This window comes from Mustela erminea, chromosome 4 (assembly GCF_009829155.1).
Source record: "Mustela erminea isolate mMusErm1 chromosome 4, mMusErm1.Pri, whole genome shotgun sequence".
Lineage (NCBI taxonomy): Eukaryota > Metazoa > Chordata > Mammalia > Carnivora > Mustelidae > Mustela > Mustela erminea.
Window position 1 is genome coordinate 149,813,859 of NC_045617.1, and position 238,149 is coordinate 150,052,007.

The 238,149-nt window shown below is 47.0% G+C and overlaps 6 protein-coding genes, 1 long non-coding RNA gene, 13 other non-coding genes and 2 pseudogenes across 28 annotated transcripts; 8 read left to right on the forward strand and 14 right to left on the reverse strand.

Annotated features, from left to right (window-relative positions):
* Positions 1-3,776: 3,776 nt before the first annotated feature.
* Positions 3,777-22,721, reverse strand: ZSCAN12 (zinc finger and SCAN domain containing 12). 6 transcript variants are annotated; one of them, XM_032338166.1, is made up of 4 exons: positions 21,628-22,720; positions 18,357-18,504; positions 15,513-16,638; positions 7,831-9,004 (listed from the first exon to the last, which is right to left on the reverse strand). In XM_032338166.1, the coding sequence occupies exons 1-4, from the start codon at positions 22,033-22,035 to the stop codon at positions 8,875-8,877; spliced, it is 1,812 nt and encodes a 603-aa protein (XP_032194057.1). In that variant the 5' UTR covers positions 22,036-22,720; the 3' UTR covers positions 7,831-8,874. The 6 variants fall into 6 exon arrangements, with proteins under 6 accessions (XP_032194060.1, XP_032194057.1, XP_032194058.1 ...); XM_032338167.1 differs by having other exon boundaries at positions 8,854-9,004; positions 15,460-16,638; positions 21,628-22,721; XM_032338163.1 differs by lacking the exon at positions 7,831-9,004 and adding an exon at positions 13,026-15,226 and having other exon boundaries at positions 15,409-16,638; positions 21,628-22,721.
* A 2,847-nt stretch (positions 22,722-25,568) lies between these two features.
* Positions 25,569-37,338, reverse strand: ZSCAN23 (zinc finger and SCAN domain containing 23). 4 transcript variants are annotated; one of them, XR_004284534.1, is made up of 5 exons: positions 36,833-37,336; positions 36,261-36,405; positions 35,246-35,916; positions 30,216-30,421; positions 25,569-26,540 (listed from the first exon to the last, which is right to left on the reverse strand). XR_004284534.1 is itself a non-coding variant. In XM_032338192.1 (4 exons), exons 1-3 carry the CDS (start codon positions 37,259-37,261, stop codon positions 35,258-35,260), a joined length of 1,233 nt encoding a protein of 410 aa, XP_032194083.1. In that variant the 5' UTR covers positions 37,262-37,336; the 3' UTR covers positions 25,569-26,540; positions 35,246-35,257. The 4 variants fall into 4 exon arrangements, 3 of the variants coding, with proteins under 3 accessions (XP_032194083.1, XP_032194082.1, XP_032194080.1); XM_032338192.1 differs by lacking the exon at positions 30,216-30,421; XM_032338191.1 differs by lacking the exon at positions 25,569-26,540 and having other exon boundaries at positions 28,937-30,421.
* A 19,538-nt stretch (positions 37,339-56,876) lies between these two features.
* TRNAT-UGU lies at positions 56,877-56,950 on the reverse strand. The gene has a single exon. It is a non-coding gene; the product is annotated as a tRNA-Thr (tRNA).
* Positions 56,951-61,322: 4,372 nt separating this feature from the next.
* On the reverse strand, positions 61,323-61,395 carry TRNAM-CAU. Its single transcript has one exon. It is a non-coding gene; the product is annotated as a tRNA-Met (tRNA).
* Positions 61,396-62,633: 1,238 nt separating this feature from the next.
* TRNAL-AAG lies at positions 62,634-62,715 on the forward strand. Its single transcript has one exon. It is a non-coding gene; the product is annotated as a tRNA-Leu (tRNA).
* Positions 62,716-65,345: 2,630 nt separating this feature from the next.
* On the forward strand, positions 65,346-65,418 carry TRNAM-CAU. The gene has a single exon. It is a non-coding gene; the product is annotated as a tRNA-Met (tRNA).
* An 8,096-nt stretch (positions 65,419-73,514) lies between these two features.
* Positions 73,515-73,588, reverse strand: TRNAT-CGU. The gene has a single exon. It is a non-coding gene; the product is annotated as a tRNA-Thr (tRNA).
* A 7,973-nt stretch (positions 73,589-81,561) lies between these two features.
* Positions 81,562-92,307, reverse strand: GPX6 (glutathione peroxidase 6). The gene is made up of 5 exons (XM_032338245.1): positions 92,103-92,307; positions 88,224-88,377; positions 84,312-84,429; positions 83,725-83,824; positions 81,562-82,479 (listed from the first exon to the last, which is right to left on the reverse strand). The coding sequence occupies exons 1-5, from the start codon at positions 92,178-92,180 to the stop codon at positions 82,273-82,275; spliced, it is 657 nt and encodes a 218-aa protein (XP_032194136.1). The 5' UTR covers positions 92,181-92,307; the 3' UTR covers positions 81,562-82,272.
* A 4,029-nt stretch (positions 92,308-96,336) lies between these two features.
* On the reverse strand, positions 96,337-97,891 carry LOC116587607 (voltage-dependent anion-selective channel protein 3-like). Its single transcript, XM_032338231.1, has 2 exons — positions 96,917-97,891; positions 96,337-96,695 (listed from the first exon to the last, which is right to left on the reverse strand). Exon 1 carries the CDS (start codon positions 97,835-97,837, stop codon positions 96,986-96,988), a length of 852 nt encoding a protein of 283 aa, XP_032194122.1. The 5' UTR covers positions 97,838-97,891; the 3' UTR covers positions 96,337-96,695; positions 96,917-96,985.
* A 4,922-nt stretch (positions 97,892-102,813) lies between these two features.
* Positions 102,814-104,209, forward strand: LOC116587581 (annotated as a pseudogene).
* A 10,360-nt stretch (positions 104,210-114,569) lies between these two features.
* Positions 114,570-125,417, forward strand: GPX5 (glutathione peroxidase 5). Its single transcript, XM_032338243.1, has 6 exons — positions 114,570-114,625; positions 116,731-116,945; positions 119,786-119,939; positions 122,574-122,691; positions 123,115-123,214; positions 124,467-125,417. Exons 2-6 carry the CDS (start codon positions 116,859-116,861, stop codon positions 124,671-124,673), a joined length of 666 nt encoding a protein of 221 aa, XP_032194134.1. The 5' UTR covers positions 114,570-114,625; positions 116,731-116,858; the 3' UTR covers positions 124,674-125,417.
* A 2,146-nt stretch (positions 125,418-127,563) lies between these two features.
* LOC116587692 lies at positions 127,564-137,645 on the reverse strand. Its single transcript, XR_004284574.1, has 2 exons — positions 137,589-137,645; positions 127,564-127,799 (listed from the first exon to the last, which is right to left on the reverse strand). It is a non-coding gene; the product is annotated as an uncharacterized LOC116587692 (long non-coding RNA).
* Positions 128,140-128,630, forward strand: LOC116587673 (annotated as a pseudogene).
* TRNAI-UAU lies at positions 130,095-130,187 on the forward strand. Its single transcript is given in 2 exon segments — positions 130,095-130,132; positions 130,152-130,187. It is a non-coding gene; the product is annotated as a tRNA-Ile (tRNA).
* A 2,582-nt stretch (positions 137,646-140,227) lies between the features above and the next one.
* Positions 140,228-140,300, reverse strand: TRNAR-UCG. Its single transcript has one exon. It is a non-coding gene; the product is annotated as a tRNA-Arg (tRNA).
* Positions 140,301-157,278: 16,978 nt separating this feature from the next.
* Positions 157,279-172,103, reverse strand: ZBED9 (zinc finger BED-type containing 9). Its single transcript, XM_032338153.1, has 4 exons — positions 171,144-172,103; positions 162,452-162,602; positions 160,485-161,962; positions 157,279-159,434 (listed from the first exon to the last, which is right to left on the reverse strand). Exons 1-4 carry the CDS (start codon positions 171,561-171,563, stop codon positions 157,518-157,520), a joined length of 3,966 nt encoding a protein of 1,321 aa, XP_032194044.1. The 5' UTR covers positions 171,564-172,103; the 3' UTR covers positions 157,279-157,517.
* Positions 172,104-185,563: 13,460 nt separating this feature from the next.
* On the reverse strand, positions 185,564-185,645 carry TRNAS-GCU. The gene has a single exon. It is a non-coding gene; the product is annotated as a tRNA-Ser (tRNA).
* A 9,766-nt stretch (positions 185,646-195,411) lies between these two features.
* Positions 195,412-195,483, forward strand: TRNAA-AGC. Its single transcript has one exon. It is a non-coding gene; the product is annotated as a tRNA-Ala (tRNA).
* An 8,916-nt stretch (positions 195,484-204,399) lies between these two features.
* TRNAA-UGC lies at positions 204,400-204,471 on the reverse strand. The gene has a single exon. It is a non-coding gene; the product is annotated as a tRNA-Ala (tRNA).
* A 4,081-nt stretch (positions 204,472-208,552) lies between these two features.
* Positions 208,553-208,624, forward strand: TRNAA-CGC. The gene has a single exon. It is a non-coding gene; the product is annotated as a tRNA-Ala (tRNA).
* An 11,694-nt stretch (positions 208,625-220,318) lies between these two features.
* TRNAT-CGU lies at positions 220,319-220,392 on the reverse strand. The gene has a single exon. It is a non-coding gene; the product is annotated as a tRNA-Thr (tRNA).
* An 8,326-nt stretch (positions 220,393-228,718) lies between these two features.
* Positions 228,719-228,790, reverse strand: TRNAA-AGC. The gene has a single exon. It is a non-coding gene; the product is annotated as a tRNA-Ala (tRNA).
* Positions 228,791-238,149: the final 9,359 nt, after the last annotated feature.

A 238,149-nucleotide genomic window follows, 5' to 3' on the forward strand; every position in this document is an offset into this window, starting at 1 on the left:
AAACCTGCGTCATCTGTGTGAAACCTTAAGATGATGAAATAGAACCTTTCCTTGTTCCTATTTCTTTAGTTATCACTGTCTTATCTAACACTTTGAACCAGTTAACTCAGTTGGAGCATGGTGCTAATGTGGCTAAGGATGGGAGTTCAATCGTTTTATAGGTCCCTTGACTTTACACACTTACACAGAACTCTTCATAGCTACAGATTGCCACTTCTTGTAGGTATATATCTCGCAATTCAGCTCTTAGTCACAGGGAAGGTGAGGAGTATAGCTTAGCATAAGCCTTTCATCTCAAATGGAAAGACAGCTTAAATAATTGGTATATGTTATACTATAGACTTTTAATCTAATATTTAAATTAAACATAATAATGTAATATCTAAAATATGTGTCACTATAATTTTCTCTGGGTAAGACCATTTTCTAAATAGTATCTTTTAAAAATTAAATTTCAATAAATTAAGTTTCGGTAAAAATTAGGTACAAATACAAATAAAACATAGTAAGAAAAGGTGAAATCCTGTTAACACTGAGTTCTTGTGCCTAAGTTTGGGTTTATCAAAGGAAAGTATACTTGGTGCTATACAAGGCAGCAGAGTCTTCAGTTCACATATACTATTCAGTATCACACAACTCCTAATTTCTGCTCTTGGCCTTTGCAGTTTATGTTAGTACCAGTTCATGTTAGTACTTTTCTCAGTTATGAGTTATGATTAGTATTATTTTTAGTACAATTTTTTGGTAAAAGATGTTAGATAAGTAAATATTATTAAACATTTCAGTTGCTCTCAAGCTCCTCACATGCTGTTTAATCAGAAGAGTGTTGATTTGATCTCCAGAAAGAACCAAAGAAAGAGTTTACGAAGTATTTTGGCTGTTGTACTGACCTAGATTAGGATAGTTGCTGTCTGTCATTGCTCATTTGATATTGCGCTGCTAAGCAATATCCAGAATTGAGGGACTACCCAACATCTCTATGCCTTTTTACTCTTCTACCGTCTTAGGTATTCTGTACTTGACTTTGCTAACTTTGCAGGTCGAGGGATGAGAAGTTTATGGAGGTAATGGAGGGTCATAATCAAGTAATTTGCTTCTGCTACAGATAATGGATATTACACACATCCCTGAATTCGGCAACTGACAACGATGGACCCCCTATGCCTACTGTGGATACTCATCCTACTCTTCAGTGTTTTGACTCAACCATGGCGGAATAGAGAAGTACAATTATGGGCCATGGTGCAAGCCTGGCCCGCTCCTCTGCCCCTCTCTAATGACTCGACAGGTTTTCCTTTGTTTTTCTCTACCAATGCAAGTACCGGCTTTCCATCTCTACCATACGAGAACACCGAAGCAGCTTACAACATCATTTCCTTACTCCTTCCTGGGAGCCTTTGCTTCTTTGTTCGTTTTAACTATTCTTCTTCCTTTCAACCCCCTTGTATATCACTCGTAATGATCCTCAATCAAAGGGTAGATCTCCTCCAGGAACAAATGACCCTAATGTCGCAAATTCTCTCCACCAGTTGTATCCCGCCCTTATCGGGCATATGCATCACATCAAACTATATTCTAATCTCTCCCGAGCAGTGAACCTCTCCCGAGAATTATCTCAGATGCTCAACGAGAATTATCTCAGATGCTCAACGGCACCTGGTCAGCCAGATTCCACAATCTGACAGCCTCCCTCCGGATGGAGATTCTGCAGATCAATGCCACGAGAGTCAACCCTCTCACAGCCTCCCAATTCCTACAAACTATGCAGGTAGTGGTGGCTTTTGGGAAATCCTGGTTTGGGACTATTGCACTCGGCTGTATTGTGCTCTTCGTCCTCCTCCTGGCGCTGCGTTGGATAAGGGCCCTCCAACGCACATTAGCCAGAGACCGGCAGGCTGTACATCAAGGCTTGGTAGCCATAGAGCATGGTAGCTCACCCCACGTATGGCTTAGCATGCTGGACCGGTAGTCAATGACGGGTAATGAGGACAATAACGGCGTACCAACCTAAGACAGAAGCTGCAGCATGCTCTGCAGTATTTGATGACGGGTAAGGGCGCAAGTTGATTGTCCCAACCTAAGACAGGCACGGTCCCTTATCCATACAAATAAATAAAGAAGGGGGAGCTGTCGGGGTCGCGCCCCTAAGATGGCTCCGGCTACATAGCCCGAGCAGCACGGACAGCCTGAAAAACATCCGCCCTGGCCACACGTGACCTCGTGCTTGTCACATGAACACCACACGCCACCACTGCCTACGAGCCCCAGATACCTCCTGTTTTTGTGAACACCTCTGTGATTGGCTGTATACCTCCTGTTCACGTGAACACCTCTGTGATCGGCTGTTATGCCCTATATAAGGCAAGGGAACTTCCCCGCAGAGGGGGGAGAAAGATCGACCAAGGAATAAACAAGAGCTTGTGCATCGACCTGTGTGTGTGTTGGTGTTGCGTCATCTCTGCAGGCAGGGAGAGCATGACAATACCTAATAAAAGATTTTTTTAGTTAAGCTACAAATTAAGACCTGTTTATATGTGTACCCTATTCACTGAATGCTGCTGAGATACGTTCAAATAAATCTAAATAAATGAGAGAAATATACCACGGTCATGTATTAGAATATTCAGTAATATTAGCATGTCAGTTCTCCCCAAATTGATTTATATATTCAATGGAATCCAAAGTAAAATCCCAGAATTTTTGGGAGAAATTGACAAGCTCTTTCCAAAATTCATATGGAAATGGAAATGACCTACAATAGCCAAAACAACTTTGAAAAGGTTGAAGGGCTGATACACCCTATTTCAAGAATTACTGTAAAGACATTAGTAATCAAAAGAGAAAGATACTTGAGTAAAGGTAGACAAATAGATCATTTGAACAGAACACAAAGTCCAGAAATAGACTCACATGAATATGAATGTTTAAGCAAACACTTGAAGGCAATTCGTGGAGGAAAAAAAAACTAAAAATTACACAGCATCTAAAAGCAATTATAAAACATTTGTGACCTTAGCGTAGGCAAAGATTTCCCAGCCATATCACCAACATGACCATTAAAAAAAAAAAAAAGATAAAATTGTAATTCATGAATATTTAAAATTCTATCTTCAAAGTACACTATTAAGAAAGTGAAGACAGCCCACAGACTGGAAGAAATATTCACACATCATTGCACTGATAAAGGACTGGCATAGAAAACAAACAGCCCAAGGGAAAAAAAGGGCAAAGTCTTGAACAGATAATTCAGCAAAAGGTTTTGTAGGAATGACAATCCCCCCAAAAGATGCTCAATATCATTAGTCATTAGGAAATGCAAATTAAAATTACAGTAAGTTACACACCTATTAGTTTGTCTACAATGAAACACTGACCTTACCAAATGTTGGCAGGAATGCGTAGTGAAGGAAAGCTCATACACTGCTGGTAGGGATGTGAAAGAGAATAAATATTACAGAATAATCTGAGTCTCTTAGAAGTCGAAAATAGTCTTAGCAGGTAGAGCCAACCATCCCACTCTTAGGTATTTACTGAAGAGAAATGAAATCATATGTCTATACGAAGACTTGTACACAAATGTCCTTACCAACTTCATTTTTTAAAAAAGATTTTATTTATTTAATTGACACACACAGACAGAGACACAGTGAGAGAGGAACACAAACAGGGGGAGTGAGAGAGGGAGAAGCTGGCTTCCTGATGAGCAGGGAGCCCAATGCGGGGGCTCGATCCTGGGACCCTGGAATCATGACCTAAGCCAAAGGCAGACGCTTAACAACTGAGCCACCCAGGGGCCCCACCAACTTAATTTTTAAGAGACCCCAAATGAAAAGAACCCAAATGTCTATCATAGGTAAATGTACAAACGTGTATATCCAGTTTCTTGAACACTCAACAAGAATATGAAGGGATTACTGATACCTGCAAAGACATGCATGAATCTCCAAATAACTGTGCGGAATGAAAGAAGCCAGACCAAAAAAGGATGGAACATACTGTATTCCATTCATATCCATTTCTAAAAAATGCAAACTAAGTCTATAGCAACAGGAAGCCCAGCAGAGGTTGCCTGGAGATGAGAGTGGTGTGGAGGGAGGAATTACCGCGGCACACACATCAACATTTTGGGGGGATAGATACGTTCGTTGTATTGATGGTGGTGATTATTTCACAGGTGTGCACATGTTAAAACATGTACAACTGTATCCTTCTGCAGTTTACTGCATATCAATTTCCTTTGGTAAAACTGTTTAAAAATTGTAGCTGATTACATTACAGATTCAAGGCAAATAAATTTAAAAATCTAGATGAAATGGGTAATTTTCTAGGCAAACAATATATTACTAAAAATTGACCCCCATTATAAACAGAAAGCCTAAACAGACTGGTTTTGTAGAAGAAACAGAAAAAGTTACCACGGAACTATCACAGGAAAGCACCCAGCCCAGATTGTTTCACATCAGAATTCAACCTTCAAAGACCAGCTAATTCCAGTGCCCTATAAATTGTTCTAGAATATTAAAAATGAACAAAAATGTAATGGCTTCCATGATGCAATTAAAATGTTGAAACCTAAAACCTGGAAAATATAGTACAAAAAAATAAAAAGAAAGTAAGTTAGTGACCAATTTCATACAAACATTGAAGAAAAATGTATGAAATGAAATATGAGCAGTTAAGCTCATTACCATATTAAGAACAGAACATGCCCTGTCTAGGCAGGACTTGTTGCAGGAATGTAAGGTTGGTTCGATATTTGAAAATCCTTCCACATAGGGCGCCTGGGTGGCTCAGGGGGTTAAACCGCTGCCTTCGGCTCAGGTCATGATCTCAGGGTCCTGGGATCGAGTCCCGCATCGGGCTCTCTGCTCAGCAGGGAGCCTGCTTCCTCCTCTCTCTCTGTCTGCCTCTCTGCCTACTTGTGATCTCTGTCAAATAAATAAATAAATAAATCTTTAAAAAAAAAAAAAAAGAAAATCCTTCCACATAAATACAAGATAGTAATAAAGTTAAGGAAAAAACCCTGGGATTTCTACAGATGCTCTAAAGGCCTTTTACAGAATGCAGTCATTCTTCCTTTTTGTTAAGATTTTGAGAGCGTGAGCGAGAGAGCCCAAGTTGGGGGGTGCAGAGGGGGAGGAAGCAGACTCCCCAATGAGTATGGAGCCTGACATAGGCTCAATCCCAAGACCCCAGGATCATGACCTGAGCAGAAGGCAAATGCTGAACTGACTGAGCCACGCTGGTGCCCTGAATGCAGCCTATCTTCTTCTTTTTTTTAAGAAAGATAATTTTTTTAAAAGATTTTTATTTTTTAGAGAGAGTAAGCAAGAAAGAGTATGAGCAGTGGGGAGAGGCTGAAGGAGAGGGAGAAGCAGACTCCCCGCTGAGCAGGGAGCCCAATGTGGGACTTGATCCCAGGACTCTGGGATCATGACCTGAGCCGAAGGCAGACTGTTAACTGACTGAGCCACCCAGGCACCTCTGCAGTCCATCTTCTAACACCTATTCTTATTTTTTTTTTTTTTTTCCTTTGAGAGAGAAAGAGAGCACACAGGGCAGGGGAGGGGCAGAGAGAAGGAGGGAGAGAATCTTCAGCTGGCTCCACGTCCGCACTGAGCTTGACAGGGGACTCAATCTCATCACCCTGAGATCATGACCTAGGCCGAAATCAAGATGCTTAACTGGCTGAGCCACCCAGGCACCCCAGTAATACTGACTCAGAAAAACTTAGGAAAAAAACTTAGGAATAATCACTGCAAAGTTTTTTAAAATCTGTGTTTCCTAGATTCAGTGACCTACCATAAATTACGAAAGCCTCATTCTCTCTCACAGAGATTGGGCTGTAAGAACAACTTGCTGAAGAGCTTCTCAAGATTCTTTTCACCTGTTTTAGAACTAAAAAGAATAAGCAAGTTACTTAAAGTCTTAGCCTTCACAACATTATATTATGTATTATCTGTAAGGGAAAATATCTCCATCACTATCTATCAATAGGCTGTATGGTAATTATCTTTCACTATCTTAAGGAAAACAATCAAACCAAAGCTGGAAAATCTATTCTCCGAAGGACACTTACATGACCTTATGCTGGAGAACATGGAGGCAGTCTCAAATTTAGGAAAGTGTCCAACACTTTCTTTCATTATATGTACTAAAACTTCATAAATGTGATTTTTGTGTCCTGATACAGACAAGCCTATTTAGCTCATAAAGAAAATAAAATGTAACTGCAGACAATAATCTACTCTTGTTGAATGAATTAAAACTATGAGAGCAGGCCTGGGGGAAACATGTATGCACAGTCATCCAGGGGACAGAATCACAAGCCCTGGGGTGCAGGGAAGCAACTTATTTCAAAAGTCCTGGGTGCTTACATCTATAGACTCCTCTAGAAAGAAGAACTGCTGGCCTTTCCTTTCCTTGACCTGAGGTCTTCATTCAGTGTTTTTACTGGCTAAACTGTGCAATCAAGAATACCCATTCCCCATAAATCCTGCCCATTTACACTATTTAATTTCCCAGCACTGTGGAGATTCTGTTGTGGAGACTTGGGTCTCCATCCACTCAACTTCCCACGATCCTCTCGTTTATAAGAACGTCTGTGATAGCGATGCAAGTACTAAAGTACGTTTACCGAGGTGCAACCATGTCTGTACTCATCGCACTGTCTGGGTTTCCCGAGGTGTGAACTCTCCAACGCTGAATACAGCCGGTGATTCCATGCAAAGCATTTCCACATTCATCACGTTTATACGATTCCTCTCCTGTGCGGATTCTCTGGTGCACAGTCATCCTGACTTGTGGGTAAAGGCGCTCCTCCGTACTCCACGTAAGGTCAGTAAGATGTCAGTGCTGCACGAAGGCTTCGTCGTGGTCAGTACATCTCTGCAGTCTCTCGTTCATGTGATTCTCTGATGTACAATGAGCCCATGGTAACTGAAAGCTTTCCAACATTCCTTACACTGAGCACTCTTCCATGTGGTGGATCTGGTGGGAAAAGAGGAACCCACTCTAAACCAAAGCCTTTCCAAACTTGTTCTCAAAGAGATTCTCTTCGGTCTCTGGACTCCCTAAAGCTGAATAAGGACTCACCAGTGACTAAAACTTTTCCTGCGCTTACTGCATAGGTGCTGCATTTCTACAGAGACCCCACCGCATGATTTAGCATCTTCATAATTTTTTTGTGTTGGAGACAAGTCTTTATTTTCATTCCCAGTAACACCATCTAAAAAAAAACGCAAAAAATTCAGATGTCGGTCATCTCTCTGCTAAGGTGAGACTTAAGATGAAGAATAGTGATAAAAATAAAACCCAGTTTTACCTCAAGTGCATGCCATTACTGTGCATCTGAACTGTCATCTCAATTTGGCCAAGTGCCCCAAAAGGCACGCAAGTTTCCAGTTTGAGGGAAGAAGAGACAGCTAGGGGGAAAGTTTGGAAAAGCATGGAGGATTTTCTCACAAAATGAGACAATGAATCAGGAAGGTATAATCAAAACAGTTAAGAGGAGATAAGTTTGATCCAGAGATGAAAAATGGAGTATCATGAAATCAAGAGAAATTTTAATTTGCCAGTGCAAGTTAAAAGGATCATTTAGGGGCGCCTGGGTGGCTTAGTGGGTTAAGCCTCTGCCTTCGGCTCAGGACCTGATCTCAGGGTCCTGGGATCAAGCCCGGAATCAGGCTCTCTGCTCAGTGGGGAGCCTACTTTACCCCCTCTCTCTGCCTGCTTCTGATCTGTCAAATAAATAAGTAAAATCTATAAAAAGAAAAAAGGATCATTTATACCAACTGAAATGTACCTAGGCCACTACTACAGACAAGCAAATGCTCCACAAGTAAATATTTATTGAGTCAATCAATGAACAGTGGTCTACGATAACAGTTAACTTTAAGCAACAGCTAGAACAGTTTCAAAATACACACCGTTTTGAAATGGAAAAACTAAAGTGGAGAAAATAACTTTTTCAGTAATGTCAGGACTAAAATATAGGAAGAAAGCTGCACTTTGAAGTTAAAGGAGTTGAACAAGTCAAAGTAAACCAAACAAAACTCCTCACAGATATGGCTGAGAGCTTCTACCTCAAGAATCAGGCAAATAATGAGAAGGCGATGGGTAGAGCCAAGTCTTCAAGGGAAAGGACGTTACTGAGAGTTCTAAAGCGCTTCCTTTCAAGGGTCTCGCAGATACCTTTTCTCATCAGCTTTCCATTCCAAAAGGCGGTAATGCTCAACCTATGACAGCGGCTTAACAGGCTGCACTTAAAACCCTGGATTCCATCACACTATCTGTGCTATAAGCACTTCTTGTGCTGTTCTACAGCCTGGGCCCTAAAGGCAACGGGATGAAGCCAGTCTTGGAAAACTGGATTTGAAGTCGCCCAAACAACAACCCAATACAGAACTTCCCAGAGGCGCACACGAACACCAAGGGGAATTAAAGCTCATGAGGGAGGTGCTGGGTTTGGGCTGCAAAGACATGTGGTGGATCCCAAGTTTGGTTTTACTGCTTTCTCTGCTATTCCAGAAGACTTTCACTACTCAACCCGTAATATACGTGATTATGCCAACCCTTCCCACCTGACGGTTTTCCTCCAAGCTGTCTCCAACTTTTCTAGCTTAAGTGATACCTCTTCTCCACATTCTGGGTACGATCCCTGCCTGAATCTGCAGCTTCCCAGCGAGGTGTGAGGACTGGCTTCAGCGCCTGCTCCTTGGTCTACTTGGTGGTCTCAGCAACCGTGGGCGAAGCTCTCTGACAGCCCTGGGAGGCCCAGGTAACTACCTCCTGATAGTAGCAACTTAAAGTCTGAAGGACTATCTGCGACTTCTTTGCCAGAGTGGTCCCAGGCACGGCCCTCTCCCTCTGCCATCAGTCACCATCAGGGACCTTCCCGCAGGAGGACCGCCATTCTGGAATGAGCGCACTCAGGAGAAGATTCACACCAGCCTGAGGTCCACACCGGTTTTTCAGAAGTATTTCCTTGTAGCTAGTCTTCTTCCTGGGGCACAAAATAACACTGTTATCAGAAACTCTAATTTTTGTTTAGCTCCTTGACTCAAGAACTCACTAGCCAGACAAGGCACTGAAAGAAAAAGGAACTTCGTCAGGAAGCTAAATAAAGGAAGTGGGAGGGAATTTGCAAATCCTTAATTAGCACCGTGTGCTAAAATCTTTTACTTCCTAAATGTTTGTTAATAAAACTTGATAGACCGTGACCCTCCTCCCTTGGGTTCTCACCTTCAGAGAATCCCGAACAGACGGTAGAGAAAATAACATCAGAAATGAGAAAACAATAACAGCTCATATTTACTTAAAGTTCTACACCTTTACTCGTTTAAGTGGGTTATAAGCCCATGACAGTTGAAGGATTCCGCGGTACGGAGGTAAGTCACTTGCTACCACCAGTAAGTGGCCTCTGACCCGCACTGCAGCGTCGCCTCCCGGACCGCAGGCAGGGTCAGGACGCAGACCTCTCCCCGACCAGCCCCATCTTCTGTTTACAAAACCGGGACCCCAGACTCGCCTCTTCCCAAGAGCCCAGGTAGCCCAATACAGCCCAACCCTCGGAAGCCGTCCCTGACTCCCGCGGCAACTCTCGGAGGTCGGGTCCCACCCTCCCACACCCGTCCCGCCGAGGCCCGGGGTGCAGGAGGGGAGGCCGAGCCCCGCCCCCGCACAGGTGCGCGCCGTCTCGCGGGCTCGCGCTTCCGGGCCGGCCGCAGCTCCTGCCGCTGCGCCGTTCGGTCTCCTCTAGGAACCTGGAGGCTTTCTCCTCTCGGTGGTTGCCTGGCTGCGTCCCCGCCCCGCACAGCCTCCCGCGGCGCCCGCAGGTGAGCGGGGCCCAGGTTCCTAGGACAAAGAGCGCGAACCTGGGTTGCGCGGAGATAAAGCTGCGGGCGAGGTCTGTCCCCGAGGGAGGGCGAGGTCTGTTCTCGCGGACCCCGGAGGCGCCCCACGCAAAGGTCCTGGGGACACTGCACGCGATCCCAGTGACCTGCGGCTGCGGCGCAAACGGAGCTGCACCCAAGCGCGAAGCTAGGTGTAGACAGCCCAGATATCTACCCCACGGAACGCCCAGTCGGTGGCTGCTACTGTCACCACTTACCCTGTGGGGAAACCGAGACCCCATGGGGTAAATCACTCGTCCTAATTGTTTGATTACAGAAAACTCACGTTTTTTAGAGGGTGTGAAATGATGGAGTAGGCACGAGTGAGGCACTAGACCAAAAAGTCAAGTCCGCGTAAAGAGCCCAAGAGGGATCAGTAAGATCTAACCGCAATACACAGATGACAAATAACGGCCACTTAGAGGTCCTTCTGGGATACCCAGGACCAGTCTATCTGGGCTAAGATGATCCGTGGAAAAAACACGTATCCCCCAAAAGAACATCTTCAGCTGAGCTGGGCGAAGGCTCCGGGAGCCTTGACCGATGGGCTTTCAGACCTGGTAGTGTGAGCGAGGAGTTTCCACAAACTCAAGGGAAAACCGCTGGCTCTCCACGATGGTCTTACAATGTGAGCCAAGGAGCTACTCAACTGAGTTTACTTATCATGAATGGCTTTGTCAAAATCAAATTATATGTATAAAATAAAACCTATGTATAACACATTTTTATAGAATATAGTAATACATATATTCTCTCTCTCTCTCAAATACTATACATATATAAAAATGTGCAAGGACTCCTTACCAATTACACCCAAAAACATTTGGCATGAGAGAAGACCCAAAGAAATTCCAATAAAATGAACTGCTAGGGGTGTCTGGCTGGCTCAGTGGGTTGAACCTCTGCCTTCCGCTCCAGTCATGATCTCAGGGTCCTGGGATCGAGCCCAGCCCTACCTACTTGTGATCTGTCAAATAAATGAATAAAATCTTAAAAAAAAAAAATGAACTGCTAGAGGGATTGTGATATGAGAACTATTGTGATAGGAGAACTTTTAAGTGTGAAAGGATGGAAGTTGAGAATATTTAACTAAAGGTTATCAGATGATTATCCCTAAGCTGAATAGGACAATTTGTTGCCCAAATAAATTCTGGGCTGTGGAGTCAGGACAGGCACCTGAAAGAACTATTTTATATAATTATGTTTCCTTTAATCCTAGCCATGGTATTAGCTACAAATATAAAACCCTCATCAAGAACAGATCCATATCGGTTACTGGACAGATCTATAATGGGACATTATAGATCTATACAGATCTATAGATCTACAATGGGACATTATAATCTACATCTTTATGATCTGTATTACTGAAGACTGCCCAAAATCCCATATTCTGTCAGAATGGAGGGTGATCCTTTCCTATCAAGAGCCCATTTTTAGTGGAATGTCTCCTGTGGACACCCTCCCTGTGTCGGCAACAAGCATTAGGGCTCACGTTCCACTGACCAAACCTCATCCGCAACCTGGCGAGCAGAAAGGGTGGTGATATTATTACCTTGGGTGCTTGGACATAGGATTCTGGGGTTTCTGAAGTATCTTTTAAAAAAGAGTGACAGGAGTAGAAAAGTTACACAGACATCAATTACCACTGCAACACAGGGCTCCTTTAACTGAAACGAAGTGTGGGCTCTAGAATTGGGCTGCTTGGGTTCAAAGCTGGGCCCCACCATATACTAACTTTGTGACCTCAGGCAGCTTCAATGCTAAAAATAAAATAAAGCACCTAGTAAGGCCTAGCCCTTAGTAAACTGTATATGTTACATATTTTTAATAAATTTTATTCTCGACTCCCAAAGATGGCCAATAAGGGCTTTGAGTGTGAGAACTCTGTAATAAATAATCTAGGGGAGATAACAAGAGGCTACTTCTGTTCAGAGCACAGTAGTGTGAACCTGCTCTCCACTGCTGGCCTCACCCCACAACTGACATTTCTCAATTCAGAGCCTGCTCAATCCCATTCTCTTTCCTCAGTAGCTTTACCTCACACTGAAAATTCCAGCAACCTCTTCATACACCTGGGGGGTTCTGGAGGGGGGCTGGCTTTCTTCCCTTTGCAGTCCGTTATACCCCCTGCCACCCGTTTGTCAGGTTACTCTTCATTCAAAGCCCCCTTCACTTTTTATTGCTTTAAGGAATTTGATTCTCCCCCAACCTCTCCAGCTTTTTGTCTTAAACACTCAGTATCTTGTTCACCTTGAATCAATGAGAAAAGCAGCTCGATCTCACTCTCATCCTTAATATTATTTCTAAGTAACTGCTTTGTGATTTGAGTGTTACACCAGTGCCTCAACCTGGTTGTTCCGTCACTACCCTTGACTGACATCCTTTCTTGGACTTGCTTCCATTTCACATTTTTCCTTTCTATCCTACTGCCTGTTACTGCTGATGGTTTCAAAATCCACAAAGGTTAGCTGCTTCAGAGGACCCTGATTTCCTAGATCCTGTCCCTGTTAGACCGTATCTACCTTTTATCCGTAAAGACGCACTCTGGGTTTCATCACTTCGTCATTCTCTGTTCGCCACACTCTCCCATTCTGTGTCTGACCTGTCCTGTCCTCCACTTGCCCCCCGGGGCCTTCTACTTCCATGTTGCCAATTCGGCTGCAGTTACACTGTTTCCCCCTAATCCTGGATAGTTTGACCCCTTTGATGCCTACCTGGAAATGCCACACCACCCCCCCCCCTTCTTGGTACTGCAACGATATTTAAGTACAAGGAACAACCAGAACAAAACCCCCACCTTTATGAGTTATGAACTGCATGCTAGGTAACAGGCATATCCCGATGTTCTGGGTCTCTGTCTATGGCTCCTTTGTATTAGGCAACTAAAGGCGTTAGAGGCAAATGGACGAATGCGTCTGCGCTGAGAACGTGTTAAGCAGAAGATGTAAGTAAGAGCACTGTGAACAGAAAGCCAAGTTAAAATAAGAATCACGGGGTGCCTGGGTGGCTCAGTGGGTTAAGCCTCTGCCTTCGGCTCGGGTCATGATCTCAGGGTCCTGGGATCGAGCCCCACGTCAGGGTCTCTGTTTAGTGGGGAACCTGCTTCCCCCCCACACCGCCTGCCTCTCTGCCTACTTGTGATCTCTGTCAAATAAATAAAATCTTTTAAAAATAAAAAAATAAAAAAGAACCGTGTTCCCATGAGCAGTAGGCTTCGAAATGCTCAAAGGGACTCCTAGGAGTGACGTCAGTTTGGCCACCATGTCTGAAGTCCGATCCGGTGACGAGACATGCCCATACAGGTTCTCGTCACTAAGCACCGAGGAGCGTGCGGGAGTGAGAGATGCAAGGCAGGCCGAGCTGGGAAAGGGAACAGGAACACACACAGCTCGGAGCTCTCAGGCTCACTCGGGGCAACAAACTGTTTCCTGGATGTAAAAAAGCGTTAGTTCCCAACCCCAGCTGCCTCAGTGTCTCATGGGCGCAGCTCCCAGGCTGGTCTTAGGAAAAAACACCTAAATAAGAAGTCCTCAACTTGTGACTGAGTTTTCAAATGTTCACGGGCTTTGCTCTGTTGTGAACTCAGAATGTTCTCCCATGGTCACGTAAATTCCAATCCCAAAGCAAATCTGACACATGTCATAATATGCCCGTTATGGTACTAACACCATTGTTATTTTTATGGGAAAACGTGCTCACACTTACAGCTCAGAAGGGACATCACAAGTATTTCTCCAGGGACTCTTCTGGTTCCAAACCAGTGATAATACTCTTGTGTTCTGGACAGGGCGACAGACAGAGGCCAGAGACGGGGGCCATGGGGAAAGGTGGCAGAGTGCATTACAGGAGCCGGGAGGAGATGGGATGGAGGCTCGGGGCTAGGTACACAGCAGTTAGGAGCTTAAAGGAGGGTCATTATCCGTTTCTCCCCTCCCCCTTTCCTCACCACTTCAGACCACTCAGCGGCTAGAGGTGAGGGGTGAGAGGACCCTGGAGTTGTGTAGGGTGAGGGGTTAATCTCAGAAGCTGCAGAGTCGGCCATGCCAAGGTAGCAAGGGAAGGAAATCAAAGGACAGCTCAGTGAAGGTCAAAAATCCTCTGTAAAGAAGACAGACAGACCAGGAGCCACGTGCGCCTCTCTGTGGCTGCCGGCTACCCCCAGTAATGGCCACAGGCCGTCGTCCGGGATGGAACTGCTCACCCAGTAGAACAGGAGCAGAGCCAACCGTCATCGGCTCATCTGTTCTAACGAGTCCCAAGAGACAGTCACTAACTTTGGCTCTTTGATATGCTCAAGAAGGTATGCAAACCAAGAAATTGTAAACCAGTTCTGCAGAGCAGTTGTTAGGGAATTGAGAACATGAGAACTACGTAACTGGGGGAAAGAGAGGTTAGAGGCAAAGAGAACCCTAGTGCCCTCCCTAACTAACCGCGAAGCCTTGTGCTCAGACGACCCCAGGAGCCTTCGAATGTAGGTCAGTCTCCTATTTTGATGCCCTTAAATTTGAAGAGGTGGAAAGGCCAGCCTGAAGCCCTTACAGCGGGATGGTGGTCAGGTTCCCTGTGCTCTCTATGGTCCTGCTGGCACCTGTCCGCTCTCGGGCTTCCCTTATGCTCTGAACCAGCAGTGGTGCCTGCTTACGGGCAAGTGTTCCCATGTCCACGCTCCACAGGCAACCATGAAGGCCGCTGGGATTCAATGCAGTGAGGCAGAAGGTCTGTGAGTGGGACTCGGGCGTTCTCCTCAGTGAAGTGGAGGGATCCCTAGAGCAACGGACAGGACTTGAGGTCAGAGACCTACACTTCAGTGGCTGGGCTTTCCCTTGTGACACTGTAGCTACATCACCGTCTCTGCACGCAAGAGTGTCCTCACCTTTCCAATGGCCAATAATTTTAGAGACACTTTAGGAATGAAGTCAAAGAGGCATTCTTGCCCTCCCAGTCTGTCCCCAAGTTCCGTTGCCAACGTACCGCCAACAACTGCCCAACTGAACTGACCCCGTACCTCAGGTCGACTCGCGTGCTTCCAAATCACGAGCGCTCTTGCCTCTGCCTATATTTCCTTCACCCTAAATGCTTTCCATTTTGCCCTCCAATTCTGCCCATCCAATCCTTAGTGTCAGTAAGATCTTTCCTGACCCCCCGAGGCACCGGCGGTCCGTCCTCTCAGATGGACAGCACTTACTGTGTGCCACAAGCCACTTCCAAGACACAGGACCTGTGTCATTTCTCCTGTCCTGCTGCGGTCTCACCTAACCTCACATGCAGATCTTAGCTATCTCCAACTAAACCGTCAACTTTGGAGAAGAGGAATGTGGTGTTCTGCTTCTTGATCTCCACAGCACCTGACAGAATGGGCGGCACACAGGGAATCCTTTATCAATATCTGAGGCTTCCTTATAGCAACAGTGACTGGCGTTTTGCCCTAAACGATTTCAAAGCCTGCACTCTGGGACACAGCCGCCCTGCAGTCATCATACAGGAACAGGTTTTTCTCCTGTGTGGGTAGTCTGATGTTGAGTAAGAGCTGAGGTCTGCCTGAACGACTCCCCACACTCTTTACCTGTACAAGGACCACCTCTAGCATGGGTTCTCTGGTGTTTACTAAGATCTGACCTCTGTCTGAAGGCTTTGCCACATTCATCACATTGGTAGGGTTTCTCCCCAGTGTGGATTCTCTGGTGCTGGATGAGGCTGGTGATTCCTCGGAAGGCGTTCCCACACTCGTCGCACTTGTAGGGCCTCTCTCCAGTGTGGATTCTCTGATGTTCCGTGAGGACGGATCTTTGCGTGAAAGCCTTCCCACACTCATCACATTTATAAGGTCTCTCCCCAGTGTGAATTCGCTGATGTTCTACAAGACTCGTCCTCTGAATAAAGGCTTTTCCACATACATCACACTTGTAAGGTTTTTCCCCAGTGTGGATCCTCTGGTGCTGAACAAGGCCACTCTGGCTGAAGGATTTCCCACATTCCTTACACTGATGGCACTTTTCTTTGTGGTGGATCTCCTGGTGGGAAACCAGGGATGAGTTATACACAAAGGCTTTTCCACACTCGCTGCACTCATAGGGCTTCGCCCCAGTGTGAACTCCTTGATGCTGAGTAAGTATCGAACGCCGACTGAAACTCTTATTACACTGAGTACAATGGTACGGTTTGTCTCTCGTGTGGATCTTGAGATGGTGAAAGAGGCCTGCTTTCTGGCTGAAGGCTTTGCCGCACTCATTACAGTGGTAGTGCTTCTCTCCTGTGTGAAGTCTCTGATGCTGGTTAAGAGCTGACCACCGGCCAAAGGCTTTGTCACACTCATTACACTTATACGGTTTCTCTCCAGTGTGGATTATTTTGTGCCGGATAAGCACAGTTCTCCCACGGAATGTTTTTCCACATTCCTCGCACTTGTAAGGCCTGTCTCCAGTATGGACCCTCTGATGTTCTACAAGGCGCGAGTGCTGACTGAAGGCTTTCCCACACTCCTCGCACTCATGAGGTTTTCCTCCCGGACAGAACCTCTGTTGTTCATCCAGAAGGACTCGGTTTTCTTCACCTATAGGTTGTTCATTTTCCCTGGAGTGTCCAGAAGACTCTTCTGGTTTTGCCTCAGGATCATCAGCTTCTCTGCAGTGAGCAGGCCAGAACACTTCACGTTTAAATGCAGACATGTTTTCATGTGGTTCCATTGCTTCAGAAATTTCTTGCTTTAAATTCCCGTACTCGTTCCCAGTCTCAACACCTGAAACTGCAATGGATCACCGAGTCAACGAGTTTCCAACATAAGATTCGTCGGTGAGAAACACTAAGAACCCAGAGTTTCTGCAGGACTATGAAATGGCCTAAGAACACAGGACGGACATAATACGTAAAACTCCAAAAATTGTTATGGAAAAGACCAGTAACCCAATAGAAACTGGGCAAAGGAAAAATTGTCTCCAGAAAAATTAATACAGTAATTCTTTTTTTTTTTTTTTTAAAGATTTTATTTATTTATTTGACAGAGAGATTACAAGTAGGCAGAGAGGCAGGCAGAGAGAGAGAGGAGGAAGCAGGCTCCCTGCTGAGCAGAGAGCCCGATGTGGGACTCGATCCCAGGACCCTGAGATCATGACCTGAGCCAAAGGCAGCGGCTTAACCCACTGAGCCACCCAGGCGCCCTAATACAGTAATTCTTAAATATAAGATGCTCCACCTCAAAATAAGGGAAAAGCAAATTCAAACAATACGGAGACACACTTTTCACCCATCATCCTGCCATGTTCATGAATGTCCCACGTTGCCGGTGGGTGTAAACTGACCCAGGCCTGACAGAGGCAATCTGACAGCATCCATCACAATGACAAATGTACTTAACCTTTGGCTTAGTAATTCCACAAACAGGAATTTATCCTGCAGTTCACCACACAACATCTGTTAGAATAAAACACTGGGGACAACTTAGGGGGGTGGGTAAGTTAACTGTGTGGTTCATCCAAACATTTTATTACTAAGTTGCTGTTAAGAAATAAAAAATGCAAGCTTTTACAATCTTAGTGATAAAGAGAAGAAAAGGTATTTGTTTGAATATGAAAACATATATATCTCTAGGGAAGGACACATAAGAACTTAATACACTGACAACCTAGTTCAGAGCTGGAAGACCAGACGGCCGAGGAAATGAAGTGGAATGAAAACTTTTCACTAAATAATTTAAAAATTTTTGTCTTTGAACTAGATGAACTTTTACCTACTTTAAAAAACTAAATGGAAAAGAACATAGGGGCACCTGGGTGGCTCAGTCATTAAGCATCTGCCTTTGGCTCAAGTCATGATCTCAAGGTCATGGGATGAAGCCCCAAATCGGGCTCTGCTCCATGGGAAGCTGCTTCTCCCTCTCCCACTCCCCCTGCTTGTGTTCTCTCTCTCGCTGTCTCTCTCTGTCAAATAAATAAATAAAACCTTTAAAAAAGAAAAAAAAGGAAAAGAATAAATATAAATGAAGTAGAGATAAGGAAGTTATGGAGTCTTTCATCCATTCACCAACTTTTAATATTCTGCCACGTCTGCTTTATTGTTCCTCTCTTTGTAAGCGTACACAAATATACACTTTTTCCTGAACCATCTGAAAAATGCGGTCAGCATGGGGCAGAGGCTTGTTTATGAAGGAGGAAGGAAACAGCCAAAGTGAAGACAGTAGCACCGTCTGACAGAATAAAGGCTAAAAAGAGCAAGACCAGTACCATGGAAAACAACTACTAGAAAGACTAAATTAAGTGATCTCAAATAAAACAGTGCAAGAATTCGAAAAATATTTAAATATAAAGAGAAGAGAAGACCTGAAGAGCGAGAAACTGAAGTGGCCGAGAGTGTGCACGAGAGACTTCGTGACTCTGACCATCAGGAACAGTGCGGAGTACTAGGGCGGCCTGCTGGCCCGTCCTGGCCTGTCCTCCCCTTCCCCCCAGACGGCTCTGTCTGCCTTACCTGGCTCCTCCAGCGGGGCTTCAGGTTCTGGAGACTCACACTTGGGCTGTGCCATCAGGGGTGGGAGGGACACGCCGGGCTCCTGTTCTGTGCCCAGAGGGGCCGTCTCCTCCAAGGGCTGGCCTTGTTCCTCGGTGTGGACTGAGACCTGCGGCAAGAGAAACAGCTCACACAGTCTGTGAACAGCAAATAAGAGTACACGATCCCCGGCGGTGACGTCCAGCTCTCTGACACCTCAACTTTCTCCCAGACACCAGCCTGCCGTAACCCTCCCCATGGCGCCTCCTCTGGGAAACCTTCCCTGCTCCTGTTCTTCACAGCTAAACGCTGCTGGTTGTGTCACCTTCACTGTTTATGCCTGGAGAAAGGCAGAAGGAAACGAAGGAGTGACAGAGGGTGCAGGACGGAGGAGAAATCTCTTCCCTGGAGGCTCCGGAAGCTGTTCCTTACAGCCAGCCTTCCCCAGGCCCCACTCCACCTCCTTCCAGGACAGGACCTTATTTTCTCCTTGCCCAAGGTCATGGTCACATGAGAGGCCACCCACCATTCATTTCATCACTCCCCGTACCCCCCACTTCAAGGAAGAAGCCTTTTCTCTTCAAGGTGCGCAGGTCTCCACTCTTGCCTTCAATCCCATCCCTTACTGCAGCCGACCCCTGCTCTGGCCACCAACTCATTTATTTAGCAGTTTAAGCCATCCTGTAGTTTCTGTGCCTGCAGGGAATCACTCCCCTTGTATTCGAAAATACCACGTCTCCCCAGCAGGGTGTGAAATGCTGGGATCTGGGACCACTCTTGTTCCTAAGTCTGTGTCTTAGTTCAGGAACTCTGGGAGCGGGGGCTGGTTACCTCGACTACATGGCACCATGTACACAAAGCACACTGCAGGGGGCATTGCCACAGTAGGCCCTCGAACTGCTCCCCAGTCCTCTACAGTGGCTACACTCTGTAAATAAGAAATCACCCCACACTGCCTCTATTCTGACAGTTTCATTGTGCAACCTCTGCCCCCAGAATAAGAGCCAAAATCAGAAGGATGCTGAGACGGCCAGAAAAAGATGTTTCAACTTCAAATGTGGAGGGAGAAAAAAGCCAGTACAGTGGTCTGTGTCTTCCATCTGTGGATCTCTGGCAAGGCTCAGAAATCGAGTTTAAATTCTGTTAGCTGCCCCCAGCATGCTTTGAGGGAAGGGGTTGGCTTGCAAAACAAACTCAACATCTTTCATTTTGTTCTGTTTTTTTAATCAGGGGAAAGCACAAACTCAACACGTTTAAAACCACATTACTTCTGCCTGCACTCGAGAATCCCTTCTTTCTTTCGGTTCTCTTCCTGTCTCCTCAGCCACTCCTCCATTTCCACTGCCCTGATGACCCCCTTTCATCTCAAAGCCTTAAATATCATCCATAACCTGACCAGTTCCAGTTCTGCATCTCTAGCGCGGATCCCTGCATCGAATCCCAGCTTGTTATACTCAGTTGCTTGCTCAACTTTTTCCAGGTGGATTCTACTAGGAATCTCAAAATCGACACACATCCAAAAACCTAGTAACCCTTGATCCCTGTCCTGACACAAAACCTTCCTCTCTCCCAGCCTTTACCATCTTTGTGAATGATGAATCGATGAGTCATAATGTTCAGAACAAAAACGTTAGCTGAACCCTGAACTTTCATATCCCACATCCTACAGAAAAACAAATCATGTCAAGTGCCACCTCCGGAACAGGCAGGATCCAACCGCATCTCACCACTTCCACAGCTACTGCCCTAGTCCAAGCCACCAGCACCTGTTTCCTGGACTGGTGCTGAGCCTGTCTCCCTGCTTCTGCATTTGACCTCTTGGCCTCCCGTACCCCCCCCACCAGGCACCATGTACAACTCTTCCAACAGAGTGGCTACAGTGATTATTTTTACAATTTAGGTCAGGTTAAACCTCTCTTCTGTTCAACTCTCCGGTGACTCAGCACCCCGTTTGTCTGCCTCCTTATTACACTAGACTCCAGCTGGGAAACAACAGCAGCTTCTGTGCTTTGTTCATGGCTATGTTTCCAGTGCCCAGAATGGTGCCTAGTACAAAAACCCACATTAGTAAATGTCTCCTCAACAAATGAGCTTTCCCCAATCCACCTTCCCCTAGCCCCTTGAACTCTGTTAGGAGCACCTGGATCCCGCCAGTCTCTCAAGCCGAAGTCCCCAGTGCTCAGCCTGGAAGAGATCGCTCCCCGCAGAGTTTTCCCTTCATCCTTCCTTTTTCATCCACTCATCTGTCATCATTCCAATGAATACTTACCTAAGACATCTTCATCCTTTGAAGTCTCACAGTCACAACTCTCTTTGAAACTCATGTCTTTCTGCAACAGGTTCCTCCCCTCCAGTGTTTCATGCCCCCAGTGCTGGGCTACCCTTCTTGTTTCTCCACTTTATAGCCTTCCTACCAAGACTTCCCAGCCTTGCCTCTACTGACCAGCTAGGTCAGATCATTCTTTGTTGTATGATGCTGTCCTATACGGGTAATGTCCCTGGCCCATCAGCCACTAGATGTTGGTAGCACCTCGCCCCATCTGACAACCAAAAATGTTCCAAGACATTGCCCGATGCCTCTAGGGCACAAAACTGCCACTGGTTGAGAACCAGTATCAGTACTGAAACAAAACAGAACAGAACAAAATCCTACATACTTTGGTTACATCCTCAGGTTAGAGAAGCTCATTTAGACTCAAAGAGAAAACATTAGAAGCTTGTGTCCTACAGAATAAAATCTAAATTCCAGGGGTGGTATCCAAGGTCCTGGACTCTGTTTTCAATCCCTATTCACAACTCACCTGTCCAACCCACCCCGAGCTTTCTACTACTCCCAGTAACTCCCACCCCTGCCCGGCCCCTCCCTCCTAACCTTCCACTCTGCTCATACCTCCCACTCCTCCAAGGTGGTGACTTTGATTTCTCCTTCGTTTAATCCTTTAATGGAGAAAGGGCAGTGGACACACTGTTGTGCAAGAGAGTGATGTCCCTTTGAAGACACTGCTCCCACTCCCTTACCATGACCTAACATTTGCTCTTAGATGTTTTTGAGCTGCATTTCATCAAACAGAACTCTGTAGGCCCAGTACAGAAGTACATGATCCGTCCCCAAAGAAGCTATAAATAAGTTAGGACTACATTAATCAAGTTTCCATGAGGCTAAGGCCTGATACACCCATGTGTCAAGAACACACGGGCCTAGAAATCCATAATTCATTTTTTCTCAATCACAAAACAGATCTCTTTTTCTTACCTGTTCTCCTGGCTCGTCCAGCTCCCTCTCCAGGTCCTCCAGCGCGGCCACCGCCTGCTCCCCGCTCTCCGGCTGCTGCTCCCGCACCCAGGCCTGCAGCTCCTCGGGCAGGATGGTCAGGAACTGCTCCAGCACCAGCAGCTCCACGATCTGCTCCTTGCTGTGCATCTCCGGCCGCAGCCACTGGCGGCAGAGCTCCCGCAGCCGGCTCAGCGCCTCGCGGGGTCCAGAGGTCTCCTGGTAGCAGAACTGCCGGAAGTACTGTCGGAAGACCTCCCTGCTGTGGGTGTTGTTCTTCTGCAGGATCTGATGCTGTCTAGGGGTGTCCTTCTCCTCCTCCTCAATCTTTACTTCCAAAAGGTCATCCTGGTCCTCGTGGGCCTGGAGAGCCCAAGTAGATGCCATCATAGCTGTGCAAAAGCTTTATCAGTGCTGCAAGCAAGATTCCCCGTTAAGATCTCCCTGGGTGGCCGTGAGGGAGAAGCCGCCCCTTCTAACACAAGCTACACCGCAGGCAAAAACTGCAAATGCTAAGACTTTACTTCCGTGCTTTGCACGCCACCTCCAGGTTACTTCACGCTACTCCGGGAAACGCTCCGATTGCAAGAGTTAAGAACAGACCAATCTACAGAGACTGAGTAAAAGGTACGACGTGGCCTGAGGAGTTTACAAACCAACAGCGCGGCCCGGCAGGAAGCCCCCGCACGGAGTCCTAGAACGAAGGGCGACGGGAGTACACCAACACCTGGAGCAAACGGATCGTCTCAGGGCGTCGGGACACCCTGGCTCGGTCGCCTCTCCTGCAGTGGCCGCACGTCCGGCGGAAACGCTGCCGTCAGCGGCGCGGCCGCCGCAGCACCCCGGCCCTGGGGTCGCGCGCAGTCTCCGCTCCTCCCCCCGCGGCCGACCCGCCGCGTCCCACGGCTCGCCAAGGGCACAGGGCCGCACGCTCGCTCCCCCGCTGCCCGCGGGCACTGCATAAGGGTCCCTCCAGAGGCACGAAAGGCCGCGGCCCGCAGACCGCCCACAGCCCGAGCCGCCGACAGCGCCCCACAAAGGCCGGAAGCGAGCGGGCTGGGCGCGCGCGCACTTCCGCCGCCGCTGCAGGGAAGGGCGAGCGCGGGCCGGGCAGTTCCCGCGCGGCTCCGCTAGCTCGCGAGAGTTAGGCGGGTACGCGGGCGCGCACTTCCGCCGCCGCCGCCGCCGCCGCCGGGAGGGGGCGGGCACTGCGGCGGAAGTTAGACGGCGAGCCGGCGGGTGCGGTAGGTCTCATCCCCAGCTCCTGCCTGCCCCCCCGCTGTGGGCGAGGCCTGGCAACACCTGCAGTAGGTGCCACTTTGTCCTGTACGTCTCTTTACAAGTCATTAGCGTCAACTTGCCGGTGTTTTGTTGGGGGTTTTGCATCTCTGCTCGGGGACACACTGGCCGGTACGTCTTCGGGTAATGTTGGCCCTACGACGCGCGGCTTCCTGCGGAAGGCTGACGTTGAAGGAGTCAGCCAGCACCAGAAAAACGGGCCAAGGGGAAGCAGTCCGCCTCGGTCACGGGTGCAAGGCAGCCACAGAAAAGAGCATCCAAGCACAGAGCACGCAAGACACAGGGGAGGCCCAGGAACGGCATTCCCCGTCTGCACGGGGGCAACTCGGGGATGTAGGGATACGGAACAGACGGCAAAGGTAAACATGGATCTCGGAAAGCTCCTTTCTCATACTTTTTGTCCAAGCGCATTGATAACACTTGGCCATTTTATACGCCAGGTAACTCCAACATTTTAAAAAAAGATTGTTTCTCGTGATATTTTTTTTTCCTTGTGATATTTTGATAAACCTTCTAAGTACTTCTAAAATCAAGAGAAAAAAAAAGACTTTGAGTTCCAGGACTCAAGAAAGACTTGGTGAAACTGTAATGTCAGATCACTGTTACTTTGTGTATAAAAAATAAACCTATATATACACTTCATTAGCTTATAATAATGTTGGGTGTATTTAGGGAGGTTGAAAAGGAAGCAAGAAAGGAGAAAAAAAAAATTGAACGATTATTTAGGAAAAGAAAATCCAAAAAGAACTTTATGTATACCCCAAGCTTTAAATCTGGGTGGACAAGGGTGTTTTGGAAAATTAAAGACGACTACAAATTCTTTAGCACTTTTCCCATTACGAGGTGCAGGTCTATGTCATTACCCCTTGAGTCTGAGTGGATTTGATGACTCCTCTGATAAAATATAGCAAAAGTGATGCTGTTTGAGTTTTCCAGCCTGAGCCTTTAAAGCAGCAGCTTTCACTTTTTGTTTTTTGGAACAATTGCTCTTGGAGCCCTGAGCCATCACAGAGACAGGCTGACTGCCCTGCTGGGAAGATCACATAAGGAGGCCCTGAGCCCACCCCTCTAGCCAAGGCACTGGGCATGGCAGGGCAGCTGTCTTGGGATTTTCTAGGCAAATCCAGAAGATGCCATATGAAATGGAAGAACCTTTTAGCTGGGTCCTCCCGATTCCTGGCAGAAAACATAATGGGATGGTTATTCTAAGCCTTCATTTTGGGGTAACTTTTTATGCATCAATATATGTTACTATAACAATTTGGTTACGCTAGTCCCTGAAGATACTAAATTTCCTTAGATTAAATGGTATAGTCGACAAGGAATTTTAAATTTGTAATTGATTTCTTGACTTCTAACCAGAAAATGGTGTTGAGGACACACTACATTTTTTTAAAAAGTTGAGTTTATAAGGGAACTATGAGAGGCAGAGATACCCCAGTGACAGAAGAAAATTCTGAAAATGTCTCTTCAAGCCAAGTGGGGGTCGACTTTGACCTCCCCAAAACGACAAGAAACTGGTGGGTTAGCAGTGAAATTCTGCAGTGGCCACCTTGCCAGGGCATGAGTGTCTCAGCCAGGACTGCCTCTCAGCCCCCCACCAAAGGTGGAGAGGAGACAAAGGTGTTTATAGACCCAATGCAGAGGCAGTGAGAGGTGTAAGGAAAGTCGGGATGGGGGGGGGGGTTGGCTCTGGGCAACTCAAATACTTTGACAAATAGTTCTACAAAATGTTACTTAAAAAAGATAAAATGCCTAATGCTCCTGAGTTCTGCAGGTTCACAACCAGGTGTTTGGTTTTGTTTTTATTTATTTATTTTTTTTAAACAAACCAATTTGTATCTGACTAACTTCTGAATACATTGGATCCTTGAACAACAAAGGGCTTGAATTTTGCAAGTCACTTATACATGGACATCTTCCCATACACTACAGTACCATAAATGTATTTTCTCTTCTAAGATTTTATTTACCTGAGAGACAAGAGATGGAGCGAGCAAGTGGCAGGGAGCAGAGAGGGACAAGCCGACTCCACACTGAGCACGGCTCTTCCCAGGGCTGGATCCTAGGACCCTGAGATCATGACCTGGGCTGAAATCAGGAGTTGGACATTTAACTGACTGACCCACAGGGGCCCTCTGTAAATGTATTTTCTTATGATTTTCTTTACATTTTCTTGGGGCCCCTTGCTGGCTCATTGAGTATGTGACTCTTGATCTCAGGGTAGTTGAGTTTGAGCCCAACATTGGGGGAAGAGATTACTTTTTAAAATATCCTAAAAATATATTTTCTTTGTATACAGTATATGATGCATGGAATATGTGTTAATCAACTGTTATCAGTAAGTCTCTGGTCAACAGTAGGCTGTCAGTGGTTAAGTCAAGTTATACTCGGATTTTTGACTGTGAAGGGGGTCAGTGCCCCAACACCCATGTTGTTAAAGGGTCAATGGTATGATACTCAAAAGTATGAAAAGATCATTGTGTTTACAGTGGTTGCAATGTCTGGGGCACCTGGGTGGCTCAGTTAGGTTAAAAGGTAGAACAAAAGATCAAGGGAAAGGTAGACAAAAATTTTAGTGATGAGGTTCATTTGGACAAACAGAAGACATTTCCTGTCTTTTCCCCCGGTGGAATCTCCTCACCTTTCTCCTGAACAGAGGGCAGCTCCCAAGGTTCAGAACTGAACTGACCCATTCTGGCTGGAGCTGGACCCCTGTGAGTCCTGGGCCCCTGGAGCAGCAGAGGTGCTGCTGCCAGATAAGTTATCTGCTCCTGGGGCCTTTCCTGTCCCTATAGCAAGACTAGGACCCACGGACAATGAAATAAATTTGACCAGCGTGATATATGCTGAAAGGTCTAGAACTTCGATCCCAGTATTAATGGGGAACATAGAACAGTTGGGCAGAAAGCAGAGTTTCCCTTGACCTGCAAGGGCAGGAAATAAAAAAGGACAGGGAAGGGGATACAACTCTGGCCAGTACATCTTGGCCATTTTCCTCACTACACTTGAGAGGAGATCTCAACTCTCTTATCTCTCTCTAGAGAGAACACCTGCCTTCTGAGGATAGATCATTTCTTCCTCATCTCACCTTTCCTCAGGAATATTCAGCTTCCTGGACAAGCCCTCCAAGTCCAGAAACAGCTTCCTCCCTGTACTCTAGGCTGCTGCCCCATCCGGGCCTAGAGCTCCTCGGGCAGGATGGTCAGGAACTGCTCGGGCACCAGCAGCTCCACGATCTGCTCCTTGCTGTGGGTCTCGGGCTGCAGCCACTGACTGGACAGAGAGCCTACAGTTGGACTTCTGAGGCCCAGGGGAATCCTCCCAGCAGAACTGCCTTAAGTTTTTTCTGAAGAACTCCTGTCAGAAGCACCATTTTTGTGCAGGCTAGATTCTGTAACTAGTTGACATTCCTTCTGTTCTGCAGCCCAAAAGGGCTGGACTGAATCCATTCCTGGGCACAATGGCAGGGAGAGCTTAAGGCTCATGATAACACGTAACACATCACTATTAACAGAGATCAATTCCAAACTAAGAACATATTTAGTCAGAGTGAATCGCTGTGGTCAGGTCAATGATTTGAAGGTAAAGATGCTCTGTAAAAGATAAAACAAACACAAAATGTCATTAGGATAATATAAAATTAAGGAAAAGACAATTCAGTTACTTTAGGATTAAAAACAATACTAGTAGCTTTTAGATCTAGAAACTTCAGTGACATATTCAGATAATGTGAAATATTCAGATAATGAAGAAAAACAATGCAAACAGCTTTGCCTGCTTAAATTGCATGTCACAGATCAAGTCAGTTATATTTACAAATCAACTTCTCCGTGCCAAGAATTGTGCTAGATACTTTCAAAGGTGTTTTTAATTTCAGAAAAGAACAGTCTGTGGGTCAGTGTGCCCCACGTTTGAGTCAGGGAGCCCAAGTCATTAACCAAGGTCCGCTTTGTATGCAAATCCAGTGAGTACTTTTCAGTCCTTTGCTTACCAGATGCCCCTGCAGCATCTAACACTGCTAGCCACTCCCAGCTACAATCTTCTGGCTCTTTCCCATGAGTTGGTTTTTGTAAAGTGCTTAGACCAATGCCTGATGCTCAGGTAGTATTATATGAGGCCTTGTTAAATAGCTCATTCTTAAGTCTACTTTATGGCTCTTCTTCAGTTTGCCAAGAAATGTCTAGATACTCTAAGCTGAGACCCAGCCTTCTCATTCCACATTCATTCTGTGCAACCTTGTCCACTCGGTAGCATCTGAGAACTGAGATGTTGTCACCCAAGAACTCCTAAATCTGATTCTCTTATCCAAATTTTAGCTTGGAACTGCAGACCATTACATAGTCCAATGGTATACTGGATCCTTCCACTTGTATGTCTTAAAAGCATCTCAACACTACTAAAAATTAACTCATTTCCCCCTCACAATCAATGCCTCCTCCAAATTTTCCTGGTTTTTCTTTTGTTTTTTGATTTTTTTTTTTAAACCCATTTCTTTTTAAAATGGCACATTTATGGGGCACCTGGCTCAGTCAGTTAAGCATCCAAATTCTGATCTCAGCTCAGGTATTGATTTCAGGGTTGTTGAGTTCAAGCCCTGCACTGGGCCCATGGAGGCTACTTAAAAACAAAAAACAAAAACCGCACATTCATTTATTTAATCATCTAATCCAAAAACCTATTCCTGACTATATTTTATTTTTTGAAAAGATTTTTTAAAAAATATTTATTTGACAGAGAGATCACAAGTAGGCAGAGAGGCAGGCAGAGAGAGAGGAAGGTAAGCAGGCTCCCTGTTGAGCAGAGAGCCCAATTCGGGGCTTGATCCCAGAACCCCGAGATCATGACCTGAGCCGAAGGCAGAGGCTTAAACCACTGAGCAACCCAGGTGCCCCTGGAAAAATTTTCTTTATTTGAGAGAGAGCAGGGGAGGAGCAGAGGGAGAGTGACAAGCGGACTGCACACTGAGCGCAGAGCTCTTCTCGAGGCTGGACCCCACAACCCCGAGATCATGACTTCAGCGGAAATCAAGCATCAGATGCTCCAAGGCTCAATCCACTGAGCCAACCAGGGGACTTGCCTTGACTATGTATTTTTTTCAAAGTTTGTAGTACTTACTACATGTCATGCCCTGTACTCAGCACTTTTTAATCTTTAGTCTTCAAGCCTAGTTCAATCTACCTTTCCCACAAAATTCCATCACACCTCCTCACTTCCACAGCCACCACGTTCCTTTCACCAACTCCTAATACTGGTTCTTTCTGTGACCACTGCGGCTCTCCTCTGTCTTGCATCCACTCTTGCCCCCTCCCATGCATTCACCATTTTTTCAGACGTCTAGGCGGATTACATTACCTCCCTCTTAATGACGGATACCGTCGCTCTGTGGAGTAGCCCTTCCCGTGTCCTGCGCGATGCCGCAGCTCACGGTGCCAGCCTGTCCAACTCAGCGACGGACGCGGGCAAGCAGAGCTGGAGAGCCGAAGCCCGCGCCGGCGTCTTCTGCGAGGCCGTGTGCACAATCGTTTTCTGTACGAGCTGTTACGTTAAAAACGGAGACGCACCGCCTTTAATGTCCCAGTTCCTTGGAACATCCCCGCAATGACGGACTTGCCCACGTCCCCTCCGTCGCGGTGTTCTGCGGTCCCAGGGTCCCTGCCCTCCTCGCTCAGCCCCCACCGCCAAAGGCCCGCAGCCGACTTCCCGGGGCGCTCACGCGGCGCAGCAGGGGCGCGCACGGCGAAGAGCGCCCCTTCCGGCCGGCTTCCTCCCACGCTAAGCCCGAGGCCCCGGCGCACACGGGCCCCAGTGTGTGCTTGACGGAGGCGCTGACTTGTTTTCCTCGCCACGGAAACGCACCCGGCGCGTGTGCGGACCACGTTACCGCACTTCAGAGGGAAACACCCCAAGGCCGCGGCCGCAACCCTGGGGGCCCGCGCGGGGAACAGACCACCTGCCGGCCTCAAGGCCGCGTCCATGCGGCGGGCCTCCCCGCGGCTACACCGCACCCGCTGACCCCCGCTCGGCGCTTGTGCCCGCGAGCGCCGACACAGGGGGGCCCGGATTCCGGGGACCCACGCGAGGAAGCGGCACCGAGCGCGGCGGGGAAACCTCGCTTCGGAGCAAGCACGAGGCACCCGCCAACGCCCGCGCCCGCGGCTCAAAAGTGCGTCACGACGTCCGGGCGCGCCTCCACAGGCGGCCCGCCGCCTCTCTAGGAAGCCTGGAAGACCCATCATCTCGGTGGTGGGTCGGCTCCCACCTCCCGCAGGCGGCCGCGAGCGCCGCAGCCTGTGAGCGGCTTAGGCAGGCGGGTCCTCCCGGTGCCCCCGGCCACTCTGTCTGGGCCCCTAGCTCTCTATCCCACCGAGGACACCTGTCCGCTGTCAGAGAATGCCGCGCAGCCCTCCGCTTCCTAGGACCCTGGTCGTCCCGGGTCCCAGCCCATAGGGTCCCTGCGGATCCCCCTCGCGCAGATCCTGCTGTGCGCGGGGCCCCCGGGTCAGAGGCAATAACCGGCACCACCCTGAGCAAAGCGGCCCGTGGGCTTGCTCTCCACCGTTTCAAGTCCCGTCCTTCTGTGGAAGGTAACCCCTCGCACTCCTGCGCGGGACCAGCAGAAAGCTCCGGGAATGCGGCGACATGGCCCCGGTTCCACAGCCAGTGAAGTAGCTCGATCAGTAAGAGCTCCCGGGCACGGGATCTGGTCCTCATCCATCCTACTTGCTTAAGATGGCTCACACTTATTCCCCCAAGTTTCTCCTCTAGTGCCCTATACTCCCACTTTTCCTCCAGTTTTCCAAGTGAGCATCCCACACTAGTCCATCAGTCCGATACACCGAGCCGCTCCTTAAGCTTCTGATAGGTCATTCATTTTGTCTGGTAAACCACGATCTCAACAGGTTCACATTCGATAACTATCTTAACTGTTTCGTGGTTTTGGGGGATCCTTTTAGGAGGAGTGTGGTTTTTGTGGACAACCCACCCTTGCTGAGCTAATCCAATAGACAGGTTAACAGGAATTATTTCAAACCAGGCAGGTGGCGGCTACACTAAATCTCCCACAGCCTCCTTCATAGATGTCCTCCCTTAGTTTTCATGAGAACATTGTGTTCTTTCTTATTCTATCTGGTCTTCTCTCTCCTCGGCTGTAATAGTCCTAAGTGGAAGACCACCCATCCTGCAATGCCTCTAGTCTGGGTGTAATTATTAACGCCAGTCTCTTTTATTCTCAAGTGTCCCAGATTGGGCAATAAATTATATATAGTTACCTTTTATCTGAGAACCAGGGACAAGCTGGCTAAAATGCAGATTCCCAGGTTCTGCCCTCAGAAACATTCAGCCAGTCTGGGTAGTGCCCAGGAAGCTGTGGAGTTCAAACAGCACAGGTGATTCTGACAAGGTATATATTCAGAAACAGTGGCTTCATCATAGAGCGGAGACGTTCGTATGGAAAACTGGGTACGGGTCCAGAGACCTAAAAACAAAAATCAGTAATGTATACACTGTGCTCTTCTCCTTCTTTTGATGTAAAGCACTGAAATGGGTTTGGAATGAAGAGCAGTGGGTCTGTTTCCACTGCTAGGACACATGGACCAAATGAGAGACAGAGGGATCTCTAGTAATAGCTATTATAAAGATAAAGCACATTTCTTGGTAACTGTCTCTGCATCTTTTTATTTTTCCTTCTCTTTGGTCACCATTTCTTGGTCTAACCCAGTCTTAACATGTAATTTTGCCCGCGTGCTTTTTATTTTCTCACACTTTGTTCGTCCCTTTTCTCTTTCCCTCTCATTTTGTTGCTGCTCTGTTTACAGATGCCTAAAATGTGTCCCAGCCCCCAAGTCTAAGTGTCTATGAAACTACATATAATTCACAATGATCTTTGTTCATTGTTTTTTAAAATTTTAATACAATTGAAAAATAGATCACTACAAGTGTTTAACCACTTTGGGCTTTGCTTTTCTCATGTACATATGAAATGGGTAAACTCAAAATTTCTTCCTAAAGCTAACACTCTTACTCTGTGTTAAAAAGCCCCTATAGCACAACAAAATACTTTCAATGATCCCTTACCAAACAAAGACCAAATCCAAAGGAAAATTGTCCAAGGACCTCTCAATCTGGCCCCCACTCCTGCACTTCCTTGTAGGAGTTCCACGACCTGTCAAGCTGGAAAACTCATGGCTCTTGAGCATATCTTAGTTGGGACTTCCTCATCCTGTTCCCTCTGCTAAAACACTTTCCTCTATTCTCCAACTCCTTCTACAAGTAATCTACTTTTCTCTCAACTTCTAACCCAACATTTAACCAATGACACACATGTATACTGGTATAGATTTTATATTGTAAAATTGCTCCTGAGAAAGTACTTAATATTTTATATTTTGACTTCAGAATCACTTTTGTAAAAGATCTTATTTATCTGAGAAAATGAGCAAGCATGAGTAGGGGTAGGGGTAGTTGGAGAGGGAGAGCAGGAAGCTGAGCAGGAAGCCCAACACGGGGCTCTCCATAGGATCCTAGGATCATGGCCTGAGCTGAAGGCAGATGTTTAACTGACTGAGCCACCCAGGCACCCGGACTTTAGATATACCTTTATTTTAAAATATCCCCAGAGAGTGTTTCCCCTCTCTGACTCTCCCGACTGTCATGCTCTCTCTCTCTCTCAAATAAATAAATATTTTTAAAAATGTTTTAAATAAATAAATAAAATATCCTCAGAGAGAATTTTTATCTTATAGGAAAAATATAAAACAATCTTCCACTATATTTTTATGAATCATATTTCAATTATAATTATTGATATATTATCAATTATATTTATTATATTATTTTTATATATTAAGTTAATTTATTATACTTATTATAATAAAATTATATTTTTTAAAGAAAAAGTATTGTCAGATATAGAAAATAGGAGTCATTTCCAAATACAAAATGTGGACAGAGACTTGGTTCTCCTTGAGTCCTGACCTTCAAATAAAAATCACAGTGAAAGACAGTCTTCAGGGCTCTTACATACAGATCTAGACAGGTTTTGGTTCCAAAATTCTCAGCCATTTCTTGACAGGTAGCGTCCAATCTCCTAACTGTGCTCAGGGGGTGTTGGACTATCCCTCAAGAACCAATAAGGCCTTTTAATTAGATTTGAATCAGTATTTCTTACACCTTGCCCGGCCATAAATGGACTACTCTTTCAGACCAGACTTTCAAAGGCACAGGGAGGGATGGTTACTGGTTTCCAGAGCACCTGAAAGGAGCTCAATGCCAGAGACTTTATGGGTTGGTTAAGAGGAGGCAGGGTAGAAACAGCAAAGAGAGAAGTGAGCGTAATGTAGGAATGTGAAAGAGAAACAACTGAGGAAGAAACAGCCCACAGGCCACAGGCCAGTGCAACAGCACTGCTCAACCCAAGAGAGCTGCTCATCCCACATGAGAGAATTAGCTGAAGCGAAGCAGAAGCGTTAGTATCACAGAACAAGTAGTCAGTCTGGTGAACTGGAGGTCGTTTAATCACGTGAACCATCACTGCACTCTAAGTGGCATATGTCTCTACAGCATATATAACATCTTCTGTTCCTTGGCATTTCATCAGTTGCTGAGAAAATTTAGAATTTCTGAGAAGCTGTGAACAAAACAAAACAAAAAAAGACAAGCACAAAACAAACATCCTATCTTCAGTTGCAGGTGTGAAACCAGTCCATTAGAAATACATCCTTTAAAATCCTGATCTGTTTGTATTTTAAATCTTCCAAGCACCAACATAACAGAATTATCCAAGCAGGCTGCTTCGGCACATGCAGAGGCGTCTGAGACACTTATGGGCTCAGGTTATAACAGCATATGTATTATATTACTATGTGGAATACATATTTACTGGAGAAGTTGATTTTATTTCAAACTCAAGTCTACTATATTTTCCTTAACTTCACTTGAAAATCCGTATGTATTTCTTTTGGAAATAATCTAACCTCAAGACAATACACTCTTGAGAAAATTTAAGAGTTTTGATAAGACCTACAATTAGCCACAAATGGTAATGGAAACGGTTTGAAATGTTATGACTAAGGATGTATAATAGAGCCAAATACACAAGACTGAAAACCACCCCCAGCACTTCTGCATTTCTCTGGGAAAGAATGAGGCGCAAGTCTAGTTGCCCAAATCCTGTTTCCTAGCTCATGCGGAAGTTATTATTTTAAACAGAATTTGGCTTGAACCACGCTTGGAAGAAGAATGAAACAATTTCTGACCTTTTCAGGTACTGACTGTGCACCTACAGGAGAGGGTTAAAGACTGTGGAGCACCACCAAATTAAATACCGTCCACCCGTAAACAGAACGAGGAAGCTCTGTTACTCTAAAGACCCCACTGTTTCAGGAGCATAGCCAAGTGCAGAAGACTGTAAGCACTATGCCATCTTTCTGTGTAACACAGGAAATGAGGCGACATGTATTCACGTTTTCTTGTATTTACATAAAGAAACACTGAAGATACATGAAATAGAAAAATGGCTATCTCTAAGGGAAAAGATAGACTCCCTTTTTAATGTTGTTCTGATACTTGAATCAGATGAAGAGTGAGTTCTTTTTCTTGAGAAGTCTCTCTAAGTAAATTAAAATTTAAAGGTTAAAAATAACCAGGTTGCCTGGCTGGCTCTGTTGGTGGAACATGCAACTCTTGATCTTGGGGTTGTGAGTTCGAGTCCCATGTTGGGTGGAGAGACTGCTTAAAAATAAAATGAGATGCCCCAAATGAGGGATAAGTGGTGAGTCTTTCCTGCAACTCCACTGTAAATTGAACAGAGGAGCTATGCATTTATTTATTTTTATTTTTTTACATATATTCTTTTTTTTTTTTTTTAAGATTTTATTTATTTATTTGACAGAGATCACAAGTAGGCAGAGCAGCAGGCAGATAAGGAAGGGGAAGCAGGCTCCCTGCTAAGCAGAGAGCCTGATATGGGGCTTGATCCCAGAACCCTGGGATCATGACCTGAGCCGAAGGCAGAGGCTTTAACCCACTAAGCCACCCAGGTGCTCAGAGCTGCACATAGACGGGAGGCCCTGTTGAGCTAAAAAGCAAAACCTCAGGGCCTTCTAAATCTTCTAAGTTCCATATGCTAATAATTTCTATTTGGAGATAAACTGCTTGCAGTGGCTTAGCAGAAAGAGAACTTAGAAGACAGGGTTCTAGCTCCAGCTCCATTAACTAGCTGTCTGTGGGATCTTACAGCTACTTCCCAAAGCCTCCGTTTCTGCATCAATTACAGAAGGAGACGGAGAAGTGATCCTTAACGTCCCTTACAGGATTTCTACTATTGTGTACTCTGATCCAGATTGTCAACACCAGACCTTTTCCATTTCTGTGTGTGCTGGGCTTAGTATAAAGCAAATACTCAATTACTGTTAAGGGAAAGAAACTTTTTTTATGCATGACCTTGGCGGTAATCAACAGGTAATGCCGAGAAGCAAGGCACTTACAAAAGCAACATGAAGACTGTTCATACTTTTCTACTTTTGTGCTTGAAAATTTCCATAATGAAGGGTTAAAGAAAGAAAGCAAAAACTGAAAATGCTTTTAAGTCACAGGAGAAGTGCAGAGAGGCCCATATTTTCATAACAAAGATTGGAAGTGAGATATCCGATTTTTAGCTATGTTTCTTGGCCTGGACAAATTTAAAATCTTGAGCAGTATCTACCGCATCTAGCCACTGAGCTACAGTAGCTTGCTTCAATTCCTCAGATCCAAACTGGAGGCTGAGTTACTGGAACCCTGCGGAGTTCTCCGGTAGGGAAAAGCCTTTGTGTATTTATGGGAGAATTCATCTGCCCCCTGTTGTAGGTCAAAAAGCAAATTATCATATCTTATGAAAACAGAAAAGGGTCAAATTGTTTACATTACAGGTTTTACTGCAATTATTTTTAAATTAATTTTTAAATACTCAGTGAGCTCAGCTTTAACATAATTTTGTGTTTAGGCAGTATATGATTTTTAAAAACTTTTTTAAAAGTTTCTTAAAACTGGGGTGAAGAAGTTTCCCTGAAAGACATGTAGAAAACTTTTTGCACAGGTGTGTGTGAGGCTGGAGACCATGCGGATAAAGTCAACACAAGATTCAGTATCGCACAGAGGGGATGCCGAACCCCCAGAGAACTTGACAGATGAACTTAAGATATTATGCTTCTCTCAGCATAAAAGCATGGACAATTTCACTGGCTCTCCTTGGAGCTTCCTCCTCAAGAGGATTAGACTAGTTTTTCCCATTACCTTGCTCGGGGACAAAGTAAGAACCTACCCTGCGACCGTGCTAGTGGTCCGACGGCAGGACGTGCGGCGCCACCTGCTCCAAGGGGCCGGCCAGCCCGAGCGCGGGGTGGACCTTGCGATGCTGAACGAGGTTGCAGTGGTAAATGAAATTCTTGCCGCACTCCTCACACTCGTAAGGCCTCTCCCCGGTGTGAATTCTCTGATGCTTAATGAGGACAGAGCGTCGGCTAAAGCTCTTGCTGCACTGGCCGCACTGGAAGGGCTTCTCCCCCGTGTGGATCCGGAGGTGATGGAAGAGCCCGGCGTTCTGGCTGAAGGCCTTCCCGCAGATGCCGCACTGGTAGCGCTTCTCCCCGGTGTGGAGCCTCTGGTGCTGAAACAGGCCCGAGCGCTGGCCGAAGGCGCGCCCACACTCCTCGCACTCGTACGGCTTCTCCCCCGTGTGTGTCCTCTGATGCTCGATAAGGATGGAATTCTGGGTGAAGCTCTTCCCACATTCACCACAGACATAGGGTCTCTCCACGGAAGAGCTTGGCCGCTGCCTCTCCAGCCTGCCGTCCCGCTCACAGGGGTCTCTGCACTCAGGCATCTCAACAGCATCACTGTTCCGTTTCTCTGCGGCTTCCACAAGAGGCCTCGTCTCTGTAGAAAGCTCCCTCGCTGGGCCTAACTCCACATTCCAAGTCCCGGCCTCACCACCTGAAACAGCAAGGGGAGCATGAGGGTGTCAGATGTCCAAAGGGGGAGGGGGAAACCAGCCGGGAGAGGGGGTGGGAGGGGACGAACAGGCCCGGCTTCTCTTTACTTCTCCTTTGCCCTTGGGGAGAAGACAGGCTGAACTGTAACTGCGCGGTCAGCTGTCCGCCTGTCCCAGGGGGCCATAGTCTTCCTGAGGGCGGGGGCGCGTCTACCTTGCTTGGCACGGTCTCCCCAGGAACAACCGCAGCACCTTGTGCCCAGCAGACGCGGAACAGATGTGCTGAACGTGGAGGGGGGCACTCAGGGAGTGAAGGAGGCCTCCTGAGAAAAATCCCGATCCTCACCGATCTGAACCGGGCGCAGCTCGCGTGCACGGCACTGATGCAGCTCTTCCGAGGGCTGGAGCCGGCCACCTGGCAACTCCTGGGCTGCTCCCCGAGCTGCTTTCTCCTTTGCAAACTCTCCCTGTTCACAAACATAGCTTGGGACCTGGTGGAAATTAAGGATGGTTAGGAACCAAATGTGAGAGGCACCTTGTAAGGGGGCCTCCCCAGGACCGCCGTATAGGAAAAGGCGGCCCAAGAAACTGGCAACGAGAAAGAGGCAGAGAGATGGAGAGCCCACAACGGACCACATCAGGCACAAAAAGTCCTCCTCCCGGGTGCCTGGGTGGCTCAGTGGGTTAAGCCGCTGCTTTCGGCTCAGGTCATGATCTCAGGGTCCTGGGATCGAGTCCCACATCGGGCTCTCTGCTCAGCAGGGAGCCTGCTTCCTCCTCTCTCTCTCTGCCTACTTGTGATCTCTCTCTCTGTCGAATAAATAAATAAAATCTTTAAAAAAAAAAAAAAAAAAAAAAAGTCCTCCTCCCCACCTCTTGCTGCACGAAAACCCCATGCTTGCTCCTGCAGGTACAAACCTCTGTGCTCCCATCTTCCACCAGCTCTCCTGGCTCGTCCAGCTCCCTCTCCAGGTCCTCCAGCGCAGTCACTGCCTGCTCCCCGCTCTCGGGTCGGTGCTCCCGCACCCAGGCCTGCAGCTCCTCGGGCAGGATGGTCAGGAACTGCTCCAGCACCAGCAACTCCACGATCTGCTCCTTGCTGTGCGTCTCGGGCCGCAGCCACTGATGGCAGAGCTCCCGGAGTCTTCGAAGAGCCTCGCGGGGCCCAGGGGTCTCCTGGTAGCAGAACTGCCGGAAGCGTCTCCGAAAGATCTCTCTGGTGTGAGGGTTCTCTCTCGGCAGGCTAGATTCCTGCCCACAGCCACAATCCCCCCCTTTCTCTTCTACCTTCACTGCCTGAAGTCCTTCCTGCATCTCTGAAGTCTGAAGGACCAAGGCTGTGGCCATCTTAGGCTTAACTCTTTAGAAAGAGTCTATTCTCGATGATTCCTCTTTGATCTTTTCTTCTGGAAATCCCAAAATCTAAAAAATAATTGCAGAGAAAAAAATACTAAAACGTTAAAAATCTTCTCTGCTGGCAGATACAGAAGTATCTGCGACAAAAGCAGTCACTGTCACATTTATATTGAGACTCAGAACACGCATATTCATGTACATATGAATGTATGTTTGTGCATGAGATACACATCTATGCAAGTAACTGAAATAATAATTTCACAAAACACTATGTATCCTGAATTATGTGACACACATTATTATTTTTAAAATCTTGCCTTTTTTTTAAACCCCAAAACAAAAAACCCTGGTCATAGCCTACCATAAGGACTTCATGATTCACATAAGAATCATGACCTATAGCTTTAAGACGTTTCTAAATTTAAGTAAAAGAATTATAATTCACTGTAAATGTAACCCAACACTATTCTTGGGTATTGGCATGCACTGCAAAATAAAAACAAGGAACAGTGTATTTAAGTTCTGAACACAGCTGACACTACAACTACGAGAAAAGTTAAATCCATATTGCCACTATTAGTTCTGCTTCTCAAGGAGGGAAGAACCACTGGGGTGGGGAAGCATCCTTGTGGATGCAAACATAACCCCCTCCACAAATCTCTACCACTTCTGGCTTCACTGACCTCTCTAGTCACCACTCCAGGAAGAGTCGAGAGGGTTCCCCCCTCCAAAGATAAGGATCCCTGAGCTCTTATTCCCCCCTCCCCCACTTTTCTTGCTGCTGACTCGCTGTCACTTTGAGATCCACATTATCTTCTTTCAAAACTTCTCACAGGCCACTCATTCATCTGGCAGTATTCATTCCGATACTGCTCTCGGCACTAGACAAGGGGCCCCAACAGAACAAAGTCCCCACCTTGATGGAACGCACATTCTAAGCACAGTACTGATAGCAGCTGACACTTCTCTTGCTTTCAAGGTACCAGGTTTTGTACTAGATATTTCACATGCGTCAACTCACGGACTCCTCGAAACAACCGTTAAGGGTTTGTTACTACCCACATATGGACAGATGAGAAAACAGAGGCCCAAAGAGCTGAAGTCACTTGCCCAAGGTCTCACACACAGGAAACAGTGAAGCTGCCCTTCCAAAAATCTACTTCAGAATTCACAGGCTCAACCACCACCCCACTGTCTCTCCTGTACGTGGACAGGAAGAAGGGAAAAGGATGAAGGAAGGAGCCGGCAGGCACAGACAATAATGAAATAGATGTTAAACAGCGTAACAGAGTGTATATTATAGTGTGTGTGTGTATTTAGTATAATTATTATACCATAATTAATTATGGTATAATTATAGTATAATTGTATATTATATATAATTTTGTATAATTATACTATTAGTATATTATATATTTATATTAAATATTATAAATATACATACATATTATAGTATGTCATAATTGTATATTATACTCATATGATTATATTATATATTATATAACAATAACATAATATTATATATTATAATATATAATATATTATCATGTAAGTATATCATATAATTATATGACATTATACTATAATATATAATATATACAAATATATTAATAATATTATTTATATATTATATAACACTATACTCTAATATATAATATATATTAATTATAATATATTAAAAATATATATTTTAAAGATTTTATTTATTTATTTGAGGGAGAGTAAGAGAGAGTATGAGAGAGGAGAAGCAAACTTCCCAGAGCTGGGAGCCCAATGTGGGACTCGATACCGGGAATCCAGGAACATGACCTGAGCCGAAGGCAGTGGCTTAACCAACTGAGCCACCCAGGCGCCCTTCCACTCTGGTTTTAAGTCAAAGATTTTCTATTCACAGAAAATTAATCTGAAGCTTTGTGCTCTGCTCATAGAAAATCATTCTGCTATACGGTGTTTCAAATCCTTACTCAGTTTCACTACAATCAATCCCCTCTATTCTCTGTATGGCCTAGGCTCCCTTTTGCTTTCCTCTCCTGCTCTTGCTTCTGTCTGGTGGCCTAAAATCCCATGGCCTCACACCAGCACATTGCAGCTCCTCTTTGAACCCAGTGCCTCTAAAATGCTTCCCAAGTGTTTTACAACTCTGCCCTCCCGGTCACAAACAGTTCTTAAGCTCTTTTAGGTTCACCACCCCACTGTAAGGTCTTCCTCGACTTACACTGGGTTATGGCCTCATGAACCCATCACAAGTTGAAAACAACACACACTGAAAGTGCACTGAATGTACCTCACCCTCCAAACATCACAGATTAGCCTCACCTACCTTAAATATGCTCAGAGCACTTACGCTATGCTCCAGTAGGGCAAACGTGTCTTTATCATAATGTATCCCCACATTCTCCTCTGGTGTCACCATCTAAGGCCCCCCACAACTTACCGGACACATCCCCACATTCCCAAGCCTGGCTCAAGGCTAGTCACATCTCCAGCTTCTAGACACATCCCCACTCTATTTTTTCTGTTTTCCTCTATTTCACATGCAAAAACTGCCAGTTCCACTTGGGCTTTTCTTCTCACTATTCTTTCATCAGGCTCTCCTCATCCATGCTCCACGCCCGTGGTCTTGCCTTCGGCACTTACGCAAACCCCAACCAGTCTCTGCACCTTGATTCGACTCTCACGTCCTCTAAGGCCTTCCTCATCCATTCCATCACCCTCTTCCTCCTTCCAGCTCTTAGGTCACGAGCCCCACCTTTTACCTCAGTCACAATCTATCCTGTGGTTACTTCTCATATTAAAAAAAAAAAATCCAAAACGTACAGGATAAAGAATTCCTTCATCAGAAGTAGACATTGTTCAAGATTGGAATGGACCCTTTCAGACTTTCTCTGTCCATCTTTAATCTCAGGCACAGGAGTGTGTGCGCATCACACACGTGCGCAAAACACAGCTCCTACCCTCCCTATTCGTCTGCAGTACGTAGAAGGTAGCATGAGGCCGCAGATCTAGTTGTGTGTGAATGCTGACTGACTAGCAGTGTGATCTTGGGCGAGTTACCTGATTTTTCTGACCCTCAATCTCGTTAACAAAACGAGGACAGCTACTTTGCAAAGTTGTCAAGGGCAGTAAATGAGACAACGTATATAAACTGGTTTTGCATGACGCCTGGCACTTAGTAAGCTTGCAAGTTAACCACCTTCTCAAGAGAGGATGTGCAATTTTTGGTTTAAGGTGGCTAAATGAACGCTGCTGCCTCCCCTCGGCGCCAGGAGGGTCGTGTTTTCTGCCGCCCAAAGCACAGGGTGGGTAAGTGGGCGGGGAAACGCGCACCGCACGGGTGAACGCACAACTAAAACAGCGGACATACACCCGCTCAGGTCTGTTCTCCCATGTTAGATCCTAACTAGAAGCCCAGGACGACTGAGGTCCGAAAGGTGGAGGATGAGGCTCCAGCGCGAGAACCCTCCTGGGTGTGGCTGTGGCTGACGCGGAGTCCGCGCCGCACCCGGACCCCGGAGCCCGGCAGCCCGGAGGCGCGTCCTACGGCGGCAGCTACCCTGCGACGGAGCTGACCTCCTCCTCTCTCGCCGTTAGACAAGGGCGAAGGAGGCGAGCTCCCGGGACAGCAGCGCCTGCCTCCCAGTCCTGACAGGGGCTAAGCCGGTACTTGGAAGGCCTTCCACGATGCCTGCCCGAACCCAACGGCTATTTAAGCATTTGCTAAAGAGGGAAAATCGAGACAAGGCCAGAGCCCCCGCCGTCGGCGGAGCGGACCACGAGAGGCCGCGGCGCTCCGTGACGCGACTCCCGCTCTCGCTCAGTCGGCCCCCAGCAGCGGCCGCAAGACGTCCGCGGAGGCCGGCGGGGCGACGGGGCGGGTCCGGGCCGCCTCCCCCACCCAGGCCGGGCGCCGCGCACACACCGGCCCCTTGGACGGCCCCCGGCGGAGCCGGACTCCGTAGCTCACCCGGCATCCGCGGGAGCAGGAGGCCACCGGGCCAGACCGCACCCCCTCCGAGTCCTTGACAACCGCCGCTGAGGACAGCCGGGCTACAAAGGCCGGAAGTGCGTCACGCGGACCGCCTCCCGGAAACAGCGCTTCCGGCAGCATTCCTTCTAGCACGCCCGGAGGTCTCACGCCTCTGTGATCGCCTCGCGAATCTCCTCCCCAGTGGAGTGAGGCGCGGCGAGGCGTGGTGTCTCCCAGGCGGGCAAGTGCAGTAACGGCCAGCTTAGAGTTTTGCACGTATTAACTCATTCATTCTAAATAGCAACGCTGTAAGTTCGGCGCAATTATCCCCATGGAACAAATGAGGAAACTGACGTGCATTCCCTCCGCCTTTCTTAGTGTCATTCCTGCAAAGAAACAGTTTTTGTGCATTTATTCAAGATATTTCAGGCTCCTTTTACGCTTTTCCTGCTCTAGACCTAGAACCCACCATTGTTCCATGAAGCTCGGGTTCCTTTCAGCGGAGACGGTGTACAGAAACCAACGGATCCTCTCACTGGCACCAGGATACAGCTTTGTTCTAGGCCCTATCCACAATTTTATTTTCTTCGGAATTGTATAGATTGTCTCCAATTCAAATACAATTTCAGTTTGTTTTTCCTTTTCCTTTCTGTTTTTCCCGAAAACCTGGTTCCTAACAGGTCCATATATATTCACCCAATTTGCTCTGTCTTGCAATGTAAACAAAATAGTTTCAAATTCACAGTGCCCGTGTCACTAGCAACAGTATACCTGCTGTGTGGAGTTCAGAATTTCTTTGTTTGCTTTGCTTGTTTATTGGTTCTTGAAATATATCCCATTGGGGGAGTTCAGTCAGAGTACTGTATACATGCATTAATTTGAATTCTTTTCTCTTTATACTTATGTTATAAGCTTGATACACAGTTAGGATCATTTGTTTCTGTTTGTTTTTCTATTTCAGGGTTTGTTTACCTTTCATCCCTTTTCATTTCCTTTATGAACATGCAAAACACTTAGTTCAAAATCTAAGTGATATAAAAGGATATATCCAGAGTTCTGTTTCCATCCCTAACTCCTTTACTCTATATACAGTTGACCCTGGAACACCATGGGTTTGAACTGTGCAGGTTCACTTACACACAGATTTTTTCATTAACTATAGTACAGTTCTATAAATGTATTTTCCTTATGACATCCTTTTTTTTAAAGATTTTGTTTAATTGATTAATTTATTTATTTCTTAAAAATATTTTATTTATTTATTTGACAGACAGAGATCACAACTAGGCAGAGAGACAGAACGGGGAGGGGAAGTAGACTCCCCATTGAGCAGAGAACCTGATGTGGGGTTCAATCCCAGGACCCTGGGATCATGACCTGAGCAGAAGGCAGAAGCTTAACCCACTGAGCCACCCAGGCCCCCTTCTTATAATTTCCTTAACATTTATTTTCTCTAGCTTACTGTACTATAAGAATATAGTATATACATGTAACATACAAAGTGTCTATAAATCTACTAATTATGTTATTGGTAAGACTTCCAGTTAAGAGTAACCTGTTAGGGGTGCCTGGGTGGCTCAGTGGGTTAAAGCCTCTGCCTTCGGCTCAGGTCATGATCCCAGGGTTCTGGGGTCAAGCCCTGCATCGGGCTCTCTGCTCAGTGGGGAGCCTGCTTCCCCCCCCCCCCGCCCCGCCCCATCTCTCTCTGCCTGCCTCTCTGCCTACTTGTGATCTCTGCCTGTCAAATAAATAAATAAAATCTTTAAAAAAAAAGAAATATCATGTTTAAAGAGTAACCTGTTAGTAGTTCAGTTTGGAGGCGTCAATAGTTATACACGGATTTTTGACTGCATGGGGGTCAGTACTCCAACCCCTGCATTGTTCAAAGGTCAACTGTATATCCACGCCCCATTTTCATTAGTTTTAATTTATCCTGTCTTTCCTTCCTCTTTTCTGTCTTTCCTTTCTTCTCTACTCTCTTTTCTCACAAATTTAAGCATTTGCCTTCTTTATTGCTATGAATTATCATATTATATACATTCTTTGGCACCTTGCTTTATCACTTACTAAAATAACCTGGAAATTATCTGCTCATTGAAATATCCTTCTATCTATCTATCTATCTATCTATCTATCTACTTATTGCTTGCTTGCTTGCTTGCTTGCTTGCAGTGGCATAGTACTCCATCATGTGGCCATACCAGAATTTTCCCAACCAGTCTGTAAGGGATGGGTATTTGGATTGTTTCCAGTATTTTGTTTTAACAAATAATGCTACATTGAATAATGAAGAAAGAGGAGGGAAGAGAGAAAGGAAAGTACCTTTGCAAGCATTGTATTATTTTACACTCTTGACAGCAAAGTGTGAGAATGCCTATTTTCACACAGCCTCCCCAACTCTATGTTTTCGGGCTTTTGAATATTGTCGATAGGACAGGCCATTAGGTATTTCTTAAGCAACCACAACCCCAATGCTGAAATCCCTGTTAAAAATAGATTCATGTATATTTCAAAAACTGTAAACTACTGGTGGAAGAAATTGAAGATGGCACAAACAGATGCAAAGATATTCCATGCTTGTGAATTGGAAGAACCGATGTGGTTAAAATGTCCATACTACCCAGTGCAATCTACTGATTCAATACAATCTCTATCGAAATACCAACAACATTTTTCAGAAAATTAGAATAAATAGTACTAAAATTTGTATGGAACCACAACAGACCTTGAATAGCCAAAGCAATCTTGAAAAAGAACAAAGCTGGAGGTATCTGACAGATCTCAAGGTATCCTACAAACATCTAGTAATCAAAATGGTATGGTCCTGGCACAAAGATGGACACACAGATCAATGGAACAGAATACACAACCCAGAAATAAACCCACACATATGTGGTCAACTAATCTTTGAGGAAGGAGGCAAGAATATCCAATGGGGGAAAGAGTCTCTTCAATGAATGGTGCTGGGAAAACTGAGCAGCTACATGCATGAAACTGGACCGCATTCTCACACCACACACAAAAATGAACTAATGGGTTAAAGACCTAAATTTGAGACTCAATACCACAAAACTCCTAGGAGAAAACATAGGCAATAATTTCTTGACATTGGACCAAGCAACATTTTTCTAGATATACCTCCTCAGGCAAGGGAAACAAAAGCAAAATTAAACTACCAAGACTACACCAAAATAAACAGCTTTTGCACAGCAAAGGAAAACATCAACATAAAGCAAGACAAAATACTAAATGGGAGAAGATATTTGCAAGTGACATATTCAATAAGGGGTTAATATCCAAAATATATAAAGAATTTATACAGCTCAGCACCAAAGAGCCCCCAAATAATACAATTGCAAAAAGGGCAGAAGACAGGAATAGACATTTTTCGACAGAAGACATACCCATGGCCAACAACACATGAAAAGATGCTCAACATCACTGATCATCAGGAAAATGCATATCAAAACCACAATATCATGTCACACCTGTCAGAATGGCCAAGCCCAAAAAGAAAGAAGTAAGAAGTGTTGGTGAGGATGCAGGGAAGAGGAACTCTCTGTGCATTGTCAGTAGGAATGTAAATTGGTGCCACCACTGTGGGAAACAGCATGGAGTTCCTCAAAAAATTAATAGAAGTACCTTAGGACCCAGTTTTCCACACTTGGATATCTTCCCAAAGAAAACAAAAACATTAATTCAAAAAGATACATGCACTGTTATGTTTATTGTAGCATTATTTACAACAGCCAAGATACGGAAGCAGCCTGTGTTCACTCATAGATATTTAAAAAATGGATCCACAGTGCCACATGTTAGCAAGGATTATGGAACAATGAGAACTTCCATACATTCTTGATGAGAGTGTACATTGGTAATATTATTTTGGGGAAACTCTCTGGCATATCCCCAAAGCTAAACACATGCGTATTCTACGACTGGGAGTTCTACTTTCAGAGATAGCCACCAGAAATGAATATATATTTGCATCTAAAGACATGTGCATACAGCATTTTCATAGCTCTAAAGTGGAAACAACCCAAATGACCATTAACAGTAGGATGGATTCAAAAACTTAAGTTTAGGGACAACTGGTTGGCTCAGTCGGTTAAGCATCTGCCTTTAGCTTAGGTCATGATCCCTGGGTCCTCAGATCATTGGGCTCTTTGCTCAGTGGGGAGTCTGCTTCTCCCTCTGCCTGCCATTCCCCCTGTTGTGTGCACGCTCTCTCTCCCAAATAAATAAATAAAATCTTTTTTAAAAGATTAGGAAAATCTTTTAAGATTTAAAAAATCTTTAGGGGTGCCTGGGTGGCTCAGTGGGTTAAGCCTCTGCCTTCGGCTCAGGTCATGATCTCAGGGTCTTGGATCGAGCCCCACACTGGGCTCCTTGCTCAGTAGGGAGCTTGCTTCCCCTTCTCTCTCTGCCTGCCTCTCTGCCTACTTGTGATATCTCTCTGTCAAATAAATAAATAAAATATTTTTTAAAAAGGATTTAAAGAATCTTTAAACATCTTTAAATCTTTTTAAAAAATCACAAATAAATAAAATCTTTTTAAAAAGATTTTTCAAAAAACTGAAAATAATTAAGTTTATTCATACAATGGAATACTATGCAACAATCAAAATGGACTACAGCTATAAGCCACAGTGATAAACTTCACAAACATAATAGCGAAAGAAGGCAGACACAAAAAGACACATGCTGCGTGACTTGATTTACATAAAGTTCAAACTGGGAAAACTAATATCTGGTGTTGGAAGTCACAACAGGAAGGAGGAATGGAGCACAAGTGGGTCTTCCAGAAACGGGTAGTGTTCTACTTCCTGACTTTGGTGGTAGTTACATGGGTGGTTTCATTTTATGAATTTCATTTACTTGTGTACCTATAACTTGTGTATTTTCAAATATAAATATATTTCAATAAAAAGTTTTTTGCATATGTTTTTTAAATTCAAACCATTTTACAGTTGAAGAAACCAAGGTTCAGGGAAATGAAGTATGTTATTGAGGTCAGCGGAGCCAGGACCTAAATCCAAGTTTCCTGATCAGGTAGCTTCCTTAGCCCTGAAGGATCATTAAGCCAGGAATCCTTGCATGTGGGTCTTTCAGGGGCCATTTCTTTTGTTGTAAGTTTAACACAGTGCTCATTAGACAAAAATATAGTTATTAGTAATACTTAGATACATATGTATAATAGTCTTCTTACTCACCTATCCCACAAATGCTTCTCAAGAAATAGAGGTGGAGGGACACCTGGGTGGCTCAGTTGGTTGGCCGACTGCCCTCGTCTCAGGTCATGATCCCGGAGTCCCAGAATCGAGTCCCGCATCAGGCTCCCAGCTCCACGGGGAGTCTGCTTCTCTCTCTGACCTTCTCCTCGCTCATGTTCTCTCTCACTGTCTCTCTCTCAAATAAATAAATAAAATCTTAAAAAAAAAAGAAATAGAGGTGGAGATAGATGTAGATATATATATTTATATATTTACATATCTATTATATATAATATTTATATATATCATATATATATAATATATAATCGGGCTCCTTGCTCAGTGGGAAGCCTGCTTCTCTCTCTCTCTCACTCCCCTGCTTGTGTTCCCTCTCTCACTGTCTCACTCTCTGCCAAATAAATAAATAAAATCTTTAAAATATATCTAATATATATAATATATAATTATATTATATATTATTATATTATATATTATATATAAATAAATTTATATAATACATAAGTAAAATATTTAATACATACATTATTATATTATATATTGTTATATTATATTATACATTCATTATATATTATATTATATTATAATACACACCTTAAATATTTTATTTATATATTTATATAATATTTATTTATATATATTTTAAAGATTTTAATTAATTAATTAAAGATTTAATTTAATTTGATAATTTAGATATATATTTTAAAGATTTTATTTATTTATTTGGCAGAGAGTGAGACAGTGAGAGAGGGAACACAAGCAGGGGAGTGAGAGAGAGAGAGAGAGAAGCAGGCTGCCCACTAAGGAAGGAGCCCAATGCAGGACTCCATCCCAGGACCCCGTGATCATGACCTGAGCCAAAGGCAGATGCTTAACTGACTAAGCCACCCAGGCATCCGAGAGGATAATATATTTCAAAGTCAAAAGAGACCTAAAATTATTATGCAAGCCCTCAGGTCATTATATAGAAATATGATGGAGTGTTTTATTTAAATACAGGTGATTGATAAAATAGATCAGAAAAATTTGAAATACATTATCTAAAATTTTGTTCTCTCTTTCCCTCTCTATATAAGTATATATGTGTGTGTGTTTATGTGTATATATATTTTTTAATCTTTTCAAATACACAATGTAAATAAGTAAAAATAATTCTCAAATTAGAGAGTTAGGAATCTAGAGGAACTTTTTTCTTTAAAAAATATCCTCTTGGGGCACCTGGGTGGCTCAGTGGGTTGGGCCTCTGCCTTCAGCTCAGGTCATGATCTCAGGGTCCTGGGATCGAGCCCCGCATTGGGCTTTCTGCTCAGCAGGGATCCTGCTTCCCCCTCTCTCTGCCTGCCTCTCTACCTACTTGTGATCTCTGTCTGTCAAATAAATATTCTTTTAAAAAATAAAATTAAAAATTAAGAAATAAATTAAAAATATCCTCTAAGGGCACTTGATTGGCTCAGTTGGTAAAGCATCTGCCTTTGGCTCAGGTCATGATCTTGGAGTCCTGGAATCAAGCCTCGCATTGGGCTCCTGGCTCAGTGGGGAGTCTGCTTCTCCCTTTCCCTCTGCCTCTCCCCATGCTTCTGCTCTCTCTTTATGCCAAATAAATAAAACAATTTTTTCAACAAATGAAGAAAAGAAAAGTCCTTTCAGCAGACAAGTTTCAAATATATTTTTTTCCTAAACCAAAGCACTGTGTGATCGGTTAGTGGACATTATTGTTTATGCTGTTTGCCGCAGGGCAGTGAACAGTGTATTCTCTGAGCAGCTATGCAGCTAAGGTGCATCTGATCTCAACTGGGTCAATCAGATGCTTCCATAGAGGGTTTGAATCTTGGAAAAATGAGGTAAAAATATGAGGTTGGGGGAGGGACTGTTAGAGCAGATGCCTTCCGGATTAGCATCCCAGGTGACAGCACTAAAAGATATGTCCTACATGGTCTCTTTCCAGAGTGGGATCTTGGCTATAGCTTGTTTCCCTTCACGTCTGCTTGTTTGTGAAATCTGGTTCTTCACCTCTCACATCGATTCTGTGAACTACCGTTCTTCCAATATCTGTTTAAATTCTCAGTGTTATATTTTTTTTGAAGATTTTATTTGAGAGACAGAGTGCGAGGGAGAGAGCACATGAGTGGGGCGAGGGGCAGAGAGAGCAGCAGACTCCCCGCTGAGCAGGGAGCCCGATGCGGGACTCGATTCCAGACCCTGGGATCATGACCTGAACCGAAGCAGACACTTAACTGACTGAGCCACTCAGGCTCCCCCAGAATTGTTTTCTTTGTTTACAACAAAAGACCTTGACTAATACAGAAAATGGTACCAGAAAGTGGGTTGAAATTTTCTGAAGATCTCTTATTAGTCAGGGCACTGATGAGGAAAGAGTGGGACTCTGAGAATTGGAATGAGGAGAAATGTGGCATCCAGGGTGTTCATGGTTCCCCACAGCACAGCCTCCCATTCTAGCCAAGGAGCATTTCTTTTGTCTAATAAAGCTGCCTTGCTTGACAATGCTGCACCTATCAAGAAGATGAAAATATCAGCTACAGACTGGGAGCAAATATTTGTAAAAGATATATCCGATTAAGGATCATTATTCAAAATACATAAAGAACTCTTAAAATTCAACAATAAACAACCTGATTTTAAAACAGGCCATAAACAATGAATCTTGGAACACTGCACCAAAAACAAACGATGTATTTTATGATGAACAACATAACACAATAAAAATAAATAAGTAAAACAGGCCAAAGACGTTAGCTCACTAAAGAATAAATACGGGAGTCAAATAAGCACATGTAAAGACAGTCCACATAATATGTTGCTATAGACTAAATGTTTTATCTCTCTCCCCTTCACCAAATTCATACATTAAAACCTAATTCCCAGTGAGATGGTGTTAGGAGGCAGGGGCCTTTGGGAGGCCTTACATCATGAAGGTGGGCCTTTTCATATGGGATTGGTGCTCTTAACAATAAAAGAGAACACCCAGACCCTACAGACCTCCCTTTTACCTTGGGTGGTTACAGCTAGAAGGTGCTACCTGTTAACCACAAAGTGGTTCCTTACCAGACCCCACATCTGCCAGTGCCATGATCTTGGACTTCCCAGTCTTGGGCATTTTGTTTTAGCAGCCCAAGTGGGCTAAGACATACATCATCACGAAAATGCAAATTAGAACAACGATGAGATTCCACTTCCTGACCATTAGAATGGCCAAAATTCAGAACAAGGACACCAAATGCTGGCAAGGATGTGCTGCGGTAGGACCTCTCATTCATTGCTGATGGGAACACAAAATTGTTCAGCCACCTTGGAAGGCAGTCTGGAAGTTTCTTACGAAACTAAACATACTCCTACCATAAGATCCAACAATTACCCTTCTTCCTTTAAAGACCGTATAAACTATTCATGGAAGCAAGATATTTCATAAGAGGGAATTATATTAAAGAAAATTAACATACCCACAATTCTCAAGACATAGCATATGTCCTTAATATTTAAAATCAGCATATTTTGGTTGATTCACTTACAGTCATTTATGCATTCGCTCAATAAATTAACGTAACTTTTATGCCTACTAAGCACAAGGCACAATATTAGGCACTGCAGAGCAGGAAAACTAACCAGATCCTTCATTCCAAGAAGATGATACACCGGTATCTCTCTACATGCACACAAATAACTAAGAATCACTAAAAATGTGCTAAGTGCTATCCTAGATGTACAGGTAAAGGGTGAAGAGAATTTGGAGGTGGAAGAGATCATCTGTAGGCAGGAAGCAAGAAGGTGGTGGTATCATGAAGGTGAGTGTTACTGAACTACGTCTCAAACATCAGATACGGATTTCAGGTTAAACATGACACATAAAACAAAGGCATTTGTCTACCACAATGGCAGTAAAAGAATTTTTCAAAGGTATAATCTCACAAAGGAAAAGAGGTTGGGAAGGAAAAATGACAACAGAAAAGCAGTGTCAAGTATTTTGGAAGCTGGAAAGGAAACTGGAATTCAGAGGGAAATCACCCATCAGCAAGCTCCTCGTGTCCACAAAACCACCAACCAGCACTGCGGTATCTCACTGTGAAATGAGTGGACCAGAACAACCAAGCACGTGAGGAAAGCTTTTAACTCTAAGAGACAGACAAAAGCAAATATGAATAACTCAAATATAAGAGACAATGGAAAAAGGAGAACACCTCAGGTAACATTAAAGAGATATTGTAACCTTGAAACACAAACGATTACTAGAAAATTGGGGGTATATTTAGAGAACATAAAATAGTAGTTGAAAATTATATGATATAAAGGAAAGATTAAATAAAAGTTTTGAAAGGTTGTGGGAAATTCTTAGAAAGTAGAACAAAAATATAGATATGGGAAAGGAATAAAATAGATTAAAAAAATTAACATATCAGATCAGGAGACCTGTCAGGTTTTAGAGGACTTGACTAATAACACTAGTGTTCTCTTCATGAATTCAAAACAAAATGAAAAATGGACATAGATGCCAAAGAGATGATCAAAATGTGTTTGCATTATTGTTGTTAGAGCTGCTTGAAGATCACCGTCTATGTCATGCAATCGAATCATCTTGCTTTTTCTTCACCCCTGACAGCACTTACCCCATCAGTTACTGGCACAAATGGATGACCCACCCACCCCCATCCCCGACACACACACACACACACACACACACACACACACACACACAGAACCACATGATGAGGGGCACCTGGGTGGCTCAGTGGGTTAAGCCGCTGCCTTCGGCTCAGGTCGTGATCTCGGGGTCCTGGGATCGGGTCCCGCATCGGGCTCTCTGCTCAGCAGGGAGCCTGCTTCCCTCTCTCTCTCTCTCTGCCTGCCTCTCCATCTGCTTGTGATTTCTCTCTGTCAATAAATAAATAAAATCTTTAAAAAAAAAGAACCACATGATGACTCTGTGCCCACAGGTCAAGCATCTGGCGAGGCGGAGCAGGATGAATCCTGAAGACAGGTCACATTCAACCAGAGACAAAGTGGCTGAGTCAAGCATGCTCAGCTCCGTTTGCAGCTAACCAATCTTAATTTAACACTGTATGTGTTTTTAAAAGACTTTTTTATTTTTTGGAGATAAAGACACCCTAATGCCATATATTAATTATACTTCAATTAAAAAAATATAAAATAGGAGTGCCTGGGTGGCTCAGTCAGTAAAGCGGCTGATTTCAGCCCGGTCATGATCTCAGGGTCCTGGGTCGTGGGGCTCCCACTCAACAGGAGGCCTCCCTCTCAGTAGGAAGTCTACTTGTCTCCCTCTCCCTCTACCCCTCCCCCTGCTCCTTCTCTTAAATAAATAAATAAATCTTCTAAAAAATAAATTTAAAAAATTTAAAAAACAATATTATAGGTTATACTTCAATTTTTAAAAAAAGATTTTATTTATTTATTTCACAGACAGAGATCACAAGTAGGAGAGAGGCCAACAGAGAGAGGGGGAAGCAGGCTCCCTGCTGAGCAGAGAGCCCGATTCGGGGCTCAATCCCAGGACCCTGAGATCATGACTCGAGCTGAAGGCAGAGGCTTAACCCACTGAGCCACCCAGGTGCCCGTACTTCAATTTTTTTAATTAAAAATTTCAAGTCTACCAATCTGATAAATTCCTTTTTCTTTCTCAAAACTATGAAGGAGAGAGTTGAGATAAACTGGAAACATTCCCACATACATTTCCTGCCTGGTGAATGCACTGGAACTTCTTCCACTGTATTAAAAGCAGAGCTTAGAAAATAAGTGTTCTTCCTCCCTCATCAACATTCAGATCTGAATGGTAGAGTTCTACCTAGAAGGAATGTGAAAATACAGAGGAAGAGATCAGCCAATGAATTTATCTTTAAAAATTCCCAAACTAAAAGCTGTGAGTGTCTAGCTACCCAAGAATAGCGAAAGAAAAAAGACCCACATGTGGGTCTTGTTCATGAAATTCAGATAAATCAGGACAAGATGATCCCAAAGACTTCCAGAGGGGGAAATGTGTACATGAAGTACAATAAGGAAGAAATGGTCCTGAACTTATTCACAGCAGCTGCGGAGGTAAGAAGGTGAGGAGGAATGGAAGGTGATCTTAGTGTCCCTAAGTGATGGCAAAGGGCATCCGAGAGGTACGTGCGTATTCTTTGACGGACGGATGCACGCAGTATCATCACTGCAGCAGAGGGTACATGCAGGGGGGTAGTAGAAATCCAGGATGTAAAGATAACCTGAGTAACATGGACGGTCTCAAATACAAGGTTAAGAAGTCTGAGCAAATGAAGATGCTTTCAGAAGGGCTGTGGGGTTATGGGGGCAGGACCCAGAGCATTTACTGCAGCCACGGGATGAGGGATCAAAGAGCAGGAGACTGGAAGCTGGGGGTTGGCTGGAAATTTGCAGGAGTCCAGGGAGAGAGGCTGAGAACGTCAGCTGGGAAATCAGGAGACAGGTGTGCGTGAGGTGCCGAGAGAATGGAAATTCAGTGAACCGAAGGGGCATGTATGTGCACATTGATAGGAATATGTGACTCAACCAAAAAAGGTCTCCTGAGAAAGGTAAATGTGAAGCTTGGCTTGTGGGTCCCTCCTCACCAGAGGATGGATTCCTGCTTCCCCAAGACACCTCTAGGTCTACTTGACCAACTTCCCCGTCACAAAATGTCACGTAACTACCTGAATTCATTGTTAGGATGGTATGTTGTTGCTGTTTAAGCACCAAGGACAGGGACGGAGACAGATACTGAGGCCGAGGCAGTGGCAAAGGAACACTTCTCCAAAAAGAGAGAACATAATAAGCTACATTTGCCAGAAAGCTCATGTATCTGAGCTGAGATGGAGAAGAGTAAAACGAGACCCCACAGCACCTCCCCCCAGTCCTCAGTGCTTCAGCTTCTTGGTCATTGTTCATAACGTTTGATCTTCCCATTTGTCTTCAGAGTATCGCCCTTTAGAGAACCGGTCTTTAATGACTTGACCTGTTCTCCTTCCTCTGTCTCCGAGGTAGCAGGAACTTTCGGACATAATTCTAAAATTAAAGTCAACAAATTACAGCTCTTGGTCTGGCACAATGAGAAGTCACTTAGCTCATGGAGTCATCTCACCCTGCCTGATCTTGTTCGGAATCCGGAAACTTCATTTTCTGTCTCGGAACCAAATAAAACTGAACCACCCCAGTGCCATCTAGGCTGGGGTGCATAGAAAGAGGTACCAGCAGAACACACCTCTTCTCGTCTGAACTCGTATCAAGCAGGTGTCATTAGCTATAGACGTTTAGTTGGGAGAAAGTTTGCAAAAGGGTTGGATTCCAAAAGTCTGAGAGGGGGAAGCAGGTACAATTTGGCTGGGGGTCCAGTAAGAGCCACTAAGGGTCTTGAGACGGCAGGTGGGATGAATGTACTTCTGTAGAAATAGGTTCCAAGTCTGAGTCAAAGGCAGACAAAACCAGTTCTCACCCACTATGCCAGTGGTCCCGGAGGGGCTGTCATTGGCAAATGAACCTCCCTGGAGAAACAGTGTCCATCTCTCACTTGAAGTTCCAGTTATGATGATAGATTACATCAGTCTTTCCACCCATTAATCCCATCTTTTTTTTTTTAACATTTTATTTATTTATTTGACAGAGAGAGATCGCAAGAAGGCAGAGAGGCAGGCAGAGAGAGGAGGAAGCAGGCTCCCCAGTGAGCAGAGAACCCGATGTGGGGCTCGATCCCAGGACCCTGAGATCATGACCTGAGCTGAAGGCAGAGGCTTAACCCACTGAGCCACCCAGGCGCCCTTCATTAATCCCATCTTAACAGCAAGGGAGAGTAGGATTTACACCAAGAGTTTTCAGAAACCAAACAAATACTCCATTGGTGATGATGATAGGTTAATACATGTAGATTTAAAATAATTTAAAAAGTGCTTTGAAAGTAGGATGCCTGTGTGGCTCAGTCAGTTGGGTGTCTCCCAGGCTTCTGGAATCAAGTCCCGCATCGGGTTCCTGGCTAGGCAGAAGCCTGTCTCTCCCTCTGCCCGCCGCTCCCCCAGCTTGTGCTGTCTCTGACAAATACATAAAATCTTAAAAAAAAAAAAAAGCGCTTTAAAGTCCAAAGCCTTACTAACTCTGTGACAATGCCTTTATCTCAACACTTTCTGCACATCCACAAAGCTGCCGCTTCAGGTGGCATTTAGCTAATTAGATGCTGTCCTGATGAGTGACTCAGCTCACTCGGAGCTGAGTCGTGCAATTCTCCCTCTCCCTGCCTGTTATGGACTGAATTGTGTTCCCCCTTTCAACCCCTATGTTTTTTTTTTTTAAGATTTTATTTATTTATTTGACAGAGAGAGATGACAAGCAGGCAGAGAGGCAGGCAGAGAGAGAGGAGGAAGCAGGCTCCCTGCTTAGCAGAGAGCCCGATGCGGGACTCGATCCCAGGACCCCGAGACCATGACCCGAGCAGAGGGCAGAGGCCTCAACCCACTGAGCCACCCAGGAATCCCTCAACCCCTATGTTGAAGCCCTTTACCCTTAACGTGACTATATTTTGTGATAGGACTTTTAAGGAATTAAGGTTAAATGAGGTCCTAAGGTCAGTGCCCTTACTTAGTAAGACTGGTGAGCTTATAGGAAGAGAAAGAGATACCAGAGCTGTCTCACGGTCTCTCTCTCCTTGAAAGGCCACGTGTAGACACAGCAGGAAGGTGGAGGCCTGCAAGGCAGAGGAAAGGCCTCACCAGGAAACCAGCTCTGAACGCACCTTTGTCTTAGACCTCTGGCCTCCAGAACTGTAAGAAGATGATCTTGTTGTGTAAGCCACCTGGTTTGTGATATTCTGTTACAGCAGCCCTGGCTGACTGATACACTGTGTTTCTATCAAAAGTATCAGGGAACGAGGAGAGGATGTCCCAGGCAAAAGCAGAGAGAGCCCAGGAGATAGAGAAGAACAATTCAGTTTGTTCACTTAGCCTGTTCATTCTTCATGGAGAACTTTTTCCATAGATTTCCAAAGATTTGGGCGCCTGGGTGGCTCAGTGGGTTAAGCCGCTGCCTTCGGCTCAGGTCGTGATCTCAGGGTCCTGGGATCGAGTCCCGCATCGGGCTCTCTGCTCAGCGGGGAGCCTGCTTCCTCCTCTCTCTCTCTCTGCCTACTTGTGATCTCTCTCTGTCAAATAAATAAATAAAATTTAAAAAAAAAAAGATTTCCAAAGATTCATTTTACATTTTCCTCTTCCTGGATTCAAACACGAGTCAGGTGTTCTCTGGGCAAGTACTTTCTCACAGAAAACAAAGGCATCTCAGGCCCCCAAACCCATAAGAATAAGGTTTGAGATCAGTCTAAGTTGCTTAATTTTGTTTGACTCTGTGGCCAAAGCCTTCATTCTTGACCCTAGTAAAAACAGAAGACAGGTATCATAAGAAAGGCATGGTTCTACAATCAGACAGACAGGCTTGGGTTTGACATTGAGCTCTGACCTTACTCTCTGTCTGATTACATTACTGAGCCTGTTTCCTCATCTTCAAAGAGCTGATTATTAGGCATATTTGACAGGGTTGATTAAGTGAGAGTGTATCTGCAAACACCTGGGATATCGTAGACTTCCAATAATTCTAAATTGATGATAGGAGGGTACGCAGATGTTTCTGAATCAGTACAAAAGTGCAAAGGGCATTTGTTGACCTCAATTTTCGTTCAGCTATGTCTGTAATGGGGAGTTCTGCAAAGGTAATTCACTTGCTTCAAAATCACTTAGACTACTTGCTAAAAGTATGCATTTCTGGGTCCTTCAGCAAACCAGAATTAAAACTTCTGGGGATGAGTCCCAAGACACTGTATTTTAACAAGCTCCCTAGGTGATTTAAATGCACACCCAGCTTAGGAATCACTGCATTATAGGATCATTCTATGCTTTTAACTGCAGAATTAAAATTCAGTTTCCAGTGGGGCTAACTTATTTAGTTCCTTGGGGACTAAAACCCTTCCTTGAAGACTGAAGACCTATAAGAAACTATACACTACTATTTCATAATTTAGTAGTATTTGGAAAACCATATATAAATCATAACATGCTGGATTCTCTCAAATCACTAATTAATTATATGGGAATTCAGAAAAAGGCTTTCAGCGTTGGGAACATTTTTCTCGGTCTTCCTCCATCCCTCCCCCAAAAAGTGAGGACAGGGAGGAGCTTCAGCAAACTTATCACAAAGGAAGTTACTGACTTCTGGATTTCTCAGCTCTCGATGCACAGGAAGTCTCTTTCCTTTCTGTTTCCCCCTCTGTCAGTTCTCATAAAGAAACACACCCCTTTCCTTCAAAGTGAGAGTTTTGCAGTCACGACTGCTTCGGAGTGAGTGGATCAGAATTTATATAAGGAGCAGAAGGGGTTAGTGGGGGGAAGCAGCTTTCGGAGAAGAGGAAAAGCCTAGGCCCCACTGGGAGTCGAACCCAGGATCTCCTGTTTACAAGACAGGCGCTTTAACCAGCTAAGCCATGGAGCCCACACACGCGCCTGCGGTAGTGCCAGGTCTGTCCTTGCTGTTCGATGAAGTACTGTCGCCGGAGCGCGCACAGAGCCGGTTCCCGCGAGAAAGCGCACGAACCCCCAAACGTCGTTTCGTTCCTTGAGCAGGAGCCCCATTGGCGCCACTTGCGTGTTGGGGCTCCCGGCACTTGACTCAGCCAAGAATAACCCTCAGGGACAGTCAAGGCCACGCACTTTCCGTCCCCGGCTGGGATGAAGTCCTCCCGGTGCTCGCCGCGCTGGGGTTGCGCCCGTCCCTCGGAACGCGGACGCGGTTCTCCCACGTCCGAAGCTACGGGTTCTCAAAAGGGGGCTTCGTGCAAGACTCTGGGGCGGCGGGATTGGGGCGCACTTCCGCCCCGCAAGCAGTGACTCGGCCGGGGGTCGGGGGCCGAGAAGAGGGTGCGGGGTGCGGACCTCCGCGGAGTCAGTCACGCCGCAGTGTCACACCCGCAGTGCAGGGCTGGGGGCGGGGGGGGGGCGGATGAGGGGGAGGGGGCCCTGCATGCCCACCAGGGGGGTTCTTGGGTCCAGATACGACCCTCTTAGGGAGGGGAGCTATATCGTCCCTGCGGACCACTGCCCTGCCCACTCGGGCACCACCAAGGCTTCACATCGAGGGCAACGCGCCATCAGCTCCCGGAGGTGACGCCTCCTCCCCTCTAACACCGTCCTCTGAGGTCGCTGCCCTCCTGGGTGGCCCGCACCCCTTCCCCGAGGCCGCACCCCACGCCGTGACCCGAATTACCTCCACCAGGTCGTACCCAAGGCGCAAAGAGCGGGGCTTGCGGGGGACACCTGATCGCGCCGTTCGCCGGCCGGAGGGGCCTGGGACTCGGGGGTCTGAGGGGCCACAGGTGGCCCCTTAATCCCAGCCACAGGTGGCGCGCGGAGGGGCCGGGGCCGCCGGGCGGGACTGGCCGTGGGAGGAGACCCCCGGGACCCGCCCAGACCGCGCTGTGGGCTTGGGGCTGCCGGGACCTGTCCTCTCCTCCCGGGAGGACGCGAAGACCCTCGCCAAACTCAAACGGATCCCCGCCCTAAGCTGTGGGACCGTGTCCCTCCGTCTCTCTCACACAGACGTCCGCACGCACAGCGGGGACTCCAGCCGCGCTCCAGCTCGGGTGCGGAGGACGCGGGGATGGGTGGGGGGGATGGGTGGGGTCCCCTCTGACTTGCTCCTGCGGAGCCGGACACAGCTCCCGGCCCTCCACCAGCCCGCAGCCAACCGCACACCGGAGACTCGACTGAGTGCGACCTAACCGGAACGCAGCCATTCCGCGGACACCCACAGGCGGTTCCGTGCAGACACAGTGACTCTGAACGAACCGCACGAAACTGAGAAACAAAGTTGGAGGACGTCCCTACTCGACCGCAGATTTACCATAAAGCGCAGTAATAAAGGCAGTGAGGTGGTGGTTTAAAACAAACAAACAAACAAACAAACAAACAAACACCGCTCCGTGGAGCAGAATAGAGCGCCCAGAGAGAGACCAGCACAGTGAACTGGCCGCTGAGCAAAGGCGGGGCACCGAGCCGACTCTCGGACGCCCCGCGCCCAACCACTGGGTGTGCGCACGCGGAAACCAAAGCGCAAAGAACCTAGACACAGACCTGATACCGCTGCCTTAAAAAAAAAAAAAAAAAAAAGATTTTATTTCTCTGACAAAAAGAGAGAGAGAGAAAGCACAAGCACACCGAGTGGGAGAGAGAGAAGCAGACTCCCAGATGAGCAGGAAGCCTGCGGGGCTCGATCCGGCGACCCCAGGTTCATGACCTGAGTGAAGGAAGACACTTAACAACTGAGCCACCCACGCGCGCCTACTCCTGCCTATTTAAAAAAAGATTTTGCTTTATTTGACCGAGAGAGAGCGCGTTCCATTGCCAAGAATGCACAGCAGGGGGAGTAGCAGAGGCAGAAGCAGACTCCAGGCTGAGCTGAGAGCCCCAGGTGGGACTGAATCCCAGGGCCCTGGGATCATGACCTGAGCTGAAGGAAGATGCTTAACTGGCTGAACCACTCCGGCACCCTAGATCATACATACACCCTGTACAAAATTACACTCAAAATGGATCCTAGATCTATATTAAAATGTAAAACCATAAAATCCCAGAAAGTAACGCAGAGGAAAACATAGGTGACTTTGGGTTTAGTGGTAACTTCTTAAACACAACACCAAAAACACGATTCAAGGCAGGAAAACCTGATAAGCTAGAGTTCAGGAGAATTTAGAATTTCTGTTCTGCAAGACACGTCTAAGAAAATGAGAAGACACACCACAGACTGGGAGAACATATTTGCAAAAGACATATCTGAGAAAGGACTGCTACCAAACATATGCAAAGAACTCTTAAAACTCAACAATGAGAAAGGAAACAGCTCAATTTATGTGGATTTTTTCCCATCATGAGAACTGTACTCTTTAATCCCTACCACCGCTTTACCCCACCCTCCTACCGCCCCTCTGGTAACCATCAGTTTGTTCCCTAAAGTTAATAGTTTCTGGGTTTCTCTGTCTCTCCGTTTTCTCTGTTTCCCCCCGCTCTACTCATTTGTTTTGTTTCCTAAATTCCACATATGAGGAATGTCTTACGGTACTCGCCGGTCTGTGGCAGGCTGACTGCTGTCGCTTGGCCTGGTGCCCTCTAGCTGCACCCCTGCTGCAGGCGGCAGTTCCTCCTCCTCACCACTGGCTCACAGCCCCACTGTAGGCAGAGACCACACCTTCCTGCTCGCCTCATGGGTCAGTGCACACTGGGCTGCTCCCATGATTTGGCTCTGGTTGGTAATGCTGCAAGTGTTTTTGTATTTCTTAGGTAAATACCCAGTAGTGTGATTCCTGGATCATAGGATAGTTTTATTTTTAGATTTCTGAGGACCCTCCGCAGTGTTCCACAATGACCGCACCAATCTGCGTCCCCACCAGCAGTGCACGAGGGGTCCCCTTTCTGCACATCCTCGCCAGCACTTGTTCTTTCTCGAGCTGTTGACGTTATCCGTACTGATGGGGCTCGGTGACCTCTCATGGTAGTTTTGACTTACATTTCCCCGATGACAAGTGATGTTGCGCATCTTGTCATGTGTCTGTTGGCCACGTGTCTGTCACCTTCGGAGCAATGTCTGTTCGTGTCTTCTGCCCGTTTTTGACCTGGGTTGTCTGTCTCTGGAGTTCTGTTGTATCTTGGACACTAACCCTTTATCAGATGTGTCATTTACAAATATCTTCTCCCATTCAGTTGGTTGACTCTAGCCTGAGGGGACGATTCCCAGGCCTTGAAATTCGGCTAAAATGTTGCTGGCCTGCCTGAACTGTGAACATCCAAAGGGGATTCGGAAAGTCCATTCTGCAATGACTTAGGACGGTGACTCCTTCTCCCCCTTCAAGTGCATCCCTCTGAAGGGGGAAAGTCTACAATGGTTATCCTGGACCTGCCCCGCCTTGCGACTTTCACAGATCTCTAAGTGGACAGGAATTGTGCCCAGAATAGCTTCTACACAGAGCCTAACTCATGCCTGCTTGAGGGATGTAGAAGCAGAGTTGGGGCTGAACAGAGCTGAGATGTGGGGGGATTGGGGTGGCGTGAGCCTTGTTTCAGGTGGGGGAGGCGTAGGTCTTTGGGAAGCAGGGGCAGATGACCTTGGCGGTGATAGAGTCTCCCACCCTTTCACCCCTCCCTGAGAGCTCCATTTCCGAGTCACCACAGCCTGGGAGTAGCTGTCTGGCACGGCAAAGGGGAGCTTGAGGATGTGGCTGAGGCAAGGCCCTGGAGACGGGAAGAGTGTCCCGGCTTCCCCAGGTGGGCTCAGAGTAATCACAGGGTCCCTGGAAGAAGGTGGGAGGAGGGTCCCAGTCAGAGAAGATGTGACTACAGGAGCAGAGGTGAGAGCGGCAGGGTCCTGTCAGGAGCCAAGGACCATGGGCAGCCTCTAGAAGGCCCTGGAAAAGGCAAGAAGGAAGCCTCCCCGGGGGCCTTTGGAAGGCAAGCAGCTCTGTCACCTCTCGGTTTGAGTCCCAGAGGGCCCATGCCCGCCTTCTGACCTCCGGGTCTGTAAGGTCATACACTGATGCTCTTTTAAGGGAGGAAGGCTCTGGTGGGTTTGTAGGGCAGCGGAGAGGCAGTCAGTCCAGACTTCGATGCCAGTGTGCACGGAGACCTCAGCACTGAAAACTCCTGTGGCTCGCTGCTCCCCCAGGAAACCCTTGAACGCTCGGGGAGGACCCTGGGAGCTGGCCCTGGGGCTGCGCAGCTGTCCCTTTGGGGAACTAGATCCGCGCGGGCCATCGTCCCCTCGGACCCACCGACACATTCTGCCCCAGACCAGGTGTGCCTCCGCGACAAAAGTCTCGTGCCTTCTCTGAGGCTCGAACTCAGGACCTTCAGATTATGAGACTGACGCGCTGCCTACTGCGCTAAGAAGGCACTGGCTCCCGCGGCCCCCAGCAGAACCCTTCCCGCCAGCCCGCTCCCGCTGACGCGCCACCTCTGCAAGGTCCCGCTTTTGTCCCAAGCCGCGCCCCCGAAGGAAGCGTGGGTGCCGGGACCCCTGGGTGTCTGCTACCCGAGCCCCGACCCCTGATGGGATCCGGAGCTCATCCTCCATGACACCAGCAGGGGAGGGGGCCGTCCCACGTCGCCGGCCACCCCGCTCGCCGCCGGCAGACCCCGCGCTCGGCTCGGGCGCCTTGCGCACCGCTCAGCGTCACACGCGCGCGGGGTCCCGGGCCTGAGCCGCCTGCGCGCCGACCTCCAGGCCGCGACGAGGACCGGCGCCGCCCGCACTGCCCCCGACCAGCCGCGTCCCCGGCCGCAGCACCCCGACTCCCGCAGCGCGCGCCACGGCGGGAACAGGGGGCCGGGGACCGTGCGACCCCCGAGGAGCGGGAAGAACACACCCAGGCCGAGGGCACGCCGCCCGGTAAGGCGGACGACGTCGTCACCTCCAGGATCGCAGTGCGAATCTCCCACGGGCCGTTCATTACTCCGGGGAGGACGGCGGCTCCGGGCTCTCGCCAAGAGACCGTGCGTCCTTTGACGAGCTCCGTCCTCTGTAAAATGGGTTAGCAGCTCGGCCCGGCACTTCAGAGCCTGAGCACTTGACACGAACGGATCCACGAATTCTCCCATACGAACATTGATAAAAAGCTTTACTGGGAAATGCTCTAAACCCCTTACAGGAACGGACGAAATCAATCTGCCACTTTTCTTCAGGGAAGTTTTTTTCACATGTCACTTTGTAGATGGGGAAAGCGAGAGCCAGCCAGTCTCAGTGACTGGCCTAGGTCCGAACGGTCGGGGGGACGGCTGGGACGCGATGGGTGGGGCTGGGGACACTCCCCGGGGGCCTGTCCTGCGTCCGGCGGCACCGCACGGCCCACCCGGAAAGTACACGTCTGCAGGTTGCTTCCCCCGCGACTTCGCCGGGTGCGAGCGCAGGGACGCCCTCCAGGGCTGGACACGCCCTCGGTTTTGTACCCGCGGGCCTGGAGCCCCGATTCGGGGCTTTGCGGGCCCCCCGGGGCGAAAGCCCCACCCGTGCCGTTTGCGGGGGTCTCACCGCAGTGAATCCAGAGAAACCCTGGAGAGAAAGAACTGGGGAGTCAGGGTAGCTCTCCTGTAGACTTAAAGTATCCAGAAGAACGCTTCAAGGGCAAGTGTGTGGTAGCGTGGCCGAGCGGTCTAAGGCGCTGGATTAAGGCTCCAGTCTCTTCGGGGGCGTGGGTTCGAATCCCACCGCTGCCAACCTTTATGTTGCGAGTTAGACCTAAAGTCAAAAGGTTCTACAGAAATGAGTAAAGCCTTCATAAAGTTCGCAATTAACCAAAACGTGACAGCACATACACCTATAAATGTAACTAATTCCACTTTGTTCCACACCAACACCCCATTTTGGCTTCACCAGCCACATTTAACTATATAAATGGTGTTGCAATAAGTTATATCAGCATTTTAGGAAGGCGCAATATTAGAGAACTTTCTAAAAGCACAGTTGCTCAGTCAAATCATATTTGTGATGGTAATTTTGGTGAGTCTTGGCTTAGTCTTCCCTAAATATTACTAATTTATCTTCCTGCAGCTCCTGGGAAGCAACTGTTTCCTTGACACCCTGACCAACATTGTACTAATGACAATTAATTGCCATTTATCTCCAACTAAGCTCCAGATAGTGCCATAAGTTCCTTACATGTATTAAGTCATAGAATATTCTCAATATTACATAAGGAAGTTTATATTATTATTCCTGTTTCACAGAGAAGGAAACTAAGGTTAGGACCAAGTAATCCATTGCCTGTAGGTGTAGGAATCAGGTTGTTGATACCTGCCATAGACTGAAAAAAGCTCCCCCCCACCCCATACTCTGTTCTAATTCCGGAAATCTGTAACTATTACCTTATATGGCCAAATACTGGAGGAGTCTTGGCAGAAGAGATTCAGTTAAGGATCTTGAGATGGGGAATTTATCCTGTATGATTCAGGCGGACCTGAAATGTCATCACAAGTGTCCTTGTGCCCTTTGTCCAAGAGAGAAGGGGAAAGGTATGTTGATACAGATGCAGAGACAAGCCAGGGACACTGGCAGCCACTAGAATCTGGAAAAAGCAAGGATACATTCTCCCCCACAGGCTCAATAGCCAATATGACCTTGTCATCACCTTGATTTCTCCCCAGTAATACTGACTTTTGGACTTCTGGCCTCTCAAACTATGAGGGAGGAAATACGGATTCTGCCACTTTGAGCCACAGGGCTTGTGGTAATTTGCTACAGGAGCCATAGGAAAGAACTCAACCTTGTTTGCTAATATGAAACATTCCTGCAAACAGTGGTTTTTGTTTGTTTTTTGGCCAGTCTGATAGAAAAAAGGCAGGATCCTACTGTAATTGCACTTCTGAATTTTTCTTGAGAGTAAAGTTAATGATCTTTTCACACTTTATAGTACTCTCATAAATATTCCTCTTTCTTCTTTACAACACGGGGCTTGAACTCAGAGCGCTGAGATCAATACCTGGGCTAAGGCCAAGAGCTAAGAACTTAACCAACTGAGTCAGGCAGAAGCCCCTGGTTCTCCCTCCTCATGAACTCCGTATTTATATCTTTAAGTTTTTCCCGCAAGTTGGAATTTTTCTTGCTGAGGTTTCTTTACTTATACTAAGAAAATTAACTCTTCATAACACAACTTACACATTTCCCCCATTTTTTCATTTGACTTTTTCACCTTGCTTATGTATTTTTCTAGAGGATGAGGGTATATTTAAGCAGAATATTGTCTAAATATAATGGGTTATGTCACTTTAATTGTCTCTGAATTTTTTCAAAAATTAGTTTTATACACCAAAGTTATAAAAATATCTGTCTCAGGAATGTTAGTAATTTGTGGTTTTATCCCTTCTTTTAAAATTTGTATCTATTTCAGTATATGTGCTGCCGAAGCGTGCACAAATTTGTATCTATTTCAAATGTATTTTATTGTTGCAGGTGATACGCAGGGCGTGGTTTTCCTAGACAGCTACTCAGCACCATATTCTGAACACCCCATCTACATTTGTCTACTTCAGAGACGGCCTTTCTCTTGGATATATTTATCATATCATATTCTCATGGATATATTTATCCCCCCCACAGACTTGGACTTGCTTTTCTCTATCTGTTACTATTATTGTTCCATCAATCCGGAGAATTCGAGGAACCGTTCGTGTCAAGTGCTCAGGCTCTGAAGTGCCGGGCCGAGCTGCTAACCCATTTTACAGAGGACGGAGCTCGTCAAAGGACGCACGGTCTCTTGGCGAGAGCCCGGAGCCGCCGTCCTCCCCGGAGTAATGAACGGCCCGTGGGAGATTCGCACTGCGATCCTGGAGGTGACGACGTCGTCCGCCTTACCGGGCGGCGTGCCCTCGGCCTGGGTGTGTTCTTCCCGCTCCTCGGGGGTCGCACGGTCCCCGGCCCCCTGTTCCCGCCGTGGCGCGCGCTGCGGGAGTCGGGGTGCTGCGGCCGGGGACGCGGCTGGTCGGGGGCAGTGCGGGCGGCGCCGGTCCTTGTCGCGGCCTGGAGGTCGGCGCGCAGGCGGCTCAGGCCCGGGACCCCGCGCGCGTGTGACGCTGAGCGGTGCGCAAGGCGCCCGAGCCGAGCGCGGGGTCTGCCGGCGGCGAGCGGGGTGGCCGGCGACGTGGGACGGCCCCCTCCCCTGCTGGTGTCATGGAGGATGAGCTCCGGATCCCATCAGGGGTCGGGGCTCGGGTAGCAGACACCCAGGGGTCCCGGCACCCACGCTTCCTTCGGGGGCGCGGCTTGGGACAAAAGCGGGACCTTGCAGAGGTGGCGCGTCAGCGGGAGCGGGCTGGCGGGAAGGGTTCTGCTGGGGGCCGCGGGAGCCAGTGCCTTCTTAGCGCAGTAGGCAGCGCGTCAGTCTCATAATCTGAAGGTCCTGAGTTCGAGCCTCAGAGAAGGCACGAGACTTTTGTCGCGGAGGCACACCTGGTCTGGGGCAGAATGTGTCGGTGGGTCCGAGGGGACGATGGCCCGCGCGGATCTAGTTCCCCAAAGGGACAGCTGCGCAGCCCCAGGGCCAGCTCCCAGGGTCCTCCCCGAGCGTTCAAGGGTTTCCTGGGGGAGCAGCGAGCCACAGGAGTTTTCAGTGCTGAGGTCTCCGTGCACACTGGCATCGAAGTCTGGACTGACTGCCTCTCCGCTGCCCTACAAACCCACCAGAGCCTTCCTCCCTTAAAAGAGCATCAGTGTATGACCTTACAGACCCGGAGGTCAGAAGGCGGGCATGGGCCCTCTGGGACTCAAACCGAGAGGTGACAGAGCTGCTTGCCTTCCAAAGGCCCCCGGGGAGGCTTCCTTCTTGCCTTTTCCAGGGCCTTCTAGAGGCTGCCCATGGTCCTTGGCTCCTGACAGGACCCTGCCGCTCTCACCTCTGCTCCTGTAGTCACATCTTCTCTGACTGGGACCCTCCTCCCACCTTCTTCCAGGGACCCTGTGATTACTCTGAGCCCACCTGGGGAAGCCGGGACACTCTTCCTGTCTCCGGGGCCTTGCCTCAGCCACATCCTCAAGCTCCCCTTTGCCGTGCCAGACAGCTACTCCCAGGCTGTGGTGACTCGGAAATGGAGCTCTCAGGGAGGGGTGAAAGGGTGGGAGACTCTATCACCGCCAAGGTCATCTGCCCCTGCTTCCCAAAGACCTACGCCTCCCCCACCTGAAACAAGGCTCACGCCACCCCAATCCCCCCACATCTCAGCTCTGTTCAGCCCCAACTCTGCTTCTACATCCCTCAAGCAGGCATGAGTTAGGCTCTGTGTAGAAGCTATTCTGGGCACAATTCCTGTCCACTTAGAGATCTGTGAAAGTCGCAAGGTCTCTGCTCCCCAGAATGCGACGGGGGGCCAGGTCCAGGATAACCACTGTAGACTTTCCCCCTTCAGAGGGATGCACTTGAAGGGGGAGAAGGAGTCACCTTCATTGTCATTGCAGAATGAACTTTCCGAATCCCCTTTGGATGTTCACAGTTCAGGCAGGCCAGCAACATTTTAGCCGAATTTCAAGGCCTGGGAATCGTCCCCTCAGGCTAGAGTCAACCAACTGAATGGGAGAAGATATTTGCAAATGACACATCTGATAAAGGGTTAGTGTCCAAGATACAACAGAACTCCAGAGACAGACAACCCAGGTCAAAAACGGGCAGAAGACACGAACAGACATTGCTCCGAAGGTGACAGACACGTGGCCAACAGACACATGACAAGATGCGCAACATCACTCGTCATCGGGGAAATGTAAGTCAAAACTACCATGAGAGGTCACCGAGCCCCATCAGTACGGATAACGTCAACAGCTCGAGAAAGAACAAGTGCTGGCGAGGATGTGCAGAAAGGGGACCCCTCGTGCACTGCTGGTGGGGACGCAGATTGGTGCGGTCATTGTGGAACACTGCGGAGGGTCCTCAGAAATCTAAAAATAAAACTATCCTATGATCCAGGAATCACACTACTGGGTATTTACCTAAGAAATACAAAAACACTTGCAGCATTACCAACCAGAGCCAAATCATGGGAGCAGCCCAGTGTGCACTGACCCATGAGGCGAGCAGGAAGGTGTGGTCTCTGCCTACAGTGGGGCTGTGAGCCAGTGGTGAGGAGGAGGAACTGCCGCCTGCAGCAGGGGTGCAGCTAGAGGGCACCAGGCCAAGCGACAGCAGTCAGCCTGCCACAGACCGGCGAGTACCGTAAGACATTCCTCATATGTGGAATTTAGGAAACAAAACAAATGAGTAGAGCGGGGGGAAACAGAGAAAACGGAGAGACAGAGAAACCCAGAAACTATTAACTTTAGGGAACAAACTGATGGTTACCAGAGGGGCGGTAGGAGGGTGGGGTAAAGCGGTGGTAGGGATTAAAGAGTACAGTTCTCATGATGGGAAAAAATCCACATAAATTGAGCTGTTTCCTTTCTCATTGTTGAGTTTTAAGAGTTCTTTGCATATGTTTGGTATCAGTCCTTTCACAGATATGTCTTTTGCAAATATGTTCTCCCAGTCTGTGGCGTGTCTTCTCATTTTCTTAGTCGTGTCTTGCAGGACAGAAATTCTAAATTCTCCTGAACTCTAGCTTATCAGATTTTCCTGCCATGAATCGTGTTTTTGGTGTTGTGTTTAAGAAGTTACCACTAAACCCAGAGTCACCTATGTTTTCCTCTGTGTTACTTTCCGGAATGTCATGGTTTTATATTTTAATATAGGTCTAGGATCCATTTTGAGTGTAGTTTTATACAGGGCTAAGATCTGTGTCTAGATTCTTTGCCTGTCTGTTTTTTCTTTTGCACGTGGACATCCATTGATTCCAGGAACACTTGTTGAAGGACTGTGCCTGCTTCATGACCTGCCTTTGCTCAACAATCTGTTGAATGTGTGGGTCTCTCTCTGGGCTTTCTTCTGCTCCATTGATCTGTTTATGTATCTTTCTTTTTTTTAAACCAACACCACACTGTCTTTATTATTGTCACTTTACGGTAAATCTGTGCTCAGATAGTGACAGTCCTCTGACTTTGTTCTTCAGTTTTGTGCTATTTATTCTGAGTCTTTTGTGTCTACATATAAGCTTTAGAATCATTTTGTGAATATTTGTGAAACAACTTTCTGTAATTCTGATTGGGTTGCACTGAATCTATAGATCAAGCTGGGAGGAACTAACATCTTGATAATATTGAGGCATTTTATCCATTTATATGAAATATCTATTTATTTAGATCTTTTTTCTTACATCAGAGTTTCATAATTTACCTCATCTATCCCGTACATATTTTGTTGGGTTTATACATAATATTTCTCTCTTTTTTTCACTGGTGATATAAATGATATTGTGTTTTTAACTTCAAATTCCACTTGTTCATTGCTATTTATTTAGATCTTTTTTCTTACATCAGAGTTTCATAATTTACCTCATCTATCCCGTACATATTTTGTTGGGTTTATACATAATATTTCTCTCTTTTTTTCACTGGTGATATAAATGATATTGTGGTTTTAACTTCAAATTCCACTTGTTCATTGCTGGTATATAAGACACAATTGACTTTTGTATATTAACTTTGTATCCTTTATCCTTTCCATAGTTTGATTATTAGTTTCATGAGTTTTTCTTTTTGGCACTTTGGGATTTCTATGTAGATAATCATATCAGGTATGAACAAAGACAATTTTATTTCTTTGTATACCTTTTATTTCCTTTACTATCTTACGGCAGTAGCTAGGATTTCCAGGATGATGTTGAATAAGAGCAGTGAGAGTTGGCATCCTTGCCTTGTTCCTGATATGAGCAGGAAAGCATCTTAGATCTTAGTTCCTCGTCAATAATGTTAGTAGTAGGTTTCTTGTAGATGCTCTTTATTAAGTTGAGGAATTCCCCTCTATTCCTAGTTTGCTAAGAACTTTTTTTTTTATGCTAAGAACTTTTTATTATGAATGGGTATTGGGTTTTGTCAAACGCTTTCTCTGCATCTATTAAGATGATCATGTGATTCTTGTCTTTAACCTGTTGGTCTGATGGATTGCCTTAATTGATTTTTCAAAATTGAACCAGCCTTGCACACCAGGAATAAATCCCAATTGGTTAGGTGTATAATTCTTTTTACACATTGCTAGATTCAATTGGCTAATATCTTGTTGAGGATTTTTACATACATATTCATGAAAGATATTGTGTTTTTAAATTTTTTACTGGCTACAAATGACCTCAAAAGAAATTTTTTTTTTGAGGAAGACCTTATTGCACCTTAACTTTTGAAGGATAACTTCACTGGGCACATAATTAGGGTAGTTCTTTTTTTTTTTTTTTTTAGGGTAGTTCTTTTCTATTAACACTTTAAATATTTCGCTCCACTCATGCTGGGTGTTCTCTGAGCTTCCTGAAAATGTGCTTTGCTTCTATCATTAGTTTGGGAAATTCTCAATAACTATTGCTTCAAATAGTTCCTCAGTTCCCTTTTCTCTTTCATCTCCTTATTTCCCATTAAGCATATGTTATACCCTTTGTGATTTCCCCATATTTCTTGGGTATTCTGTTCTTTTTCATTCTTTTTTTTTCCTCTTTGAATTTCAGTTTTGGAAGCTTCTATTAATATTTTCTCAAGATTGTTGATTCCTTTCTCATTTGTAAACAGAATTATAATGATGCAACAATAAAGGTAAGTCAGCCACCAATTTTCTTAATACTCTTCCTGTTCTATGCCAAAACCTTGGCTTTTCAAAAGGTCTCATTATCAGGATCTGGTACACAATGTGAATGCCCTCCTCAGATCTAAAGCTTTGGGGTTGAATTTTTCCATAGGACAACTTTGTTCAGTTGATCAAATATGAAGGATTAGTAAAAAAAAAAAAAAAAAAGTTCCAGAGCAAGTTTCTTAGGTCCTTATATCATACTCTCAGACAGAGCTACAGGAGTATGTAACTTATGGGGGGAGTGATCCTCAGAAGGCGGGACAGGAAACAGCAAAACAAAGATGTAGCCTTGGATAAAGTCTGCCTTAGCCTGACCCTTGGAAAAGGGGGGTCTTGAGTATACATAACAAGCAGAGTGGTCACTGAGTTAAGGGGTTTGGAGTTTTCTGCCTGTCCCTCCCATTCCTTAGCTATTGGTGTAGCTGATAATGGAGTGCTCATCTATTCTATGAGATGTCTCTAAATAGTCAAGATCAAGTCAATGGAAAAGGTCACATGGATAAACCATTGGGAGGATGAGTGTGGAGTCCTGAAAAAAAACAAAACCCAGAAAGAGGGAAGAAACTGTATTACTGTAAAACAACTAGGTAAGTGGAAGATACTCTGAAAATTTAAAGTGAAGTGTGAATGTCCCATGGATTATCTATTAATTTAGGAGACATTATAGATTTTATTTCTTTGCTAGTATAAACCATTCATTTTGTTTCAATGCTTTGTATCAGTTTCCTAGAGCTGTCATAACAAATTAGTACAAACTGGGTGACGTAAAATAACAGAAAATTATTCTCTCATCGTTCTGGAGGTCAGAGTTTAAAATCACGCTGTGGGCAGGGCCATGCTTGCTCTTAAGGTTCTAGGGAAAAACACTTCTGTGCCTCTTCCAGCCGCTGAGGGTTCTGACAATCCTTGGTGCTCCTTTGTGGTCAAATAACAGACAACTCTGCCTCTGTCTTCACACGGCCTTCTTCCCGGTGTGTCTGAGTCACTGAGTCCAAAACTCCTTTTCTGTCCTCTTCCAAAGACACCAGTCCCTGGATTATGGCCCACCCTAATCTGTTGTGACCTCATCATGACTTGATTACATCTGCAAAAGCCTTATCTCCAAATAAGGTCACATTCACAGGTACTAGGGGTTAGGACTTCAACCTATATTTTGGGGAACACAATTCAACCCACAACGTGCTTGGAACCTTGGTCTATAAATTTAGGACAATACCTCAGAGGGCTATGGCAGTGGTTGAACACCTGACACCCAGCCAATTAACAACAACAACAGCAGTAATAATAATAGGCAGCATGAGAGTAGACCTTACTGATTGCTCATTTATGTGCCAGACACCCTTGTAAAATATGTTGTGCGCCCCTGTAAACTATCAGGCACACCTGTTGCAATTTCTGTCTCTCGTTTGACGACAGTGATGCCCATTGAGCTGAAGCAATTTGCCAGAAGTCCCCTGGCTGTCCGGTGGAGCTGCTGAGATTGAACACAGACCGTGTGACCCAGGTCAATGACGTCCTAATCAAAACGAACAGAGGTGAGGTCCGGGCATAGCTGGGGAACACTTTGCTGATTGTTTAGTCCTGCTGTGTATGGTCCTTAGAGTAATACAGTAGCCACTTCATGACTATGTCTTATTAAAATATTAAAAAAACAATTTTGAAACGTTTGCCCATGATATTCTCCAAGAGACAGGATAACGTTCTCTGATGACCCTGCCCCATCCTACATACTCCCTTTATTATCTTCTTGCTTAACTTTCTCCATAGACTTCATCAGTATCTCATATACTTATGATTTTGCATATTCATGTCTTTATTTTCTGTATCACGCTAGGGGAATGTACGATCCAGGACGGCAATGATTTCTGTTAGCTGGGTTCACTGCTGTATTTCCTGCTCTTGGAAATATGCCTGGGTATTTACCAGAGCTGCAGATAGGGGATGGGGCGAAGTGCGTAAAGGTGGACAAAAGGTATAAACTTCCAGTTATGAGATAAATATGTCCTGGGGATGTCACATACACCATGGTGACCACACTTAACAGTACTGTTTTATATATTTGAGAGTAGCTAAGAGGGTAAATCTTAAAAGTTCTCATCACAAGCGGAAAAAACCTTGCAACTAAACAGAAAGGAGGGGAGGGGAGAAAAAGGAAAAAAGAAAGCAAGCCTACCATATAAAAAGATCAGCGGTGAGTGTTGCTGGATTAATGGATGGAAGGATGGGAGACAAGAAGGCACCGAGGTTCTATAAATCCCCAGGGCTGAAACTAAGCCACCCTGGTAACTGGCAGAATTCTCCAACCTAAAACAGTGTGGAGGTTCCTCAAGACATTGAAAATAGAGCTACCCTATGACCCACCAATTGCACTACTGGGTATTTACCCCAAAGATACAAATATACTGGGCGCCTGGGTGGCTCAGTGGGTTAAGCCACTGCCTTCGGCTCAGGTCATGATCTCAGGGTCCTGGGATCTAGTCCTGCATCGAGTCCCGCATCGGGTCCTGGGATTGAGTCCCTCATTGGGCTCTCTGCTCAGCGGGGAGCCTGCTTCCCTCTCTCTCTCTCTCTGCCTGCCTCTCTGTCTACTTGTTATCTCTCTCTGTCAAATAAATAAATAAAATAATTTTTTTAAAAAAAGATACAAATATACTGATCAGAAGGGGCTCCTGTACTCTAATATTCACAGCAGCAATGTCCACAAGAGCCAAACTATGGAAGGAGACCAGATGTCCTTCAACAGACGAATGGATAAAGAAGGTGTGGGTCATACAATGGAACATTCCTCAGCCATCAGAGAGGACGAATCCCCACCCTTTGCATTGACAAGGATGGAACTGGGGGGGGATTATGCCGAGTGAAATAAGTCAAGCAGAAAAAGACAATCATCATATGGTTTCACTCATACGTGGAACAGAAGGAATAGCGCAGAGGATCACAGGGGAAGGGAGGGAAAACTGAGTGGGAAGAAATCAGAGAGAGAGAGAGAGAGAAACCATAAGACTCTGGATTGCAGGGACCAAACTGCGGGTTACAGAGGGGAGTGGGTTGGGGTAGGGGGTAGCCAGGTGATGGGTATTCAGGAGGGCACGTGTGATGAACACCAGGTGCTATACGCAAATGGTGACTCGTTGAACACTACATCAAAAACTAAAGATGTACTATATGTTGGCTAACCCAACATAATGAAAAAAAATTAAGTTAAAAAAAAAAAAAAGAATTCTCCGACCTGCTCTTTTCCCACAGCAACTTTGTCATCTCACTGGGACTGTGTCCAGGACATACTACTTCCAGCTGATCATTATTCCTAAAGTTTCCTTTGGAGGACTAACAAGGGATCATAATTACTTTTCCTTTTCCTCAAAATGGGAAGCATGCCCCGGCAAATATCTTTCCTTTTTGTGGGGAATCGTGGCTTCAGCATTCATTAATTTCTCCTACTGTGTGAAATCATTTCAGAGCTGGAGACTGCTGGAACCTAGAGAGGTTACACATGCCCACACGCCGCGTGCTTTACTCTGTAGCAGGCTGTGGGCGCTCGAAACCCGGTAACGCAGAACGTTTGCGAGAGGGGACGGCGGCTCAGGTCACAGGCCCGGTTCTTGGGCCGCGGTTTGCATCTGAATTGTTGAATTGTTGGCGCGTTAGAATCGACTTCTTTTCAGGAGGAAGGAACTGGAGAAGCGGCAGCCCAATGGCTCCTAAGACATGCGCCTGGGCGGCGCGGCGGTGCGTTTGGAGAGAATCGTTGGGGATCAGGGGGTCTGAGGCAAGGGATCACGCCCACGTAAAATGGTTTCCGGGGCGTGAGCTCCCCGAGAAAACGCCAGGCCCTACTGGGAGTCGAACCCAGGATCTCCTGTTTACGAGACAGGCGCTTTAACCAGCTAAGCCATAGAGCCACCTGCGAGGCGCGCGCGGCTGGAGCGGCCTCACTGCGCTTGGACTCGGTGGAAAAAGGAACCTACGCTCCGGAAGCTCCGGCGGTTCCCGAAAACTTGCCGCCTGCCGGGAGCCGCTTCCTTTCCGAGGGGCGCGCCGGGCGCAGGACGGGCGGGAGGCGACGTCTGAGGCGCCGTCCGCGGCGGACAGCGTTTTGCTCTCATCCGAGGAAAAGCGCAACGGGAAGTCGAGGCTGTGCCGCCGGAGGAAAAGGCCTAGAAGGAAAACCTGTGATTTAAAGAGCACGTCCGGGCTCGGCGTGAAGGGCCGGTCCCGCGCAGCCCCGTGAGGGGAAGAGGCGCCGAAAGCTCCAGGTCTGCGCGGCCCGAGGGCGCCGTCCGGGCGCGGAGCCCCCAGCGGGTGTCCGCCCGGCCCTCGCGGGAGCAGCTGTCCCGGGGGAGCCTCTCCGGACGAGCGCGGGGGTGGGCTGCGCGGCGGGGCACGCGGGAACCTTGGGAAACATCCAGCGACGCCAAAGAGCCATTTGCGGCTGGTTTCCCGCCTCTCGTCCACGTCTGCTCCCCTCGGGCTCGGTTTTCAGACCCGGACGGTTCCGCACCCGAGCTCGCGAAGGATGGAAGGTCTCTCGCTCCCCCGCCGGCCGCACACCCCCGGGGACCCGGCGCGCCCAGGAGGTCGCCCCCCTCCCGCGATGACCGGCAAACCCTCCCCGAGGTCGCCTCCCCCGCGGTGACCCACACCCCCCCGAGGTCGTACCCCCTCCCGTGACCCGCACCCCCTCCCCGAGGTCTCACCCCCGCGGTGACTCGCATACCCTCCCCGAGGTCGCCTCCCCCGCGGTGACCCACACGCCCCCGAGGTCGTACCCCCTCCCGTGACCCGCACCCCCTCCCCGAGGTCTCACCCCCGTGGTGACTGCAGCCCCTCCCCGAGGTCGCATCCCCAGCAATGACCCTCACCCGGTCCCCGAGGCCGCAGACCCACACCCCCTTCCCGAGGTCGCACCGCGGGCGCTGCGTGCGTGGCGCAGGGAAGCCGGTCGCGCGGCGCGCCGGCGGGAGGGGCGGTGTCTGGCCGGGGGTGGGAGGGGCCTGGACTCCGGGGTCTGCGGGCTGGACGCCTGGAGGCGCAGGGCGGCGGGGTGCGGGGCGTGAGCGGGCGACGGGGCGAGGCGGGTTGAGGCGGGGCGCCCGGAGCCCGGAGCTGGGATGGAGCCGGGGACTCACCCAGCCCGCGCTGCAGCGCGCGGCCGACCGTACTCGCGGGCTCCCCCGCGCTGCCCACCTGTGTGCTCCGCGGCGCGGCCGGCAGGGGACCATCGGGCTGCAGGACAGAGCTGTGGTCTCCGTCCGTGCGGGTCACTCCGCTCCGGGCGGGCGTCGGCTGGGACCGGCACGTGGTGTCCACTCGGTGGGGTCAAGCGCAGGTCCAAGCACACGAGTCTGACTCTCACGGCTGCCGCTGGGAGGCCGCGGAGTCTCCGGCGGCGTCCGGGGGAAAGGCGGTCTGGACGCGCGCAAACTCCTTCCGCGTTTGGCCTTTGTGACTCCGCAACACCTCAAGAGCTCTGGAGGAATTTGCGGGTTCTTTCTTTCTTTCTTTCTTTCTTTCTTTCTTTCTTTCTCTCTCTCTCTCTCTCTCTCTCTCTTTCTTTCTTTCTTTCTTTCTTTCTTTCTTCTTCCTCCTCTTCCTTCTTCTTTCCCTTCTTCTCCTTCTTCTTCTTTTTTCCCCCCTTTTTGAGCTCATGGGCGTAAGCGGCCCAGAGCGCTGGGTGAGGGCTCCAGTCTCCAGTCTCAGGCAGATTCGAATCCCACCCAACGCCGGTCACTTCGTGCAAAAGCCACAGAGCGGTCTAGGGACAGCCCTTCCGGTCTCCCGCCGCGGTCCTTTGCCTCCTGGGGAGCTGATGGCTTAGCGGAGGCCAAGATGTCTCTGTCACAATAAATTAGGGATAATGGAGACCTGGTTAAGAAAACAAACTCGAACCCAAGCTCTTCCCCTATATCCCCTTTGTGGTCCTATCTTTGGTCACAATTTGGAGTCCCAAAGGTTAGGATTTTACTTTTGTAGAGCGATTCTATTTATTTAGTTAGTTTTTAGAAAGAGAGAGACAATGCCTGTGGTAAGCAGGCGGGGAGCGGAGAGAGAAGGAATGTCAAGCAGGCTGCGCACTGAGTGGGGCGCCCCATGAGGGGCACGGAAGCATGACCTGAACCCAGACCCAGAGTTCCGTGCTTAACCAATGGAGTCACCCAGGCGCCCCCACTCTTTTTTTTTTTTTTTTTAAGATTTTATTTAAGTATTCTCTACACCCAAGGTAAGGCTGGAACTCCCAACCCCTAGACCAAGAGTAACGCTCCACTGACTGAGCCAGGCAGGCACCTAGAGAATCACCCTTTTACTTGATATTTTCTGGTTCCATCTTTCATTGTCCTACCTTTGTCTGAGAGAATATTCCTGTGATTCCATAACCCACATCTGTTCAGACTATCCACCATAGGCTGATAACTAAGTATCCTTCTCACACAGACCTCTTTAGCACTGCACAGGATTATACACAGCTGCTGATAAGACATTTCCACCTTGAACTCACCCAGTCCTTCCTATTGTGGCTTTTCTCCTTGTTAGCACCACAGTCCGGAGCCTGGGGACTCACTCTAGATGACTTTCCATCATTCGTTCCCTCCTCACACACGTATCCATCAAGTGTCTGCTGTTTAAGCTCAAGCAGGAACCCTTTCCTATCTAATGGTGGCAGTCTCGGCATTCTAAGTGGAAGGTACTACTGAAAATCATAATTTGATGTGATTAAGAGTTAAATTCCTTTAACCTATGGATAAGCTAGCTAGTCCAAAGATAAAACTCTAGTTGTAATCTGATATTTGTTTCTAGAGAAGCTTATAGTCTAAATAGATAGCAATCTGAGTTTTTGACTGGACAGAAAATTCTGGATCAAGCTTACTGTATAGGATAGTTGAATTTGACCAAAAAATTGAGAAAGACAATCTTAATTGGTGGCATATAGTGTTCCAAGTTTGTTCCTTTTTTGCATAGAGGGAGTTGTAGATATTGGGTGGCCTGATTGGTGGATCTGTAAAGGGCAGAGTGAGCCACAGCCCCATGGGACCCAAAACTCCATGGTAAGACTTTCACCCTCACATTTGTGCTATTTCTGTCCCCGCCCTGAGGGTACCTCTTAAAACACAGGATGGGGGCGCCTGGGTGGCTCAGTGGTTAAAGCCTCTGCCTTTGGCTCAGGTCGTGATCCCCCTGGGATCAAGGCTCACATCGGGCTCTCTGCTCAGCAGGGAGCCTGCCTCCTCCTCCTCTCTCTCTCTGCCTGCCTCTCTGCCTACTTGTGATCTGTCAAATAAATTTAAAAAATATCTTAAAAAAAAATCCCATTAGGGAGCACCTGACACAGGCTTTTTTCCCTGGGCCATCTGCTCTGGGTAGCTAATGTCAGGTGCACATCAACTACCCATTCTCTCTTCCACTGAGAGAGGACAAGTAGAAATAGAGAGTTTAAAGTTAGTTCACATTTTGCCTAGGGTTTGGAGATATGGTTTGCCAAACTGTACTGGCATAAAGCAGCGAAGGTCAGGAGGACGTGGTGGCAGACAGAGGGCATGGATTCTCCCGAACTGCAAATTAGGACTCGATGTTGAAGGCCAGAGACCCTTGGAACTCTTAGAACATAGTGACTGGTTAAAATGTATTTTATTTAATTTTATATTAGAATTTTAAGTAGACTATTAAAGTCATAAGTGATTTTCCCCTCTTTGGTGGGAAGTCACAGTTTGAAATTCAGTTTTCCCTAATAAGGGAACAGAAAAATTGCCCTGCTGAATGTCACTGAGTTTGGATTACCACGCACCTTTCTAAGTAACACTCACCCGCTTGCTCGAGCATATAATGCTTGATTCCATCTGTCTTTAATGTATTTTCCAAGGTACTAATGTCCTTAGTATCTCTATTTAACACAATTTGTGTACTTTGCCCATCTCACCATCAATTTGCTCATTAATCATCTGTACTTTGCACGTCTTATGAATTCTTCCCTTTGACTCATAAAGCTTACTATCCACCAGCTTACTATCTACTGGCTTACTATCTAAGGGGGGCAGAATCTCTATCAGGAAAAGTCCCAGATCCAAAGAAAATAACGTTTCTGACCTGACACTTGAAAGGGCGAGAGAAAGCTCTGTAGTCAGATGGATGAGTGGACGGGAGGGGTGGTGAACGGAGAAGAGAAAGTCAGACTTCCCTTTGCCTCCAAATCACATTGTACGCCGGAGTCTTTGGGAAGACATGCTAAAGGGAAATTGTTTTGACTTGTTAAAACAGTAAAGAAGACTTCATTTAAGGTTATTGCAACAGAGACCAGGAATGGCAGCGGGGGAACCAGACTGATCTCATCTCTGAATACAGCAGGGACACGTGGGGACTTACAGCCACAGGCAGAGAGAGGGGAGTGGACAGAACACCATGAAGGTGACATACCAAGGGCAGAAGGGTGCACTGGCTCAGGAGGAGTCTTGGTAAAGGCTGGCCGAGGTCCAGGCCTGGTTGAGAAGGGGGATCAGAGGAGCCTGACCAAATTCTGGTTGAGGAGAAAGTCTGCCAAATAAAACACCTTGAATTTGGACCCAGGTGGAAAACACAAAGGTCAAAGACTGAGGCCACTGAAAGCCAAGTGGATGGCCAAATTGTCCGTGCCAACCCTGGGTCCTAGGAACACCTGCTGGCTGAGAGTGGGGCGGAGTGAGGCCGAGGCTGGGCGGAGAAGCCAGTAACCGCAGAGAGCACAGGGAAATCTGCCCTCATTCACCCAGTGACAATGGCAATGACAATATTTTCTGCATACCTCCATTCCCCAGGGCACTGGTCTTCAGACGTTAGCATGTCCTAGGACCTCCTGGAAGGCTTTTTATTTTATTTTATTTTTTTAAAGATTTTATTTATTTATTTGACAGACAGAGATCACAAGTAGGCAGAGAGGCAGGCAGAGAGAGAGGGAAGCAGGCTCCCTGCCGAGCAGAGAGCCCGATGCGGGATTCAATCCCAGGACCCTGAGATCATGACCTGAGCCGACGGCAGCGGCTTAATCCACTGAGCCACCCAGGCGCCCCTGGAAGGCTTTTTAGAACTGTGATTGCTGTTCTTGCCCCCAGCATTGCTAGTTCAGTGGGTCTGGGAGGGACCTAAAACCTGTGCTTCTCATGTGTTCTTGGGTGACTCTTGCTGGTGGTCAGGGGTCATCACCTTGAGAATTAATTCCCTATCGATAAAGGATGAGAAAGGGGGAACGTGAGCGAACGAGGGGACTTGCCTGAGTACTAAACTGTTTGTGGAGGGTAACAGGAGGGTTCCAGGTACCGTCCAGGGCCTCAGGCGGGTTTGGGAGGGCAAGATGGTGCGTCCCCACCCCACACCTGTGCTGCTAGTGACTCACAGCTGCCCCTTCTCCGGAGATTTTCGTTCAGCCCACGGAGCCACCTCCTCGGGTACATTGTGTCCCTGGGGCCTGCAGGTGATCTCATAGCCAATAGGTGACTGACCTGAGTTACAAAAGGCCATCCCTCTTCCTTCAAGATGGAATGCGGTTAGTGGGATTTATTCCGAAGCTAATCTCTAGCAGAAATCTCTCATTGTCTACTTTCTTCTGCCCTATCCTGCCGCACTGATTCCCTCTTCGGAAACCACCCAGGAAACTGTGGGTGCCTGGATCCTAGTCCCTGCTTCTGTCTTCTGGGAACAGAAGCCAAGTCGAGGAGGATTTCTGAGACCACAAGATAACATGGGCCGTTCTCTGAGATGGACTCGGGCTCCCTTTTTCAGATCTGGGGACTCCAGCTTTCAGAACGAGCACGGACTCTCCTGAAGCCCAGAAACGTCCAGTATTCACGCGGTCCTCAGGGCAGCCATGGCGTCTATGCACTAACAGCCACGAGGGAGACTGCGGGCTGTTTCACAGCTCTGGGAACAGGTTGTTGGCCAGGGGCTGAGTCCTGTTCTCTGGACTTTCGGAACCCTGTCCCACCCAGGGACTCTCCTTGAAGGCTTTGTGATCAGCGGAACATTTGTCATTGTAGACACCTGTTCAGTGGTTTATGGGGTCGATTTATGTGAAAACACTGGTTTTGGGAATCCGCTAGCTCAGGTCTATCTAATTGGCATGATAGTTTGTGGGAACCTCTGGTCTGAAGAAACAATGTGGCAGCAGTAACAGTGCCGGTGAGGTAATGGTGATCACGGTGACAGTAACGGGAAGGTTCTAACTACTGTAACAGACCGGAGCTCCCAAGACAGCCCAGGCAGTCTGCCTGCTTCCAGAAGGTTCTGTGTGTGGCTCTCCCTGGGACCAAGATCTGTTGTAGGGGTTGGTGTGGAGGGCAGAAGTGGGCATCTTTACCTCCAGATGCTCCCTTTGTGGAGACTTCAACATTCTCCTTGTCATTGTCATCATCACGGGCAACGTTCTGATCAGGTCTGCAGCCCCCACACCTGTCCCCAGCTGCACTCACCTCCCTGTGCAAGGAAATTTGTTTCTCACTCCTCTGGCCCTTAGGCGGTCCCAGGAGTGACCTCGGTTTTCTGTTCAGGGTCAGGCCCTGCTGGGCATCAGGAGGAGGGAACCTGGATCTCTCAGAGCAGATATGGGATGGAGCCTCCCCAGATGCTGGGCAGAGCGCCCTCCAGAGGAAGCCGAGCCCCCCTCCTTCACTGCTTCAGGACTTCTCCATGGGGCAGGGGACGCGCCTTCGGGAGGATTCGTTTCCAAACGGCAAGTGCAGGCCTGCGGGGAGGCGGAGTCTGCACACTGTGCGGCCCTATCCTTCTTGACAGCCTATCTGGACCCTGGCACTTCCGATCTGAAAACAGCAACGGATTTGACCCTACTGAGGACAGCTACGGGCCCCAGGGTGGCTCAAGAACGTGAGACACCCAGAAGAGAGTCAACGACAAGACACACTTCTCACACCACGGCGAGCTGGTGCCCGCTGAGTCCCACGGAAGCCCACATCCTGTGGGTATGGCCACAGATTGCCAGACTTTTTGTCCCTTGCTAGACTCTGCTTGCAAGAAAACATCCAGTGTTTGGAAAATGTTTTCCGTGTGTGTCTAACTCCTCTGAATTTTGGAAGCAGCCCACTCCTGGAGGGGAGGCCCCAGGTCTCCGCAGATGCCAGGTCTTCCCCGAGGCCCGCATCGACACAGGTGGTCCCAGGTTTCGGCAGTGCCCGTGTCTTTCTGGAAGCTGGAGTCGCTTTCCTTGTCAGCCCCAGCTTTGCTAGCTTTCCCGTTGCCGTAGGAAGGTTAGGTCAGGGATCATTTTTGTTTGGGAACAGGACAGCGTCTCCCATTGATGCTGATAATTAAAATCCCTCTACTTTCCAAGTGCCAAATAAGATTTTAAAGGACAAAGAATTTAAACTGCAAAAGATGTTTGAAATATGTTCAAAGCAACTTTTGAAAGGGAAGAAACCAGCTCGTTCACCTCACTTCCTAGTACCAGTTTCTCTCCTGTCCTCTGTCCCCACAGGAAAGACCGAACTGTGACGATGGCACGGCCTTTGCACAGGGCTTCCCGGCACCTTCTCTACTCCTCGGACTGGGAGGGAGCTTTGGTCTATTTTCTCCTGTTTTTACGTGTTTTTAGATTCTTAACAGTGAGCAGGAATTTTATAGGCAGAACTTCCGTGTCTTTGTTGTTTTGAGAAAGCAAGGCTACCTCCCACTTGGGTCCCCCAGAGACCGGCATGGGGGGGTGGCGGACTCTCAGAGGTCTGTGTCCACCCCTCACAGCAGCCCACAGCGGCCAGCCCCACGTGGTGTCCGGATGGGCCAAGGAAAGTCCCAGAGTGTGTTTGAGGAGCTGGGTGAGCTATCCAAGGAAGCTGGGAGCGCGTGAGAGAGGTGGACGTCCCAGACGTAATACGGGGGTGGGAAAACACGGCGGGAAGCCCACTGCTGCAGAATCCACTTTATTTGAGACAGTGACGGGAAGGAGTTTGAAGGTGGGGCAGCTCGGGTGAGGGGAAAGCGCATCCTTCAGAACGAAGGGACATCCCTGCCCAGGTGCCATGCCTGAATGCACTAAGGGACAGGCACCAAGGAAGGCTCTGGTCGGGTCCGACCCAGGCGGCTTCAGGACCCGCCGTCATGGAGATGCCCCTCCTTTCATGTGAGGCCTGCAGAGATCGGTGAGAAAGAGAACTCCAGGGCGTCAGGGCAGCGCAGGTCGCATGCGGGAGAGGAAGAGCCTTACACCCTGCTTTATCTGGGAAGAGAGAAAAGCTACAAAGGGGATCTTGAGAACCTTCGAGCTTCTGCTTCTTTAACCCTTCAGGCTGGAGAAAGGACAGAGGCCAGAACTTCCGGGCATCGCCGCTTTAGCGACACTGGGTAGTCTGGACCATCTACCTGGCATATGCCTTTCCTTTGGGGCGGAGCGGTGAGAACTTGGTATTTCCGGAGCAGAGATTTGGGGACAAAGGTATTCTTTCCCTTGTTTTCGGACACACTCGTGAGCGCACGAGCGCCGGCGAACTCCTGCTTTGGGGAGAGTCTGGTCATAGGGCGCTGGGCGGGAAGGGACGCAGAGCAAACATGGACCCAGTGTGGAGCACATCCTTCCGGTGGGAGGCAGGCGGCCGCTTCGGACGGTCTCCGGCCCTTTCTACGCGCTTCCGAACTGTTTCAGGTACTCCAGGATGTCTGCCTTGACCGCGCTGACGGGAGCCTTGTGGAACCAGCGCATGACCGGGACTCCGTCAGGCCCCACCAGGAACTTCTCGAAGTTCCAGCGGATGTCGTGGACCTTCATGGGCTCCCAGAAGAGCTGGTTTGATGAACCCAGAAGATCAGAGGTTGGAGGGCAGGAGTTCTGGAGCAGAGATAGGAAAAACAGAAGGTTTTCCCCCTGCTTCTGCGTGGCCCAGGTTTATCCCCAACCCTGGAGAGTCTCCTCACCATCCTGCATCTCCATATATTAACTACCTGACGTGCTCCCAGGAAGCACAGACATTTAGTGCAACATCGCCCCCACCCCCTGCAACCGGCAATCGTCCGCGCGCGGGCTAGAGAGTGCGGCAGTAAACAGAAAATACTCCTCCTTCCTGTCCACCCCTCCGAGGACTACATCATGGTGCTGCAGAAAAATACTATTTTCTGTCTTCTTGGATAAGTCATATCATTTCTAGAGCTTCAGTTTTCTTAGCTGGAAAAAAATGCTTTGGTTTAGAGTCGTGGTTTCCAGAGCTGGGGCTTCACAGTCTGGTAAAAGTTCAATAACTATTTCTTGGAGATTAGTATAGAATAACTAACATTTTATTAACATGTAGTTATATAGAATAACTAAATAGAATAGAACAGAATAACTATATAGAATAACTAAAAATCACAAGTCAACTATAACTAAATTTAAAAATTAACAGATTTTTAAGTATTAGGTTGAAGGAAATAAAATTGGTCATATCACCATTTTGGGGCAACACAAATGGTAATCTGTATGATTTAACTCAACATTAATTTAGTATCAGAATAAATGATGGTCTTTTATATTCAATAAATTAGGCTTTGTGGAAAACTCCCCACACTGTGTTTTTTTTTTTTCAGGTTGCCATGAATGGGTTAGAGTTTCAACAAGGACCAGACCTATCTGGCAGGCCAGCAGAGGGAACCGGTGGCCTAAAAGAACATCAGATGGTTCTGTGGTCTTTGTGGTTCTAACACTCAGTAGCTCCCTGGTCAGTTAGTACATGGGACCCTCCATTCTGTGCTCCATGTCTGTCTCCCCGACCGCACAGGGGTCCGCCAGGGAGGGGCTGGGCCCTGTTAATAGGTTCAGGCTCCCTGTGTGGCACAGCTGCTCACACCTGGGACGGATGCCATGACTGTCAGTCACATGAGCAAATCATTGCCATTTGGGAGGGGGCGTTGGCCACGTCAGAGCTGCCTTGTTCCGTTTCCTGTACTTGAGCTCAGGGCTCACAACGGATCTGGTCATGACTCCTGAACTTAGCTGAGCATTTCTTTCCAAGGAGTCCAACCTCAATCCTAGAAACGAGCCCCATGCTTTCGGGGTATCTCTGCCTACCTGACCAGTTCACGCAGGTGGGTGGTCACTCACCTTCAGGAAGGTAAAGACCTTCTGTTCTTTTTCTCCATTCACATCCCCTTTCTCAAAGAGCTGAAAATTGGGAACAAAACCACCACCGGGACGCACATACCTGCAATGAAGCAGAGTTTTCCCAAGAGGGTCCAAGTTAGAATAAGGAGGGGCCGTAACGGCCACAAGTCCACGAAAGGAAGTCAGAGACAAAGAGGAAGAGACGGTGGACAAGGAAGGTGAGGAAAGAGAGATGTCTGGGGGTCAGGACCTCGTGCTTTCTGGAGCCAGTAGACAATTCTAAGGAAACTGGAAGGGCGTGTTTGAAGGTCAGGATTCCCGACTCATTTCTATTTCCCACATTCCCTCCTCTGCCCTGCACTGCTTTTCCCATAGATATTCCCCTAGTGTCCACGTCAAGAGCCCGAGGCGAGTGAAAGGTTGGGCGTTGCCAGCCACGCCAGCTTGCGCGTGAAGCTTCACAATGATGTTCCTGAACCCTGTGATCCACCACCCGCCCCGGAAGCTTCCAGAGGACGAGGCCTCCAGGCAGCAGGAGGAAGGGAAAGGCTGACAGGGCCCAGGCAGGGACCCAAGCCGGCACTCACTTGAGCCCAGAAAGGATCTCTGAGTTCTTCCCTGGTTCTTGTTTTCCAAACTGGTTGCAGGGAAAGCCCAGCACGACGACACCAAAAGGCTTCAGCTCCTCCTGTAGTGCATTCAGTTCTGTGGGGAGACAACGAGCAGCATGGGCAGCCCGGCAGGGAGCCCCGGAGGACGCTGGGATCTGTCCAAGTACAGTGACAAGTGCAGGGAGAGGGTTCGAGATTACAGAGACCGGGGAGGCAGGGCACAAAGCTAGCACACAGGTTGACAGAAACACACCCAAACAGCTGCCATCTTTCTTGTGTTGGTTCCCTACACGGATGCACAGCACCCTCCAGTGGGGGGGACCCCAGAGAGCACAGATGGGTTAGCCCGTGGGGTGGGCGGGGGCACCCGCTGCATGCTGAAGGGAATTAAAATTTAAATGCCACGGCCAGGTTCCATAGTGGCGGATTGACTGACTGACCAAACATCTTGAAGGAGAAGGCAAACAAAATGGACCTGCTCCCTCTGCCCCCATCATGCCCCACAGGGACACACCTGACACCCCAGTCCGTGCTCCCAAGAGCCCCCCCTTCGGCACTCTCACCTGGGAGCTGTGGAGGGAACCCAGATCTGAGCCCAGCTCCAGAACATGCTCTACCCTCTTGTCAACTCTGACCTAATGGGTGTCACTGCCCGGGGACAGTCACTGGGATTCCAGGCTATGAACTCCAAACCGCTCTTCAAGACTGCTGGGAGGGCTTCCAATGTGTCTGTGTGACCCGCACCAGTCTTTCTGCCGTCAGCCACTCTCGTCCCCACTGAGTCAGTCCCGGTGCCCCCTGACCCAGGCTCAGCTCCATGTGCTGCTGTCTCCCCGAAAACCCTCGGCTTCAATGGCAGTGCCTTCCTGTCCCTGTAGGTTTCTTCATGACGATCTCTACTCGCCGCCTCCTTTCGCCATCAAGAATACATCCTTCCTATGGCAGAAACCGCAGCAGACCCTGCTGCTGGGCCTCCGGCAAAGGCCTTCAGCTCTCGCCGTTTCCCCGTCTGGAGTAAAATCTGAATGAGACACTTTTTAAAAATCTCGGGTATTTAGTAAAATTCTCATGGTTAGTAAGTCATGGCATGGCAACAGAGTGGAAAACTGTGGCTTCAAAAATACACGAGGAAGCTCATTGCGTGTTGATACCGAAGAACAACTGAGACATTGTATCATGTGAAAAAACAAGGTGTGGAACCAGTTGTGTGTGTCTGTGTACAGGTGGATATTCTCACTCCCCGCCCCCCATGGAGCCGGACACAGGGCTTGAACTCACAATCCTGAGATCGAGACTTCAGCTGAAAGGAAGAATCAGACACTCAGCCAACCGAGCCACCCACCCAGGGGTCCCCTGGAAGCTTTCTCTCCTAAACCCTTTTGCATCTTTTAAATTTCCAGTGTGAATATATTCCCTATTCAACACAAATTTAAATTAAAACTAAATTGAAACAGATTTAAAAGCAGATTCACATTCCATGGAACTGCTGTTTATATATCATGACTTTTTAAACTTACTATATTTTTTCTCAAATTTAACTTTTTGAAGGGAGGAAAACCCCTACTTGCTAAATGACACTAAACTGTTGCTAAATGATACTAGCCTTAGATTCTGAGATTTTACACAAATTAAATAAAGATTTAGTCTGTAGCTTTACAATTTCTCCCTAGGGTTGATTATACATAAAGATAACTATAAAGTGAGCCCCAAATTCTTTGAAATGTCAGATCTTCCTGTAATCTGCACTTTTGAAAGTATCTTTTTATGCACAATTTCATCATTAAAAAGTCTTTAGGATCTCTTGGTGAATGTGAACCATTTAGTTTTTGTTGTTCTTTGAAGGAGGGGCTATTTCAATACAATTTTTGCCTAAGTCAAGAAGCTCCTTCTGTTTTGGTCCTTTTAGGATGCTTTAACAAATACCATAGACCAGGGGGTTTGTGAACAATAAGAACTTATTTTTCAGAGTTCTGGAAGTCCAAAGTCATGGTGCTAATGTGGTGGGGTTCTAGCAAAGGCCCTCTACCAGGTTGCAGACTGCAGGCTTCTCACCGTGTCCTCCCATGGTGCAAAGGCTGGGGGGGGGGGCTCTATGCTGCCCTTCTTATAAAAGCACTAATCCCTTTCATGAAGGTTTACAGTCATGACCTCAACATCTCCTGAAGTCCCTGTTGCCATCGTATTGGGCACTGGGATTTCAATATATGAATTTCAGGGGGACATATTCAGGCCATAGCACCTGCTGACTGTTCTTCTTTTTCTTTTTCTTCCTTTTAGAGAAAACAGTGTGAGCAGGATGGGGAAGGGCAGAGGGAGGGAGAGAGAGAATCTTAAGCAGGCTCCGTGCTGGCTTAGTCTCACGACTCTGAGATCACACAGCCCGAGACAAAATCAGGAGTCAGACGCTTAACCAACCGAGTCAGCCAAGTGCCCCTGAATGTTAATTTTAAAATATCAAAATTTAGTGAGCTGTGTATCTTAGAGGTGAAATTACAATACACTTAAATTTAAGTGGTGTGAAAAAAGAGAAAATTCTTCAATATCTTGTTATTGAAGTCCCATTAAGACAAATTGATGGGGGAAAAAAAGGAGAGAAAGAAGAGACAAATTGATGGGACCAGTGTCAACATGTGGGAAATTTTTCTTAGAAACTGTTCACATATTATTTTGCATATATGCATATGTTCACATATTAATTATTGCAATTAATCTTAAAAAATTTTTTTTGAAAAGCAGAAAAACCAAGTTATGGCATGTCAGAAACTGCTTTTATCTCTATTACAATCCATCTGAAACTTCAAATAACCTTTTCTGAATCAACAGGGAAACCAAACTCTTCCCCATGAGCACAAAGAAAATCTACCTCAGTCACTGTGGAAGGTCGGGCCAGATTTGGAGAGATGAAGAGACTTTCCAAAGAGCTGTCCCACCAAAGATTACTGGTGAGAAAGCTACATTTCCCTCTGGGAGCTGCTGAAGAACCCAAGAGCACTTTCCAGAAGATCCTCTCTGCTGTTGTTCTCAGAAGTCACCAATGAGAAGGATAACGGTGGCCCCTTGAAAGCTAGACTCCGGCCTGGGGTCGTAGCTAGGGTTTCCTATTCTCCTGTTAAACAATTTCACAGGGGTGCCCGGGTGGTTCAGAGTTAAGCCTCTGCCTTCAGCTCAGGTCATGACCCCAGGGTCCTGGATGGAGCCTCTGCTCAGCAGGAAGCCTGCTTCCGCCTCCCCCTCTGCCAGCCTCTCTGCCCATCTGTGATCTCTCTCTCTCTCTCTCTGTCAAATAAATAAAGTCTTTAAAACGACAACAATTTCACAGAACATCAGTATCACACAACATCACGGTCACAGTGGTCATGATAAATCAAGACCTTGGCCTTGCTTTAGTCCCCTGACCTCGTAGATAAGAGTTATTAAGACATCTCTGAGTCACCCTCACAGAATTCTCCCCACACCCTCATTTCCTGACAGCATCCAATTCAGAGCAAAACTTCAAGTCCTTGAATCTTCCCCCAAACCACCGAACACAAGCCTAGATTCTCAGATAAGTTCTTTCCAGCACTTTCTTATCGAGAAGCCCCATGATTCCCTACAATATATGTTCTCCCTCACGGCATTGAGCAGCAAACCCCACTTGTTTAGTGATAGGTACATTCCTGGTGGTTTTTTATTAAATCCTCGGGAGAATCTCAGTCCTCCAATCTTGAGATAATTCTCCTGGCCTCCTAAGGAGTAGAGCAGTGGCAGGATTTAGAGGGACGGACTCCCCTGATGACCTATTTCCCCCTCACCCCCCTCCTCCCAACAACAAATTAGGAAAACCTCTGGAATTAGAATATGGGCATCTGACCAAGCTTATTCCGGAGGAATCGAAACCGGAGCTCTTACCAGGATACTGAGCTGTCAGGCCTCAGTACGTGGCCACGTTGACAAAGAGCACATGCTTGCCCGCATAGCGCTGGAACTGCACGTACTCCTCTTCATTGAGGGTGAGGGCTCCGTACTCGTAGATGGTGCCCGTCACCCCCTTGTAGCAATCCAGCTGGAATGGAACAAAAACCGCCATGCTGTGACAATAAGGCAGACAATAACCCCTAACAGCCACGGACTTCTGCAGAGCGCTCAGAGCTCTTTCGTGGAACACCTCGAGATTCTAAGAACCGAAGAGACCTCTGTCTGGTAGTATTCTTAGTTATGGCAAGACCACCACCAGAATGTGTGTCTTGTAAGTTAAATTCCTTTCTGTGTGGGGGTCACCTGGCTGGCTCAGTCAGTGGAGCGTGTCACTCTTGATCTTGGGGTTCGAGGCCTAGGTTGGGTATAGAGATTACTCAAAAAATAATATCTTAAAAAAAAAAAATCCTGTGTGTGTGTGTGTGTGTGTGTGTGTGTGTGTGTGTGTGTGTGTATGCGCGCACGTGTGCGGACAAGCACTTTGTGATGCTCCTAGGTTCTGTCTTTCACATAGGTATCGTCCTGTGAGCTGGGATGTAGAATCCCAAGAAAACCGTGGACTGGAAGGGCTGAAACTTTCCAACTCTGATGTTAGTTCTGCTCCAGTCTGAAGGGACCTGATACCCAAAAATGCAGCCTTTTATTCACAAGAGGGCTTTCTACAGCTGGAATTGTGCCCCAAGCAGGCAGTAGTGGCTGACATGAACCCAGACGCCCCCTCATAGGTTGCCTTTTTTAAATTTCAGAGAGGGGAGAGGGTCTTACGAATGCTGGTCTTTGAGCATCTTATGTACATCATCTTACACGTCACAGGGACCTGGTAACAGAGCACTCAGAGTGGTTTGAGGACCTGAACAAGACCGAGGCATATTAGAAATGCAAGTACTTGAGACGCCTCTCCAAAGAAGACATCCAGATGGCCAACAGACCCATGAAAAGATGCACCACATCATTTGGCACCATGGAAATACAAATCAAACCCACAATGAGATACCACCTCACACCAGTCAGAATGACTAAAATTAACAAGTCAGGAAATGACAAATGCTGGTGAGGATGTGGAGAAAGGGGAACCCTCCTACACTGTTGGTGGGAACGCAAGCTGGTGCATCCGCTCTGGAAAACAGTGTGGTTCCTCAAGATGTTAAAAATAGAGCTACCCTATGACCCAGCAATTGTATTACTGGGTATTTACCCCAAATATACAGATTCAGAGGGGTACATCCCAATGTTTATAGCAGCATTATCAACAATAGTTCCTCTAGATGAGGGGATAATGAAGATGTGGTATAGGGGCGCCTGGGTGGCTCAGTCATTAAGCATTTGCCTTTGGCTCAAGTCTTGAACCCAGGGTGCTGGGATTGAGCCCCACATTGCGCTCCCTGCTAGGCAGGAAGCTTGCTTCTCCCTCTCCCACTCTCCCTGCTTGTGTCCCTGCTCTTACTGTGTCTCTGTGTCAAATAAATAAATAAAATCTTTAAAAAAAAAAAGAAGAAAACGTGGTATGTATATATATACACAATGGAATATCACTCAGCTGTCAGAAAGAATGAAGTCTTTCCATTTGCAACAATGTGGATAGAACTAGAGATTACACTAAGCAAAATAAGTCAGTCAAAGAAAGATAAAAATGTGATTTCACTCATATGTGGAATTTAAGAAACAAAACAGATGAACATAGAGGAAGGGAAGGAAAAGATAAGATAAAAACAGAGAGGAGGGCAAACCGGAAGACTCTATAGTTAAGAGAACAAATTGTGGATTGCTGGAGGGGCAGGGGTGGGGCATGGGCTAGATCGGGGACGGGCACTAGGGAGGGCACCTGCTGTGATGAGCACTGGGTGTTCTGTGCAGGTGATGAATCACCAAAGTTCACTCCTGAAACCAATACTTCACAATATATTAACAAACTTGAGTTTAAAAAAAAAAAAAGAAAAGAAAAGAAATGCAAGTTCCTGGTTCTCCCGAGACCTGCTGAATCAGAAACTTCGGGGTGGCAGTTGGAGAAAAGGAGCGAAGGCCGGACTTTGCTTCATATCAGCTGGCTGTCTCCGGGCAGGGTTCCTGAGGCACACACCATAACACCTGTACAGCTCCCTCAAGGATTTCCTTAACATTTTACCCCTATAGCTTTGCTCTGGTTAATGTCACTTCACTTTGGTAACCATAAAACCAGCCATCCTCCAAGCACATGGCCCACCGATAGCCATCTTAAGGGTCTCATGACTAATGTTTCATTAGGCAGTAGTCAATAACTTTATCCTAACAGCAGCTAGCCCCTCAAGGCCCTGGAAGTCTTGCTTCCAAATTCCTTAGACATTTACGCTATCCCTAACCCCTACTAACTAGAAAGCTTAAAATCAGTCTCCTCACAACCTCCGTGCAGCTCTTTCTGCCCATGGGTCCTGTTCCTGTGCTATAATAAAGCATTTTCCTGCACTGAAAATGTCTCAAGAACGCTTTCTTGACTCTTCGCTCAGCTGCCCACGTCAGGTGGGTCCCAGCACCTTGTGCTTTGACAAGTCCCCCCATGAATCTTGTCTGGGGATCACTGCCCTCAATCATGGGTATTCTCTTTCTTCTGGGGGTAGGGGAGCCAGTAAGAGAAATGTAATTGGTTTTGGGGTGCCTGGGTGGCTCAGTGGGTTAAAGCCTCTGCCTTCGGCTCAGGTCATGATCCCAGGGTCCTGGGGATCGGGCTTTCTGCTCAGAGGGGAGCCTGCTTCCCCCACTCTGCCTGCCTCTCTGCCTCCTTGTGATTTCTGTCTGTTGAGTAAATGAATAGAATCTTAAAAAAAAAAAAAAAAAAAGACAGAGAGAGAGAGAGAAATGTAATTGGTTTAAATCCACAAGTGAGACTGAGTTTTTGAATTAATTCATCTGGTTTTAAAGTTAAAACCTGGGCACCTGTGTGGCTCAATGTGGCTCTGCCTTTGGCTCGGGTCATGGTCTGGGGTCCTGGGACTGTGGTCCTGGGATAGAGCTTCACATTGGGATCTCTGCTCAGCAGGGCGGCCGTTTCCCTCTCTCTCTCTCTCTGCCTGCTGTTCTGCCTACTTGTGATCTCTCTCTCTCTCTCTGTCAAATAAATAAAATCTTAAAAACAAAACAAAACAAAACCTGCTGGTACCACATCACCCACTTGAAGCCCGACCCTGTGTCCTGAGGCATATCCGCACACCTCTGATGGGGCAGCTACTGACCTCCAGTGCAGAGATTTTTTTCCCAAGGGCATCAGGAGATCAGGGCTCCACCAAGACCCAAGATCAAGTCCTCTTACTCTGGTCCACACTTTGTCCTCCCCCACTAGCTGCCGCTCACCACCCCACCTCCTCTAACATTAAAACTGGCCAACAGCTACCCTGGCCTTCTGTGTTTTATTGTCGGGGGGGGGGGGCGGGGAGCTACTCTTCGCTGACCCCTGGCATCAGCCAGCGGCTCTTCCCCTGCCGCGTCTCAGCTGCTCCGAACGCGGGCAGCCACCCTCCCTCCCACCTCGTGCTCCTACGTGTCCCGTTTCCCGGACCCACAAGACTGCCCAGAGGTCAGAGCAGGGGCGGCGGCGGAGGGGCAGGCAGGACAGCAGCCTTGGCCCTCCGTCCACCTGCTCCACGAGCGCCCGGTGACGGACATGGTCCGCGGAGGGGAGTCGGCTTCGTGGAGCCCCAGCCTCAGAGAGCGGCTGCCGGGGTCGGCCGAGCTCGGGAGGCGGGTCCCAGCCTCGGAGAGGACGAGGGAGGACTCCTTGCATCCCTGGACACCAGGCCAGTCGACGGGGGCTGCAGTCCGCTGGGTCCCCCACGGGACACTCACCTTCATCTTCTGGGTCGGCTGGGCGAGGCCCACCAGGAACAGCGGGAAAAGCCCCGCAGCCCAGAGGTGAGGCATCATGGCTCTGGCGTGCAGGGCCAGGCGGTCTGCGGTCCCCGGGGCACCTCGGTCCCTTTTGAGCCCCGGTGGGGATCGGAGCCAAGCGCTCCCTCCAATCGCAGAGCAGAGCGCGCGCGGGCACGCGCACACACACACACACACACACACACACACACACACGCCCGCCCCTGACCTGCCCCGCACTGTCCCTCCCCTCGCTTCCGTCCTGCCCACCTCCCCCGCCCCCGAGGCACCTCGGCCTCCCCTGCGCTTGTTGTGGCGGCGCACGTGTCCGGCCGGGCCGAGGAGGCCTGTCTCCTTGGAACCGGGAGTGCTGTGTCCGCCCTCCCCGAGGGCCGAGGGCCTCCTGGGGCCGCTGTCCGCGGAATCAGAATCTGCTTTTTAAAAACGAGACCGTCAGGTGATGCACATGCACAGTAAAGTTTGAGGCTCGTGGTCGCGGGTGACAGTCCTCCTCCGGCCTGTCGCAGCACAGTGTCCTGGCGATGAAGCCGGGCCGCGGGGCCGCACCGTGTCAGACGCCCGCCCGGCCGCCCGGCCCCTGGCCAGCGGCTTGTGGACGCAGGCGACCCCGCCGCGGGCACCGGCGCCCTGGGCAGCGGCGGGGCCAGAGCCCTGACCTGCGAGTCTGGAGGGCCCCGGGCTGCAGCTGCCTCCGCGCCATCGTCTCCGCCCCCCACCGCCTCCCCGCAGTGGTGAGGCCCTCGTGGGAGCGCGCGGAAAGCGGTCGCAGAGGGAATCGGCCAAGACACACAGAGCTGCTTCTCCCGCCCCCTCTGCCCGCAGCTCCCACGGTTCTCACGGCCGCTCCGCTTTGCCAAAGTCTCCTGTGACCCGGGGGGACAAGCCTTTCCTTCCTCCTCAGCGCTAAGCCCTTCCCAGCCCGGCCGGGCCCGGGTCACACCCACCGCCCGCTCCGCTCCCGGAACTGCGGGCGCCTCGGGCTGAACTCCTGGGAGGCCTGGGAAGACGAGCTTCGCGCGGGCTCAGATTTCCGAGCGCTTCTCAAAGGCCTGGGAACCGGCCTGGTCGCTGGCGGCGATCCAGCCTCGCGGGTCCCCAGGGCGCCCTCCTCGGCACGACCTGGGCGCGCTGCGGGGCTCTTCAGCTTCTCCCCGGTGTCCGTTCACAGAAAGGGCTGAAGCTCACACTGTGAGGCGACAGAGACCGGGTGCGCCCGGACGGCTCCTGGTCTCAGCACGACTTCCCTCCCGGCTCTGGGCCCGACTGTTCCCATCTGCAGGGTCAGGGTGAGTCCTACAGTCGGCCTGCTGGGGCTGCTCCCAGCTGCGACCCTGACTCTGAAGGACTCAGCCCAGCACAGAGCACAGGTCGGCAACCGCTCCCACCGCCCAGTTCGAGCCCGGACAAATGAAAGCCAGCCCCGGATTCCCGCCGTCCACCCTCGCTCTTCTCCGGCTGGGTCAAGTCTGCACAGAGACCCGCACGTTGGCTCCTCCTGCAGTCTCCGGACGCGCCTCAGGACGAGCTCATCACTAGGTCCGATGGCTGAAACTCCAACTCTCCAGTCCTGCTCCAACATTCCTGACAAACTTCTGGGCACCGTGGGTGCTGGCCTCCAGCGGCGAGAAGGGAAGGTGTGGAGCCCGCCGGGCAGGAGGAACGTGTCTCTGGTCCACCGTCCCCTTTGTCCTCCAGAGCCCACTTCCCTGACCTGCTCCCAGGAATCTTGCTTTTGCCCCTTCGCTTGTCTCCTTCCTTCCCCACAGTCGGCCTCTGTTGCATGACTTGTTTTAAAGATTTCATTTATTTATTAGGGAGAGAGAGAGAGCATGAGGGAAGCACAGACGAAGAGAGAGAAGCAGACTCCCCGCTGAGCAGGGAGCCACAGGCCTGGGGCTCGGTCCCATGACCTGAGCAGGAGGCAGCCGCTTTCCTGACTGAGCCCCTCTGTTGTATGGTCTTCTAAAGATCAACTTCGTTGACGGCCCTCATGTTAAAAATGCTTTGGTTCCTCCCTAATTCTTACACCATTCATTTGAAATCCTCCCAGGGAGCACTCTGGATGTGACACCGTGTCCCCTCCCTCCATGAAAATGCCATGTTTCTGGTGGACTGAACTGGCCCCATCACCCCACCTCCACCCACTGAACTGTCAATTCTAGACATTTTAGGAAAAATCTGAGCCAATACTTTGGGAGCCTTCCTGAAAGATTCTTGACGTATTAATGACCTATTATTCAAAATTCAAAATGATGGAACACAGTTTTATCCAACGAGACTTCAGAGGTGACTGCTGAGGCCTGAGTCACAGATCAGATCCTAAACAGCCTGACCAGGACTTGAATCGGACCCAAGCTCAGGCCTGCTGCCTTTCTTGAGGCGCCTAGGGCAGAAGAGGGTGAGACTCAGATCAGTTTGTCTCCGTCACCGTTTCTGTGGCCCAGTCAGGATGAAACAGTTTTTAAAGGGCGTGGGCAGGAGTCCAAAGGGAAGCAATGATCCGCACCAGGCTGTAGGATGGTACGGGCTGAATTATGTTCCCTCCACGAGGTGTACTGAAGTCCCCCTGAAGACGGGGACAGAGACTGAAGTTACGCTGCCACGAGCTAAAGATGGTCTGGGGCCACCAGACATGGGGAGAGGCAAGGAAGTGTCCTTCCGTCCAGGTTGCAGAGGGAGCAGGGCCAAGGTGACAGCTTGGTCTCAGACTTCTAGCTGCCAGGACTGTGAGACAATACACTGCCCTGTTCTCAGCCACTCAGTTGGTGGCCCTCTGCAGGGCCACTCTCGGGAACACACAGTAAGCTTCCATTCAGAGACAGAGTTCTCTCCGACTGCTTTCCGGTTTCTTCCGATCCCTTCTGTCTGTGCCCATGCTTGACAAAACGTTCCTTCATTCTCAATTTCCTTGATCAAAAAGGAAATAAATCTGCCTATGGCTTCCATACATGCTTTCATCCTGGTTCCAGAGCAAAACTACTTCCCTGTTTACCTGAACGCCGACTTAGAGATTCGGGCCCCTGCTTAATGCTACCTGGAAGATTGTTCGGGTTCAGTCCATCTACCCAGGTACACAGGGGCCGCCCTCGCAGGACGCAGGGATCTCCTTCTCCGCCCCGCCAGGCAGAGGCGCAGACGGCTGCTGTGGACCTGCGTGTCCGGAGCGCCGTCCTGCTGTATTGCAAACCGCACCTTCTTATTCACTGTCTCGTGTCGTCCTTCCCTCCGGAGGACAGATGCAGCGGGAGAAGCAGCTCTCCGTCAACGTACATGCGTGAGAGTACAATGTACCAATATGACGTTACTCGACTTCAAATCCAATTTTTTTTCTCTTTTTTAGTCTCCTTTGACTTCTTTAAATCCATTAACCACATGGACTAGGAATTTGAGGAGAGTGATGATTTTGCTGTATTTTGTTGTTGTTGCTGTTACATTTTTCAGAAAAAAGCTTAATTTACTTTAGAGAGAAAGAGTGCACGGGTGGGAGGAGGGGCAGAGGGAGGGACTGAGGCAGACTTTCTGCAGAGCACGGAGCACGGAGCACAGGGCCTGCCGCGGGGCTCGATCTCACGAGAGATCATGACCTGAGCCAAGATCGAGTCAAACGCTCAACCCACTGAGCGCCCAGGCCCTCCTGCTGTTACATTTCTGTCCACGTCTCTGTGTACTATTGCCTTATCCTTGAAGACCCCTCAGACCCAGGCTGGCTGTGGCCCTAATCCAGAGCCTTCGCGAAGGCAGCGGGTCCTGAAAGGACATCCCCCTGGAGGCCTTGCCCCCGCTGCCCATGTTCCCACCTCGTCTGCTGCACCGGGTAGCTCTAGTGTTTGGTGAGGCAAAGGGGACAGCGTGTGCAGAATGTGCTCTCCCCAGGGGGCGCCGGTGCCTGTCACCCCCACCTTTGCGCTCCAGAGAGGAGTCCTGAGTCCACACACAGCCGTGGGTGTCTGGGATGCCATCGGCACCCACAGGAGCTGAGCAACTTCTCTGCCATGGGACCAGCTGTCCCAGAGCTTCTGTGACCTGGGCCTTTCTCCTCCCGGGAGGAAGGAATCTGTCAGCTCATCAACACTGCAAGCCAAAAATCCATCTACTACCTGCGGTGGGCTGGACTACAAGTGACCGCCTACACTTCACAGCTTTTCCTACTTCTGTTTCTTTCTTTCTTTTTTTTTTTTCACATGAGCGATTATGTTCCAAATGTGATAGGTTTATTTTATTTTATTCTGATGCAAAACCAAAGATTCCACTACAGCACAGAGACCAATATATTAAAAGGTCATGAAAAAGTGGCGTGGGACATGCAGGACGTGATGTACTGGAGGACCGGGTCATTTCCTTTGTAACATGACGCTACACTATCGCTGAGGAACACATTAAAAATAACACTGCGGAACTCAGCTGAAATGTGGCACAAACATGACAACTTCCAGGCATGCCTTCAAGTACCTCCCTTTGGATGGACTTGCGATCTCTAGACTTCAGTGTGGGGAGGATTACAATTCTTTGGAAGAATAAAAAGTTCACACTTTTGAAATTTCACAGAAGAATTTTTTTTTTTAAAGATTTTATTTTATTTATTTGTCATAGAGAGAGAAGCGAGAGCAAGCACAGGCAGACAGAGTGGCAGGCAGAGGCAGAGGGAGAAGCAGGCTCCCTGCCAAGCAAGGAGCCCGATGTGGGACTCGATCCCAGGACGCCGGGATCATGACCTGAGCCGAAGGCAGCCGCTTAACCAACTGAGCCACCCAGGTGTCCCATCACAGAAGAATTTTAAGGCCAAAACATAGTGGGTTCTCTTCACCTCCAGGGACAAATCGGATGCTTTACTCAAAACCACGTTAAGTTTCTAGTTCAAATCCCAACCCAACCTTGTGGCCTCCTGCATTGAAGTTCTTTCCATCGATTAAAGCTGACAGGGTCAGTTTGACGCCCGGTCGAAGGGTCTGAGTATAACCCAGTCCGGTCAGGCTGGCATTATTTACTTTAGCAGACAGAGAAGTTCTATAGTCCAGCTTGTATTTAGCAGCGATACCAAAACAGGTGTTGTTACTGCTGGCCGTCCAAGCAAGGTTTATTGACGTTTCTATCTTCTCGTTAACCTTCTGGTAGATAGACCCTCCAAATTCAGTGCCATCATTCACATGAGTGTGCAGCTGGAAGTCTGCAGCCTTGTAACCCAGGGCGAAATTATTCTGTGACAGTTTGGATTTGGCTGTGTCAAAACTCATCTGATAGCCAGCAAGCCAACCTTCAAAAGCTAACACAGCCCAGCCATAGATGGTTGGTCCAGAAAAATCAATATCAACGTTACTGCCAAGACTGAAACAATCCCGTTTATACGAGGCCTTCAATTTTCCACTCTTCTTTCCTGTGTTCGGTACAAATATGGTATCAAGAGTCAGTTTCAACCCTTCAGCCAACTTATTCTCCAAAGAGATTTCTGTTCCAAGAGTATTGTCTGTATTCCATTTCTGAGTGAAGGTAAGTCCATAGTTACAGATCTTATATTTGGTCTCTAGATTGCCTGACGCTTTCCCTGTATCAGTGTAGGCATGACCAGAAGTAGAAAATTCCACTCCACTACAGGACTTGGTTTTCAGATCTATTTTGACCATGCCAAATCCATATCCTTTATTGAAGACATCCTTCGCGGCCTTTCCTAGGTCACAGTAAGTCGGCGTGTTACACATATCTCCAACTAGAGGGCCTGGCTCTGCTCTGCCAGGGCAATGCTGAAGGTCTTCCCCTACTTCTGTTTCTTTTAAGAGGTGCTGATCTCCTGGTGATTTAATCTGACCAACTTCCACCCTGAGAAGATTGGGAAGAGCGAGTGTTGACTGCGGCAAACTCCACAGTTTTAATGCCCGAATGTTTTCGTTTCTTCAGTTCACATGCGGCCTTTCAGAGGCCCAGAAAGGGCAGTGAGGGACCCGTCTGACCTCATGTGGCCTTACCTAAAACACACGCGCTGCCCTCTGTCCTGCAGCCATCCAGTCACGCCGGGGGCAACGGCGTGCAGCCGGGAAGCGTCCCTTCCTCGCGTGGATTCTCACCCAGTGGCTCACACCGAGCGCGCCGGCCCGGAGGTCCCTGCCGCTCTCAGCCCGTCTTGGGGCAACTCTGCCTCTCCCTGGAACAGACCCGCAGGAGCAGAGTCCGGAGGAACAAGGGATCCTGGAGGGACTGGGCGCCGGGCCGAGATGCGGGGAGTTAGAGGAGAAACGGGAGTGATGAAGGGAGGGGGGTGAGGGAAGAAGCGGGGGAGGAAGGAACAAAGTACGAAGGACAGAAACGGAGGAGAGTCGGTCTGTGTCAACTCCAGTCTAGTAATTCCTAAATTTAGGAATATGTAGGTAGATTTTCTGAGTCCAGCATCACCAAAATAAGCATTAGGTTAATATTTTTCTCCATTTTATAAGTAGGGATGTAAAGACAGAGTAAAAATAAATAGCTTCTCAGGTTATAGAGCCATAATATGTCAGGCCGGGGCTCACCCGCAAGTGTGTTCTGATCCCAAATCCAGACCCCCTGGTAGCCTGAATGCCAGCCCCGGAAGGTATCAGGCGTTAATCCCTGGAACCCAGAGGTTAGCATGTGTATGGCGAAGATTTTGCAGATGTGATTAAGTTGTGGATCTTCGGATAAAGGGATTATCTCGGATTATCTAGGTGGGCACTAAACACAATCACACGTATTCTTCAGAGACGGAGCCGGGGGAGATTTTACTAAGAAGACGGGAGAGACGTGAGGGGGCAGCGGAAGCCAGCAGCTGGAGCGGTGCCAGAAAGGGTCACGGGTCCTTCTTTCAGTTCCCACAACGTGTTCCTCCTTTCCTTCCCAGCCCTTCCCAGAAGGGTCCTTTAACACCCGTATTTCTGCAACAGTTAGCTCAAGGCATTCTAGGCTTTTTCTATCATGCACCTCAAGATTCTTCAAGTCTCTACACATTACCCATTTTCAAAGGCACTTTGAGATATATATTAAACAGATTGACATATAGTTATCTGTATCTATTTATTTATATCTGTATTTATTTCCTGTTAAGGATACAGATAACTCTATCAATATATCTGTATTTATGTGAATAGAGAGAGAGAGACAGAAACAGACACAGACACAGAGAAGTGTATTATAAGGAATTGGCTCACCAGATTATGGAGGCTGAGAAGTTCCAAGATCTGCTACCAGCAAGCTGGGAACGCAGGAGAGCTGAGGTACTTCCTGTCTGAGTCCGAAGGCTTGAGAACCTGGGGAGCTGATGCTGTAAGTTCCACTCTGAGTCTGAAGGCAAAGGACTAATATTCCAGCTCAAAGACACAATTCTTTCTCTTTATGTATTTAGGTAGGTAATATGCATTACGCACCAGTAATACACCATATAATTATACAATTCAAGAGCATGGTTTTCGTGTCATAAAATTCTAAGTTCTTCACATCACCTAGAAAGAGGGGAAAAAGAGGCAAAATAGCTATTTATGACTAGAATCTGATATAACCCTTGTGCATTTTGTAATCTCAAAGAATGATCAAAGTGTATATAACCACCAACTTTATGGGGGTGGGGGAGGGGGAGTAAACATATACCAAACCGTTCAAGAGAAAACAAGAAAGAAGGATATAGAATAGAAGGGACAAAATACACACCTAACACAGAGACATATATAATGCTTGAAAGTAAAAAGATGGGAGTTACCAAGCATAAATAAACCAAAATAAAATTAGCCATATTGTTTTGAGACAAGGTAGATTTTAAGACAAAATGGATAACCAAGGATTTACAGAAAGTTTTTGTAATGAGTAAGCATACAATTCACCAGGAAGATAATAGGTACTCTAAATTTGTAAGCACCTAATAACATAACTGATAATATATAAGTTAAAAATTGGCAGAAATCTACAGAGAAATATGTTAAATTTGCAGACTTTGACATACGTCTTTTAGTAATCGATAGAAAAAGCAGGAGTGAGTAGTGATGGCTGAGATTTAATCAGCATGTCTATCAAATTAGACCTGGCAGACAGTTATAGAACATCCAACAACTGCAGGATACAGAATATTTTACGGCAAACACGGAATGTTTATAAAAACCCACCATGTGCTGGGCTATCAGCCAACTACCCGCACATTTCAAGGTCTGAAATGATACAGACCATATTCTCTGACCACATGTAATTAAGCCATTATTCACCTAACAAATGACTAGGCTATTCCTACATACTTGGAAACTGAAGACTATTACACCATAAAATAATGTATGTTTATAAGATGATACCAGAATGGAAATTACAAAATAATTTTTCCTGGGGAAAAAAGTTTTATGCTTTGAAAATACATTTCACATTGATTGGGTCATTCACTCTCTGCTTCAGAGTAGAGGCCTCCAATGCTAATAGCTTTCCAATGTATCCTTGATTTCCTTCAAATAATGTGTTTTTCTTCTTCTCCCACGTTTTTATGTCCTCCATGGCCTGCTTCTGGACTCTAAGAAGTATTCTGAGCTGAATAAAATTATGACGGCAGACACTCTGGGCTGCACGCATGGGACGCACGGAGGAAATTAAAGAAAAGGGAAGGAAGGAACGGTAAGGGTAGAAGCGAGAACTAATGAGACAGAAATCCGAGATGAAAAGAGGCTGACTTAACCAAAAACTTTAAAAAGATTACTGTTACTGATAACTCCGTGGCAAAAGTGATCAAGAAAAATGGAGAGAAAGCACAAATAGCTCATATTAGAAGTAGAAAAGGAAAGGGCTTGGCTGGCTCAGTTGGTAGAACATGCAACTCTTGATCTTGAAGTTGTAAGTTCCAGCCGCACGTTGGGAGTGAAGTTTCCTTAATAATGATAAAAAAGAAATGGACAAGGAGACATCACTTCATATCACTTGATATCCTGCAGGGGTTAAGAACACATATATCACAAACAACTTAATGCTGATGAATATACGAGCCTAAGGATATAACTATATCTTTTCTATATTTATTTCTGTAATAAGTACAACATATGAAAAATAATTCAGTGCTTAAAGATATTTGATCTATTTTTAAAAATCTTTCACAAATAATTTTCCAAGTATAGATGACTCTACTAGTAAATTCTACCAAACATTTAAAGAACTGATCATGAGCTCACAGAAAATCTTCTGGAGGATAGCAAAAGAAGAATCCTGAATCATGTTATGAGGATAGTGCAGCCATACTTCCAAAATGTGACAAGGACAAAAAATATATATATATGACAAGGAACACCTCGGTGGTCTGCCTTTGGCTCAGCTCATAATCCCAGAGTCCTGGGATCAAGTCCCACATCAAGCTCCCTGCTCAGTTGGGAGCCTGCTTCTCCCTCTGCCTGCTCTGCCTGCTGCTCCCCCTGCTTGTGCTCTCTCTCTCTGAGAAATAAATAAATAAAGTATTTTAAAAAATATATGACAAGGACATTATGAGAAAGAAAAGCCATAGGCACAATCTTTTTCATGAACATAGTTGCAAAAATCCTATACAAAATCTTAGTAAACCAAATTAAGCAATCTAAAGTTGGATTTCCACCCCCAGGAAAGCAAAAATGGTTTAACATTCAAAGTCAAGCAACGAATACACCAATTTAACAAAATAATGTCACAGGGTCATCTCAATATGTGCTTCAAAAAGCATGTGATAAAATTCGGCATTGATTCATATTTTAAACTTACAGCAAGCTGAGGAAAGAAGAGACCTTTCCTACCGGATAGAGTATCTAACACATGTCTGCCACAAGTCTCACACTTCTTGCTGAAATTTCATCATTACCCTCTGAAAAAATAATCAAGGAAAAGAGTTCTCTGTTACTACCTCAATTCAGTATTGTGTTGGCAGAAATAGACTGTGAATTTAAGGCAAAAGGGAAATTTAATGTACAAAGATTAGAAAGAAATGAAACTGTCATTAGTATATCCTGTAAACCTATAATTTAAAAAGAAACTAGCAACAAATTATTATAATTTTGTGACCTTAGCAAAGTCGTTAGATAAAAATTAACACAAAATTCACTATATTTTTGTATAGTTTTCATAAACCACAAATTTAAGCTTAATTTTAAAAAATAACATAACCAAATACTCAGCAGTGAAGTTAGCAAAAGATGTCCTACATTGCACCTGGGTGGCTCAGTGGGTTGAGCCGCTGCCTTCGGCTCGGGTCATGATCTCAGGGTCCTGGGATCGAGTCCCGCATCGGGCTCCCTGCTCATCAGGGAGCCTGCTTCCCTCTCTCTCTCTGCCTGCCTCTCTGTCTACTGTGATCTCTCTCTGTCAAATAAATAAATAAAATCTTTAAAAAAAAAAAAAAAAGGATGTCCTACATTGCTTTGATGAGAAATGTTAGTCTCAACTGGTACGTGCTTGAAGAGTCCTAAATTAATCTTTAGTATACAGGTTAATGAGTTAGAAGAGTCAATGATGTTAGAATGTTATTTATTTTTCTTAATAATTAAAATAAGAATTATTTTAATACAATAGCTTCTCAAAGTCAAAATTAATGCAAAAAAATCCATGATGAACATTATTAAATTTTTAAATAAGTACCAGTGTTCAGCTGAGCCATACTGGAGCCTAAGGTAAAAAGAAAAATGTGGAGCGGTTCGGAAGGGGCTTCCGGGAACGGACAGAGCTGTGTGGCGGAGAGGTGTTTGCAATGGCTGCTACTGTGAGCTTGGAACTTGACCCCATTTTTTTTTTTTTTAAAGCACTAGGCTTCTTACATTCAAAGAGTAAGGATTCTGCAGAAAAGCTAAAGGCACTACTTGATGAATCTTTGGCTCGGGGCATTGATGCAAGTTACCGTCCATCTCAGAAGGAAGTAGAGCCACCCAAAATTTCAAGCGCAAAACCTGTTTCTGTTAAACAAGAGCCCCAAACATCATGCAGTCTTCTTTCTGGCAATAGCAATGGCGAGGCCCTCACAACTGAAAAAGTACAGACGGAAGCGGAAAAGAGACCAGCGGATAAAATGGAACCAGACGTCACAGAAGGAGGTGATGCTCCAAAGAAACCTAGATTGGAGAAACCTGAGACACGGTCCTCTCCCGTTACCGTCCAAACTAGCAAGGATTTAGCCATGACTGACCTTTCCAGTTTTGAGGAGACTAGTGCCGACGGTTATACCATGGAGATGGGATTGGCCTGTGTTGTTTGTAGGCAAATGACACTGGCGTCCTGTGATCAGTTAGAAGAACATCAGGAGTGCCCTGATCTCTAGTACCAAGATGGCCGCGAGCCCCAGGCGACAGACAAGGAAGTGAATGACCCTCGTCCTGTGTGGAACTGTGCTCCATGAACCAGACAGATGAAAAGAACGGATCAAAAAACTCAGAAACCACCACAGAAACCAGCCCCCACAGTGGCTCCTGTCGCTCCGGCTGTCAAAGAGCCATTAGTTAAGAAACCAGAAACTAAACTCAAACAGAGACAACTTTTCTAGCATTTAAGAGAACAGAGGTCAAGACATCCACGGCTATGTCAGGAAATTCTTCTAGTCCCAGTGTTTCCTCTTCAGGACCTACTGGCCTAACTGGATGGGCAGCTTTTGCAGCTAAAACTTCCTTCTCTGGTCCATCAACAGCAAAACTGAATTCAACAACCCAAAATAATAGTGGGAAGCCTGCGACCTCATCAGCTAACCAGAAGCCTGTGGGTTTAACTGGTCTGGCGACATCATCTAAATGTGGAATAGGTTCCAAAACAGGTTCCACCTTCCGTTCCACTGCACCTTCCATTCCACTGAAACCACCTCCACCTCTAACTTTGGGCAAAACTGCCCTTAGCCGCTCCATTAGCTGTGACAATGTTAGCAAAGTGGGTCTTCTAGTCCAAGTAGTTTAGTTCCAGGAAGCACCAGCCAGCTCAGTGGGAACGGAAATAGTGGGACATCAGGGCCCAGGGGAAGTACCACTAGCAAAACCACTTCAGAATCAAGCAGCTCTCCCTCAGCATCCCTTAACGGTCTGACTTCACAAGAACAACAGCTCAATGCCATGAAGCGATTACAGATGGTCAAGAAGAAAGCTGCGCAGAAGAAACTCAAGAAGTAATGTGACAAAGTAGGTTTTTATGTCTCATTACCCTAAAATCTTATTATTCGAACATAAACTGTAATATACTATAATTTAATAAAAATCTTCAGAATGAAAGAAAAATGTGTATCACTAAAGATATGTTCTTGTGGATTTTGAATAGTTAATTTTTTTCCAGAACATTTAAACGTTGAAAAAATATTGACAAATCAAAATCTCAATATCGACCAATCAAAAAGTATTAAAACTCACCATGAGCTTGAATATTTTGTTGATAACACAGAACGCATTATAATTTTACTTCCCTGGCTGTAATGGAACAAACCCAACAACATTTTCGAAATCTCCTTTGCTTATCTCATTTTCAACTGTGAGAACTGCAACTGTGAGGAACTTGACGATTTCTCTTGACAAAGTAACAATCTTTTAGATATCTTTTCAAGGCCACTAGTTCACAAAGATCGTTCCAATCTAACCTTAACATTATAAAATGGATTCTACCCTGGTTTTAATTTTTAAAAATCTCTCTCTGGGGGCGCCTGGGTGGCTCAGTGGATTGAGCCGCTGCCTTCGGCTCAGGTCATGATCTCAGTGTCCTGGGATCGAGCCCCGCATCGGGAGCCTGCTTCTCTCTCTCTCCGCCTGACTCTCCGCCGACTTGTGATCTCTCTGTCAAATAAATAAATAAAATCTTTAAAAAAAAAAAAAGCTCTCTCTGTGTCATGCTTCAAAGCAACTAATAGGCAAAGGCAGGACACCACACCAGGAAAGGGACAAGAACACAGAGAAACAGTCTTTGGGGTGCTCTGGCGTGCAAGGTGTGCTGAAAGCTGCCAGACAAGCAGGACACAGAGTTTTCTGGCACTACGGTATCTACAGTAGACACTCAGGAACGGCAGCCCAATAGGAGAATCTGAAATTAACCTCAAAATGAAGCAAGGACCCAAATGGGAACTTTTAGCTACAGAACTTCCAGAAGAAAACCTAGAAGATTTTTGTGATCTTGGGCGAGGCAGAGAGTTCTTAGACAGGACACCAAAAGCACAATGTATAGTAGAAAAACTTATAAACTGAGCTCTATAAAAATTAAGAACTGTTACTCTTTTACTCTTTGAAGGTCACAATTAAGGGGCTGAAAAGACAGGACAGAGACATGGAGAAAATATTTCCAAGTCACATACCTGATAAAGCACTTAAATCTGGACTATATAAAGAACTTCCAAAATTCAATATTAAGAAAACAAGTCAATTAAAAAAATGGCCAACCGATTCAAACATACAGACTGCCGAAGACACACAGAACACAAATAGCACATGAAAGATGTTCGGGATCGTTACTCATGAGAAACACAAACTAAACCCACAGTAAGATACCACTACTCCTGAAATGCAAAGACTGATCACAGCAAGTGTCAGTGAGCACGTACAGTACCTACAACTCTCACACTGCCGGCGACAATGTCGACCGTCACGGGAAGCACCCTGGCCAGTAAACACGGAACTTGACGTGATTCAGCCATTCCATTCTCAAGAGACAGGAAAGCACCTGCGTGCGTGAAGACTTGGACACAAGTGCTTACAGTAGCTTTGCTTACACCCCGATACAAGGAGCAACCCAGATGCCCACCAACAACTGACAGGATAGACAGACTATGGTGCAGCTACACAGTGCAGTGCTGTGCTACTCAGAAGGGAACTGTGAATATAGGCCCCAACACAGAATCTCAGAATAATTATATTGAGTAAAAGAAGCCAAACAAAGAAGAGTATACACTACATGATTCTATTTCTGTAACACTCTAGAAAATCAAACTAATCTAAATGACAAAAAGCAGATGTCATTTCTACCCAAATCATTCTATAAATTCAATGCAAATCCTAAGCAAAGTCCCAGATTTCCCAAATTCCTAAATTTCCGTGGACTGAAAAAATGATTAAGAAATTTAAATGTGGCTAAAATAAAAAACACAGTAAACAACAAGTGTTGGAGAGGATGTGGAGAAAGCAGAGCCCTCTTACACTGTTGGTGGGAATTCAAGCTGGTGCACCCATTTTGGAAAACAGTGTGGAGATTCCTCAAAAGGTTAAAAATGGTGGGGCGTCTGGGTGGCTTAGTTGTTAGATATCTGCCTTCAGCTCAGGTTATGATCCCGGGGTCCTAGGATCGAGTCCCACGTGGGGCTCCCTGCTCAGTGGGGAGCCTGCTTCTCCCTCTCCCACTCCCCCTGCTTGTGTTCCCTCTCTCACTGTCTCTCTCTCTCTGTCAAATAAATAAATACAATCTTAAAGAAAAAAAAGTTCAAAATGAGATTACCTTATGATCCAGTAATCACACTACTGGGTATCTGCCCCCCAAATACAAAAACACTAAATCAGAGGGATACGTACATGTCGATGTTTGCAGAAGCTTTATTTATAGTTGACAGACTATGGAGATAGCCCAAGCGTCCATGAAGAGATGAATGGATATAGAAGATGCGGTGCTGGGGCGCCTGGGTGGCTCAGTGGGTTAAGCCTCTGCCTTCAGCTCAGGTCATGATCTCAGGGTCCTGTGACTGAGTCCCACATCAGGCTCTCTGCTCAGCGGGGAGCCTGCTTCCCCCCCCCACCCCGCCTGCTTGTGATCTGTGATCTCTCTGTGTCAAATAAATAGATAAAATCTTAAAAAAAAAAAAGAAGATGTGGTGTCTCTCACTCTCTCTACACACACACACACACACACACACACACAGAGGAATATTACTCAGCCATTAAAAAGAACACAGTCTTGCCATTTGGAACACCATGGATGGAGCTAGAGAGTATTATGCTAAGTGAAAACGTCAGTCAGAGAAAGGTAAATACCATATGATCGCATTCATATGTGGAATTCAAGAAACAAAACAAATAAAGGAGAAAAAAAGAGACACACCAAGAAACAGACCCTTAACTCTAAGGAACAAACCGATGGTCACCAGAGGGGAGGTTGGTGGGGGTTGGGGGAAATAGGTCATGGGGATTAAAGGACACTTACCACAACGAACACGGAGTAAGGTAAAGAATTGCTGATTCACTATATTGTTCTCCTGAGATTAATATAACACTGTGTTCACAATACTGGAATTAAAACTTAAAAACTTAAATATAAAAAAACCTGGAAAAAAATTTAAATATAAGTGCAAATGGTCAAAATCGTCAAGACTTTTGAGGGGTATAGGAGAACTTGCTTATAAAATATAATTGCTCATTAAAAGCTACATTAAACATTGCTATCTTAAGGATGAACAGAGCAATGGAAAGAAATAGAAACAGACATGTGCATATCACAACACTTGATTTACGACGAAGAACACTGCAAATAGAAAAAGAAAGGATTTTTAAAAAAATAAATAGTGACGATTCAATTGGATATCCATCAGGAAAAAAATTAAAATGTTACCTCCACCTTCTGTCATATACAAAATCTCTGTCCATTCAAGTCTTTGACCTCACTTCCACCAAAACAAGAAATACAGAGGGAGAGAACCAGAGGAATATCACTGACTGAGGAACCAATGAGGCAAACAGGACAACTGGACTTGTGTCTTCAAAGATGCCCTTAAAAAGCACTTTAGTGGGATTGTTCCAGATTTAAAGTAAAAGATGTGAAAAACACATTAGCAATCAATAACAAAACGTGAACCTTGGGAGGCGCCTGGGTGGCTCAGTCAGTTGTACCTGCCTTCAGCTCAGGTCACCATCTCAGGGTCTTGGGATCGAGTCCCGCATCGGGCTCTCTGCTCAGCGGCGAGCCTGCTGCACTTGTGCACGCTCTCTCTCCCCTACCTGCCCCTCTACCCCACTCATGCTCTCTCTTATTCTCTCTCAAATTAATAAATAAAATACTAAAAAAAGAACCTTGAATGAATCCCAGTTTGAACAAAAATTATAGTCAGTTTAGGAACTGTTGGATGATTTTGATTATGGAATGAATGTTAGAATTTTGAGGGTTTTTAATTGGCATCCGAGGAAGAATCAAATATCTTTAGGTAGAATATATTGTTCTTAGGATCTAAGTTACTGATGTATCATCAACATATCTGTATCTGTATGTCTGCAACATACTTTCAAATGATCCAACAAAACAAACAAGCAAAGGCACGTAAGTGCATATAAGTGAACAACATCAATACTGCTGAAAGCACGAGGTGGCTAAACCAGGGATCACATTTCTTTTTTTAAAGCAGGCTCCGTGCCCAGCAGCGGGGCTTGAACTCATGACCTGAGGTTGAGAGTCGCATGCTCCCACGACTCAGCCAGCCAGGCGCCCCCCCACACTTGTATTTTTCCAGTGATCATGTTTCCGTTTTATAAGTGTATATTTTTTCATTTCCAGAATAAAAGCTTGTGAATAAATGAAATCTAGGAGTATTATAGATATAAATGTGAAAGCCTAAACAATGCAGTTTGTAGATGACAAGTATCTCTGTGACCTGGGGATTAAGAAAAATGTCTTGAATAACACACAAGAAACACTGGTTATGAAGGGAAAATTTTTTTAAATGACTGAAGAAACGTGTGAAATTCTGCTTGCCCGGTACATCAGAGCGCAGGTGCCTTCAGTACGCTCACAGTATTTTGTTCGACTATCTAGCTACCGGGCAGAGAGGTTTTTCAAGATCATGAGTACGTAGATGTGTCAAAGGAGGAGGTAACACACTTAAAATGTGTGTATACTCTTCATGTAGTGGGAGAAAAAAATTCAGCTGATTTTTTTTTCCTTTCCTTTTTTTCAGGGAAGAGTGAGCATTGCCATGCAGCTGGAGCACAATTTAGCCAAGACAAGAGGAACAGGATCAGCGGAGAAGCCGCCTGTGCTTTCCACTGACCGACCCCGCAGTTGCTCGAGTTTGCTGGGAAGGTGACTGTGCTCCCGGGATCTGGGGCAAGGACGCGCCGGGCACTCCGGCAGTGCCGTCTGCTTGTTTCAGCCCGCCGCCTTGTTCGGCTAGGTCAAGGAAGCCGGAGCGCGCGCCGAGATGAGCTTATGTGTTCTACTCGTGTTGCGTGTACAAGGTCGTCGATCACAGAACCTTTCCACCCGCCACGCTTCAGTGCACAGACGCAGAGTAGCACGGAGTGTTATTTAAGTGCTCTGATCCCGAGTTCAGGGGACAGATGGGGGTGCTGTCCCTTCAGTGGTACGCACAGGGCCTGGACCCGCACAGCAGCGGCCCTACTCAAGGGCTGGGGTTTCTCAGAGCCCAAACCAGGAAAACCAATGGCCGGTGATGAGAGAGAAGCTCGGAGCTCCCAGGATATCTGTCTTTGTTTCAAAGGCTCTGAATACCGGCCAAGGCTCCGGGGAAAGAAGCAAAGTCAATGTGAAGTAACATTGCTTCCTTGTCATGAATGATTAACCTAGCATTTTCTTCAAGTTCTGCATTAATCTATTCCTTGTTTCCTTTCTGCTATAATTTAGCGTGCAAACACACACCCACACACACTCATAAGAAGTTAGTGGCCGGGCCAGTCACGAATGTCCGGCAGGTCCTGGGTGCAGGTAGCAGGGGACAGGGACTGCAGAATTTGTGTTCCCTCCACAGCAAGGTCCATACATGGCACACCAGGTTTAAATCATTCCTCACAAGAGTCAAGGCTGAGCAGGGCCACCCCTTACCGCCTCGGATCTGGGAGTGGCTCTGGAAGGCCGCCTTATCAACCCAGTCCCTGATGCTGAATGCACTGATCCTCATTCTTTCTCCTATTTTTCCCCCCATTTCTACACTTTATACACTTCAGCAATTGTGTCTACAGTTGCTCTCTCTTTTCCTCCCTCTCTGTTGTGCACAGGGTAAAAAGTTTGGATTTAGGATTTAAACAGACCTGGCTTTGAGTTCTTTCTAGCTATGCAATTTTGAGCAAGTTATGTAATTTTTTAAAAAAGATTTTATTTATTTATTTGACAGAGAGGGAGAGAGAGATCACAAGTCGGCAGAGAGGCAGGCAGAGGGGGAGGGGGAAGCAGGCTCCCTGTTGAGCAGAGAGCCCAATGCGGGGCTCGATCCCAGAACCCTGAGATCACAACCTGAGCTGAAGGCTGAGGCTTAACCCACTGAGCTACCCAGGTGCCCCAAGTTATGTAATTTTTACGTATTAGCTTTTTCTTTGTAAAAGAACACAAGGATACTGACTTTTAAAATAAAGTTTAATAAATTATACCTGAACATGTCTGGCATGGAGTAAGGACTTAGTGAATGCTCGCGTAAGTCCTGTTGTTTCTTTGTTTTCTTCCTTCTGATGAGGGAGCAGAAGGCAGGCTGAGGGCAAAGCAGAAGCTGACACTCCACACCCCATGGATGTGTGTCAGGGACAGTCCTTGGGCACTCGGGCTGCCCTCAAGGAAGAACCAATAGTTAACTTGTAGAGATCACCATCCTGCAAGACCGGAGTCTCCCTCCGCTTACAAAAGTCCTAGTGGTTTACAGGGAAGGGGCTTTCTTACCAACAGCCTACCTTCCAGAGACCCAGAACTCCGTTCCTGAAGCCCTAACATCACTCTCCCCTCCATACAACGGAGGGAGGCTGAGACAGAGGGAAATGTAAATAAAACTGAAATTCTTTTAAACCTGCAGCCCATTGACAAGGACGTGGGGTGGGAGGAATGTAACGTTCCAGGAAGCTCCCAACTGTCTTCTTCTTCTTCTTCTTCTTCTTCTTTTTTTCCCAACTGTTTTCCTGTTAGTGCCTCATTAGAGGGAAAAGGGCCTGGGCGTGTGGAGCCCGGCCTCCCGTTTCCTGAGCATCCTCATCAGCATATGAAGGTGCTCTCGGAACCTCCCTTTCCTCACCTCCCCAAGCCCCTAGTATATAACCAGCACTCACAACCCTGGGGCAGCAGCTCTTCCTGGCCACAGGTCCTGTCTCCGCACTTTAGTAAAATCACAGTTTTGCACCAAAGAGGTCTTCAGACTCCTCCTGGCTGTGGCTCTGAACCTCACTCACATTCTAAACCTTCATCACCTGCCTCCTTCCCCCTCTCTCCCGCTTATCTCCTTCACCCTCTGACCTGCTCTATCCCTTCTCTACCCATGACTTTTACGAATTCCCCCACCCCGGGTGTCTTCATCGAGTTCCTTTTAGTTAAAAGTTTATTACGGAACATCTCAACCATCACGAGGGGTAGAGAGGAGGGCACGGCTCCCCTCACGTAGCTATGACGTAGCTATGACGTCAGCGGCGACCAGCTCAGCCTCTGTCTAGATGCACCTGCGCTCTCCCCACAGCCCCGGCCCTGCCCCAGACGCGTTCTCACAGAATCATTGTGAGACAAATCCCGACCATCATACCACTTCCTCTGTGAGCATTTCCTGCCCCTGGTGATCTTAGCCGCAAAGAGCGCCCGTCTCGTCTCTGGGCTTCCCTGGGACACTGCACGGAGGTTCGAGGTCAACTCCTGCCCTTTCGCTGCCCCGACGCCCTTCCTCCGGTGCCACAGGCCGGCGGGCTGCAGGATGGGCGAGGAGAAGCCAAGTGGCCTTGGTCTCGACTTTGTTGTTCCAAATCTCAACTGACGGCCACGGAGAGGGTGCGTAGAGGGTCTGGGTCTGTCTGGCCCTGGCACTGAACCTAGACAGGGCAAACTTTCCACCTTCCTGAGCATCCGGTTCTCACGTATACAGTTGTGGCCTGGAAACCCAGATGACCGTATGACACAGCAGAGCTCAAAATTCCTAAGATTTCTTAATTCTTACTCTTGTTTCTCCATCACCTACAGGTAAAAAAAACTGATCAAATCAGGTTCAGAGGTGATCAGAATCTCTCAAAACCTGGGAAAATGAACTGAGGATGTCAGCCTTAGAAGGGACTTTGGTGATTCTGATTTATAGGTGGGTAAACTGAGGCCTAGGGAGGTGTTTTCCCGATGCCCCATGGTGCTGCTCCAGTGCAGTCGCTGGTGATGGCTGCAGGGTGTGCTTGTAGATGTGGGCATGTTTATTCCTGCGGGAGCAGCGAGGGCCGAAGGCACAGCCTGGAGACTTTGCCGTTGGGGGCGGGTAGGGGGGCGGAGGCCGGGGGTGGGGGGGAGGGTGAGGGGGTGCTCAGGTTTTGAACAACATGGGCTCCTCAGCTTCCAGTGGTTGTGCATGGACAGGGAGCTCTCTCCCACGCCCTCCCCCAGCGCATTCGGACAGGAGTAACAGACGAGGACACTGCTAGGGGAGCACACAGCCTTCCTCTCACTGCCTCCTAGCCTAACCCCCAGGAAGCAGAGCTCTTCCAGCCTTCCTGCTCCCTGGAGGCCCAGGAGGAAGGCGGGCATCAGGGACACACCCTTCGGAAAGTCTGAGTGAATCCTCAGGGCCACGGCCAGCCTTGCCCAGAGGAGAGCCCCGGACATCAGCATGTTCAGGGGAGGAAGTCATAAGGTTAAGGAAACATGTGGATGAAAATGAAATGGGAAAGGACAGTGGTCTCTCCAGGACTTTCCTTCATTTCCAAACATATTTTATGGGGAAAGGAGCCAAGAGTGGAGAGACAGATTGATCTGAACTAAAAACCAAGTTTACGATCTAGGTCTACACTATCCTGAGACTTTGCCCAAGTCATGTCCCCTTTCTGAATGTCACTTTCCATTGCAAATTCGAACAAGGAATGCGTGTCCTCCCTACCCAGGGGCTCAGTGGGAGGGCTAAGTGGGGTCACTGATGTGAAGGCCACTTGTGAGCTACATAAGGTGGTTTTTTTTTTTTTTAAAGATTTTATTTATTTATTTGACAGACAGAGATCACAAGTAGGCAGAGAGGCAGGCAGAGAGAGAGGGAGGAGGAAGCAGGCTCCCTGCCGAGCAGAGAACCCGATGCGGGACTCGATCCCAGGACCCTGAGATCATGACCTGAGCTGCAGGCAGCGACTTAACCCACTGAGCCACCCAGGCGCCCTGTGAGCTACAAATCTTATAGAAACGTACACACTATTATTTCACAGTTGGGGATTTAGGAATAGGTCTCGTGCCGCACACTTGCTCCTGGAGTAAGGAAAATCCTGGAAGTCTGTGTGGGGGTCCCAGGTGCCCACAGAGATGGTCAATTCAGGGAAAACATTTAAGGAAAACTGTCCCCAAGGAAATGGGGAGACAAACATCTCTAGGTCAGGTTTGGGTTGGGAGGCTGGGTTTGAATCTGGGCGGAAGAGGAAAGCAACATCTCAGCAGAAGTTGAACCTGCTTCCTTTATGATCAGAGGAACCAAACTTCTGTTGCTTTTAGTAAAACCCAAGAAACTTGTTATGGATTTTCAGGTAGGAGGAAGTCGTTTTTAGGCTAGGAGGGAGTGTGAGGGCTTTATTTGAGTCTAAGCTGCCACTCACTAGCTGCGTGACCTCGGGTGAGAAAGTTCTCCTTATCAACGTCCTAGCGCAAGGAGTCTGAGTGGGAAAAAGCAGGCCGTGGTTAAGATGTAGGGATGTTTGCCCCCCCCCCCCCCCCCCCCCCGCCTAGCAAAGATTATGGACTACTTACTTGCAACCGTAGGAATTTTACAGTCAGAAAGGGACAAGTGCAGCAGTTTAGATCCGGACAGGCTTCCCGCCTTAAAACTGTGGCTCAGGTCATGAACACTTCCACTTGGGAATCTTGTTTGATAAAACTGTATTCCGGGGGCGCCTGGGTGGCTCAGTGGGTTAAAGCCTCTGCCTTCAGCTGAGGTCATGATCCCAGGGTCCTGGGATGGAGCCCTGCATCCGGCTCTCTGCTCAGCAGGCGGCCCTGCTTTCCCCCCTCCCTCTCTGCCTGCCTCTCTGCCTCCTCCCGAGAGCCCCAGGACCTGCGTGTCCAGCTCCGATGCCCTCTCACTGGTCAGCCTGACCTTGCCAGTGGTGCAGGGTCAGCAGTCAGGTGTCCAGAGGCTCCAGCGGCTGCAGGAAGGGAAGAGCCTGGAAGAGAGAACACGAGCCGGAGATGGTTTCCACTCTCCAGGAAGGAAACGGTGGGGTTTGATCGCAGCGGCCCCTGCTAGGGGCAGGTGGACCCAGACAGGAAGTGACCCTTGGGCCTCCTGGGGAGATTTCCGGAGACTTCTCCCGGACAGGGTTCTTGTCTCCGGGAGGCTACGGCAGTGGGACACAGGGACTGGGGGAGATTTTAGCCGCTCGATCTGACCCATGATGCAGAGTTTATGATGCAAGTTTCTCTTCCCCTCTGGGAGTTCCTGTGCACTGAGTAGAGATAAAATGGCAAAAAGGGAAGGAATTTAAAACAGTGTGCGGGAGCAGGGTGTGCGCTCACAGGACTTTGGGGAAACGGGTGTTTCTGTTTGCGCGCTGGTTTCTTCACCTGTTGAGTACATGCGGCGTGCTTACCTTGGGCCACGTCCAGGGCTTGGCGCTGAAATGAATTATCTTCATTTTCTTCTACTTACCCCTGTTGAGTTCATGTTATTCTCCCAAGTTTACAAGTAGAAGCCAGAGATGCAGAGGGTAAGTTGCCCCAAGTCCTGCAGCTTGGGCAGGAACAATTAAAACCGTGATTAGGGAAGCTGCAGCTTCCAACTAACTCCAGCATTCGTGCATGCTTTGAGCAGAGAGAGGGGACCGGTGGGGGAGACAGCAGGGGTGGCAGACACACCCCGCGGAAGCCGGCTCAGCTGCCTGGGCTCAGGGAGCTTTGGGGCCGGGTCAGAGGTCATTGTTTTGGGCTCCTTTTCTCCCCTTCCTACCACTAGACTGGAGGCCTCTGAGAAGAGATGAGGAATCTGGGAGAACAAAAAGCTTCTGTTTTCCAAGAGAGCTCAGGAATGTGCAACTCACAGGACGGAGCCGGAGCCGATGGGACATGAGTTTTTGGGAGGAGGAGGAGGCAGCGGTGGGTGGCAGCTCTGTGTGTGGCCCTGAGGCCACTGAGGGGAGACGAATTTACAGCAGGGCAGGGGGAGTGACCTGAGCACCCTGGCTTGAAGACCCTCTGCGGGGGAGGCTGTGGGAAGGCGGGGGACAAGATGGGAGGCTGTGAGACAACCTCCTCAAGGAGCCCAGAGTTCCCAGCATCTCCTTGTCACTCACCTTGGCCTGAGGAGCCCCGGGTGGGATTCCAGACTCTGGGGACAGCCAGCCCACGAACTTTCCCCCTTGTTTTACTCATTCGCCTCTTGTCATCAGGGCCCTCAGCCTTCCAGGATGCAGAGCTCTTTCCTCACCAAGTCCCCCAACAGCTGGGAAAGTGGGAGTGGACTGGGGACAAAAAACAATTTTTAAAAAATTAATATAATAAGGGATGCCTGAGTGGTTCAGTGGGTTAAATGTCCGAGTCTTGATCTCAGCTCAGGTCTTGATGTCACAGTCATGAGTTCGAGCTTGGTGTGGCGACTACTTAAGAGATATATGTATATAATAAGACACTCACTGCACAGCCTAATGATGATAAAGTGCCACCAATTTAAGAGTTTGGTTAGCTCAACCCTTTGAATCTGACGTCCAAATGGGGGCGAACCTAAATGATGTTTTAAGCATCAAGGGACTAATAACCTGATGAGGGACGCCCGCGTTTCTCAAGAACACAAACAATAGGAGAACGAGACATACTTTACCCGTGGGGAGGGGGAGGGAGGGAGTGGGCGCTGAAGTCTGGGAACAATACACGAAACTAGAGAGGGGCCTTGCAAGGACAAGTGGTCCCGAATTCAGGAGTGCGATGAACTCTGACCCCACACGTGGGGACCAAAAGTAGACTCCCTGGGAGGCGGGGGTTCAATACATCAGGTAAGCGGGAAATCCCCCAATTCCTAGGCTCCAGTCTGTGTCCCCCATCCAGTCCCCGCGTGAGCAGAACTGCAGCCGAACACGGCAGCATTTTTCTTCTGGAGGCATTTGTGTCTCCTGTCCTTGTCCTTTTCTGGCCCTGGGGCTTCCCCAGATGAAGAGCACTTTCAAAAGAACCGCCTACGCACTCCGAATGGTGGGCTATCCCCCAGAAGATTGGCGGCGGCCGGTCCCCCTCCCCAGTCTGGTACCCAAGGGCCGCCTAGGCTGGACCCACGCCCCCCATGCCGGGTGCCTCCAAGCCTTTCAACGCTGGCCAATCTGATAAACGCGGAATGCATCTTTGATCATGGGTGAGGAGAACACCGTCTCCCAGCTCAGACCCCGAGGGGTCCAGTGCCTGCTGCCGTGTCTGCAGGGCTGGCTGCTCTCCTGATGACTTGTCAGCCCTAAGGCAGTTGGTCATGAACGTAGAAAGGGGCTTCCTTCGCCCAGGTTGAGAGTATCTCTCCCTCCTCGGGCCAAGTTTCCTTCCAGCTCCCTTGGAGAGGTCCTACGTGGTCCACCCATCGAGCAATTAGGAACGGAATCTGGGCTGTCTCTGTCAGCTGTCTGCAGGGACCCCACTGCAAAGCTGGGGATGCCTTGTCTGCATCCACCCTACTCCCCATGAAGGTAAAACACACAGTAATCTGCAAGGACCGTGGGTGCATGCCCTCACCTTTTCATGATTCTGCCAGAATTTATATGTCCCAGGTCCGTGCCGCACCGGTGAGCACCAAGTGCCCATGGGGAGTGTGTGGGTGAGGGTGTGGTTTAAATTCTAGGTCCCCACTCACGGCCCAGAAGTCCTTACGCATTGCGATTGGCCTACGCGGTCTTGGCTGGTGTATCCGAAGGCCACTGGGGCGAGCTAGATCTTGGCCTGGAAGACAAGAGCCACAGACACGCAGCCATGACCGCGCAGCTGAGAGCCTCCCTCCTCACACTGGTTCTGCTGGTCGGCTTTCTGCAGACCCGTGCCAGGCCTGATAGGACGAGGGTGAGTGACCTCCAGACAGGCCGAGCAACTGCTCTGTCCTGCTCCAGTCCTTCTTGTAAGACTCTGACTTCTGCTTTCTTTCTTCTTGTGGTTTTCCATTAGGCTTTATTCTCTTCTGACCTCTTCTTGGACCCTAGAGACGGGTGCTCCTTGAGCTGCACACCGGGAGGGAAGTCTCCTTACTGTGGTCCTTGCTCTCCTGCATCTCTAGTCAGGGTGGCCACACCGGCACCTGCGTCAGCGCTGGGCCCAAGGTGCAGAAAGGCAGCGGGCGTCACGGTGGGGGCAGGGTTTGGAGGAGAGGGTGGGCTATGTCATCTGGGCTGCAGCTCAGCGGGACAGCTAGGACGAGGAGGAAGAAAACCAGTGTGGATGTTTTACGGGTGGATAAAGTCAGAGAGTTAATCAGAGAAACATAAAATGCAGGCAAAATAACTGGAGGTCTGGGGCACATGGGTGGCTCAGTTGGTCAAACATCTGCCTCCTGATCAGGTCATGGTCTCAGGGTCCTGGGACTGAGCCCGGCGGGGAGTCTGCATCTCTCTGCCCCTCCCCCCTCCCACGCGCATGTTCTCTCTCTCTCTCTCTCTCTCGCTCTCGCTCTCCCTCTCAAACACATAAATTAATCAATCATTGGAGGCCCTCAAGCAACTGGATTTAGAATCGGGAGTCTTGGATTCTGGCCCCAGTCTAGTCCCAGTTCATGGCTCAGTCGCCTTACTGGTGAACCGCGGGTGCAACTGCGGGGGGGGGGGCAGCCATCGCGTGTGTAGCTGCGGGGTGGGGTGGGGGGTGCAGCCGTGGGAAGGGACGCAATGATATGGGTGACCTGGAGGCAAAATGGAACCATAAAGGGAGAGGCCGGCAACCTTTCATCTGGGTAGTGCAGCCGTCAATTCTGGTCTTGGACAAGTCCCTTTGCCTTGGTAGCCTCTGCTTGCTTTCTCATCTGAAATCTGTGGGCAACAGTATGTCCCTCGTGGGCGGGTGAGCAGTCATCCTGACACGTAGAATGTGTCCGTAAAGGGCAGCGCCGGTAAGACCTTCCTACCTCTCTGAAATTGATGGGAGGACCTCCTGGCTGATGCTCCACTTTTGAGAATTTTTGTGGCTTTTCTGTTTCTCAGGGCTGCCTAACTGGGTATTAGACCCTGGGCCCTGGGCTGTAACATTTGCTTCATAAAAAGCTGAGTCTGGAGGCATTGGAGATGTATCAGACAGACTTAAATAGGCTTGAAGCAGCGATGAGTGTAGGAGCCAGCTGGCCTGAGAAGGGCTCCCCAGGTCCCGAGTCTCTCTGAATCGCCACACCCTAGTTACCCAACGTGATTTTCAGTAAATGCCACTGCAGCAGCAAAGGAAAAAAATAAGAGAAAAATTCTTAAAAATATTTAGGTTAGAACCAGCACCATGGAACGGATGGATGCTTTGACACAGTGTTCTCTCTGTGCCTGTCTCAGTTCTGCTCCGGGGAACATGCAAAAGAATGCGTGGAGAAGGCACCTTTCTGCCCAGGAGCAGGGAGCAAGTTCGAGAGCCTGGTGAGCTAGTAAAGAAGCAGTTGGCTTAGAAGGCTGGAGGAAGTCTGGTTTTACTTGTGTTGCATCTGGACAGGTGGTGGTTGGCTAAAATCCTTTCCAGTCCATTGGATTTCCAGGGAGCCTGGCTTCCTCCTAGTTTAAGCCTGGACCTACCTTAACAGATTATGACCTTCTTCCCTTTCTCAGATCAGTTCCTCGGCCTTTTTCTCACCATGTAGATTGGTGGTTTCCGTCTCACACTTTCTGTTTCATACTCCCTGTACTCCATGAGCAACTGGCAGCAGCTTTCCCAATGTTGGAAAAGGGGTCCTTCTTGGACCCTATGTGGCTAGCGTGGAGGAAGAATCGGGTGGGATCTGCCTTGGAGAGAGATTTAACCAAAGAACAGGCAGCGAGGACGTCCTGGACAATTCATTTCTGTATTACGGGATTTATTCGTGTTGGTGGAATTCTGCCCAGATGAGTTGAGGACACTTGGGGAGGAACAGGTCAGGTGGAGCCGTGCTGAAGGCGAGCTAGGACGGGCGGGCTGAGGGGCTCACACTGCGGCAGCTGGGTGCAGCCGGACAGGTTTCAGTGGCTTTCACAGGTGGGCCTGTGCCCTCCATGTCCGCCGGGGGGAGCTACAGTCAGTTTCAGAGCAGTGTCTTGGAAGACCATCACACCAGCAAGATAGGGACAGGATGGAGAACACTATTCAAGGCACAGCTAAGATCAGGTTCTAGAACGTTCAATGGGGAAGGCGCCCTGAGGACCTGATTGGAATCTAGATAATGTCTTCATTTTACCAGCGGGGAAACTGAGGGCCGAGCATGACTGCCCAGGTTCACAAGAGACCTCGACAGCAGAGCTGGCTTCTGACTCGCAGCCCAGAGTTCTCTCCACCACATACACAATCCTTCACTGGGGGATCCAGGCAGGACACCTTCCACCCAGAGTCAACGAGCCGCCTCATTTGCACAGAGGCATGGAAGGCAGCGCGCCTTCCTCTCCGGCCTCACGTCCTTCTAGGGCTCCCATCTCAGCTCACGGGTCTCTGCTCCGTTCCGCTCACTCAGCGCATCCCCTGCTCTCCTGCCTCTCCCAGGGTAACAGGACAGGGAGATGGACTGTTGCTCAAAAACCAGTGGCTTCCAAGTCACAACACTAAGCCTCAATCCTGTCATACACCCGCAGACAACTCCTGTTTGTTTCCTGGTTCGTTTTCAGGTAACACAGGCACCAGTCTGAGCGCTTTGACAGCACACACAGATGTTAGAAACTGTTGTTATTAATATCATCCTTTTTTTAACCCTTCAGATGAATTGCTACAAAGACGTGAAAGGCACCATCTACGACTATGAAGCCCTCACTCTGAACGGAAACGAGCTCATCCAGTTCAAGCAGTACGCGGGCAAGCTCATTCTTCTTGTCAATGTGGCCACCTATTGCGGCCTGACGGCTCAGTATCCAGGTAAGACTTCAGAGCCACATCTCCTTGGGACTGAATTTTCTAGCTCATTATATTCTAAATCATAATTAGAATGACAGACTCATTACACATCAAAATCAATCCTCGTGATCAAGTGACTTCCTTCCCTGATGTCAGGAGTCCGCCGGCAAAGTCCCGTAGGCCTGGTCTGGCAGGCCTGCCTTTGGAAACATAGTTTTATGGGAACACAGCCCTGCCCCTGCACTTACACACACATTTCACGTCTCCGGGCAAGGGGAGCAGTTGAGGTAGTGATGATGGAGGCCGCCTGCCCGGCCACGTCTAAGGTGCTCACTCTCTGGACCTTTACAGAAAGTTTGCTGACTTCTTCCCTATGTCCTGCCTCTGCTTTGCTCCTGAGCGTTCCAGGAGAATCGACAAATCTCGGAGGGCTAGGAGCCCTTCCACAGATTCCAGAAGCCTTCTTGGTAAATATCAGAGGCAGGATCCATGTTGGTGAGACTCTCCCAGGGTTTTACAGGTCACCTACAAAGCAGGGGTGGCGCTGGGGTTTCATACATGCTGCCGCGTTTGCTGAGAGCGGCTAGAGCAGGTGGGGAAGGAGGCGGGTCTCCCTGCCCCAGCTCAGTGTCTCCTGGACGGAGACGCCCCCTGTCTGCCTTACCCAGGGAGGGACGTTATCCTTCTCATACCTCAGACCACGTCGTTTGACAGCAACAAGCAGGATGAAGGGTGCCCGAGTGGCTCAGTTGGTTAAATGTTCAACTGTTGATTTCAGTGCAGGTCTTGATCTTGGGGTTGTGAGTTCAAGCCCTGCTACAGGCTTGGTGCTGGATGTGGAACCTACTTTAAAAAAAATTAGTGAGGGTGCCTGGGTGGCTCAGTGGGTTAAGCCACTGCCTTCAGCTCTGGCCCTGATCTCAGGGTCCTGGGATCGAGTCCCGCATTGGGCTCTCTGCTAGGCAGGGAGCCTGCTTCCTCCTCTCTCTCTGCCTGCCTCTCTGCCTACTTGTGATCTCTCTCTGTCAAATAAATAAATAAATATCTTTAAAAAAAAATAATGAATAGGATGAATTTTACCAGAAATAGAGGGACTTATATTTAAACTAACAAGAACTTCATTTTTTGTTGTTTTTTATTATGTTTTTAATAGGTAATATATTCACAAGTCTCACAAGTTATAGGAATCAAAAATCTAGAGTGAGAAGTCTTTCTGCCTCCTTCTTCCTCCCTTTAGAGGACTGGTATTATCATGTGTACAAAATACACAGATAGAGGGTTTTTTCCTGCACCCCCCAGCGGCAGAATAATATAAATACTACTTGCACTTCGCTTTTGGTTTTAATAAAAGTATTTTAGAGTGAAGACCATCTCCTCATTCTTTTTTAAGATTGAATAACATTGTGTTGGACCATAACGCATTTCACCAGTTTATAGTGACTTCAAAAGTCAGTGTACTCAGTTCCCACTCTGTACATAACAGACCAGGACACCAAAGAGTGGTTGCTTAAGGACCGGAAGACAGGATCCCCAATTTATTGTCTTTCGCCCGGAAGGAAGTGATCATGTGCAGTGACTAAAGACGGGCAAGGACGCAGGGAGGTACTGAGGAACCATATGGAATCAGGACGGCGATCTCTAGCTTGTGCAAAAGCAGGAAAGAAAGCCAGGGAAGGGAGAGGAGGAAGAGAAGGAGCAGAACAGGACCCAGGAAGTACCAGTTGACCAGGTGGCCGCGCAGAACCTGAGGGGCACTGGCTGGTGTTTGCCAGGGGACTGAAGTCATCCAGCCCAGAAAGTGCTGGCGATAAAAATCTGAGCAATCAAACTGGAAAACAGTGAGAGAAGGCGGGCGCAATCTTGAGTTTTGCCATGTCGGTGAGGACCGTTAGGCAGAACGTATCTTTCACATCCTGTGGGTGGTTGAAGACCACCAGGAAGCTGGGCCTGGGATTTCTCTGGTTCTCTTTGCACCTGTCAGGTTTCTCTGTTCCACCCAGGACACCCAGTCTGTACGGAGGAAAGCAGCCCATTCTCATCGGTGTCTTTTCCTTTAAAAAGGAAATCTTCAGTCCAGCAATTAACTCACTACGGAAGGCAAGACCTTGTGTGTGTGTGTGTGGTTAACAAAAGATACGACACAAAATTGACAATTTTAGCCATTCCTGTTACTGGTCAGTAGTGTTAAGTGTTTTCACATTCTTAAGAAACGGATCTGCAGAACACTTCCGTCTTGTCGAGCTGAAACTACCTGTTAACGACACCTCCGTTCACTTTCCACGAGCACTTGCACCTCTTACGTCAACAGGAACCTGGGGAGGTTCCGAATAGTAACGATGACTGGGGGTGCCGCCTCAGAAGGGACTCACAGAATTCTCTGGGACAGCACCTGGTCATCCCTAGTTTTCAGGAAGGGCCCTCAGCCGGTTCTGATGTGCCAGACACTTGGGAAATATAATAGGGCCCTTACGATAAAGGGCTTTTGAAGGCGTGTCAGGAGCTCTAGCATCTAACTCGCGCCCGGCCACTAGGAGTCTTTCCGATCAGACTTTCCCTTCCTGAGCCCTCTCTTTCCTTGAAAATGGACCAGATCATTCTCTCCGCAAGGCAGAGTCTCCAGCCCGGCCTCCTTACTGCCCCTTCTCTACCCCACAGAACTGAATGCACTTCAGGAGGAGCTGATGCCCGTGGGCCTGGTTGTGCTGGGCTTTCCCTGCAACCAGTTCGGAAAGCAGGAACCGGGAGACAACTCGGAGATCCTTCCGGGGCTGAAGTGAGTGCCTGCTTGCAATCCGGCGAGCTTTCTCCTGTCTCCAGCCTCCAGCGCCTCTCTTAGTGGGGATTCCCGGGAGGGTGGGGATTAGGTGTACCTGCAAACGGACATCAGCTTTGTCCAAACCTGATGTGAGTCTCGCGGCATCCAGAGACCTCCTTCTCCCTGGGACCGAGATCTGGGGGACCAGAGAGGTGCAGGAACACGGACACAGCGGAACAGAAGCAGCGCGGGGGGCCCAGCGGAACAGAGAAAAATTATGGGAACCGGGGGGCCCGAAGTCCAAAATGGCCTTATTTTCCCTTCCCAGCCCTGTTTTCCACATCCGTCCTTCTCCCTGTCCCTCCCGTGGCCCCACGGTGCCCGCCTTAGCTTGCTCGCAAATGTGCTGGAGCTTCCTGGGAATGTTGTACCTCGTTGCAGGCACGTCCGTCCAGGGAGAGGTTACGTACCTAATTTCCAGCTCTTTGAGAAGGGGGATGTGAATGGCGAGAAAGAACAGAAGGTCTTCACCTTCTTGAAGGTGAGCGAATTACCGACCCAAACCTCTTCTTCCCTAGCATTCCTAGCACAGAGCTGGTGCGGTGGGAATGGACCCAAGGCTCATGCCTGGAAGTGGCCTTGGGTTCTTGGCAAGAGGGCTCCACGTTCGCATAGAGATTGCGGTTTAATCTGTCAGTATGTCTGGGGTTCCGGCTTTCATGATGGAGGGGGCTGCGGAGAGTGGTCGTGTTTCCGAGGACCACCCTTGTTTGCTTACTGACATTCCTTCATTCAAGGTACATTTGCTGAGTATGAGGCAGTTTGCTAAGGATATAAAGAAGGGGGTGTGCCTGGGTGGCCCAGTCATTGAGTGCCTGCCCTCGGCTCGGGTCATGATCCCAGGGTTCTGGGATTGAGCCCCCGCATTGGGCTCCCCGCTCAGTGGGAAGCCTGCTTCTCCCTCTCCCCCTGCATGAGTGAGTTTCCTCTCTCACTCTCTCTCTGTCAAATAAATTAATTCTAAAAAAGAAGAAGAAGGATAAGACATAGTCTCTGGTCCTTGATGGGTTCCTGCTGGAGAGGGGGAAGTAGAAACCAACAGGCTAACACCATGTCATAAGCGCCTTTTATGAATCACTGACTTTTAGATCCGGAGAGCGGAGGGCTGAGAGGGTCCCTAACCACCAGCTGTTAATTGTTCCTAAATGCTGGATGGCGAGCCAGCGCTGGCCCAGATAGAGATGTTTATACACCCTCAGCAAACTGAAGAAAACAGCACTGTGTAAGGAGGTTTCATAAACTCCACTGACTCATCGGGCTTCCCGTTACTCTAAGATTCGGACCTATATGCAATTTATTCTTACAATGTTCTTTTTAAAAAATTAAATGATGAAGTGATGCTGTTTCTCTAAAGTTTTGTTATTTGACAAAACAAAATGCTGGAACTCCATGTCGGTCCCAGAGATATTTTTCGAATGCTACTGGCCCAGGAGCCCTAAGAGCTGGGAAACTGCATTCTAACCTAAACCATTGGCTTCACAGAAAAGGAAACGGACAGTCACAGAGGTGACGTGTTTTACAGTGGTGTGGCTTTGTGATCACAGGGGTCACAGGGGCCCAGAGGAGGAAACAAACAGACTTTTGCTGTTACATCTACAACCATCTGGATAGCTGGCACGGTGGCAATCGGAGGATTTGTGAAGCATCGCGGGAAATCAGAATGTCTAGGCATGGGAGGGAGCGGATTCCCTCTGGGTGAAAATACCAGAAATGATGCTGTTTGTCTGTTGCAGCTCTCCTGCCCTCACCCCTCGGAGGTTCTGGGATCTTCGAGACACATATCCTGGGATCCCGTAAAGGTCCACGACATCCGCTGGAACTTTGAGAAGTTCCTGGTGGGGCCTGACGGAGTCCCGGTCATGCGCTGGTCCCACCGGACTCCCGTCGGCGCGGTCAGGGCAGACATCCTGGAGTACCTGAAACAGCCCAACAGTAAATAGGGCGGCCGACGGGGGAGCAGCCGCCCTGCTTCTTCCCGGGAGACCTTCTAAAAAAGGCCGCGTCTCTCTACCCTCTTCCTACACGGCCTCCCCTTGCCCAGATCACTCCATCCCAGCGACCCCACTCTCCACCGAGCAGAGTCATGCGGGAGGCGACCGCTATTCCTCCCTGGGAGAGTACCATGTGGGAGAAGAAGGAAACCCCAGATCCTCAGAGCTCTGTTACACATTCAGTCACTCCTCCCCATCCAAGGAAAACCAGTCTTCCGGAGGATGGCTCAGCCTGCCGGCACGGCCTGAAGAAGAACATTCCTAGACGGAATGTTCCCCCTGCTCTGTCCACTCTGAAGGTGCAGAAGCGACAGAGGGCAGGCGGCTAGGCAGCCTCAGCCCCACCTCGCAGCACTTGCCCTCCCCGAGACCAGACACGTACTGTCAGTTTCCAAGTCCCTTCAGATCAGTGCGCGACACACCCCCTCGCACACGCATGCACGCTGACTGGTCATTCTGGTGGAGGAGTGGGAGCAGGAGACAGCCTTGCATGGAGAGAAGGGCATCTCCATGGCAGAGGGACCCAGAGCCTCTCTCTACTTTAGATCCTACAGAAACTTCCCTGTTGTCTGACCATCCAGCGCACTCAGGTTAAGACACCTGGGCAAGGCATCCTTTGAAGGATGGGCTCCCCCCGCCCCCCCGCGGATTCCTCAGCCCTGCACTGTCCCTAATAAAATGTCTTCGGCAGCACCGGGCATGACTGTGGTGGTTTTTGTACCCTAGCCTGTGCTCAAACTTGTCTCATGTCTCTCTCCTCCTCGCTGTGACCATGACAGACGGCGTGTTTCCCAGACTACCTGAAGCCCTCGGACAGAAGGAATTACCCGCCCAGATCTGTGCAAGGTTGTCACCTGGGGGCTCTCGACTGTTCGCCCTTGTCAGGAATGACAGGTTGGGTCGAGGTCACGTCCCCTCAAGATGACTGAAGGCCGAGGGCGCTCTCTGACCAGTTAAAGGCTACCTGTGGAAGCCAGAGTGCCCCGGAGGGAGACGGTAAAGACCCTTTCATCTCCTGCAACCCAAGGGCATAAGAGGCTATGGTTGAGGTCCAAGACTTAATCATAGGAAGAGCAGATCTCTAAAGAAGGTTAAATTCACCAACTAAATTGTGCCTAGGCCATGGCCTTGATTGGAAAAGAAGAGAACTTGAGACACTGGGTGGAGACATCTGGTTGGTTGCATTAGAACACCCAAACCCCAGACTTTCCAAGACCCCCAGTTCTCCTTATGAAGGGTAAGCCTGTCCTTCTTGCTTGACGACAACACAGATGCTTCTGTTCTGCTAAATGTTACGGGCTCTGCCCCCAACCCAATTAGAACTAGATTCGAAGAGTTCTGGATCAAGGGGCATGAGGCAGAAGGTCAGCCACAGGAGGGTTCACTGGTATTAGAGGATTTTCCCAAAGCACAGAAATTTCACACATTGGCAAGAAACCAACACACTGTTTGGATTCTCCAGACTGGAAAAAGAAACAGCTCTCACTAAATGCAGCAGAAACGCCAGGACTGTCGTGGCTGATGGCGGAAAGGAGGGGTCAAGAGCTGAGAGGCGCGTCTGCGCTAGAGCGGGTTTACAGCGTGATGCTGGAAACCCACTGATGACGATGTTGCAGGAGTTTGAGAAAATAAAAAGAGAAGTGTAGGATCATGGAGAAGATATGTGGCAAGTGTCCTTGAAAGACCTGCGCTTAAAGGAGATTCTGCTGAAGTAATCTCGCTGTTAGCAACGTGGATTATCCCAAAACGATCCGGGCCAGAGACGGCAGCACTCATGCATCAGAGTGTGACAGTTGTGTGTGTGTGTGTGGGGGGGGGTCACTCTAGAGTGCTGGAGATGACGCATAGAACACAGCTTCCCTAGAGCAAGGTAGGTAACAGCCAGCACAGGTTACCATTGTCCATGCAGCAGACACCAAGAATGGATCACCGGAGGCTGAGGGCAGCAGCCCCAGCCACACATAAAATCACAAAACCTTGTTCAGCTTCCGATCCCGGACCGGTTTTCAGACCCAGCATCGCTGAGTAAAGGAGAGGTTCAGGTCCTGAGAAGGTACGACCTGCACCACCACCACAAACACGTAGAAAGTAACTTCCCCATTCCTTTTCTAAAGGGACTTCTGACCATTCATTCTGCAACCCTAAAACCGAGAAGGGGAAATACCGTTATAGCTCAAGAACTGCTGGACATAATAAGATCCAGGCGGCCGTTGATACCGGAGGGTCTGACGTGTCGCCACAGCCCCTGTGAGAACGGAGGCTGTGGGGACCAAGCAGCCGGAGTCCAGGCCCAGGTCCAGTTCACGGTGCATCCACTGAGGCCAAGGATGCATCTGGTAGAAATCTCTCCTGTCCCGCAGTGGGCAAACCTGCTGCACCAGCCTCTTCGCATGTGGCGTACAAGCTGTCGCAGCAGAGAAGGCCAAGTGGAAGGCCTGACGCTGATGCCCAGACCCGCCGCCGAGGCAGCAGATGCAGCCGTCCTCCTAGGCAGAGTGACAGAAGGGCCAACAGGACACACAAACGTCTCTCCGTGTAACACACCAGTTTGTTCCTACAAAGAGGAAAGGGAAGGTCCTGGGAAATGACGGCAACCACCTGCCTCAGACTAAACCAGGGAACAGCCCGGATTGACACTGCTACCCCTGCTGTGGGATCTTTGTCAGAAAAGATGAACTTACATCCTTGGAGTCTTTAAAGAAATATGTGGAAAATAAGGTTACGTTTAACACTTTTGGGGCCTTTAGTTAAAAAAAACATCACCTGAACACCATCATAAAGTCTTCCCCTGACTCATCATACTCTCTAGACACCCGGACATTGCCACCTCAGACCCTTACCTCCGGCTCACAGAGCACCTGCGTCTGCTCAGAAAGTGTGGAGGACACTGACCCTCTGGGAATGTCGTCCTGTCACAGACTGACTTCTCAGCTAGGAAGGCCACATTCCTACTCAGAAGACAATATTAGTGGCTTTGGGGTCAGAGATGAGAGAGGACCGATGGGCTGGTCAGACCTCTGGCTCTTCCCCGGGACCAAGAACTGAGCTCACTCATTAGCTTGGGCTGGGAAATTCCTGGGAAGAGAAGAGACAGGATCAGAAAGACAGCCCTGCTCTGGGGCACGGGTCCTCAACCTCAACCTCCATACCGAATGTCTTCTCTATCAGAAGACAGGTCAAAGGCATCCAGTTAAATTGGGACAGATCAGTGGGTGGCTTGAACACAGTCTCTTGCGAATAATGTAAGGATGTAGAATAATGAGTCGTTACGTGTTCAGTCCTCAGAACAGGTGCAACCCGACAGCAAGGGCTATCTACGTGTTTCCTCTAGCTTGACCGTCATGGGACATAGTTTAGGTTACAGGGTTCAATAAAAATAAAAGAATACAGGGGGTCAAGAGCTGCCCCTGCAGCCACCAACATGGAGACACTGAACTGAGTCCTGTTCTCAGCGCTCGAGTGTCCCAACCTGAAGCTAAAGGACCCATCCTGGGTGTACCTGTGGCAGTGACTGTGTCTGCGCTGCTGGTGTCATTCTCTCCTCCTCATCACCAGAAGAGTCACTGACGATGTTACTGTTGGCACCTCCAAGTGCAGGCTCTATGGCCGAAGAACATGGGCATCAGAGACAGCAGCTCGCTTGGACACTATCTTATGGAAGGACTCGCACCCAGCGTCCTGTTTACAGCTTAGGGCTCACAATCCCTAGTGGGTTGAATGCACCAAACATTCCAAAACTCAGTAGATTTCTTCTTCTGTTTGTTGGATTTGCCTGTGTCCTATTGAGTTTTGTCATGGCTAGAGTATTCAGGAGAGTGGAACAGCCAGGCTATCTGAGGAGTTAAAATGCTTTTTGAGAAGAAATCAGTGGATATTGAATTTGCTCCTCTTAATGAAGTTTTAAAGGCTGTACCAATCCTCTGATGTAAAATATGGAAAAGAATGAAAAGCAGCAGAAGATGAGTACTTCATCTAGTGAAAACACAGGAAGGCATTAAAGTTTGAACAAGAATGTCTTCTGGGTATCAGAGAGGCAGGTCATCACAGTATTTTCCCTGCCGGCCTATACTGATGTGCCAACAACGGTAAGTGGGATTTACCACTAACTTCCTGGTTTTTCATTTCTCAAAGAAACTACACTCCAGGAACACCTGGGTGGCGCAGGTGGTTAAGCCACGACTCTGCGTGGCTCCGGTCTATAATCTGGGGGAACTGGGATCAAGTCCCGTGTGGGGACTCAGTAGTGAGTCTGCTTCTCTGCCTCTGCCCATGACTCTGCCACCTCCTCTCTCTCTCTAAAATAAATACGTATTTTCTTTTTTAAAAGGAAAGACATGAAGAAAGACTGGGGCACACCAATAAAAATTAAAACCTTAAAAAAATATATACTCCATTTCTACAACTATAATATTTAATAAAGTGATCATTTTCTACAGCCCCTTTAACAATTCTTGCACATGACATTTCTAACTTTCAAGTATTAATGTAGAAGTCAGGAAGGGAGACCCCATAAGCTGCGGACTCTGGACAGATGGGCCGCTGCGCCTGCGGTGACTGGCCCTTACACACAGTATGTGACCACACGTTATCTCAGATATGTGTGCAAGACTGTCTTCTGCACAATAAGATATAGTAAAGGAGTAGAAATTAAAATTTTTTCTAATTAAAAATAATACATAAACGCACACGTGTTACATAGAGCGTGTGTGAATGTGCAGTTAGACATGCACGCTCCAAAATTACTCCAGCGAAAACCTTCATCCAACGGTGTGAAATGACCCACAGCACAAGTAAAGAGAAGATCTGAGCCTGAGACCTTAGAAAATGTTCAAGTAATTTTCATGTCGTTTCCTGCATTTCCTTGGCCCGTTTTGCAGCTCTGTATTTGCAAAACAGTGCTGCTTCCTTAGGCAATACCCGCCCTCAAAAGGCTTCAGGGCAGTACCGTATTTTGCCATTCTGAGGCTAGAAGCCAGCTGCAAAGGGTGGGGTGGGGGGGCAGGTGGCCTGCGCGGGAGCAAGGCCCGCGGGGACCACGGCTGGGAACGCACTGCGCCCGGCAGGTGGCATCTGTCCCCGGGGTGGGACCCTCCCCTGCCCTCCCCTGCCCTCCCCTCCCGTCCCCTCCCCTCCCGCCAGGGCACCCACAGGCCCATGTGACCTTCCTTCCTCCCAATTCCAGTGTGAGGGAGGAGAGGCGCGGGGGTCGGAGCGCACCTGCGACCCTGCGCCTCCAGCGGCCCGGAGGCAGGGGAGAGCGCGCGGGAGCCACGGACGCAGGGGCTCGTGGAAGGCTGCGTCCGCTGCACCGACCGCCCCGCGCGGTGTCCGCCCGGGATCACGCACGCCTCCGCGGCCCACACTCGCGCGGCTCCAGTGGCGCAATCGGTTAGCGCGCGGTACTTATAAGACAGTAGCTGCTGGGCGATGCCGAGGTTGTGAGTTCGAGCCTCACCTGGAGCAGCTTTTACCCGCCCCCGCCCCCGCCCCCGCCGGCCGAGTCGGCACCGCTGCCTCGACGACTGCTCACCGCAGCGAGCTCGGCGATGACGGGACAGTCAGACAAAGACTCGGGCCCAGAGTCACTAAAAATCATAAAAATGGCCGAAAAATACTCCTCCGCTTGATTTGTTCACTCCACGAAATCTGGGCAGTCTTGGTTTTTGCTAAGTCTTTCCGTGGACGGTCTCCTGTCCGCACCTGCCTTCCCTGCCTCGGGTTCTCGGCGCCTCCGGGCCACACCGGCACCGGCACCGGCACCCGCACCGCCCGGCTCCGCGAGGCCTGCAGTGACGGCGGAGACGCGGGTGTCAGACGCACAAAACCTGCTGACCCTTACCACCTCCGACTGCAGCGGGGAGACTTGCGTCTGGACGGCCGGTTGCGGGAGGCCTCCCGCAGACCCCGACGGGGGCGGGAATTCGTCCGCAGGCTCCGCGCCCTCAGGCCTGCTCCAGATGCGGCTCCCCGCCCCGAGCCGCCCACCAGGCCCTGCAGGCTCCAAACAGGGCGCAGGGACCGGCCAGGGGAACGCTTGGTAAAAGAAGGGACAGGGAACACTTGACTCACCCAGATGTACAGCGGACGTATGCGCAGAGGTTATTCACGGAGTGAATTACCTCACTTACAAAGGAGATAATACATGATCAGTTAATTAACAGCCACAAATTCCTCCCATCTCTCCACGCGTCCCCTTGCAAGGGAATTTTGCAGGATCTTCCATCAAGAGCTGGGGTCTACTTCTCCGCCTCTTGGATGTGACCTGATCTTGTGATTGACGCAGTACAATGCGGTGGGGGTGATTTTGCAGGAGATCCAAGATGAGGCCTGGAGAGCCCTTCCAACAACACAGAGAAAACAGAAAGTAAAACAGCAGATATAAATACCACTATATCAAAAATAACCTAAGTTGTGAATGAATCAAACCAGCAATCAAATAGCAGAGACTGTCATTCTGGATTCAAACAAAAAGATACAACTGTATGTGGTCTACAGGAGATACACTTTAGATTCAAAGATAGGATAGTTGAAAATAAAAGAATCGTAAAAAGATACATCATATGCACAGCAACCACGACAATGCCGAAATGTCTATGTCCAACATTACACAAAATAGACTAAAACAAACAAAAAGGTTCTAGAGATAAAGAACAACATTTCCCAATGATGAAAGGATCAATCCATCAGAAATATATAACAATTGTCAATACATATGCACCCAATGAAAGAGCACCAAAATTCACGAAACAAAAACTTTAAGAAATAAAGACTATTCAACAATAATGGTTGGAGATTTCAGAATCTTAATTTTTTTTTTTTAAAGATTTTGTTTACTTATTTGACAGAGAAAGACACAGCGAGAGAGGAAACACGAGCATGAGCAGGAGGAGTGGGAGAGGGAGCAACAGACTCCGCACTGAGCAGGGAGCCGGACACTGGTCTCAATGCCACGAACCCAGGACCCCAGGATAACCTAAGCTGAAGGCAGACACTTAACTGAACCACCCAGGCACCCCAGAATCTTACTTTCAATAATAGATGGAACTAGACAAAAGATCAACAACAACAACAAAAAAATATTTGAATCCTATTATAAACCAGACCTAACAGACATCTATAGAACATTCCACCAACAACAAATAAACATTCATCTCAAGTGCACATGGTACATTCTCAAGGATAAACCATATACTCAGCCACAAAACAAACCTTGATACATCTAAAAGGATCAAAATAATACAAAATATATTCACCAATCACAATGTATGAAATTAGAAATTAATAACCAAAAAACTTGATAGAACTTACAATTATGTGAAAATCAAGCAATATACTCTTAAATAACAAATGGGTTAATGAAAAAAACCAAAAGAACAGGAAATACTTTAAGATAAATTAAAAGAAAAGCTTAACATATGAAATCTTATATGATGCAGCTAACACTGGGCTTAGAAAAACACACACAGCTATAAATTCTTATGTTAAAAAGGAAAACAAATCTCCAATTAATAATGTAACCTTAAGGCACCAGAAAAAAACAGCAAACTAAATCTAAGCAAGCAGAAGTAAGGAAATAAATATTAGAGTGGAAATTAGTGAAACAGAGAACAGAAAACCATAGAGAAAATCATTGAAACTGAAAGCTGGCCTTTTGAAAAGATCAACAAGACTGACAAACCTTCAGCTGATTGACTAAGGATAAAAGAGGGTGGACTGAAACTCCTAGAACTAGAAGTGAAGGAAGGGAGCATCACTACTGACCTTACAGATATAAAAAGGCTTATCAAGGGATACTGTGAATAACGGTACACCAACACATTAGATTACTCAGATGAAGTGGACACAGTTTCGGAAAAGTACAAACTACTGAAACAACTCAAGAAGATTAGACAATACAAACAGATCTATAATATACAAAGAGATTGAATTAGTAACCAAAAGACTACCCACAGAGAAAAGACCATCCCCAGGCATCTTGACTGCTGAATTCTACCGAACGTTCAAAGAAGAATCAATATCAATTCTTTACAAACTCTTTTATTTTTTTGAAAGATTTTATTTATTTTTTACAAGATTTTATTTATTTGCTAGAGAGAGAGCATAAGGAGGGGGAATGACGGGCAGAGGGAGCCCAACATGGGGCTCAATCCCAGGACCCTGGGATCATGACATGAGCCAAAGGCTGATGCTTAACTGACTGAGCCACCCAGGTGCTCCCACAAATTCTTTTATCAGCACCACACTCTAACCAGCTGAGCTAATTGGCCCATACAAATTCTTTTAAAAAATAGAAGAGAACGAAAGACTTCCTAACTGATTTTATGAGGCCATTACTACCCTGATGCCAAAACCAGACAAAAATATCACAAGAGAACTACAGACCAATGTTTCTTATGAACATGGACACAAATCCTCAGCAAAATACTAACAAACTCCAGTAACACGTAAAAGGAATTATATACCATGACCAAGTGGGATTTATCCCAGGAAAGCAAAGTGAGTTTAACATGTAAAAATCAGCTATTATAGTATACCACATCAATAGAATAAAAAACAAAAACCACGTGATCACTTCAATAGATGCAGAAAAACACTTGACAAAATCCAATACCCTTTCCTGATGAAAAGTCTCAACAAACCAAGAACAGAAAGACACCTCTCCAGCCTGACAAAGGACATCAGTGGAAAAAACCCCACAAACTATAAATGCCATTTTTCTTTCATTATGGTGTCGGTGGGTGAACTAACTTAAAAAGTTTTAATGCTGTCAAATTGGTCAATCTTTTTCCTTACTGCTGTCATGTTGTTCATGTTTATGAAATTCTTCCTTGTCCCAAGCTTACAAATACACTCTTCTTTATACTTTTCTAAAATTTGTATACATTTGTCTTTTACATGTAAGTCTTTAACTCAAGCAGATTTTTTTTCTCTATGATGAAGTGCTGGTCAATACACTTATGCTCATTTTTTTCTAGAACTGTTTACCTAAAAATTCGCTCCCACCCCCACCTGTAGTACATCCTCTCTTCTGTCAGGTGTCCACACTAGCATAAACTCTCTGTTATGTTTGATGTCTCTGTTTACCTATCCTGGCCAATGCCATGCTTATTTTAATTACTTTGAGACTTTGAGTCTCTTTTTAAAATTTTTTTCAAAGATTTTTATTTATTTATTTGACAGAGATCACAAGTAGGCAGAGAGGCAGGCAGAGAGAAAGGGGGAAACAGACTCCCTGCTGAGCAGACAGCCTGGGACCCCGGGATCATGACCCAAGCTGAAGCAGAGGCTTTAATCCACTGAGCTACCCAGGTACCCTGAGTCTTTTTTTTTTTTTTTTTAAAGATTTGTTTAAGAGAGAGAGTAAGCACATGAGTGAGTGTGGGATGAGGGGCCGAGGGACAGGGAGAGAGAGAATCTTAAGCAGACTCCATACTGGGCTCAGAGCCCAAGGCTGCGTTTGTTTGACCTCTCAACCCTGAGATCATGACCAGAACCAAAATCAAGAGTCAGATGCTTAATGGCTGAGCCACCCAGGCACCCCTCTTTTTCCACTTTAAATACTATTTTTCGGAGGTGTGTGGCTGTCTCAGTTGGTAGAACATGTGACACTTGACCTTGGGGTTGTCAGTTTGAACCCCACTGTTGGGCATAAAGATTATTTTTTTGTTTTTTGGTTTTTTTAAAGATTTTATTTATTTATTTGACAGAGAGAGATCACAAGTAGGCATAGAGGCAGGCAGAGAGGAGTAAGCAGGCTCCCTGCTGAGCAGAGAGCCTGATGCGGGGCGTGATCTCAGGACCCTGAGATCATGACCTGAGCCAAAGGCAGTGGCTTAACCCACTGAGCCACCCAGGTGCCCGGGCATAAAGATTATTTTAAATTTTTAAAAATTGTGTGATGATGAAATGAGTTAATGTTTTTAAGGGATAAATATTATTTTTCCTTGTTGGAAAAGACAGAAGCAAATGGGTGTTAAATGGCATCGCTTTCTTCTGCCAAAGGTAATACTGCACCAGTTTCCTGCTGTGGTGGCTTTATCTCTTCCTCATCCCTTTCTGCTATAAGCTTTTTAAAAGCATGTGGGGCACCTGGGTGGCTCAGACAGTTAAGTGGCTGCCTTTGGCTCTGGTTGTGATCTCGGTGTCCTGGGATCAGGCCCTTTCTCAGCTTCCCTACCCCCTCCTCATGCTCATGCTCTCTCACTCTCAAATAGATAAGTAAACCCTTAAAAGAAAAACGCATCTGCACACCAAATAGCATGGAGAGTGTGGGGGACAGTCAGGGGAATCGTAGATGCACAGACAGGAGTTCTGTTTATTGACATGATTGAAATTAAGCCTCTCAAGGCAGAGGCCGAAGTTGTTCATTTTTGTCCCAAGTAACAGGAGGTGTGTATGGACTTCAAAATACATCAATATTTGTTTAATTAATAAGTGATTTATTCCTAGAAGAGGCTGAGGTCTACATGAGATTAGCCTTCACTCAGCAGCCGTTTCATCATGAATTCATGTCGTGATGGCTTCTAAACAGCTCATGACTTCCCGGCGCTTTGCTCCTGAATTCCCTGAATTGCCTTTCTCCTGAACATCGCCGGTAGGTTCTTCTCTCCCTCATTACTCTCTTCCTGTCTTCCGTGAGTTTTTATCATTGAATAGTGAAAATAAATTGTGTTTTGGAGCTCTTGGGATTATTAGGAAAACAAAGAGCGTGTTGTTTATTTTCTCTCTGTGTTGACTTCCGTATTGACATCACGGGCGCACTAACAGCCACCTGCTCGTTCGTGAGAACCGGATGTGATGGGTTCGAAGATGGCTGTCCGCGGTAGGCAGCTTGTGAGCGTCAGTATTCTCTTCTCTTCCTGCTTGCTTCTTTCTTACCTTCTTCCCCCTCCCCACCACCTTCCTTTTCCTCTTATTCCCCGGCTTCTTTGCCTTTTCCGCTTCTCATCATCCAGCCCTAGACTCCCAAAACACCTTTGGTCCTCATTGGCTCTGTCTTGACCAGGATGTGAGCCAGAGAACTATGCGATCTCACATGTCACTATCAGTCTTGACGTCTTCCAGTGGTAGCTTTCCAGTGGTAGCCCAGGGAAGGTAAGGACCCCAGGGGTAGCAAAGCTCTTCTGGCCTCTAGTTTTCACTTTTACCCTGGTTGCAGGATGGATGTGTCAGGCTTTCAGGAGGGAGTTCTGAAATAAGCCTGCCATGTTTTCTTTTGGGTCTAGATCGTTTGTTCTTCTCATGCTGGAGGGGTGTTCCAAAGCCACTCCAGAGTTTATCAGAACCTCCTGAAGCTCAGACATCTGGGAAAACAGAGTCTTAGTCTAAGGCTACTTGGATCTGATCTGTGAGATGGGACCATAAAGAAAAAGTTTCCTTACCACACAAGAGCCCGTTACTGCAGGTGAGCAAAGGTTAACAGTCACAGATGGTTAGGAATTAGTAACACCATGTGAGGGGTGGAATGATGTAACAGACTGAGCCCTAACTAGGTAGGAATATCAGAATCGGATTCCTTCCGTCTCTATTAACCACATGATATGGTATATCACTCCCCCTCCAGGAGCTACAAATATGTAATGTAAATGACAAATACAATTTATTATGTGCAGGCCAAATGTCATGCCTCGTACGCAGTGCTTTTTGAGTGTATTTTAATCACATTTTTTATTTTCTGTATTTCCTGATGCTTTGACATCTTGGGGCCTTGTCAACCCTAGAGAAAGACTGTCCCTGTCTCCGAGGGCTAATCAGTTCCCAGAGGCAGTAAACAACCCCTGTGACTGTGCCTTTTCCATGCAAACCAGCCAGTCCAGAGTTCCTGCTCCAGAGGGTTTCCTCATCAAGTTCCTGTGCTCTAGGCCACTATTCTCCTGCCCTAGTCATCCCAGGGCCAGGTACCAGATCACTGCGGACAGCCGTGAACCCTTTAAACCTCCCAGTCCTAAGCCTGTTTGCCCTGCCTCACTCATTCCTCCCACAAAAACCACACCGAAGGCTCTTGCCCAGCCCCTCCCCCCACCCCCTGCCTGACCCTGGTACTTCCTCATATGCCAGGGCTTTTGTTTCTGGGGATCTGTGAGTACAAAAACTTCTTTCATGACAGTCAAATCCTGTGTGTTTTACCACATCCGATTAAAACAAACCAAGGGCATATTCCAAAACAATATGTTAACCTTTAATCTCATGAGGCGGGTACCAAGTAGTGTGGGACTGAATGCTGTAATGTCTGCAGTGACGGCAGCAGAAGAGTTGTGCATGACTGCCCTAAAGGGCTTTGGGGTTTTGAGGCAAAATTCAGTGTCCTTGTGCTACTGTTCTCATTTAGAAGCCCCAAGAAGTACTTAGAGGTCTAGAGAAAGAAATGATTTCTATCTTCAAAAAAAGCTTTCAAAGTCTCATAATCCACCAGCCCTGGCTCAGGCCAGAAACCAACTCTACCTGGAGTTCAGTTCCAGAAAGGACCTGGAGGAGGCAGGGGGATGGAGGGGGCAGGGTCAGACAGGCAGGCAGAGCAGGAGAATTTTAGCCAAGTAGAGCCCCTTTTGGTTTGGACTGTATGACATGCTCTCAGAGCTCCTCAGTGAAGACCATTGATGGCCGATTAAAATAAGAAATGAAAACTGTGTAGTAAATAAAGTTTTTCTATCAGATTCTTGGGCTTCTGTGGAGTAAAAAAGAAAGGGGCTCCTTGGATGGAAGCTTAGCAGAGGTGCACCCCCCAGGCCTCTCATTTTCCCACTGCGGGTAACACATCCTCCACAGCTCGTATTTTCATTCTCCCAGGCCGTTATTATATGTTACCATCTATTAGCTCTTACAAGCTATTACATTGTAATACATCCATATAATCTAATAACTTACCTTTGTAGGTAATATCCTCTGAGAATAAGGACAGGCTTCTTTCTTCCTCTCTAGTCATGGGGCCTTGTGCTCCCTTTTTTGCTCATGACTGAGAAAGGCAAGGAATGCCGCACACAGAAGTCCATAATCGTGAATAGAAGTGGTAAGAGTGGGTGCCTGGGTGGCTTAGTGGGTTGAGCTGCTGCCTTCAGGTCAGGTCACAATCTCAGGGTCCTGGGATCGAGCCCCGCATCGGGCTCTCTGCTCAGCGGGGAGCCTGCTTCCTCCTCCCTCTCTGCCTGCCTCTCTCTCCATCTACTTGTGATCTCTCTCTGTCAAGTAAATAAATAAAATCTTAAAAAAAAAAAAAAGTGGTAAGAGTTAGTGTCCCTGATTTGTCACCAATCTCAAACAGAATGTTTTCATTATTCTGCATACATTCAATATTTCACATTAAAGATTGATGCTGGTGACAATTTTTCAAAGATGCCAGGTTAAAGAAATTACCTTCTACTGTTAGGTTGCTTGGAGTTTTGATGGTGATGGAATGCTGAGTTTTAGCAAAACCTTTTTCTGTCTCTACTGAGGTGATCATGTGGTTTATTTCCTTCTTAATGTGCAAAGTGGAATGATTTATTTTCTAATGGTAAACCAGCCTTGCAATCCTGCTATAAACTCAAGACCCAAATGACTTACAATTCATTTTACATGTGACTGCGTTCATTTTCTTAACTTTCAAGATAATTCATGTCCATGTTCCAGAGTGAGACTGACCTGTGATCTTCCTCTCTCATAATGTCCCTATACTGTTAGGTATGCAGGTAATACTAGCCTCAGTTTGGTAGTTTCTTCTTAAAAAGTTGAATATAAACCCACCATATGGCCCAGCCATTCCACTGGTACATATTTACCCAAGAGAAATGAAAGAATATATCCCCACAGGACTATACACAAACGTTCACCGCAACTTTATTTATAACTGGAGGTAAAACAAATATTCATGGATGGGCAAATGGGTAAACAAACTGTGGTATATCCATACAACAGAATACTATCTAGCAATAAAAATAAACGAATTGCTGATTCAAGCATCATAGGTGAATCTCAAAATAATAATGTGGGTGAACGTATAAAGAGAGCCTGTATTGTAGGATTTCATAAAAGGACAAACATAATGACAAGAGGCAGTGGTTGCCGGAGTGGGGTGGTCTGCGTTCATTATTCCTATTGTAGTGACGGCCTGATGAGTTTATACCTGTGTCAAACTCACACATATGTTTAGATATATGTAATTTATTCTAAGAAAACTGCCTCAACAAATTCATTTAAAAGGTACATTAACTGGTTAAAAAAAAAAAAATCTCACGATGGCACTCTGCAAAACCTGACTGGGTGTCTTGTCTTTCTCCCTCTTACTTTCCTACGCTGTGGAAGTGTGACCTCCCTGGGCCCGGGCTGGCCGCCCTGGAAACGCGCGCGAGGCCTGCGGGGCGATTCAGAAAAGCCTCCCCCGGGGCTCCTGCCCCCGCACAACCCCGGGGGCTCCCCGGGGCAGGTCAGGGGGCGCCTTCTCCAGAGCTTAGGTGGGACGGGGCTCGGGTGGCAGCAGGGGCGGCGCGGCGACAGCACCCGCGCAGCGCAGGGTCGTGCTGCTTCCGGGGCCGCAGGTCCCCCACCGCGCTCCACCCCCGCCCGGGGCCACCGTCCCTGCAAGCGGAGCGGGAGCCCGTGGGAGTTCAGGCCGGTCCGCCCGGTGCAGACTGGTTCGGTCCGGCGCGTGCCAGACGGGGCTCCCGCCCTCCACCCCTCCCCACCCCCCTTCACCCCCGCATCCCTGCGCCGCGCGGCTCCAGGGGCGCAGCCTTCTGCTTGGTTCCGGCGGGGACAGCCGCCGAGCGCGGGGTTCCGTGGCCGGGGTGGGGGCCCCGAGGCGGTCCCCGCTCTGAGTTACATCCGATCAGATCGATTGCTTTGAAAGTTTTAGAGAAGCCTCCGGTAAGCAACGGATTTTCGCCGCGGAAGACCTTGAGAACGAACTGAAAATATGTCACAGTTTAAGACCGTGAATCCCACTTGCCGCGCCGTCTTGCTCTGTGGTTTCGTCCACTCCGTCTCCATCTCCGCGTGCTTGGCCGTGGGCTCTTCTCTCGCCTCCCCTGGGGGCTGCAGGCTCGGGGCGGGGTCTCAGGCCCGCGGGCAGGGGCGGCCGGTGGTCCCGCGGCCTTGGGGAAGGGGTCGTGAGCCCGAGTCAGCGGGGGTCACGCCTCTGCTCTGGCTGCGCGCGTGCGGGAGCGGACTCCCCTCGGGAGCGGCGGCGTCCACACCGGCTCAAAACAGCAGGTTTTCCGTGTGGCGGCTGTGAAGTCCTCGCGCGCGACCGCGGGGCGCCGGGAGCGGGAGGAGGTCATCGCTGGCCCAAGTGACCGAGAGGGACCCGCGCTGCAGGGGCCGAGAGGGCAGAGCCTTCCCGCTGCCGGCGGCTGTGCGTGCACCTGCCCCGCCGCGCGTTTCCTGCAAAGGGCGGGTGCGAGCGCCGCCGCCTGCTGCACGGGTCCCCGCTCCCGGGCCGCAGCGCCCCATTTCCTTCGGGAGACGAGGATCGGGGTCCTGAGGGTCGAGGCACACAGGCCTGGGGGAGAGCAGCGTGAAAAAGGGAGCTACAACCACGAAGGGATTCGAACCCTCAATCTTCTGATCCGAAGTCAGACGCCTTATCCATTAGGCCACGTGGTCCCACGGCTCTTTCGTTGCAAAAAATACGTCAAGTGTTCAGCATCCGGGCTCTCTGGATTGTTAGCGGATTGCCCTTTGCAGCCCAACAAAGTCACGTTACTTCTCCGTAAATCCCACTTCAGAGAACGTGGCTGCCCCTCGCCAAAGCCAAATCACTTCACGCGGTGACAGGCGGAAGCACAGCGGGACTCTGGCCTCCTCCACCCGCCCCCCTTTAACCGACTGCACGTGTCCTTTGTGAACGGAAGTGCGGCGCCGGCTCTGCCCGCCTCGTCCACGTGCAAAGACAGGAGGAAAGGGCCAGCCATCCTGGGCCAGACTCCCAGGTCACCTTTAGGAGGACAAAGTCAGAACAGAACCCTAGGAGTAAAGGAAAATCACCACGAGGCGTACAGTAAGTTTGGCACAATGCTGCTGGGACAGTGTCAGGTTGGGCGGGATCCAGGGCCCCTCCGAGGCCTTGGCCCTCCTGCACAGAATGGAGCCTCCAGTGCCTTCCAGGGACCTTTGTAAGAAGGCGCAGAAGGTCCAGAAAGGGCCATCCTCTTGGGCAGCCACACATACCAATAGCCCCAAATCATTCAATAAATTGAATAAATAGTCAAATTTTTTCCCACAGAGAGAATGCCAAGCCCCGATATTGTAATCTGGAAGATCTGCAAAATATTCCAAGGAGAAAAATTTCAAGTGGACAAAAACGCCTCCAAATATAGTGATAGAGGGAAGTCTTACCATCTCGTTTTATAAGCCTGACTTTGTCCTAAGGTCAAAGCCAGACAAAGACAAGGTGAGAAAGGAAGATCACAGACAAGGAAATTTCTTTAACCGGATCTTTAAAATACAAAAACAATATGCAGAAAACAGCACTTAAAGGTAAAAAATTCAACACATTCTGTTTGAGACGGGGGACACCTGGAGTAGACCAGGAATGCCATTTCTATTCCCTACCAGACAAAAGGAAAAATTAAAAAAAAAAAAAAGGTATAATGACTAGAAAGGAAGAAACAGAGCTGTCTTTAAAAAACAAACAAACAAGTAAAAAATCAGACTTCTGCTTGTGTACAAAGATCAACTAAATAAACAAAAATAAACTATTATGATTCGTAGAAGAGTTTTAACACATTTTCCTGACAGCTGTAACAATTTACAAAAGCAATTACAGGCAATAAAGAAAAATCTAGAAACCACACAAAATAAGATAGTAACACGCTATGTCAATAACAAGAAAATCTCTCAAAACAAAGATAGCATGGTTTCATTTATAGAAACTACAAATTAAGTATACTAAGTAATCTATTTTTTTATGGATACAGCATAATATTTAAAAGAAAGAGAATGATCACCATAAGTATTGTTATACTGGTTATCTCAGAGTGAGAGAGACATGTAACAGGGAAATGTTCTCTTTCTTAACCGGTGGCTTTTTCTTTTTTATAGTTGAAATGTAACAAACATCCAGGAAAGTACCGAAACATACATATATACACATGACTATTTGCAAAGAGAACGTATCTGTGAACATTCACCCATACCTTTTGTTCCACTTTATTGCCGCTGTTTCCATCAAATGAGACCCAGAACTAAGTTTATCACTTGAGCTATGTCAGGAAATAGAATATCACTGGCTAGTCTCACAGCAGGTGTCCTCACGCACCCTGCAATCACTTTCTTCATAAGGTAACCACTCTCTTGATTTCTGACAGCACTTACTGATTTTGTCTTACTGAGTTAGACAAAATGTACTTCTATGCCCAGCTTCTCTCGAGTAGCACCAGGTGGGAGTCACCCATGCTGCATTTAACAATGCTCTTTTTTGTTGAATTGTATGAATATGTCTCAATGTACCTATCCATTCTGCTCATGATGGACATTTGGGCTGTTTCCAGTTTGGGGAAATCAAGAATTCGGCTATTAAGAATGCCTGTGCAGGGTGACTGGGTAGCTAAGTCAGTTAAGCATGTGATTCTTGATTTTGGCTCAGGTCATGATTCAGGGTTGTGAGATCAAACCCTGTGTCACCTGCTCAAGATTCTCTCTCCCCCTCTCCTCCTGCCCCTCCCCTGCGCGCGCTCTCTCCCTCTCTAAAAACAAACAAACATACAAAACCCACCACTCTTGTAAATATCTTTTGTGTGTGTGGACTTGCGCACAAATTTTTTGGGTATAGTGATTAAGAGGTCGACTACTACTGATGTTTGCTGATAGCTTTCAAGACTCAACCCTCTTCACACGGCTCAGCCAGCTCCTGAGAAAGAGCACAAGCTCCCTCTCTTGGCACCAGTGGGAAGGTCAAACTGCACAATCCTGGTTCAGACTCTGGTACCTTCACCCAGCCCCACCCTCCAGCCACAGTAATAGCCAAAGCTACTCACCCATCCTTGCTCTCTCGAACCATTTTTGGACCTCTTTGGGAGCCTTGTCTGCTCTCCCCAAAAAGCCTCATTATGTAAGAAATGTTTTCATATCCTCCTGGTGCGCATGTAGCATTATCAGTCCTGTGATTTAAACCAAATGGGGGTGGGGCACGCACTTTCAGCCAAATGATTACAGGACAGATGTGTACTTAGGACTGGAATTGCTGAGTCATGGCAAGAATGTTTAACTCTCCACAAACACAGTTGCAAGCGGCAACTGTGATTTCCATACATCTGTAATTACATAGAAAGAAAATGGACAAGCTGAAAACACCCAAGGATGAAATATAACAAACTTAGAGGGGCATCTTGGTAGCTCGGTCGTTAAGCATCTGCCTTTAGCTCAGGTCATGATCCTCTGGAGGTGGGATGGAGCCCCACATCTGGCTCCCTGCTGTTCGGGAAGCCTGCTTCTCCCTCTCCCAGTTCCCCCTTTGTGTTCCCTTTCCCGCTGTCTCTCTCTCTCTCTCTGTCAAATAAATAAATAAAATCTCTTTCTTTTTAAATACGACAAACTAGATAAAAGGTAGATGAGAAACAACTTCCCAACAAACTCTGCTGTTAAACACAAGACCTTATTTCAATGCCAGTGCCACAGAAGCCAGTGGATTCCTACTCACTTGCTCAAGGACTGATTTTCTTGTAATAGGATAATTGCTCCTTTGTAAGTCCAGTTCTTTCCACTGTGGTGTCTGAACATAGGCAACATGGGTAACAAAGCTCACAGCAACAATCTGAAGCAGAAGCCAGGCCCATAATCAGCTGAGAGATCTCTTTCTGTGGTAGCTGATTTAGAAGGATGGGAAAGTGATCTTTCATAGGTAGGAATTGTGTAGACAGTCCAAATGCATATTCCAATTAATTGTCCCAGTTTGGAAGAACTGAAGCCTCTGGCCAGTGTCTATCTTAGAGAAGGGGGGAAAAAAGTATGGGCTGTCAACTCTGCATTCATACAAAACACATCTTTGCATCTTTTAAAAGGTAAAACTACTTGCATACATTTCTCCAACGTGGTAGAAAGCCAAAAGATCCACATCTCTGAATTACACTCCAGTCTCTCTAAGGACATCAGTTTCCATCCTACTGCTGCCAAGACTCTTGGGCATTTTGTGCAATTAAAGCAATTACTTTCTCAGATAAAAATCGATCTTTCAGGGCACCTGGGTGGCTCAGCGGGTTAAGCTGCTGCCTTCGGCTCAGGTCATGATCTCAGGGTCCTGGGATCAAGCCCCGCATCTGTCTCTCTGTTCAATATAGAGCCTGCTTCCTCCTCTCTCTGCCTGCCTCTCTGCCTACTTGTGATCTCTCTCTGTCAAATAAATAAATAAAAAATCTTAAAAAAAACCCTGATCTTTCAAAAAGACAGAAGGGAATTCAATTTGAAGTAATTGGCTTGGTGGTAGAGTGTTCTTAAGTAATGTAGTTAAGTAGATGAGCATTTAAAAAATGATTTTACTTATTTATTTGTCAGAGGGAGGAAGAGAAAGCAAGCACACGAACAAGGGCAGACAGCCACTGAGGGAGAGAGAGAAGCAGGTTTCCTGCTTAGCAAGAGCCCAGTGGGGGACTCGATCCCGGGACACTGAGATCATGACCTGAGCTGAAGTCAGATGTTTAACCAACTGAGCTACCCAGGTGCCCCTCAAAATATGTATCTGATAAAGAATCAATATCCAAAATATACAAAGAACTCTTAAAATTGAAAAACCAAAAAAACCCCAAGCCCTCAATTTAAAATCTGTTAAAGATCTTAAAAGACATGTCACTAAAGAGATATACAGATGGCAAACAAGCATATGAAAAGATGCTTCACATCATATGTCACCGGGTAAATGCAGATGAAAGCAACAATGAGATACTACTGCATACCAATTAGCATGGCCGAAATCCAGAACACTGACAACACCAAATACTGGCAAGGGTGTGGAGCAACAGGAACTCTCCTCCATTCTCGGTGGGAGTGCAAAATGGTGCAGCCACTTTCGAAGACAAAACTAAACATACTCTTACCATGTGATCTAGCAATCACATTCATTGTTATTTACCCAAAGGAGTTGAAAACTTATGTCCACCCAAAAGGTACACACGGGTATTGATGGCAGCTTTACTCACCAAACTTGGAAGCAATCAAGATGTCCTTCAGTAGGTGACGGGGTAAAAAATCTGTGCTACATCCAGACAATGTTATCCAGAGATAAAAGGAAATGAGCTATCAAGCCAGGAAAAGATATTGAGGAACCTTAAATGCATATTAGCAAGCAAAAGAAGCCTGTCTTAAAGTCTGCACACTCTACAGTTTCAACTATATGTCAGTCTGGAAAAGGCGAAACTATGGGGACAGTAAAGAGTTCAACGGCTGCCAGGCTTTCTCGGTAGAGTGGCGGGTGAACAGGTGGGTCAGTGCCCCAGAGCGCGCTTGTCCGGAGATGAAATGATTACGCGGAACCCAGTAACCTGGAGCAAAGACAGGCGGGAGCGCCGCGCCCAGGCCCAGCAAGAGGAGCAGGCGGGACCTGGAGCCCCCAGTCTGGGTGGATTCTCAGTTTTGTTATTGTGGGAGGTAACGTATGTGGACATAAGGAGCGACAAGGAACTCAAGAAAGCCAAAGCGTGAGGGGCAGCCGGGACCCATGTGACTGTTAGCAAGATCCCAGTGAGGTGTTAACCAGGGGGCTGCAGGGTGGGAGGACTGACCTCAGCAGGCCTCGCTCTCTTACCCACCATCATCACGGTTTTCCGCACCGAATGACAGGGAGTAACAGGCTTTCCCACAGGCGTAGAGCTGTTGCCCTTTGTGTGGGTTCCTGAGGTCCTGTTCTCCCACAGAGCACCAGGAATTTTTAGGGCAGTGAAAGTACTCTGTATGATACCGTAATGATGAGTACTTGTTACAGTTGTCCAAACCCATAGAATGGACAGAAAGAGTGAATTGCAGTGTAAACTATGAACTTTGGGTAATAACGTGTGGAGGCAGGTTAATTCAAACAAATGTCTCACCCAGGTTCAGGATGTTCACCGCTGGGGAGCCTCTGCATGGCTGGGGGCAGGAACTTCATGGGAAATCTCTGTATCTTCCCCCTCCATTTCCTGCGAACCTAAAACTCTTCCCCCACCAAAAAACTCTTAATCGTAGAAAGAGTACTTTTTCACTTTTTTTTTCTGATGCATTTTTGTCTATATGCAAGTCATTTGTTCTTCATGAAGTGTTTTCAGAGTGCTCTGACAACAAACCGCCCAGGAATCACAGTGACTTAAAAAAGCCAAGATGCATTTCCAGCTCAAGCTATTTGTCCACCGTGATCCGGCCCAGGGCGGTGGGGCCCTCGCCACCCGGAACACGGATGGTCCCTTGACAGAGGACAGAAAAAGAGTCGGGGGACGCCTGGGTGGCTCAGTGGGTTAAAGCCTCTGCCTTCGGCTCGGGTCATGATCCCAGGGTCCTGGGATGGAGCCCCGCATCAGGCTCCCTGAGAGCCTGCTTCCTCCTCTCGTCTGCCTGCCTCTCTGCCTCCTTGTGATTTCTGTCTGTCAAATAAATAAGTAAAATCTTGAAGAAAAAAAAAAAAGGAAAAAAAAAGAGACGGCAAATCAAGGACTGCAACATGTCAATTCTGCTTACATTTCACTATCCAGGGTGAAGTGAACAAGGCAAATCTGACCCCAGGAAATAAAAATCTTATCCCTGGGAGTAATAATCTGGCACCAGGAAGTGGCAGCAAATACTTGTGAATAATAATCATCTACCATGGGCACCTGGGTGGCTCAGTGGGTTAAAGCCTCTACCTTCGGCTCAGGTCATGGTCTCAGGGTCCTGGGATGGCGCATCGGGCTCTCTGCTCAGCGGGGAGCCTGCTTCCTCCTCTCTCTCTGCCTGCCTCTCTGCCTGCTTGTGATCTCTGTCAAATAAATAAATAAATAAAATCTTTAAAAAAAATGTTTAAAAAAATAATAATCATCTACCACAACCACCACACAGTATTGTCTCTCATTTGCAAAACCCTGGGTTTTTGTTTTTGTTTTAATTTTCTTTATTTGCTCATCTCCTCCATATCTGTATTGGAAATGTTCTGTTTTGAGGCTTTTAAGCTTTATTCTCTTTTACTGAATAATAGTTATCTTTATATAAAAGAGAAACTCTGGAGTTTTTTTGGGGGGGGCGCTTAAACCAACAGCCAGGATGTGTTCTACTCCCCTTCAGTGAAGATCTGTGTAGGGTAATTATGTGACAAGTTGTGGCTTTTTAGCTGAAGGGGAGATCACTGGAGGCTTTTGGCAAAGACTTTTCCTTACTGATGAAAGAGAGTTTTGAGAAAAGTTTCTTTCCTACTTAGCTGCTATTCTGTGAATGACACTGGAAAAGCCAGCTGAGACCTCTGATGTCATACCTCAGAACAAAGACCAACAGAGCAACGGTTAGAACACGAAAAACCTGGGTCCCTAACAACGTTTCTGGATTACTGTTTAAAAAAAGATTCATTTATTTTAGAGAGAGAAAGACAATGGCAGGGAAGGGGCAGAGAGGGAATCTCAAGCAGACTCCCCAAGGATCAGAGCCCAATGTGGGGCTTGATCATGACCTCAAGATCACCACCTGAGCTGAAACCAAGAGTCAGTTGCATAACTGACTGGCACTCAGGCAGCCATCTGGGCTGTTGAAATAATCTTGAGACCACTTTATCTTGCATTGTAAAAAAAAAAAAAAAAAAAAAAAAAAAAGCGTTTATGATTTTAAAGACTTTTAGTTGAATATTCTGGGCTTTTTATTTATGTTTTTTGCCTTTGCTGTCTTCCCTAAAGCTGAGATAGACTTTCCTAATCCACTGACACTGGGTTTAGCAACAGGGCTTGATCGGACCAGCAGTATGTGGACGGGTGGGCGAGCGTGGGGCTGTGAGCTGAGCTGAAGTTCTCCAGCCCCCCTGCACCCGCCCCCTGCACGGGCCACCCGCCCACCTGCACGGGCCAAAAGAGGAGCATGCCAGGTGGCTGCTGGTCAGGAATGAGAAGACATGTGGAGACACATAGAGAATATAACAAAAGCCAGGCCAGTCCCCGCTGAGCCCAGCAGAAGCTAGCTAGACAAGAGACCTGTGAGAAGTAAATGTCACCTGAGGCCCTAGAATCCTGGACCCATCTCTTTCCTTTTATGCCATTCATTGCTTTTATTTATTGGAAAGATCAGCATCAAACATACAAATATAACAGACCAAGGGTATTCTAAACGCTTTCCCAGTTACCAATTTTATTTTTATATATACTAATAGCTTGTTTCAATATAGAATTGTAAATTTTCCACGGGGTTAAATCCAATTCTTGCTTCTTTATGGTAGCTTTCCTGGGAATAATTCTTTGATGACTTTCCCTCCCACTATTTATATAATTATCATCTAAATTTACCCTAAGAGTTGAAAAATACATTTAAACAATAATATATCCAGGATTTATTTTGGTGAAAGTAGTGAAATAAAGACCTTAATTTGTACCAAAGAGTTAGCTTCCTGTCCCAGAGGAAATTTCTACTCCCTCTTTTGAAATATCATTTTATGATACAATCTTCCCTTGACTTATGAAGGCAATTTGTGCATGAAAAATATACAGCAAATTATAAGTGGAATTAATATCACCATTTGTTACAATGGAAAATATTAATATAATCCTGAGTCTCCAGATTGACATGTTTGTCCATTTATTCTCCAAATATATATTGAACATTACCATATGCTAGGTGTTCTTCTAAAAGGTTATAGGGATACAGCAATAATAAACAAAACAGATTAAAAACCCATCCTCTTGTAAGAAGCCCCAGAAGGCCTTCCATATTCTAGGGGCGAAACAAAAATTTGTAAGGTAGGTCGATGGGGAAAATAAAATAAAATAGGGAAGAGGAATAAGAAGCCAGGGCAGGGAGGGATGGATAGGATAAGGCATTCTGAGCTACTCTAAGGTTTTGGGATTTACTTGGAAAGAGAGAGGAAGCTGCTGGAGGCTTTTGAGCAGTATCATAGTTTATTCTGCATTTTAAGAGCACCCTCCTGGCTTTTGAGAACAGACTGAAGGGGAGCGAGTACACAGTCAGGGAGGTCGGTAGGAGTTTTTATAATGACACAGAAATCGTAAGAAGAAAAGATGAGGGGTATTTGGGGTCTTCTCCAGGACCATACACATTTTAGGATTATTTGTTCTAGCTCTGTGAAAAATGTCAATGGTATTTTGATAGGGATTGCACTGAAAGTGTAGATTGCTCTGGGTAGCATAGACATTTTAATAATATCTGTTCTTCCAATCCATGAGTATGGAATGTTTTTCCATTTCTTTTGTGTCTGCCTCAGTTTCTTTCATAAATGTTCTATAGTTTTCTGAGTACAGACCCTTTGCCTCTTTGGTTAGCTTTATTCCTAGGTATCTTGTGGTTTTGGCTGAATAGCCAAAGGAATGTTGAAAAAGAAAACCCAAACTGATAGCATCACAATTCCAGACATCAAGCTGTATTACAAAGCTGTCGTCATCAAGACAGCATGGTACTGGCACAAAAACAGACACATCGATCAATGGAACAGAATAGAGAGCCCAGAAATAGACCCTTAGCTCTATGGTCAACTCATCTTCGATAAAGCAGGAAAGAATGTCCAATGGAAAAGGGACAGGCTCTTCAACAAATGGTGTGGGGAAAATTGGATAGCCACATACAGAAGAATGAAACTGGACCATTTCCTTATACCACACACACAAAAAGACTCAAAATGGATGAAAGATCTCAATGTGAGACTAGAATCCATCAAACTCCTAGAGAAGAATATAGGCAGCAACCTCTTCAACCTCAGCCACAGCAACTTCTTGCTAGACACATCTCCAAAGACAAGGGAAGCAAAGACAAAATGAACTACTGGGACTTCATCAAGGTAAGCAGCTTTTGCACAGTGAAGGAGCAGTTGACAAAAGCGAAAGACAACTGACAGAATGGGGGGAGATATTTGCAAATGACATGTCAGATAAAGGGCTAGTATACAAAATCTATAAAGAACTTCTCAAACTCAACACCCAAAGAATAAATAATCCAATCAAGAAATGGGCAGAAGACATGAACAGACACTTCTCCAAAGAAGACAACCAAATGGCCAGCAGACAACATGAAAAAATGCTCAACATCACTCGGCATCAGGGAAATACAAATCAAAACCGCAATGAGATCCCACCTCACACCAGTAAGAATGGCTCAAATTAACAAATTGCCACAGGCATTGGTGAGGATGCAGAGAAAGGGAAACCCCCGTACACTGTTGGTGGGAATGCAAGCTAGTGCAGCCACTCTGGAAAACAGTATGTAGGTTTCTGAAGACATTAAAAAATAGAGCTACCCTGCAACCCAGCAATTGCACTACTATGGATTTACCCCAAAGATACAAATGTAGTGATCTGAAGGGACACACGCACCCAAATGTTTAGAGCAGCAATGTCCACAATAGCCAAACTATGGAAAGAACCTAGATATCCATCAACAGATGAACGGATAAAGCAGATGTGGTATATATATATATATATATATATATATATATATATATATACATACACACACACACATACATACACACAATGGAACACTATGCAGCCATCAAAAAATGCAATGACGTGGATGGAACTAGAGGGTATTATGCTAAGTGAAATAAGTCAATCAGAGAAAGACAATTACCATATGATCTCACTCATACGTGGAATTTAAGAAACAAAACAGAGGATCATAGGGGAAGGGAGGAAAAAATAAAACAAGATAAAACCAGAGAGGGAGATAAACCGTACGAGACTCTGAATCATAGGAAACAAACTGAGGGTTGCTGGCAGGGCGGGGGTGGGGGGAGTACAGGGATGGAGTCCCTGGGTGATGGACAGAGGGAGAGCATGTGATGTAATGAGCACTGGGTATTGTATAAGATGGATGAATCAGGGGCGCCTGGGCGGCTCAGTGGGTTAAGCTGCTGCCTTCGGCTCAGGTCATGATCTCAGGGTCCTGGGATCGAGTCCTGCATTGGGCGCTCTGCTCAGCAGGGAGCCTGCTTCCTCCTCTCCCTCTCTCTGCCTGCCTGTCTGCCTGCTTGTGATCTCTGTCTGTCAAATAAATAAATAAAATCTTAAAAAAAAAAAGATTGATGAATCATAGACCTGTACCTCTGAAACCAATAATAAGTTATATGTTAATTAACTGAATTTAAATAAAAATGTTTAAACAAAAGATGAGGGTTGATTCAGTGCTTTTGATCATAAAAAGTCACTCTTCTTTATTGTGAAGAAAGATCGGGATATATAATGCGCCAATTACTACATAGGTATCAAAAACACTTACCAGATAGGTTAAAGTCGGATTAGGTTAGGTTAGATATATGCCTACTCTGCATCTTGTCATCATGAATTTGAATTTCTGTCTAGTTCCTTTGCTCAGATGAGCAAGAAGCTCTCCTATCAAATTCAAAGACATTCATAGTAATTGCCATTAGGACTTTCAATGAAATATCTTGTCACTAAAAAATCGCATTTGTTGGATATAAGTTAAAGAAAATTGGGTTTGTTCTTTATAGTTTAAATTATCTTTTTAAAAAGTACTTTTTACCCTGCTCTGCCCAACTTACTTGTTGTTCAGTGTTTTAAGTTCCCTCCTGGTGTTTTAACCCCAATAATCTCACAGTATTAGTAATATTATTTCACCATAAATGTTTATCTAGATTTCCCAGGTGTTTATTGTTTTCTTTGCTTATCATTCCTGTTGAACTTAGTTTTTCCTTCATACTTTCATTTTTTCTTAATTATGTCCTTAGTAGTTTTAGTGAAAGTCTGTTGGTATCTGTCTCTTGTAAGATTTGTGAAGTATTTCTATTCCTCTGTCATTCTTGAACACCACAGTGAGCAATAGGTTTCATCTATATTCGGTTGAAAGTTATTTTTTCTCAGCTCTTTAAAAATGTTTTTCAACTTTTTCTGGTTGTTGTTATAGCTTTTGAAAAACCTACCACGAGTCACTTCTATTTGTTATTTTTAAATGTCTTTTAATCTATTTTCCCACTATGATGGGTCTGTGTATAAACCTAGTTTTATTTATCTTGCTTTCGGCTCATTGTGTAGCTTGATTTGGGGGGCGTGGTCCTTTCTCAATTCCAGAATATTCTTATGCTTCATCTCTTCAAAGACTGACCATTCTCTCTATTATCTTCTCATAAACAGATGTTGAAACTTCCTGGTCTTTCCTTCATAACATCAGTTCTTTCACAATTTTTCATTTTTAAAATCTTTTCATCCTGTCTTCAGCATCACTTTAAAAAATTTTTTTTATTAACATATAATGTATTATTAGCCCCAAGGGTACAGGTCTGTGAATTGCCAGGTTTACACACTTCACAGCACTCACCATAGCACAGACCTTCCCCAGTGTCCACAATCCAATCACCCTCTCCCTACCTCCCTACCCCCAGCAACCCTCAGTTTGTTTTGTGAGATTAAGAGTCTCTTATGGTTTGTCTTCCTCCTGATCCCATCTTATTTCATTTATTCTTTTCCTACCTCCCAAGCCCCCCATGTTTCCTCTCAACTTCCTCATATCAGGGAGATCATATGATAATTGTCTTTCTCTGATTAACTTATTTCGCTAAGCATAATACCTCTAGTTCCATCCATGATGTCACAAATGGCAAAATTTCATTTCTTTTGATGGCTGCATAGTATTCCATTGTGTATATATACCTCATCTTCTTTATCCATTCATCTATTGATGGACATCTAGGTTCTTTCCATAGTTTGGCTATTGTGGACATTGCTGCTATAAACATTCGGGTGCATGTGCCCCTTTGGATCACTAAGTTTGTATCTTTAGGGTAAATACCCAGTAGTGAGATTGCTGGGTCATAGGGTAGCTCTATTTTCAACTTTTTGAGGAACCTCCATGCTGTTTTCCAGAGTGGCTGCACCAGCTTGCATTCCCACCAACAGGGTAGGAGGGTTCCCCTTTCTCCGCATCCTCGCTGGCATCTGTCGTTTCCTGACTTTTTTTTTTTTTAAGATTTTATTTATTTGTCAGAGAGAGTGCGAGCGAGCGAGCGAGAGCGGGCACAGGCAGACAAGAGTGGCAGGCAGAGGCAGAGGGAGAAGCAGGCTCCCTGCCGAGCAAGGAGCCCAATGTGGGACTCGACCCGATGTGGGATCATGACCCGAGCCGAAGGCAGCCGCCCAACCAACTGAGCCACCCAGGTGTCCCCATGTTTCCTGACTTGTTAATTTTAGCCATTCTGACTGGTGTCAGGTAGTATCTCATCGTGCTTTTGATTTGTATTTCCCTGATGCCAAGTGATGTGCAGCACTTTTTCATGTGTCTGTTGGCCATCTGGATGTCTCCTTTGGGGAAATGTCTGTTCATGTCCTCTGCCCATTTCTTGATTGGATTATTTGTTCTTTGGGTGTTGAGTTTGCTAAGCTCTTTACAGATTTTGGATACTAGCCCTTTATCTGATATGTCGTTTGCAAATATCTTCTCCCATTCTGTCAGTTGTCTTTTGGTTTTGTTAACTGTTTCCTTTGCTGTGCAGAAGCTTTTGATCTTGATGAAGTCCTAATAGTTCACTTTTGCCCTTGCTTCCCTTGCCTTCGGCAATGTTTTTAGGAAGGAATTGCTGTGGCTGAGGTCGAAGAGGTTGCTGCCTGTGTTCAGCATCACTTTTGTCAGATTTATATTCTATTAACTAATTGTTTTGTACCTTGACCTTTGAAAAGTTATCAAAGAATATTTATAACGTGCATACAAGGCATTAAAACAAAAATCCCCCGTAAGTTGAACAGTAGTGTCCTCACCATGTGTGTTCAGAACCAACTCTGACCAGAGTGCCCTCCCACAGTCATGCCCTCCGTCCTTCCCTGACCCGATGCAGGGACCTCTATCTGGAGTTCTGTTTCCACATCCTGTGGTGTTCTCCTTCTTCATATTGGTACCACATCGTATCTCTCACTTGTGCTGTTTAGGTTTTCAGACTTTCAAAATTCTTCCTGAAGCTTCTTCTGATATGGACTGAGCAAGACTTCAGTACTGCCGGGCAACATTGCTTTCTCCTTCGATACTGTACCCTGGAATTAAGCCCATGTTGACGTAACTACAGGTCACCTGTGTTTAAAGCAAACTTTATTGAGGTGCAGTGTACATACAACGAAATGCACTCATCTTAATCACATAATTTGATGAGCTTTGACAAATACATATATATTCCATCAACCCCCCAATTCTCAGCAGTGACTCAACGTTGCCACTGTATCTCGTTGTTGAGTAGGTACACTTTACTCTGTGGATGGCCATCTGGGCTCTTATTAGCGCTGCTGTCATGAGTGCTGGAGGCCCGGCTCCTGCAGCTGCCGGACACGTAGCCAACAGTGGGCCATCTTCAACTTCACTGGGTCATAGCTTACAAAAAAGTTCTATAGCTTTGCATTATACATTCACATCTTTAATATATTTAGAATTGAGGGATCCAACTTCATTTTCTCCCAAATGGATAATCTATTTTTTATTTTCTCTGTTGAGCAGGAATAGCCTGGTCATATCACACTTCCACAGATCAGTGGGACTGCTTCTGGGATCCCTCTTCTCCCCGGTGGTTTATTTGTCTCTCTGTTCTCACACCACCCTGTCCTACACATTATGGCTTCAAGATAAGTTTCAGTGTTTGAGGTGAGAATAAGCAAGTTTTCTTATCTTTTTTTTTTAATGTTCCTGGCAAGTCTGGCCCTCTGCATATATACGTGTATATATGGGTGTATGTATATGTATAAGTGAGTATATATATGCATAGATCATTGTTCTTAGGCATGAAACCTCTATCGGGAAATTCAGTAGGATTGGAAACCGGCACCCTTACAATACTGAGCCTCTCAAATATGTCCCTTTTCTTTCATCCTGACAGCGTGCCCCAACCACACCACGACCACCAATCTAGCCCGTGACAGGACATGGCTTTCTTGCCTCTAGCATACCGGGTCCCCGGCCAGGCTGCGGGCAGAGAAATCCTGCTAACACGTAACTCCAGTCACCTTCTATCATCCATTTAGCGCTTCCCCGGGTCTTCAGGATGAAGGCTCCACTCCTTACCTGGGTCTGTCCTCGTGAGCCATCTCCGGCCATGTTTCCCACCTCCAGCGCCCTGCGTTCCTTCATACTCCAGTCACTCAGAGTTCACTTTTGGTTCCTTACATTAACTATGAGAGAAGATTTTTCAGACTGGAAAATGGCAATTTGGAAAATTTGCCCTCCTAGAGATGCAAAAGAGATTTCAGTCAAAAATAGTGTTTACTAAGGTAAAGCACATTGTAATTATAATCACACTCTTAAAAGTCATGCAGTCCGGGGTGCTGGGTGGCTCATAGGGTTGAGCCTCTGCCTTCGGCTTGGGTCGTGATCTCGGGGTCCTGGGATTGAGCCCCGCATTGGGCTTTCTGCTCTCTGCCCACTGGGGAGCCTGCTTCCCTGTCACTCTGCTTACTTGTGATCTCTCTGTGTGTCAAATAAATAAAATCTTAGAAAAAAAAAATACAGTCCATAATGGCCTGAGGCTCTTTCCCTTTTATATTTTTTAATGAACCCAAGGCTTAATTAACTAAAATCATAATTGTATCAATAATAACCAACAATAATATAAACTGATAGTAAATTCAACTTAAGTATATGAGAATACAAAGCACATAGTATGTTCTTTGAACCAGCAAATAGGTTTTTATTTCATCGTCATAATTTCTAATGCAGGGGCGTCTGGGTGGCTCAGTCGGTTGAGCTGACTCTTGGTTCTGGCTCAGGTCATGACCTCGGGGTCGTGAGGTTGAGCCCTGCATCAGGCTCTGCGCTTGGCTGACTCTGCTTAGGACTCTCCCTCCCCACCCTGCCCAGCCCCGCTGCTGATCTCTCTCAAGCAAATAAACAAAAAACAAAGCTCTTATTTGTAGTAAGGCCTATAATTAAAAATATGTATTACCGAACTCCATAGTTTCTGAGCATTCAGAATACTCTATCTTGGTAAACACCAGGAAGACCTCCTGCAAGCTATCACTCAGGAGAGCCCTGTGGGCATGACGCTGAGCTGTCACTGCACATCCCTCTTGTAACCTGCTTTCCCCAAACTCAGCCCTGCTCATGACAAAGCCGGCGACGAAGCCGGGGTTCGGCTGAAGGTGTCAGTGTGAACACACGCGCGCGCGCACGAGGTGTAAATTCCTAACATGATCAAACCCTGGAATTCTAGCTTTCTTATGGGGAACGTGAGAGACTTTCTCAGGCGTCTGTGGGGGCTTTGCCCACAAGTGTGTGTCTAGAGGATCATTTACCTTCAGCTTCCCCTCCTTCATGTCCCGGCAGCTATAAACGTCAGCAGCCTTTGCTGGCGAGCTCTCCTGGCCGGAGGACCGTCTTCCCAGCTGGAACACTAGCAGAGGACTCAGACCTACCTCCCTTGATGTCACCTGACCCATCTTTGTGCCAAACTGGGGGACCATGGGCCAATCTCCTCCAGGTCGAAACACCTCTCTCCAGTTTCTTCCTCCTGCTCGCGTGGTCACAGAGCCGGTGAGCACATCCCCTGGCTAGACTAGCACCCAGTCTGGAAGTGGAATGCAAGTGCCCTCTTCCTGAAGGCGTCACTTACAAGTGGCTTCTGACACTGGGAGGTGTGTCTGTGCGCTCTGCTTGCGAGAGAGGCAGGAGGCTTCTGGGTCGAAGCGTGCCAACCATTCTTTGGAATAGGGGGTACTCGACACGACATCCTGCTACACATCAATGACTATAAATACAATTTTAGAGCAACGCGCCCATCCTGATAAATGGGACAAACACCGAAGTCACACATGCGCATGGGAATACGCACACACGTGTCCATGGACACGGGAACTCACTGCCGAACTAGCAGACACGGGGCAGAAAAACGTCTTACCTCTGACTTACGGCATCACCAGTCATCAAGTTCATGTCTTCATGTAAACTATAGCTCAGAAGACGTTGAAGAAAAAAATGTACAGTAAGACAATTAGACGCGTGGAGGAAGAAATGGAGGAAAGACAAATATTCCTAAAAAAGAAACGTAGAGGAAAAGCAATTCTGCTTTCCCAGTGAGTGCAGGTGTGTGGCATATCCAGGACTGTCTCCGCGCGGCGGAGGTCATTACAGCAGAGCCAGTACCTGGCTTTGTCCCATAAAACCTCACAGCGATTGGCTCAAGCCAAGTCTAGAGATCCGTACCCGACCTCAGCTCCTTACTGTGGCCCGTTCCCCGACTGTGACGAAATCAGAACGAACCAACGCTGAGTCCAAAGCCATGACACTGTGATGAGCAAGTGCTTCCCCGCCTCAGCTACACTGAGCGCACACCTACGGAGGAACCTTCACGTCAGCTTCCCCCAGGACCAGCTGCACAAACCTGCCCCCACTCCCGCCCCGACCGTGGCATTCCGAGTCTGATTCCAGCCCCGAGTTCCCTTCCCGTCAGTAGGCTGAGACACCATCTCCAAGAAATCACTGCCAGCCTGAAGCTGTCCTACAATCTGAATACCCTGAGGAAACACAACAGAGACAAAGACGTACGAAAGACAGGACCAAATTTTTTAATAGGAGAAGCAAGAGATTTAAAGTTACATTTTAATAAATATAACAAATATAAGAAAGAATAAAAAATTATAAAAACTATACATTTAACTGAAAGTGTACATATAGACAATTTATACAGAGAACTGTTATTTTAATCGTAGCTTTTCCTGTTCTGTGATGTGTAGGTGCGTGATCTTCCTGGACACCTTCAAGTTCTTAATGGGATAAGTGAGCTTGCTTCTTGCTTGTCAATTTGTCTAACCTCGGCTGGATTGATGACAATGCTACTCTCAGGGGATAATGGATATTTAAACTGTTCCTGTGTTTTGTTTTAATAACGCTTAGAGTAGAGAACCCAGTCTCGCAGAGGGATGTTGAGGGGAACAGAAGGAGGGATTTTAAAGCAACCTCAGCAAGTTCAGGATACTCATTTTTAACTTTTATCCAAAATGAAGCAAGCGACGCCGTATTTTCAAAATTCGTTTTCAATCCTTCATCAGTAGCCAGCTTCAACAAGTTATCCTGGAGGGTTACAGTTAAATTTAAATTATCTTTTGGTGGAAGAAATGGATTTTGGATCCACGAGTTTCCCACACGCGGATCTTCTTTTGAAGGAAAATACAATTCCAAACAATCCAACAGATTCGTAAGATGTTCACTGATAACTTTCCGCAGATGGACAACATCAAGGTCATTGCCTACTTCCTGGATTACTGTTGTTAAATTATGGAACATGTCGTAACAATCTGCAGAAACTCTGTTTTTCCAGGCTTCTAACTTCTGTTTTTGCCCTTCAATCTTGTCAGCCATTGAAAAACAGGTTGCATTCTTCCCTTGCATGGAAACATTAAGATCATTAAAAATACTGAATATATCAGATAAATAAGCAAGTCTGGCTGTCCAATTCACATCTCTAAAAAGCTGGGACCAAACTGGCTTCTTGCTTTGCAGAAACACTAAGAGTTCATTTCGTATTTCAAACATTCTCGACAGAACCTTTCCCCGAGACAACCACCGCATCTCGGCGTGCAGCAACAGCTGCTTGTGGTCAGCTTCCATGTTGTCGCACAACAGAGAGAACAGTCTGGAACTGAACGCGTTAGACTTGACGTAATTCACGATTTTTACCGTGTCAGTGAGCACACTGTTTAGCTCCGCTGACACCTTTCTCATGGCCAGACTTTCTCGATGAATGAAGCAATGTGTTATTTTGCACTCTGGGGCCAGCTCCTTGATCTGGGTCACCACCTCGGAGCACGGCCCTGTCATGGAGGCTGCGCCATCAGAACACACCCCCACACAAAACCTGAACTCCAGACCACACTTGTTGACAACGTAATTCTTCACAGCTTCATACAGCTCCGTGCTAGTCGTGTTTGTCGGTAAAGAGGCTGAAAAGAAGAATTCTTCCTTTATATCATCATCATGTTCAAACCGCACATACACCAGAAGAATGACCATGTTAGCAACGTCTCTGCATTCATCAAGCTGCAACGAAAAGTACTTTGCTTCTTTTATTTGCTCTACAAGTTGGTCCTCCATGTCGCTCGCCAGCTCCTGAATGCGCCGGGCTATGGTGTCGTTGGAAAGCGGCACCTGGGCCACCTTCTGGGCTGCGGACTCACCCAGCATCTCCAGGCAGACCTCTCTGATGCAGTCTTTCACCAGCGTCTCTGCGATCGTGTACGGCGTCTTAGACTTGGCCACTGGGAGCGCCACCTTGTAGGACGCCCGCAGAGCACTGATGTTTATGTGAGAAACATTCAGCACCGGCTTCGGCTGGCTCTTTAATTCACTACTCTTTCTCTCAAAGAATTCTTTCGGTTGTGAACTTATCTCTTTATGTTTTGAATACAAGTGCCGCTTCAGCTTTGATGGTTTCATGGCTTCATTGGCAAGGATATCTCCACAAATAATACACTGCGGCTTCAGCACTGCACCATCAATTACAGCTACAAACCCGAACTCAATATATGAGGGGTCATACTTCCGAGTGAAACTTGTGTGAACTCTTCTGGTTTTCCCTTGCTCTGGGCGACTTCCATTGTTACCATTTCTCTTACTATGGCTGCTATATTCAGAAAAGGTGTGTTTTTTCTTGACAAAAAAGTCCAGTGAGGCTTGTTTCGCCATCTGGAAATTAGGATTAAAAATAAATAATACAAATTTTACTTTCCTCCTTTTTCTGGTAACAAACTACAGATTAAAAACTAGGCTCGATTAAAAACTTAAAAATGGTTTTAAAATTAAGTTACGAAGGTAAATAAAGGTTTACATGATTCCAAGTTATGGCCATCAGACATCACATGCTGTCACGGTGCCTGACCTTGTGCATCTCCCAGCATGAGGACTGGCCCCAAGAGGTCAGTGAACCCCAAACCCACCCGTGTTCTATTCAAAATCACGAGTTCAGGAATCACATGCCTCGGTGCTACAGCAACGTCGAATTGTTCTAACTCCTCCTTAATGTACTTACCACTCTGAACTAGGAGAAACCATCTGCAGACCAGAGCTGGTCTGAAGATCACACTCCAGGCACCACGGGCCCAAATCATGGCTAGCCTCCATATTTGGAAACTCTAAACTCCACACACAGTAACTCTACTTTATAAAACCTGCTGATTTCACACACATCTCTTTGGCCTTATCTCACGCTCTCCATTTAAATCTGTAAACAGCTTTTCTCAACACAAACATCTCACAATCTCCTGTCTCACATGATTCCTCACTATCAAACTGATCACCCCTCCCCCTAAATACTTCTTCACTTGCCCTGAGAAGCCCTTTCCTAGCTTCCCTCCCCACCCAAACTCACATACAATTACAACAAAGTCAAGTCAAGTCCCGCTTTTCCCACATTCATCCTCCTGGAGAAACGCACCCTTAGCTTTCCTACCCCACCCCCCAGGAAATGCCTGATACCAGAAAGAGTAGAGAGATACTATTATAACCCCAGACAACATACCACGCAGGATTCAAGGTCATAACTTCCAACCTGCAAAAAGGCATTGAGGGGCTGGCGCACTAACAGTAATGGGGTTTCTCTCTCTGTAGAAAACAAAATCAAGTCGGCCACGTGTGCTTCAGCGTCTCCAGCGTGCCCAAACACCCTCCCCTGTGAGCACAGGGGCGGTAACAAAGCTCTTCCCTGCTCTGATCTGCTGCAGATGCTCGGACTCTTACCCAATCTCCGACGTCGTCTGAGGGAAATGGTGTCTCTGATGGCTTCCGCATCTTGAAAGGCTGACCGGTCAAACTTCTCTGGGTCTTGTCATGCTTCCTTTTCATTGTCGTGGTCTCGCAGCAGAGGCTGCACATCATTCTGTGATGACAGCCCTCGGGGTCCTGCTGGCGGGGCGCTCCGCAGACCGCATGGATGCTTTCATCACACGATACGCAACGATGAGCCCCCGAGCACTCCTTCTCACACACCACACAGGGTACGAATCTTAGTCTGTTTTCAGGAGGCTTCCTCATGGCCCCGGTGGGAGGAGCAGAAAGATGTTCTTCAAGGTCACTGCTGTCCGTGCCAGTCTCCATGTTCTCTTCACGCTGTGCTCCTGCCGCACTTTGTTCGGATCCGTTTTCTGGACTCGGGCTAGCAGGAAGTTCTTCGGGTAACTGGGAATGACACAGGCCTAGTTTAGCTTCAGAGCTCCAGGTGCCTTCACGTAGAGTCTGCTGCATGCCTCCGTGATAGGGCTGATTCTGGGTCATCTGAATGAACCACAAAAATTCAGCCCAGTGTGATGACTGGTGAGTTTGCATCCGGGAGAGAATCCTAGTTTGGATATCCTCGTTAGTTTGATTCACAGAACTTTGGCTTTGACAGGGCAGAGGCTTCCCATGGACAATTTTTAATTCCGGCCAAATATTACTGAGTTCACTGACAACGTGGCTTGAAAATTCCCTCCCATTGTCAGACTGTAGGACACTGGGTGCTCCAATAATCGTAAAAATATCTAAAAGAGCATGTGCAACTTCCTTAGGCTTTTTAGATTTTAGTGGCCGCAAGAAACTCAACTTTGTACGAAGGTCTTGATAATGCATAATAAATTTATACTCCCCATCGGGATTCAACTGCATGTCTATAAGATCCACTTGGCATCTCGAATTCACTTCCTTCATTGGCTTAGATGTGAGAACTTTCTTCAGTTTCGCGTTTTTCTGCCGGCATGCTCCGCAGAGTGTCAGGTATAGCATTATGACTTCCTTTGTGACGTTCCCGTATTTCGCTTGTAACTCTTTCTCCATGCGGGTGCGCCCGCCGTGTCCAGTGCGGAGATGGGTATCGTGCAGAACGTCAAATAACTCCTCGCTAGGTAAGTAATACCGCACCTTGTCTGTTTCCCCATTTGCAGCCTCAATCAGCTTCTCATTTCCTTGTACGAGGATCACATCAAATCTAGCTAAGCGACGGTAGTCTACAGATTCCTTTCTGGACTTCGCTTTTGCCTCTTTCACTTCCCTTATTAACTGACAGTACTTTGCTTTAGAAAATATCTTGGTATTATTACTTTTGTTTTCCAGTAACACTGCTAAGCTTCTGAAGAACTTCTCTCTCATATTTTCTGGTTCGGTTTCTGGTTCATTAGTGCCTAAACGACTGGGGTTATCATCACCCATGCTTTGAGACATCATGGAAAGCCACAAGAATGACCCTACAATATAAAGAAAAAACCTGTTAGAATATTTGGGAATATAATTTGAAATATATATACTGCCCAAGTAGCCACTAGAGTCTGGGGTAGAGAGAGAGGCTACGAGCACAAAAGTTGGGGGAATGCGGTTTTGGTTAGAGTCCAGCCTTGGAGGGACAGAAGGTAAACGAGGAACCCCTGGCAGGAACAGACAGTGGTGACAGAGTCAAGAGCAGAAAGCCACAATGTGATTTTCCAGAGCAGTACCTGGGATTAGCCTGAAGTAAAGCACTGTTTTATGTAAAATAAGAAGTAAATTGATGTTATTTATTTACTAACAAAAAAAGACTTTTTTTTTTTTGCTAGAAAAGCCTCAGCAATACAGCAATGGATTTTTAAAAGATTTATTTATTTGAGTGGGACAAAAAGAGAGAGAGAGAGAGCGCGCGCACGAGCCGGGGGAGGGGCAGAGAGAGAAGCAGACTCCCCGCTGAGTAGGGAGCTCCTCACCACTGTCCTGCGGTGACTGGTGTGGCTCTGGAGAGTCACATTCCATTCCGTCTTCCACACGCTGGAGCTGGGCACCAAAGGACTCCTTCGCAGTCTCCATAGGAGTCATTTCCTCCACAGGAATTTCTGGCCCATCTGTGCTCTGTGGGGCCTGAGGACAAACAGGTACATCTGGAAATTAATATATGTGATCACTGCACAAACCTCGGAACATTCTTCTACTGAAATAGAACGTAAGAAGAAAAAAGTCTTCACTGGATTCTTAAGAGGAATCAAAGAGGGAACAAGAAGCGAGAAAAATTCTGGGACTGACAAAGCCAGAGCTATACAACAGCAGCCGTCCCCACTGGACAGAAGTTGCTACTCATTCCTGTGCTTTCTGTTGGGGGATAACAACAGAAACTCATGAAAGGAATCCTCCCCAAATCGCGATCATTAAAAGCAAGCTGTAGATGGATTTCAGTGTGTGCAATTAAAAATAAATATTTGGGGTGAGGCTATGCAAGTTACCTAAGAGTTACTGATGAGCTATTCAACCCAAAAAGGAATCTGCCAGTTGTTTTAGAATAAATGTGGAAAACACTACCCCAGCGTATGGATGGGGAAAGAAGCCAATCATTTTGGATCACTGGGTTGGGTGAAAAAGAAAACATTATCTTCTCCTTACACTAATCATCTCATATATGGTTTGTAAATAAATTTCCCTAGCTGTCCCCAAAATACATTTTATGGTTTTTTTAACTCTGTGAAACAATATTTATATATTGTTTTTGGTTATTGTATCTTTTGGTTCTTTTAATCTAAAATAGTTTCCTGCCTTTTTATGACATTCAATTTTTGAAAAGTCGGAGCCAGTTATGTCACAGAATCTCCACATTAGGGATCTGTCTTACTCTTCCTTCGCACGTGGACTCTGGTGGGCGATTTCCGGAAGAATACTAGGTAAGTGCTGTGTGCTGCTGCGGCGTGCCATGGGTGCACACCGTCGAGTTACTGCATTGTGGATAATGGGGACCTTGGTCACTTAGCTCAGGTAGTGGCCTCCAGCTCTATCCATTCACGTCTCCCACGGTAATCAGTAAGTCAGCTGCGGGGTCATAGTGCAGAACTATGTAAATAGCTATTCCCCAACGGTTTTAGCATTCTCTGGTAATTCTGGTCCATTTTTATATTGGGGGTTGCAAAATGGTGACTGCTGCCTTTACAATTCCTTCTACGTTTACTAGCTAGCAAACTTCTATAAAGAGGTTTCTGTCTGTCTGTCTGTCTCTGTCAGGGAGAGAGAGCAGGCGTGCGCACTGCATGGGGCAGGGGAGAGGGAGGGAGAACCTTCGGCAGGCTCCATGCTCAGAGCAGAGCCTGTGGGGGGCGGGGGGGGGGGGCTTCGTCTCATGACCCTAAGGTCAGTCATGACCTGAGCCAAAAGCACGAGTGGGACGCTTACCCAACGGAGCCGCCCAGGTGCCCCGCCTCTCATCTTAAACATCCGTGCAGACTTACTTTGTGGCCCACTGCATCCTCACTCGCGTCAACCTTAAACTGTCTCCCACTCAGCTCCCCATGTCCCGCTCATCAGGGTCCTGCATCCTTGGCACATGACCCCACTCCTGTTTCCAGCACATCTGTGCTTTCCAGAACAACACACATACGGGCCACACGGCATTTCCCCGGTCCTGGATCTAGTTTCAACTGTCTCCCCAAGGAGGCTCGATTCATTTCTGAGCAACAGTGCTGGTAACAGGCTGAGCAGCAGCAGGGCTCACTGTTCCGGTGCACCACCCCCTCCCGGCCCTGCCGCGGACAGAGCTGGTAAGGGCATATGTAGGTTATCATGAATTCAATTCCATTTCAACACCACACGTCAGCTTTCCATACTCCATTTTAACATATTCTTCTCCCACAGTGAAACAAACACCACCCAGTTCAATCCACTGCTTGCATCTACTCATTTACTGTGACCTACAATAAGCACAGAAGTTTCAGAATTACAGTGCTTTGTGTTGTAGAAGACTCCCAATGACACCCCTACAAAATCACTCTGGGGCTTTCTGTGCCCACACACAGTACTGCACTAAGAGCACATAGAACACGGTGCTCAAGTCCCCTGAGTTACTGTTTTGCTGTTAGTTATTAATTTGATACACAGTTGAGTGTATCTGTTTCTGTGTTTGTTTAATCATTTTGAATGTAACATTGCTTATTAAATATTTAAAACATTTACATGCTCTGGGAAAAATCAAAATATATATTCAGAGAAGTCTTGCTCCTATTCTATTCCACCCCCACTCCCATAAGAAGCCATTTTTGGGGACACCTTGCGGGCTCAGTCAGTTAAGCATCTGCCTTCAGGTCAGGTCATGATCCCAGGGGCCTGGGATCGAGTCCCACATAGGCTCCCTGCTCGACATGCAGCCTGCTTCTCCCTCTGCCGGCTGTTCCCCTGCTTGTGCATGTGTGTGCTCATTCGCTCACTCTCTCTCTCTCACAAATAAATAAAGGTCTTTAAAAAAAAATAAAACAGAGCAAGAATGAAAGTTATTTTAAAAAAATTTAAAAAAAGGCAAGCTGTCATCTCCCTAAGCAGAGAAACTCTCGTCTGTATTTACCTAATAGACCTCACAATGACAAGAACACAAAACACGCCGCTCGGCCTCTCGGGGTGGGCTCCTTTCAGCGGGGGCAGCCTGAATGTCCACCGCATGTTCCTGCCAAGTCTGCTTTCTCGCACAACAGCCTTGCGGAAGCCCCAGTGCGATTGACGCAAGCATCCACAGGCTGCCTCGCCAAATGTTCTTGAGGCCAAAACAAAGACAACATCCGCTCTATCGGAACGGAGCCCTGTGTGGGGACCTCACCAATCCGCGCTCTGCCGTACACCGGTGTGTTACCCACGCTCTGCATCTCACTTGCAAAACCAAAGGAAAAGCCAGCTCCTCCTTTGGGGGGGCATCTGCAAACTCGGTTAATTCTGAACATTTCCCTCCCCAGGTCTTCCCTTTACAAAAAGAATTCCTCAGTCACATGACCCATGAAACTAAAAGTGTGCATTTAGTCAAATACCCTAGACCATCATACAGGAGACATCATGATGGGATAAAAATCTTTAAATTAATACAATTTTTAAAGATTTATTTCAGAGAAAGAGCGCACGCATGTGATGGGGGAGGGGCAGAGGGAGAGAGACTCTCCAGCAGCCTGCACGCTCCGCGCGGGCCCACATGGGGCTTGACCTCAGCACCCGGAGGTCAAGGGTCGGCTGCTCAGCCACCTCGTAATTAATACAGTTTTTAGTTGGAGTATTACATGCTTAGGAAAACAGAGAGCTCGTAAGCGTAGAGCTGGATGATCTACCACAAAGTAAACCACCTAGAACACAATCAGCCTCTCAGAAGGCTACCTGTGCCACACCCTCTCCCCCCAAAGTAAGTCCTACTCTGACACGGATCCCCACAGACGCATTTTGCTTTCTGCACTTTATATCAACAAAATCATACAACGTGCATTTATTTTTGTTGGCTTCTTTGTTCAACATCATGTTTGTGAACTGTATCCATACTGTCGAACGTAGTCGTCCATTTATTTTCACTGTTGTATAGTATCCGACGGTACAAACACACTGTAACTACGTTCCCCCGTCCCATTTCTAGTAATCATTTCAGTTGTTCAGAGTCTCTGGCAATTATAATGATGCTGCTACGACCATTATTTTACATGTCTTCGAAAGCGTCTCTTGTAGACACATACCTGGGACTAGGTTTGTTAGGTCAGAGCATGGTTAGACGCGGTAGGTATTTCCAAAGTGATCAAAACAACTTATCCTACCAGGACATAAGCATTCAGAAAGTGGCTCAACGTCCTTACCAAAATTTGGTCACGTCAGCACTTTTAATCCAAGCTGGTTGGAATAAAGTGGTACCACACGTTGTTTCAATTTGCATTTTTCTGATTAGTAAGATTGAATCATTGCTTTGCACTTTTACTGGCTAGTTATCCTTTTTTTGTGCAATGCATGTTCGAGTCTTTTGTTGATTTTTTAATTGGGGCATGTGTCCTTTTGCTTACTGATTTGCAGTACATTATACACTCAGATACGAGGTTTCTACATGCAGTCCGTCTGGATCTGGCAGAGGGAAAACGTAAGGCTGGGGGATCTTACTGTTTGGAATTGATGTTTTCAGGGACGTCTGACCTTGTGCTGAGATTTTCAATGCTACAGTGTAAAGATACATATAACATTTTTATATAACATTACATTCACTTTACTAGGTATTAGTGGTATCTTATCATTTCCTATGCTAACATAGGAACAACGTTAGGAACTATGCTAACATAGTCCATACCAACATTCAGACATCAGCTAGTGAGATGTTATGCTTTAAAATGTACAGATTACAACTTTATATTCATCAGCAATCACCATGAATAGAAACACTTTTGTTTCTAATATTGTCATCCTAGTCTCTCAAAATTCATCAACTGAAGAAAGGAGTTTCTGAGATGGCTCCAGATGCCCCATTTATGTTTAAAACAGAAGTGGGAAAATACAGAACTGAACACATCTGCCACGTTTTATAAGAAAAGTAAAAGACTTCCCAGAAACTCCCAGAATACATGCTTATTCCCCGCCGCCCCCCCCTCACCCCTGGCCAGAGCTAAGCAGCACAGCCAACTCAAGTACAAGGAAATCCAGAAAAGCATTTAGGAAGGGACACTGCTGCCATGGGCAGAATCAGTGTGTCTTAAGGAGGGCAGAGGGGAGGACAGACACAGGGGCCTCGGTCCGAGAGCAGAGCGCTCCTATGGGAAGTACCGTAAGCAAAATGGCACACAACAGTCCCTCCGCTTTGTCAGCTCGCCCAGGGCCGCTTCGCCTCTGCAAGGACTGCATTCGCTCCTGTTTTCTCACCAGAAGAAATCCAAAGAGGGTTTTCATTTTTGTGAAAAGGAGCCATTCCTGTACTAATGCAAGTTTTGTAAAATCAAGTGGCGTCAAGGGGGCAGAGAGAAACCTTCTGAAGCAGGGACACCTGTGTCCAGCGGGTAGCCAAACATGCCTGCAACGGTGACGTTTCCCCTTCCTCCAGAAATCACACAGGAACAAGAAAAATGAGAAACATGTATGCAAATGCAATATTCTGTAAGAGTAGGGAGATACCTATAATCCTGAATCGTATGAAAAACTACCAAATGTGAACATTACCCAGAACTGACCGAGCACCAAGGCCTACCACGGCTACATTTTTCAACAAAGCGAAAAGAAGAAAATTCTACAGTAACAGGCCATCTTACAGGAAAAACCAATATGGCTTATTTGAAACAAAGGGAGAAGATATGCAGGCTACAGGTAAGAGACTTAGACAGGCATCTACCGCAGAATATGTGAACGCACGAGAAAACGTGCATTCTGCAAAGCTGCACAAAAAATAACAAGGTTTATGGAGAAAATAAAGTTGCCGGACAGACCACTAAACATCTAGACAACTTTGTCACTAGAGCACCTGTAAAACAATAGCAATCCTAGTAAAAATAAAAGCATTAAAAACATAGTCGAAAAGACATTGTAAAGAATGGCTACATTTCCTGCAGGACTTTGCCTGACGAAGGGGAAGCTACCGTGTCGGAAAGAGGTGTGGGAACAGCGTGCAGCGGGGGCAGAGACACGGCTTTCGGAAGTCCAACCGGGGAAGCCTTTGCTCGCTTGCCAAATGTGCTGATTTCAGAAGATACACAGAAACAGTCCTGGCTCGTTGCCTTGTTTTCATGTCTCGGGCACTGACTGACAAGCAGATACCCAGTCTGTGCTGCTTAAACATTTTCCGTCGTTCATAAAGCACAGATCCTATGGCTCCAAATCGGAGCTTGCACAGAAGTGCGAAGCCCGTGTGATCCGCATTGTTCTTGGCCAGCTGCCACGCCCGCTCCATCGCCGGAAGCAGAAAGTGACGGAGCCACGAACGACTTCTTCCACACCTCCCTTTTGTGGCCCGTGACCAAGCGCGGCAGCCCCCACAGAAGAAGGGCTTCCGCATGGGACTGCTGCAGCACCCCATACCTTCACCGCCCACTCATCAGATGAGCAGCCTCCGCCAGAGCGACACAGCTGTGCTTTGCTTTGGGAAAGCTCTTGGGAAGCTCACAGCTCTTGAGAAGGCTCACGGCCTCTGGAATCACGAACTGAATCAAGAAGAACTTCATGCTACCCTGCAAGCAAGCAGGCTTTTGTGATGTCATTCCAAACCTCTCCAATAATCTCAAGGGCAAGTTTAATGTTGAACTGATTCCAGAATGCAAAAACTGTGTATGCATTTCATCCCCTTGTAGGTGCAAGAAACATCTTGAATATTCTCTTTTTTTTTTTTTTTAAAGATTTTATTTATTTATTTGAGAGAGAAACAGTGAGAGAGAGCATGAGCGAGGAGAAGGTCAGAGAGCGAAGCAGACTCCCCATGGAGCTGGGAGCCTGATGTGGGACTCGATCCCGGGACTCCGGGATCATGACCTGAGCCGAAGGCAGTCGTCCAACCAACTGAGCCACCCAGGCGTCCCTTGAATATTCTCTTTAAGCAATAAGCCTTAAAGGCTGAGCTCACACCCTGATCAAGGGGCTAGAGTACCAAAGTTGTATTAAGAAGGGAAAAGAGAATTTTAATATTTGAAGAAAGCTCAGGATTTGTTGGAGGATGGCTTGGATGGCTTATAATTTCCTGAATCAAAAGTATTTTGAAACATAATTTTTTTTTTCTTTTTGTAGTGACTTTTTTAAACCATCTACAAAAACATCACCTGGAAGACCATAAGTATCTACACTGTCAGGCAGCCTCTCTTGCTATGGCTACAGGAGGCTCGTCTTCGCGACTCCTTTCAAAGCTCGTGCGCGGGCAGTGTGCTCACGGCAAGCTTCAGCTTTACAACCCCACCAGCATTTGAACCCAACATCACACCAGCTGATCTCTGTGGCCTTCAGCCCTCAACAGTGCATTTCTTCCTTCGGGACACAGGCTCTCAAGGGAATCGACTTCCAATAGAGACTGGTTTCATTAAAGTTAAAAATCTCATCTTGGGTACAGCCTTCTTCATCAGTCAACTTTCTTAATACCGGGGAACCGTCTACACTTCTCCCACGTGCACTCACAGCCACACCGAGAGCTTAACGTGGTGGAAGGCATGGCGGTTCCTGAAGTCACGGAACAGACACTGCTTCTTCCAGATGAAGGCACTTCTGCAGGAGTTCCAGCTTTTTTTAAGGTCTTTTCTTAAGGTCTTCATCAACTGCTAAGGCCTTCTTTGTACTGAGAAAGGCTGCCTCTGACTGCTGCTGTGTCTGGTACTCAATCCACACACCTGACAGGGCTCCTGTCTTCCATTTCCTCACGCTCATTCTAGCAAACTCTGTAGCACTGGCCGGTTCCAGCGAGGTGACTGCCCTTATCTTCCCAGCACTGCCTCTGACTCCTTTATGCCACCTGCATGCACGGTCAATGTCACAGGTTTTTCCCTTTTCTTTTCAAAGCACTTTGTAATTTTGAGCTTTCCTGCAGTTAAGCTTTTCTTCCGTTACGCTCACTAGCAGAAATTTTATCATCAACACACTCCTGAGGCACCTGTAAACCCCCACGCCTGCTCATTTTCTGGAACACAAAAAAGTTTAACAAAAAATGCAGGAAGATGGGAGGGAACCATGCAAATAAGCATTTCCCAAACCGAGAGTACAGCTGTGAGAGCCCAGAGGAAGGGTGTGGAGGACAGTGGGCCCTTGGCATGGTGCTTTTGGCCTTCACAATGGGCTGCATTCCACTATCTTCAAGTGCTCTTACCCAGCGGCCCAAAACATGCACTTGCTGGTAAAATTCGTGTACTAGTCAGCACGACGTCTTCATCACATGGACTCATGTTCCCATGTGTCGGTCTCATATGAAAGCTTTGCATTTCCGAGAAGCGAACTGTAGCGCTTCCGACTGTGCACATGAAATGTTCACCTTCCAAGGGCTCAGATCAGTGCATGGACAGTATCACTAGAGACACGTCCGAGGGTCTGGCAATACTCATAATGGTCTACGATTACGGTCCCAAAAGGAAGGCATACTCTTAGAAATAACCTCTAGTGTGATGGGGAAAGACCAAACGCTGAGTTCAACACACTTCGCATGCCAACTACTCCACGTACTGGGAAGTATCTAGAAAATGATGCCATGAGTCTCTCTGTTGTACTGATGAACACACTGAAGCCCAGAGAAGGTGTGACAGGTCCAAGGTGACACGGCTCGTTACTATGGAACCTATTATGGAACCCAAATCTCCTCATTCACCGTTTCTGGACAATTCTATTACATTTGGCTGCTTGTCTACTTATCTCTCCTAGAGGGTATTCCTCACATTCTTTTACTGCTTCATTTTCATATACAGCTAGGGTGTGGGCACCATAAGAGCTCACCATAAGAGATTAAAGCTCACAGTCACTAAAAATACACTGCCTACTGGTAAGCAGTAGATCAGGGTTCGCTTGTGGTTACATCACCTGCTTATCTGGATCAGCTATCACTTACATCGACACTGTTACCCACGAGGGCCAATGTATTCCTCAGCACCAGTGACCAGGATAATGCACCCATCTGAGTGAAGCTGACCACGCGACTCCCCCTTGGACCCGCACACTCCAACTCTCCGGGGAAGCTGGGGCCCGGCCATCTCTCACCTGCTGTCGAGGCTCGTCCAGCTCCCTCTCCAGGTCCTCCAGCGCGGCCACCGCCTGCTCCCCGCTCTCCGGCTGCTGCTCCCGCACCCAGGCCTGCAGCTCCTCGGGCAGGATGGTCAGGAACTGCTCCAGCACCAGCAGCTCCACGATCTGCTCCTTGCTGTGTGTCTCGGGCCGCAGCCAGCGTCGGCAGAGCTCCCGCAGCCGGCTCAGCGCCTCGCGGGGCCCCGGGGTCTCCTGGTAGCAGAACTGCCGGAAGCGCAGGCGGCAGAGCTCCCGGGTGAGAGTCACATTCTCGTGCAGGCAGGACTCCTGATCCCACACGTGGTCCTCCTCTTTAACCTTCACTCTGATAATCTCCCCACGCTCCGCCGCAGCCCGGCCAGCCAGGCCCGGGAGAACCCCGGAGGCCGTGGCCATCCCGAGACCTCGCAGCACAGCGCGCAGCTCACCGCCCGGGGGTCTCACCGCCCCGGGGTCTCACCGCACACGGGGTCTCACCGCCCCGGGGTCCCACGGGTGCGCACCCGGGTCTCACCGCACCGGGTCCCACCGCACGCGGGGTCCCGGCAGGCGCGCGCCGCCCCCGCGCCCGTCCGGCACGTTTCCGTGAGCACAGGCCGACGGCGGCCGCGGAGCGCGAGGACTCGAGTCCGTGACAGCGCTGGGCAGTCACCGGAGCGAGTCCCTGCGGCGGGAATTCCAGCCCCGCGCGGACCGGAAGCGGCGAGCACCCGACGGCGAGCTGCGGGCCCCGGGGCCGGCCACGCCGCAACCCGACGGGCCCGCGGCCGCCGCGGGCCTCATGACGCCTGCGCCCCGGAGCCGGGCGGCCACCGCGCGGACAAGGCGCTCCGGAGCCGACCCCGGCGGCCGCTCGCACAGCCGCGCTCTCCCCGCAGCCGCGGCTCCCGCCTCGGAGGAGCGCGGGCCCAGGGCCAGCCTCCCCGCCCGCGGGCTCCCGGACGCGCCCGCCGCCGCCCGCACGACCCCGCCGGCCGGCGCGCACTTCCGGTCCGCTCTAGGACTCCGGGCGGTGCGAGCTCTCGGTGGTCGTCGCCGCGGGCCGCCGCGCCCCGGAGCGAGCGCTGGGGCGAGCCGGCGCCCCCGCCCTCCGCCGCGCCACCCGCGCGCCCCAGGCCGCTCTGGGCTTCCCGGGCAGCGCTGCGGCGGCGAGGGCAGCGCTACGGCGCGGCCGCGAGTTGCGGGCTGCGCCCCGCCGCCCTCCGCAGGCGCCGCCAGCGGGGCTGGAGAAGGAGCTGAGACGTGGGCGGTCGTCGCTCCGCCTCCTCGCAGGGCGGCGGCCGACCCGCAGCGGGGCGCTTCCCCCGGAGACGGCGAGTCCCCGCCCGGGAGCGCGGAGACCTCCCGCCCGCCGCGTGCTCCCTGGGCCCGCGCGCTCCGCAGCCACGGCAGGTGCGCGCCACGGCGCGGCTGGAGAAGGGCTGGGCGGGCGCCCGGCGCGGGAGGCCTGGGAGCCCCCGCAGCTCCGCGGTGCCCGTCCTGGTTCCTCTCCCCGCTCCCCACCCAGCCGGCCCCCGGCCTGGTTATCAGCCTCAGTGAACCACACAGCCCCAGGAGGCTTTGCTGAATGGCTGGATGGCCCCCCCCCTCTCCATTCTTTCCTTCTGCTTGGTCCCCTCCGATGACACATGTTGGCATTTCTGATTCAAGAGGCTTTGAAGAATCAGGACATTTCTTTTGGAAATCTCTAAATTAAAAATTCTTGCCCTTGGATTCTGTAAATGGTCTTGAGTGAGTCCCTAAACCCAGTGAAACTGTATAAAGATTTTTGCTTCTGTGCCCTAGAAGCATCATCGGACTTCAAAGGAGCCTCCCCAGTTTCCTAGCCACTGTTAACGTGTTGCATTTGTCTTTCGTGGTTTCCCCCTAGCCAACTGCTCATCTTTGCAGTAATGGGTTCCATCTTCTATCCCTTTCATTTTCTGTATCCTTATGATCACACCCGCGCTGAGCGCAGTAGGCGGTCAACACGGGGTTAACAAGACTTCTAAACCCTCTACCGAAGGGTGTTAATTTTTTGGTAGTTTTTTCACTTTTAATATCTACAGTGATATACCCCTGTAAACAAACAAAAAAAATTACATCGAAAAGGTGAACATGGCAAAAAATCAAAAGCTCCCTTATCCCCCAGTTCTGTTTCTGGGCTCCTGGGCGGCTCAGTCGTTAAGCGGCTGCCTTTGGCTCAGATCATGATCCCAGGGTCGTGTGGGATCGAGGCCTATGCCCGGCTCCCTGCTCGGTGGAAAGCCTGCTTCTCCCTCTCCTGCTCCTCCTGCTTGTGTTCCCTCTCTGTGTGTCTCTCTCTGTCAAATAAATAAATAAAATCTTTTTTTAAAAAAATCTAAGGTGATACACACCTGTAAACAACAACAAAAAATATATTGCAAAGGTGAATACGGCAAAAAATGAAAAGCTCCTCTATCCTCCAATTCCATTTCTCAGAAAAATTCATACTGAGTTTGGTATACATTCCTCAGATCTATTTAAAAATGAATACACAAACTCACAAATTAAAACTTATAAAAATTACCTCATGCTATATATTACAATTGAGAAATTGCTGGGTTTTGATTTAAAGCAAATCCTCTCCCCAAACGGCCAAGCCCAACATGTGGGTACCCACCTCTAGTCCAGGCTTTTTAGTATCTGGCTATTATTTCCATTAAGTGGATGGGCACATTTTCAGATTTCTGATATTGCCAAATACTACAATGAACATTCTTAAATATTTTTAATTTTTTTGTACTTAAAAACTGTTGAGGGAGATCACTCTGAAAGATATTGCCAAACAGCCCCTTAGAGAAGTATTTATCATGGCCCCTCACTTGCACAGGCCCTTTGCAAGACCCAGGAAGGGGTAGCCCTGGATGAAATGCGTTTTATAGAAGGGCCAAGGTATATTATAATGGAAATTAGTTAAGACTGCCCCCTCTTTCTTCTGCAGCCTATCCTCAGATACATTGTATAAGCCTTAGAGTGGCTGTATCTAATTGTGTTGGTAACTGTATTCTTTTTCTTAAACAAGGGCCCTCTAAGGTGCCCGGGCTGCAGACCTCACAAAGTCAGGATAGCAGCGGAAGCCCACCGGAGAGTGCCCCAAATGCCTTGAGTTCTGTTTCGCTCATTGCCTCTTCAGCGACAACACAGCATCAGATTTCATTACCAGCTTGGTCCCAGGACAGACTGACTCACCTCTGGGTTGGAGTTACTGCATTTATTCCGAGGAGATATTTAACCACGACTGTGGATAGGTGTATTCACCTTTCCTGTCAGTCCATGGAGTAGCGGTCAGCACCCTGGACTTGGAACCCTCAAGCTGGGTTGAGTCTGGCTTGATGCCACCTCTCAGGAAGCACATCTTACGCTTTATAGTACATGGGACATCTGAACGTGCAGCAACATTCAACTTCCCAATGAGAATCAACAAAACAACCCGGGAATTCCATTTTCAAAAGTTCACCCTCTTGGGGCAAGCAGCATCTTCAACATCTCCAGTTTCGAAGGTGTCCTGGAGCTCTCAGTCTGTGCCCCGCACAGAGGCAGAGGCGCCAAGCCCCACGCCCAGGGCATTTCTCTTGCAACAAGGACCACTCATCTGTCCTCTCCCCTTCCTCCTCATTCCCACCACCCACCCCAAATTGCTGGAGGGCAGCCTGGAGGTGGCAGGGTGCTCCCTGACCGGTGCCCCTGTCCAACACAGGCAGCCCACGGTGGGGTGTCCTCACACCAACAACTGAACCACCCAAGCTGAGACTCGGGGACAAAAATGTGCTCGAGGGACATTATTCTCACTGTGTAGACAGGATAGAGTTGGATGTAAAGATCAAACCTAGGAAGTCCGTACACTCATTTACCTTTAGAATGATGAGACACAGGCCACAGGAAGGAAAGATTTCCTTCTAACGGGACAGGAGCTAAATTAGGAAGAGATAGGTATTTAAAAAAAAAAGAAAAGGAAAGACAGGTATCTGTGTTTTGTACAGATGAATCTCTTCTATATCGTAAGAGGCAGCCTTTAAATCCAGTGATCTTTTCCAATTCCTTTTACTTCAACATTTTAATGTTCTCATAACAGTCAAGTCCCACTCTCCCCAATTCCAGCCATTCATTAGACTATCAATATTTATTAGTTCCTATTATTAATTACCACTGATTAGACAGAAATTATGTAACAAACTAAGGCTTCTCAGTGTATGAAAACAGATTCTTCAGGTTCCCACTGGGGGAGCTTGAAGGTACCTCCACTCACATGGCCTGTGGTGATGGCCGTTGCAAAGGGAAGTAAACTCTTCTGCTCGGGCTATTGCCACAGCAGGTGCAGTCCTGCCTTCTTTCCACCTCCTTGATGCTAGTATGATGAGGCCTCCCCCAAAGCGTCTGCTCTCTTCTGAAATGGCCTGAGGTCTCCCCCGTCTGGAAAGCCTGCACCTGCAGCCCTTCCTCCAACCAGCACGACCTCTGGCCCGTGGTTCTCTCAGCCACGCAGCACTGACGTCCGCACCAAACCCAACTCAGTACCACAAGCAGACTTCCAGCTGCCCTCCTGGAACTTTAGGAAGTGACAGTAGCAGAAGGAAGAAATACGGCTTAAATACTGAAAGAGAATCTAATGATATAATCATTATGATCATATTCGACATCAAGGACCCACTTGTCTTCACTCAAATCCATGAATTCAGACTTTATTCCAATCCTCTAAATTAAATTAAGGCAATGGAAAAGGCCTTGGTGGAGGAATGTCTGCACTCGAGGGACCCAAGCCTGGGGAGGCGGCCACGGACCAGGTGCCATAGGGAGGCAGAACCAGCCCGACACGAACGGGGCTGGGAGGGCACACACATACTTCTGCTGGTTCCCCACATGCTCCGTGGCTCTCCTGTGCCTTTATGAAGCTGGGGGACTCTCTGAGAGTGTTGACAAGGACTCCCTCCTCCACCAAACAAGTGAGGCTCTTCTGAGCCTTCTTCTGAGCAAGGCTCTGTCCTTGGCCTGTCAAGCCCAGTGTAATAAGGAACCCCATTGGGTCCAGTTTGGGCGAGAGTCTGCTAAGCCAGTTTAGGTGGGAAACCCCTACCCTTGATATCAAATCAAGTCCCTTCTATTCCACTAAATATTTAATTGAGGGGTTTTTTGTGTGTTTCTGGTTTTGCTTTTTAGCAATTTTCCATCCAGTGGCTCTCTTTCCCTGCCCATTGGCTGTACATTCCCTGCCCCAGTTGTATTCCAAGTTGAGTTCAGGCTCTGTCTTGTATTGCAATAGTCTTAATGTAAGCCTCTTTAACTCTGTGTGCTACAATTTTTCTTTGATGGTTCCTTCAAAGAACTTACAGACACATCCTGGGAAAATGTCTTTTCCAGAGAAGAGACCTAACTCAGAATTTGAGGAGGCAATCAGCTAGGTACAGAAGGTGTACCCAGAGTAGAGTGAAGGAATTAATGGTAGCCTATTATCTGAGGATATGAAAACAGCTTTTACAATCTGTACAAAATAGGAGAGATGTGGCTGGGAAGACTAAAGACAGGAGCAGCTTTCCTGGGCTGACCATTTACAGAAATAGAATTCTGGGTGGTTAGATGTAACATGTGGATACCTAAGCCAGGTACAAGGCTTTAAGGTCAACAGAAGAAACACCTGAATGCTTATTAAATCACAGATTTGAAAGCAGAGTCCCTGAGGTCATAATTTAATAGCTCAAGAGTGAGGCCCAGAATTCTTCATTCACAACAAGCACTTGAAGCTGCCCAGAGATCATACTTCCAATCTTCAAATATTGCTCTCAGCTCAAAAGCAAAACAAAACAAAAAACAAACAAGAAAACAAAGTTCAGATAAATTAAAAACAATTCTATATATATATTTTTATAAATGTAAGAGGTATTCTGTTGTAATAAGGGAAATGGAAGTTATATTGTACTGTAATATCACTTCACCCACTAAATGAACAGAGAACTGAGCCAACATCAGAATTTCCGGGAAAAGCCTCTGGAGGTAAGATCCTGTCTGTCTGTCTGTCTGGTTGTGGAGCTCCAGAGAGATGGCCCACTGGGGAGAAACTGGACACAGTATTGCTCCCCAGGGCTGTAGTGGATGCGGGGACGCCCCATCCCTCCACTAGTGGATCAAAAGGGGGTTAGAGTCCCCCTAGGCAGTCACCAGGGGTTAGAGTCCCCCGCCGTTTCAGGGGTTCGAGTCCCCTGCCATTCCAGGGGGTTAGAGTCCCCCTAAGCGGTCACAGGGCATTCATGGACCCCCAAGGCAGCCAGGGGGTTCGAGTCCCCCTAGGCGGTCAGGTGCCTTGTTTTTGTTGTCAGTTGTGCCGTTTGTTAAATGTATGGGAATTTTGTCTGTTGTGCTGGTTGTTAAGTTTATAGGGATTTTTGTTAGAGGCAGCCCTTACCCCCGCCTGGAGGACAGGGTCCTCACCTGTGAGGAGAGCCCGCTGCCGTTGCAATCGATTCTCCCTTAACTTCCTTTCAGTTCTGTCTTCGCAGTGCTTCCTGCACCACGGCTCCTTCTCTGTCAAGGAGCAAGAAGAGCAGCCCCTGGACCCAACACCCCCCCCCCCCACTCCAGAACTTCCCACCCGTGTCTCAGGTAAACATTCAAAGTGAAGTGGGCCCAGGTGGAATGTAAATCAGTATTTAAACTAAGTTAAGTTTGTTGGTTTAATTAAGATAGACATGTCTTTAAAGTTACAGTAGTAAATGTGAAGCTTTTATTCTGTCAAGGTTTATTGAAGGTCAGATAATCTCATGTTATTTGTTAAAATCTGTTAGCAAAAGATGACTGACCTAATGGTTAATTATTTGTCTCAAAGTTTTAATGGGTAATTGTTAAAGTACCTTTCAAAGTCTTTAGTAACCTGAAAGTTTAAAGTTTTGGATGACAAATGGAATTAAATTATGAACACCTAGGTCTTAACCAAATGGGATAAAATGCTAAAGCATTGAGTACTTGATATAGGTTTGTGCCTTTGACTTCTTACTGCAAAGAAACTAAGAATAAACATGTTTTATGCTTACCTGTTTCATAATTTGCCTTCTAAAGAATTCTGTTGTAACAGTTCACAATTGGTTTATATTTAGTCTTCACTGGAGATTAAGATGTTTCTAAGAGTACAAAATTCTGCTAACTGTAAGGCTGATGGAAGTGAGAAAAGCAACCCTGGATGCAGGAAAATAGGAGATATGTAAGAAAGATTTAGGGAATGAGAACACATTTTGTTGAAGGTAAGAGAAGGTAATTTTGTCCTAAATGAGATGGTTGTTTGGAAGGAAATGACTTGGGACAAAATCTGAACACAAAAGCAAGTTGTGGAAGGTTCGTGAGGGGAATCTTCAGAAAGGAATTTTAGGTATGGTCAGGACGGACTAAGATTAACTGTACACACAAAAAAAGAGGGCCTAAAAGAATGAGTAGTTTTGTCTTAAAATGAAAATATCTGGTTGCACCAGAACATAAAAGGAGATAAACTTGAGGGTATGAAGTAAGTCATAGAAGGCTTGGGGAAAGTGACTTATATTTGCCTTGGTTTATAAGTTTGAAAGGATACAATGAAATGTGTTGAAAATTTGACCATATTAGATCAGTTTTGGTGAATTTATTCACAAGAGGAGAAAAAAGACTAATGAATCTTTTCCTGTAAAATGTTTCTGTTCAAATGAGGCATAGTATTTAAGAAAGAAAGACTAAAGTCCTGTGTCACGGCAAACCTATATTGATGATCCACTCGAGTACAAAGTTTTCCTGGATTAATTAATCTGCTGTTAAAAAGAAAATGTAAATAGTTTTCTTTTTGCCTACCCAGTTTCTATGTTTTGTTTTATTCTCTTATAAAATAAGTTTTGTCTTAAAGGAGATTCATATAAAGAACTTTCAGGACAAATACAGGTATTTAATAAGTTAAAAATCCTGGGACTGAAATGGGTAAAAATTTCCAGGAGTAAAAGCTGCATTCAAACTAAACCAGAATTAGTAACATGGAACTAAATGAACTAAAAGATGATAATGTTGTGTCTCTTGATGTTTTGTCTCATTTTAAACAATTACTGGTTCTCTAATGTTTGTTCTTCCAGACTAGGAAAACTTTTTCTTAAGTTATCTGTAACTTAGAGGAATGGAAAAATATTTATTTGTAAACAAATCAAAACATTCAACTTTTCTCTCTATCTGAACCCTCTAAAACTCAAAAGGTCTCAGTAAGTATTCTTTCCTCCGTGGCAATCAGTCATTTGCATAAGTTCTATAAGAATCTGTTCTCCTTGTAACAGGACACTATTGAAACACGGGTTATTTTACCAAGGCTTTGACTGGGATGTCATATTTTAAAAAGACTCAGATATGACCAGACAGTTTAAAGGAACTAAGGTTGACTTTATAAAAGCTGGAGTCGTAAAGCCCTTTGGAACTGTTGGCCTGACACCTTGCTTACAGAGTTCCCAGCAGCCTGACCAGGTGAGTAAAGAATGTCACTTCCTGGCACGTACTTTGGGGACCCCAGGAAGAGGAATTCACCCACATCGACAGATATTGCAGGCATGTCTGATGGCAAGTACTTGGCTTGGCTTCTGGCCTGGAGAGGCTACTAAAAAGTTCAACCTAGAGATTACTTATGAAAATTCCAGCAAAACAGAGTCTCAAAAACCTATATGATCACTCATTGTTCTTGCTGAGCTTATATAAATAATTAGGCCAAGTTTATTAAAACTGGAACTTTTTTCAAATAAATTCGTCCTGATTTGGCTATCTCTGAAAATGAGGGTTATTTTAGAGAAAAATTATGTTCAGTAACACACCTTTATGGATGTTAAATTCTAAATTTTATTGTCTCTAAATGTTTACCTAAGCTAGACAACTTGAGATAAACTTCAGAGAAGTTGCACCACAGCTTGTTTAGACGATCTTACTTTTGCCAGTCAGTCAGCCCCAGATATAAGGAGGAAACTTCAAAAAAACTGAAGGATTTAAAAGGAAGACTCTAACTGAGTTAGTGGGAATAATGGAAATAGCCGCTGAGGACTATGGGTCATGCTTGCGGGGAACAAGAGCTCTTACAGACTCTGCAGGGAAAGGGGTGTCGGGTGTTGGCAAAGAAAGCACAGCTTTGTCAGAGCCACGCCACTTATTTTGGCTTTGATCTCCATGTGGAAATTTCTTGGGACGGTGGACTACTGCAGGCTGTGGATACCACGGTTCGCAGAGATTACCTGACCTCTCTACGAACTGACTAAGGGAGGACTCGCTATGGTAGAATGGACAGCTGAGGCAGAAGGAGCATTTCGGGAATTACAAACAGACTTACTGTGTGCCCCAGCATTGGCCATCCCAGATGTTACCAAACCCTTCCACTTCTGTGTGGACAAAAAGACAAAGGTGACTGAAGGAGTTTTGACTCAGACTCTGGGGCCTTGGCAAAGGCCCGTAACCTATCTTAGCAAGAAACTAGATCCAGTAGCGGCTGGGTTCCCCCTTGCCTCTGCATAATTGCTGCCACGGCCCTCCTGGTCAAGGATGCAAGTATATTTACAGAAATGGACTAAATTAGATTATAAAGGGGATTGGGCTAAGACTAAAACAGGGAAGTTAATTCTTCCTCGAAGACTAGAAGAAATTAATAAGCCAAATAGATCAGGGCACTCATTTGGGGACACGCAAACTTGAAGAGCTTATGGGCAAACAGTTCCAGGTTTCTAAATTAGAGCATATGGCTCAGGATGTGGTTGATAAATGTGCTCAATGTCAGGTGGTAAATGCGGGAGGAACTAAAATGGAAAGAGGGAAAAGAAAAAGAGGTAAGGAACCAGGAATTTTTGGGGGGAAATGGATTTTACAGAGATGAAACCGGGAAAATATGGACACAAGTATATGTTAGTTTTTGTGGATTCCTTTTCAGGCTGGGTAGAGGCTTTTTCCACCAAACATAAAAAGACAGAAGTGGTAGCCAAAAGCTATCGCCGTCCAGCAGCGATAATAAGACTCTCCGTCCGGCTGGGTTTCAAAAAAGCGGGCTTCTTTTATTTCATATCGCCATCACTTATATAGGGGAGCTAAGCCAATCAGCATAGACAGCGATATGCATCCACCAATCTTAAGCTTGTTACCAAGTACCCACAGCATAGCAATAGTTCAACAGCCAATAGGTAGTACTTCCTGTTTACGATCAGTCACTCTAGACACACCTTCTGGCAAATCGCCAGGCGCCATTTTGCAAAGCTCTGCGGTTGACGGATCTCCGGGCCCCTGGAGCATCCACCCTCGACAGTTCCCCCTTTTTGTTTTATGGTAGAAGGAAAGACTCAGCAGGGGTCGTGCCTGTCTTAGGTTGTCGCAAGGCCAAGAATATCCTTACCCGTCATTGGATCATGATGCTTATAGGATCATGTCCTGTCTTAGGTTGGTATATTCCGCCTACGATCTTACCCGTCTTTGACTACCGATCCAGCATACTGAGCCATACCTGGGGCGACTGTCCGGACTCGATGGATAACAGAGCTTGTTTGATGACAATGGTGTCTCTTTTACGAATGCACCATAAGCAACACACCACAGCGAATATCAGCAATCCACCCATGGATATGAACCCAAACCACTGCTTCCCCCATCCTACAACATTTTTCATAAAGGCAACAAATTGAGATACTGAAGCTACTTCTGCCTTACTGGCATTAACGTTAACAATATTCGCACGAAGCTGTATTGTCCGATTCTCGAATCTGGCACTCCAGTAGCCTGTAAGCATCTTGGATAGTTCCCTGGAATAATTAGCTGCTCGAGTGAGGTTATCATATGCAACTGGAGTAATGCAGAGTCCAGTATCTGAGCGAAGGCATCCTATAGTCAGTAGTTGTATTACTATGTCCATTTGTTCTTGTAGCAAGTCAATCCGCTGATTAGCAAAAAGAATACCCGCAGCGAGATGACCATTAATTTCACTCTGGGTTTGTAGAGCTCCTGCGGTATTCGTAGACAGTTGATTAATCTCCTTGGCTGTAGGAATAGCAACGGCAAGTGCAGTAGCAGCAGCAGCGGCAGCAGCAGCGGAGGCAGCAACAGCTGTCACCACGGCAGTGGTGATACCAAAGTCTCTTCTATGTCTCAGCAAAACTGGAAGGTCTCCCTCTGGGACAGAGACGGGCATAGGCAAAAACACTGGAATACGCATTATCATAGCAAATGAAAAGCCTGTAGCATTCCAACATTGTGTAAGGAAGCAAGTGTTCAACGTACAGTTCAACTTATTAGAAATGGTTGTACTGTTACTGACAAGAAACATAAAAGGGGGGCAAATACAAACAGGAGTAGAACAAGTTTGCACTTCAACACTCGTTTCAAACGTTTGGGAAAGGTTGTGCTTTTAAGAGGAGTTACATAATAAATTAGTAGTTAAGAGTGCGGGGTAAGTAGCAGCTGGATAACTTTTGACAATTGACCCTGTAAATCACCTGTGCCTTGTATGGTTTTCCACGCCCTAGCGGCAGCAGTAGCAATTTGCAAATACACTGCAGGTGGAAAATTGATCTGATTTTGATTTCCCGAAAACTGTCCTGTACCAGTCAGCATTTCTAAATTCCAAGCTCCATTCCCAGCTCCCGCACCACGGCGAGCAGCCTCCGCGTAGCCATCCTGATCTGCTATCCTCCACAGAAGATATTGCCCTCCAGACAAGGAAGCTCGCGCCAGACCACTCCAGGCCAAAGGCGCCAGGCCTTGCCCCGCGACCCCACAGCGCGCAAGAACGCCTGAGCAGCCCCCATTCCCAAAGGAGCTCCACCCGCCTCCAGCAACTCCCGCAGAGGCCCCTCCACACGCACTCCCGAGACCTCCGAACCCACAGTATATCAGAAATAAATAGTCAAGAAGCAAAGAAAAGACTAGTCTGCTATCGTCACTGAAACAGTGAGCTTTCTCAAGACTGTCACTAACACCAGTGAGCTTACGTTGCAATCGTCATTATAATCAGTGAACTTTCACGTTGCAATCGTCACTATAATCAGCGAACTTTCCTAAACTTCTCTGGCCAGAATTTTCTTCTAAACAAATTCGTCACTAACCTCAGTGCACTGTTAGAAACGGAGAAAGGGGCGTTCCCCGTACGGGCCACCATTTATCGCCGTCCAGCAGCGATAATAACAACCCTCAGTCCGGTTGGGTTTCAAAAAAGCGGGCTTCTTTTATTTCATATGGCCATCGCTTATATAGGGGAGCTAAGCCAATCAGCATAGACAGCGATATGCATCCACCAATCTTAAGCTTGTTACCAAGTACCCACAGCATAGCAATAGTTCAACAGCCAATAGGTGGTACTTCCTGTTTACGATCAGTCACTCTAGACACACCTTCTGGCAAATCGCCAGGCGCTGTTTTGCAAAGCTCTGCGGTTGACGGATCTCCGGGCCCCTGGAGCATCCACCCTCGACAAAAAGCTACTAAACAATAATTCCTAGGTTTGGATTACCTCTCATGATCAGGTCAGACAACGGCCCTGCATTTGTGAGTTCAGTCTCACAAACACTGGCCAAGGCCATGGGCACTAACTGAAAACTACACTGTGCCTACTGGTCTCAAAACTCCAGATAAGTAAAAAAAATAAAATAAATAAACCAGACTCTTAAAGAGACCTTGTCCAATGGATGGATAAATCTCCTTTTCAGGCTTCTCATTCTTACAGCCTTATTAATTTTAATATGTTGTTTTGTTCAATGTTTCTCTACTTGGTGCTAAGACTTCGCTACTGCAATGACTTCATGACGACAGATGATCCTTACCACGCACAGAGACACTTCTTCACTGTAGCGTTGGATTCAGCTGCCTCCATCTTTTGTAACTCCCCTACAAACTCCTCAACTGATCAATGTTGACCCAAATAGGTAGGGAAAACTCTATGCCCCTACTCAGCAGGAAGAAGTTACAGAAGATGAGACCTTCCAACTTCAACTACCTTAAAGATTTAAGGGTCAAAATCGTTCAGGGGAAAATAATAAGGGAACAAAAGACTGGCTGAAAAGTCAAAGATTTGACTAATCTCCAAAGAAAAGGGGGGAATGTAAGGACCTATTTAGCCAGAGCGACTCCATCTTGGTTAAAAGCCATTTTTTTGTTTGTGCAGTAAAACTTAAACTGACCCTTCCCCCCTCCCTGCAGAGGAACTTACTTAGAAGCAAGTCTGGGAAACCAGTAAAATATGGTCATCCAGTTCCTAATAACAGAGCCCAGAATACAAGGCCAGGTCGGCCAGTTCCTGATACCAGAGCCCAGAATACAAGGACAAGTCGGGCCAGGTGGAGACATCCAATCAGTAAGAAACACACATACTTTTTTCCTAACCACCAAAGACTATAAAATTGAGCACCATTCTTCTTCTTTTTTTTTTAAGCACCAATTCTGACCAGAGTAATAAGTTTCAAACAACTACTATAGGGTAAATTGTAATTCAATTGGCCACCTAGTGTGACCTAACATGACTACAATCTCATTGGCCACCCATGTGTGGCCAGGCTTTTGCTCTATAAAAGGTAGTCTGTAAGATGGGGAGGGGTTGCCCTCTTTGGAGGCGGCCCTGACTGGGCAGTCAATTCTTGAGCCTGTAAGCTGCAGGTGGTCGCTCTCCTCAGAGAAGGCCCCGGCGGGTCAGTCTGACTTCTAATGCTTAGCACAGAATCGCTTTGCATAACTTTCACCTTGTCTCAGTCTTGGTCCCCTGGCCAATCAGTCTGATTTCTAATACTTATCATAAAATAAAGCTTTAAATAACTTTCACTTTGTCTCAGTCTCCTTGCGTTTGAATAACGGACCTAACAAGAACCGAAAGTTGGCAACATACCATATTGGGGAGTAAGGGGAGGAGGACTTCAGTCACTTTGGGTTGGGAGTGTAGACGAATAAAATTCCCCTGGTGGGAAATTTGGCACTATGTCTAAATATTTCAAACGCATATATCCTGGGACGCAGCAAACTCATTTCTAAAAACATATATTACAGTTTTACAGATGAACACTTTGAAAATTACATGCCGAGAGGAAGGGAACACTTTAAATTAGCAAACATGAGGAAAATCGCAGTACAGTTAAAATCCGGGTGAAAATATTGTGCAAACTACAATCTAAACAATTTACCACCATCTGTAGATGATTTTATCATTTATGTTAGGCAATGTTTTTCTATATCCCTCAATTAACTATTCAACTGCTTCTTCAAAAGACCTGAAGACTCCCAGGGGTGAGTATAAACAGGTTTCCTGCCCTTAAGAAGGTTCTCCTCTCAGAGGAGGAGAAAGACGGGCAAAGGACCAGGGACGGGCACCTCTGCTGCTGGACTCCTGCTGCCAACAGTTGAGGATGGGGAGCGGGGAGCCGGATACCAAGGCAGGGGGTTCACCACAGAGTCCGAGGAAAACCTCACGACGAGGGTGGGATTCGAACCCACGCGTGCAGAGCACAATGGATTAGCAGTCCATCGCCTTCACCACTCGGCCACCTCGTCGGGTGTGGTGCTCGCGCGGTCAGACTCTTCACCCCGCAGTCGGAGCAGCGATGATCCGCGTCTCCTCGGACCTCCCGCTGACTCGACCCTCACGCCCGCCCCCCAGGCAGGCGTTTTCAGGTCCCTGCAGGACGACGCATCCTGGATGGGCGAGTACACCCAGCAGGCTCGGGGGGAGGGGGGGTCCTGCGCGCGCACCTGCTGGCCGCCCCTGCGCCCCGAGCGCCCGGGACCCCCATGCGCCCGCCGCTCCCGGGAAAGGCAGGGACCCCCTGGATTGGCCCCTGGAACGCGTCCGACTGCTGGGCCGCGCCCCCCGTCCCTCCTGTTCGCTGCGGCGTGGCGCTTCCCGCGACACCGGAGCGCGTGGCCGGAACCAGAGCTGATCGCAAGCGCCCGGACGAGACGGCGTAGGCGCCGGAGGAACCTGGGATCTCAGCCGGGCCGCCTCCACCCTGGGGACTGCCGCGTGCGGAGCCCCGGGGCGCGGGGTCCGGTGGGGTCCGGCGGGTCGGGGGTCCATCCCGCTCACCGGAGCGCTTGGGACCGGCCACCTCGCCAGCTCCGCCTCCGGCCCTCTCCGCCGGCGGGATGTTGACTCCCCGGAGGAAGCCGAACTTAACAACTTCGGTAAACCCAGGATCAAGGGCCCTTCACTGACAGGCTTCTGTGCTTTTCTACAGTTAGTGCAGGATTCTGGAGACAAACGGAAAGACAAGAGATTCTTACCTGCCAAGATGCTTTTTCCTTCCTAGGAAACCTCTGCCCCTATTCCTAGCTTTGGCACGGCACACTCTCTTCCGTCCCTGTCATGTTCCTTTACTGAATTTTCAAAAACTCACCTCCAGCACAAACTACCCATCATGGGAAACTCCCCTCAATCCATGGGCTAGAGGACGAAAGATTTATCCATTTAGTGAAAATTTAGTCATTTAGTCAAAAATCCATATTACCAGCTATGGTTTTCCTTAAGCCTTGAGTTGGGACGCCCGTTTTGTTCAAATCACTTACATTCACTTATGTGTCCCTCTCCACAGGTCCAAGGTAACCTCATTTCTACCGGTGACTTCAGAACTACTTCTCAATACAAATTCGGAGTCGGAAATTTCCCTGTTGGATTAACAGGATTTTTTTTTTTTTAACTGTTTTCCCTGCAGTGCTCCCCGGAGAGCAGGGATATTTCATTATTCATCACATGACAGGCAACAGGGAGTCAGTAATAGGCGCACAAGTTACTCCTGAGTTAATGAATGCAACAATTCTGTATTTTAATAGAACTACTAAACACCGAAAAGCAAGGTACACAGAGAGACTGCTTTTAATTATTTCAGTTTGTTGGGCTCATAAGCAACACTGCAGGGCTGTTGTGAGGACTGAATGAAAATGCAAAGTGCTTTAAAATACCTGGCGCTTGGAATCACCATTGACTGACAAAGCTTTGCATTATCATTATTATCCCTAAGAAAAGAGAACCAGCAGAGGGAAAAAATGAACCAGTAATATGTGCAGGCAACCCACAGAAGTAGGAAAAAAATCAGACAATAAACGTCTTAAAAGAAGCTTCACTTCATGTATATTTAAACATATGCTAATTAAAATAGTAATAAATTTTCCCTTCCATCAGATTGACAAATATTTCTAAAATTAATAATAACAAATCTGGGCCAGATGTTGGAAAGCCTGATTTGAAACACTGTGGTGGTGATGTAAATGGGCAGAAACACATTAAAAGATAATTAATTAAGTCCTCTTAAAATTTAAAGACTTACATCCTTATTCCCTTCCTAAAACCCAACTATCCAGCGGGGGTGGGAGGGATGCAAGTTCAAGTGTAGTACGTACAGTCTTGTTATTATTATCATTTTAAACACCTATGAAGGGAGGTCCATAAAGAGTTTTAGGTAATATCAGTGAGGACCCTTCAGCCTCAGTTTCATGAAGGCTCAAATTCAGACTTTTCTTGATCCCTCCAAAGTACATTATACATACAATTATCGTATATTTATTTGGTGTTAACAGAGTTCATCTTTCAGTATAATTATTTCAAATATATCCCAATGTTTAGAATCTTCATATTGTGTTTATTTTGTACTTATTTCAATGTGTTGTAAGACTAAAAAAAGTGGAAATTGCCCTGGGCCTTTTACAACCTTTGAAAAACCATGATAGGCACTGACATCAAAAATATCTGCAAGAAATGACATATCAGATAAAGGGCTAGCATCCAAGATCTATAAAGAACTTAATCAAACTCAACATCCAAAGAACAAATGATCCAGCCAAGACATGGGTGGAAGACATGAACAGACATTTCCGCAAAGAAGACATCTAAATGGCCAACAGACACATGAAAAAATGTTCAACATCACTCAGCATCAGGGAAATACAAATCAAAACCAAAGTGAGATCCCACCTCACACCAGTCAGAATGGCTAAAATGAACAAGTCAAGAAATCACAGATGTGAGCAAAGATGCAGAGAAAGGGGAACCCCCTACACTGTTGGTGGGAATGCAAGTTGGTGCAGCCACTCTGGAAAAGAGCATGGAAAAAGTTGAAAATAGAGCTACCCTACGAACCAGCAATCACACTGCTGGGTATTTACCCTAAAGATACAAACGTAGGGATCCGAAGGGGCACGTGAACCCCAATGTTCATAGCAGCAATGTCCACAACAGAGGAACTGTGGAAACTTAAACTTGGCTTGATGTCTACTGACAGATGAACAGATAAAGATGTGGTATATAAAATGGAATATTACTCGGCCATCAGAAAAGATGAATACTTACCATTACAGCCATGTGGATGGAACTGGAGGGGATTATGCTAAGCAAAATAAGTCAATCAGAGAAAGACAATTATCATATGATCTCACTCATATGTGGAATTTAAGAAACAATATGAGGATCAAAGGGGAAGGGAAGGAAAAATAAAATAAGATGAAAACAGAGGGAGGCAAACCATAAGAGACTCTTATTCTCAGGAAACAAACTGAAGGTTGCGGGGATGGGGGGTAACCAGGTGACAGGCATTAAGGAGGGCACGTGATGCAATGATACTGAGCACTGGGTCTTATATATAACTGATGAATCACTGAACTCTATTTCTGAAACTAATACACTATAATTAATAGAATTTAAACAAAAAAACAAAAATCTGCAAGAAGTACATCATTTAGAAGTCATTTTATTTTTTTTAACTGAATTTCTTTTTTTTTTTTGTAAGATTTTATTTATTTATTTGACAGACAGAGATCACAAGTGGGCAGAGAAAGAGAGGAGGAAGCAGGCTCCCTGCTGAGCAGAGAGCCCAATGCGGGGCTCAATCCCAGGACCCTGAGATCATGACCTGAGCCGAAGGCATAGGCTTTAACCCACTGAGCCACCCAGGTGCCCCTAGAAGTCATTTTAGTAATTAACCTATCATTTACCTTACCTTTGTAAAGATATCCAATAAAAGATTAAGAAAAGTTACCATTTGTAGACTATTTACAGATAAAAATGCAAAAGAAGTGTTTGAAAAATCATCATTTTACAACTGTTAAGGCACAGTGAATGCAGGCAGTAGTAATCAGGGGTTGAGAAACTGCTAGACAGAAGGCAAAGGGGCAGAGTAGCTGATACTATCTGAACCCAGGGAACAATCTTAGCATAATTAGAAGTGGAAAAACCCAAGTTATATGCCACCTGCTCTGATGCTACAGGAAATACATAGTGAAACTTTTTTTTTTAATATTTTGTTTATTTATTTGAGAGAGAGAGAGCGTGGGAGGGCGGCGGGGGCGGGGGGGGGGGGAGAAGTAGACCCCGCGCTGAGCAGGGAGCAGGACACTGAGATCATGACCTGAGCCCAGGACTCCTGATCACGACTCAAGCCAAGTTTGGCTGACTAGGCCACCCAGGTGCCCCTTACACAGTGAAACTTATAATACATTGTAGCCTGGAACAACTGAATGTGAATCCAACAAAATTTCCATGCCTAATGACCAGTTTACAAGAGATACAGAGAATAAGAAAACACATTAAGTGATACCACAAGGAAAACATCAACCAAACTTAGAACATAAGAAATTCTACAGGACAGATCACTGAGTTACATAAACAAGCAAATGGTATTTAAAAAAAAAAAAAAAGGTACTGTTACACGGTGAGAATTTTAAGAGATTTTATCAAACAAAAGCAATGTGTGGATCTTGTTTCGGTTATGAATCAAACAAATCAACTATAAAAAGGCATTTTTACAAAACTGAGAAAACTAAACTGGGACTGGATATTAGTATTAAGAATTTTAGTTAAGGGCACCTGCTGGCTCAGTTGGTCAAGTGTCGGACTCTTAATTTTGGCTCAGGTCATGAGCTCAGGGTTGTGAGACCGAGCTCCACATTGGGCTCTGAGCTGGGTGTGGTGTCTGCCTGACATTCTCTCTCCCTCTGCCTCTCCCCGCACCTCTGTAAAAGAAACATTAGGGGATAAATTTAGTTAATTAGAATTAGAATTGTGGTTAAATTTTTTAGATGTGATAAAGTTATTGAAATTATTTTTTTTAAGATTTTATTTATTTATTTGACAGAGAGAGATCACAAGTAGGCAGAGAGGCAGACAGAGAGAGAGAGGAGGAAGCAGGCTCCCCGCTGAGCAGAGAGCTTGATGCGGGACTCGATCCCAGGATTCTGAGATCATGACCTGAGCTGAAGGCAGCGGCTTAACCCACTGAGCTACCCAGGCGCCCATGTCTTTATCTATTAGAGGTATATACTGAGATAGTTAAAGATCAAACTGCATGATGCTTGAAAATCGCTTGAAATACCTCAGAAAATAAGGAGGGGAATGAATGAAATAAGAGAAGCCTGTGTTAATCATTGCTGAACCAGGCTGAGGCGGACGTGGACACTCATTATACTATTCTAACTTTATGCAAGTTTGAATGTTTTAATAACCCAAGTTAAAAGATTTTGTTTGATGCAGGTCTCTTAGTTGTAAACTCCTAGTTTTTTTAAAAAAAGATTTTATTTCTTTACTTGACAGACCGAGATCCTAAATAGGCAGAGAAGCAGGCAAAGAGAGAGGAGGGAGCAGGCTCCCTGCTGAGCAGAAAACCCGATGTGGGGCTCGATCCCAGGACCCCAAGATCATGACCTGAGTGGAAGGCAGAGGCTTTAACCCACTGAGCCACCCAGGCACCTCTCTAATTCTTATTTGTAAACAGTGATCAGGGCACCTGGTAGCTCCGTTGCTTTAGCATAAACTCTTGATTTCAGCTCAGGTTGTGATCTCAGGATTGTGAGGTCGAGCCCTGCCCTGGCTCTGTCTGCTCGGAGTCCTCTCCCTTTCCCTGCTCCCTCTCTTAAATAAATCAATCTTTATATGCAAACGGTGGTAAAAAGCTCCCATTCTTAAAAGCTTAGTTTGATGAGTACACAACTCTAGATTGACAATGACTTTATTTCAATACTTCTAACATAGATTTCCCTTTCCTAGATTGTATCATGGAATTAAGGTTGTTAACATTCTAACTGTTCCTCCTTTGCAGGAGACCTGTCGGTGTTCTCTGATTTCAGACCTCCTCTTTCAGTAGGTGTGAAGTTACAGTTGTTCACTTGACCGTCCTTGTGATGCACTGTGCTTTCTGAATCTTTTATGCATGAAAATTCCTCTCCAGTTCTGGGAAATTCTCAGCTATTATGTTTTCAAATATTACCTCACCTACATTTTTCTTTTATTCCTGGTTGTAACTATTATATACTTCAGAATTTATTACCTGAGCCTATATCTCTACTGTGTTCTTTTATCTACCTTCTGTGGCTCTGTTATTAACTACCCCGAAACTCAGGCGTTTAAAACAACACCCACTTATTATTTTCTCACAGTTCTATGAGGTGGCAAAGTAGGGAGAGCTCAAGTGGGCTGTATCATCCCTTCTCTTTGTGGGGTCAGCTGGACTAATTTCTATGTGGCCAACGGGCAGGTCAGCCAGAGACTGTTCTTGGATGGCCTCAATAACATATCTGACAGGGACAGTTTCTGGGAGTTGATAGATTTCCTTCATGTGATCTTTCTAGCAGGATAGTCCAGCCTTTTTTTTTTTTTTTTACAATGATAGCTGTCTTCCAGGAAAGTGAGGGTTGGTATGACAAGGTTTCTCTAGATCAGGCCTGGAAGTGGCACAACATCACAACTCCACTGGTCAGAGCAGCTCAGAGTCAAGGTTTAGAGGAATAAGTTAGACTCCACCCCCTGATGGGAGGAGGTGCAAATGACCTGTGGTCAGGTTCATCTGTCACAGCTTGCTTCGCATGTTCCACGTTAACTACTTTTGTTGTATTCTGGATCAGCATTTTGGCTTTATCACTCAGTGTAGTAATTCTTTGGTTGCAGCTAATATGATGTTTAATCTTACCTATTAGAAATTTTTCATTTCAATTACTATTATCTTTATTTCTAAGTTCTAAATTTTATATCATTCTATTCATTCTTCTTGCATACTCTGTATCCTTAATTTATTGATACATATCCCACATAGCTATTCTTTGTCTTGTATCTTAAAATTTCAACATCTGCAGTTGTTTAGGTCTATATATGTCACGTTTTTTATCTTCTAAACTATAGGCATAATGGTTTATCTTTCTGTGTGTGTAGTCATCCTTATTGTTGAGCTGGTTATATGATCTTAATACGAATGAATCTTGCAGGCGCAACCTGGGGAAGTCTTCTGTCAAAGGGGATATGTTTCTACTTCTTCCTGAACTGGAGACAAAGCTGACTCTGAGCCGCCTGTGTCCCACTACAGTGGGACAGAATGGGACTGTAACAAGGGTCAGGCTCTGCTCTTCCACGTCCCCACTCTTATGATATGAAAACATTCATCCCTACAGTGGTGTCGGCACCTGGCTTCAGGATTCCCTGCTCCTGGACTGACCTAGGTGAGTTTCCTGTACTGCTTGCTCCCAGCCTCTCTGACTCCCAGGCCCTCTGGGCAGGGCTCCCACATCTCACGCTTGCATCACTAATTGTCCTGACCTGGCTCCAGGTGCCCCTGAATTACTGTAGAGCCAGGTAATATTTACTGGTTTTGAGTGACCCCCTAGAGAATTCCCCAACTCTTTGTGAGACTAGAAAAGTCACAAAGGGGGTATATTCAAGGACTAATGGTTGGGAAGTAGGACCTTCTACTAAGTCGTAACTGGTGAAGATTTAAAAAAAAAAAAAAAAAAAGAACCAAAAGGCACAAATCACTGAAAATGGACAGTCCTGTCACAAAAAGTGATGGTTTTCAATCCATAAAGAATGCCACGGATGAAATTCATGGCCATGTAACAGACTGGAAGGAGATTTTCGCAACAACTAAGACTGACCAGAAATCAATATATACTAAATAAAAAGACCCCTTGCAAAAGAGGAATTAAAAACCAAAAATTTAAAAATTACCAACAGAGGGGCATCTGGCTGGCTCAGTTGGTAGAGCACCTGACTCTTGATCTCAGGGTTGTTAAGTTCGAGGCCCACGTTGGCTGCAGAGATTGCTTAAAAAAAAAAAAATCTTATGAAAAAAATGAAATACCATCAGAAAAAGAGGCAACACAAAAGAAAAAGAGAACAAGGAAATAAATAATTCTGAAAAGTAATGCCTAAATGACTTCCAATATTAAGAGATGTTGAACCTCCCTAGAAATCAGAGGAAGGCAAATCACGAAGAATCCCGCCTACGGAGGAATGGCGCCGATCATGAAGGTTATGGCAGGTGTTGTTAAATATGCTGGGGATGGAAACTTCTGTGTGCTTCTGGCAGGAGAGAAGTCAGCACAGCTGTCCTCCAACGCCACCTTGCACAACGCACTGCGATCAAGCACCCCATGTCTGCTGTAACAGACCCAAGGGCCCCAAACTCTGGGTGGCTGACAGCAACACACATTCTCTTCCACTGTCAGAGGTGTTTGCGGGGCCGCACTCCTCGCAGAGGCTGCAGGGGAGACTCTGTTTCCTTCAATTTTCCGGCTGTTAGAGCTGCACTGTCTTCATTTCTCCTTTGCCTTCCCCTCATGGAAGGACAGGGGTGACTACCTTCAGGGCCCATCCAGACGGCCCAGGATGACTTTCCCCGTGCAGAGCCCTACCACCATCACATCCGCCCTCTCTCCGCCTGCAGTAACAGTCCCAGCTGAGACCTGAAGGCCTTCAAGGGCCATGTGGTCAAGTTTACCACCGGCACGTGTATTTTTGGACCCTGTGTGTATCTCCCAGCGAAATTCTCCGGCAAATCTTCAGGGGAAGCTTAAAGATGCTTTCGGCAAACAGGCACAACATCTAATTTTAAGCCTTAACTGTGCTCTTTACCCCTCTTATTTCTTCCTCTCTGCTCTTTTCATTGTAAAGACGATGAACAAGAGAGTTCTCCAGCTAAACACCAGAGTATTTGGGCGTGGTGCCGTCACCCATCCGCGGGAGGCCGTCTCCAGATGGAGCTTTACAACACCAGCTGCCTTGTACTGCCGTGGGAAAGGCATGGCCTGAAACTACCACTCAAAACTACAGGCAGACCCAAAGTGGAAAACGTTCTACTGGGGGGGGGGGGCGCTGTGGGAATGTTCCAGATTAAAGAAAACTAAAAAGACAGGCCAACTAAATGCAATGCCTGACCCCAGACTAGACGCTGTACCAGAGGGGAAATCGGGTCAGATGGTCAAACGGGCGGGCGGACTGTAGTGGAAACAGGGCTACTGCGTCAGGGTCAAACTAGCCAAGTGTGTGAGCAACGGGGGGGGGGGGGGGGGGAGGCTGCAACTTAATCTCAAAGGAGAGATAGAGGAAGCAAACGTTGAAGAAAGGGAATACTATTAACAATAGCTAAAACTGGGTAAAAGGCAGACAGGTATTTTTATGCTATTTTTATTTTTTTCAGCTTTCTAGTAAGTTTGAAGGTGTTTCAGAGGCAGAGAGGGAATGCACGGGAGGCTCCAGAGAAATCAAGGGCTGGGAATTTGGGCTGGACCGCGCCAACTCTCTAAAATAGAAGCTTTACCCCCAAACCATCCAAGGAACCAAAGATTCTTCGTGGCTCCGGGGGTCCCCGCGGGCTGGTCGTGAGCAACCGGAGCCAGGGCACCCCGGCCCGCTCACCTGACACCGAAGCAACATTGCCACGCACCCCCCACGAGCCTCGCAGAGCGGGGACCGCCAGGGCTTTGCGGACGGGGACACCTGTCGCCCCGGCTCGGGTTCCCAGCTTGTCCTTGCGATCGGTGCAGGACATCGCGAGCCTGCGGGACGCCCCCTGCCACCAGCATCGCGTGTTCAGGGGCTGTTTCCGGCTGCCGGAAACCGAGATGGTGGGTGGGTCCGGGGGAGGGGCGCGGAGGGCCCGGAGCCAACACCCCCCACCCCCGGCCGCCGCCGCGCCGCCCCCTGCTGCGCGCCCCGCCTCGCCTCCGCCGCGCCGCGCCGCCCCCTGCTGCGCGCCCCGCCTCGCCTCCGCCGCTCCGCACCGCCCCCTGCTGCGCGCCCCGCCTCGCCTCCGCCGCGCCGCGCCGCCCCCTGCTGCGGCCTCCCCCGGCTCCTCCGCCGCAGGCGCGACACGTGGCTGCAGAGCGCGAGACCGCGCGGGCTCCGCCGCCTCCTCCCGCGGAACCCCGCCGGGGCGTTTCGGACGCCGCACGCGGCCGGCCCGCACGTGAGAAGTCTGCGCCCCCGTTTTCTCCGCGTCTTCCTAAGACTTTCGGAGGCGAAAAGTGATAATAAATCACGAAAGGAATCCGCAGCACCGCGCCCACAGTCGGGGGTGTAGCTCAGTGGTAGAGCGCGTGCTTAGCATGTACGAGGTCCCGGGTTCAATCCCCGGCACCTCCACCAGTTTTGGGGGAAAGCGCCTGGGATCGGGGCGCGTCTGCCCCGCTAACCCGCCGCCTGCTCTCCTTCCGTTTTCTACCCGCCCGGGGTGCGGCAGTGACACCGACTTCCTACTGAGAACAAAGGTCCTGGGCCCTGCGCACCAGGAACGCGCAGAGCCTCGGTCTCATCCGCTTTCTTTGGAATTCTGCAAAGTTCTTGGGACAAAGAACACACTGGAGGTGGAACAGCATAAAAAGATGGTATTTTTTTTTTTCCCTTCTGAACTTGCAAACTACTTTACCCTTTTTTGTGTCACCAGACACGGACCCAGGGGGCCCCAGTTCCAGCTGCGGGCTTTCCAAGGCACGTGAGGGGCCATGAAGAGCTGTCGGTCCGAGCCTAGACGGGGTGACGCAGACCGAATGAAGGCTGGTTGGTGGCAGGGGCCCAGGACGCCTGCCTCTCTGCGGACACGGTGTGGGACCAAGCAGCTAAATATTTCTTAAGTCAAAATAAATGACACGTCAGGCTCATTTTAGAAATGACTAGAGAGGAACCTTCCCACTGCCCCCAAACCAAGGAGCATCCCACAAGTAACACCTGCGTATCCTAGCCGATGCATAATCAAAGCCGATGTGCTAGTCTGAAGTGTGAGTTGAATACACACCTTGGGAGAGAGAGCCCTCAGTTTTAAATTTGTTAACTTCTAGGGATTATTTGGTATTCTGGAAGATAATTCTATGTAATATATATTATTAGGAGACTCTTATATTCTGTACTACCTATTTAAGTTTCTTTAAAGTATTTTTGTGTCAAACATTAAAAATTTTTTATGACAAGACAAGGATGTCTATTATCTTCACTACTATTTAATGCTGTGATGGAGGTATTTCTTTTTCTCCTTCCTTCCTTTTTTTTTTTTTTAAGAGAGAGAGAGGTGAGGAGAAGAGCCAAGGGACAAGGAGAGAGAGACTCTTAAGCACGCTCCACACCCAGTGCTGAGCCAAATGTGGGGTCCATGCCTGTCTCAATCTCATGACCCCAAGATCATGATCTGAACTGAAAACAAGAGTCCGGCCCTTAACCGAATGAGCCCCCCAGGTAGGTGCCGCTCTGATGGAGGTATTAACCAAGGCATTCAGATATGAAGAAACAGAGGGTTAAGTATTGGATAGTAAGTGATAAAGCTATCTCTATATAGCTTGGTAGGATTATATGTCTGGAAATTGCCCTTCAAAGTGGAAAAGCTACTAGAGCACCTACTTGTAAAACCAACACAGACTCACACGTAATAGTCTATATCTAACCTTTGGAGGCTTTTGGATAGCATCTCATTATTTTGAAAGTTGACCAATGAAGGAAACGAATCAAGTATTTACCCTATATGAATAATATGGAATTTTTAAAAAAGATTTTATTGATTTATTTGACAGGGAGAGATAGTGGGGTGGGGGAGGGACAGGGGAGAAGGAGAAGCAGATCCCTTCTGAGCAGGAAGCTGGACGGGGTGCTTGATCCCAGAACCCTGGGACCACAACCCAAGCTGAAGGCTGACGCCTAACTGACTGGGCCACCCAGGCACCCCTGGGATGTTTTTTTAAGATAAACATGCTGTTGATAAGGGAAAGATTTTCTCCATAGAAGAATCACAGCTGATAAATGCAGGAGGAATGATTAAAATTAGAATCAACATTTTACAACAGATCTAATGCATCCAGGTCATAATCATCAATGGCTGCTACAGCCCTGAGGAGAAATCAGACAGAACCCTAGAATGGACAGAACCGCTGACATTCCCTAAAAGCAACAACTGATTCCATGGCACTAAAACTGAGAGGACTACACATCCTGTGTGTCTGGGTGCAGTGAAACAGAACATTCCCAACCCCACCAACAAAATACTTGAGTTAAGAAATTAATGGTTTAGGGGTGCCTGGGTGGCTCAGTGAGTTAAGACACTGCCTTTGGCTCAGGTTATGATCTCAGGGTCCTGGGATTGAGCCCTGCATCGGGCTCTCTGCTCAGCGGGGAGCCTGCTTCCTCCTCTTTCTGCCTGCCTCTCTGCCTGCTTGTGATCTCTCTCTGTCAAATAAATAAATAAAATCTTAAAAAAAAAAAAAAAAGAATCTGTTTAATAACACAGGCAATCGGCCAGATCCAGAATGTGAAAAAATTCTCCTGGGCCAACTGACCCTCAGAAGGTAAGTGACATGGCAGGGGTAGGGGTGGGGAGAAGGAGGCAGATATGATACAGATGAAATGACATACAAGGAGATTAAATGCAACACATTTGGATCTGGACTCAAACAAAATAATTGGAAAATGAAACAACTGAACATGGACTGAGCATTAGACTACATTAAGAAGTTTCTTTAATTTTGCTGGTTGTGATATTATTATGGTAATGTTTTAAAAAGTTTATAACTATTAGTTATACATGTGAAAATATTTATGGTTGAAGTTAATACAATATTTGAAATTTTATTTGTTTTCCAGGGGGCACCAAAAATAAAACCTGAAAGTTGGTAAAAATAGAACAAGAACAACAAAGTGATCATTAAATGCTCAGTGTGTGACTGAAGGAAGCTATATTCATTAGAGTATAAGCTCTATTTTAAAATGTCTGAATCTGGGTGGCTCAGTGGGTTAAGCCTCTGCCTTCGGCTCAGGTCATGATCCCAGGGTCCTAGGATCATGACTAGGATGGAGCCCCACATTGTGCTCTCTGCTCAGCAGGGAGTCTGCTTCCTCCCCGCACCCCCGCCATGATCTCTGTCTGTCAAATAAATAAATTTTTTTTTTAAATGTCTGAAACAGAGTAGCCTGACTGGCTCAGTTGGTGGAGAATGGGACTGTGGTCTTGGGATTGTGAGTTCAAGCCCTCACACTGGGCATAGAGATTATTTAAAAAAAAAAAATTGTAAAAATAAAATAAAACATCCAAAACAGAAGGTTAAAAATGTTTACATTCAATATTTATCTTACTGACTTTATATTACATATTTAAATATATTTTTTAATTAAATTTTCATTTTTCTCCAAGAAATGGGCAGAGGACATGAACAGACATTTCTGCAAAGAAGACATCCAAATGGCCAACAGACACATGAAAAAGTGCTCCACATCACTCGGCATCGGGGAAATACAAAACAAAACCACAATGAGACACCAACTTACACCAATGAGAATGGCTAAAATTAATCAGTCAGGAAACGAGAGGTGTTGGCCAGAATATGAAGAAAGGGGAACCCTCCTACACTACAGGTGGGAATGCAAGCTGGTGCAGCCACTCTGGAAACAGTACAAAGTTTCCTTAAGAAGTTGAAAATAGAGCTACCCTACAAGCCAGTAATTGCACTACTGGGTATTTACCCCAAAGATACAAACGTAGTGAAAAGAAGTGGCACATGCACCCCAATGGTCATAGCAGCAACGTCCACAATAGCCAAATGCCGAAGGAGCAAAGATGTCCCTTGACAGAGGAATAGATAAAGAAGATGTGGACCATATATACAATGCAATATTCCTCAACCATCAGAAAGGGTGAATACCTACCGTCTGTATTGATATGGATGGAACTAGATGATACTATGCTGAGTGAACTAAGTCAATCAGAGAAGGACAATTATCATACAGTTTCACTCATTTGTGGAATATAAGAAATATCCTAGAGGACCATAAGGGAAAAGAGGGAAAAATGAAACAAGGTGAAACAAGAGAGGGGGAAAAACTATACGACTCTTAATCATAGGAAAGAAACTGAGGGTTGCTAGAGGGGACAGTGTAGGGGATGGGGCAACAGGGTGACGGGCATTAAGGAGGGCACATGATGGGTGAGCGCTGGCTGTTGTGTAAGACTGATGAGCCACAGACCTGTAACAAATAATACATTGTATATTAATTAAAATTTTTTTTAAAAAGTAAAAAAAGGAAATGTCCAAAACAGGAAGTTTAAAATGTTTACATTTAATATTTGTTATTTATATTATATATTGAAATGTATTTTAAATTTAACTTTCATTTTTCTCAAAGAATGGCTTCTGTTTCCTGAAAATCATTTCAGTGGATAGTTTTTTAATTAGGCATAATGGACAAATAAAATTTTAATGTATTTAAAATGGGGGCACCTGGGTGGCTCGGTCAGTTGAGGAGCCCACTCTTGATTTTGACTCAGCTCATGACCTCAGGGTCCTGAGTTCAGCTTCCAGGCTCTGTAGGGAATCTGCTTGAGAGTCTGTCCTTCTCCTTCTGCCCTTACCCCACTCTCTCTCAAATAAGTAAATCATAAAAAAAAAAAAACGTACAATGTAGTGATACATGTATAATGTAAATCGAAAAGTACAATGAGCTATCACGTCACACCTGTTAGGATGGCTATTATTTAAAAAAAAAAAAGATAACAAGTGTTGGTGAGGGTGTAGAGAGATTAGAACCCTCGCGTACTGTTTGCGAGAATGTAAAATGGTGCAGCAGCTACACAAAACAGTATGGATGCTTCTCAGAAAAAGTAAAAATAAAACTCCAAAATGATCCAGCAATCCCACTTCTGGCCGTATATATATCCAAAAGAACTGAAAACAGGATTTTGAAAAGACATCTGATGGTCAAGATACGGAAACAACCGAAGCATCCATTGACAGATGAACAGATAAAGAAACTCTGGCATATACACAAAAATATTATCCAGCCTTTAAAAATGTTGCCAGTTGTGACAACAGGGATGGACCCGGAAGACGCTGTGCGAAATGAAATAAGCCAGCCAGAAGGACGATTACTGCATAATCCCACTCTGGCCAACGGTCAGACTCGTGGAAGCAGAGGATGTGATGGGGATCGCCAGCAACCGCGGCGGGGAGGAAACAGAGAGCCGGGCTGGCTGAGGATAAAGTTTCAGTTACGCGAGACAAACATGACAGAAATCTGCCTCCAGTTAGCAAGAAGGTATTGCACACTTCCCAGTTTAAGTGGGTAGGTCTCTCTCTGTCACACACACACAGACATACACTCAAAAAGCAAAAGGACACAAGGAAACTTCGGGAGGTAGTGCATATGTTGTAACCTTGTTTGTGGTGACGGTATAATGAGTATTTGCTTATGTCCAAACTCATCAAACCATACCCACTGGGTATGTGTAGTTCTTTGTATATCAAGTATACCTCAGTACAGATGTCCAATCTGAGTAATGCCAAGCGTTCACAGGCTTATTATTGTTTGCAGCTGTTCTCTGAATATTCTAGAAATTATCTCATTTTTAATGAAATCTTAATTATCGAAGTAACTTCTCCTCATCTGTGTGGTGTAGTTTGATGGTCAGAGGGATGAAAGACAGAGATTCCAGTTCCAGATTGAACACCTAAGACCCGGAGCCCTGAAGGCAGGACATCAATGTCCCAGCTCGGACATTCAATGTTGAAGGCAGAAGAACAGTGTCCCAGCTCCCACAGACAGGCAGAGAGGAGGTAAACCCAACCTTCTGCCTTTTTGTTCTATTCTGGCCTTCAACAGATTGGATGATACCCACGCCTATCAGGGAGGGCTCTCTGCGTTACTCAGTCTACCAATTCAAACAGTAGTCTCCTCTGGAAACAGCCACAGACATACCCAAAGATAATGTTTAATCAGACACGTGGACACTGATGGCCAGTGAAGCTGTCAAAAAGGTTAATCATCACATCACAGTCATTGATGTGTTAATTTTCCTAAGATATCCTTTTGTTTCTAAGGTATCGTAAATCTTCAACAATCCTTAGTTTCCTTATAACTAAAGAATGCAATTACAATAAATATTCCATTCTGATGCATTATAATTTATCTATCACTTCTTTTAACCTCCTGAACTGTGCTCGTTGAGTCTCGTGTGCGGACACGATCTGATCATGAAATAAGGTGGTGGCGCACGTGATGACGGCGGCAGCGAATTTACTGTGTACTGAGCAGGGAAGAAAGAGGTTTGGGATTGCTGTTATTAAAACTGGGTCATGTTCACAATTATTCTGAAAAACAAACAAACACACAAATAAATAAATAAATACCAGCCATTAAAACATACAGTGACTCCTGTGCCTACTGGAAGGGCGACCAGAGGGGAGCTAACATAATACAACTAACTGTACTTTTTTTTTTAAGATTTTAATTATTTATTTGACAGGGAGAGACAGTAAGAGAGGGAACACAAGTAGGGGGAGTGGGAGTGGGAGAGGGAGAAGCAGGCTTCTCGCTGAGCAGAGAGCCCTATGCGGGGCTCCATCCCAGGCCCCTGGGATCATGACCTGAGCCTAAGGCAGATGCTTAACCCACTGAGCCACCCAGATGCCCCACTATCGGTACTTCTACTTCAGAGTTGCCAAGAGCACAAAGCCAAAACCCTTGTTTTGTTTACAGAATTCAGGTCAGGGGGTGCCTGGGTGACTCATTGGGTTAAAGCCTCTGCCTTCGGCTTGGGTCATGATCCTGGGGTCCTGGGATCGAGCCCCCCATCGGGCTCTCTGCTCGGCGGGGAGCCTGCTTCCTCCTCTCTCTCTGCCTGCCTCTCTGCCTATTATTAAAAGAAGATGATCTGTCTGTCAAATGAATAAATAAAATCTTAAAAAAAAAAGAATTCAGGTCATGCCTTGACCTTTGAAGGTACCAATGGAAAAAGGAACACTGGGGTTCCTGTCCAATTTGGGTCCTCCAAGATGATGCCTTCACTCCAAGACCAACCACATCCCCTCGATAGGTATTACTGAATCTTCTGATGTTGAACAAAAATGCCACCAAAATGGCATCTTTCTATAGCTTCTTAGAGATAAACTCTGCCAGGAAGTGGGAAGGAAGGCTGAAAGTGAAAACTAGCAGGGGCATGACAAGGAGAAGGAAAACACACAGAGGAGCACCTAGACATTTTGCTGGGCCTTGTCCCTTGGTGCGGGAGACAGAAAGAAGAGACAACAAGGATAGAACCAGGAACCCATCCATGCACATTTTAAACTCTCCAACCTATTATATCCTCTCAACTATGCCTGTTCTCTCTCCAATCTTTGGTCAAAGAGAAAAAAGGTTTAACCTGATTTGCATAGCTCCTTGTTCAAGGCTGTGTCTTATTCAGTAAGCGGTTGAAAATTTGGCTTACAACAGGTTGTATGCATGACGACCAAAAAATGTAGCATATTGGTAAAAGACCAGCATAAAAAGAAAACAGTTTTTGTAAAGATTTTATTTGTTTGACCAAATGAGAGAGAGAGAGACAGACAGACAGTGAGGTCGCACAAGCAGGGGGAGTGGGGAGGGGAAGCAAGCTCCTCACTGCACAAGGAACCCTGGGACCATGACCCAAGCTTATTAAGGCAGATGCTCAACTGCCTGAGCCACCCAGGGGCCTGCCTCAAAATGAAAACATATGTTAAAGTAAGTTGCTCAGACAATTCCTGATATAAAGTTCAAAGTCTAACTATTAAAAGAGGATGATCCAAATAGGCAAGAAAAGGGGGTAGGCTCGTCTTCACTGGTATGGCAGATAATTTTTTTTTTAAAGATTTTATTTATTTGAGAGAGAGTGAGCATGAGTGGGGGAAGTAGGGTTGGGGAGAGGGAGAGGGAAAAGGGCCTTGATCCCACAACACTGAGGTCATGACCTGAGCTGAAGGCGAATGCCTAACCAGCGGAGCCACCCTGGTGCCTAGCACTGCAGAGAATTCTCTTTCGGGTCAGGAGTCATCACCTTCGGTCACCTGATGTCTGTCTCTATGTAAACTCCATTCAGGGACTTATTTTAGAGGAAGGTTTTATAAACATTTTGCTCATCTGTGATGAGACTTAAAGATGTTGTAAACTATCTTTCTATGATTCTATTTTTTAATTTTTAATTTAAATTTAGTTTATTAACAGGATGTATTATCGGATTCAGAGCTAGCGGTCAATGATTCATCAGTCCCATATAACATGCCTGCTCACCACATCACGTGCCCTCCTTAACGCACAGCACCCAATTACCCCCGCCCGCCGGCAGCCCTCAGTTTGTTTCCTATGATTAAGAGTCTCTTGCAGTTTGTGTCTCTCTCTGGTTTCATTTTGTTTTATTTTTTCCTCTCTTCTCCATGATCCTGTTTTGTTTCTTAAATTCCATATGCGTGAGATCATATGATAATTGTCTTTCTCTGATTGACTGATTTCACCCAGCATAATCGCCTGGAGTTTCATCCATGTGGCTGCAAATGGCCAGAGTTCATTTGGACAGTTGAGTAGTACTCCATGCTCTAAAGTATTTACATGATTGTGATATATTAGCTTTATAATCTCAATTAAGTGGAGGAATTTGGCAATATTTAAACTTCCCAGTAATGTACTACACCTAACTTTGTATGTCCCCAGTGGCTTATTTCTTTAAGTACTGTAGGGACCCAGGGCAGTCTGTTCCACATGGCATAGTAATTATTTTGAATGGAAGCTACTCCGGAAACAGCAGGTGCAAGGACATGACACCCTCCTCTGCCCCCCTGAAAGCAGGAAACGAATCTCCCCTATTCAAGGGACCCTCCTTGTGGTAAGAAGGAAAAGACATCCTTATTACCAGAGATAGGAAATTTAAAATTGAGACAGCTGTAGAAATAAACCTTGTTACTTTATTACTAGATCTACCTCAGCCCAAATTCCACTTAAAATCTCTTATTAATTAAAGTTCCCAAGCCTCTGTCTTCTTCATCCTGTCAAGTCCTCACAAATCTATTTTCTTTGTTCAAAATAGGTCTCAGCTTCATTATTAGTCCCCTGTGCACAGGTAATAAAACTCCCTTAGTTAGCCCTGTTAATCTGTCTCAAGTCAATATAATTCTGAGCCCAGTAAGAACTTTGGCTGGAGGAAAATTCTTCTTTGTCAGTAACTTTAATAATTGAAGAAGGGCCTGCTAAGGGTTAAATAAGAGACAAACCAGGACTCCTATTCCGGGTTTAGGAAAGTGGAGACGCCGGGGATCGAACCCGGGACCTCATACATGCAAAGCATGCGCTCTACCACTGAGCTACATCCCCACGAGGAAGTTGTTCCTTTTCCCCCTCAATTGCCGACCAGGGCTTCTGCCTTACTGGTGAGGCCTGCGCCTGGGCTTCGGCGGGTTTCTTCAATCCGCACGCACAGGAAGACCGTCGGTCAGCCGACTGAACAAATGCATACGAATTACACCTACCCCTTCAACGTCGTTTAGCGCAGTTTGTATTTGCAGATTTATGCTACTAGATCGCATTTGCTTCATTCTCGACTGGGCCGATTTTAGAGCGCGGAGGCAGCGCCTGCGTCCCGCCTCGCCCCAGCCCGCGCCGGCAGCCCAGAGCCGGCCGCAGCAGCCGCTCAGGAGAGAGCCGGGAGGGTCCGCTGGCTCCGCTAAGACCGCGCGGGGAATCTTGCAACGAGGGCTGTGGGGGCGGCCGGGCTGAGAAACACATTAACAGCTTCAACGCGTGCCTCGCTCTGCCTCAGTTTCTCGCCTTCCCTCCGGCTGGAGTCCGTGGCCTCGCCGGCTTTCCCTCCCCGCGGAGGCCGCTCCTCCGGCTGGGACGAGCCAGGCTCTGCTGCCCGGCCGGCGGCGCCCCGCGCCCCGGAAGCCCCGCAGAAATGCCCGGCGCAGCGACAGCACCCTGCGCGTCCCGAAGACTCCCCGGGCCCTGCCGTGTCGGGAGAGGGTCCGGACCGCAGACTCCCAACAGGACAACAAAAGGCCAACGCTAAGGGGAGACACTTGGGACCGAGTCCGGGAGACACGAAACTAAACATAATGCCTACAAATAGGCAACAAAGCCACTGGTTTCATCCTCCCGGCGACTGGCGAAGGTGGACGTCTCACCGAAAGCCCCCCTGTGAGCGGGGGCGAGCACACCCGGATCAAGGGGCGCAAACCTCCCATCACCCTACTCGCTGCCCCGTGAGGTCGGTGCAAGCGCACAGCGGCCCCGCGCTCTCGCGACAGCAGTCCCCGCGAGGCTCCAGGTCCCTGCCGAGGGTACGGGCCCACTCACCTCCTGCCGCCTGCCCCGCCGCGCGAAACCGTCCCGACGGAGGGGAGCCCCGCGGGCCTGACCCGGCGCGCCAGCCCCAGGCGATGGCCGAAGGACGCGCTGGTCACCTAGTGGTCCCGGTGACCCCGAGGACATCGGTCCCCGTCTACCGCGAAGGCCTGTGTGTTGCGGAGTGAACGTGCCGGGTCCCACGGTGGCCCAGTGGGCAGTCGCCGCAGGGCAGCAAGCTAGCAGGCAGACTCGCGTGGGGTGTGCGCTCCTGAGCCGGCGGGGTGCGCTCCGCGGGGAGGGTGGGCCCCGGCCAGGCCACCGCTGCCACTTCGCCCTCGCCCCAGTTCCCTCCTCTCTCTCCGGTCGGGGCAGAGCACACATTACAGACACCTAGGAGTGAAGGAGACTCCGGTCCCGGTGTAGTCGCTTTTCTCCGGCGATGCGAAGGGCACCTGCGGACACGGGGTGTGCCTTGGGAGTGCACTCTTTCGTCTGTGGAGCCACCGCCTCCCTCCCTGGTTCTCCTCCTCCTCAGTCCCCGTCCCCGCCTGGTCCCTGCACCAAGTCGCCGGCCAGTCTGCACGGAGGTGTCCAGGGGTCGCGGGCTCGAAGTCTCTGGGCTCAGGTGTGGGGCAGCGGCTGGGCTTGGGAAGTGTTGAGAGCACTCGCCCAGCCAGCGAGGTTTGGGCTGGCGTTTGAGCGCGGGACTCCTCGCCGCCACCCGGCCGGGAGGATCCCTCTGCAGCCCCAGGGCTGAGGCCGCCTCTTGGGGCCGTGCGTCTGCGGAGGTGCCAAACGTTCTCCCCGCGCCTTCGTCCGTGGGGTCCCTCTGATCCCGAGCCAACTGCCGCGCGTGGCCCCTCCCCTTGCACCTGCCAGTGGGAGTCCTCACCTGGTTCGTTCTGGGGGCACAGGCTTGTCTCTGAGACGCCGCCTGCACAGCTAGGGATGCCTCGTGGGGACGCTGCATTCGTTCCCAAACTAAAATCTCTTGACGGTGGTGCGAGCGGCCGAGGCGGCGAGCGTCGCCGCCGCTGTCTGGGGTCCCTGTCTGTGTCTGCAGAGGAAACCCGCTTGCCGGGGAGCCCGGAGCTGAGGAGCGGTTCGCGCGTACCTGCGGCTCCCGAGACCCCGGGACGCCCCCGACACCGCTCCCCTTACGCAGTTGCGTCGGTGACATTTTAGGCGTCGCGAAGGCCGGATGCTGGAGCAGAAGCCGGGGACACCGGCCGCCGCCTGTAGGCGGGCGGCGGGCGCGCGTAAGGCCCGCAACGACCCGCGCAGGGCTGCGGCGCAGGGAGCCAGCGGGGCTGCACGCGCTCGGAAGCTCTCCCGGGCAAAACGAGCGCCGCGGGGGCAGTTCTCAGGGGTGGGGCGGGCGCTTCGGCGGCCCGGGGTGAGGAACGAGCCTCTGCCGCGATCCCCCAACCGGCCAAATCACCAAATTCTTTTTTTGTTTTTCTATTATTTTTTAATGATTTTACTTATTTATTTGAGAGAGAGAGAGAGAGAATGAGAGTAGAGAGGTCAGTGGGAGAAGAGACTGCTCTGCAGGAAGTCTGATGTGGGACTCGATCCAAGGACTCCAGGATCATGACTTGAGCCGAAGGCAGTCGCTCAACCCACTGAGCCACCCAGGCGCCCCAAATTCTTAACAAGAGAATCCACCCGCGGGGTCTAGGAGCCGCTGGACGCTCGGCCCACGGACACACCGTCCGACTAGTCTTTGCTGCCCTGAATGCCGTTCGTGACGGGGCTCGGGGTTGCAACTGTTGCCCACGAACGACGAATTTTTGTGATTTTGTTTCCAGACCTCCATAGACCTGGGCCCCTGTGCGAGCTGCCGCTAGGGCCGGATGGTTGCGGAGTGAAGTCCTAGCCCGGCGGCCCCTCCTCCCTCCCCACCTCGCGCCCCCAGCGCGCGGGGTCCTCGACGCGTCCAGCTGTGTCCAGCGGCAGGATCCGAAGCTACAGATGTGCTTTATTTCGGGGATTTGTTCTTCTTAATCTGTTTTTACTCATCTTTATCTTCCTCTTCGAATGGCTCGTGGATAGAACATCTAATGTTCAAGGGCGTTTGGATATCGAGAGCTGTATCTGCTGCTGTTCCCGCGTTCGTGTACGATTAAGTTTTTAAAACTAACATTCTAAATATCCATATCCTATTCTCACAGTATACTAATAAATTAAACTCAAAAATTAGATTTCCCTCACGCACTTAAATATCTAGAAAAATTCAGACGTAATCTGTTAAATGATTTTATCTTTAATCACTGGAAACACCTTAGTCTCCTACTATCGTTAGAAAATGATGTAGTCATGTGCTGGCCTACACCAGCCATTCCTGCACGGCTGGTCCTATGGGAACACAGATGGCTGGACCCCACGTCCCAGTTCCCGACTCACCACCACGGTGGGGCCTGAGAATCTGTATTTTTAGCAGGCTCCCAGGTAATGCTGATGCTGGGGTGGACCAAAGACCACACTTGGAGAACCAATGCCTGAGGCTAAAACCTGTTTCTAAACTGTAAAAAACCTGGATTTATATCTGAACCTTCAGCATTTTTCTTACACTTTTTATTCCACAGGATACAGGTTTACTACCCAGTCTAGGGAGTGGGCTCTTCTTCTGCCAGGCTGAGACTGTGGACAAGGCCATGCCTGGAACCCGAGTCAGAATGCATCTTGCAAGGCGAGTCTAGCCCGTCCTCTACCCGGCTGGAGTGACTCCTGCTTACTGCTGGATTTTGTGCTACACACGGTTCCTTTTTTCCAGGGCTTCGCTGTGGCCACCCACGGGTCTATTTTTTCTGATGCCGGCCTGTCGGAGAGGCTGCTGATCTGAATGCCTTATATGCACGGTGGTCGCTAGGATAAAGTCCAGTTTTCCCCCCTCCCTGCTTGTTCTGAGATGGGCCTGGGCTTATTTCAAATGACTCAAACGACTCTAAAGCCTTTAGTGATACTGGTTTGCAAACACCTTCTTTCTGACATTCAAGACCTATAAAATCCACATTATTCTTGCACATCAAAGTATAACAAAATATATTTTAGGGAAAAGTTGATGTGTATTCCTAAAATTTTTTTACCACATAATCCCTGTAGCTCTGGGGATGTAGCTCAGCAGCAGAGCACATGCTTCGCATGTATGAGGCCCCAGGTTCAATCCCTGGCATCTCCAGGCTGTTGCTGTCTACCATGTGCCTTTTTGAAATGCTGCATCTTGAACCAGATGTACTTGGTTTTTAGCACTTTTGTTATTTCTAAGCAATTTAAACTTTAAACAAGTAAATGAGATCTCATTCCAGTTATAAAGTCAAATATGCTGCTGAAAAAAAACAATACACTGTGCTTCCCCTGCCAGGGGTACTCAGACTGGTGCTCTACCCCTCTCTTGGAGGAGAGTTAAGAGAGATTAGGCAGAGACCCTGGACTGGTTTGTTTCTACTCCTGTAACTTCGCTTTTTCAACCATTCTGTGACCATGGTCACAAGTGCTTCTACATTATTTTTTAAATATTTTAAAATACTTTTTCTCATTCCTTCTATTTTAGAAGATCTCATATTTGGAGTCAATGGCTGAACAGAAAGTGCCCTGCTGGCATAAATGGTAAGAGCGTGACTAATCCCTAATTAGTTGGCTGCTGGAAGCTAGAGTGAGGCTAGGAGAACTTGTCTTCAGGTATGAGAGGGAAGAGGGTGCTGGCTAGACATCTAGGCAGAGAGGGAGGGGGTTACTAGCTTCTCCTTGGTTCTTTTTGTGAACTATACAAAACTGCTCTTATCAGTTGTCCCTAGGGACATAAGCTAAGCAAGTGTTCTCTAAAAACAAAGGCTGAGAAAGTTTGTTCTTGGAAATCATATCGTAGGAACAGAGTACCAGTTACCTGAGTGATGTGGCTCAAGTGACCGAGGCTTTGAAAAACTTGGCTATGATCTGACACAGAATCTCAGACTCGACTTCCAGCCACTTTCCAGAGTTACAGTAAGGATTCAGGAACATCTTTTAAAATTGCTCATAACTCTGTAGTTTTAAGAAAACGGGATGCCACCAATTTACTCACAGTCTGCTTTGCGTTGATTCTACAAAACGCTGCTTCAATTAAACTGAATCAAATTATATTAAATCAAAACTCTTCATGCTCCCCCCACCCCCAAATTCTGGAACAACTCTGCCCCTTACTTTGTTTGGTCAAAGTCTATACTTCTACTTGCATTTCCCCCCTTGCCTGAGCAAAGATGAAATTCATCTTTTATGTGTTAAGATTGAGCAACGTTAATTTTTTAATACAGAAGCTAAAAATAGGTACTTTGAGGTTAAGTAACAGAAATTGGTCTCTCATTAAAATTGAAAGGAAAGTTCTGGAACGCTAGGGATTATGCTAGGTGAAATAAGCCAAAGAGAAAGACAATTATCATGTGGCTTCACTCATCTGTTAAACACAGAAGACCACAGGGGAAGAGAAGGGAAAATGAAGGGGGAGAAATCAGAGGGCAGACAACCTTTAGAGCCTATGCACTGGGGGAAACAAACAGGGTTTCAGAGGGGAGGTGGGTGAGGGATGGGGTAGCTGGGTGATGGGTATTCAGGAGGGCATGTGTGAAGAGCACTGGGTGTTATATACAACTAATGAATCACTGAACACTACATCAAAAATTAACGATGTACTGTATGATGACTAGCATAATAAACTAAATAATAAGGTTCCTGAACTTTCCATAGAGAAATCCTACTAAACACACACACACACACACACACACACACACCCCAAAAAACCCTACATAAACAAAAAAATGATTCACTTGCCTGGATCAAGTTTAAGTGAACCTTGTGAGAAACTGATAAGCCAGGGATAAACTCAAATTTTAAGTATATTTACATACGCTAAGTATGATGAAAATTGTTGTTAAACCTAAGTAAGAAAATTGTATAAATCAATTTCTAAAGGAAACCAATTCGAAAACAAGCAAATTTATTCCTTATATACCCAACAGCTGGGACAAAGGTAGAACTTGTATAAGGCAGCCTTGACTGATGACTACACGAACCCACGAGGACATCCATAATGGGGTGTGTGTGCCAGACAGTGCTTCCATCTAAAATGAACTGCAAGTGCCATTTCTTTTAACAATATTTTGAAGAGATGTTAATATCTTGTCTGAAACCCTCATTAACCAATGAGCACTTGTTTTGAATTCAGACAAATTAAATTAATAAGTTTGTATCTCTAGTTAAAGACAGATGGAAGGAAGGAAGAAGTCTCAAAACTCAGGTGCACAGAGGTTCTTTCTCTGAGTCTGCCAGGCTCCCTGCTCTGCAACAGGAGTTCTTTTTTTTTTTTTAAGATTTTATTTATTTATCAGAGAGAGAGAGGGAGAGAGCTAGCACAGGCAGACAGAATGGCGGGCAGAGACAGAGGGAGGAGCAGGCTCCCTGCCGAGCAAGGAGCCCGATGTGGGACTTGATCCCAGGACGCTGGGATCATGACCTGAGCCGAAGGCAGCTGCTTAACCAACTGAGCCACCCAGGCGCCCCACAACAGGAGTTCTATAGCCAGTGTTTGACTCTATCTTGCCCACCACGAACTACAAGGAACACATTAGTCCCCCTCTTGGGTTTCTCCTCTGCTCTTACAGAACAATCACACTCAACACTTCTGACACCAGGTGTGGGTGGGGGTTTCCCCGTATGAAGTAATTCTGTGACACCAGTGGATGTCCTACAATTTAGCTCAATTCTGACACTACCTGGAGGTCACAAGGGCTCAGTCCCATGAGGCTGTCTCCTATGCAGAAGCCAGGTGCAAAAAATATGGGTCCCCAGGCTATAACCACAGCTTGTCTGATCTGGCTACAAAAGCACAGGTTTCCATGCCGTCCTGATTATTAGCTCACAGAACTCAGGGAAACACACTGACCAGTTTAAGGTATGATAAAGGACAAAGACGAACAGCCACATGAGACACACAGGGAGAACCCTGAGCACGGGAGCTTCTGTCCCCGTGGAGTTTGAGTGTCGCCCTCCAAGTGGATGTGTTCATCAGCCTAGAAATGCCCAAACCCCATATTTTGAGGATTTTATGGAGGCCTCCTCATGTAGGTATGATTATTAACTCAACTTCCAGCCCCTCTGTCCTGTCTGGAGAATGGGAGGTGGGAGGCAGGGCTGCAGAAAATCCCAAGCTTCTAATCTAAGCTTAGTCTTTCTGGTGACAAGGTCCCATCCACGAGCCATCCAGAGCCCCCTCATTAGACCAAAAGATGCTCCTAGTGCTCTTATTACTTAAAAATTTATAAGGGGGTAGTGTCTGGGTGGGTCAGTCAGTTAAGCATCCAACTCGTTTTCAGCTCAAGTCATCATGATTTTAGGGTCATGGAATCAAGCCCTGCGTTGGGCTCTGCATTCACACTAACTTTCTAAAACAAACAAATCTTTAGGGGAGAAAAAGGATAAATGAAACAAAATACTTTTAAAGGGTTTTAGGAACTCCGTGCCAGGAATAGGGATGAGGATCAAATATATACTTCTTCTGATTCACAATATCACAGAAACTCCAAGTGATGTTCCACTCCGTCACTGACGCTTTCTTAAGCTGTGCACTGAAACATAACTCTACCTTTCTGGTTTGCTAATATTTTACTGGAATTATTGGACATTTTAGCTCAAATCCCTATTGGAAGGGTAAATAAGACAGCAAATGAACAAATGAAAAAAACTTGAAGAAAATTCCACATGTGCTTAATCCTTGTTATGGGCTAAATTGTGTCCCTCCAAAATGCAAATGTTGAAGTCCTAACCTCCAGTACTTCAGAGTGTGACTGTCCTTAGAAATAGGCTCGTTAAAGTTGTAATTAGGTTAAAGTTAGCTCATGAGGGTGGGCCTTAATCCAATGTAACTGGTGTCCCTATAAGAGATGACCACACAGACACCCTAAGGAAAGATCATACGCAGACCGCGGAAGAGGCTGGCCATCCACGAGCCAAGGAGGCAAACCGTAGCAATGACCCAGCCCAGACCCAACTGCAGAGCTCAAGAGTTGTGGTGAGAAAACACATTTCTGTTGTTTCAGCCATCCCTTCTGGGGGACTTTGTTATGGCAGCCCAAGAAAGCTGATGCAATTTTAGACGCTATCCAGGAGGCAATTTTCTCTTGATTTGACAGACGGACACGGAGCAAGAGAGGAAACACAAGCAGAGGGAGAGGGAGAAGCGGGCTCCCTGCTCAGCAAGCATGTGGGGCTCGAGCCCCCAGGAAGCAATTTCTAAAAAATAACCCATGTTATTGTTACCTCTCTCTTCACATGCCAGGGTAAGAGTTTACATTTCTTGGACACCTATGGGAGTCGGCACCAGTTCCCACTTTCTTCTGGCCGACATTCTGCACTGAGGGCTTGGAAAGCTGCAAGCGTGTTTCCCAGAACCCCTTTTACCTAAGGCTCTTGATACAAAGGGTATTCAAACATTTACTAGGCACACTGCTGATAGATTTACAAAACAGGGTATTATCCTGCGGATGCTGGCAATTCCCTGTTGGACAAGCAAGACTGTGGCCATGAACTTTCTGCAGCAGCTCCGGGAAGGGTCAGCACTCCCCGGCCCAGACAGCCGGATGCAAGAGGACTCCCGGCTGCTGGGAAAGAGACGAGAAGGCAGGGGGGTCCACGCTCAGAGACCTACACCCGCAGCTCTTCTTTGCTCCTGCTTTTACTGGTCCTTCCGGAGAGTCACAGATCCTCATCACTTTCTCAAGCCAGGATGTGGGATAAGGGGTCTTATTGGACTAGGAGGATCTGCTTACAGAAAACACCATAAGCTGATCAGCCAGTTCTAAGAGTTCTGCTGAGCACAGCCTAGGGGAAATGCCGGGGCAGCTGTTTCGGCTAAGAAGGCTCCTGAGGGCAACTCCCCGCAGCATTCCAAAGCCCCCCCTCCTCGGAAACCTTCCCCCACCCCCAGCGGCCTCCCTCATTACATTTTAGCGAGCCAGGTATTGTGGCGGAGCTTAACGCTCTGCATTAACCCCAGCATGCCCGTGTGGCCGGCTCCCTCTGTAAATAGGAGGGAGTTGGAGAAAGCAGTCTGCCAAGCTCACCTTCGCGTCCCAGAGACCACAGGGACCGGGCGCGCCGGGCACCCCGCAGCGGCACTGCCAAACCCCCTTGCAGATCACTTGTCCGCACCGTATGTTTTAGATCCGGGACAGCAAGAACAGGGGCCGACAGACACTGTCTGGAGTTGGAGTTACACTTGAAGGTCTGGGTTAAAGTCTGTTTCTCAATCACTTCTGACTTCCTACTAACCCATTGACTGTTTTTATATCCTTCCCGCTTAAATATTCCAAGCGCTTCCTGTTTCCTACACGGAACTCAGAATTGTGCTTCAGATTAAGAAACATCAAAATAAATGCTGACAGTAATGAGTTTAACCTACTGAATACAAAAACAACCAATGCATGAGTCCATACAAAGAAACCAGTCATGGGGCGCCTGGGTGGCTCAGTGGGTTAAGCGTCTGCGTCTGCCTTCCAGTCACTTCGTGGTGTCCAGCCCTGCATCAGTCTCCCTGTTCAGCAGAGAACCTACTTCCCCCTCTCCCTCTGCCTGCTGCTCTGCCTACTTGTGCTCTATCTCTGAGATAAATAAAATCTTTAAAACAAACAAACAAAAAAGAAACAAGTGAACGAAGAAGAAAGATACTCTTCTTATAATAAAAAGTCAAGTGATAAATGTAGAAAGAATGATATTTAGAAAATCACCACTTGGAAATCACTAAATTAATAATTGATTTAGGCAAGGATCATCAATGAATGGTAAATATGTAAATGTTGAATGAGAAGAGGATATTTACATAGTCTCAAAGTATCTCCTCACAAGATACTTATTAACTACAATAATAATAAAGGAATTATGAAGAAACCTGGCAGACATCATCATAAGCAAATGATCAAAATTAACACCACTAGTGGGGCGCCTGGGTGGCTCAGTAGGTTAAAGCCTCTGCCTTCGGCTCAGGTCATGATCTCAGAGTCCTGGGATCGAGCCCCGCATCGGGCTCTCTGCTCAGCAGGGAGCCTGCTTCCTCCTCTCTCTCTCTCTGCCTGCCTCTCTGCCTACTTGTGATCTCTGTCTGTCAAATAAATAAACAGAATCTTTAAAAAAAAAAATTAACACCACTAGTAATGGGACAACTGACATTGTATGTCTGCTGAGATGATGCACTGACAAAGCACACTGACAGTTGTTTTGAATTCCCATCCAAAACACATCGCCTGAATTAACTGTGAGTAGATAGCAGACTAAGCCAAATTATGGAATATTTTACAAAATAACTGGCCTGTACTCTTCAAAAATGCCAATGTCATAAAAAGAAAGCCCATAGATGCAAGGAGATGAGAGAACATGACAGCTGAATTCAGCACACAATCAAAGATTTTCTTTTGCTAAAAAGGCACTGTAGGCAGAAGAGAGAACTCTGACATAGACCCTCACCTCTATGGTTAACTAATTTTCAACAAAGCAGAAAAGAATGTCCAATGGAAAAAAGAGTCTCTTCAACAAATGGTGTTGGGAAAATTGGACAGCCACATGCAGGAAAGAGAAACTGGACCATTTCCTTATACCACACACGAAAAGAGACTCAAAATGGATAAAGGACCTCAATGCAAGAAAGGAATCCATCAAAATCCTTGAGGAGAACACAGGCAGCAACCTCTTCTACCTCAGCCGCAGCAGCTTTTTCCTGGAAACATCGCCAAAGGCAAGGGAAGCAAAGGCAAAAATGAACTACTGGGACTTCACCAGGATCAAAAGCTCTTGCACAGCAAAGTAAAGTCAAAAAAAAAAAAAAAAAAAAGAACGGATTGGGAGAAGATATTTGCAAATAACATATCAGATAAAGCTCTAGTACCCCAAATCTGTAAATAACTTATCAAACTCAACATCCAAAGAACAAAAAATCCAATCAAGAAATGGGCAGAAGACATGAACAGACATTTCTCCAAAGAAGACACCCAGATGGCTAACAGACACATGAAAAATTGCTCCACATCACTCAGCATCAGGGAAATACAAAGCAAAACCACGATGAGATACCACCTCACACCAGTCAGAATGGCTAAAATTAACAAGTCAGGAAATGACAGATGCTGGCGAGGCTGCAGAGAAAGGGGAACCATCCTATGCTGTTGGTGGAAATGCAAGCTGGTGCAGCCACTCTGGAAAACAGTATGGAGGTTCCTCAAAAAGTTGAAAACAGAGCTACCCTATGACCCAGCAATCAAACTACTGGGTATTTACCTTAAAGATACAAATGTAGGGATCCAAAGGGGCACATGCACCCGAATCTTTATAGCAGCAATGTCCACAATAGCCAAACCATGGAAAGAACCTAGATGTCCATCAACAGATGAATGGATAAAGAAGATGTATAAACAATGTATATACATATATGTATGTATATACAATGTATATACATGTATGTATATATATACAATGTATATATATATATACAATGGAATGTATATACAATGGAATACTACGCAGCCATCAAAAAACCCCAAAATCTTGCCATTTGCAACAACGTGGATGGAACCAGAGGATGTTATTCTAAGTGAAATCAGTTGATCAGAGAAAGATAATTATCAAATGATCTCACTGATAAGAGGAATTTGAGAAACAAGACAGAGGATCATGGGGTTAGGGAGTGAAAAATGAAAGAAGATGAAACCAGAAAGGAAGACAAGCCATAAGAGACTCTTAATGTCAGGAAACAAACTGAGGGCTGCTGAAGGGGAGCGGGGTAGGAAGGATGGAGTGGCTTTGTGATGGACATTGGGGAGGGTGTGTGCTATGGTGAGTGCTGTTAAGTGTGTAGTACTGATGAGTCACTGACCTGAAACAATAATAAATTATATGTTAATTTTAAAAAAAAGAAACTGATTGAACTTTTGGTTGAGTTTGAGGAGATGGCAAATCTCCATTAAGGCACCTTAGATAAACCCTTTTGGAACTCAAAAACTAAAACAAAACAAAATAAAACAAAACTTAGAAAAGTTAACTTCTAAATTCTTTTACATCAATAGTTAGGAAGATCCAAGAAGAAACAGAATGGAGAGTTTAAATTTCCAAAGAGAACTTCCCATTAGCACAAATGAATGTTCAGGACTACATCAGTGAGTTCACCTATTTAAGCAGAGAGAGAAAGAGAAAAGGATTGTTATAATTGTTATATATATATATATATATATAATTATATATATATTATATATATATTATATATATATAATATATATATAATTATATATATATATAACAATATTATATATATATATAATATATATAATTATATATATAATTATATATATATAATTGTTATATATATTGTTATATATATAATTGTTATATATAATTGTTATAATAGGATTGTTATAATTAAGCAGAGGGAATGGATCTATCTACTGATTTTTCTCCCAAAGATCACTCTAACAACATCTTGGGAAGGAGTCATTTTCAAGCAATACCTCCCTGGGAGCTATAGAAATAGGCTTTCTCAATCTGGGGAATTTTCTCCTTAAAACTTAATGCCAACTCCCCTTATTTCTTATACTTCTGCTTTCTGCACCTCTGTTATACTGCTTAAAATCTTTTTTTTTTTTTTTTTTTTAAAGATTTTATTTATTTATTTGACAGAAATCACAAGTAGTTGGAGAGGCAGGCAGAGAGAGAGAGAGGAAGAAGCAGGCTCCCTGCTGAGCAGAGAGCCCCATGCGGGACTCGATCCCAGGACCCTGAGATCATGACCTGAGCCGAAGGCAGCGGCTTAACCCACTGAGCCACCCAGGCGCCCTTAAAATCTTTTTTAAAAAATATTTTTATTTACTTGTTTTTTAAAAGATTTTATTTGACAAAGAGAGACACAGTGAGAGAGGGAACACAAGCAGGGGGAGTAGGAGAGGGAGAATTAGGCTTCGAGTTGAGCAAGGAGCCTGATGCGGAGCTCAAACCCAGGACCCTGGGATCATGACCTGAGTTAAAGGCAGACATTTAACGACTGAGCAACCCAGGTGCCCCAATAAAATCTTTTTAAATTTTTAAATCTATTTTCCAAAAAGAAAACAATAAATAACTTAGGAAAATAAATCTGAAATTTCACATTTTTCAGAATGATTATGTGTTCATGTTGACTCACATACACTGTGATTGCTCTTAGTATAAAATTAAAACACCCCAACATGACAGATAAAAGCCTCTCATGGGTTAACTGTATCCTTTTCCTGCCTCATTTCTCATCCTCCCTGTGGGCATCTTTTTTAAAAAAATTTTTTAGAATTTACTTACTTATTGGACAGGGACTGAGACAGCGAGCGGTGAAATACAAGCAGGGGGGAGGGGGAGAGGGAGAAGCTGACTCCCCGCTGAGCAGAGGGCTCCATGTGAGGCTCGATGTGGGGCTTGATCCCAGGGTCCTGGGATCAGGGGCTGAGCTGAAGGCAGACACTTAACGGCTGGGCCCCCCAGGCGCCCCAGCCTGTGTGCCTCTTTTCTGCTCTAGCTGTGCTGGCTTTCCTTCAGTCCTATGCACTTTGCCTGGTTTCCTCTGCCTGGATGACTCTATGCTTTACCTCTCTTTCCTACAAAATTCTTCGTTTACTTTCCAACTCAAGTCTCCTTCTTCGAATTCCCTGAGTAAATGACATCTCTTGCATATGTTCTCCTAAATCTTAGTCATTATTCTTGAAGCATTTATCATAGCTACATGATATTTTCTTTCTCTTAGTGATCATGTAATTGATTCCATCTCCTCCTCCTTCCCCACTATGCTCTTATCTCCTTAGAGATAGAAGATGTAATTTACATTTAATTCAATGGTTCATAAGCACCCAAGAATGTAGGAGATCTGTGAACATCTTCTTTTTTTTTATTTCAATTCAATTAGTTAACATATAATGTATTACTTGTTTCAGGGGTACAGGTCTGTGACTCATCAGTCTTACACAACACCCAGTGCTCATTACAACAAATACCCTCCCCACGGCCATCACCCAGTGACCCCACCCCTCTCCCCTCCAGCAAACCTCAGTTTGTTTCCTACAGTTAAGTCTCTTATGGTTTGTCTCCCTCTCTGGGTTCGTCTTGTTTTATTTTACTTTTTTTATTAAATTTATTTTTTTAATAAACATATAATGTATTTTTATCCCCAGGGGTACAGGTCTGTGAATCGCCAGGTTTACACATTTCACAGCACCCACCATAGCACATACCTTCCCCAATGTCCATATCCCCACCACCCTCTCCAGTCCCCTCTCCCCACAGCAACCCTCAGTCTGTTATTTGAGATTGAGTCTTTTATGGTTTGTCTCCCTCCCAATCCCACCTTTCATTTTTTCTTTTCCTACCCCCTAAATCCCCCCACACTGCATCTCCACTTCTTCATATCAGAGAGATCATATGATAGTTGTCTTTCTCCAATTGACTTATTTTGCTAAGCATTATACCCTCTAGTTCCATCCCGTCTTGTTTTATTTTTTTCCTCTCTTCCCCATGATCTTCTGTTTTGTTTTTTAAATTCCACATTATCACTGAGATCCTATGATAATTCTTTCTCTGTTTAACTTATTTCACATAGCATTATACCCTCTAGTTCCATCCACATTATTGCAAATGGCAATATTTCATTTTTATGGCTGAGTAATATTCCATTTTATGTATATACCACATCTTCTTTGTCCACTCATCTGTCAATGGACATCTGGGCTCTTTCCATACTTTGGCTTTTGTGGACATTGCTGCTATGAACATTGGGGTGCAGGTGTCCCTTCGGATCCCTACATTTGTATCTTTAGGGTAAATACCCAGTAAAGTGATTGCTGGGTCATAGGATAGCTCAATTTTCAACTTTTTGAGGAACCTCCATGCTGTTTTCCAGAGTGGCTGCACCGGTTTGCATTCCCAGGTCAGTGAACATCTTGAAAGAATATACAAAATTTATCCGTATGCCTGTTGGCTTTTTGCTTTTAGTGGTGGTTATAACCAAATTTTCATCAGATAATCTAATGATTTCATTGCCATACAATTTTAGGAACCATTATTCTAAACCATATGGATACTTTTTGATTTTATAAATAAAATTACTTGAAATGCAAGACCATGACTCTGAACTGAGAAATATTAGGTTAAGACCCTAGCTTGATTATTTGTTTACTAGCTATGATTTGGGCAAGTTACTTCGCTTCTCTCTGATTCTCTTTTGTTACTCATAAAACGTGAATAATGCTTACTTTTATGGGTATTTCTTAGGGATTTTAAAGGTATGTGAGAAAATACACAAAGTGAAAAATAGTGTTCAATAAATTGTAACCGTGCAGGAGGTAATAAGTAAGACAGCTTGGATTTGGATAACCAGCAGAATATATATATATTTTTAAAGATTTTATTTATTATTTATTTGACAGCGATAACAAGTAGGCAGAGAGGCAGGAAGAGAGAGAGGAAGGGAAGCAGGCTCGCCGCCGAGCAGTGCCCGATGTGGGGCTCGATGCAGGGCTCGATCCCAGGACCCCGGGACCACGACCCGAGTGGAAGGCAGAGGCTTTAACTCACTGAGCCACCCAGGTGCCCCCAGCAGAATATATTTTTAAATGGCTTGAATTAAAATTTTCCATTTTATTTTAGAAATTCTGTCTAGGACGGATCTTGAGCACCCAAGTAGTTCAATCCACAGCAGAAACCTACAAGTCACGTGGAGAGGCAGAGTCAGGACGAATGCAGGTGTCTGGAGAGGCTGCAGGGATCAGAGCTCCCAAGCAGGAGACACTGAGAAGGAAGCTGGTTTCGGACTAAAAAATGCGAATCGCCAGAACAACAAAACGACCTGGAGAGGCCCCGCTGGGAGTCGAACCCAGGATCTCCTGTTTACGAGACAGGCGCTTTAGCCAACTAAGCCACGGAGCCAGCCGCGCAGACAGCGCAGGTGCTTTTCTGATCACTGTGTCCTCGATTAGGCGCACAGCCGCGCCACCCTCGTGCGCATCCGCGCGAGCCCTTAGGCGTGGGCAGCCCGGCCGGAGCCGAAGGCGCGCGGAGGGGGCGCGGGAGCCCGAGGTCGGCGTGCACGGCAGGACGCATGCGTGCGCTCTCCGCCCCGGGAACCGCCTGCGCGCCCCGCGGAACGGGAAAGGGAGGAGCCGTGCTCGGGCGTTGTGCGCAGGCCCGGGCTTCTGCCGGGGACACCGCACTGCTCTGGGACGCGCGCGCTGGCGACGGCGACCGGCCGCTCTAGCGAAGGCTGTCCTTCCAGCTTTCCCCCAGGACGGCGCTTCGGGCTGCTGCAGGAGCGCGCACCTGTGCCCTGCATCCAAAGCCAACCCCAGCGCCCCAGACTCCTAGCGCCTTCCAGAAGGCTTGGCCTGAGGACGCAGCGGCGATAGCCGCAGAAGGCGGCTCGCTCCGGGGTCACTGACCCGCCCGGTGCTTGGGCCTCCAGGTCCTGGTCTCCCCCTGGGACCAGGACCACGGTGCACAGGTGGACGCACGGCTCGCGGCGGTGGCCGAGCAGATGCCTCGCTCTCCACTTAGTTTTGCTGTTTGCACAGGCTGCTCTCCTGCATTTTCCCCCCGGGGAGCCTCAACTTGGAGAGCTAAATACAATCACCTGACTGCCCAGTCCCTACACGAAGCATTCATTCTTCAGTGATTAGAACAAGGGCCTCACCGTCTACCGGGCTCCCACTGCCCAGAGAAATTTGGTGTTGACACTAGCAAAGCCAGAAGGAGCTCTGGGATGCCAAGGCCTTGGAATCGCTGTCTTTTTAACTCCGTCCTGAGCCAAAGGTTCTGGCGCTGCTGTTTTCCGTCCACCCAGAATGCCTTGCAGTGAGGAGAAACTTAGTTTCTTAAAAACCAGGATGGCCACTTTTAAAAATTTAATTTATGTTAGCAAACTTCTGTGACTAGGGACTAGGGCGACATTACTACTCCATTTTCTGTGTATTTACCGAGTGTGGAAACAGCACGCCCAAACCATAGTGAACCAGGGATCATGGCGTTACTGAATTCTAACTGGCCACACGGTTTAAGGTAAGGACTGAGTAAATTTCCATCACAAAAGTGCAGCTGAGGAGCCAACATGTACAGTGAACCGCTGCCCAACATGAGCCGCAGCCTGGAGAGCCTACTGTGTGTCAGAGCTAACAGTTTGAGGCATACAACTAGGTTCAAGACCGCCACAGATGACAGAAACAAATGTTCATACAGTTTTTAAGTAGGGTGCCCGGTGGCTGTTTAACTACTGCCTTCAGCTCAGGTCATGATGGCAAAGCCCTGCGATCAAGCCTCCATTGGGTTCCCTGCTCAGCAGAGAACCTGCTTTTCCCTCTCCCTCTGCCTGCTGCTCTGCCTACTTACGCGCGTGCTCTCTGTCAAATAAATAAATAAAATCTAAAAAAAAAAAAACAGTTTGTAAGTGTTACAATAAAAGAAATACAAGACAATAGATGAGCAGTTAATATGGGCTGGTAATACAGCCCACAGTACGGTACTCTGTACTGTGTCCATAGCTCAGTACATTTGGGGGGCATTTCCCTTTAGTAGAGTTTTTCTAGCAAAATGTCATATATTATAAATTATACAAGTAGCACTTGAAACCATCTTTAATACTTTCAAGTTAGTTCTAGGTATTTAACCAAAACAGGAATCTGTGCCAAGCTGTAATGAAATAAATCTGACCATGGCCCAAGAATCTGACCATGGCCCAAGAGTAGGAAGGTGTGGAAGGTGCTCTAAAAAGAGGCAGAGCCCGTGGAACCCATTTCAGTGAGGACCTCCCAGAAACAGACTTGCGGGAAAGGAATGTATAAGGAGCTGAAACAGCGAATAACCTGGGGGGGGGGGTGGAATCTGATATAAAACTGCTTGATTAACATGAGACCAAAATAGCGAAATGAGAGGCCTGAGTGTGGATACAGGAACGCGATTTTTTGCAACTGCAGTGATTTCTCATGACCCTCAGTGAACGCTTCCTCTGTTGAGAATAAGGCGAGTCAACATACTCGAGCTAACAGGTGTTATCAGTTGAATTCTGTCCTCCTAAACATTTGTATGTTGACAGCCTGACCCCTGGGATAAGTAGTTTAAGATCGAGTCATCCTGGAGTAGGGGGGCCCTCGAGCAGAAGAAACATCCTGCCTAGCCCCGACCTTGGGTCTGTAGTCTCCAGAACTGTGAGATAACACACTCCCATTCCTGATGCCCTGTAGTTTGCCCTATTTGGTTATGACCATCCTAGCCATCAGCCTCTGAAGAAGTAAGTTTTTTCCCCCTACATTTTGCCCCAAACGTAACCAAAATAAATTTATTTTAAAAGGGAACTAGTGGGGCGCCTGGGTGGCTCAGTGGGTTGGGCCGCTGCCTTCGGCTCAGGTCATGATCTCAGGGTCCTGGGATCGAGTCCCGCATGGGGCTCTCTGCTCAGCAGGGAGCCTGCTTCCTCCTCTCTCTCTCTCTGCCTGCCTCTGCCTACTTGTGATCTCTGTCTGTCAAATAAATTAAAAAAAAAAAAAAAAAAAAAAAAAAAAAGGGAACTAGTGAACAGAGGGTGATGGGAGGAACATGTGAAAGGTTTCTATACCCTAGGTAAAAAGCTGAACAAAAACTAAAGTTCAAAGGCGAAAAGAATAGGAAAGTAAAACAGTGAAGGAAGAAGGAAGAAAGGGAGGGAGGGAGGGAGAAAGCACAGGTGCGCGTCTCATCAGCCATCCAGGTCCCACGTTCCTGGAAGCCAGAGGCGGGGAGAACGTGGAAATAAATAAGGGCCGCTCCGAACGGAAATACGGACACACAAATGGCAGGAAGACGGCTACAGCCGGGGAAGGAAAAATTAAGGACGGGGTAGCATGGAAGCCGGAAGGCAGGAGAATCAAACAGGAAGAACGGGGTAAGGGGCCATCGCTGGGGGAGTTAAAGCAAAGACTGAGCTAGGAGCACACAGCGCCGGAGCCTGGGGGGCTGAAGACGGGGAGGTGAGAGAATGGGGCAAGCAGGTGAGTGAGACGGAGACTGAGGCAGCAGTTGCTTCTGCACTGGGGGCTGAGGGCAGCCGGGGGCGGGGGTGGGGGGGCGGGGGACACGCTGCAGAGGGATGCAGCCCGGGCTGGTGCGGCTGGTGGCCTCAGGGACTGAGTGCGCTCAGTTATTGGGTCAGTAAAAACAGACTTCTAGTATAGGAAAGCCGTGATAGTTTTCTCTCCCCCCACCCCGTTTCTATTTCCTGACAAATGCTAGCCTCTTATAAACTTTGGTCCTACTTCATGGGAGAATCTTATAATTCTGACCTTATTTTTTCCAGATTTAAGATGAGTGAGTTTATGAAAAAAGAAATCATCCTTACACTTAGAGTGGGTTTCCCATCAGTACCACTAGAAACTAAGAGAGCAACAACAGACAAATGATGGAATAATACGATTACAGTGCTGAGGGAAGATAACTCTGAGATTAAAATTCTTTATCCAGCTAAATTATTCAAGAATAAGGATTAAATAAAGACCTTTAAAATGTGTTATTAACTAAGATCTTAGTTGAGATCAATGTGAAGTAATTAATTCGAGGGAAAAGGGAATTGAGCAAGAAGTAGTGAGATGTGAAAAGCAGTGGTGAGCTAAATAAACAGGAAGTTTGTAGCTAGACGTTTTTATTTTTTTTAAGATTATTTATTTATTTATTTGACAGAGATCACAAGTAGGCAGGCATGCAAGCAGAGAGAGAGAGAGAGAGAGAGGAGGAAGCAGGCTCCCCACTGAGCAGAGAGCCCGATGTGGGGCTCAATCCCAGAATCCTGAGGGCCATGACCTGAGCCGAAGGCAAAGGCTTTAACCCACTGAGCCACCCAGATGCCCCTGTAGCTAGACTTTTTTAAAGACTTTATTTGACAGAGAGAGAGAGAGAGACAGTGGGAGAGGGAACACAAGCAGGGGGAGAGGGAGAGGGAGAAGCTGACTCCCACTGAGCTGGGAGCCCTGTGTGGTGCTGGATCCCAAGACCCTGGGATCATGACCTGAGTGGAAGGCAGAGGAGTCACCCAGCTGCCCAGCACTTAAAAAGAAGCATTTATTTGCATTATAATACTAAGTAACATTTGGATGGCTTTAGGAAGAACAAGGTATCTCTGTGAGAGCTGGGTTGCACCCTGACCTACAAAACTATAAGATAATAAATTTGTGGTGTGTTAAGATTAAAGCAAAACAAAAAAGAACAAGGTAGAACCAAACTGTTAGCAACAATGTCCGGGAAATTGGTAGGACAATACTCATAGCTACAAGATTTTCAAGTCCTTGCATGGCTCAAGAAGAGAAGTGTATGATGTATCTCTTGCGAGTGAGCCCCGGGGAGACACCAGCACTCACCAGGCTGAGGACCAACCGAGGGGCCACTCTGTGTCTATAGGCACCTTCAGGTGGTAGAGCAGCGCGCAATTCAAGACTAAGAAGCAACCATCACTTAGCAAACTAATGAGCCCCAGTGTAAATACAGAAGGTGACAATCAGTAGAAACTTGGATAAAGGATATAAGGACTCCGCTCCCAGAAGAAGAAACATAAAAGGCCAACAAATATGTGAAGTATGCTGAACCTCACCAGTAATGCAGATTTGAAGGATACTTTTACCTTCATCTACTGGAAAACATTTCAAGTTCAACAATGCCAAGGATTGGTAGAGCGTGGCAGACACTATCATTGGTTTCTAGGAATACAAATTTTGCACCAGCAGTACGGAAACCATTTTGGCAATATCTAGAAAAGCCGGAGATAGCCTCACTTTAAGATTCAACAATCCCGCTTCCAGATAAAGGATTTAGCAACTCCTCACAAACTGTCCAAGGAGCCACATACAGTGATGTCCTTTGTGGCACTGCTGGGGAAGCAAATATTGGACATATATGTTCTTCAACAGATTACCTACATAACAGTTAAAGTTTAATTATCTCTGTCTCCTTCTGTCGCAGGGAATTTGTGTGAAGTAGAAAACAGTGAACAAAAAGAAGGTAATAAATACGGGCTGTGGGACAGAGAAATAGTGCAAATTTTTATAGATATACACACATGTGGTAAAAAATTAAAATGCACACTAGAAGAGTACGCATTGAGAGAGAAAGAGAAATGAAAACTGAGGGGTAAATTATTTTCTTAGAAAGATTTGGATAATGGGTTTATGAGGTCTGTTGTATTCTCTGTATTTATAGTTTAAATATCTCATCATGAAGTTTAATTTTAATAAAAGAAAGTGTTTAGCATAAACGCTCACATTATCACAGTAAAAAAATAATGCAGAAGTAAAGCAAGAGTCCAGGGCACTTGCAAAACTCCAAGTATGAGCCCATTTGCCCCACATACCGTGGAGTCTCACCCACTCATCAGACATTGCCAGAATTTCTCAACTTTCAAAGCTCTGAATTAAATGCCTGAGGGAAATCACAAAGGGAAGAGAAACAGTGTTTGTCCTTAAGTGGCTAAAATGTTAATGGACAAAGCAAAATGCATCTACAGGTAATGATACTGGAAATTTCCCTAGAACACGTTCTGTTCCTTCTTAAAGTGATTCTTACATCTTCGTAAATGCAGGGATCATTGCTTCTCTAGAGAACCGGCAGTTTTTGTTGGATAAAAATTTACACAAAAGAATTGCAAGATCTAAGAACAAAGTGTGACAGTTAAATGTAACGTGTCAACTTGGCTAGCTCTCTGCCCAGTCTTTTGGTCAAAAACCAGTCCAGTTGTTGCTGCAAATGTATTTTGATTAGATGTGATTAACATTTAAATCAGTAGACTTTGCGTGAAGCAGTCGACCCTCCATAACGCAGGGAGGTTTCATCCCATCAGCGGAAGGCCTTAAGAGAATATCCCAAGGAAGAAGAAATCCTGCTTCCAGATTACCTCTGGATCAAGACTACAACACCACCCCTTGCCAGACTTGGCAGCCTGCCCTACACATTTCAGACTGTTGTGTGAGCCAGTTTCTTAAAATAGATCTCTCCCTTTCTCTATCTGTGTCTCTTTCCACACACACACACACACACACACACACTCTCTCTCTCTCTCTCTCTCCTGGTATGTTGCTCTAGAGAACCCTGACTAGCTCACAAAGTGAACCGATGTTCAGTTGCTGAGAGAAAAACACCCGCTGCAACCCCCAGGAGACCAGCACAAACGGAGGGCTCAGGGAGCTCCTAGACCCCTAACCCTTCCGCAGTTCTCAACATCACTCTCTCCTCATCAGGCCCCTATATGACCTACAGAACTTAGGAACTTCGATGATTCAATAATCCAGCGACACAGGTTGAAGCTACAGCTGGTAGCTTCACAATGTTCCTTTACTGTGGTCACAGAAAGCCTGAGGCTTCCCTCGATGCTTTGAGCAGACCATTAATATACTTAGGAATATTTTTTCCATTAACACATTCAATGCATAAAGTATAACCATCGCCCTTGTTTCTCACTCACCTTTCACACTGTTGTAGGGGAGAGCACCTCAGTCCCCAAAGTCTTCCCCTCAGTAGGCTGTTCATTTCAGGCGACCAGAGGTGGCAACTTCCTTCAAGTTTCAGAGATTTTCACCAAGTACAGTCAGATTTCCTTCCATGCCGGTTTGGACTCTCCCAGAGTTGTTGCATTTTGCTGAGATCCTAGGGCTTGGAATGGACTCTGGTCATAGGTAAATGTCTTTGTGAGAGATGTGATTGGCTTTTTCTGATTGGATCTGTCCTCTCTTTGTACCTGAAGACCCAATACAGAAAGAAGAGACATTTTAGCATTGTATGCTATCTACATACCTGGACATATTTTATTGTAAATCACCAAGAAATCAGTGGTCACAACTTCAAATTAAACGGTATGAGGATGGCCCCATACTACAATATAGGTCTACTATGTCTCATTTTCTTTGAAATGAAAAGAATAAGGTGTATATTTTCACAGAATAACCTAGGTTGACCTCTAATTTTCTCTAGCTACAAGACTTTGTGGAAACTACTAAATGCAGCCAAACTCAGTATCGGCTCAGAGAAGTTTCACTGTTGCTAAATAAGTCTTTAGCCTTTTCTTCAAGGCTAGGGAAATCGTGATCGGCAAGGAGAATTTCCCCCTGATGTCAACTCTCTGCTTACTTCTATGTTCTTAGAAAATAGCCCCTTTTCTTTCTACCTTTGCTCCTCATAATATTCTTTGGGCAGAAAAAAATACAGAAAATGAGATCTGGCTTTATCAAATGAAAATAGTCATCTCTTGAAATATTATTAAAAACACTATTAATTTTCTATCAAGGAGCCAAAATCACATGATACATTAAAATAAGCCCTCCCTGATGAAGACTTAGCCCCAAGTTACCCGTATCAACTCCCCTTTTCTAGGTGATAATTTTATTTCAGGAAATCTGTAAGTTTAGGTCAGAGTCTCTCAGTTCACTGAGAGATAACCTCCAAATTTAAATCTGGGGGAGCAGGATTTAGGGTATATCCCTTCTGTCCCAGAAGGCCCTGAATTATTAAATGATCTACCTTCTTCCCAATGACCAGCTTTGCCAACTAGGGATGGGGGGGTGCGAGAAGGGAGGAAGGAGGGAGAGAGGGAGGAGAGGCCTGGGGAGAGAGGGAGTGTGCACTTTGCAAACCAGCTTCCTCCGGGGGGCGGTCGGGGGCGAGGGAGCCAGGGAGGGGGAGCCAGGGAGGGAGGGAGGGAGGAGCGGGAGGGAGCGAGTCCACCTTCGCAAACCTCCCCCTGCCTCGCCCGCGAACCCAGCGCAGAGCTCACTCCCGGCCGAGCGCGCCTGCGGTGCTGCGCCGGCCGGACCTCGGGGTGAAGGTCGCGTTCGGGAAGGGGGAGGGGGCTGGGGGCGCGGGTGATGCACCCAGCGCGTCCGAGGAAGAACCCCTCCTCGCTCGAGCTGAGCCTCAGCCCGGGAAAGCTCGGGCGGGCTCCCTGCCCTGCGCCCCGGCCCGGAAGCTAAGCGAAGACGGGAGCTGGTGCCCAAACCTCCCAGCTCAGGGCTGACGCGGGTGAACGCCAAGTGCGTTCTTCTTCCCGGACGCGGGAGGGACCGAAGCCGCTCGCGATCCGCCCGGGGCGCGAGCACAGGCCGGGGCTGCGGGCGCGCGCAGGAGTCCAGCCGCGAGGCTCCGCGCACGCCCCTGCCGACCGCCGGCGCGCGGGAGCAGGACGCTGACCTTTCGGAGCCTGCGGGAACCGGCTGCGGCCGGAAGAAGAAAGCGATTTCCCCGCCGGCGAGAAAAGGAATGGAGATGCTGGGGATCGAACCCGGGACCTCATGCATGCTAAGCATGCGCTCTACCACTGAGCTACATCCCCACTGCACAAAACTGGGCTTTTCTAAGCTGTCTTCATGAAATGGAGCCAATTCGCCCCCTTCCGCGTCTCAAACGAACCTGTCCGGCTCTCGGTGACAGAGAACTGCAATTTCCACTCTTTCCCGGGAAGGCGCCCGGACCAACCCGCATCCGCCGGCTCCGGGCGCGGAGAACGCGCCGGGCGGGGATCCCGCCGAGAAACACCAGTCGAGCACTCTTCTCTTTTTCCCCAAAAGGTCTGTGGACCAAAGGAAGGATGCTTCCAGGGAAGAGAAAAACGCGTTCCCAATGACTGTCTTTAACTAAGGAAGACATCAGAGTACCCCGAGTCTGCGCATTCCTGTACCCCGTTCCCGGGCTCCGGACGCCGCCGGGCGCCCGCTCCTAGGTAACTGGGAGCCGGGGCAGGGATTGTTACGGAGCAACCTTGCACCGCGAACAGCTGGAGGGCTGAAGGCGAGAGATGCTGGACTGCTGCCTGCGGCCTACTGACCCCCATTTTATGCAAAAATGCCAGCCCAATCCAGAGACTGAATCCTCAGACCCCGCTCCGATGCAAAGAAGGGAGAAACGCGGTACTTCCGAGACGGAGCTGAAACGTCTGCCTCCCCGGTGCCTCACGCGCTGCAGAAGGAGTGGGTCTCCCGCGGTCCCGGCCCCTTTCTCCCCCGGGGGCGCGCCCTGAGAATGCAGGGCCTGGGCCCGGCGACCTGTGAGCCAGTCTGCAAGGATGGAGGGGATGCCAGGGAGAAAGGAGGGGAGCTGAGGCTGACGCTTGCAGGGGCGCCGACGTGCGTGTGGCTCGGGGCAGCGGCACTGGGGGACTGGGGCGGGGGCGGGAGGAGGAGACCCGGCCACGGGCGCCGGCGCGATCCCAGGGCTCCAGCACACCTCCTCCTCGCACCGGGCCGATGGAGCCTAAAGTGTGGTCCAGCGGCAGGGAGGGGGGCCCCACACGGTTTGCGCAAATCGTGAGTTATCTGAAATAATTAGGGCCCAACCCTTTCTGTTGCCCATGATTGCTTCAGTGGCAGGTATGCGACCCTCTGGTGGCTGACACACTAGCCAGCCAGGGTTTTGTCAGCATCAAAAGGGAAACGGGAGAAGAACAGCGACACTGCTTTTCAGCCTTCCAAGTTGATTTGCAAGGAGTATCGTTTCTGATAATAGTCAGGTATCTTGAGAGAAACAGATAACAATTATTTTTGTAAATAATGATTATTTGCCAAAGAACATTTTTTAAAGTCTTGCTGTGAATATTAGTTATCTATTGCTGAGTAATACTCCAAATTTTAATGGGTTAAGAAAATAAATGTTTATAATCTGGATTGTGTGGGTCAGAACTCCAGAGCAGCTTGGCTGGGTTCTGGCCCCAGGTGTCCTGTGAAGCAGAGCTCAGGTGTCCACAGGGCCTGCGGCCAGGAGGTTTGACTCTGTCTGCAAGACGCTTTCAAGATGTTGGGAGGAGGCCTCAGTCCCTGCTCAGCTAGGACTCCACCGACTGATTTACGTGGGAGGGAATTCCCCAAAGGTGTTAATCAGGAGGGAAGGGTCTCAGCCAGGCTTCTTGAACGCTAGCTAAGACACTGTGTCATCCTTAACTGTGCCTCACTGCTGACCACAGCAACTGGCATAAGTAAATATTGGAATCATTTTTTAGAAAGAGTGAAAGGATATTGTATACATGAATGAACAGAATGTTTTCTGTTAGGAGATTTTATTTTTTTTTTAAGATTTTATTTATTTATTTGACAGACAGAGATCACAAGTAGGCAGAGAGGCAGGCAGAGAGAGAGAGAGAGGGAAGCAGGCTTCCTGCAGAAGCAGAGAGCCCGATGCGGGGCTTGATCCCAGGACCCTGAGATCATGACCCGAGCCAAAGGCAGCAGCCTAAACCACTGAGCCACCCAGGCGCCCCTCTGTTAGGAGATTTTAAATGAAAAGGCGACCTACTAACAGCGGGGCGGGGGGAATTTTGCAAATCATCTATCTGGTTAGTTAGCTGATAAGGGATTAATATCCAAAATATATAAAGAACCCATACAATTCAATAGCAAAATTGAACAAATGATCCAATTTAAAAATAGGCAGAGGAACCGAACATTTTCCCAAAGATATACAGATGGCCAAAAGTTATGTGAAAAAGTGTTCAACATTACTCATCATCAGAGAAATAAAATAAAAGCCACCATGAGATCTCCCCTCACACCTGTTCCAACAGCTGTCAGCAAAAAGACAAGACTGTGGAGAACAGGGAGCCCTTCTGCATTTGCACAGCCACTAGGGAAAAAAAGTACAGAGCTTCCTCAAAAAACACAGAACTACTATGGATCCAGCAATTCTACTTCTGGGGGTCTACTGACGTGGGAAGGATGTTAGGATTCGAAGCCAACGGCCAGGAAAGAATTCTTGAGATGTCTTTATGTAAGAAGGTAATTTTATTAAAACCCGGGGCAGGACCTGTGGGCAGGAAGAGCTGCGCCGGGCTCGTGAGGAGTGGCCCGTCACATAGTTTCAAGTTGGGACGGGGTCAGGGACAGCACAAACATCCAAGGTATTTTGGAAGCAAGGTTCCCAGGATCCTGAGGGCACTAGCTATTGTCAGAAAAGGGCATTTATTACTGTTTAGTAACAATTCAGTCATGAGACCCTTCAAATGTATATCCGGGGCCACAGGCTTGGGGCATGATTGCCAGCATATATCTTGGGCAAGGGTGGTAGAGATAGAAGTTTCCAAAAGAATTTTTATTTGTTAAAGCAGACTTACAGGTCCTGGGGGTCTGGCCGGTGACTGCCTTTTGCCCTTAGCAAAGTGTCAACATCCAGGCGGTGAAGTTTCCGGAGGAAGGTCACTCCGCCTGTTTTAAGGAGTTGTGAATGGGCTTAAGTACTAAGGAAATTTAATTTTTCTCCTGCTTTTGTTTCCCACATCACGTATATCTGTGATATTGTGGTTTGCAGTAGGAAATACGTATTCTGCTTTCTGCCGGGAGCTCCTAAAGCCTATAGAATTTCCCACATCCTTACAGCAACAAAGGTGACTTTTGTTATGTTAATAGTGGTTGCACCTAGAGTGGGAGGCTGGTTGCCAGGAGACCAGCTCTGAGATTAAAGGTTGGAGCTCTCCGTCTTACCTCTCTGACCTTCAGGGACAGAAGGGCCAGAGGATCAATCAATCCGCAGCGGGCAATGATTTAATCAGTCCTGCCATTACCTAGGCGTGGAGACTTCTCTGCATAAAAACCTCAGAGAAGAGGACTTGGAGGGCTTCTGGGTCTGCGATCACGTAAATATCTGATGTGAGCCGTGCACTTGGTGGGCACAGAAGCGCCATGCCCTTTTCCTGAGCATCTCTGCCATCTGGCTGTTTCTGAATTATATCCTTTTAACTGAATAAGTAAAATGTTTCTCTGAGTAATGTGAGCTGTTCTAGCAAATTTATCAAACCCAAGAAGACTGGGTCATGGAAACCTCTGATTTCTAGCCAGTCAGTGAGAAGTACAGTGCTGGTGTCTGAAGGAGGGACAGTGAGTGGGAAGGGAAACCGTTCTTTGCTGGATCGAGCCCTTAATCTATGGGATCTCATTAGGCCTCCGGAAAATAGTGCCAGAATTCAGCCGAATGACTGGACACTTGGCTGATATACAGAGCATTGCTTACTGGTGTGGGAAAGCTGCCTGCACACACACAGTGGAATTTGGTGACTAGAACCACCACCCTTCAATACTCAAAGGAAATTAAAGCAGATATCAAAGAGATACCCATACTCCCACGTTCACTGTAGCATTGATCACAGTAGCAACACATGGCGTCCATCAAGAGATGAATGGATAAAGAAGATGTGGTCTATGTATTCAATGCACTATTACCACCACTAGAAGGAGGGAGACGCTGCCATTTGTGACAGCATCCAAGGACCTTCAGGGCATTATGTTAAGTGAAGTAAGTCAGAGAAAGACAAACTGCATGGTACCACTTCCATGGGGAAGGAGGGGCAAAAAGTCAAACTCATAAAAACAGCAGAAAAGTGGTTACCAGAGGTTGAAAGTACGGAAATCGAGAGGTGATAAAAGGGTACAAACCTTCACCTCTGAGATGAGTAGGGTCTGAGGACCTCACGTAAAACATGGGGACTGTAGCTGGTTACAATGGACTGTGTGACAGATCTGCTAAGAGAGCAGAACTTACACGTCCACACACACAAGATTAATAAAGAAAATGATGGACGGGGCGCCTGGTGGCTCGGTCAGTTAAGCATCCAGCTCTTGATTTTGGCTCAGATCATGATCTCAGGGTCCTGAGAGTGAGCTCCCGCTCAGTGGGGGTCTGCTGGTGATTCTCTCCCTCTCCATCTGCCCCTCCCCTTGCTTGTGAGCACTGTCCCTCTTTCTAAAATAAATTTTATTTATTTATTTTTTAAATATTTTATTTATTTATTTGACAGAGAGAGATCACAAGTAGGCAGACAGGCAGGCAGAGAGAGAGGAGGAAGCAGGCTCCCCGCTGAGCAGAGAGCCCGATGTGGGACTCGATCCCAGAACCCTGAGATCATGACCTGAGCCGAAGGCAGCGGCTTAACCCACTGAGCCACCCAGGCGCCCCTAAAATGAATTTTAAAAGAGGTGATGGATGTATTAATTAATTAGATGGGGAAATCCTTTCCGTGTGTGTGTGTGTGTGTGTGTGTGTGTGTGTATCAAATCACCCACAGTGTGCCCTATAAATATCTTGAGTTTTATGTTAATTACATCTTTTGTGATCTATGCCTGACCCACACTACCTGGCCCAAAAAACATTTCTGGCAGAAGTTCCTGAGATATGTAGAAATTGCCGAGGAATCGGCCTCAGTAGCCCACAGTTCAAAGGAAACAAAAGAATATACGACGCCCTCTATCAGACCAGGAGATCACTCAATCCTATCAGACTGCTAAACCTCCCCATACCGATTCCAAAGTAAAGACTGTTCAAAGCACTTTTCAGGAGTCACCTTTGCAGGACTGAACCCTCTTTGAGCCTCAGACACACTAGATCAACTCAAGAGAGTTGATGCTGCTGACCCCTGCTGGCCCTGGGACTTCGATCTGGACCCTGTCACCTGAAGATGACTTTTGCCCCAGTTCATTCCCCATTGCAAAAGCCCCTTCATGAATTTGTATGCATTCCTTGCTTAAAACTTCCCAGTTTTGTTGTTGTGGAGACACTGCTTTGGGAAATATCCCTGGTTTTCTCCTTTACTTGTTGCAAATAAAACCGTCCCTTTTCTATTTCTTGGCTCGCTTGTGTCTTTTGGCTTGATGCCTCTTCCCAAGAGGCAAACCCAATTTTAAGCAACAGTATGAGTTTGATGTGTTTTTTTCCCCCAACACCACCAAGCAATTCTCCAATTACCAGCAGATACCAATGGGCGTCCTTCAGATCTAATTCAGACCTGACCCTATGTACCTAGAGACAGTGTCAGATCCCACAGGCTAACGGCCCAGTCCCTCAATAAGATGTGCCCCTTTCAGACGCCGGGGTGTTACCTGTGTTGCTCCCTGACTGGATATAAACTAGAGGTTCACATGCCTGCTTCCTCAGATTCAACTGATTTGCTAAACTAGCTCACAGATCTCCCCGCCTGGTTATGGATACCAGGTTACCTACCTGGCTGAGTTATTATAAAGTATGTAATAAAAGACACAGGTGAGCAGTCAGGGAAAAGATCCATGCCCTGAGCTCTTGAAGGATCCTGAGCACAGGCGCTCCATCCCCATGGCACGGGGGACGCTGCTGTCCTCCCAGCATGAGAATGCTTCCCGGACGCCACCGACAGTCATCAAACCCTCTGGCTCCAGAGCTTTTAGAGAGCTTTATCTTTAGACCCTACTTCCCGGAGGCCATGGCTGAGGCTGAAAGTTGCAACACTGTAACGGCTTGTTCTTCCTGTGATCAGCCCACGGAAGGCTCTCTAGGGGCCACTCTAAGTCGACTAGTTAGCATCAATTCAAAGGTGCTCAAAGAGAGCTCCCCATGGGTCACAAAAGACATTCTTATCATTTAGGGAAGTAAAGTGTTTTGAGAGCTCGGTGCTAGGATCTGGGTCAAAGACTAAATATATTTCTTATTATGCCACAATGAAAAAAATGATGATTAAGAGAGAGAAGGCAAATCATTAGGGAACAGTATTGGGATTTCCAGGCAGCACCGTCTACCCACTTAATTCTTATTGTGATTTTAAAATGAATCCCATGAGCAGGGTGAGTGTTTTTCTTTGGAAAATCTGGGCTTCCCAGGCACTGGCATAGTTAGTTTCAACCTTGATTAAGGACCTTGCCCATAAGTGCAGTGCAAGAAGAGAAGAGAAGTTGACTCATGGATATTTATGAGTGTGAAGAATGGCTGGAGACACACACCAGAGCGGATGAGTAGGAAAGTGGTGTGCGGTTTTGAGAGGCGATGGAGAGCAGCACTGGTGACTGATTAGATTGGGGGGCGCGGGGCAAGGCACCCATGGAACAGCAAGGTGGCGATGTGCCCCAGGCTACAGGGCTCTGACTCCTGGAAGGGACTTAAGATGTGTTTTGAGAAGTATCCGCTTCCGGAGAGCATTCAGAGCAGTTTAGCACACAGGAGTGCTTAGGAGGAATGCGTACAGCACCAAGAAAGGTCCTCTAGGTCGGAACTTTGAAAAACACCAACATTTACCAAAGTACATTATTAGATTTAGAGACAAAGGACTCCTTGGTGACTCTGATAACCACTTCACTAAAGCTCTGGGACTCAAGGCCATATTCAGAGAGTTGAGAAGAGAGAGTGAGATGGGCAATGGAGGCACGGGGTAGAAATAGGCATTTCGAGAAATATGGCTGCGATCTGGAAGAGAGGAAGACAGTGGTGACCGTAAGAGAACGTGCCGCCAGGAAGAAACACATGAACCACTGCAGATAATAATGAGAAGAAGCCAACAGAGAGGGAGAGGTGGACGTAAGAAGTGTTGGGAGAGCAGGGTCCCTGTGAACGCAGGACACGACGGCTTGAGCACCACTGGAGGACTCGTCCTGGGGAGGGGGTTAAGTTCTTGCCACGAAAACTGTCTTCTGGAGCCCAGCAGCACTGACTTGGCCTGGGAGCTGGTTATAAAACAGAGACTCTCGGGCCTCGCCCAGAACCGCGCAGCTTTCATTTTAGCAAAATTCCCAGGTGATTTTGTATGGACTTTCCAGCAGTGTAGCACTGACAAGGGACGTTTGTTTCATTTTAGCAGACAGCAACGCACACACATACCGGCACATTGTTTAAGCAGGCAGGACACGCAGAGAAGACACGATGTTGGCCTTCATCTGCTTGCATTTTATGTCTAAAGTAGGAAGCAAGTTAGCTGAACCGACCAAGTAGGATGAGGTGTTTCAAAGAAGCGAAGAGTTCTTTATGTAGCTACTGTAATCTTGTTAGGGAAGCGGAGGGAGAGAGCTATCAGCAAAAGGTTAACCGAGAACTCGCCCCCCTCTCTGCTTCTTCTCTTGCCTCAAAGATGAACTTTGGACTGAAGGTGCTCAAAGTCCTATTCAGACGCACAGGGACAAAAGTCATAATGACGCCTCTGGTCTCGCTCCTCCTCTCGACTCTGAAGTGACACTAACTTGAATCCCAACACAGGAGGAGACGGAGATGGGCCAGGTCTCCTTGCTTTTACTCCGAGTGGGTGACGGGGATGCACAGCCCTGAGCTTCCCAGACCTTAGGCTGGGTGGGGACACCAGAGACCAGCGTGAAGGCCGGCTCACTGCCCAGAGCAGCTGGCAGGGGGATTCTTCGGCAGGACGCAGCCTTTTATACGAAGTGGCATTTGGAACCATCTACAGCCAGACATCTGAGGGAGCCCGCTCAGTATGAAAGGAGCCTGCGCACACTGTCAAAATGCGGTCGAAGGGAAGGATCAAGGAACCTGAGCTGGATCCGTGGTGCGGCGTGTACAGGCTTCTCTAACAATACTACCGACCCTCTGCTTTATAAACAACGGAAATGTACTTCTCATCATCCTAGAGGCTGGCAAGTCCAAGGTCAGCACACAGGCAGATCTGGTGTCTCATGAGAACAGGCTTCCTGAATCACATTTGTCCTCACAGTGTGGAAGGGGCATGAGAGCACTCTGAGGTCTCCTTTATTTATTTTTTTTAAGATTTATTCATATTTTTAAAAGATTTTTATTTATTTATTTGACAGACAGATCACAAGCAGGCAGAGAGGCAGGCAGAAAGAGTTCGGAAGCAGGCTCCCCGCCAAGCAGAGAGCCTGACGCGGGGGCTCGATCCCAGGACCCTGGGACAATGACCCCAGCCGAAGGCAGAGGCTTTAACCCACTGAGCCACCCAGGCGCCCCATGAATTATTCATTTTTATTTGAGAGAGAGAGCATACAAGCGGGGTGGGTGGCAGGGGGAGAGGGAGACAAGTAGACTCCCCGCTGAGCAGGGAGCCTGGCATGGGCCTGGGTGTCATCACAGACCCAAGATCATGACCTGAGATCATGACCTGAGCCAAAACCAAGAGTCAAACACTCAACCGACTGGACTACCCCGGTGCCCCTGAATTCTCCTTTATAAGGGCACTAATCCTATCACGAAGACCCCACCGTCATGACCTACTGACCTCCCAAAGGCCCACCTCCAAACACTATCACACCGAGGATTAGGTTTCAATCTGTGAACTTGGGGAGGTCACAAACATTCAGTCTACAGCAATGGAAAGAAGAACGTGTAGGAACTGAAGAGTCACAGGGAGAAAAATTCAGTAGAAAAACAGAAGTTGTGGAAGTGCCTGGACGAAACTGCCAAGAGAGACAGATTAGAATGGGTGTGGTACATAGAATAATGACCCCCAAGGACATCCATGTCCTAATTCCCAAACCTGCAAATGTTACCCTATACAGTAATTGGGATTTCGAAGATCAACAAACTTGAAAATCTTGAGATGGAGAGATTATTCTGGATTATTCATGTGGGCCCAGTGTAATCCAAAGGGATCCTTGCAAGGGAAAGAGTGAGCAGAAGAAGTCAATCAGAGAAAGACAAACGCCAGATGATTTCATTCACATGTGGAATTTAAGAAACAAAACATGAACACAGGGGAAGGGACGGAAAAAAAAATAGTATGAAAACAGAAGGAGACAAACCATAGGAGACTCTTAACCATAAGAAAAGAAGAGTTGCTGGAAGGGAGGTGGGATGGGCGATGGGGTCACTGGGGGACGGGCACTCGGGAGGGCACCTGCTGTGGTAAGCACTGGGTGTTCTCCGAGACGGATGAATCACTGAATTCTAACCCCGAAAGTAATACACTGTAAGTTGACTAAATTAAATTTAAATTTAAAAAATTTTAAATTG

Coding starts and splice junctions, on each gene's coding strand:
- ZSCAN12 (XM_032338163.1), bottom strand. CDS start 22,035: ATGATGGCATCTACTTGGGCTCTCCAGGCCCACGAGGACCAGGATGAC. Junction 16,639..18,356: donor AGCCCCGCTGGAGGAGCCAG/GTAAGGCAGACA, acceptor GATCCATTGCAG/TTTCAGGTGTTGAGACTGGG. Junction 15,227..15,408: donor CTCAGCTCTTACTCAACATC/AGACTACCCACA, acceptor CTGTGGAGATCA/AGAAGCAGAACACCACATTC.
- ZSCAN23 (XM_032338192.1), bottom strand. CDS start 37,261: ATGGCCACAGCCTTGGTCCTTCAGACTTCAGAGATGCAGGAAGGACTT. Junction 36,406..36,832: donor TGGAAGATGGGAGCACAGAG/GTTTGTACCTGC, acceptor AATTTCCACCAG/GTCCCAAGCTATGTTTGTGA. Junction 35,917..36,260: donor GCTGCGCCCGGTTCAGATCG/GTGAGGATCGGG, acceptor TTGCTGTTTCAG/GTGGTGAGGCCGGGACTTGG.
- LOC116587607 (XM_032338231.1), bottom strand. CDS start 97,837: ATGTGTAACACGCCGACTTACTGTGACCTAGGAAAGGCCGCGAAGGAT.
- GPX5 (XM_032338243.1), top strand. CDS start 116,859: ATGACCGCGCAGCTGAGAGCCTCCCTCCTCACACTGGTTCTGCTGGTC. Junction 116,946..119,785: donor CCAGGCCTGATAGGACGAGG/GTGAGTGACCTC, acceptor TTAACCCTTCAG/ATGAATTGCTACAAAGACGT. Junction 119,940..122,573: donor CCTGACGGCTCAGTATCCAG/GTAAGACTTCAG, acceptor TCTACCCCACAG/AACTGAATGCACTTCAGGAG.
- ZBED9 (XM_032338153.1), bottom strand. CDS start 171,563: ATGGCCACGGCCTCCGGGGTTCTCCCGGGCCTGGCTGGCCGGGCTGCG. Junction 161,963..162,451: donor CCAGTCACCGCAGGACAGTG/GTGAGGAGCTCC, acceptor TTTATATTGTAG/GGTCATTCTTGTGGCTTTCC. Junction 159,435..160,484: donor CAGACGACGTCGGAGATTGG/GTAAGAGTCCGA, acceptor CCTAATTTCCAG/ATGGCGAAACAAGCCTCACT.